The sequence below is a fragment of the Meles meles genome, chromosome 8 (assembly GCF_922984935.1).
Source record: "Meles meles chromosome 8, mMelMel3.1 paternal haplotype, whole genome shotgun sequence".
NCBI classification, from domain to species: Eukaryota; Metazoa; Chordata; class Mammalia; order Carnivora; family Mustelidae; genus Meles; species Meles meles.
In genome coordinates, this window is record NC_060073.1 from 70,037,953 (window position 1) to 70,280,865 (window position 242,913).

The window sequence follows — 242,913 nt, forward strand, 5'->3', positions numbered from 1 at the left end:
ATGCAGCTAATTAAAACTAATTCATGTAATTCTAAGAGTAAATTTTTTTTAAGATTTTTTATTTATTTATTTGATAGAGAGAGATCACAAGTAGATAGAGAGGCAGTCAGAGAGAGAGAGAGGGAAGCCGGCTCCCTGCCGAGCAGAGAGCCCGATGCGGGACTCGATCCCAGGACCCTGAGATCATGACCTGAGCCGAAGGCAGTGGCTTAACCCACTGAGCCACCCAGGCGCCCCTCTAAGAGTAAATTTTATAAACAAACCTACTTGTCAAAGTAACATGATATATATCCACTTTACCGCCCCATGAAATTTACCTGGTACTATAGCTACATCATTTTTTATTTAAACACACAAAAAGAGAACGCTAAGTGTTGTTGTTGTTTTTTTTTTTTTAAGATTTTATCTGTTTATTTGACAGAGATCACAATTAGGCAGAGAGGCAGGCAGAGAGAGGAAGGGAAGCAGGTTCCCTGCTGAGAGAGCCTGATGCGGGGCTCGATTCCAGGACTCTAGGATCATGACCTGAGCCGAAGGCAGAGGCTTTAACCCACTGAGCCACCCAGGAGCCCCGAACCCTAAGTGTTTTTAAAGAAATGTAATTTAATTTTTACCAAACCTGGCACTGCCAGAATTATCTTTTTGATAAAAACGTCCGTCCATTCCCCCCATAAAAATTCTTTAGTCGGGGCACCTGGGTGGCTCAGGTCGTGATCTCAGGGTCCTGGGATCGAGCCTCCCATTGGGTTCTCTGCTCGGGTGGGAGCCTGCTTCACTGTTTCTCTGCCTGCCTCTCTGCCTACTTGTGATCTCTGTCAAATAAATAAATAAAATCTTAAAAAAATTCTTCAGTGGACTCCCATTTCTTGTATTATAAAGCTCATAAGAGGTTACTTATGATTGGTTCTTATCTCATAAACTCTCCTACACACATTTTGATCTCTTTTGGATTTTAAAGATCTATTTCCTTTGAACAGGACCTTCAAACAGGTGGATATACAGTGAAGTCAACGAAATTTCCCTTACACGGGCCATAAAATTTTATATTTATAATACTGTGTTTGTTCTCTCCAAGAATATCTTCCAAACTGTATATGTTTTGAGACCCCACAAAACCTTGATCTACCTCTGGGCTTTGTTTTGTTTTGTCCTTTTCTTCCTTAATTTAAGTGCTCCAATTCAGTCCTGTCTGATTTAGACACTTCTTTCATGCTCCCAGTCTATATTGCTATCTTTTCACACTGTCTGGTATGACTCTTGTCATCCTGCATGGTAATTGTTGGTGTACTTGTTTATCTCACTCAGCAGACTATGAGCTCCTTGACGACAGGGGTCATGCCGAATGAACAAAAGCAAAACCAAACAGCTTTTTTGTGAGAAAGCCTATCTATACTATACTTTGTTATGAAATAATATTTGGGAGGTTTTCCATTAGTATTCATTTACTGCATGTGCTTTTGCTTTTTTATCCACAATTGGAAGGAAATGACAAATGGTTAAGATAAGTATATAGGGGCAAAACTTAAATTGAGAAATTATTTCCATTCAATCATATTTTTCTGAAAATGTGTGAAAAGATTGCTAAGACTAGCATTGCTGACAAAATAAAAATTTTAAGCCCCCAAACTATGAACTGGTTTTCACAACACTTGAATTGTCAGTCAGCCTTCCTCCCTGATAATCCCTATCTCTAAACTCTGTAATGTCAAGTCCAACCTCTATTGCAGGTTCTCAACTAATCCTGTATTTGCCTGTTTGGACCAGAGAACACAACAGGGATAAGCAAGGTGAAATTGAAGTCAGAAGGTCTGGATCAGTCGACAAATATTTACCAAATGTCTACTACATACCAGTTTTATTTTTTAAAAATATTTTATTTTATTTATTTGACACAGAGAGAGAGAGAGAAAACAAGTAGCAGAGCGGCAGGCAGAGGGAGAGGGAGAAGCAGGCTCTCCGCTGAGCAGAGAGCCTGACTTGGGGTTAGATCCCAAGACCTAGGATTACGCCCTGAGCTGAAGACAGCTGCTTAACCGGCTAAACCACCCAGGAGCCCCTACATGCCAGTTTTAGAGTCTCCTTTAGAGCTAACACCAGAATGACTTCACTCTTGTGATAGTTATCTTCTTAAGCCATAAACCTGAAAAACAGATGTTTTGAACTGTATAGTTTTAGGACTGCTCATGAAAGAATGTCCCTGATACCCTGAGTTTAAAAAAGCAAGTAGCGGGGCACCTGGGTGGCTCAGTGGGTTAAGGCCTCTGCCTTCAGCTCAGGTCATGATCTCAAGGTCCTGGGATCGAGCCCCACATCAGGCTCTCTGCTCAGCAGGGAGCCTGCTTCCCCCTGCTCTCTGACTGCCTCTCTGCCTGCTTGTGACCTCTGTCTGTCAAATAAATAAATAAAATCTTAAAAAAAAAATAAAAAAGGAAGTAGCAAACTACATATAAGCATCCTATTTTAGTAAAGATCAAAAATAAAGAGTTATACACATCTTGTTTGTGTGTTCATTGAAAAAAGCATGGAAGGATGCACATTAGACTGTGAACAGTAGTTACCTTGTTGCCAAGGAAAGAGAGGGAGAACTTCCATTTTTTACTTATATACTTGTATTTGAATTTTTTAGAATAAGTATGAATGACTTTTGTAATCATAAAATGTGTAAACAATAAAGAATGTTTAAATAGGTAGGTGCCTGGGTGGCTCAGTCAGTTAAGCATCTGCCTTTGGCTCAGGTTGTGATCTTGGAGTCCTAGGATGAGCCTCATGTCAGATTCCCTGCTCAGCTGGGAGTCTGCTTCTCCCTCTCCCTCTGCCCCAGACCCTACTTGTGCTCTATCACTCTCTCAAATAAATAAATACAAATCCTTATTTTTATAAATAAGGACTTAAATTTTATTTTTAAAATAAGGATTTTATTTATTTATTTTTAATGATTTTATTTATTTATTTGAGAGAGAGAGAGAGTGAGCAAGAGAGAGCACACACAGGGGGAATGGCAGAGGGAGAAGGCGCCCCACTGAGTAAGAAACCCCACACAGGACTCCATCCCAAGCCCCTGGGATCATGACCTGAACTGAAGGCCGATGATTAACTGACTGAGCCATTCAGGCACCCCCAAAAATCTTTTTTTATTTTTTAAAGAATGTTTAAATAGGTAAAATGCTCGTTAATGTTTTTAGTAAGAAGGTATATTATGTATAACGTATAAATATTTTATTTTTTTAAAAAGATTTTATTTAATTTTTTGACAGAGAGAGAGATATCGTAAGTAGGCAGAGATGTAGGCAGAGGGGGGCGGGGAGCAGGCCCCCTGCTGAGCAGAGAGCGGATGTGGGGCTCAATCCCAGGACTCAGGAATCATGACCTGAGCTGAAAGCAGAGGCTTAACCCACTGAGCCACCCAGGCACCCCAATGTATAAATATTATACACACACACACACACACACACACACACACACGTACAGTTGGCACTTGAACAACACAGGTTTGACCTGCATGGGTCCACTTATAGGTGGATTTTTTACAGTACTATAAATGTATTTTCTCTTTTTTATGATTTTCTTAACATTTTTTCCCCTCGAGATTAGTTTCTTGTAAGACTACAGTATAGACTACATCTAACATACAAAGTATGTGTTAATTGACTGTTTATGTTACGCGTAAGGCTTCTGGTCAATAGTGGGCTATTAGTCGTTAAATATATGGGGAGTTAAAGTTATCCGTAGATTTTCCTCCATGTGGGTGGTCGGTGCCCCAACCCCCAGAGTTGCTCACAGGTCAGCTGTGTGTGTGTGTATGTGTGTGTGTGTGTGTGTGTGTGTATAGATATTTTTCCTGCATATTATTTACACATCTGGATTCATATATTAAAGGGGAAATTCTACCTGATGGCAGTGCTAATTAATTATTTACATCAGAGGGGTACTTGATTGCCTAGAACAGAGGTTGTTTTGGGAGGAATTAACTCCTCTTGTAAACATTCTGTGAGCCAACTGATGAGTATAGTTATTTTCCTCAAAAAAATGGAAAGGCTTCATATTTTGTGGAAACACAATAATTAGTGGGTTTGAGTTTTGAAAAGAGCTCTGGTATATCCACTATTTCCTTGTTAGATGCAGTACTTTTTCATATTATTCCATGAGATTATAAAATTGGACTATAAACTTCATTAAGGCCTGGCTAAGGTCATGTTCACCATGGCACCTAGCATAGAGAGGGCAGATAACTGGGACTTAAAGTTGATGCAAAGAGTGTATGCATTAGTTGCATATTCTGATGAAAGAATTGGCACTGAAACTGTCATGGGGGAAGTTTGTATTCATTCATTTGTATATTTAAAAATACTAATTATATGGGGCGCCTGGGTGGCTCAGTGGATTAAAGCCTCTGCCTTACGCTCGGGTCATGATCTCAGGGTCCTGGGATCGAGCCCCACATCGGGCTCTCTGCTCAGCAGGGAGCCTGCTTCCCTTCCTCTCTCTCTGCCTGCCTCTCTGCCTACTTGTGATCCCTCTCTCTCTGTCAAATAAATAAATAAAATCTTTAAAAAAAAATAAAAAAAAATAAAAATACTAATTATCTAATCTGCGGTCTGTTCTGACGATACAAAAAAAAAATTCTTGGGGCACCTGGCTGGCTCAGTTGGTAGAACATGCAACTCTTGATCTTCAGTTGTCTGTTCGAGCCCCATGTTGGGGAATGAGCTTACTTAAAAATGAAATAAGCAAACAAAAAAGATTCTTGTTGTAGTTTAGCACATGATTTGAAAAAGATTGCTACAGCACTTGAGTTTTTCTTGTCTTTTGAGGATACACCAATTTGATTTAAATGCCAAGCATATATTGTTGATTCAGTGCACTGTGTGAGGGATACAATAGAAGCCAATAAGAGCTTTGAAAACCTTAATTTTTTATTTTATTTATTTTAAAAATATTTTATTTAATTATTTGATAGAGAGAGCACAAACAGGGGGAATGGCAGGCAGACGACCACGGAGAAATAGGCTCCCCACTCAGCAGAGAGCCCCGCCGTACCGGGCTCAATTCTAGGACCCTGGGATCATAACCTGAGCAGAAGGCAGACCCTTAAATGACTGAGACACCCAGGTGCCCCTTTATTTTATTTTTTTAAAAATTTATTTATTAGGGCACCTGGGTGACTCAGTTGGTTAAGCCTCTGACTCCTGGTTTCAGCTCAGGTCCTGATCTCATGGGTTGTCAGATCCAGACCCATCTTGGGCTCCTCCGGAGCCTGCTTTGATATTCTCTCTCTGCCGCTTCCCCCACTTGTGTGCGTGCACTCTCTCTCTCAAATAAGTAAGTAAATCTTTAATTTTTTAAAAATGATTTTATTTATTTGAGACAGAGAGAGAGCATGAGCCCACACAAGCAGGAGGGAAAGTCAGAGAGAGGAGAAAATTCTCAAGCTGTGTTCCTACCGAGCACAGAGCCAGAAGAAAGATGTATCTAGGGACCTTGAGCTCATGACCTGAGCCAAAGTCGAGTTTTGTGCTTAACTAGCTGAGCCACCCATGCACCCCGGAAAACAGTTTTCAAAAGCACACTTGGCTGTTAACAGGTTATCAACAAATAATAAAAGATAGACAGCTTTTTTTTTTTTTAAGATTTTATTTATTTATTTGAAACACAGAGAGAGAGCACAAGCAGGCAGAGAGGTAGGCAGAGAGAGGAGGAAGCAGGCTCCCCGCTAAGCAGAGAGTCCAATATGGGGCTAGATTCCAGGACCCCAGGATCATGACCTGAGCCGAAGGCAGAGGCTTTAACCCACTGAGCCACCCAGCCGCCCCAAAGATAGATAGCTTTTATAACTCAAAGTTTAGTAACTATACTCACCTTTAAAATGACAAGGAAAACTATTGGAGGATTATTTTACCTCCACATTTCCCTCCAGAAAACAGGAACTTTGAAAGTTCCTTTATTTTAACGGTGTCTATGACATTTAAATAGCCACAAGCGCTCAGTTAGGTGGTTGGGTCTTGATCTTATTTCAGGTCTTAATACCAGGGTGGTGAGTTCAGGTCCCTGGCTCCACGGTGAGGCGGGGGGGGGGGGGGGGGGGGGGGGGGGGGGGGGGGGGGTTGCCCAGAGCCTACTTAAATAAACAAATAAATATCACCACTAACTGTGGTATGAAATTACTGAGATCAATAAAACCTATTCAACAATATTTCTTATCTTCAAACGAGAAAAGACAGCTCTCTTCCCCAGGTTTTTACTTCTCATTCATATGAGGTATCACATGCAAGCTCATTATCATGTCAAACAGTCTTGTACATTTTAAGTATGTGTAGTTTACAGTATATTATACCTCAATAAAGTTGCTTTAAAAAACTCAAAGCCAAACAAAAAATGAGACATGAAAATGTTTCTTTATATGGGACAAATAAAGGAATTCATTAAGAGCGGTTTCTACTGGGGAACAAAGTATCCCTGCAGAGCCTAGTAGTCAAAGGAGGACAATCGTGAAGCAAATTTTATGTAATTAATACCTTTATTTTTTTTTAGACTACATCAAAACAAAACACACCCTTTCAGTTTGTCGTGCTATGATGAAACTCCACGGCAGAACTATTTGAATGCTTTGTTTCGAGACCATCATTACCAGTCTCCAAATAGGATTTCAAAAGTCTGGTAAGACTCTTGCAAGAAAAATGTGTATTTTTTTTTTTCCTGCGTGCCCCAAATAGCGTATTCTTAGGCTGTTTCGAAAGTGAAGCCCGAGAGAAAGAAGCTATCAGGCTCGAGGCTGGATGTGGCCATTGTGAGAAACCCTTCCTACAAATCTGGGTAGGCTCCCCCAGATCTCCAGATCCCTAGGAAAAAGCTTTTTGCACACAACCTCTAAATAAAAGCATTTTCCTAGGGATTCGACTCAAGAAAGCCGGCCTAGATGTTTTTGTTTGTGGGAAGCACCATGCTGGAGTCCATTTCCAGCGACTCTTCCGCAGGTCGGGGGTAATTCAGCATCTCATTCCGGGTCTCAGTTCCGGGAGGGACAATCTGCCCCGCAGCTGGACCCTCCCTGGCTCTCGTAACGAGAAGCACCTGAATCGCAAGCAGCGATGTGGGGTGAGGCGGACTGAAAACCTTGGTTCCCCTCGGCCCCCACTGCTTGGCCGCGGATGCCGGGCAGGCGGGAGGTAGGACGATTGACGGAATTGCTCAGTGCCTAGAGGATTGCGGAGGGAGGGACGAAGAGGGGGAACGGCTGAGCTTTCCCCTTAAACTGGTTGGGTTGGGCCACGGGAACAGCCTCCCCTAAGCCTATTGGCCTCCCTGAGTGGGTTGTTATGGTAACAAATGACCGAACAGTCTCTTATGAATCGGCCAATGAGACGGGCCGTCTTTTTTACCGCACCTCTGAACAGGAGGTGTTGCGAAAGCCCGGGTAGGGCCCGTAGAAGAAGGCGGTGCCAGGACGTCCTGCGGAAGGGCCGAAGGCGGGGCTTGTGACGTTGCTGGCCGAGCCAATCACGCCTGGCTTTTTCAACGGCCCCGCCCTTTTACCGCACATTTCCCCTCCCCTTGCTCATTTCGCACGACGCAGCGGTTGGGAACACAGACATTTTCGGAGCTGGAGCCGCCACTACCGCCGCCATTTTGTGTCTGTGGAGAAAGAAGCGTCTGTGGCGGCTGGAAGTGGACGGAGATCACCCTTGAGACGGCGGCGTTTCATACCCGAGGTTCCCCCTGTGTCGTCCCCCAACCCCCCTCCGCGGTCAGCATGTGGTGAAGCCGGAGCCGCGAGAGACCCGGGGAGAGGAAGAGGAGTCGGAAGGGAGGCGGGGTGTCGAGAGCGGCTTCAGCTTCAGCTGCGGCGGACCTCGGAGGGGGGCCGCGGCGCAATGTCAGAGCAGACGCCGGCCGAGGCCGGTACTGCGGGGGCCCGGGAGGACGCCTGTCGGGATTATCAATCATCACTCGAAGACCTGACCTTCAATAGCAAACCGCACATCAATATGCTGACCATTCTAGCCGAGGAGAACCTGCCCTTCGCCAAGGAGATCGTCTCTCTCATCGAGGCCCAAACCGCCAAGGTTTTTATACACCCCGCAGCCTCCTATTCTTCTAATACTCCCTGATTTTAGTGTCAGCCTCATCCCAGGTCTCGCTTCCATCCAAAGGGGGACAGTGTTCCTCCTCTCCAACCCTCCACCTCCAACTCAGGCTCGGTCTTTGGCCCAGGCTTCGAGCGTGGGCCTCTCTCGTGGGGGAGGGAGTGGGGAGGATAAAGGGTGGAGTCCCACTTCCGCTTACCAACTCCCTATTTAGGCCACCGCATTGTATATCCCGACACTCACGCTTTGAATAGAGCCCTTTGGGGAGGGGGAGACTTAAAAGGCAGTTTGTGGTGTGGGGAAGTAAGAGTTAAAACCATTTTAACCCCCGGGAGGGTGGGGAGTGGTGGTTCTCCTATTCCCAGTTTTCCCCCCTGCCCCCCCGTACCCTTTTGGGTAATTGTGTTCTGTGGGTTGGAAGGAGGTGAAGGGGGACCTGGGAGCGAGCTGTTGGTGGGTGGGAATAGGGAATTGGCCCCGAGTGGAGCAGCCGCCTGTTAGGAGCCCAACATGGCGCCTGAAAAGCACATGATGCGAAAGGGAAGAGAGGAGAATCCATTCCCTGCCAGCCAGGCAGCTGCTCACACCCGTCAGCCCCGTTTTGGGGTGGGGGCGGCTAGATGTAAATTGTATTCTCCTATCGGAGGGTCTAATTTGCCCTAAAATACGGGAAATTGAGGGTGAGGGTGGGGTTTGGGTGGGGGGAGGAGATCTTATCCAACCTGTAGGTGGAGAACTGGCCCAGTGGGTAACACGTACTTGTAGTTTTTTTTGAAAAGTTCAGTCCCTCCTCCTCTTCCTTTTCTCTTTTCCTCCCTTCCCTGATAGTGAAGACGTGCTTTTCTTCACCCCTTGACAGAAGTGGTCCTCTGCCACCCTTTATTTCCCTGTAGTCCTCCTCTTCTGTGGATTCATGTGGGAGCGATATGTCATTTAAGTTACTGTTAAACTTAGTTACCATAATGAGTTTTAATAGCTTCCCAGTATTACGTTCTAAGTTATTTTTCAAGCTTGTACTTACGGTTTAGTTTTTTCTAGTTGTTAGTGATTGAAATTAACAGGATGAGCCTCCTTTTAGCAGAGTGAACCCCTTTTAAAAGGCCACTTTAACAACAACCACCAATATATTGTTTAGAGGCGGTTTCTGTCTAGTGTACAACTGAGTGGTCTGACTCTAATAAATGGTTTTGAAATGTGTGACTGGTATTATAAAATTTGTGAATAAAACATATAAAATATGTACTTGTCTTTTTTATTTACCTTTGTAAGGTGTAGAATCTGTTTCCAAGAACTTATTTTTATCTACGTGGTTGTGTGTTTTAAACAAAAGTCTTTAAGTGACTTGGGTTCATTCTTTAGGTTCCATCCACTCTTTTGGGTAAATCTGTTCACAAGATACACGGTTTCAGGTGGTCCTTTCTTTCCTTAATTTAAAGAGGACAAAAAGTAAAGGTTTTTTGTTTTGTTTTTAAGGGCCCAACAAGTTTGTCATGCTCAGTCTGACAGCTAAAATACAAGTCTTCATTCACCTTTTCCTGTGAATGTCTGTGAAACAGCTATTCTTTTTTTTTAAAGTATGAGACTTAAAAAGGAAGCATTCCTCATACTCAACATCCTTTTTATTGATACCACAAACATGTTGGACGTGAAAACTTAGTTTCTGCCTTTTTGAAGGCTTAACTTGGCATTGAATGCCTTTTTTAAAAAAAACTGCACTTTAAAAAAAATACATTGATTAAAAAAATCTAATTACCTAGTATTTTCGGGATTACTAATATCCACAGAGCCTAATATTTAATAGTATACGTTGTCACTCAACAGTTTCCTTGCTGGTTTTTTAATGGATCCTGAAGACCTTCGAGAAGTGAAAACTAAATGCTGACTATAGTGACCACATTAAAATTTGTATTTGTGTATGGCTACACAGAGTGGTGAAAATAGATGGACTATTTGCTGATAAAAGCTGAATTTTTTTTCTTTTTTCTTTTTTTTTTTTTTTTGGCACACGTTTCCTGGTTATTTCTGGAAAGCCAGGTTGAGGAAAAGATGTAAAAGTCACCGGGAAAATAATCAGGGTTGGGGTTGAGGGTGAGGGGAGGGATTTTCTGTCATTTGGTAGCAAACTGGCTTGGTTTTGTGTTTTCTGGAGGTGAATGTTTGTGTCCTTACTCTCTTAGCGTCTCAACGTTACTAAACTTAAGGATTCACACCTAATTTAACTCCTCCCATGAGGCAGTAGTAGTGAAAAAATATTACATACAGGATTCACTTGTACAATAAAAAATTAGCCTACTGAACAGATTTTGGTTTTAAAGAGAGCCTGTCTTCATAAGTCCAACAATGACTAAAATGGTGTAAAACATAACATGGTAAGAAAAAGACACAGCAATAAAGCATTTGACATGTTGGTATTTACTAGTTTACCCACATGCAGTGGCCTTGTGAACCCTTTAATTAGAAAGGACCGTAAGAAATTTTTCATACAGAGCTATTCGAGGGTTTCCTTGGCCAACTTTGTAAAGGTGTTATCAGAAGCAAGAGCACTTCCACACACTTGTATGGGCAATTGGTTTTGTGAAGTAATGGCATTGTGTACTGCAGAACTGTGAGCCTACCCTAGCTACAGGTAGCTATGGGTAAGTTTTGTTCAGGGTTAAGATTCCAATACACATGGGATGGATAAATGGGGATGATTTTTTTGTTTTTGTTTTTAAATCATGGGTGCTCCTATGGAGTCGGAGTTAACACTTAGTTTATATGGTGTGTCTTAATGCTCCTCAAGTCTGTGAACCTGCTGATGCTTTCTGGAAACTTGCTGTACATTCTAAAAGCCAGTGCTGGGTAGGCATTGCAGTTGAACTGGGGCAACATTTCTTTGCTTTGGAAAGGGCTACCTGTATCAGCATCACCACACTGGCTTTGCACAAATTTAGAAACCCTGGTTTGTGCATGTCTGAGGAAAAATATTTCGACGGAGAGTCCATGCTGTGAAGAAAATCTTCAGGACAAAACCTGGTTTCCAGAGTCAAGTTCGACCTGATTTACATGACTCAGCAGCTGCTCCATCCAGTTTTTCTTGTATCAGTAACAACTTGCACCTTCCTGCATGTTCATGTGCAAGAGTGTTTTTTGCCATTAACTTCATATGTGAAGTGTACTTAATTTCTTTGTTCATTGGATTATAGAGAAGTAATCCTAATGATTTTACAGGTAACAAAAGTATGATAGACTTTAACATATAAAATATGCCTATGGAAATTAAGGTTTCTGCCAGAAGTCTGGAAACTTCATTGAGTCTGTGCACACTATAATAAGTTAATGTCACAAAAACTTACACTTGGGTTACAGAAAATACCCCTATTACCCCGTGGTCACTTAAAAACACAGGTTTTGTTTTTGTTTTTGTTTTTGTTTCACCATATGAACCTGACATTCCATTGAGTGTTAAATGTATTAAAGGTTACAGTTTTTCTTGTAGTTCTGAGCTTATTTTATATGCTCAACTAAAGATCATTGTAAGAGATGAGAACTTGGTTGAACATTTAAGTTTCATAAAGGTTAACTCAAAAGTAGGGTCAATGAAAATGGAATTCTGTATTATAGGTTTGAAACCTCACTTTTAAAAGTAATTCTATGGTATGGTGACAATTCATTATACTAAACTTCTCAGTTTCTTTTTATCACTTCAGGCTCCTTCCTCAGAGAAGCTTCCTGTTATGTACCTTATGGATTCTATCGTGAAAAACGTTGGAAGAGAGTATCTCACTGCCTTTACTAAAAATCTAGTTGCAACATTTATTTGTGTGTTTGAAAAGGTATATATGCATTTAGAAACATTTTGAATTTTTTAAAAAAATGTGTTCCTGATGAAATAAATACTTGTCTTTGCGTTGGGTTTTCTTGGGTGGTGAAATGTTTTATTCTTTTGGATCTCTATCAAGTACCTTTCTAAAGTTAGTGTTTTATGTAGATTTTTAAAGCAGATTCTAGGGGTTTTACGTTGTCCATTCAAGAATAGATGGGCTTGCTTTTAGAATTTGTTTTGTTTTTAATTGCATTTGTTCATTTGATTGAAGATCTGTTCCATCACTAGGACGTGGGCAAAAAGATCTGAAGCTGTCAAGAGTACTTCAAATGTCATTGTTTAGGTTTCTGGTGTTAGGATGTTGACTATTTCTATCAGAAAAGAAAAGCATAATTTTCCAGTGTGTCTCAATCTTTGATTGGTGCCTGAAACTTGTGATTTTTTTTTTTTTCTTACTAGAAATGTTTTCTCTTGTTACTTTGTTCAAGTATGTTTTATGTGAATGTTCTAGGTATGTGTGAATGGTGGGCTAGTTAATTGCTTTAGGTTATTTTGGAAATACTTTAAAGCTCCACTTAGTGTTTAGAAGAAAGGCTTGTTAGTTTCTATACCTAGAGATGGCAGATCCTTCCGTAACATTGTATCTGATAGTTTTGTTAATAGAGTATTTTGTTGAGGAAGACAACCGATTTGCTGGAGTTATCAAGGCTTTATCTTTAACACTGAGCAAAAGGACATTTATAAGCAATTTAGTTTTAAATGTTTCCTAACAGGCAAACAAAAAAAAGTAGTTCTTTTATTAGCTGCACCTGTTGTGTTTGGCGAACTCTTAGTTGTCAGACTTGGGGAACTGGGATTATCTTGAAAGAACTATTACTAGATTTTACTTCTTTGTAAGAACAGAAAATGTGTAGCCGCTACTTGGAGTAATTTTTTTCTAAGTTCCTAGAAAAAATACTGTTAGTATATGCGGAGGAAATTTGGAAAGCTGTATTTCAAATTTTATTAAGAAGCTTGTTAATTAATAGTGTATTATAGACCTTGGCTAAGTATTGCTTACCTGAAGCTGTAGTGTAAGGAGACCCCAACTTCGTATTACAGAAGTTGGGGAGCTAAACCAGCCTCTTGGTTTCATTTTCATTATGTTCAAATTTAGTTGGGTTTTTGGTAGAATACCGTTTACTGAATTTAATAGGGCCTTGACAGTGCATTTGGTGAAAATGACTTTATAGTAAATATCATTTCTAAAGACTTGAATACAGTCAAGGCTTTAACCTAAAATTCTAACTCAGTTTTTCCAAGTACTAGGTTTCTCTGATAGCTAGTTTTTGAATATCATTGTTACTATTCCCATCACAAGCATGAGCAGATAAATTATGTAAAACTGAAACTCATCAGTGGGTAAGATTTTTGTGAATTTTTAAGGTGACTTCCATACCACAAATAACTTGTTCATAGGTGCCAACCAAATTGTATTGCAGGAAATTGGTTAGTTAGTGAGTTAGTTTTGTTTTAATAAATTTTAAGCCTATTTTCTAGTTGTTTTACACTTTCTTCAGAGTAAGAGTAACATAAGGAATGCTGTATCAGTCCCTAAAATTTGGAAACATTTTGTACTATTAAAAACATAAAGAATTGCTTAGTTTGCTTTCATACAGGCTAGGGGATAGCGACTGATTTTCCTAATTTTTTTTTTGAGGGAGAAATTTCTTTATGTTACAAACCAAATACACCTTTAATAAGTTATTGTTGTTATATATATTTGTGAATGTGTAGAATGTTTGCTATATTGAACAGATTTATGTAGCTTTAATATTTAAAACATTCTATAGTAACTTAACAAGCCATAGCATTGTTCTGTTGTTCTAGGTGGATGAAAATACTAGAAAAAGTTTATTTAAATTACGTTCTACATGGGATGAAATATTCCCTTTGAAGAAACTTTATGCCCTGGATGTCAGAGTCAATTCGTTAGATCCTGCTTGGCCCATTAAACCTCTGCCCCCCAATGTGAATACATCTAGCATCCATGTGAATCCTAAATTTTTAAATAAATCGGTAAGTTCTCATATGAATTTTGATTTATCAAAAATGGCTCGCTAGAAAGAAATCTCAAGACTCCCTGTGCTGAGTCAGTATAGTTAAAATGTTTTTCTACTCAGGTTCACGGGGCATTTAAAAATATATTCTCCTTGTTTAGGTATCACATAATATGCTTACTTTGGTTTTTAAATTTTTGAAAAATTTTCTGTGTGCTTTTAAACATGATTGGCCATTTATGATTATGGATAGTATTAAAGAGATAAGCTGATAATTTTTCGTTTCCCCTTAGCTGCTTTTTTAGCTGTGAAATATATTTTTTTAACCCACTGTTTTTTCTTATAGCCTGAAGAGCCTTCAACACCTGGCACAGTGGTCAGTTCCCCTAGCATCTCCACTCCTCCAATTGTTCCTGATATACAAAAGAATCTTACCCAAGAACAACTAATAAGGCAGCAGTTACTGGCAAAACAAAAACAGTTGTTAGAACTTCAGCAGAAAAAGCTGGAGCTTGAGCTAGAGCAAGCTAAGGCACAACTGGTAAGTAGAAGATACTGGCATTTTAAATATTTTAAGCCTGTCTTCTGATAAAGAGAAGTAATTAGTATTTTGTGTTTGAATTGTATAAACATGTTATTTTTATTAGTAGTGTGTTCTTTTTCCCCACTTTAATTTTGCAGATTATGGTATGTTAGACCAAATTTGTAATTCCTTATTGTAAAAGTCACTTGAATGTAAACTACACTATTTTCTTCCAAATATTTTTTCTATTGCCATCATTTAAGGTAGCACCTTAGTTTTATTAACATATGTGAATTTAATACCTGGCCCAAGATGGTAGGTGGGTTGTTGTGAATGTTTTTTGAGCTTAGGTTTCATGAGTAGAAATCTGGTTCTTAGAAGCCTACAAAAGAAAAGTCGTCACAAAAGTAAGGAGGGCAGGAAGATTACATATTCCCATGCATGAATGACCTTTTACTAAGTTACTTTTACTTAACACTTGAATTTGAGAGGAAATAGAGGAAGGCAAAATTTTGTAAGTTCATTATCATTGACATTAGGAGGAACTAAATTTTATGACCTAAAATTAGCTGGAATGACTTTTTGACACTTGTGCACTTGGGATACAGTGATTGATTTAGCAGTTTCTTAGTAGAAGTCTGGCTCAGAATCCTGAATAATTAGGAAAATATTAAAAAACCCCAAAGTAAAGGACTAGTAAGAAATAAGAAGCTCCAAAAATAAATGGACTTTTCTCTTCATTTTAATTGCTACTTGAACACGAGAAGTATATAGCATAAGTGTATTATTGAATGGATTTATTGAATAAACATTACATTCTTTAGTTTTTGATTTCCTGACACATAATCTTCATGTTTTATGTATTAACATGAACATTTATTTTGTATTTCAGGCAGTATCTCTTAGTGTTCAGCAGGAGACATCCAACTTAGGTCCTGGATCAGCACCATCCAAATTGCATGTTCCACAAATTGCCCCTATGGCAGTTAAACCTCCCCATCAGGTTCCTTTGCAACCTGAGAAAAGCCGTCCAGGTCCATCCTTACAAATTCAGGATTTGAAAGGAACCAATCGGGATCCCCGTCTTAATAGGATGAGTCAACATTCTTCGCATGGAAAGGATCAGAGTCACAGGAAGGAATTCCTAATGAACACATTGAGCCAGTCTGATATTAAGACAAGCAAAACTGTACCCTCTGAAAAACTAAATTCATCCAAGCAAGACAAAAGTAAATCAGGTGAAAAAATAACCAAGAAAGAACTTGACCAATTAGATTCTAAATCTAAATCTAAATCTAAATCACCATCGCCTTTGAAAAACAAATTATCCCACACAAAAGACTTGAAAAATCAAGAATCTGAAAGTGCAAGGGTGTCTGATATGAGTAAGAGAGATCCGAGGTTAAAAAAACATCTTCAGGATAAGACTGATAGCAAAGATGATGATGTAAAAGAGAAGAGAAAAACTACAGAAAAAAAGGATAAAGATGAGCACATGAAATCATCTGAACACAGACTGGTTGGAAGTAGAAATAAAATCATCAATGGCATCGTACAAAAGCAGGATACGACAACAGAAGAATCAGAAAAACAAGGGACAAAACCAGGGAGATCAAGTACTAGAAAGCGATCAAGATCGAGATCACCCAAGTCTCGGTCACCAATTATACATTCTCCGAAGAGAAGAGATAGGCGGTCACCCAAACGAAGGCAGAGGAGTATGTCTCCAACTTCGACACCCAAAGCTGGTAAGATTCGTCAATCAGGAGTTAAGCAGTCACATATGGAAGAGTTTACGCTACCTTCCAGGGAAGAGCGAAATGCCAAGAGAAGTAATAAACAAGATATTCGAGATCCAAGGAGAATAAAAAAGACTGAAGAGGAACGACCACAAGAAGCTGCAAATCAACATTCTACAAAGTCAGGCACTGAACCAAAGGAGAATGTAGAAAATTGGCAAAGTTCCAAGTCTACCAAAAGATGGAAATCTGGTTGGGAAGAGAATAAAAGGTAGGATTTTAACATTTTTAATCAAGGAAAATAAATTATACATGTTGAAATGTGTTAATTTAAAAATTGGGTGATATTTATTGGATGCTATAGTTAGTACTTAATTTTTCTATTTATTTCTTAATAAATAGAAACTCTCTGGGTGAAATACCATTATTATTCCTGTTTTACGGATAAGGAAACTGAAGTTTAAAAAGGTTAACTAATCTACCTAAAGCTGCACATCTAGGATATGCAAAAATTAGAATTCGTGTGTGATTTTCCTGACTTCAGATTTTGTGCTCTTAATCGTTTAACTTTTATAGTTAAATATATTTATTTTAACCAGATCCTTTGGAATATGGTTTTGAGAAATTTAAAAATTTTTTATGAAGTGTAACATACTGCTTTTATGGTTCCAGCTTACAACAGGGTGATGAACATAGTAAATCTCCTCATCTAAGGCATAGGGAGAGCTGGTCAAGCACTAAAGGAATTCTGTCACCTCGGGCCCCAAAGCAGCAGCATCGATTAAGTGTAGATGCCAATCTTCAGATTCCTAAAGAGTTAACTCTTGCAAGCAAAAGAGAATTACTTCAAAAGGTAGTTACTATGATCACATGTAGTCATTATTCTCTTTTGTCTAAGTTTTTTTTTGTAAGTACTTTTTATATTTAAAATATTTGATTTCCTTTTATCACCCCTACACAGACGAGTGAACGTTTAGCATCTGGTGAAATTACACAGGATGAGTTCCTTGTTGTTGTGCATCAAATTCGACAGCTATTTCAGTATCAAGAAGGTAAACATAGATGCAGTGTACGGGATAGTCCTACAGAAGAAAATAAAGGTGGATTAAAAAAGAAACCTCTCTTATCTGATGCTGAATTAACCTACTATGAACATAAAGCAAAACTGAAAAGGACACAGGTTCAGCATTCATTTCCAAGACTTGATCTCTTAGATCCTGATATTTTTGACTACCCTTTGACTGATGCCTTGTTGTCTGGAATAGAATGTGAGCCATCCAAAAGTAAACATGCAAGTAGGAATAGTGGAGCACAGTTTGACAGAAAAGAACAATTTAGTGAAAGAGCAAGACGTCTTTCTCCTATATCTGGGAGTCGTACTTATGCTGAGAATCTTTCACCCCATGAGGGCCGGAGAAGACATGACGAGCAAGTCTCTGCTAAAGGTAGAAAAAGTTAAATCAGATTATGCCTATTGAATCACACAGCAGTGAAGGGAAAATGAACAAGCTAAGTGGGGATGGATTTTTGTGACTGTTCAGACTATCTTTTGTTCGTTTTGTTTTGTTTTTTTTTCCCTCAAAGGGAAGGGAAGGGAGCTAATATTTACTAGGCCACCCTGTGTGTTAGGTATTTTCTTAGGTTCCTTATATATGTAATCTGATTTAATCTTCACAACCCAGTTAAATATGTATTATCCCATTTTACAGATAGGGATCAAGACCAGAGAGGTTAAATAACTTGCTCTCAAAGTCAAATAATTAGTTGACAGAATGGGGATTTTTTTTTTTTAACCCAGGTGTGTCTGACTCTAGCGGGCATTCTTTTACCTGCTGCTTGATTATGCTGTCTTTTCCTTCCCCCATAATAAAGGGAGATAGTTTTGGATAGTTCTGGCTAAACATTTACATGAAAGTAGAAGATTGAAGATACTTTGATTAAAAACTCAGATTCCGGGAAAAATAACTTTTTTTTTTCCTTTTTAAAAGGTGTACGAGAAGAGCAGAGATCACCATTCAATGATCGTTTTCCACTTAAGCGACCTAGATATGAAGATTCAGATAAACCATTTGTAGATAGCCCAGCATCAAGATTTGCCGGCCTTGATACAAATCAGCGACTTACAGCTTTAGCTGAAGATAGACCATTATTTGATGGACCTAGTAGGCCATCAGTAACAAGAGATGGCCCAAACAAGATGCTTTTTGACGGACCTAATAAATTAAGCCCTAGAATTGATGGACCTCCTACACCAGGTTCTCTTCGGTTTGATGGGTCACCAGGACAAATGGGGGGAGGTGGCCCTTTGAGATTTGAAGGACCACAAGGTCAGCTAGGAGGTGGGTGTCCTTTGAGATTTGAAGGTCCTCCAGGACCAGTAGGGACACCTCTGCGGTTTGAGGGGCCGATTGGTCAAGCAGGAGGAGGTGGTTTTCGGTTTGAAGGTTCTCCTGGTCTGAGGTTTGAGGGATCTGCAGGTGGTTTGCGATTTGAAGGACCAGGGGGCCAGCCCGTGGGTGGTCTCAGGTTTGAGGGACATCGGGGTCAACCTGTGGGTGGTCTAAGGTTTGAGGGACCTCATGGTCAGCCTGTGGGTGGACTTAGATTTGATAATCCCCGAGGTCAGCCTGTTGGTGGCCTTAGATTTGAAGGTGGTCATGGTCCATCAGGGGCTGCAATGAGGTTTGATGGACCTCATGGTCAGCCAGCAGGTGGGATCAGATTTGAAGGCCCTTTGCTACAGCAGGGAGTTGGAATGAGGTTTGAGGGCCCCCATGGTCAGTCAGTAGCCAGTTTGAGGTTTGAAGGACAACATAATCAGCTTAGTGGGAACCTTAGGTTTGAGGGTCCACATGGTCAACCAGGGGTTGGGATCAGGTTTGAAGGACCGTTAGTCCAACAGGGAGGTGGAATGAGGTTTGAGGGTCCTTCTGTGCCAGGAGGTGGCCTGAGAATTGAAGGACCTCTGGGTCAGGGTGGTCCAAGATTTGAAGGTTGTCATGCTTTAAGGTTTGATGGGCAGCCAGGTCAGGCATCACTCTTGCCAAGATATGATGGATTACATGGGCAGCCAGGTCCTAGATTTGAAAGAACTGGTCAGCCAGGCCCACAGAGATTTGATGGACCACCTGGACAGCAGGTTCAACCAAGATTTGATGGTGTACCTCAAAGATTTGATGGTCCACAACACCAGCAAGCGTCAAGGTTTGATATTCCTCTTGGTCTTCAAAGCTCACGATTTGACAATCATCCTTCACAGAGACTTGAATCAGTATCTTTCAGTCAGACTGGTCCATACAATGATCCACCTGGCAATGCTTTTAATGCTCCATCCCAAGGACTGCAGTTCCAAAGACATGAACAAATGTTTGATTCACCTCAAGGACCAAATTTTAATGGACCACATGGCCCTGGAAACCAGAGCTTCTCCAATCCCCTTAACAGAGCTTCTGGACACTATTTTGATGAAAAGAATATTCAGAGTTCCCAATTTGGAAACTTTGGCAATTTACCTGCTCCAATAACAGTGGGAAATATTCAGGCATCTCAACAGGTAAGTCGGCTGCAGTTACTCTAAAATGATGTTATATGCAGATACGAACTGTTCTTAATATTTTTGGATATTTACATAGCAGCAACCTATAGAAATCCTACTTCACTCTGGACAAATAAATTACTTGTATGTCTGTACAGTAGTTGTCTTTGACAATCTACTTTGCGATGCAAAGTATGGCGACCAAGCAGGGTGATTTAAAAAGAATTTATAGATTGATAATTCAAGCAGGGTTTGATATCTGTGGGAAGGAGTCAGGTTAGGAGTTCTGGCCTCAGCTTTGCTGTTAACTAGCTGTTACGATTGTGTACAGGTCACATCTCTGAATATCATTTCTGTTTGTAAGATAAGGGAAAACATTAGTAAAGTGGTTTGTGTAAGGTCACAGGTTGCTTGCTACCTTATATTTGCATAGTATCTTAAACTTTTCTAGGAAGCTTCACATTCTCCATTCCTTATAATGCTGTGAAACAGGTAAGGGAAGGTATTTTCCTTTTTTGTAGAAAGTCTAGAAATGAAGTGACCCAGTCACGTTATACTTGTAAACTTTTATTGTAGAAAACAGGCCTTATTATATTTTCAGTATATATGTTTAGATTGTTAAAAGTTTTAGTTAAAATACAGAAAGGATGTTCTTAAAACCAAGGTTTTTCTTAAAGGTTCTTACTGGTGTTGCTCAGCCGGTAGCATTTGGGCAAGGACAACAGTTTTTGCCAATTCATCCACAAAATCCTGGAGCATTTGTTCAGAACCCTTCAGGTATGTACTTTCTGAACTTTGTGTTTTTTCAAACATGTATTGTTTTGTTGAGTAGCTACTTTATCGAATTTAGGAAATGATGATTTTGAGAGGGCATATGCAGTTTAAAGAAATTTAATCTGGCTGGAAGTTTTTTGTTCTCTTTCTGAGTTTACATTGTTGATGATTATTCACACTGATCCTGTTTAAAACTCAAGGTGGTTAGCCAGGGTTTTGTAGACCATAAAAGAGAGAGAAGGGAAGTTTAGGGGATGGGGTAGGAGGGTGACATTTGTGTTGAGGTAAAATGACATAAATGATAAACATCAGAAATCTCACTTATTTGATATTTTGAGTTTTTGTTCTGTGCTTATGTGTATGTGATAATCCAGTAAACACTAAGTGAATACTGGGGACATTGCCTTATAAAGTGGATTCTTTCATGTCTTTATGGGCTCTCAAATAGTAATTGTACATGCTGTGTTAAAAAAAAAAAGTAGAAATGGGGCACCTGTCTGGCTCAGTTGGTAGAGCATGTGACTCTTGATCTTGAGGTTGTAAGTTCAAGCTCCATATTGGGCCTAGGGCTGATTTTTTTTTTTAATTTAATTTAATTTTATTTATTTGACAGAGAGATCACAAGTAGGCAGAGAGGCAGGCAGAGCCTAGGGCTGATTTAAAAACAAGACAAAAAGTAGGAAAAATATGTGGCTCCCTAGTCAGGTCCCCTAATAAGCTCTTTTGTTACTATGGGGTGAGGCATAACAGTATTGCTGTGGATGTAATAACAGTATTGGATATGAGAGCTTTTAAAAGTGAATTTTAGTTTTAGTATAACAGGAAGTATATAAATTATGGTGATTTATAAAACAACTACAAAGTTTTAGTGTACTGAGAACTACCCAACCAAATTATAGTGGTACTTGCTTTATTTCTGAATCATTAAAATAGACTTTTGCGGAAACATGCTCTAGTGTGGCACTGTTTAGTTTAAGAAATTAGGAAGTTTTCCAGAACTTTTAAAGTAACTAGGGAAGTCCTAGCCAAACTTTAGTTTATGCTTTAGTTCTCTCTCATTTTTTTTTTTTAAAGATTTTTATTTATTTATTTGACAGAGATCACAAGTAGGCAGAGAGGCAGGCAGAGAGAGGGGTAAGCAGGCTCCCTGCTGAGCAGAGTGCCCGATGTGGGGCTCAATCCTAGGACCCTGAGATCATGACCTGAGTGGAAGGCAGAGGCTTAACCCACTGAGCCATCCAGGCGCCCCATATGCTTTAGTTCTTAGACTGTGGCATCACAAGAGTTCATTCAGTTAATTTGAAAGCTTTTTCAAAAAAATTTCTGGATTGACAATTAGGATTAATTAATTTTTTTAATGTTGTTTGTTGTCACTATAATGAAAAGGGAATTAAGGAATTGGGATCTAAAATCAGAAGACCAGGATGTTAGAAGCTATACTACTTTATAGGTGGGCAGGGTATAAACAATTCTCTCTGTGATTCATTTGCTTCCTCTGTAGACAGAAGACAACAAAGTCAGTATTTGCCTGGGATTTTTTTTTTTTTTTTAAGAGAATCAAATAAGGTAGTATATGGAAAAGTACTTTATAACTTCTACTATATTAATATATTTTCCTTTAGAACTCACTTTTTTTTTTTTAAAGATGCCGTCTATTTATTTGACAGACAGAGATCACAAGTAGGCAGAGAGGCAGGCAGAGAGAGAGGAGGAAGCAGGCTCCCTGTTGAACAGAGAGCCTGAAGCAGGGCTCCATCCCAGGACCGTGGGATCATGACCTGAGCCGAAGGCAGAGGCTTTAACTCAACTCAGCCACCCAGCAGGCGCCCCTCAGTTTTTCTTTTTGAGTAGAGGATTTGTTGTGTTGGGGTTGGTGGCATGAGACAGTGTGCAAAAAACTGCAATTTTTTTTCCTTTTCGTAGGGGAATAAAACTGCAAATTTTCTTTCCGTGTTTATAACCTTGGGGTGCATGTTTATACATACAGGGCATAGCCATGTCACAGAAGAAATCACATATTTTTCTTTAAGGTTGGAGGTATTGAGTGAGATATTAGATATGCCTTCCTATTTCAAGTTGTTTTTAAAGAGATAGGAGGGGTACCTGGGTGGGTCATTGGGTTAAGCCTCTGCCTTGGGCTCAGGTCATGATCTCAGGGTCCTGGGATCGAGCCCCACTTTGGGCTCTCTGTTCAGCGGGGAATCTGCCTCCCCCCCGCCCGCCGTCTGCCTGTCTGCCTACTTGTGACGTCTGTCAAATAAAATCTTTAGGGGCACCTGGGTGGCTCAGTGGGTTAAAGCCTCTGCCTTCAGCTCAGGTCATGATCCCAGGGTCCTGGGATCAAGCCCCACATCGGGCTCTCTGCTCAGCAGGGAGCCTGCTTCCTCCTCCCTCCCCCTGCCTGCCTCTCTGACTAGTTGCAATCTCTGTCTATCAAATAAATAAATAAAATCTTAAAATAAAATAAAATCTTTAAAAAAATTTATTAAAAGAAAAAAAGATGAAAAGTATTCATTTTTCTATATTCAGCTTCTTTAAGATTTCTTCTTTAAAATGAAAGTAAAAAACACCCCATTCTTAGTAGTAAATATACTTATATGCTCATATGTTCATTTTTTTTTAAAGATTTATTCATTTGAGAGAGAGTAGGGGGAAGGGCAGAGGAAAATTATCTAAAGGAGACTCCCTGCTGAGCCCCAACCCTGAGATCATAACCCGATCTGAAACCAAGAGTCGGAAGCCCAACTGACCAAGCCATCAGGCACCCTGTGTTCATTAATTCATTTAAACATATTGATCATTTGCTATATGCCAGACATTATTATAGCAGGATTTATTGACTTTTTTTTTTAAAGATTTTATTTATTTATTTGAGGGAGTGAGTAAGTGGGGAGAGGGGCATAGGGACAAGCAGGCTCCCCACCACTGAGCGTGGAGCCTGACATGGGGCTTGATCCCAGGACCCTGAGATCATGACCTGAGCTTAAGGCAGATGTTTAAGCGACTGAACTATCCAGGTGCCCCACTATTGACCTTTTTTTTTTTTTCAAAACAGTAAGCACTACATTTAATTCCAAACACCTCATTGCCATACAAATATTAATTTATTTAATGCTATTAACAATATTAGGCGAGAACAGTTACTAATTACCCTTTTGGAAAACTGAGGCACAATAAGCAACCTGCTCATGTCACACAACTAGAAATTTCTAGAATTTCTACGTAGAATCCCCAATGTGTGGTTCCATAGTTAATGTCCTTGATCACTAAACTTAGCTGTCTGCAGACTTGTGAATAGCTCCTTACAGCTCTGAAACATATAGCTACTTCTAATGAAATACAAATGTTTAACTAGTGTGTGAAATGCTATTGTAACTGTTGAGTTTAATTTATTCATTCATATAGTCACACATTTCATTTCAACAGATACTAATTAACCTACCTCTGTACAAGGGTCTGTGCTAAATGTAGAGTATGCAGTGGTTAAGGGCATGGATTATTTGTATTGTGGATGCATCCTAAATTTTCTGCCATTAAGAGCAATTTGTAGTTTAGAACTTTTTTCTAGGGGTATAAGGAGGTGCATAATAGTCATATACAAAAACATTAAAATATTGTGTTTATAGTTGACTTAAAGAATAGTAGTTCTTAGATTAGTGTCCAGGAAAAGATGTAAGATTGATTCTTCACCAATGAGCTTTAAAGAGAAGGCTGTTACCTTGTCACCTTTAGTCAAATTATTGAAGCTTTAATAACCTTGACACCCTTTCAGCAGTAGCCTGAGCTTCTTTGCAAGTGCAGTGCTTAAGCAAAGGTCAGAGGGGCAGGTACCCTGTGTGTCACATGGCTTGTCTTGCATTAGTTACCTTGGGTAGTCATGGGAGGAGGATGGGGGCAGGAATACTTTCACTTAGGCTTTGGGTATTTTTATTTTTTTCCCCTCTCCTGGAAATCCTGTGCTGTGAGATTCCAGTCTATTTATCTATACAAAACTGTCTTCCCCAATATGGTTAGAAGATGAGAAGTAGAAAATTAGAAAGGTGGAAGTTGGAGCCAAAGGTGGTGCTGCTTTAAGTAGAAGGGAGAATGAGGCTTTCTGTTCTGTGTATTGTTTTTCTTTGGCATGGATTTGGATTTAATTAGGCAAATGTAGGTAATAACTTAAAAAAAATACATATAAAGTATTTCTATTATAAACACTTAAAGTACCAGTATTTTCAGCCTTAGCTTTTAGTATTTATCCTAGAATATTTTTTTAAGAGATGATGACTTGCTAACCTAAATGAAAAGTTTCATTTGATGATCTTCTGAGATAATTACACTCATTCTTAACAAGATTTTATCAAATTTGTTGATGATAAGGCATTTTGAAGAAAACTATAAAAAATTCTAGTATAATATGCATCTTTAAGTTCTTTCAATTAAGAGTGTTATTTTTTTAAAGGAGGTCTTCCTAAGGCATATCCTGATAATCATCTCAGTCAGGTGGATGTAAATGAGTTATTTTCAAAACTGCTAAAAACAGGAATTCTCAAATTGTCTCAGCCTGATTCAGCTACAACACGTAAGTATGGTTCTAAACTTCATCTATACAGAATTTCAATTAGTGTAACTAATTGTATGTATGTATGTATGTATAATATAATGATAATAAGTTAAAATAAAAGTTCTTAGAATAATTGACTTTTTTCTCTGAAAATCAAATATAACTGGCTTATAATGAGATTCTTCAAAAATTTTCTAAGATGGCACTAATACCTTTATAGTGCATTGTTTCAATTAACATTCCTGCAAATATCATGCAGATTCTTCACTATTCTTTATTCATTTAGCTTTTTAAAATAATTTGAATATTGATGAAATAAAATTTCGTGAAAATTGACTTAAGTAATCAGGCCTAATTTCATTTATCAAAATAAAGAATTATATTCATTTCCTTGGCCAGTAAATATAATGAATAGATAAGATGGGATTCTCTAGGTTTTTAACACAGTAGTGTTACCCTGTGATAAGAATGCTTAGATATGTGGAATCTGAACAAAACAAGTGAACAAGCAAAACAACAATAGTAAATTTATAGACATAAAGAACAGATTGGTGGATACCAGAAAGGAAGGAGATAGTGAAATGTGTGCTAGATGGTAACTTGACTTTTCAGGTGGTCATTTTGTAATGAATAAAGATGTTGAATTATTAAAAAAAAAAAAAGAGAAGAAGAATGCTTAGAGAATGGTATTGAGAAATTTGTTTTCTTTTTTTCAATTGAAGAAGTAAATGAAGTTGCTGCTCAGCCTCCCCCTGAAGAGGAGGAAGATCAAAATGAAGATCAAAATGTTCCAGATCTTACCAATTTTACAATTGAAGAATTGAAACAGTATGTAATCTAATTTTCTTTCTGATTTTTCAAGATAAAAAGGACAAACTTTAAACATTGGATCTTATTATTCGTGCTATTCACTTTTCCCCTCTTACTGTTTATAAAATTTAGGAAGCATGTTTTTCTTATTTTTAAATTAGTGAAATAAATGTAACATAAACTTCGGGAAGCTTCTAAGTTTTTAAATTATTTTAAAATATGTCTGCTGCACAAGTAATTTAGGCCAAAAGGCCGTGTCTGAATTACTATTTTTTACTATCTGTGTTTGGTATAGTGGGTATATGGGGAGTTAAAATATTACCTGATGGTAATCTCGTCTTTGTTTTATATCTTCATTTCTCTTAATCATTTTTTTCTGTATTTGGTATTCTTATGCCTTTAAGATATGAAAATGAGATTTTTATAGTCTGGTATTTAAGAAATATTTAAAAAATCTATTTTCATTTCATAAGTAATGCATGTTCATCGTAGAACATTAGAAAATTCTGAGTCCGTAGAGTATGCAACTCTTCATCCCTGGGACATGAGTTCAAGCCCCACTTTGGCGTGGAGACTACTTGAAAAAAAAAAAATGGAAATTAGAAAATTCAAATAAATAAAATCAAGACAATAAAATTAACCTGCATTTCGCACATATCACCACTCATTTAACATTTGGTGCATATTTTTTCCTAATATTCCATTGCTTGTATCGCTCATATAAAAAACCTTAAAGGTGCTTTATGGACTCATTATATCCTTATGGGTACTTATAAAAGTATAGGCACCTAATGGTTATACATTTTATAATAAATTTTTTTCAAAGTAATTCACATAATTAAAGTTTCATAATGAAAGGCTTATAATACAGGCTTATTGTAAAAGATGGCATCCTTTCCTTCTGGTACTGATATTCACCCAGAATCATTTTTTAACCATTTTTAATTCTTGGTTATGGTTCCTTTCATTTATTTCTCTATTTCTTAAAAGATTTCCTGTTTTTCTGATTTTTCACATTTCTTGATTTATCACATTTAGGCAATCTCTTCACTTCTTGAAAATGAAGATTGAGCTAGCTCTTTTACTGTCCTACCAACTCTTCCCATATAGTTATAAAACCATTTTTTATTAAATCATTATTTAGTATTAACAGTTAATAACTGCCATATTTGTTCAGTTAGTTGGTTTATGTGCCTTTTTCTTTCCAGATAGGGAGCCCAGAATTTTAAGAATTGATGCTAACCTCAGTTTCCTATTAGTCTAACTTTTCTTCTTAGTAATCTATCCTATTATTATTTCTTCTGTACCACTTTCATCTTTCTTTAGATGAGGGGGAGGGCAGTTTGCAGATGATCATTCCATTTTTAGTTGGAAAGGAAAAAAAACTGCACCAGGCCAATCAATAAGTGGATAGACCATGGCCCATGTTCTAAAATTCACCAAAGTTATTTTAAAGAGGGTTATTGACACACTGTTAGAGAATCATACTGATTTTTGGGTATTGTTTCAGCAGGCTTTTGGCTGAAACATTATTTTGTCATATAATAATGGCTTCACCATTATTAAAATACAGAAAACTGAAATATTTTTAAGTGCCTTTTTTTGAAAGGCATTTAGCCATGTTATTAAAACTAAACATGATTTCTGTATTTTTAAAAATAGACGTTATGACAGTGTTATAAATCGACTGTACACTGGTATTCAGTGTTACTCCTGTGGAATGAGGTTTACAACATCACAGACAGATGTATACGCAGATCACTTGGACTGGCATTATCGGCAAAATAGAACGGAAAAAGATGTTAGCAGAAAAGTCACTCATAGGCGTTGGTACTACAGTTTAACTGTAAGTAATCAATATATCCTCCAAACCATGTTTTAACCTTTAAATGATATCATTAAGTGTATTGGTTTAAAAATTGCTGGAATTTAAGAGGCAGAGCGGTTTGTGGGGGTAGGGAAGGGGAAAATGAAACAAGATGGGATTGGGAGGGAGACAAACCGTAAGAGACTCTTAATCTCACAAAACAAACTGAGGGTTGCTGGCGGGTAGGGTGGTTGGGTATGGACATTGGGGAGGGTATGTGCTATGGTGAGTGCTGTGAAATGTGTAAGCCTGATGATTCACAGACCTGTACCCCTGGGGCAAATAATACATTATATGTTAATAAAAATAATTTTAATAATTGCTAGGAGCTATCTCATGAGTTTTCTGAATAGAATTTGACCCCTAGAATTTTTATTTTTTTATTTTTTTTAAATATTTTTTATTTATTTGACAGAGAGAAATCACAACTAGGCAGAGAGGCAGGCAGAGAGAGAGAGGAGGAAGCAGGCTCCCTGCAGAGCAGAGAGCCCGATGTGGGGCTCGATCCCAGGACTCTGGGATCACGACCTGAGCCGAAGGCAGAGGCTTTAACCCACTGAGCCACCCAGGCGCCCCCTAAAAAGTATTTTTAAATAATTTTGAAGAGCATGTATTTGTTTTCTGTTGAGATAAGAGTAGGAAATGTTTCTTAAAATTCTAAAATTCTAATTTTTCTGTGACTTTTTTTTTTTGGTAAAAAATTGCATGGAAATTTATCTTATTAAAATCAGTAGTAATTCTAGAGGTAATAGAAAATGAACATTAGAATCTTAATTGTTCAATAGTTGCTTTATGTTGGCTGTTAGTTATGGGGTTCACAGAGAAGGTATAATTTTAAAAATATTGAAGTGTTTTGTAGACAAATGTATCATTTTTCAATGCATTATTTGAAGATAAGCAGTAAAAGTTTAGAAACAAACGAAAATACTCATTTTAAATCAACTCCTTTTAAGGACTGGATAGAATTTGAGGAAATAGCTGATTTAGAAGAACGTGCAAAGAGCCAGTTTTTTGAAAAGGTGCATGAAGAAGTAGTGCTCAAAACTCAGGAGGCTGCTAAAGAAAAGGAGTTCCAAAGTGTACCTGCTGGACCAGCTGGAGCAGTTGAGGTAAGAGAAGAGTATTAAATTTTCTACCTCTGGTAATGCCCCAGTTTCCTTATCAGTGATCAGCAACAGTGAAATGTTAACTCTTTTTGCATGGAAGAATGCAGGGTCCTTAAAACTTCTTTTGTATCTCTACTATATATTGAATTGCAGATAACTCTTTAATTCCTTCTTCTTACTTAAGAAAGTGTTTATGTATTTTTGCCTCATGTGATTGAATGTGTTCTGTAAGTTTCATTTTATGATTCTGTTTTAGAGCTGTGAAATCTGTCAAGAACAATTTGAACAATACTGGGATGAAGAAGAGGAGGAATGGCATTTAAAGAATGCTATTAGAGTAGATGGAAAGGTAATTTTCAGTTCTTTGTAAGTGTTAAGATTATTTTTTAGGGGGTAACTTGCAGCTTTGAATGAAAAGTGTTTGTTTTTTATTTTTATAAGGAAGTTGTCTTTAGTTACAGTCTTTGAGTTGGAAGGTATCTTGCCATCAACTGGTTCTATACTCATATAAGAGGTTGAGTAACTAGTTAATGATAAACCCAGACTGGGTCTTCTAAATCTAGTCAGTCTTCTTTCTGCCTAACCACACTACTTTAATTTTGCATTGGTATTTCATTATAAAGAACTATTACTGTCTTCAGAGTATATCATGTTATCTGTTTAAGCGTATAAAGCAAGTTAAAGGAGGAATTGGGATGGAATTTTTTTTAACCCACATTTGTAACAGTTGTTTTTGTTACCTTTTCAAAGATGGCTATTTTCTGGTATAAATTAATCATATCAGAATAATCCCTTAGTAATGAATATACATGTGAATACCTACTTTTTTCTCTTCTTGCTTCAGATTTATCATCCATCATGTTATGAAGATTATCAAAATGTAAGTTCTTTTTGGTTATGGTTTGTTTTCATTTACATGAGTGAATTTTGTTATTTTTTGCATCAGAGCAATATTGTCATTTTAACCTTATTGATGTATTGAGCTGTTTTGATGTATCATTTAGGTTGTTCCTCAAACATTGATAGGGTCTGATTTAAATTTTGAAATTTCTGTATTCCTTGCATTCTAGAGCAGTAGGCCTAGTGAAATGTGAAACTGGAGATAAGAATCATGATGGTAAATAAAATGGGAAAAAAAAAAAAGAATCATGATGGGAACAGGTTTCTAGAGTTAATGGGTAGTACTTAACTGTCCCCCCCATTTTTATCCATATAACATAGGAATAATTTTTAAATGATCACAAGTGAAATCTGAAATGTCCGTTGACCATAGAAGTTCACATTTTCATGTTTGAGAGTAACCCCATTTTTTAAAACAGTTCAGGAGGCAGTTTGGAAGATTTATTCAGGTCATTGAAAGAGTAGACTTTCTAGGACATTTTGATGGTTTGTGAGGTCAGAGTATTTGAATTAGGATAGTCATAAAAATTCCAGAATATACGTAGGAGTTACCATGTTTGTGGGGTTAACTATAGAGGTATGTCTGATCAGCTTCTTTTGGTCTTAAATTGGTTACTGCTTTTCTTGGCATAGATCATTGCTGAGTACATATTAAATACTCAGTGCGTATACCTTTTATTTGGCTGCTTTCATGGCGTGTCTTATGGGGAAGCAGGTATTTCAGTTGGATTTGATATGTTTCTTTGCCCATACAAGGGTCTTAAAAAACTAGTTATTTAATGTGATATTTTGAACTTTAATCAGAACTTACAGAGCTTTTCATTTTGTAGACATCTTCATTTGATTGCACACCATCTCCCAGCAAGACACCAGTTGAAAACCCTTTGAACATTATGTTGAACATTGTCAAAAACGAATTGCAGGAACCCTGTGAAAGTCCCAAAGTTAAGGAAGAACAAATTGATACCCCACCAGCTTGTACAGAGGAAAGCATAGCAGCACCCACTGAAATTAAAACAGAAAATGATACAGTCGAGTCAGTTTAAATAAAATGAGAAAGGTATGTTTTTCTTTTTAAAAAAAGCTGCTGTTGGATATAGAAGGTGAAGAATTTTTTATGTATATATAGACATATATCTATATAAATTGTCTAGCTGAGGCAGGGCCTTCAGCTATCATTTGGTTAATAAATACATTTTAGTATTTGCATTTCCTACTGCCTGCACAGTTTCAGGTGCTTCTTGTGTGAAAGTTCTGTAGATGTGTGCAAATTTAACAAAATGAAATTGTATGTGTAAAAATGTACGATTTTCACTTGTGAAACTGTAAATTATAAATAAAAATATTTTTGCTATCCATGGAGTGTAATATTTATGCACACCATCAAATAAAGACAGTGTTTCTGTACTTTTTATTGGGTGAAAATGGAATTAAACAGCAACCTCAACGTAAGATTTTTTTTCTAGTAGCTTCCCATGATTAAAGAAGCAAATTCTGGTTAGTTTTATCCTTCAAAAGAGGGGTCTGAGAGAGCACTGCAGGACTTTTCTCAAATAGAAAAGCCAGATTTGAAAAAATTTTAAAAACGAAATAGAACTTTGCATATATATCTCTAGCTGTAGAGAACCATCCAGATGTCCATTTTTGAGAAGTATCTAATGAAGCAACTTTTATTCAACTTGGACACTGATGCCATCAAACGATTAACAAATATATTTAAGTACTAAAGGTGATTTTTTTTTAAAATGACATTTTCAAGTATGTCAAACGATTTAATGCAGATGAACATATTTCTATTTTAAGTTACAGGGGAATCTGTAAGAATGTTCATTGAAACATGGTTAACCTTTTTTCTTTGTTGGTTTTGACTGAATTAGATGGATACCATGAGATGTTAATATTCATACATGTAATAAATAGAATGATGAAGAAACTTCCAGTTTGTATCTCTTTATTTCTTGAATGGCTTTAGAAATGTGGCTTTTCTTACGTCTTTATCACCCTTCTTTAACATGAACATGGCACCTGCTATAAGCCAGGAACTCTGAGATGGAAGATTAATCTTTTCTGCCATCTGTTGGAGGAGATGGGCATATAAAACAATGAAAACCAGTTGGTTGAGCATTTACTGTGTGGTAGGCATTGGCAAATTTTTTATATGTATCTTCTTTGGTATTTATAATCACACATAGTAGGTGGTATCTACTATGTACAGATCGAATCACTGAGAAAGTTGTAGAATAGGAATGTAGACCTGGCTTTGCTTCATTTTATTCTGTAGTATTTCTGCAATTAAAAAGAATTCCTTGAGTAGGTACATCAAACTACCTGGAAGTGGGTTAAGGAAGACTTCATAGAGGTGGTGGTATTTGGGTTTAGGAGGAGAACCAGGAGTGGAGTCCACATTGGTGGGAAGGGTATCTATGGAGAATGGACAGCAAACAAAGGCTTGAAAACATGTGTTTTCAAAATTTTTTTATATGGTTAAAACCCAACAACTTTGAATGGATTATGTCTTCTTGGTTATGCTTAGAAGTTTGTATTATACTGGTGAGCATGGGGGCCACCAGAAATTTAAACAAATCCTATCTGCATCTTTTTAAAGAATCAAGTGAACAGAAACTTATGAGATTGTTGTTAATATAATTATTATACAAAGGTCCAGTAAGAAAAACCGGTAGGTGTCCACTGGATTTGAGAAGTGAAAACACATTGTGATAGCTGAACTTCCAAATATAAATCAACACTGTCATGGAAGAAGTACTGGGGTCTGAATCCAAAAACGTAGGCAAAATTTTCTGTTGTCTTGTTTTGGGGGGATCATAACTTGTATCAAATGCTTAAAAGTATTTGACAAAAGAAAGGTGACATTCACACCCACCAGTGTATAAGAGTATCATATAAAGGGAGAGGGTCAAGGAAAGGTCCTTGAGGAGCAAACATTAAACTCTTAAATGGGAGGGTGAGAAAGAAGTACTATTGAGGAAAACAAAACAGAACCCATAATGGTTAAAAAAAAAAAAAAAAGGCAGTAAACAAAGCCAAGGAAATATGGGATGATAACCCCTAGAAATTGACTGAAGAACAGGTGAGTATGGGTATTAACACTAGTTGCAATGGGTTGTGTGGGTGAGTGGTGACAAAATTTTACGAGCTACTCTTCATGAAATTTAACTGGAGATTTAACTGTAATTAGAATGAGACAAAAAGATGTTTTACATGTTAAAAGTACAATGGAGAGACCTGTGAAGAGAGCTGACTGACAGACCAGAGATTTATCCATAGCACAAAAGGAATTAGCTTTGGTGGCAGAGGGGTAATACTTCCTCCAAGATGATCACAGGTACTTACAGTTGGAACTGAAAATCCAATTCCTAGTTTTTCTTTGAGGTAGGAGGTTGGATACTGGGTGGTGATTTAGATGTGTGGCCCCCAAATTTCACTGCATTACCATCAGCAAATATTAAGAACAGATGGTCTCTGAAGGGTCTCATTTAGCAGACTCTGAGATCCCTCTACCATTTAGAAAGCTCCAACATGAAAATGTCAATTATATCTGAACTTTAAAAATCCCTTGGGTAACTTAAATGAACAGCTAGATCTGATAACTGATGTAGAAAACGACTTTGTAGCCCCAAAAGATGGAAAAGTAATAGTCAACACATATCAATGGGAACTAAAACTAATAAGTAATCTACACTGTAAAGTGTAGCAAGGAAAACCCAAGAAAGCCTCATGTAAGAAGAACTATTATTTTTTGAAGTAACAGCTGGTTTGTGAGAACTAAAACCTTTCCCAAAACCTGAAAATTTCATTGTTTGTACCCTCTATGTTCTGATTTTAACATAATCTGCTTACTTAAAACTTAGTTTTAACTTTACTGTTCTAGAAAAGACTACAAAGTTATCTCTTACTTAGCTAAAGATAAGCTTCAGAAAAAAAAAAACCTACCTATATAATTCAGATTTTCAAGTAACTAAACCCAAAATAGACAATTCATTTTGTTTTCCCAAAAAAACTTTTGTTTACAACCTGTTTAGCAACTACTAAATGCTAGAAGAAATTTATACAAAATATTCAGAAAAATACATGGCATCTCACTGTGCTGGCAAGTGAAGTTTTTAGCAGACTTAAGAGGAGGTAATCTGGAGGTAGAAATGGAGTCAGGCTATTGTAAAAAAAAAAGGGGGGGGGGGGCCGAAATTCTCTAAAAGTAGGGTTTTCTCCTAATCCTATACAGAGTTGTGCAGGTGGGAAAGAGCAAATTAAACAGCAAAACACCTGCGGGGTGAAAGTTTGGAGAGGTCCATCTAAAGGAGAGCAAGAATGCCTGGGAAGCAAGAGAAGAGAGTATTTAGCTATTTAGGCATAAGGGAAGTTGGTTACCAAAACCCATTTAATTGAATTTTTGGCCTGGGGTTGGCCCCTCTCCCTCCTCTGGAACTAAATGCAAAGAGCTGATTTATGGGGCATTTACACAGAGCCCTCTGGAAAAACTGAGAGGTGGAACCTAAGTTTCCTACTTATAAAGAGCTCCATTTCTCTAGAGTGCCAAGATGCCTAGTTCAGTGTTCTGGAATGGTTCACGTGAGACATTTTCTTCAGTCAGTTCCTCACTTACCTTGACATCCTGTGCATCCGGGGTTTTTATATCTTGATTCCCGAGTGTTACCAATAATTGGTAACTGCCAAACCAATGCCAAACACTGCCAAAACCAGTGTTTTTCTTAGCTTCTTAATCTTTCCTAACCCATGTACTCCTTAAAGGACTTTCTTTTCTTTATATAACATGTTTTCCTGTGCTTCTGTATTTTTACTGAGAATTTTTGTAAAACTTAAAAATATAGAAAATAGTCTCCTTTCACATCTTTCTTGTTCTATACTGAGTTAATCTAGATTCTTTGAAAAAAAACTTTAAAAAACTAAATGAGATTGCATATATATTGCTTTTCATTCACTTTATCACTATGTTATCTCTTTTAATAATGTAGATCTCATTTCTACAACTAATATTTCATAGGCATGTAGCATAATTCAGCTTTGTTTCACTGATGGATATTCGTGTCTAATTATTTACAACTCTAACACTTTGCAATGACTATCCTACTACAACAGAACATTATTTTGAAGATTTTACAACTGGATAGTTTCTGACTGAAGGGTAACGTATGTTTAGAGTTTCGACAGATACTGCCAAATTGTCCTTCCTGGGTCACTCCAATTTAATCTCTCACCAGCAGGGTCTTCAGACCTCTTTTAACATTCATTATCCATCTTTTAGTTTTTATCATAGTGCTGTGCAGAGCAATCCTAATGAGTTTCAGTAAATTTTGTTCATTCCCCCCGGCCCCCCAAATCGAAGTACAGTTGATGTACAACATTCATTAGTTTCAGGTGTACTTGCTTCTGGTATTTTTCATCACACTTTTGCTCATTAGTTTTTCTAGAGTTACTCTTTCTCAGACTTGATAATAAACATTGTCTACCCTCTGGTCTAAACTTCATGGTAATGTATCTTTTAAATGTTTATGTTTTCTCTGTGATCTCTGGAGCTTGTATTGCTTAGGAAGGCCTTCCTAAGATATATACAACAAATTCCTGTATTTTCTTCTAGCACTTTGATAGTATCTTTAACTCTGAAATTTTTGCACATGAAAATGAAGAGCTTACATTCCTCTATTTGAAATGCTACCGCTATAATAAGTGTATACATATGTTTCTGAATTCTAGTTTGTTCCACTATTTGTCCAGTCCTATTCCAGTTACCTCCCTGTTATACATACACTAGCTTTGTAGTTCTGATGGGTATTTGGGTGAGTTTTCATTCTTATTTTTAAAAAAACATTTTGGTTAATCTTGCACCTACATTCTTTGAGATAAAAAAATCATCTTGTGGGGCGCCTGGGTGGCTCAGTGGGTTAAAGCCTCTGCCTTTGGCTCAGGTCATGGTCTCAGGGTCCTAGGACCAAGCCCCATATCAGGCTCTCTGCTCAGCAGGGAGCCTCCTTCCCCGCCCCCTGCCCGCCTCTCTGCCTACTTGCGATCTCTGTCAAATAAAAAAAAAAATCGTTTTTTTCCATTAAAAATTGTTAAGAATTTTTAATTGAAATGCAACAAATTTATAATCTGAGGAGAATCTTATCTTTAAACACTGAGCCTACTCACCTAGGGACAAAATATATCTTTCCATTTATTCTAATCTTCTGTAATATATATAAAGTTTTACATATTTTTAATGTAGGTTTGGCTTATTTCTTGATAGATTTCTAGAATGTTTCAACATTGCTGGTGCTAATGTGAGTTCTTTACACTTAAAAGTTGATTATATCATTTATAAAAAATCATCTGTATGTTGCTGAGAGCTTACCATCTTCCTGACAATGCTGTCTTATTGATTCTCCAGGTAAACAATATAATTTATCTTAATTTCTTCCTTTCTAATTTCGTACCTTATTTACCTCACTTATTACTACTATACTGGATCCAAAATTCTCAGAACAATGTTGAATTGTATGAATGACAAAAGATATAACCTGGATCATGAAATTAAGTTTGTTTATTGCTGGTTGATACCCTTCATCCAGTTAAGCAAACTTCCTTTTGCTATTTAATATAAATTGTATTTTTAAAAAAAAATCAGTAATAGATGTTAATTTCTCAAGTGTTTTTTCAGTATCAATTAAAGTCATATAGTTTTTCTCCTTTATCTACTAATGTAGAAAATTTTCATTACCTGTCTAATGTTGACCATCCTTGTACAGGTAAGATTAACCCAACTTGGTTATGACATTATCCTCTAAATGCACTGCTGGGTCACAGTTTCCTTAGTTTTTTTTTGCATGTATTTGTAAGTAAGACTGAACTATATTTTTACTATCTTTCAGATTCTGCTATGGTTATGCTCCTTTCATAGTTGGGGCACACTCCCATTCGTCTCTATGCTTTGTTCCTGGTGACCTTCGTCAGGGATTTACAGGGCATTCTTTCACGATTATCAGTTCATTAAGGTTTTCTAACTAGAGCCAATTTTTCAAAATCTGTATTTTCCTAGAAAATTGTCCAGGTCAATTTTCAAGATTATCTGTAAAAGGCTATTCTAGATTCACTTCCAATTTTGGAAGTCCCTCTTATCTGTAATATGTTCCCTTTATTTCCAAATATCGTTTTCTTCCCTTTCCTTCTTTAGATTTGCTAAGTGTCTATTTATTGTTCTTTTCAAACAGAAGGCATTATCAATTTTATTTTCTATTTCATGAACATCTTATTTTTAATTCCTTTACATTTATTTTGGGAGATTTTCTTTTTTCTGCTTCTCTGCTATTTTGATTTTCTTTTCTGATCCTTCCTGCCATTTGTGTATCCCTTAAGGATGTGCTGACCCTCACTGAATTTATCCATATAGCAACAAATGAAACCTTTATCATTATTATGTAAGTGGCTACAAACTCTCTATTAATTTGGAGTCAGCCAGAGTGGGTTCCAATTCCCCAACTCCTATTATGTGATCTTGGCCAAATGTGAGTAGTTTCTTCATCTGTAAAAACAAATAATAATACAGATTAAGTCCGAAACTATTTGCAAATCATTTAGCAAGAAACTGGCCCCTATTAAAGTAACTCAATCGATGTCTGATAAGACAAAACACCTCAGTTGCTCTATTTCTAAAAATAAGCAGACTGGGATGACATCCCAAATTTCATCCCAGCTGTAAAAAAGATGATTTTCGGGGTGCCTGGGTGGCTCAGTGGGTTAAAGCCTCTGCCTTCGGCTCAGGTCATGATCCCAGGGTCCTGGGATCAAGCCCCACATTGTGCGCTCTGCTCAGCAGGGAGCCTGCTTCCCCGTCTCTTTGCCTGCCTCTCTGCCCACTTGTGATCTGTCAAATAAATAAAATCTTAAAAAAAAATGATTTTCATTCTATCAGTTCATCCATGACAACTGACCATCAAGCCACATGCTAACCCACACCACAGCTACTAATTTCTCCCCTCAAACGAAGTATTCCAAACGTCAGGAACACCAAGAAATACAGTCCCTACCTCCCAGAAGCTCAGGGTCCTTGGGGAGTCAGGGTGAAGATCAACTGTTAAATAGATAATTTTAAAATAATGTGAAAAGTGGTCTAATAAAGGCTGTGGAAATTCAGAGACTTTGAGAAGTATGTCCAGCAAAAATCAAATTTCTAGGTTGGATACCTAATTCAGATACTTTATAATACTTACTAGCTGTGAATTTTCAGGCATTGTCTTTGGTGATTTTTGTCTCTATCTGTAAAAAGAAGAATACGGTTCCGATAGGTTAAGTTAAGGATTAAATAACAAAACTAATAGAAAGTACTTAGTACAGTGTCAGACTCACAGGAACTCAGCAAATGGAAATTATTAGTATTACCACTATTACAAGAGGCTATGGCAGTTAAAGTCAACTTACTGTACTTCAAGAGAGGTAAGATAGGGTCAGGGTAATTTCCCAAATGTGTTTAAGAACAAAACCTGTGCCAAAGAAAAAAGGATGGGGAAAGGGGGGGCGAGTTGAAAGGGGAATTAAGGTGGAGGGCAGAGAATTCTACTCTATTCTCTGCAGCTAGCACTAAATCCGACCCATCTATTTTCTTCTTTTGTTTTTGTTAAGAAGGCTGCACGCCCAACCTGGGGCTGGAACTTATCACCCTGAGATCAAGAGTCGCGCGCTCTACCAACTGAGCCACCCAAGTGCCTCGCGGCCCCTGGCCCCACCCGGGTATTTTCAATAAAGAGTGAATGGAAGAATATATGTTAAGCAATAAGGTCAGAGAAAAAGATTTGGGCCAAACTGCTGAAAGTGAACAATTTACATTAAAAGGAGCCTTGGATTTGGAAGTCAGGAACTGGGGCAGTCTTTTGACTACTGACCTGTGTTTATACTGGCTCCGTAACTTACCTGTTTGTCCTTAACGAATTACTGATACCTTGAATCGGCTAACCTACAAACCAGAGACAACACCTACCTTACAAAAATTGATAAGTACAAAGCAATTACCGAAGAGCCTGGCACTAATAAGCATTCAATAATGAAAGCAGCTGCAGCTGCTAACTTTTCCTTTGGGTCTTTCTCCACGCCTGTGAAACGCTAAGGTAAGAACATATTTCCTCCAATGTTCCAGCGAGCACTGAGAAACTATACTAGGTTTGTCAAGGACGAAGAAATGCCCCACCCGGCCCGCGCCACACAGGTCACCTACGCAAACTGCAGTCCTGGAACCTCCACCTGCTTCGTTGAGCCATGGAAAGCGCGACGGATGCTAGGCCATTAGAGAGAAAGGGCCTAGATAATTTGGATGTGAGGCCGTACGGAATTTCACAAGATCCGGTCCTTACCACCCTCCGACGTCTCTAGAGGCGAAGCCTAGAAAAAGGTGGAGGGGAAGCCGGAAGTGACGCAAGGCCGTGAAGAACAGGAAATGACCGCAGCACGCCGGAAGTTTACCCGTTTCCAAGGCAGCGGCTCCAGCACACCTCCAACCGGTTGGCTCGAGTCGGGAGGCTGGAAAGCAACTTGGAGGAGAGGGTCGTAGCCCACGGCGGCCGCCGCCAGAGCGACTCGCGGGGAGTAGCAGCCGAAGACGGCGGCCGCCTCAGTAGCCACCGCGTGTGGAGGATAAACGGCCGACACGGCCAGCGCCGGGGCCAATTAAGGCAGAGAGTTGGCGAAGACCAGGACTGTAGTCCCAGCGAAGACAGGGAAAGAATCCGTGAAGACGGCGGCCACCTCCGTAGGGACTCTAGCAGGAGACTAAGTGAAGACATCGGTTTCTCCGGCAGTGACTCTAGAAGAGTCAGTGAAGACCTGGGCAGTGTCTCTCGGGAGAGAGTTACGGGAGACGGTGGGCGCCGTCAGAGCAGCTCCTGGGAGAGAGTAAGAAGAGACCAAAGCTTCAGCAGCAGCGACGTGAATTTAAGTGAGGTCAGGAGCCACCAAACTAGTGACTGCGAGGGACTAGTCGGAGAAGACCGCGGCCTGTGCTTCAGTGATTCTTGGGAGGGTGTCAGAGTAGTCCCGGACCCCAAACCCAGCCATTCCGGGGAGAGAGGCAGTGACTACTGCAGACGCCGCCTCAGTGGGTCTTGGGAGGAAGGGAGTGTCGATGGCGGCCACAGCCTCAGTAATTCCTGGGAGGGAGTAAGTGAAGACCGCGGCTACGCGGCCAGCGACTCCTCGGGGGTGAGCGTCAGCGTAGACGCCAGCCGCTGTCTCCGTGGCTTCTGGGAGAGAGAACGTATAGACGAGGGCTTCCGCAGCGGGAACTCTTGGGAGAAAACCCGGGAGGATCGGGTACCCCGTCTTAGCGACGACGAAAGCAGCCACTGCAGTGGCTCGTGGGTGACAGCAAGTGAAGACCGCCGCAGCAGCGGGGGCCTGGACTCGGGTCCTCCCCGGAGTCCGAGGGATCGCACCATGCCAGGGGTGTCCGATTCAGGCCCTTCCACCTCCTCTAGGGAGAGTGCAACCCCGTGTGAGTCAGACTACTTCGCTTGCCTTTGTCTATGTCACTCTTTCCTGATTTCATCCACATCTGCTTTGGTCCTTTCTGGCAGTTTCCTTTCTCAGCTGTGACTCCTAATTTCCCTTAATTGACTTATTTTAAGTGGGTCCCAAAGCTGCTCACCTGTTTCTCATCCTCCGTCACTCCAGCTTTCCTCTCGTTCTTTCCACCTGCACTATTCCTGAGACTTCTAGTCCAGACTGACATAAACGCTTGTTAAATGTTAGACTCTTGGCTTCTCTGCAGCATTTGACCCTGTGGAGATGACTTTAGACTTACCTAGTTTCCTTCCTTCCACTCTATTGACTCTCCCTTTCCCTTAGTTAACTTTTCTTCCATCCTCTCCTTAAATCCTGTTATTTCCCCCTGGATAATGCCATCACTGGTGCTTTTTTCCCTGGTCGTGTGCTGTTACTGAGAACTGACTGGGAAACTTGTGGCTGTGAGATTCTTGTGCCATCTTGGTTTGAGCAAGGACTATTGATAACACCTTTAATGATTTAATTTTTTGAGGTTCAGTCATTTTCTGTGATACATTATAGCCCCCAAAGAAAAATACTCCCAAGCATTCGAGGCCAGGTGGTATGGTTTCTTATATCCTGTTCAATGTCTTAGCTTCTGCCTGCCAAGCACTGTGATAATACTGAATAAGGAAAGGGTTAAAGTGTAGGCAGGGAAAGATATTATCACAGTGCTTGGCACATCGTAGATGCTCAGAAAGGATTTTTGAGTAAAATGTGCAGCATTTTGTTAAGGAGTGCTATAAGATATGATACTAGCCCTCAAGAAATTAGTATTTGAGTTGTGGAGAAAGGACATATACATAGATAGTAGTATAGATTGCATAGATTATCTACCAAAAATTCAAAAACAATTTGAGGTCAGGAATCGTGCCTTTTTGTTCAGGCTATACTTTGATTAAACTCTACTTCTTTCTCTTCCAACAACTGTTCGTGCTTAGGTACCTTTGTTGCTTCTGGCTTAAGGCACACATTAAAATATTTCACAGTCACAATGTAGTCTTGATGTTTGGAACATTAAATTGTAAAATATAAGACCACTGGAGTGTTATGAAGTAAACATTGTGACCTGCCATTCCTTTCTTAGTATAGTATATATGAGAAGGATAAGAAAAATAGATTGTAGAATATATCAGCCTATGTGAGATAGGGCTCTGGTAAAATCACTGGAGAGTAGGCCTCTCTTGTGGAGAATGCACTGGGTGTATTTCAGAATGGTTACTTCCTCCCTTTCCCTGCCAAAGGCATAAAGTAATTCTTCTTTTCACAGTGATAACCTGGTGGGATTTACCCTCGTGGGGTAAAATCTATGAAAATATGGGGCCTTCTAAGACTGTAGCCCCAGAACGTTTCTCACTTGTAGGCTAATACTTGCCCAGCCTCTAGCAGTTTGTCAAAATTACCATTTCAGTGCTTCAAAGTTTATGGCTCCAGTGGCTTTTGCTCCAGGTAAGCTGAATTTGTTTGTGTTTCTCTGTATTTATGTGTCTCTCCAGACTCAGGGAGGCAACTGGCTCTGAGATCTTGGTTCTCTGATGAGTCCAAGAAAAGTTGTTGATTTTCCTTTTGTCCAGCTTTTTCTTTACCTTTGGGAGTGATAACTTCTGTGCTGTTTATGTGTTAGAGCTGAAATGGAAGTGTGATTGAAATGTTAATCACAAACATCTTTGTAGTAAATTGTTTGGAAAGCCAAAGTGATTTTGTGCTTTCTTTTGAATCATTGCTTTAGTCTTTTTTTTTTTTTTTAAGTTTTGTAATATACATTAAACAATTTGATTTTCAGTAGGTACCCGGAAGAAGGTGCATTTTGGTAACATACATGATGCTGTACGGGCTGGAGATGTAAAGCAGCTTTCAGATATAATAGAACGAGGAGCCAGCATAAATGAAGTAGACATTCTCCATAAGTTTACCCCTTTACATTGGGCAGCACATTCTGGAAGTTTGGAGGTAAGAAGCTGTATAAATTATTAAACTGAAGTAAGTTTACAACTGTTAGCAATTTTGAAATTTAGCAAATAGGACTGAGACTTTATGCTAGGCACTGGAAATATTTTTTCTCTTCATTTCATTGTAATATTTGTTGTTCTATTTACTGTGCCTTTGTAACAAATTGTCTCAAAAGGTAGTGGCATGAAATGACCATTGGTGCTCAGGAGTAAATTAGGAGTTTGGATCTCTGGGACAGCTTGTCCTGTTTTGTGATGTGTGGGGCTTCAGCTAGAAGATATAAATGCTGAGTCTGGAATCTTCTGAAGGCTTGTTCATGCAGGTGTCTGGTAGAAGATGCTAGCTATACCCTGGCCACCTTAATTCCTCTCCATTTGGATTTTTATGTGAAGTCTCTCCACCTGGGCTTTTTTGTGATTCCTCACAGTGTAGTTACTCTGTTCCAAAGGAAAGCATGGAGGGTAATTTACAGAAGGTAGCATGTGAATATCCAGTTCTTTCAATCCTAGCATTTTTCCTATAGTTATTTTAGATTTTTAAAAAAGAGATGGAATATTGTAGTTGCATATGAAGTCCCTTAGCACCCCCCTCAGGTGCCATTCCTCTCCTCCCAACTCATATGTTGTTATTACATAGGATTATAGCATTGTTTTTAATGACATTTTATATAAATGACACCATACTATTGTATCATCTTGTAGCTTTTTGTGTTCAATGATGTGTTTTTGAGTCTTAACTATGTGATTACATTTATGTACTCCATTTCTTTGAGCCATGTTCCAATACCATTTACTTAGATTAATATCAGAATTTATCCACTTTTTGATTGATGGCTATTTAGTTGGTTTCCATTTTCAGCTAGTACAGGCAGTGCTTAGTGAATATTTTTATGCAGACTTTCTCTTGGGTTGTGTGCAAAGCCACCTGGACTTCTTCCTCATGATTCAAGATTGTGTGGAGCTTATTTTTATGACTACAGCATGTAGGCTGCAGTGGGTCTGTTCAGTACAAAGTCTCTTATTGCCCCTAACACACAGAGACCGTTTTCTATGAATATGGTTTCTCTGTGTGATTTCCAATTTTAGTATATATGCTGCCGAAGCGAGCACTCTGTGTGATTTCCTGTTTGGGCTTCTCTGCTTCTTGGAACCAAATCTGGTCCTGAGGATTATATTAAATAGCTTGAACTTTATCCTGTAGGGGATGGAGTCATGGACTTAAGGAAGGTTTCAAGTAATATCAGATATTAGTTTGAGAGCGGTAACTTTATACTCTCCACCAGTTTGTGTGTCCTGCTTGAACTGTTGTAAACAAGGATTTTTGCTTTGGCCTTTTAGTGGCTCCCTTTCACCTAGGAGAAATGTGCCTTGACAGTTCTTCATGAGTTTATAACCCTGGGTGGGTATTTTTTTCTGTTTCCTTCCACATCCCTTCTGGATCCCACTTTGGTGGATTTCCCATCTGTTCTCTGGCTTCAGATGTCAGTCCTAGTTTCATCAAAGATGGGGTGTACTTCCTGCTTATCTTGCGCTTTTTTTTTTTTTTTTTAATGATTGCTAAGAGAGGAAGAAGTGATCTTATTCTGCCGTGATCAAATAGGATGGGGTTTCCTCTCTTTCCTGGTATCCTTCATCCTTTCTGATTACTCTCGGTCTTTTTTGATTAACATCCTCTGCCTGCTCTACAAATAGAGGCATTTTTTTATTCCTCTTCTAATGACCTTTTCTCTCCTACTTTATATCCTTTCTTTTAGAGTTCCTTGGCTTTACTGCTACTACAGAATAATTCATTGGTTTGCTTTTTCTCTTGAACTCTGGCTTATGTATCAGGTGCTTGATCAACACCTCAGGCATATCTGATAGGATCTCACATTGGTCTAAAACTAAACCAGTATCCTTTTCCCTCCCTTTCTTAGTTTTCCAGGCTAATGACTTTGCATCATTATTGACTTGTCTCCATTTTTTCAGGAAGCAAACACAATATCAACATTTGTCTGAAGGTGTACTTCATAATGCACGTTGATGCAGTGAGAACTGATTACCAGATCCTTGATTTTGTTCCATCTTTGTCTCCTGAGTTTGTCCTCTCCATCCTCCTAGCTATTGCTTTAGATCTGATTTCTTCTTTTCTGTCTCATCCACCTTTAGTTCATATTCAGTCTAAAGTTCTCCCTCTAAAACTAATATCTGATGTTACTTGAAACCGTTCTTAAGTCCATGTAGTGACGCTGTCCTCCGTAAGTTATTATAAAGTTTAAGATATTTACTAGAAGGGACTTCTCTCTCCAACCTCATCTCCCATCATACTTGTTTTACTCTGTAGTACTGGTGACTACTGTCATGTCCTACACTAGTCTGCTGTTTCAGGTAACCGTAAACTTATGTTGTTTTTATCTGCTTGCTCTCATCTCTTCTTACTGGTTACTTGGTTGAAAACTAGGCCAGGCAGCACCCACTTGGTAAAGCCTCTATGTTCCCTGCCCCCCTTATATTCCCCAATAAAATACCTAGGATCTACCCCTAAGTCTTATACATATCTTAAAAATTGTATTTGTTTGTATTTATCACATTGAATATATCACTTTGAACCTCTTTTAGATTTTTGAACTTTTTGAAGGTACCATTTAGGTTTTATTCCTCTTTTTTTCCCCAGCATCTGGCATAATGTCTGATATATTGGATTCATAATAAATGTTGGCTATATTGCTGAATTTTTTGATTTTTAAAAAATTTTTTAAATTTTAATTTTAGATGTCTAGAACAGTGTATAACGGATATTCCAGAAATGTTTGTTGAAATTTTAACAAAAATAAATCTAAACCAAAAGATTTTGGTGACTTTCTACCTTCCCATGTAAAGATCATCTCCTAATTATCTACTTGAGTACTACATTAATGCCTTTACATTTTGTTATCCTTTCTGAAATATCTTTTTTTTTTTTAAAGACTTTATTTATTTATTTGACACAGAGAGCCAGAGAGGGAACAAAGCAGGGGGAGTGGGAGAGTGAGAAGCAGGCTTCCTGCTGAGCAGGGAACCCGATGCAGGGCTCTATCCCAGAACCTTGGGATCATGACCTGAGCCGAAGGTAGACATTTAATGACTGAGCCACCCAGGTGCTCCCTTTCTGAAATATCTTAAGACTGTGGTAGTTATGTTGGAAAAATGAAATGGTCACTAAATAAACAATTGGTAAAACCTGTTTTATTAGACTTCAATTCTTTTCCTTCTGTCAGATGGTATCAGTTCTTGAGCCCCCTATAGTAAACTTTATTTCAGGTATATTTTTCGCTGCCAGAATTTCTTTTCCTTCTTTCTTTTTTTGAAAAAATAATTGTCTCTTTGTACATTTTTTTTTCATTTTTTTTCAATTGTATTACATCTTTCACATTTTGAAGTTAACTTTGGAAATACAATAGTATTTCATGTATGTGGATGGGAATCAGTATTTGAATATTTATTCATGGTCACAAAATAATTAAAATTATTCAAAATTAAAATGAATCTTTATAAATAAATGTACTGCAATTAAATTATAGTCTCAAAAACACAGATATTTATGGTTTTATTTAAATTTCATAAGATTTATTTTTATCCTGAAATTTGGAGTTGAATTGTTTCCCAAACATATTGTGAATTAGGCAAAACTTTAATTCAGTTAACACATTTTTTTTTTTTTAGATTTTTTTATTTTATTTATTTGACAGAGAGAGATCACAAGTAGGCAGAGAGGCAGACAGAGAGAGGAGGAAGCAGGCTCCCTGCAGAGCAGAGAGCCTGATGCGGGGCTCGATCCCAGGACCCTGAGATCATGACCTGAGTGGAAGGCAGCAGCTTAATCCACTGAGCCACCCAGGCGCCCCCAGTTAACACATTTTTATAAGTGTTTGTAAAAAATTGTTTCTAAGGATTTTATTTATTTATTTATTTGACTAAGAGGGAGAGGGTACAAGCAGGGGGAACAGCAGAGGGGGAGGGAGAAGCAGGCTCCCTGCTGAGCAGGGAGACTGATATTGGGCTCTATCTCAGGGCCCTGGGATCATGACCTGGGCTTAAGGCAGATGGTTAACTGACTGAGCCACCCAGTAGCTCACCACTGAAGATTTTATTTTATTTATTTATTTTTTTAAATAATCTCTACACCCAACATTGGGCTTGAACTCACAACTTGGAGTCACATGCTCCACTGACTGAGCCAGGCAGGCACCCATATATATATTTTTTCATAAGTGTACTCTTTAATCCTCATCACCTGTTTCAGCCACTCTCCACTTACGGCTTCTCTGATAACTAACTCTGATAACATTTGTTCTCTATAGTTAAGAGTCTGTTTCTTGGTTTGTCTTTTTTTCCTTTGCTCATTTGTTTTGTTTCTTAAATTACAAATAAAAGGTAGATCATATGGTATTTATCTTTCTCTTATTTCTCTTTGTCTATATTTTCTATTGGATGAGTAATTGTCATCATACTTTAATTCTTTAAGTATAGTATAAATTCTTTTAAAAATAGTTTCAGTTCTCTGGAGCTATTTATAATAGCTGCTTTGAAGTTCACACTAAGTCCAACATCTGGGCCCTCTCAGAGATAGTTTCTATTGATTGTTGTCCCCCCCCCCCCCATGTATGGGTCACACATTCTTTGTATAATTATAATCTCATAATTTTTTAGTTTGCCTAGACATTTTGAAAACTACATTTTAGATTATCTATTGTAGTAGCTTTGAATTCTGATCCTATTCACTGCATCCCTCCCAGATGTGCTTATTGCTATGTATTTGCTTGTTGACTTGCTTGGACTCATTGTGTAGAGTCTGTTTCCCCACAATATGTAGTCTACTCAATTTTTTTTTAATTTGTTTGTTTTGGTTTTTAAAAATTCTTGTTGGTATTTTTAAGTCTGGCTAGGGGTCACTCTTGGGTCAGTGATTGATCAGGGTTGTGCTTGAATACCTTTACCTAGTAAGGATTCATCTTTTGCTGAGTCTGTGTGTGGCTTGGAGAATGTTTTCAAAGTCCAAATAGTTTACAGGTCAACCTGACTTTCTTTTTTGTTGTTGTTGTTGTTTTTCCCCAAATGTGTTTGCAAGGCCTTAGGTTTAGCCAGGAATGTCTAGCCAGCTTGGGCCCTCTTCAGTCTTTCCTGAATATAAGCAGGTTTGTACATGTACCTGGCCTTGTAGATGACAAGGGTTAAGGGGAATCGTAGCAAGGCCCACTTGTTGTCTCATTTCTTGGCTTTTGTCCATTAATTTTCTGGGTGGTCGTTTGTTGTTTGTCTTCACCAGTATTGTGACTTCAGGTGAGCTCTGATGTTGGCTTTCCCAGGTTTTTGGCGCCTAAGGTTGGAATTGTTTTTGACTTTGTGCGTGGGCATGGAGTCTTCGTTCCTTCCAGCAGGGCAATGGAGTGGTCCAGCTGGGTAGAATTTCTGCACCATGTAGCTCGGGTTAGGGATAGTTGTAGTCCCAGGCTTTCTGCTGCTGACTCCACCTGTTCTTACCGAGATTCAGAACATTTTCTTGAGTTAACACTGCTTATTTTGTTTAGTGCCTCTGACAAATTCTCAGAGTCTTTACATTGTTGTTTTTGACAACTTTGTCTAGTTTTTTTTTTTTTTTGAAGATTGTATTTATTTGAGAGAGAGAGCACGTGCACGCACACACACACACGAGTGGGAGGAGGGGCAGAGGGAGAGGGACAAGTAGAATCCCTGCTGAGGGTGGAACCTGACTTGGGGCTTGATCCCAGGACCCTGAGATCATGCATGACGTGAGCCAAAGTCAGATGCTTAATTGACTGAGCCACTGAGGAGCCCCTACTTTGTTTAGTTTTATCATTGCTTCTTTGGGGGGATTTTTCAAGCTCCTCACTTAGCCATTTCTGGTTCTTAGCCACATCAGTAAGATTGATCAGTTGATTTAAAAAAAAAAAAGATTTTATTTATTTGAGAGAGAGAGAGAGAGAGAGAGCGTGCACACAAGTGGCAGGGAGCTGGGGGTGGAGCAGAGGGAAAGAGAGAAGCAGGCTTTCCGCTGAGCAGGGAGCCTGATGTGGGACTTGATCCCAGGACCCTGAAATCATGACCTGAGCTGAAGGCAGACATTAACTGACTGAGCCACCTGGGTGCCCTGATCAGTAGACTTTTGAAAAGATGCAAATGAGGTCCAATGGAGAACAGATAGTGTTTTCATTAAATGGTACTGGCACAATGGAACAGTCATATGTGAGGAAATGATATATATGGCACCTTATGTAAGAATGTATTCAAAACAGATCATGAACAAATGCAACACTTAATGTTCTAAAGCTTCTAGAAGAAAACATTAGAGAAAAATCTTTGCAAATCACATCTCTAAGAATTTGTAACCAGAACATGTGAAACTCTAATAGTTCCATAGTAAGAAATAAAAAAACTCAATTAAAAAAATGGGCAGATGGGATGTCTGGATGGCTCAGTGGGTTGAAGCCTCTGCCTTTGACTCAGGTCATGATCTCAGGGTCCTGGGATCAAGCTCCTCATTGGGCTCTCTGCTCAGCAGGGAGCCTGCTTCCACCCCTCTCTTTGCCTATCTCTCTGCCTACTTGTGATCTCTCTTTCTGTCAAATAAATAAATAAAATCTTAAAAAAAAAAAGGTTGAATGACTTTGACACTTCGAAGGGACATGTGGATGGCAATCAAGCACATGAAAAAAGTAATCAACATCATAGCCTTTAAGGTAATGTAAACTAAAAACACAATCAGATGCCAATACATTCCTATTAGAATGGCAAAACAAAAAACAAAAAATGATACTACCAATATTGGCAAGAATATGGAGCAACTGCAACTCGTATATACTGCTAGTAGAAATGTAAAATGGTATAGCTACTTTGGAAAAGAGTGTGGCTGTTTCTTATAAAATTGAACTTATACTTACCTATATTCCGGTAATCCTACCTACATATTTACCCAGGAGAAATAGAAAACTTGTTACATAAATGTTTCCAGTGGTTTTATTTTCTTGTAACTGAATAATGTTCGCATGTAGTAGTCTCTCCATAAATATTTGTTGCTAAATGGGTGACTTACTGTGATTAGTAGTGACACTGAGCTTCTTTTAAATCTTTTTATTTTCTTGGCCGGTTATCTCTGTGACAGGCCAATGATAGCTGAATGTTAAGCCTTTCAACAAATGATAATGGCTATGACTGATAATGACAGTATATACTAAAGATACAACCAATTCTTTAAAAAGAAACTTCCTGGGGTGCCTGGGTGGCTCGGTGGGTTGAAGCCTCTGCCTTCGGCTAGGGTCATGATCCCAGGGTCCTGGGATGGAGCCCCGCATCGGGCTCTCTGCTCGGCGGGGAGCCTGCTTCCTCCTCTCTCTCTCTGCCTGCCTCTCTGCCTACTTGTAATTTCTGTCTTTCAAATGAATAAATAAAATCTTAAAAAATAAATAAATAAAAAGAAACTTCTTGAAGATAGAAGCCCCAAACTTGAACATATAAAGACAGTAACATCATATGTGGCACAGAACTCTAGTACTGTATTCTACTGAGATGTACATTAATTAAAATATTAAATGAAGATGCATTTGACTCTCCCCCCTTTTTTTGGTAAGCCACTTTTCCCCCCTTTTTTAGCAAGTATCACCAAAATAACAATGCTTGCTCTGATACAGAAGCATCTGGGCTCATTTAAAGATTTGTGGCAGAGGTTGCAAATTGGCAGCTTTTGAGTGAATATGACTCACAGATCTTGTTTTGTTTGGCTTACACAGTATGGGTGAAATATAAGATTGGGATTAGCATTTCACTTACAGTAACAACTGGCTGGAATTAAGTAGCATGTATACCTTATGGACAAGGAATGGGATCTCCAGTTTGCCACAGCTCCCACTGTTCCCTATTGTTGACCCAATAATAAGGCCAAGTGGGGGTTACAATATCATTGTTCTTATGCTTTTGTTTTTCTTAAAACTAGCCCCCTCATTTACTTATGATGCTTCCCAGGCTATGGTATTTCATGATGATAGACTAAATTTCAAAGATCTAAAGATGTTCAAAAAAATCTGCCTTATAACTTGTTAACATGGTTATTTTCTTAATTTAGTGTCTTCATTGGCTCCTCTGGCATGGAGCTGATATTGCACAAGTAACCATGAGAGGTTGGACAGCAGCTCACATAGCTGCAATCAGAGGTCAGGATGCTTGTATGCAGGTAATAATAATTTTGATTACTTTTAAAAAATCAGTACATTTAATAACTTTAGCTTAATTTTGTTGGACTATTGTTTTTATTCTAATAATATGACCCATAGATTTAGTTTTTTTTCCTAAACAAGTACTTACTGAATTCCACCGCTCAGATATTTGGTACCAAATACAGCTTAAACAAATTGTGTAAGACTGGGATCCTTTTATCTTTGAAGTAATTGGCTATCTGATAGGTCGTTTTAAAGGGATGTCTTAGGGGCACCTGGGTGGCTCAGTGGTTTAAGCCTCTGCCTTTGGCTTGGGTCGTGTTCTCGGGGTCCTGGGATCGAGCCCCACGTCAGGCTCTCTGCTCAGTGGGGAGCCTGTTTCTCCCTCTCTCTCTGCCTGCTTCTCTGCCTACTTGTGACCTCTCTCTCTGTCAAATAAATAAATAAAATATCTTAAAAAAAAAAATAAAGGGATGTCTTAGACATGTCCATATTATCTCCTTAATAGCCTGTCATGCCTAAAATTTCCTATTTAATGTATTTCCTGGCCAGAATTTCACATTAATATGTGCAGGATCTAGCTTATTAGATTAACTAGAAATAATCAATGTACTGAAGTAGACTGGAATTTGGAGGAATACAAAATTGTATAAGCAAACAGTTCCTGCCTCTGAGAAGCCTGAGATTCTACTTGGAATGAGAGGTTCTCTACTCAGTGAGTTACAAAACAGTACAAAGTACAGTCTATGATTAAGGTTTTAACAAATAGAAGGAGATAGAGAAATCATTAATGGAGACAATAAAAATTCAATTAAGCTGAAAAGAACAGGTTGATGTCAGAAAGTAAGGAGCAATGAAAAATGATTATTATTTTTTATGTGTGAATTATAGTTTCCCATTCATTACTTCATTTAATACAGTAATCTTAGGAGTTCCCCTTTTTATAGATAAAGAATCAGATTCTGAAAATTAAGTACCCTGCCTAAGTAAGTGACAAAACCAGAATTTGAACCTAGGTTTTATTCTATGAACCTCTATGCCCTTAATCTATGTGTAGTACTTAAATTGGAAAAATTAGGTGTGTTCAAGGGGTAAACTATTGTATGAGCTTGACTAAGTTGTGGATGTTTTATTGTTGTATACTGTTATGAATTAAGTTTGGATAGCCAGTTATATAAAATGTCTTAGAAGTAGAATTAAGATTCATTTGTGTAGGAGAGTTTTTATATGCGTACTAATATATACTCTTGCATATACATATAACACACATGCATACTTATGCATACATACACATGCACATTAACAGAGGACTGAAGTAATGAAAGCAGTATTTCAGGAAATTATTCTAACAAGATGTATCTGGGCTTACCTAGGATGAGGAGACAGTTTGGAAGGAAGAAGACCAGTTAGAGACTTTTGGTGTCATCACTACCCACAGAGGGAGAAATGAGGTGGTGGCAGTGGAAAAGAAAGAAAATGATAGAAGGCATCTTGAAAATCAGGTGTTCATATAATAGAGTGAAAATTTTAATGTTTTGAGGCAGTATGGCAGATAATAATGACACTACAGATAGGGAAATTTAAAAAGCTAGGGAGATATGGGAGCAAAAATGTTGAATTCATTTTGGTACATGTTGTTTAGGGGGCTTATAGAACATTTGGGTGCAGAAGGTCCCGGCAGTTGAAAAGCGTGCTGGAGACAAAAATTTAAGGAGTAATAATGTATAGAAAAGAGAATAGAGTGTTAAAGATTGAATGTTGAAGAATGTTACTAATAGTGACGGTAGGAAGCAGAGAAATGAGTAAAGAATTCGGAGGAGGAAGTCAGATAGAGAGCCAGGATGCACTGGACTGTGCAAATGAGGGAAGAATAGTTAGGCTGAGTGTCAGAGTTACGGGATGTAAGGAAATGTCAGTGGACTTGAGAGTCACTATACGGTGAGGTTTGCTGAATTTCCATGCAGTGGTAGGGACAGGACCTTGTTTGCAGGTTGATTTGGAGTTGAGGCATTGAGGTATTAATTTGAGAAGTAGGCAGTGAAAAAGGAAATAAAATAGTAACTTCAGGGGATATTGGGGTCAAATAAAGCTTTACTTGATGCTTTCCTTCCTCTAAGCAATCAAACCATTCCCATAGCCCCGATTGTCCTTGTCTCCCTCATAGGGATCTTTTCATTCTCAGAGATTTTGTGGTACTTTTTTTGTACTATACTGTGTGGTTGTTGACTATCAAGGACGGCTTTGTATAATTGATTATCATTGTCTCTACGTATGTCCTAACTCTCTAAGTTGACATGTCTTCATATTCCTTGTAGTGATTTTTGAAGTGCAGTAAATATTCAGTGTGTGCTTTGTGATGATTATTGACTAGTTTGTTAATTATGAAGACTATTCTTAAAGCTTTTGATACGAGTTATGATGGAGTCCTTTGCTAAGATACTGGTAAATACAGACTGGTTAAAAAGGTTTAAGGGATGGGCGCCTAGATGGCTCAGTAGGTTAAGCCTCTGCCTTCCGCTCAGGTCATGGTCTCAGGGTCCTGGGCTTGAGCCCAGCATCAGGCTCTCTGCTCAGTGGGGAGCCTGCTTCCCCCCAACCCCTGCCTGCTTCTCGGGCTACTTGAGATCTGTCTGTCAAATACATAAATAAAATCTTTTTTAAAAAAGTTCTGAGGGAGTAAAACTAAAAAATATTAACTAGTAATTCTTTTAAATAGATTACTCGGTATATTACATAGGGGGGTGTGCTGTGTTTATGATATAATCCTTATACAGAAACTAGGCTGATTGAAAATTCAGATGGAATCTCCTCAGATTAGAAATTTGATTCAGAGCTAGAACGAGTTACTTTAATAACGAAATCCTCCTACTGTATATTCAAAACCTAGTTAATAAAAGATTCTGCTTTTGAAATAGTGACAGTTTACTTTTCAGTTTATTAGTTTAGTATTAAAGTATTTAGCGTAGTGGTTATTAATCTCTGTGTACCTTATAAATCGTATGTATATGTTGAAATCAGAATGTGAAATCCGGTATTATAAATATCTCCTAGGCAAGGTTAAAAAAGATCTCAAGCATTTTCTTAAGATTATCTAAGAATTTCTCATACTTTATGGCACATGTATAAGAACTTACATAATAATGTAGCCATAGGTTGATAAATTGCTTGCCTATTACACATCTGCATTCATGATTTAACATATTTATGTACACTTACTGTTATTTCTCTATTTTTAGGCTCTTATAATCAACGGGGCAAATCTGGCATCTCAAGATGATCGTGGATGCACTCCTTTACACCTTGCTGCAACACATGGACATTCTTTCACTTTACAAATAATGCTCCGAAGTGGAGTGGTGAGAAATTCCTGTTAATATGCTGAAATGTGTGATCATATAGATGGAATAGCATTTAGTAGCCTAGTTATCTCTTCCTGACTTCTTAAATCCCTTTTATGATCAAAGTAATTTGATCTCTCTCTTTAGCTTTTTTTGTCTTTAAACATAGGAGCAATAATTTAGATAAAGCTTCAAAAAATCCCAGTTTAGCAGTACAAAGGATTTCAGAGGCTGGGGTTCTTCATGTCGGTTTAGAGTTTAACTGGGAAGATTCTGAAGCTTCTGAACCCATTTCAGCCAGTGATTATATATCTTTCTGAATTTCTGTGTGTTTACCTATTTCTTTGTAACTTATTTCATACACTGATTTAGAAGGTGATTTTTATCTCCAGAAATTTCATTCATTGTGATATTTTTCATTATTACTTAGTGGTTGTAAAAAAAAAACTTATAAGAAAAGAACTACTTTTATTGAACAGGTTATGGTAAGAGTTGGTGTTTCTATAATTAGAGAAAAAGTGAAGGGCCTATTAAGTATTTTTTAATTAACTCTTTATGCTTTCAAGGATATGATTGGACCATTGACTCCTTCCCTTTCATTTTATTGGTTAGAAGCCTGTGACCAGTAAAATGACTAGTTAAGTTCCTCTCATTTCCCTCCTTGAATATTTATTTATTTATTTTAAAATAAATAAATCTGCATATTTATTTATTTTAAAAGATTTATTTATTTTAGAGGGGGAGAGAGCATGAGTGGGAGGGGCAGAGCAAGACCAAGCAAACTCTTTGCTGATCATGCAGCTACACGTGGGTCTTGATCCCACAACCATGAGATCATGACCTGAGCAGAAACCAAGGGTATGATGCTCAATGGACTGTGCCACCTGAGTGCCCCATGATTTATTTATTAATTTGAGAGACAGGGGGCAGGGTATGGGGAAGAGGGAGAAAGAACCCCAAGCAGACTCTATGCTGAGTACGGAGCGCACCTTAGCCAGATCCCACGACCTGAGCTGAAACCAAGAGTCAGGCACTCAACCGATGTGCCACACAGGCACCCTTAGTTAAGTTCCTTTTTAAAAACTAATTTTATGGGGGCGCCTGGGTGGTTCAGTGGGTTAAAACCTCTGCCTTTGTCTCAGGTCATGATCCCAGAGTCCTGGGATGGAGCTCTGCATCAGGCTCTCTGCTCAGCAGGGAGCCTGCTTCCTCCCCCTCTCTCTCTGCCTGCCTCTCTGCCTACTTGTGATCTCTGTCTGTCAAATAAATAAATAAAATCTTTAAAAAAAAAAAAACCAAACTATTTTTATGGATCAAGTTATGTTCTTTTTAAAAAAAGTATTTTATAAAATTTTATTACGCTTTATTAGCTCATGTTTAAATCAGTGGTAGTAGTAAATTTTTCTACTATGTTTATTGTTTGCCTTATAGGTCTTTTTCGCCCTTTTTTTTTTATCTTATAGTTTTCATTTGCAGAATTAAGCTGTTAGACTTACTGTTTCTCCTCAAATGGAAAGAAACTGAGTTCTTGTGAATGTTATCCCTAGGATCCTAGTGTGACTGATAAGAGAGAATGGAAGCCTGTGCACTATGCAGCTTTTCATGGGCGACTTGGCTGTTTGCAGCTTCTAGTTAAATGGGGATGTGGAATAGAAGATGTGGACTATAACGGAAATCTTCCAGGTATTCACAAAAGCAAATTTTAGTTTTTCATTAATGTAAATTTTAAATGATTGATTGTGTTTAAGAAATTTAAACTCTTGGGGCACCTGAGTCGCTCAGTTTTTAATCATCTGCCTTTGACTCAGGTCATGATGCCAGGGTTCCCACATCGGGCTCCCTGCTCAGCAGGGAGTCGGCTTCTTCCTCTCCTACTCCCCCTGCTTGTGTTCCCTCTCCCACTGTCCCTCTCTCTGTGTCAAATAAATAAATCTTAAAAAAATTTTTTAACTGTCATCATTCTAACAGTACTTCAGCGAACTAAAGTTGTAAATATGTTGTCATGAACATTTTTTATTCTTACGCCTGTGTTATATACCTGTCGTGATTTTCTTTCCAGAAGCCATATCAGCAAAAGAGAAATTGGCAAAACTGAACTGGATTTACTCTTCCCACCAGCTATTTCCTTCATCTGCTCTCTAGTATTATTATTTTTTAACTTCATACAGCTCCACTTCCCAGACTGCTGTTTATAAGAAATAGTATAAATAGACGCTAGCGTTTTTGAGTTAATTTGCTAACTTCCTACAATTAGCTGGCCAGTTGGGACCTATACTCTAAACGCCCTATCTTCTTCCAAGAGGTGCTGTAGAAATGCAGACAAGGGATAGATGGTAGTGAGAGTGGAGTGAGGATTACTAAAAACGATACTTGAATTATGTCTTTAAAGAATCTTAAGTAGCAAACAAATGAAGGGGAAGTACAGGCAGAATGATATGAACAGGTTTGATCAAATCACTCTGTTGCTTAAATACTCCATAGATTGCTGAGGAGCTCTAATTTCTTGACTTGGCATGCTGTACCTTCCTAATTTGGTTTTATATACCTCTTTGGCCTCATCGTCCATCCCTTTACACTGCTGTCTGGGATTGTTTTGCTTATTTCTGAAGTACATCCTTTAGTGTTCATATAGTACAAGTGTGTTTATATGAACTCTTAATTTTTGTGTATCTGGAAATTACTGTTTTGCTCTTACTATTTTTTAAAATTTTGAATTTAAGTATAGCTATTGAAGAAAAGTGCCCATTTCCAATGCACAACTCATTGAATTTTCACAGATGAGTACTTTTCTGTAATCATTAGCCAGATCAAGAAATGGAATAGTCTCTTTCCTGTCCTCTTTCTAGTTACCAAGAGTTTTCAAAGTTACTCACCTTGACTCCCAACATGAAAATTAGTATTTTTTCTTTCTGAATTCTGTGGGATAAAATAATACACTGGTATTCTTTTGTGTCTGACTTGATTTTCCATAGTCGTTGTTATGAATTTATACACCCATGAGTAGTATTAAGACTTTGATTTGCTCCACTTTCTCATTAATACTTGGTATTATTAGTTTTTTTCCTTTTTTGTTTTTTGTTTTTTTTTTAGTTTTTGTCATTCTTTTGGGTATAATACTTCATTGTGGTTTTAATTTACATTTTCTTTGATTAAAGATGTAGAATACCATTTTTTTTTCCTGGAAGTTTGTACCTCTATTTTTTTTTTTTAAATTGAAGTATGGTTGACATACATACTATATTAGTTTTAGGTATACAACATCTTGATTTGACAATTCTCTGTATTACTCAGTGTTTACCTTGAGTGTATTATCTGTCACCATACATTATACTATTATTGACTATATTCCCTATGCTACACTTTTAATTTCCATGACTTCTTTATTTTGTAACTGGAAGTTTATATCTCCTAATCTCCTTTAGCCATTTCTCCCATCCTTCAAACCCTTCTCCCTTTGGGCAACCACCAGATTATTCTCTGTATTTATGAGTCTGTCTCTCTTTTTTTGTTGTTGTTTTGTTTTTTAGATTTCACACATAAATGACATCCTATGGTATTTGTCTTTCTCTTTGTGGCTGATATGAACAGGTTTGATCAAATCACTCTGTTGCTTAAATAGTCCATAGATTGCCGAGGAGCTCTAATTTCTTAGCTTGGCATGCTGTGCCTTCCTAATTTGGTTCTTATATACCTCTTTGGCCTCATCTCTCTAACATCCTCATCTAACTGGAGAATACTTTCCAGTTCCATCCATATTGTTGACAATGGCAAGATTTCATTTTTTATGGCTGAATAATATTTCATTGCATCTATCTATCTATCTATACATATATATACCACTTCTTCTTTATCCATTCATCTATCTATGGACACTTAGGTTGTTTCCATATCTTGGCTATTGTAAATAAGGCTACAGTAAACATAGAAGTACATATATTTTTTTTGAGTTAGTGTTTTCATTTTCTCGGGTAAATACCCAGTAATGGAATTACTGGATCATATGATATTTCTATTTTCATTTTTTGAGTTTCCTCAAAAAAACCCAAAAAACTTCTTTTCCACAGTAGTTGCACCAATTTGCATTTGCACGAATGGTACTGAGAGATCCCTTTTCTTCACATCCTCTCCAAAACTTATTTCTTTTTGTTTAAAGATTTTTTAAAAAATGTATTTATGGGGCGCCTGGATGGCTCAGTGGGTTAAAGCCTCTGCCTTCGGCTCAGGTCATGATCTCAGGGTCCTGGGATCGAGCCCCGCATCGGGCTCTCTGCTCCGCAGGGAGCCTGCTTCCTCCTCTCTCTCTGCCTGCTTCCTCCTCTCTCTCTGCCTGCCTCTCTGCCTGCTTGTGATTTCTGTCTGTCAAATAAATAAAATATTTAAAAAAAATGTATTTATTTGACAGACAGAGATCACAAGTAGGCAGAGAGACAGGCAGAGAGAGAGGGGAGGAAGCAGATTCCCTGCTGAGCAGAGAGCCTGATGCGGGGTTCGATCCTAGGACCCTAGGGATCATGACCTGAGCCAAAGGCAGAGGCTTAACCCACTGAGGCACCCAGGCGCCTCTTGTTATTTTTTTGATGCCATGACTTGTATGAGGTGATATCTCATTGTGGTTTTGATTTGCATTTCCCTGATGATGAATGATGTTGAGCATCTTTTCATGTGCCTATTGGCAATCTGTACATTTTCTTTGGAAAATGTCTGTTCAGATCCTCTTCCCATTTTTAATAGTATTATTTGTATTTTTAGTGTTGAGTTGTATAAGTTCTTATATATTTTGGTTATTAACCCCCTTATTGGATATCATTTGCAGATATCCTTGTCCATTCAGTAGGTTGCCTTTTTGTTTTGTTGATATTTCCTCTGCAAAAGCTTTTTATTTTGATATAGTCCTAGTAGTTTATTTTCTTTTACTTTTTAGCATGAGGAGATATATCCATAAAGATGTTGGTAAGGCCCATGTTGAAGAGATTACTGCCTTTGTTTTCTTTTAGGAGTTTTATGATTTCAGGTCTCACATTCAGTTCTTTAATCCATTTTGAGTTTATTTTTGTGTATGGTATAAGAAAGTGGTCTAGTTAAATCCTTTCACATGTTACTGTCCAGTTTTCTCAGTGCCATTTATTGAAGTGATTGTCTTTTCCCTATTGTATATTCTTGACTCCTTTATTGTAGGTTAATTGACTACGTAATTGTGGATTTATTTCTGGACTATCCTGTTCCTTGATCTATGTGCCTGGTACCATGTTGTTTTTATTGCTGTAGCTTTGTAGTTATTCTTGAAATCTGGGATTGTGATACCTCTAGCTTTGTTCTTGTTTCTCAAGATTACTTGTGCTTTTTGTGCTTTTTTTGGTTCCATTCAAATTTTAGGATTATTTATTCTAGTTTTGTGAAAAATAATGTTGGTATTTTGATAGGGATTGCATTGAGTCTGTAGATTGCCTTGGGTAGTGTAAAGATTTTATCAATATTGATTTTTCCAATCTGTGAGCCTGGTGTATTTTTCCATTTGCTTGTGTTATTTTCAGTTTCTTTCACTGTCATCTTAAGGTTTTCAGAGTATAGGTCTTTTACCTCCATGGTTAAATTTACTCCTAGGTATTTTATTCTTTTTAGTGCAATTGTAGATTATTAATTTCTCTTTCTGCTGCTTCATTATTGGTTTATAGAAATCCAACTGAATGCTGTGTATTAATTTTGTATCCTGCAACTTTAATAACTTCATTTATTACCTCTAACAGTTTTTTGGTGGCATCCTTAGGGTTTTTTATGTATAGTATCAGGTCATCTGCAAATAGTGACAATTTCACTTCTTCCTTACTGATTTAGATGCCTTTTGTTTTTCTTGTCTGATTGCTGTGGCTAGGACTTGGAGTACTCTGTTGAATTAAAGTGGTGAGAGTGGACATCTTTGTTGAGTGTCTGCCTTTGGCTTATGTCATGATTCCAGGATCCTGGGAATGGGCCCTGCATCAGGTTCCCTGCTCAGCAGGGGCCTGCTTCTCCCTCTACCTCTGCCTGATACTCCTCCCGCTTGTGTTCTCTCTCTGTTAAATAAATAAATAAAATCTTTAAAAAAAAAAAAAAAGAGACTCTTAGTTCTTCAGGACTGAGTATGATGTTGGCTGTGGCTTTGTCATATCTGGCTTATGTTATGCTGAGTATGTTTCCTCTTCACCCACTTTGTTGAGAGTTTTTATCATGAACGGATGTTGTGTTTTGTCAGATGCTCTTTCTGTATCTAGTGAGATGATCTTAATGTTTTTATCCTTCCTCCTCTTTTTTTTTTTTTTAAAGATTTTATTTATTTATTTGACAGAGAAAGATCACAAGCAGGCAGAGAGGCAGGCAGAGAGAGAGGAGGAAGCAGGCTCCCTGCTGAGCAGAGAGCCCGACGCGGGACTCGATCCCAGGACCCTGAGATCATGACCCGAGCCGAAGGCAGCGGCTCAACCCACTGAGCCACCCAGGCGCCCTATCCTTCCTCCTCTTAATGTGATGTTTCACATTGATGGATTTGTTAATATTGAACCATCCTTGCTCCGTGGAATAAATCTCATTTTATTGTGGTGAGGGAACTTTTCAATGAATTGTTAAATTCAGTTTGCTAATATTTTGTTGGATTTTTGTGTCTATCTTTATCAGAGATATGGGCTTGTAGTTTTTTTTTTGTAGTGTCTTTGGTTTTGGTATCAGGGTAATGCTGGCCTCCAAGAATAAAGTTGGAGGTTTTCCTTCCTCTCCTATTTTCTGGAATATTTTGAGGAGAATAGGCGTTAACTCTTTCTTAAATTTTTGGTAGAATTTTCTTATAAATCCATCTGATCCTGGACATTTGTTTGTTGGGAGTTTTTTGATTACTAGTTCAATTTTTTACTAGTAAATAGTGTCAACTATTACAACTGACAGTGTTAACTGTCAACCTCCAGTGAAGAGTCCCTCTGCAGAGAAGTTTCTCAGTTTTTGACTTGCTATTTTAATTTCATTATTCTGTTGAGAACAGACTTAGAAGTCTTGATGCAGTTTGTTTCAGGGTTTATTAATTTAGTGGTCCCCCAAGGATCGTGTCTTGTTTTCTGGAAGAAGAAAGCTATGAAACTCTGAGACAGTCTGATGTGCTCCACAGATGCTTTCTGGAAAGGTGGCAGGAAGTGGGTCTTCCTCGTTTAGGAAACGTTTGGTAAAATGCCCATAGAGAGCCCTGTGTGGGATGATCCCAACATGGATGTTACGGAGCCCCAGAAGGGAGCCTCAAAAGGCCACTTGGGTGGCTAACCTTTTGGCTGACACTTGGGACCTCTCGTGTCTTGGGAAGGTCTTGGCAGCATGCAGCCTTCTGGGATGTGTGTGCCCAGAGGAAGGAGCTCCGAGCCTGAAGGAAGTAAATCACACGCAACCAGATAGGCCAGAACTTCCTCTTCCCACTCTTCTATCAATGTGACACAGTTCTAGATTCATCTCTGCAAGGAGTACAAGTTCCCTGCAGCAATAATCCTATATTTATGACTTGTATTTTCTTTTTTTTCAGATTCTTCTTCTGAGGTTTCAGTTTTCATTATATTGTACTTAAGATTGCATATCTAAAAAAAAACAAAAACTTTTTTTATTTCTCCCTGATTCAGTTTTGGAAGATTTTATATTTCAAGGAATTTATCCTTTATTTTTTTTCCTGGGTCCTCCCAATTTGTTGACTAGGATTTTTCATAGTCTCTTATAATTCTTTGTATCTGTGGTGATACTTACATCTCTCGTTTCATTTCATTTAAAAAAAATTTTTTTTTTTTGATTTTTAAGTAATCTCTACACTGAATGTAGAGCTCTAACTCATAACTCTGAGATCAAGAGTTAGGTGCTCTACCAACTAAGCCAGCCAGATGGCCCTTTCCCATTTCATTTCTGATTTTATTTATTTGAGTTCTCTCTCCTTTTTTCTTGATGAGTGTGGCTAAAAGTTTATCAATTTTGTTTTGTTTGTTCAAAGAGCCAGCTCTTGGTTTCATTAGTCTTTTTTCTTATTATAATTGTTATTTTCTAGTCTCTCTTTTATTCATTTCTTCTTTGATCTTTATTATTTCCTTCCTTTTGCAAACTTGGACTTTGTCTTTTTTTTGGTTTCTTTTTTTTTAGTTCCTTTAGGTATAAGGTGAGATTGTTAAAATTTTTCTTGTTTGTTTCTTTTTAATTATTCTTGTTTCTTGAGGTAAGCCTCTTAGAACTGCTTTTGCTGCATCCCAAAGTTTTTGGACCATTATGTTTCTTTTCTTTTGTCTTCATGTGTATTATAATTCCTCTTTGATTTCTTTGTTGATCCATTGGTTGTTTAGTAGCATATTATTTAGCCTTCACATGTTTGTGGTTTCTGTTTTTTCCTTGTGCTTGATTTCTAGTTTTATACTATTGTAGTTGGAAAAGATGCTTGATATCATTTCAGTCCTCTTAAATTTGTTGAGATTTGTGGCCAAATGTGATCTGTCCTGGAGAATGTTCCATGTGCACTTGAAGTCAATGAGTATTCAGGTGCTTTGGATTGGAATATTCTGTATGTGTCTTTTAAGTCCATCTGGTCTAATCTGTTGTTCAAAGCCACTATTTCTTTATTGATTTTCATCTTGGATGATCTAGCCATTGATTTAAATGAAGTTTTAAAGTCCCCTACTATTATTATTATCAGTTTCTCCCTTTATGTCTGTTTGTATTTGCTTTATGTATGTAGATGTTGGGTGCATAGATATTTATAGTTGTTAAATTCTCTTATTGCTTGATTGTTTATCATGATGTACTGTCCTTGTTTATCACATGGTCTTTGTTTTAAAGTCTGTTTTGTCTGATATAAATATTTCAACTGTAGCTTCTTTCCTCCACTTCCATTTGTGTGTGAAATAACTTTTTCCATCCCTTCCTTTCAGTCTTTGTGCCTTTAGGTCTGAAATGAGTTTCTTATAGGCAGCATATAGATGGGTCTTGTTTTTTTATCCATTCACTTCCCCTTTGTCCTTTGATTAGAGTATTTAATAGTTTATTTATATTTAAAATAATTATTGATCAGTATTATAGAACATTATTTCATATATTTAATGGCCATCTTGTCATTTCCTTTCTTTTCTTAAAAAAAATTACTGTTCTTTTTCTTATTTTATTTTTAATTAACATATAATATATTATTTGCCCCAGGGGTACAGGTCTGTGAATTGTCAGGCTTACACACTTCAGAGCACTCACCATTTCACATACCCTCCGCAATGTCCATAACCCAGCCACCCTCTTCATACCTCCTCTCCCCTCCAGCAACCCTCAGTTTGTTTTGTGAGATTAAAAGTCTCTTATGGTTTGTCTCCCTCCCGATCCCATCTTGTTTCATTTTTTTCCTTCCCTATCCCCCAAAACCCCCCACTCTGTCTCTCAAGTTCCTCATATCAGGGAGATTTTATTTTATTTTTTAAAGATTTTATCTACTCGACAGGTCACAAGCAGGCAGAGAGGCAGGCAGAGAGAGAGGGGTAAACAGAGAGCCCAATGAGGGGTTTGATCCCAGGACCCTGAGATCTTGACCTGACCCAAAGGCAGAGGCTCAACCCACTGAGTCACCCAGGTGCCCCCTTTTTCTTATTTTAAAAATATGTTTATTTTTGGGGCACCTGGGTGGCTTAGTGGGTTAAAGCCTCTGCCTTCAGCTCAGGTCATGATCCCAGGGTCCTGGAATCGAGCCCCGCGTTGGACTGTCTGCTCAGCAGGGAGCCTGCTTCCTCCTCTCTCTCTCTACCTGCCTCTGCACCTACTTGTGATCTCTGTCTCTGTCAAATAAATAAATCTTTTAAAAAATGTTTATTTATTAATTTTTTTATTTTTTAAAGATTTTATTTATTTATTTGACAGAGAGAGACACAGCGAGAGAGGGAACGCAAGCAGGAGGAGTGGGAGGAGAAGCAGGCTTCCCACTGAGCAGGGAGGCCCATGCAGGGCTTGATCCCAGGACCTGAGCTCATGGCATCATGACCTGAGCCGAAGGCAGACACCCAACGACTGAGCCACCCAGGCACCCCAAAATATATGTTTGTTTTTAAGTAATCTCTATACCTAATGTGGGGCTTGGCCTCAAACTCTGAGATCAAGAGTTGCATGCTCTCCTGACAGTCAGCCAGGCACCCCTGGTTATTTTCTTTTTACAGTATCAAGTTGAAATTTTTTTTTTTTTAAAGATTTTATTTATTTATTTGACAGAGAGATCATAAGTAGGCAGAGAGGCAGGCAGAGAGAGAGGAGGAAGCAGGCTCCCTGCGGAGCAGAGAGCCCGATGCGGGGCTCGATCCCAGGACCCTGAGATCATGACCTGAGCTGAAGGCAGCGGCTTAATCCACTGAGCCACCCAGGCACCCCTCAAGTTGAAATTTTTAATTGAGTTCTATTTTTTATTGAGTTTTCTCTCTTTTTAAAAATTGTAGGGGTTCTTTTTGCAGTCTAGATCCAAACTCTCTGTCACTTATATGCGTTGCAAATATCTTCTTTCAAATATCTTTTCCATTCTATGGCTTGCTTTTTCATTTTTTTCAGATTTTTTTGAAGATAGAAGTTTTAACTGCAATTTAGTAAGTTTAATAATACGCTCTTCCTTTATAGCTAGTCCTTTTGAATCCTATTTAAAAAAATCTTTCCCCACTCTTTGATCATGAAGGTGTTCTTTTATATTGTAGAAATTTTTTTTTAAGATTTTATTTATTTATTTGACAGAGATTACAAGTAGTCAGGCAGACACAGAGAGGGAGGGAAGCAGGCTTCCCACTGAGCAGAGAGCCCAATGCAGGGCTTGATCCCAGGACCCTGAGATCATGACCTGAGCTGAAGGCAGAGACTTAACCCACTGAGCCACCCAGGTGCCCCTCTTCTAGAAATTTTATTATTTTACTTTCACATTTAGATTTCTAGCTCACCTGGAACTGACTTTTCTGTAATACAAAGTAGGGGGCAGTTTTGTTTTTGATTCTTTATTAAATATGCCTGATCATTTTGAAAAGTCTTTCTGCTTGCTCATTTTTAAAAAATCAACTTTTATTTCTTTAAACAAGTATAATTTTTTATGACCATATATAGTATATTTTTAAATAGTATAATATAGAGGTTGAGAATTTGGCTTCAGTACTAGATTGCTTGTGTTAAAATCTCTTAAGTTATTAATTCAGCATTTATTTGCTGAGCATCTACTACGTGTCAGTCCCTCTTCTAGGTACTAGGGATGTCCCACCAAATAAAACAGACCAAAGTCCCTGCCTTCATGTGGTGTTGGTGGTTGGGACATAGATAATAATCAAAAGAATATAAATTATATTATAGGGTGATGTGTGTGGATAAAATCAGAGAAGGGAGTAGAATATGAAAGAGGATGAAGTTTAAAATAGGGTGGTCAGGGAAGCCTTCATGGAAGAGGTGATAATTGGATAAAGACCTGAAGCCGCTGAGGGAGTAGATCTTGTGACCATAATGGGGAAGGGTTATTTCAGAAAGAGGTAATAGCCAGTGAAAGCTCCTGAGGCAGGAGTGTCTTTGAGGGCAAGTAGTAACAGCGAGCCAGTATGGTTAGAACAGAAGTGGGGGGCACCTGGGTGGCTCAGTGGGTTAAAGCCTCTGCCTTCGGCTCAGGTCATGATCCCAGCGTCCTGGGATCGAGCCCCGCATCGGGCTCTCTGCTCAGCGGGGAGCCTGCTTCCTCCTCTCTCTCTCTGCCTGCTTCTCTGCCTATTTGTGATTTCTGTCTGTCAAATAAATAAAGTTTAAAAAAAAAAAAAAAAAGTACAGAAGTGGGAGGGTGAGTTATAGATAACGAAGTCAGAGAGGTAACAGGAGCCATTGAAGGATTTTGAGCACAGCACTGACATGATCTGACTACACTTAAGAACATTTTCTCGGCCCCTTCCTGCCCGCCATTGCCCAGCCTAACTACACCACTCTCCACACGGAGATTTAGTATAGTGCTTCCAGTGTCTTCTCCAAAGCGTACTTACCACCTGTGTCCTTTTTGATTAAGTCCTTAAGCCCTCCCGAGGTGCAGTTTCATCATCATCAGGATTTTTGTGGCACTTGAATGACGTAACGTATGTAAAAGAAATGTTAAACTTGTTTCCACTATTCTTTGACTGGAACACCAATGGAATCAGACTGTACTCTTCTCTCCATCTCTGCCTCTGCCCTCCTAGCCCCAAAGTTCTAGAATCCTAGGATTTACAGATGTTGAACCACCCTTGCAGTCAGGAATAAAACCCATTTAGCCACAAACAGAAGAATGAAACTGGACCATTTCCTTACAACATACACTATCCACTCAAAATGGTTGAAAGACCTAAATATGAGATAGGAATCCATCAAATTCTAGAGGGGAGCACAGGCAGCAAATTCTGTGACCTCAGCCACAACTTTTTGCTAGACATGTTTGCAAAGGCAAAGGAAACAAAAGCAAAAATGAATGACTGGGACTTCATCAAGATAAAAAGCTTTTGCACAGCAAAGGAAACAATTGACAAAACCAAAAGATGACGGACAGAATGGGAGAAGGTATTTGCAAATGACATATCAGAGAAACGGCTAGTATCCAAGATCTATGGGAACTTACCAACTCAACATCCAAAGAACAAACAATCCAATCAAGAAAAGGACAGAAGACATGAACAGACATTTCTGCAAAGAAGACATCCAAATGGCCAACAGACACATGAATAAAACCTCCACATCACTTGGCATCAGGGAAATGCAAATCAAAACCATAATGAGATACCACCTCACACCAGTCAGAATGGCTAAAATTAGAAAGTCAGGAAACGACAGATATTGGTAAGGTTGCGGAGAAAGGGGAACCCTCTTAAACTGTTGGTGGGAATGCAAGCTAGTGCAGCCACTCTGGAAAACAGTATGGAGATTCCCCAAAGAGTTGAAAATAGAACTATCCTATGACCTAGCAATTGCACTACTGGGTATTTACCCCAAAGATAAAAATGTAGTGATCCAAAGAGGCACCTGCACCCCAATGTATATAACAGCATTGTCCATAAGAGCCAAACTCTGGAAAGAGCCCAGATGTCCATCAACAGATGAATGGATAAAGATGTGCATGCACACACATGGAACACTACTCAGCCATCAAAAAGAAAAGAAATCTTAACATTTGCAATGATGTGGATGGAACTAGAGGGTATTATGCTGGGCGAAATAAGCCAAACAGAAAAAGACAATTATCATATGATCTCACTCATATGTGGAATTTAAGACACAAAAGGGGAGCACAGGGAAAGAGAGGAAAAAATAAAACAAGAAATCAGAGAGGGAGACAAACCATAAGAGACTCTTAATCATAGGAAACAAACAGGGTTGTTGGCTGGCAGGGTTTGGGGGTTGGGTGACTGGGTGATGGACATTAAGGAGGGCACTGGGTATTATATATAAGACTGATGAATCACTGACCTCTACCTCTGAAATTAATAATACATTATATGTTAAATAAATTTTAAAAAATGAATTTTTTTTTTTTTTGGTAGTAGATTGCAGTGTGGGTATGGGGATGGCAAGGGGAGAAATACAGCAGTTGGGAGTCTGATGCAATACAGTAATTTAATGCTGCTATTTGGTTGGAGCAGAGCAGATGTAGCAGAGATGGCGAGAAGTAATCGGGGTCTGTGCCTTCTTTAAAGATAGAGTGAATAAGACTTGCTGATTGATGAGGTGTTGAGAGTGATAGAAAGAGGAATCAAGGATGGCTCCAGGGTTTTGGGCATGAACTCCATGGAAAAGAGAGCGTTCCTGTCAACTAAGATGGGGAAAACTAAAGGAAAATGTATGCAAGAGGGATGAAGAATTGAGTTTTTGATATTAATTCCCAGTGCCTGTAAGACATGTAAGTGTATATCTGATGAATGAGCTGTTAGAGGAGTCTCAAGTTTTAGGGGAAATGTTTCATTTTTTTCAGGTTCAGCTGAGAAAGTGTAGAGTGGCATGTGCCAGCAGCTTACCTTTTAGGTATTGTTACATCTTGTTTCTCCTGCATTACACTGGTCACTTAGGCACTGACCTGCTTCTCTGGAGGCAAGGTGTGTATATTGATTGAGCCATTACCCAAATAGTCGCTTCTCCAGAGGAGCAGAAGAGTAATCACTGCTTCTAAGCTAGTAATATCCCAGAACCATTCCTGTTTTTGGCAGATTTGGGGTTGTGGCTCTCCTTTAGTTTAATTCAGTATGTTTTCTTTCAGGGGTTCCTTAACACTTGTTGTTTGTTCTTGGTGTTCTTGTTTGTTTTTCTAGTCTTTTTTGGCTTCAAAAAAAATCTTTTCTATATTTTCAAGGATGGAGAATAGAAATGGTGAGGTAGTATGTGTGCTTTGTAGTTTTGATCCAGTCTCGTTTTTAATAAAAATAATAAGTCTAAGGAAAGGTGACAAAATACATAGTGATAAAAATAACACTTATATTTGCATAGTGACTATTTTGGTTTATTCCACTTTTTTCCAAAACATTAAAATAAGTTTACCTACCGTCTGTCTTACATAGCAGGTATTTTCTTGTGTAATTATAAGTGGCATAATTGGGATTTCGGTTTTCAAGAAAATATTCTGGGGCCTGCTCTTTGGTATCTCTCATCTGGTGTCTGTACATTCATAGTATGTGTGACTATTTAATCATTTAGTCTGTTGCTTTGGCATGAGTAGAAGGCTGAGTAAGGACTTGTGGGCTCCCTGTTACACAGGGAAGGGGCAGTCATCTTCCTGTGAGGATGAGAGCCAATGTTGTTATTTCTTTCTTTGAGTTATTTTATAATCAATTAAAAATTTTTTTTTCTTTCTCCTATAGTTCACTTAGCAGCCATGGAAGGTCACCTTCACTGCTTTAAATTCCTACTCAGCAGAATGAACAGTAAAACCCAAGCTTTAAAAGCCTTCAATGATAATGGAGAAAATGTATTGGATCTGGCCCAGAGGTTCTTTAAGCAGAACATTTTGCAGTTTATCCAAGGAGCGGAGTATGAAGGAAGTGATCCAAAAGATCAGGAAAGTAAGTAATAAACCTGAGATGTTTTAGCATTTAATAAGTAGAGTAAGTCGAAAAATAAAAGTTATAAGGCAAATGTTATGTTTAAATATGTTACTTATAATTGTCCACACATTCATTCAGTTTCTCTTCTTTATTATGAAATATTTTAGGCAGAAATATATAAAGATTAATGCAATGTAATGAATACATTTTTTATGCCACTGATTTAAGGATAAAATGCTATACATTTAAAAGCTTCTTGGGTCTGTCTCTTTGATATCATTCATTTCTTTCTCTTCTCAGAGGTAACTATTGTTTTGGATTTCTAATTCCATTCTATAGGTTTTCTATTTAGTGAATATGTACTCACAAAAATATGCAGTATTGTGTGTTTTTGGAGAAATAGACTAACATGTTCTAACTAAGAAATCCTAAAATTCAGCAGCTGAAGGATTCATATGATGGCCCAGCTTGAAGAATGAATCTGTGCTGTGCTGGCTTTCTTCCCAACTAGCTCTCTCTGCTTGTAGCAGATTTAGCAGGACGTGCGGAAGGGAGCAAGACTGTAAGATTAGGACCAGAGATTTTCAAGGTCTGATTTGTACTCATTACTTTTGCCAACATTCCATTGGTGAAAGTTGAGTCGCGTGGGCATACTAGCTGTGGGGAAGCCTGGAGGATTCAGTACCTAGCTGAGAAGACTCAGCTGAAGCTCTCGTACTATTGAAGGAAGAGAATTTTAGTAGACAAATAACAGTCCTTGAAACTTCTTTTAAAATCTTATGAAAATGGCATTTAAACAGTATGCATTCTTCTATTCCTTGCTTTTTTTCCAGAAAATACTATGTTTTTGATATTAGGCCAAGAGAAGTATTCCAGTTTATCCTTTTTGTTTGTATCATATTGCATTTTATGAAAACCATTATTTATCCATTTTCCAGTTTGCTATTTAGATTGTTTTTCACTATTACAATCAGTGTGGTCATGGATATTCTTGTATGTCTCTCCTTAAGTACATATACAAGAGATTCTTTTAGAGAAGTAGTTCACTACCTTTTTAACACATAGCCCCCACAGACAGTATTTGTATGGCACGCTGGGATTGTTGGTTGTGCCTTCTTGAGGGACTGCCTATCTTCTCCGAAGACTGAGAGTTAAGAGCTTGGCTTGGGTAAATAGGTGTGCATTCTGCTTTAGGGTTTGCTTGGTGGGATAGGCCCATCTTCAGTATAAACAGGGATTGCTAGATTCTTCATCAGAGTAATTACAGAAGTTTACACTCTCATCAGCAATGTTTGGTGGGAATTTAGAGGAATGATATTCAGTATTGTCACACTTTACAATTTTTGCCAATTGGGCATGAAAAACCTTAATTTGTACTTTGATTTTCATTTTCTTTTTATTATGAATGAGATTGAATATCCTTCTGTAAGTTAATGGTTATTGTAGTTTTCTCCTCTATAAATTGCTTGCCTATACTTTTCTCCCTTTTTTTTTTTTTTTTAAGATTTTGTTTATTTATACATGAGAGATAGAGAGACAGAGAGAGAGAGAGGCAGAGGCAGAGGAAGAAGCAGGTTCCTTGTGGAGCTGGGAGCCTCATAGCAGGACTCCATCCCAGGACCCTGGGATCACAATCTGAGCTGAAGGCAGAGGCTTAAATGACTGAGCTACCCAGGCGCCCCTCTTCAGTAGTTTTCTAAAAATTTGTCAGTTTTAGCTTTTTAATTCAGATCTTCGATCTACATCAGGTTAAATTTTATGTGGAATTTTGAGTGAAATTAAGTGTTCATTTAAAATTTTGTTTACCTCCCACACACATATAGCTACTTGTCCTAGCACCATTTTTTTGGAAAGGCTTTCCTTTCCCTATTGAAATATTTTGTCAGCTTTGTAAAAAGTCAGTTTATGTATGGGTGTGTTTCTGGCCTCTGCATTCTGTCTTATATACCTGTTCATTTGCTAATACCACAACTGTCTTGATTATGATAGGTTTATTGTAAGCTATCATATCAAAGCTATTATGATAGCTTTATGGTAAGACTTAGAATCAGGTAGTGTAAGTCTCCAACCTAGTTCTTTTAAAAATACTCTTTGGAGGGGCACCTCAATGGTGCAATTGGTTAAGCATCCAACTCTTGGCTTCAGCTCAGATCACGATTTTGGGGTTGTGAGATCGAGCCCTGTGTTGGGCTCTATGCTCATCACAGAGTCTGCTTGGGACTCTCTCCCTCTCCCTCTGCCTCTCCCTACTGTATTCTCTCTTTCTCTCTCTAAAATAAATCATTAAAAATACTCTGGCTGTTCTGTTTCATTTCTGTATTTAAAAATGAGAATAACTATATCTCCAGGTTGTTAAAAGGGTTATAATGAGGCATTACTTACCAGTGCTTACTACCATCTCTGGCATTCAGTAAGGGCTCAGTATATGTAGTTGTTACATTAAAAACATTTTATCAAGTACTTACAGTTAGGTACTAGGTTAGGTACACTTACAGAGCCGTGTGTGTATGTATATGTGTTTACATAGATTTGTATACTTCATCTGCTTCCAGTTTTTATACAAAGGGTTGAAAATGACCATCTTTTTATGTTTTGTGTTGGTCTGATGGTGGAGTATGGCTAAGAATAGTTCTGGTATAGTACTACTCTTGGCATGTTTGAAGTCCTGTGGGGAGAAAGGGCCACACAGCTAATAATAATCTTATTTTATGATTCTCTTTTTATTACTTGTCGTTGTGTCAACTGAACTAATTCCAGTATAACATTCTTAATTGAGTTAATATTGAAATTTGAATTTTGTGACTGCTTAAGGCAGGGGAAAGAATGAACTGATGTGTTTATTGAAATGCTGAATTTTTACTCGTAGCCTTAGCATTTCCAGGTCATGTGGCTGCCTTTAAAGGTGATTTGGAAATGCTTAAGAAATTAATCGAAGATGGAGTAATTAATATTAATGAACGTGATAATAATGGATCAACTCCTATGCATAAAGGTGAGTTATGATTCCTGCTTCATTTTCAGTTGTGACATAATTACTGTTGAAGTTTTTTACCTTTTAAAATAATTATCCCTTAGAAACATGTGAAAATGTAGAACTTACCCTAATACCCTAGGGGATATCAGTCTCCCTTATATGGTACACAGAGTACTTATTTTTCAGTTCATTTGTGATACTTCTCTTATGATGCCAGAAATTATCACATTTAGGGTAATTCCAGTGGAAATTCTCTTAAGACACTCACGTGTTAAGATATGAAATTCACAGCTGGAGAAGTTTCTTAGGACTAATTTTTTTTTTGGACTGAAATGATCTATTAATTCTTGCTAAAGCATGAAAAAGGTATAGCAGAATTTGAAAAAAAGGTATAGCAGAATTTTCTTCTTTCTCGTACTCTGTAAAAATGTTTTTACTTTTATAGAAATATCAGTGAACATTAGATTTAAACACAATTTCCGGATGTCTGCCACTTTCATCTGTATGCTCTTCTTCCTTCTGTGTGGAATTCTAAAATATTAATTAGCTTTTTGATTTTTTAATCAGACTTTGTCAAATTGTCAACTCCTTGTTGAGAGTATGGGTACTCTAGGATTTACTTTTGCCAGTCTTCCTTTAATTTATAAAATAAACCAAATCTTTAACTTAATGCATCTGAAATTTCCATTCTGCTTCATTTGTGATATTATAAGTTATTTCATAATGTAATGGCAGGTATTTCTTTTTTTTTTTTTTTAAGATTTTATTTTTTTACTTGACAGAGAGAGATTACAAATAGGCAGAGAGGCTGGCAGAGAGAGGGGGAAGCAGGCTCCCTGCTGAGCAGAGAGCTTAAACCTGGCTCTATCCCAGGGTCTTGGGATCATGACCTGAGTCAAAGGCAGAGGCTTAACCCACTGAGCCACCCAGGTGCCCAATGGCCAGTAATTCTTATAAAAATTTTAAAGGGGGCACCTGGCTAGCTCAGTCAGTAGAGCATGTGACTCTTGAAGTTGGGGTCATGAGTTCTAGCCCTATGTTGGGCATAGAGATTACTTAACTCTTAAAAAAAAGGGGGGTGGGTAGAGTAAAAAGACAGTAGGGTAGCTAGCTAATGCAGTCATGTGTTTGAATTATATTTTATTTTGTAAATAACTTCTGATAGTCCCAATCATAGATTATGTTCCTGTTGGTTAGCTTCTTTAATTGTTAAATTTAGTTTATTTCATAATGAATGTCCAGTATAGAATTTAAACATCATGTGTACCAATAGTTTTATAAGAGAAGTTAGGTGGAGTAAGAAGAAGGGGAATGCAAAGGGGGTTTCTTCTACACACAGAGAGGTTTCTATTTTGGCAAACACTTTATTCCAGACTTGGAAAATCTCGCTCCTCCATCTTAGCTTGGCTCTCTAGGGGTTTAGCTCTTCACCATGGGATTTGTGAATGGGGAGGAAACTTAAAGTGTGCACTATGTGTATATATATATATTTTTTTTTTAAAATGTGGTACCCTGGAGCAAAGCCTTCATTTATTATCCTAGATAATATCACTTTTTTTTTTAAAGATTTTATTTATTTGACAGATCACAAGTAGGCAGAGAGGCAGGCGGGGAGAAATCTCCCTGCTGAGCAGAGAGCCTATGTGGGGCTCGATCCCAGGATCCTGGGATCATGACCTGAGCTGAAGGCAGAGGCTTTACCCCACTGAGCCACCCAGGCACCCCTAAATATAACCACTTTTTATTACTAATGTATATGTGGGCTATCATTCAGACACTGTAGCAAAAGATAGATGTGATCATGACGCTTATATTTCATCTTCACAGGAAGAATTAAGTTTTTTTTTTTAATATTTTATTTATTTTGACAGAGAGAAATCACAACTAGGCAGAGAGGCAGGCAGAGAGAGAGGAGGAAGCAGGCTCCCTGCAGAGCAGAGAGCCCGATGTGGGGCTCGATCCCAGGACCCTGGGATCAAGAATTAAGTTTTATTGATGGCTGTTTTTCAGCCTTTCTCAGTCTTTATTTCAGCACTGGAACTAAAATTGAAATGAGGGACCTGGAAGTAGATTCTCAAGGGCTTGATGCATAATAGGGTGTTTGTGATGCAGCCATTGTGAGAAGATGGGAGGGTGAAATTGAGGAACCCAGAGTGTTTGCCTTTCACCCCTTGTCTTGTCAGTCTGTCCATTGAGGACTCCTAGGGCCAGGGGTGGAACAGGGAGTGTGATGGGGGATGGTAAGTGGCTACAAGTAGGGGAAGGGGCCTTTTGTGTACGCTTGGCTTTCCTGGTGAACATCTGTATGTTTAGATTATATCTAAATTGGGTAAATTAAAGTTGTCTCTTTATAACTTAATCCACATTTTCTACATTTATGAATCTCTCTGCTTCTTTTCTTTAATTTTGATTTTGATTCAGTAAATAAGTTGCGGTGTTTAAAGATTTTTTTTTTATTTGATAGAGATCATAAGTAGGCAGAGAGGCAGGCAGAGAGAGAGAGGGGAAGCAGGCTCCCTGCTGAGCAGAGAGCCCAAGGTGGGGCTGGATCCCAGCTGAGCTGAAGTCGGAGGCTTAACCCACTGAGCCACCCAGGCGCCCAGCTGCAGTATTTATTATTGAGGCATTTTTCTTAGTCATTTAATAATTGTTAAGTCCACCGTGACTGCTCCTTTTTTTATTTGCTAAGCCATAAGTGTTTCAAATGATTTCTTAAAAATTTCTAGCCACAGCATAATTTTATCTGTTCTCTTATAAAACATTAATTAAGTTAATCAACATATCCTAACCAATGTACAATAAGGATCTTGGGTAAAAATCCTTTTATTTTATTTCATTTTAGAGAAGTTACTTAGCCTCCCCTCCCCCCTTTGTAAACATTACCTGTGTAATAAAATTTAAATGTGGGGTTAAGTTCATTCTATCTTTGACAAAACAATTATCTGTGATTCATAAATACCTTTTGTAACTTTTAAAGATGGAATATATTGCTGTTTTTGTCTAAAGTGAGGTTATTTCTAGAGGTCTGGGAAATCTTATACTGTTTTTTTTGAGTGGTTTTGGATTTTCTGTAGGAGAGAGCAAGAAAGCCCAGAATTTTCAGGGGGCCAATTCCAAGTTTGGGAGATGGCTCTGAATGAACTAGAGGACAGAAGAGTTCTTACTTTGTCTCAGTATCTGACTTTGGGTCCTCTTTTCTCTGTTGCCAGTATTGAAGGAAATTCCCTTTTTGAGGCACTAGAGGTATATGAAAAGTTCCTAGTCTTTGATTCATTTTACAGAGGCTGACTTATAGTCAGCACCCATCGTATGTCTGCACCACATAGACAGTGTGAGGTCCAGACCTTACTGCTAAGGAGTACATACTTCCAACCATGAACAACTAGAGATTTGTAGAACTCAGGAGTAATTGATGCCAAAAAATATTTGTTTCTTAAAATACATGCAGTAGGAATTCAGGAATAGAAACTGAGGAGTAGAAGAAGTTGGTAAGGGTGAAATTATTAGAGACGTGTTTGTGGGTATTGTTTGTGGGAATTCAGAAATAATACCTTATGTTTATATGCTACTTAATGGGGTGTAAAACTGTCATCACATTTAATCCTTATTGTAATTTTATGGACCCTCTTTCTAAATATGAAATCATTTCTGTAAAAGATGAGGAAATTGGGGTCCAGAGGAATCAGTTTTCTTGACTGAGGTTACACATTTGGTAAGAGCAAAGCTGACATTTTCTTAGTATTCTCATTCACTTATTCATGCCTCAACTTTATAGACATTTATTGAGTGTCTGTATGTGCCAACCATTTGCTAAGTTCTGTCCTGCCCTCCAGTCTCTCTGTTTAGTGGACCTAAAGTCAGATCTTTTAAGTCTATTAAGTATCTTTCCACCCAGCTTCCCTGAATCTTCAGATGCATCTAGAAGGATAGGTAGAAGTTAGATGAACATATAGTTGAGGGCTGGGCACTAGGCAAGAGGACACATAAACAGAGTTGTGGAGGTGAAAATTAATCGTGAGTGCATGTATTAAGGACAAGATTTAGAAAAAGGTGGTAAACAGTTCAGGTGATTAGTGAGTGAGGGGCCTATAAATGTTGAGTCATGAGAGTCAGAAGAATAACCTGTTTACATAAGATGACCAAGATTTTTGAAGTCCATGTAGTCAGCCCTGTGGCTGGACTGTGCTCATATTTTGGTCAGATGCAAGATTCGTCAGGAGCTATAGATAGCAGCAGGTGAACTCTGGATCAAGACTGGGAAAACCTAGATTATAGTTTCAAATTCATTACTTGCATGCTGCGTGATGTTAAATAAATAACATCTTTGAGCTTCAACTTTTTTATCTTCAAATTTTTATATAAATTTTATATCGGGATGCAAAGTCCTCTGTATTGGAGGTGAGCCCAGTAGATTTTTGATTAAGTGTTTGCCTAATGAATACATAAATGAACAGGTTATTACAAGGATCAGTATTTATGAAAATATTCTCTAATGGTACTGTCTGAGATATCAGACAATTGTTACTAATAACAATAACTTTTTGTTTGTATTTTTGTTTTTGTCTTTTTTTTTTTTTTAAACAGCTGCTGGGCAAGGCCACATAGAGTGTTTGCAGTGGATAATTAAAATGGGAGCAGATAGTAATATTACCAACAAAGCAGGGGAGAAACCCAGCGATGTGGCTAAAAGGTATCCCTGTCTGCTTTACTTCTTTCTTTTGTTTTTAAGGTTTTGTATATACTCTCTTACACTCAGAAAGCTCTTAGGATTTAATGGGATTATAGGACTCCATCAAATGCTGTCAGAATAACAATTTTCAAGCTGAACTGACATTTGATGATAAATCAGCTCTTCTCACTAAAGTAATGATTTTCAACTGGAAAGTAGTATTGTCCCCTTTCCTGGTGGGGGGCGGGATTTGGAAATGCAGGTGGGGGGCGGGATTTGGAAATGCATGGAGGAGTGTCACATGACTGGAGACTATCACTGATATATAGTGAGGTTGGGTCCAGGAATGCTAAACATTCTACGGTGCTTAGAACTGTGGTACAGAATAAAGAATGGTGTAACCCAAATGCCCCTACCTCTTTAGAAATACTGTGTGATAAGAGGAGTAATCAAAAGGAGCCACTTAGGTTTTGAAACAAATTTTAACATTTACATTTGAATTAAATATAATACCTGTATTAAGCATCTCCTGCTCATCTCCTATGCTGGTCTTCAAGGAAAATTTAGTCCATCCATTTGTTCATTCAGTTATTTTTCATTCAACTTCCTATGTACTTAGCATGTCCCAATTGCTATGGTTAGTGTTAGGATTACAAAGATGAAAAAACATAGTCCTTGTCCTCAAGTCTAAAATCTTGTGAAGAGACTCAGTACATAAACATAATTATTATTAATTATAATCATTGTAACATATTACATGTTATGTATAAGATGCAATAAGAACATAGGAGAAAAAGTGCCCAGGTCTTCCTGTTTGAAAGTTTTGGGGAAGTTAGGAAGGAACAGAAGGGGAACAGAATTTATATAGAGGTCAGGGAAAATTTTTATTTTTGGAGGAAGCAACATTTATGCTGATGCTTAAAGGAGGGAGTGTTGTAAGATACTACCTTATGTGTTTGAGGAATTGTATGTGGTCCAGAACTGCTTGAATCTAAAGTAGGAATGTGGGCTAAAATTTGCAAATGAGGCCCAACAGGATGCTAATCATTCAATGTTAATCATGCATTGATTGCTGTGCAATTTTTAAGAGTTCATTGTCCTTACAATTTTGAGGGATTTCTTTGAAGCCTTGGAGCATGATTTTGTGGTACCACATATGTAGGATCATTATCTATTTAGACCCACTTTAGTTTTACTTTGGAAAACAGCTTTATTAAGGTTTAATTGGTGTATGACAAAGTACACATCTTTGTACAGTACAAACTGATGAATTCTGACATATGTACTTACCCATGAAATCATTACTGCCATGAAGATAGGGAACATATCCATCATCCTCACAAATCTCCTTGTGCCCCCTTTGTAATCTGTCTCCTTCCCACTGCTCCCCACTTTCCCTTCCCCAAGCAAATGCTGATCTGCTGTCTGTCACTAGAGATGAGTTTGTATTTCCTAGAATTTTATATAAATGGAATCATATAGTATATACGCTTATATATCTGCCTTCTTTTGCTCAGGTTAATTATATATGAGGTTCTTTTATGTGTATTCGTAGCTCATTTCTTTCTTAGAGCTGAGCAGTATTCCATTGGCTATAGAATTCCATGGTATTCCATAGTTTGATAATGTGGTAACCTGGCAAAGGACATCTTGATTATATCCTTTTTTTTGTAATTATGCATAAAGCTGCTCTAAACATTCATATACAGTTTTTTTGTGTGAACATCAGTTTTCACTTCACTTGGGTAAATAATTAGGAGTAGGATTGCTGGGTCATATGATAAAATTATGTTCGCTTTATAAGAAATGGCCATAGTGCCTTTGAAAGTAACCATGCCAATCTGCATTCTCACCAGCAGTGGATGAGAGTTTCTTTTGTTTCTTATCTTGCCAGCATTTGATATTGTTCATTCACCAATGGAAAATATACAGATGGCAAATATGTATATGAAAAAAATGCTCAAAATGATTTTTGTTAGGAGAATGCAAATTAAAATTTAGACAATGAGATTCCCCTATATATCTTTTAGAATTTTTGTAATTCATGCACCAAAATGCTAGATGTGTGTAGTGTTATAGGAACACTATGAATCTGGCATAAAGTAGGTACTCAGTAAATAATAGCTGTTAATTTTAACCTAGTAGTAAAGATAGTGAATTCTATTAACCTTACAACTTCTTAAGATGTTTGTTACCATATCTTTAATTATGTGTAGTACCCGGTGAAAGGTAAGGGTGTTTGTGTGCATGTGGTTGTATAGGTATGTGAAAAAAGTGGGATTTGAGATTTTGTGTTTGAGTAGTTCTCCATGTCATAAGAGAAAACATTAAACATTTCAGTTAGCAAGACTCTGAGAAAACTATGCAGATTATATGCAATCACAACATCAGCTCCAAAAGCAAGGCTATATTACTGGAAGCTTCATTGAGATATGAAAAAGAGCAAAGAAAATAGAAAATGTAGATGGAAAAGTCACTATTTTTTCATTAAATTTCAAGGCCATGCCACGTTTTGGGGTTGAGGAAGGATGAAAGTTAAGGGGCCTACAGCTATATTTAGCCCTAAAACTGGAACCAGAACTATTTCTGAAATCTCAATTTGGCCATCAAAAAAGGTGGTAAATGTAAGTAACAAGTAGGGTGGTTCTGGGCTTTCTATTCAGTTGAGCAGCTCTGTCTGGGGGCACCCCACGTATTCTTTTGATATTGAGTCTCCTTTCCCAGTTGGATTTTTACCAATAAAATTATGGAGTAGCCTTTAACATGACTATTTGTCCTCAGTGTCCAGTAACTCTTTGAGCTGGATGTATGTTGAATTGTCACTGACTTTTAGGTGAAGTTTTGCTCCTTTACTGGGGGCATTGGTAGCATTATGTACAGTGTGTAATTCACTAAATTAAGTGGAAACTGCAGTTTCAATTTGAAGAAGATTGTGAATCTTGTTAATTACTGATTCTTTTCTACAGGTTTGCCCATTTAGCAGCTGTAAAGCTGCTAGAGGGACTACAGAAATATGACATAGATGATGAGAATGAAATTGATGAAAATGATATAAAGTTTTTTTTAAGACATGGTGTTGAGGGAAGCACTGATGCCAAGGATGACTTATGTCTCAGTGAGTCGGATAAGACAGATGCCAGAAGTAAGTGTGCCAACTCTGTTGTGATTTATTGTTTAAGAAATACAATAGCCAGTTTTTACCACAAATCTGGAAATTATTCTAAAGACACTTACCATCTGCAAAGTAAAATACATTGATACTTTTGGGGGGAAACAGACTGGTACAAATACTTGTACTAGGGGTTTTTGAACACAGAATGTAAGACATGATCTCTGTCCCTCAAGGAGGAAAAAGTTATGTGGGAGGAAATATTACTTAAGTGGATCATAAGAAACAGGGAAATAAACATCTCAAGGATTTCCATGGTAAGTTGGCAAATGATTTTTACAGATAATAATAGCAAATATCTATTGAATGTCTACTGTGCGCCAGACAGTGATATACGTATAATCTTGGGGTTGTGGGATCAAGCCGCACCTTAGCTTTGTGCTTAGCAGTGAGCGTGCTTGGGATTGTCTCTCCTTCTCCCTCTGCCCTCCCTGCCCCAGGCAGTGCACTTACACAATGTCCCTGTTTCTCAAAAACAAAAACAAAAAAAAACAAAAAAAACCAAAAAACAAAAAAAAACCCTTAAAAAAAAAAGAACTGATAGGACTGATAGGATTTGCTCATAGATTTGGATCTGAGGTGTTACAGAATGAGAATAATCCAGGTTGACTCTTAGAGTCTTGGCCTGGGCTACTAGGTGGTGGTTTAAAAACACTGTTCACAACAGGATAGAGTAGCAGGGGAGGCTTTTCACAAGTGGAATTTGGACTTTTCCTTGAAGGGTGGCCAGAATTAATTAATTAATTGTTTAATTTATTAGAGAGCACATGAATGTGATAGAGTATAAGCAGAGGGGAGGGGCAGAGGGAGAGGAAGAAGCAGACTCCCCACTGAATAGGGAGCCCAGTGAAAGGCTTAATTCTAGAGCACCGAGATTATGATCCAAGGCAGACATTCAATGGACTGAGCTACCCAGGTGCCCTGAAGGATGTCCAGAATTTAGATAGGCAAAAAAAACCCCACAAAAAAAGCAGCATTCCATTTACCCAGCTTATACTCCAATATATACTGTGCGTACAGGTCTAGACTAAGTGACTAGTGCAGTGCATCAGAAAAAGTCCTGCTTTCTGGAATTCGGAAAAGATTCTGAACCTGCTCAATATAGTATTAAAATAAGTGACTGAAATCGTGCTGTATTAATTCTTTTTCTCTCTCCCGTTATTCAACATAGGTTTATTGAATACCTGTTACACATTAGGCACTGTTCTAGGTGTTAGGTTTACATTGATGAACAGAAAGATAATTTTTCCATATTTGCATAATTCTTTTTTTCTTTAATATATATATATTTTTAAGTAATCTCTACAGCGAATGTGAGGCTCAAACCCACAACCCCAAGATCAAGAGGCATATACTTTACAGACTGAGCCAGCCAGTGCTCTGTATTTGCTAAGTTCTTAAACTGACCTGGTTCTTTTTCTACTTTTTCAAGCTCTAAAAGTCTTGATATCTGCTCTTTGATTCCCACAATTAGTAAAATATTTGTTGGTGGGATTTCCTAAAATAGTCTTGTAGTTTCATTATGAAATAAAAATTTATAACTAAGTAAAAAATACTTTTTATTTTTTCTTTCATATGAATTACATTATGGAGACATATATACCAAAGTTTTAATTTTCATAATTAGCAATGAAGGACAGTCATACATCATTAAATCATGTCCTATTGTGCTTGGATTGCCATAACAATATACAATTGATTGAGTGGCTTAAACTGTAGACATTTATTTTCTTACAGTTTTGGAGACTGGAGGTCCCAGGTCAGAGTCTGATAGAGTCTGTTTCTGGTGAGATCTCTCTTTCTGGCTTGGAGATAGCCACCTTCTTTCTGTGTCCTTGCATGGGAGAGACTAAGCAAACTTTGGTGTGTCTTCTTATAGGGATACTAATCCCATTGGACCAGGGCCCCACCTTCGTGACCTCATCTAACTAATTACCTTCCAAAGGCCCCATCTCCAAATACTATCCCATTAAAAATTAGGACTTCAGGATATGAACTCAGAGGAGACATAAACATTGAGTCCATAAGAAAGGGTTAAACATTGAAGTACTCCAAATTAGTGAGTACAATTGGGTGTGTTTCTGTCTTTTAAGGGGACATGTTATTGTCCCCTTGATGCAAATGAATATTCAAGAATGAGCAGGACTGTGGCTTATTTTATGTTACATTATTGAACATACTGGATCTCATTTGATGTCTAGTAATTGAAGCAAATTTTAATTCCTCTAACATTTCTACTGGTGGTGAGGCATAGAACTCTTGTGTCAGAACTTATATTTTCCAAAATCCTAATGGTCATTATTCACATTTCCCTAGTGTTTTACACTCATAGAATCCTTCTACATACATCATTCACAGTAAGCCTGTGAAATAGGTAATATCTTTGTTTTCTGTTTCAAGAAAATCTCATTTAGTATAATATTCATATTTAATAGATAAAGAGTCTGATGTTTAGTTTATTTAAGTAATCTCTACACCCATTATGGGTCTTGAACTCATGACCCTGAAATCAAGAGTCCAAACCTGAAGTTCTCCATATTTAGGAGTCTGTTTCTTTGTTGTTTGTTTGCAGTTTGTTTCGGACATCATATACTTGGAGGGTATTATGCCAAGTGAAATAAGCCAGACAGAGAAAGACAAATATCGTATGATTTTATTTATATATGAAAAAAAAAAAAAAAGCACAACAGATGAACAAAGAAATAAAATTTGTGAGAGCTCCCAGAACATTGTCAGGCAGATTGCTACTAGATTGCTACTCCAGTTGATGAAAGCCTCTTCCTTACCTTCTGCAACCAAGGGAACACTTGAAGATATTGATGTCAGGGGCTCCCAACAAACAGCCCACTAAGCTCACCCTATAGTGAGGCTCAGAGTTAATGATCCCTTCAGTATTTCCAGATAGCTTTATTTTAAAGAGCTTTGTTTACTCATTTTTAGAATGGCATGTTGGGTCAGAAGGAGAGGGAGAGAGAGAATCCTAAGGAGGCTCCCAGCCCAGTGCAGGGCCTGATGTAGGGCTTGATCTCATAACCCTGAGGTCGTGGCCTGAACCAAAATTAAGAGTTGGATGCTTAACTGACTGAGCCACCCAGGCATCCTTAAGTAGCTTTATTAAGATATGATTCACACAGGGGCGCCTGGGTGGCTCAGCGGGTTAAGGCCTCTGCCTTCGGCTCAGGTCATGATCCCAGGGTCCTGGGATCGAGCCCCGCATCGGGCTCTCTGCTTGGCTGGGAGCCTGCTTCCTCCTCTCTCTCTCTCTGCCTGCCTTTCTGCCTACTTGCCTACTTGTAATCTCTATCTGTCAAATAAATAAATCTTTAAAAAAAAAAAAAAAGATATGATTCACATACCATTCAATTTACCCATAAAAGTTACACAGTTTAATGTTTCTTACAAATCAATGGTTGATTTGTGCAACCATCAGTATAATACATTTTTAAACATTTCCATCACCCTAGAAGAAACCCCACGTTCATTAGTAACCATTCCCCATTACCCCTACTTTCTTTTAACTTCCTCCCAAACCCCATCACTAGGCAACTACTAATCCATTTTCTTTTTGTATAGATTTACCTATGAATGGAATGGTACCATATGTGGTGTTTTGTAACAAGCTTCTTTCACTTAAAACAATGTTTTCAAGGTTTATATACCTTGTAATGTGGATCATTCCTTTTTATTGCCAAATAGTATTCTTGTATAGATATACCAATTTTATCATCTGTTCATCAGTTGATAGACATTTGAGTTGTTTTCACATTTTGACTATTATGAATAATGTGAACGTTAATATACATCTTTTTGTGTCAACATGTATTTTCATGTAGAGTCATTTGGTGACTCTAGGTTTAACATTCTGAGGAACTTCCAAACTGTTTTCCAAAGTGGTTGCATCATTTAACGTTCCCACCAATGATGCATGGGGTTTTCAGTTTTTCCACATCCTTGCCAATATTTGTTATCGTTTGTCTAATTGACTGAAGCTCTTTTAGTGAGTGTTAAGTGCTATTTCATTGTAGATTCTGTTTTTACTTTTTGTAACCGAAGTATAATTAACATACAGTTTTATTAGTTTCAGGGGTACAACATATTGACTCAACAATTCTGTGCCTTACTCAATGCTTACTTACCATGACAAACATAGTCACCACCTGCCTCCATCAAATATTCTTTTTTTTTTTTTAAAGATTTTTTATTTATTTATTTGACAGACAGAGATCACAATTAGGCAGAGAAGCAGGCAGAAAGAGAGAGAGGAGGAAGCAGGCTCCCAGCAGAGCAGAGAGCCCAATGCAGGGCTTGATCCCAGGACCCTGGGATCATGACCTGAGCCGAAGGCAGAGGCTTTAACCCACTGAGCCACCCAGGTGCCCCTCCATCAAATATTATTACAACGTTATTGTTTATATTCTCTATGCTGTACTTTTCATCTCTGTGACTTATTTATATTATAGCTGGATATTTGTGCTTCTTAATCCCTCTTATTTATTTCACCCATCCACCCACCTGGGAACCATCAGTTTGTTCTCTGTATTTAAGAAACTGTTTTTGTTTGTGTGTCCATTTGTTTTGGTTTTTAGAAGTCAAAACTAAGAGAAACCACATGACATTTGTCTTTCTCTGACTTATTTAACATAATACCCTCTAGGTCCATCCACATTGTCACAAATGGCAAGACCTTATTCCTTTTTATGGTTGAGTAATATCCCATTGTATCTGTATACCTTCTCGATTCATTCATCAGTGGACACTTGGGTTGCTTCCATATCTTCACTATTGTAAATAAGGCTGCAGTAAACATAGGGGTGCAGATATCTTTTAGATAGTGTTTTCTTTTCTTTTTTTCTTTCTTTTTTTTTTTTTTTTTTTTTTTTTTTTGAGTAAATACCCGGTAGTGGATTTACTGGATTCTACTTTTAGTTACTATATTTCTATTTTTAATGTTTTGGGAAACCTCTGTACTGTTGCCTACAGTAGCTGTACCAGTTTATATTTGCAGCAACAGTGCACAAGAATTCCCTTTTCCCCACATCCTTGTCAGCACTTGTTATTCTTGTCTCTTAGATACTACCCATTTTGACTCATATGAGGTAATATCTCCTTGTGGTTTTGATTTGCATTTCCTTGATGATTATTGATGTTGAGCATCTTCTCCTTTATCTGTCGTCCAACTATTTGTCTTCTTTCAAGAATGTCTATTCAGATCCTCTGCCCATTTTTAATCAGAAATTTGATTTTTAATCAGAATTTTATAAGTTCTTTTTATATTTTAGATACTAACTCCTTATCAGATGCTATCATTGCAGGTATTTTCTGTTCACTAGGCTGTTTTGTTTTGTTGATGGTTTACTTCACTGTGCAGAGGTTTTAATTTTGATGTAGTTATAATAGTTTATTTTTGCTTTTGTTTCCCTTGCCTTAGGAGACCTGTCCATAATTATGTTGTTAAGGCCAATGTCAAAGAAATTACTGTGCTATGTTTCTTTCTAAGAGTTTTATGGTTTTATTTGGGTACTTAATATACTTTGAATTTATTTTTGTGTATGGTGTAAGAAAGTGGTCCAGTTTTATTCTTTTGTATGTAGCTGTCCAGTTTTCCCAGAACCATTTGTTGAAGAGAATGTCTTTTTCCTTATTGTATATTCTTACTCCTTTCCTGTAGATTAATTAATGACCATAAAAACATGGTTTATTTCTGGGCTTTCTATTTTGTTCTGTTGTCTTTTTTGTGCCAGATTTGATTTCTACAGCTTAGTGGTGTATCTTGAAATCTGGGATTCTGATGCCTCTAGCTTTGTTCTTTCTTAAGAACAAAGATTCTACTCAGGATCTTATATACTTAACATAGAAGTTTTAGGGCTATTTGTACTAGCTCTGTGAAAAATAATAACAGCTTTTTTAAAGAGGATTGATTTATTTATTTTAAAAGATGGAGCTGATGTTCATCTCTTTTTTTTTTTTAAAGATTTTATTTTTTTGACAGAGAGAGATCGTAAGTAGGCAGGCAGTCAGAGAGAGAGAGGGAAGCAGGCTCCCCGCTGAGCAGAGAGCCTGATGCGGGGCTCGATCCCAGGACCCCGGGATCATGACCTGAGCCGAAGACAGTGGCTTAACCCACTGAGCCACCCAGGCGCCCCGAGGATTTATTTTTTTTAAAGATTTTATTTATTTATTTGATGGAAGAGACAGTGAGAGAACACAAGCAGGGGGAGTGGGAGAGGGAGAAGCAGGCTTCCTGCTGAGGAGGGAGCCTGATGCGGGGCTTGATCCAAGGACCCTGGGATCATGACTTGAGCCAAAGGCAGACACTTAACGATTGAGCCACCCAGGCACCCCAATAGTGTTTTGATAGGGATTGCATTGAATCTTGGATTGCTTTAGGTAGTATGGGCATTATAACCATATTAATTCTTCCAGTCCATGAGCAAGGTATGTCTTAACATTTTGTTTGTGTTGTCTCAATTTCTTTCATTAAAGTTCTATAATTTTCAGAGTATTAGTTTTTCACTTCCTTGGTTAAGTTTATTCCTAGGTATTTTATTCTTTTTGGTGCAATTGTAAATGAAATTGCTTTCTTAATTTCTCTTTCTGCTACTTTAGTATATAGAAAGGCAGGTGATTTCTGGGTAGATTGTGCAACTTTACTAATGTCATTACTTGTGGAGTCTTTAGGGTTTTCTATGTGTAGTATCATGTCATCTGTATAGTGATGATTTAACTTATTCCTTACCAATTTGGATGTTTTTAAAATTTTTTGTTATTGTCTGATTGCTGTGGCGAGGACTTCCAGTACTATGTTGAATTAAAGTGGTGAGAGTGGACCTTCTCATCTTGTTCCTAATCTTAGAGGGAAGGCTCTCAGTTTTTCATCATTGAGTATTTTCTGAGCTGCAGGTTTGTTAAATATGGCTTTTATTATATTCAGGTATGTTCATCTAAATCCGTTTTATTGAGAGTTTTTTTTAAAAATCCTGAACAGATGTTGAATTTTGTCAGATGCTTTTTCTGCATTTGTTAAGCCTTTCATATGGTTTTTATCCTTTGTTTTGTTGAGGTGGTGTATGTATCACGTTGATTGATTTGCAAATACTGAACCACCTTTGCATCCCAGAATAGATCCCACTTGATTATGGTGAATGATCCTTTTAATGTATTGTTCAGTGTGGCTTGCTAATATTCCTTTGAGAATTTTTACATCTATGTTTATCAGAGATATGGGCCTGTGGTTTTTTTGTTTTTTGTTTTTTCTGGTTGTTGTTTTTGTTTTGTAGTGTCTCTGGTTTGGTATTAGAGTAATGCTAGTTTTGTTGAATGTGGAAATTTTCCTGTCACCTATTTTTGGGAATAGTCGGAGGAGAATAGGTATTAACTCTTGTTTAAATGTTTGGTGAAATTCACCTGTGAATACATCTGGTCCTGAACTTCTATTTGTTGGGAGGTTTTTTTTTTTCTTTTAAATTTTATTTATTTATTTGACAGAGAGAGATCACAAGTAGGCAGGCAGGGGGGTGGGGGAAGCAGGCTCCCTGCTGAGCAGAGAGCTGGAAGCAGGGCTCAATGCAGGGCTTGGTCCCAGGACCCTGAGATCATGACCTGAGCTGAAAGCAGAGGCTTAACCCACTGAGTCACCCAGGCACCCCTGTTGGGAATTTTTTGAATACTGATTCGGTGTCATTAGTGGTAACAGCCTGTCCAGATTTTCTACTTCTTCCTGATTCAGTTTTGGAAGTTTATGTGTTTCTACGAATTTCTTTCTTTCTTTTTTTTTTTTTTTTTAAAGATTTTATTTATTTGTCAGAGAGAGAGGGTACACACAAGCAGGCAGAGAGGCAGTTGTAGGCACTTTGTTGGCATGTAATTTTTTGTAGTATTCTGTTAAAATCCTTTGTATTTCTGTGGTGTTGGTTGTTCTCTTTCATTTTGGATTTTACTTGTGTCCTCTCTTTGTGTCTGTCTCTCTTTTTTTGTGTGTGTATGAATCGGCTAAAGTTTTTGATTTTTGTTTTTGTTTTTTGGTTCTTTTTCTAGTTCCTTTAGGTATATGGTTGGATTATTTATATAACATTTTTCTTATTTCTTGAGGTAGGCTTGTTCTATTCTAACTCTCCCTCTTTGAATAGCTTTTGTTATATCCCAAAGATTTAGGACTGTTGTGTTTTCATTTTCATTTGCCTCCATTTCATAAAAAATTTCCTCCTTGATTTCTTTGTTGACCCAGCCCCTCTGCTGCCTCTTTGCCCTAGAGCCCCCCCCTTCTCTTTCTTTGTCCCCCAACCATTGCCTTGCTTTCCTGTTCCTCCTTTCCCTACCTCCTTTTCCTTGGGCCTGTCTCCCAACCTTCAGCATTCCTCAGATGACTCCGTATTTGTAGAATGTTGTTTAAAGCCATCATGTGTTTGTGCTTTTTTCCACTTCTTTTTCTAGGGATTTATTTCTGGTTTCATAATGTTGTAATTTCAAAAGATGAGGTAATTTCAGTCTTCTTTAATGTTTTGAGTCTTGTTTCATGGCCTAACTTGATCTATCCTGCAGAATGTTCCATGTCTGCTTGAAAATAATGTGTCCTGTTGTTTTTGGAAAGAATGTTCTGTTTATACCTGTCAAGTTCATTTGGTCTAATGTGTCATTGAAAGACACTGTTTCCTTATTGATTTTCATCCTGGATGATCCATCATTGATCTTACTATATTACATTTCTCCTTTATATCTGTTAATATTTGCTTTATGTATTTAGCTGTTCCACTGTTCGGAGCACAGATATTTATAATTGTTGTATCCTTTTGTTGTATTGACCTGTTAGTCATTATGTAATGCCCTTGTTGGTCTCTTGTTATACTCTTTGTTTTTAAAGTCGATTTTGTCTAATACGAGTATTTCTACCTCAGTTTTTTTTTTTTTTTCCCAATTCCACTTTATGGAATATCTTTCCCATCCTTTCACTTTTAGTCTGTATGTGTCTTTAGGTCTGAAGTACATTTATAGTTTTTGTTTTCAAGTCTGTTTTATCTGAAAGAAATATTGCTACCCTGGCTTGCTTTCTTCCTTTTCCTTTCCCTTTCCATCTTCTTTCTGCTTCTATTTGCATAGAATATCTTTTCCTGTCCTTGCACTTTCAGTCTTTTTGTGTCTTCAGGTCTGAAGTGAATTTTCAGTTTTTGTTTTGTTTTAAAGTCTATTTTACCTGAAATAAGTATTGCTACCTCAGTTTTGTTTTGTTTTCTCTTCTCATCTTTTTTTCCTTTTCTTTCCCTTTCCTTCCTTCCTTTTTTTTCTTTTTTTTTGGGGGGGGGGGCCTTTCATTTGCTTTCAGTCTGTAGGTCTTAAGTGAGTCACTTGTGGGCAGGGTATAGGTAGATCTTGTGTTTTTGTTTTAATTTATTTGACAGAGATTGCAAGTAGGCAGAGAGAGAAAGGGAAGCAGGCTCCCTGCTGAGCAGAGAGCCCGATGTGGGGCTCAATCCCAAAACGCTGGGATCATGACCTGAGCCGAAGGCAGAGGCTTTAACCCACTGAGCCACCCAGGCGCCCCGATCTTGTGTTTTATCTGTTCTGTCACCCGATGTGTTTTGATTAGAGCATTTAATCGATTTACATTCAAAGTAATTACTTTTTAAAAAGATTTTATTTATTTATTAGTTTGTTAATTTATTAATTTACTTAAGAGAGAGAGTGTGCACAAGCCGGGAGGGGAAGAGGGACAGAGAGAGAGAGAATCTCAAGCCGACTCAACTCAGCACAGAGCCTGACTTGGGGCTCAGTCTCACGACCCTGAGATCATGACCTGAGCCGAAACCAGGAGTTGGACGTTTAAGTGACTGAGCCACTCAGGAGGCCCTCACCTAGGATTTTGTTAAGCGTCTCACCGATGTTCTCCACTATCCTCAAGTCCAGTGAGAATCTTTATGATCATTAACTTTAAATTCTCTATCAGGCATATTTCTTATATCTGTTTTATTTAGGTCTCTTGCTGTGGATTTGTCCTGTTTCTTCATTTGGGAGGTATTCCTCTGTTTTCTCATTTCGTCTACCTCTCTGTGTCTGTTTTTGTGTGCTGGGAAAGCCAGCTATGTTTCCTGCTCTTGAAAATAATGGATTTAAGAAGGATAGGTCCTATAGTGACTTGCAGTGCAGCATCCCCTGTTCTCCAGAACCTGGCCTCAGAGGGTGTCTCCTTGGTGTATTGCCTGCACCCTGCTGTTGTGTCCTGGCTGCTTTTTCCTTCAGTTCATTCATCTGCCGAGGCTCACTTTGCTTGCTGTGGACATCATTTGGTCTCTAGCCAGGGTGAGGTGTACAATTTTAACAAGGTGAGCTCAGGTGTTCTTGCAAAATGAGACCTGCTGCTGCTGTGAGGATCAAGGCCCCATAACACTCATCGGTTGGATGACATGGAGTTGGCAAGATTTTTGCAGGTCTTCTGGGAGAGGGGACTGAGGCAAAAAGTAACTGAGAAGGGCAGATCCACTGATACATAGGAAGGTGGGGCCTGGTGTAGGCAAGTTAGGTACTGAATATTGGCCCTGTGCTGGCTTCTTCAGGCGCTCGAGGGTGGCTTTGTTTTTATGCTGGGGGGCAAGGGAGGGAGAATATGCCTTCCAGCTCCTTTGTTTCTGGAGAGCTCTTCCTGTAATGGAGTCCCTTCCCTACCCCTCCAGGACTGTCTCTGATGGGAGTAAATAACTGTCCCTCCCTTGTGCCCCTGGGGTTTTTCAGGCTGCTGCTTCGAGTGATATATCTGCATGCTGTTTGTCCTGCTGTTTCTCTAAAGGGGAGGACTCAGCTTCTTATCACTCTCCAGGCTCTTCCAGAACTGAGCCTGCAGATTTTAAAAATTCTATGCTTTAAGTCGCTCTGGTTTTTAGAATTCACAAAATTCAGCTCCTCTGGCTTTCAGTGCCAAATGTTGTGAGGTTTTGTCTTCCCTGTGTAGGCTCCCCAATGTGATAAACCTTCTAGCCATTCTCCGGGCCCGTGTCTCCCTCCTGACTGTGGATGGTTTTGGTCCATTTTGCTCTCCACTGTGTCTCCTCCCTTCCTGCTCTCTTGGATGTGTCCTATTCTTTACCTTTAGTTGTGGAGTTTGTTCTGCTATTCTCTGGTTCTTTTTCTGGATTATTTATGTTGATGTTAGTGTTACCTAATTGTATCCATGGGACGAGGTGAGCTTAGGGCCCTCTTATTTCACCATTTTCCCAGCTTCCTCTCTATAATCTTTGATATTTTAATTATTGTGTGTCATGGTGTGGACATCTTTGGGTTCATGTTTTTAAGAACTCTGAGCTCCCTAACCTGGATGTTTCTTTCAATCCCCAGGTTATGGATATTTTTAGTTATTACTTCTTCCGTAAGTTTTCTGTCTTTTTAACTCTTTTTTTCCAGGATCCCTGTAATGCAATATTTGTTCGCTTGATGTTATCCAAGAGATCCCTTAGCCTATCCTCATTTTTTAAAGTCCTTTTTCCTTTTTGCTCTTCATCTTGGGTGCTGTCCTTTACCCTGTCTCCCAGATTATTGATCTGTGTTCTCTGATCCAACGTTGATTCTCTCTTGTGTTTTTTTTTTTACTCTCGTTTATTATATTCTTCAACTCTAATTGGTTCTTTATATTTTCTATCTTTGTTGAAGGTGTCACTGAGTTCATCCACTCTTCAGTCTGATGGACATCTTTATGTCAATGTTCTGAACAATTTATCAGGTGGCTTATTTATCCTCATTTCATTTAGGTTTTTTTCTACAGTTTTATCTTGTTCTTTAATTTGACTCATACTCTTCCGTCTCATTTTGCTTGGCTTTCTATGTTTGTTTCTATGAATTAGGCAGAACAGCTACTTCTCTTAAACTTGAAGGAATGGCCTCATGTAGGGATGTCCCTTGTGTTGTCTGTGTGTGGCTGGTGACTTCAGCTGGCTGGCTGGCTGTCCTAGAGCACTCTGCTGGGGCTGCCCTGGTGGCATAGGCAGAGTAGGGGTTGGTGCAGGGCAGGGTATTCTTGGGGCTCTGGTTGCAGAGGGCATGCTGGCTGGACAGCTGAAGCTCAGCTGAGTGTGGCTCAGGGCTCTTTGCAATGAGGGCACCCTGGCAGGACAGGTAGAGCTCAAGTGGGTGCAAGGCGGGGTGTCCCACTGCTCTCTGCAGAGTGTGTCCTGTCAGGAGAGCTGAGACTGAAGTGGGTGCAAATCAGGATGCCCCAAGGTACTCTGTCCAAGGGGTTCCCTGGTTGAGCGGCTGAAGCTGAGGTGGATGCAGGCTGAGGGGTTCCTTGCACTGTGCTGGGGATTCTCAAGCAAGTCATCCTGAGCCAGCGTGGTATGGGTCTTGATGTTCTAAAGCACTTTGAGTCTGTGTCACATTGGCGAGGTGGCGGGAGCTATAGTGAGTGTGGACCAGAGTGTCCTGGTAGGCACCACCCTGGAGCCCGCTTTGGTGGGGCTGGTGTGGGCTAGGGGCCCAGGCTTACTGAGGGGACAGGCTAGCCATGGCCATCAGACCCTGCTTCCATCTGTGCTCTCAAGGTGGAGTGGGAATGTGAGCCCTACAGCTTGCCAACCATTTTGATTCAGAGAGAGTTCCAACAGCTGCTCCACAGTTTGACGCCACTGTTTGGATTCTAATTCTACTTGCCCCTTTAAACTTTGCCTTTTTTTCTGTGCCTCTAGGCAGATGAATCTGCTCATTGTTCCTCAGTAGGTAGTCCCTTCCCTCTGTAGTTCACAACATCAGGAATGAGGATTCCCTTTACACTGTCTCTGTCTCTCTTGCTGTTCTCTATGTGGTCTCTCCATCTTTGTGCAGAAGCTGTTCAGTCAGCCCTCGGTTCTTACTCAGGAGCAACTGCTCTATAAATAGGTGTAAATCTAGTGTGTCTGTGGAGAAGGTGAATTTAGGGTCTTTCATCACCATCTTGGACTGGGAGCTTGCAAAATTTTAAAATTTTGATGAAGTTTGATTTAGCTACTTTTTATTTTCTTATTTGTGCTTAAGTTACTTTTTGGTGATTCTATTGAGGATTAGCAAGGACTTAGGACCTCAGAAAATGAGTGGTTGATTTGTAGACTTTCAGTTTACTTTTGAAATTATTTGGGTAAGAGATGTTTTAAGGGGATCATTGTTAGTGAATCACAAAATTTTGAAAAGATGTTTTAGAAAAGAGCAAAGATGTGACTAGAACAGTATCCTATTGTGGTGTGTTTGATAAAATTCTACTCTTAGCCCCCTGCTGTACAGTGAAGCTCACTGATAGCTGCCTAGGGTGTTTGCAGATGGTGAAGGTATGAAATCATGTGCTGTCTTCTTGTCCCAATTTAATTTTATTCCAGAGCAAAACCCAAAGGACAAGATGGCCTCTTCTTGGGATACTAGGTTTTGTCAGAGCACCTACAGGAGACTGGATTTCTTGTCATCCCAGAATTCCTGGAACTGCGCCTTAATTCAAAGCATTCTTTAGTGAATTATATTTAAGGCTCTGGCATCTTAGAGCCCTATTTTCATTTGAAGTTTGACTCTTGACTCAACATTCCTGTCACATGTCATCCAGCATCCACTTAGTCACACCTTTCTCAGGGGTCCCATTTTCATCTAACAGTGTTTGTGAGGATTAAAATGTATAAGGAAATTAGTATAGTGTCCACAAATACATGATAGCTCTTACTGTTTCTGCTGAAAAGTTTCTCCTTTGTTGAGTTAAAATGTCTCTTCCTGGAGCTAATCTCATTTAATCCTACCTTTTACCTCTTATGACTCTGTAGAATAGCGCTTTCACAACATAACTTTCAAATATTAGAGAATTAATATTATTTTTTAAATAATTATTATATAAGCTAAATAGCCACAGTTCTCTTGATCTCTTCTTCTGTAACTTTTTTTTTTTTAATTGTCTCTGCTTGGTTGTTAGTGGTTACAGTGGTTCCCAAACCTGTCTGCACATCAAAATCGTCTAAGGGACTTTTACTAAGTACCAGTTATGCCTGAACGTGTAGGTCTGGTACAGAACACAAATGTACATGTTTAAAGAGTACCCCAGTTGATTCTGATATATGCAGTTTGGAACCTGCAGCTCTATAGCCTACTGAGAGATAAATCACAGTGTTAAGTGTTAGGAAGAAGAGGCTGTGACTTGCTAACCTGGTCCCATAAAGGAGGGTTTCTCAACTTCTGCACTATTGATATTTTGGGCCAGGTGCTTATTTGTTGAGGGGGAGTCTCCTTTGTGTTTTAAGATTTTAGTAGCATTCCAAGCCTCTAGATGCCACTAGTCTATTTCTCTCCATCCCCCAAGTGTGACAAGCAAAAATGTCTCCAGATGTTGCCACATGTCCTTTGGGGGAGAAAATGATCCCAAGTTTAAGAGCCACTGCCTCAAAGAATAGAAAAATCCTAGTTTTGGTAGTTGGATAATAGCTAAAAGCTGCTCTCAATACTTCTTTCTCTCAGTGTTCTCTCGCATAAATAGATATTACAAGTGATTAATCATAAAATTGGGGGCTGGTTAGATCTGGCTTATTTTATTTATTTTTATTTTTATTTTTTTAAGTTATTTATTTATTTATTTATTTATTTATTTTTTATTTGACAGAGATCACAAGTAGGCAGAGAGGCAGGCAGAGAGAAGGGAAGGAAGCAGGCTCCCTGCTGAGCAGAGGGCCCGATGTGGGGCTGGATACCAGGACCCTGAGATCATGACCTGAGCCGAAGGTAGCGGCTTAACCACTGAGCCACCCAGGCGCCCCAGATCTGGCTTATTTTAAATATGTAAACCATATTCCAGTTTTTCTAATTTTCTTTCTTTTTTTTTCTAATTTTCTTATATATAGTAGACTATGCATGGTCTTATAATGCACCATTAATCATAAGAAACTGCGGTCTTCTTTAAAGCTACCTGTTTATAGTATTAATAGCTGTATCAATTTGACACATCCTCTAATAGCAGGAAAAGAGTCCTCCATGTAGGTCTTTCAGTGCTTGTTTATTTTGATATTTTGTTACTGATATTTGCCCTTCTATGTATATGCCACCTTCCTTCCACCCCCTGCCCAGAGCACTCAGCACCGGCTTTAGCAGAAGCATATACTCAGGACCAGCATCCTGTGAGCACACGAGCTGTTGTCGGTCTAATCTAGATCTGTATTCAATTTGTCTTGCAGTGAGAGCTTATAAGAAAATTGTTGAATTGAGACACATGCTGGAAATTGCTGAGAGCAACTTTAAACACCTGGGAGGGATAACAGAAGAAGATCTAAAGCAGAAGAAAAACCAGCTTGAGTCTGAAAAGTAATGTCCTCAAAACTCAAATGGTTTGTTTTAGTTACCTTTCTAAATGCTGTGTGAAGGTTTGTTGACAAACAACTTGTTTTTCCATCCTTAGCAAAGAATGTAAGGTTCTATCCAGTTTTTCTCTTAAGGCCCCAGACAGAGAAGGTGTTAAGATTATTTTTAGCTGTGGTAAAATGTAGGTGGTAAAATGAAATGTATCATCTTAACCATTTTTAAGTATACAATTCAGTAGTGTTAAGTACTTCTACAGTTTTGTATAACCAATCTTCTGAACTCTCTTCATCTTGTAAAGCTGAAACTCTAGAGTTAAGACTTTAAAAAAAAAATACTTATTTTAGAGAGTGAGTGAGCATGAGCAGGGGGAGAGGAAGAGGGAGAACAGATTAACTGCTAAGCCGGGGGCCCGACGTGGGACTCAGTCCCAGGACGCTGAGCTCATGACCTGAGCTAAAATCAAGAGGCAGATGCTCAACTGGCTGAGCCACCCAGGCACCCAAGACCTTTTTTTTTTTTTTTTAAACCATGGCTATTTTGAGCTTTTCAACCAACCGCCTCTAACCATTCCTATCCAGTTGGATTGGAAGGGTGGGAGGGGAGAGCCAGAATTTGAACCTGAGTCTGTTTGACTCCAAACCTGTGATCTAAGATGACTATGATTCAGAACTTTTAATTCTAACAATAGCATTTCACTGTGAAGTGGTTATACTATTGATGTGATTTTGAACAGATTCTTTTTTTCAAGATTGCTTTGCCTTTGAGCCAGAATGTACTTTCACGTCAGCTGAGACTGAAGTGTGTCTCCTGAGTGCGCTTTAATACTTCTCTAGCATTGGTTCTCCACTTCGTGTTGAGTAAAGATCATCTTAAGACATATGCTTTGGTACAAATTCCTGCTTTTAGGTCTAATTGTTAAGAAAAACTGGGTAAGTATTGGTTTGAGGGATGTCCTCTTGATTTTCTTATCTGTTAGTTAGATCAGAGTCAAAATACAACAAAGCATGGTTGTATTACTATGTCCTGGGAATGATTTTTCCTTCTTATTTGCTGAAGTCTAGGCTTGCACAGTGGGCATTCTTCTTCCCTATTCTGTCTCAGCCCCACACACTTCCATACCAGAGCTACTGCTGAATGCTCTTAGATCGCCTTCCTGGGAACCTGACATCCTACCCAGATTGCCTTGGGAATTCTCTTCCCACCACCCTCCAGCAATAAGGCAGAAGAATACCCTGGTTCAAGTCATATCATCTCTTGTCTGGATTTATTTGTCTGGGATATGTCTCCCAGCTTCCTGTCCCTGCCCCCTAATTCCCACTCCCCATTCCCTGCAGTCTGTTCTCAACACAGGGTCCAGAATAATCGTGTTAAAACTTAGGTACAGTAAATCTCACATACCTTTGACTGAAAGAAGCCAGGCACACAAAAATATGTAGTACACAATTTCATGTATAAGCATAGGTAAAACTAACCTAACATGATATTCAGAATGTGATTCCTATGGGAAATGAAGGTTGCCTGGGAGAGGCATGGGGGACCTTTCTGAGGCAATGGAAATATTCTATATCTTGGTCGTGGTGGTGTTCACAGGCTTTACACATTAATCAAAACTCATGTTCAGTTGATATTTGTGTATTTTACTCATAGTAACTTATAAACCATTTAAAAACTACAAAAGCAAAAGAAAAGAAATCTCAGATCATGCCATTTCTCTGCTCAGTCAGACTCGCTGATGGCTTCCCACTTCGCTCAGAGTGAGAGCCTGGGTCCTTGCTGTGACTTCTAAGGCCCTGCTTTTCTGGCTCCCTTTGGCCTCTCCCAACGTATTGCTCTTCCTTTAAACTACCACAGCCACATTGGCTTCTGCTTTTCTTCCAGTTCACCAGACATACTTCTGCCTTAGGGTCTTTACCCTTGCTCTGCCCTCTGTCTGAAATGCTCTTCCCCCGGATGTCTGCTTGGTTACCTCTCTTATTTCCCTTAGGACTCTGTTCAGAAGACCCCTTCTCAGTAAGGCGTTCCCTGGCCGCTGTGTACACTGATAGTCCTCTGCTCGACAGCATCTATCAATCACTTTTTCTTGCTTTATTTTTTTCTTCCTTAGCATTTTTCACCTTCCCCATACTATACATTTGTTCATTTGTGGTCTTTCTTCCTCCACTGCTCAGGTAGGCCCCAGGAGGGCACATTGGGCCTGTTTTGTTCATTGTCATATCGTTGGTGTTTAGATCAGTACTGGCTTATAGTAGATTCCCCATTCATACTTGTCAAGTAAATTATTTCTTTGTTTTATTTGCTGTACATGCAATGCCTGGATACTTTTCACTATGGCCAAAAAGAATTGTTAGCTGATACTAGAGATTGAGAACATTTTTTTTTTCCCCAACAGGACTATCAAGGAGCTGCAGGACCAGCTGGAGTACGAACGGCTTCGTAGAGAAAAATTAGAAGGTCAGCTGGATGAGTGTCGTGCAGAGGTGGATCAGCTCAGGGAGACACTGGAAAGGATTCAGGTCCCCAACTTTGCTGTGGTTGGTGTCCTCCTCAGCATATCTCTCTCTCTCAAGAAGTATAGAAGAGTAGCTAAGAGCATAAGCTTTGGACTAGGACTCTTTGGGTTTGGTTCTTGGCCACCTTTTTTAGTTTGGACAAGTCATTTCACCTCTTGGCCATACTTTTAAACTGGAGATAATGATTTATACTTTGTAAAGTGTTGTAAAGACTAAAGGAATATATCTCTCTACATGGCTATATCTTTATGTATAATATGTGATCTGTGCACATACATACATATGTATCTATTCATACAGGTACCGGTTAGAATATCATCCTCATTCATAAGTGTGCAGTGTTACTGAGACATAGAAGGAAAAAATACTTTTTTTTTTTAAAGATTTTATTTATTTATTTGACAGAGATCACAAGTAGGCAGAGAAGCAGGCAGAGAGAGGAAGGGAAGCAGGCTCCCCGCTGAGCAGAGAGCCCGATGCGGGGCTCGATCCTAGGACCCTGGGACCATGACCTGAGCCGAAGGCAGAGGCTTTAATCCACTGAGCCACCCAGATGCCCCAAAGCCCTTTTTTGTTGTTGTTGTTGTTAAGATTTTATTTGACAGAGATAGTGAGAGAGGGAGAAGCAGGCCTTTCGCTGAGCAGGGCTTGATCCCAGGACCCTGGGATCGTGACCTGAGCTGAAGGCAGATGCTTAACGACTGAGCCACCCAGGCACCGGAAAAAATAATTTTTTAATAAGCAGGCTGATAAGAATTCCCAGACAGCTAAAGTATGTATATTTTAACATTCTAAATAGCCAAAATAAAGTAGAATAGAGTCCATGTAAGATAGCTTCAGCTCATCAAAAGAAGTTTTTATTATATGTGATGCCAAAATAAGCATATCCTCAAAAGAAGTTTGAAGAATAGAAAGGAGCCAGGGTGGGAGTTGTCGGCGCATCCCTTTATTCAGATTACAGAGTAATGAAAGCCAACTCTTGTAACACTTCACCTCTACAGAGTTCTTTCAGGTGTTATCGTATGTCATTTGATCTGCCCTCCGTTAACATGTGAGGAAACCAAGGCTCAGAGAGGTTAAGTGACTTGTCTAAATTCGCACAGCTAGTAATGGTGGGACCAGTGTTTAATTTCTAGCTTTTGACCCCATAGCCTTAGCTCTTCTCATAACTTATAGCTAGAAATATGAATTTGGAATTCAGATTATAGCTCTGAAATACAGAAAGACGCTTTCGAGTGACAGGAAGGACAACTGTAGAAGGAAGCTGAAAAGAAATGAACGTGGAAAACAGATACAAATACCGAACAGCAGAAAACAGAAAACAAATACCGAAAAGCAGGTGGAGTATAGAGAATAGAGTGAAAACAGCAGGAAACCCCCAGCAGTGCTTGTATTCGGGCTGCCTTGTCTCAGAGTAGACAGGCAGAGAGCACCCTGGGGACACACTGTGACCCTCATTCTCTCCTGTGAGTGAAGACAGCCGTGATGTGGCCCTTGGGGAAGCTCATGTGGCACAGTATAGGGCTTCAGGTACGCTTCATATTTGCCTTCCGTATGGACATGTTTTCTTCAGTCATCACGGGTAAGTTAATTCTGTTCCAGACCCGTATCACCTCGAACCTGTTTACTAAAAAGCACTTCATGGCTCCTTATATTTTGCACAAACTTATCATTAGTCTCTAATAGCCACCTTTAAAATATTAAAATAGTCTGTGTGCTTGTTGTAAAACGTTAAAAAACAGGGCAGTCGTTCCCTCCCACACCAAGTCCCGGTCCCGGGAGGAAGCTATGGGGAACCGTTTGGTAGGCCTCATGTTCCACAATGTTTGATTCATTTACAAACACGTATGTGTATTTCTCTGCATGTACAAATTCAAATGCTTTCGCGGAGTTTCAGTATTTCACCAGTCCTTAATTTCCCAAGAGGTGTAATTAATTATAATAACCCATTCTCTTCAGTTTTGTGGTGCTCACCTTGTACCACGCTAGCCCCCGGGGGACTTTTGCGCAGACAGGCCAGCCCTTGCAGTCACAGGTTGTTGGCTAGAGACTAGGGGACACTTTCTTCCGTTAATGACCGCTGACAGTCCCAGCCTGGTTGTTGCCCTGTTACTCTGGGGCAGGCACTCTGCCGACCCTGCCGCCACAACAGGAACGTGTGTTGTTTTGTCCTGCTCCTAGATCCCTCAGAGAGTACCTGAGCCTCATTTTCTTTTGAGCCCTTGCACATTGATTTGTCTGCCTAGAATACTAACGCTTTTTAGTGACCGTTTAAAATATTTTCTTACCCTGAATTGTCTGTTTTCAGGGTTGGGTTTGAATCCATACTCTCCAGCACATCCTCCCTCAAAACTCTGCTCTCTACCAACAGTGTGTAGGTTTTCAGGAGAGCTGACTCGAGGGCTCTGTCCTCTGGGCCCATTGTTTTTTGCAGCCCTGCTCGAGGCTAATTGAATTTTTGTGAATGAGCGAATGTCGCTGACCTCTAATGGCAGCTGCAGTCCTGGCACTGCTTTTCTGCAAAAGCTTCTGAGTCTCAGTTTATCTTTAAAAAGGGGAAAGCACTTACCTCACGAGATTGTATTGATGTTAAATGAAATACCGTGTGGAAATACTGAGGTATTTTCTATCTGGTAGTATTCATAGTATTTCTATTCCCCCTTCGGCATATCCTTTTCTCCTTTTTCCTTCCTTTCGTTTTCTGTATTCAAGTTGAATAAATATTGTCAGTAGATAAGTAAATGTGTAGAGCCCAGTGCTTCTGAGAGTAGGAGGAGTTAGTTTATTTGGGAGTCTAAATGTATAAAGTAGAAGTAAAATGAACTTTCCGTTCAGTGATCATTTCTATAGACTCTTCAAGAAATTCTGCCTCAATCTCCTGCCACCTTATGGTCAGGACCTATGATTACATTCAGCTGTACCTTAAAGACTGCCCTGCAAAACAATCTGAGAATAGTATAATTTCTATCCAGGAAACAATTTCTCAGGGTAGTCTCTTAGGATAGTCTGACATATATAATGCACTTAACTAGTTTTTGATAATAATAACTATTACTGTTTTGATCACTATTTTTGTAGCCAAGGGTGTGAGCAGGAATAGCCTGAGGAATACTAAGTCCAGGGCTCTGCCCAGCCCTGCCCAGGGTCTTGTGCCTTGTGCTGTTCTTGGAGCCCCTGCATTCAGCTCTGTCCAGACCAGCTGGATGTGGGGAGAATTAGTCATAAAGGATTAACATCCAGTGAGCATCTACTGTATTTCTAGCCCTCTCTTGCTCCTTCCCATGCCATTCATTAAGTGAGCCCTCTGTGCTGGGTCCCGATGATACGGTGATGGATGAGAAATATTTGGAAACAGTGGCAGACAGAGTAGGTAGTAGAGGTATGTTGTGTAAATACAGAGGCGGGAATGGAGGAACCAAGAAACGTGATTCCTAGAACTATGGGGCTTGCAACGAATCCAGGCTTTCTAACACTGCCCAGGTCAGGTAGCAGTATACTGAGAAGTGCTAGGCTAAGATAAAAGCAGAGATCACTAGGCGTTCTCTTTTGGGGATGGGATATATTGGGTAGAGACAGGACTGGTTGATTTCTCTCGGTGTCCTCTAGTCTGTGAGGCAGCACAGAATATATGTACTGGTCCTTCAGATTGGAAAATTTACACAAAATCCTAAAAGAAATCGAATCCAGAGTTGAAAATAATAGCATGGCTCAATTTTTCCTGTGGAACAGATAATGGAGAAAGATGAAATTGTGTCCAGAGTGGTTATCTCATTTGGCCCTCTTTTTCTTTGTTTTTAGGAAGATGACTCTTCTTGTGAGTCAAGCAAAGAGAAGAGGCGAATTAAGAAAAAGGTGTCTTCTGGGGGAGTTTTTGTGAGAAGATACTAATCAGTGAAATAACTTTAAATAAACTTGCTTAATTTTTCTTGTAAATTGATATAAATGTAAATCTATACAAATTCTCCTTAGAGTTCGTCTTATGTACTATTCCAATTCTGAAGGCAGAGATATATTATAGTATCAAAGGGATTGCTAAAATTCCATGCACTCAGCTGGGCTCCCCCTCCCAGAATATTTTTTAATATATTTATGTAGGCAAGACTCTACATTTATGAGGAATTAATTTTACAAGTATTAACACAAACTTTATAGGTCTAGTAATCAAAAGAAATATAGACATTAAAAATTTATTTTTTTAGAGAGTATTATTTTTTAAACCAAATGACTTAAAAAGCATCTGGAGTTGGGAGAAAATGCAAAATAAGATGAGTAAAAGGGCATCTTTACAGTAACAACCAAATGACTCTGAAAAGTTTTATATAAAACTATGCTCTTGTGAAAGAAAAAAAAAACCTGTATGTTTGCTAAAAATACTGATTTAAATAATCTGTTTTAGGATTCAACCCATTGTTCTGTCTTGCAAGCTTTATAAAAAGCAATATAAATATGAGGCCGACTGGACAGGATAATAGGCACATGGCTTATTATTCTCTCTCCCCCCCCACACCCTGCCGTTGTAGACCAAAAAACAACAGGATTTCATTTCAGTTCTGACTTCATGCCCTCCTTTCTAACTCTACCCACTTCCTCCTCAATGTAGCCAATTTGGGACTTGGGCAGTTGTCTGGATCTGCCTCCCTGTGAAGGGCAGCAGCCTTCTCTCCACACACCAGACTGCCCACCCTCTGGGCTCTGGCACGTACTTTCCCTGAAAAGCCATTCTGACACCGCATCACTGGGACCAGTTTGCCCAGACGTGAGTGTGTTTGCACGCGAAACCAGTTGGGCTGGTCGGGGGGTCTGTAAGCAAGTTTTTAAAAATGCCTTATCAATTCTTTTTGATAACCTTTATAATCAGTATTGTTAGTTTCTCTGTGGTTTGCAAGAGGCCTTCAATCTGTAATAAAACATTTATTTGGTACTTAGTATGGGTTAGACCTGTGCCCAGTCCTGTCACATATTAATCTTGTAATTCTCAGCCTAGCAGTAGGAGATAGGTAGAGTTTACAGATGGGATTTGTGCAGAATCACACAGCACAGTGGAGCCAGGATTCTAATCTTAGCGGGGCAAGTTCAGAGTCTGTAGTCTTAACTACTGGAATCCCCAAATCCAGTTTCTCACCTCCTGGGATTACACACAGCCTTCCATCCAGCCTGGTGATCCTGAAGTGAATCCAGGCCCCATCTCCAGTCTCTCTACCAGTGCAGTAGGAAATAACTAGAAGAGTGTTGTCACTCTTGAAGGAAGGAAGGAAGGAAGGAAGAGGTTCCCTGGTTGTCCCCCAGTGCCTCTTCTCCTTTTTCCACAGTGTTAGGAACTACCTGGGCTTGTGGCTGCTCAGGATAAAAGCTGACGTCCCAGTCTCTCTTGCAGCTAAGACACCAAGTTGTGGCCAATAGTGTGTGAGCAAAAACTGTGTGTATATAATCTCAGGGTCATGACCTTAAAGGGAAGGGGCTTGCCCACATCTTGTCCCTTTCCGCTTCTGGAATGTGGATATGGTGGTGAGTCACTGGACCCTGTGAATGAGGGCAACACCAGGGACAGCAGAACAAGAAGATAATAAGGATCCTGTGCCTGGATACCTGAAGCTGACACACTAGCCTGGGAATGCGTATACCTAGACTGCAGGTAAGTGAGAACGTATACCTCTTTGTTCTTAAACCATTATTATTTTGGGTCAATTACAGCCACTGAATCAAAACTGTAATACAATCCTGAAATTATATGTATTTAATCATAAATCACATATATGTATTATTGTCCAGGTATGCAGGTGAATTCAGAAAATTTTAAGTATATGTAATAATCAGAGATCAAGACATAGCAACTCGAAGATTTCACCCCAGGTGTCCTACAGTTGCACTAGGGCACACATTATTTTAAAGTTCCTTGTTTTAATTTACTACCAAGAAACCCAATCTCCATATGTGGTAAGTTGCCTTGAAAATCCAAGCAACTTTGTTAAAACAAAGATTTTATTTTCTATGAAAAGGTACTGTGCAGTAGTTACCAGGGAAGCTGAATACAGTAAGTATGTAGGCTTGGGAGTAGTTTTTAAATTTGCAGCAGACATCAAAGAAATCCTAAATGATACACATTTGTTCAGGCAAACACAAGAGAACTCTGGATCAGTTTCTATGAACTATGAAAAGGATAAAGACAAAAAGCCTCTTTATCTCAATCAGGTTTTGAATGACAGCTTTTCAACATAATAAAATAAAGACACAAAACACCAACTCAAAGCGTATCTTCCCATTTAAAAATATTTTTTAGTCCATATGTACTCTGAATAATCTTGTTGTATTGAGTATCTGCTGCAACTTCCATGTTCAGAGTACATGTAATCTGGCGTAGTGTTCTTGAGTCCGCAGCAGCAGCGGCATACTATCATAGTTTCTCAACTATTTCCAGATTCTGTAAAATCCCAATGCTATTGCCAGGCAAGTAAACACTGAGGCTGTGAAAAGATACCATGTTATGGATCACACATTTGATACTATTTTGCAGAGACAAACACAATACTGTCATCTTCAAATTAAACAAAGAGTGCAAAACAAAGGAAATCCCACCAATTTTCTACCTTAAGTGTCTTGTTCCCAGAAACATTATGCTAGGGATAAAGCATATCCTTTAGGGCAGGATAAATACCAATTTTAAAAAGCTTCCTATACTTTAAACCAGAATAAGGACAACAGTTTACAAATTATGTCAGTTAGAATCTATAAATAGTGCTTCAAGTTATTAGCATTAACATTAATCATGACTACTTTTAAGTAATTATGCAATCTAATTTTAGATCTTATAAGTGAGAAAACCTTACCTGTATTAAGAAATGATGTTAAGCTAATAAAATAGACATCCATATCATCCATAAAAGTTTGCCTTTTCAGTACATTTAAAAACAACTTCATGATTATAAAAAATTCATACGTGAAATTTTAATGAAAATCCTCTAAAAAATTACAGGTAGAAGAAAAGGCTTTTAAAGTAGTTAATATGCCACTGCTCTTTTATATATGGACATTTATATATGGACATTTTATATATGGACATTTTGAAAACTTTTTGTTCTCCCTTAAGAAACTGAATCTGGGTGAAGCTTTTAGGGACTCCCTAGTTTCTAGTTTGTTTAAACAGTCTTGACTTTTAAAATAGAGACCTAGAGACAAATGGCAAACTTTTATGACTAAAGATTCAAGAAACAGCCTTCCATAGTAAAGCGACTATAATTTAAACACATAATTCCACACATTATCCCATTTGATCCTAATAACTAACTGAAATTTGGTTAATGACAAGGTCCTTTCCTTATTTTTTTTTTCATTTCCTTAATTTTAAGAAATGGGATTAGGTCTAAAACACATAGGGAGGCTGAATATTGAGGAAAAAGAGTAACATTTAAGTTTCTTGTCAGTTATACACTCTGGTCAATTATACATTCATCCATTTGATCCTGATACTCTTTACCATGTTCCATGGCAGTGTGCTGAGCAGTTACATACATTACCTTATTTAACCACAGTTAAACCACATAAGATTGGTGATATTATCCCCTTGTAGAGATAAGGCAACAAGTCCAAAGTTACAAACTGCTGGCAAGTGGTGGAACAAGGACTCAACATTATGTGTACCTGAGTCCAGAGTTATTGTTTAAAAACATTCTGTTAATCTTATCCCTTGCCCAAACTGAAGAATTCAATCTGATTTGTCATTTCTTGAGCCATATAGTGCTGTGTAGGTGATTATGTTCTCTGTTAACCCAGACAGCTGATAAGTTTTCTTCGCCTACCAAATAAACACTTATTTACTGTGAAGAAGGAGGCATTTCAATCGTTTTTAGAATATGTAACACAATGGTTACTATATTGAAGTTTCTGTTGTGAGTGGTTACCATGTCTCATTGGTGTTATTTTACTACCCAGGTTGCTTTCCCCTTTGTTGTTTATCCTTCATGGCCTGTCAAGGACACATCCCTACATAGGATGCTCAGGTGAGCATGTACGTGGTACCTCATAAGTACTCTGTAATGTTAGCTTGTCTTCTTACTTGTCTGTTTGGAACAGAATCTGCTGCATTAACTATACAGATCACAGGGAACGACCATTATCTTACAGTTCGTATCTCCTTGGCAATAGTGACTTGGGTCAAAGAGTGGTGTCTGACTCAAATAGGGCCATTCACACGCCTTCCCAGGGATTTTCTGAATTGGAAATAAGGAAAGTAGTAATTTTTCTTGGTTGGTGAAACTCGAATCACAGGAGTCTAGAAGCTACTAACAGTCATGTTTCCAATGGAGGGAAAAAGATGGCATAAGAGAATGAGGCAGATATTCAGAGACAAGATACAGAGTGAACTGTGATTCCAGTTATCTCTGAGGTCAAGCTCTATCTATCTCTGCCCTTCCATAATTCAATATGTAAACTAATACATTTTCTTTTTATGCCACAGTTCAAGTTGGATGTATGATCACTAAAAGTAAGAGTCTTGACTGACAGATGCTGGGAAACCAAATAACCAAACTGATTACAATTTATAATTTTATAGGTATTTCTTCTCTAAGGAAATCCCACGATTTTGAATGCTGGGGCTTTATTAGTATCTTTTTTCATTTCCCCCCTCTGCTCTTGATTAAATTCAGTATGTGCATAAGTGGAATATTACTGTTTTCTTGGCAACATCTCAGGTATTCTACATACAATGGATCCACTCATGATGTAAATTTACCACCAAGAGTATGGGATTTTAATTTCCTAAAAGGCTTAACAGTAACAGCAGCAATATTGCACAGATTTGAAGGATAAGGTAGAAAAAAGAAAATGCCTTCAGAATGGCTGGTTGCAAATCCTTTGTGAAAAAAGGAAAGGAAGCAAACTCAGAAAAAGTATTTTTTTTTTTTTAAGATTTTATTTATTTATTTGACAGAGAGAGAGATCACAAGTAGGCAGAGAGGCAGGCAGAGAGAGAGGAGGAAGCAGGCTCCCTGCAGAGCAGAGAGCCCGATGCGGGGCTCGATCCCAGGACCCTGAGATCATGACCTGAGCCGAAGGCAGCGGCTTAATCCACTGAGCCACCCAGGCGCCCCAAGAAAAAGTATTTTTGTAAATAATGATGTATTAAATTCTTTTGTCACTGCCACTTAATTCTATTCAATTCTGCTTTACATTCAGCCACTACTGAAAGAAAGCTTTCTGGAGACCACCATCTTCAAACTGAGGGTAAAAGGGACTTTAAGATACCAATCTAGGTAAACACTCTAGAGTCAGGTGAGTGGAATCTGAGCCTCCTCCTAACCTGGGCTGCTCTGAAATCTATTTTGAAAATGGGAATGAACACTGCAAACTGGGCTATTTTGTAACTTCCCCTGAGCATCACCAGTGAACTGAAGATCTCTGGTTCCAGAGACTTTGCTAGAATAGTGGTTTTCAAAACTTACTTTAGCCTTAGAACTCTTTTTCAAATGACTCTTCAACAGAAGCTAGGTACTTTAAAAAGATAAAATATGTTAAAAGATTCAAATTGAAGAGAGGAAGGGAGGTATTATCAGCTGAAGGCTGGGGGCCCCACATTTACTTTCAGAGGCTGCCCAGAAAACCACTGACGGTATAATCAGTTTTATTTTGGACAATTCAGTAATATAAACCATTTAAAATTTTTTTTTTTTTTTGACAGAGATCACAAGTAGACAGAGAAGCAGGCAAAGACTGAGGAGGAAGCAGGCTCACTGCCCAGCAGAGAGCCCGATGCAGGGCTCGATCCCAGGACCTGGGATCATGACCTGAGCTGAAGACAGAGGCTTTAACCCACTGAGCCACCCAGGCGCCCCATAAGCCATTTTAAATGTGCATATCTTTGGTCCCCCAATTTTAGATGTTCCTGAACAATTATATAGAACTACTAGCATAAGGGCACAAAGATGTGTGTGTGTGCGCGCGCACGCACATGCGTCACACACATGACTGTTGGGTACAACAGCATTTCTAATAATGAGAAATCAGGAGCAGAATGTTTGTTAACTGAGGTCTTGAGAAATCAGAGCATTTTCATACAATGGAATACTTTCTAGTAAAAAGATACATATGTACTGATATGCAAAGATACTCAAAACATTTGGTTAAATTTGAAAAAGCTGTAGTCTGTATAATACAATCTAGTTGTTATTTGTAATAATCTGCAATACTTATATACAGGGGGAAAAAAGCCTAAAAAGAAATATATTCTAATAGTAAAACACAACTTTTTATAAAAAGAAAGAAAGTACTATGAAAGTAGGGCACTCTTCTCATTCCTTTGGGCCCTGTAACTGGGTCAGGTCACATGGTACTTGAGGAGCTCAGTATGTGACAATCTAATTTTTGGGTCTCTAATATTTGTGCTCAGCTGGATTCAAAGTAAACGGTAATTTCCCCCCTATGCTTGCCATGGTTTTTGCCACTGTTTTAGTGACCTTTCTCTGTAAGTCCCCTTAAATCCTTATGGAAGAACATAGGAATAAAAGTCAAATTTTCATTTTGTTTCCATTATGGAACAACCAATTTATCTCTGTATCACTTCATACTTGTATTTATGTATTTCTTTGATATCCATAAGCCTTTTCCTATTAGTAGGTTGCAGAGTCACCCATTAAACTTATATCCTAAACTTAGTGCTGTTAAACTTCTATTCTTCCAACACTGCCCAGTGATAAAGGAAACGTGTTCTAGATCCTCTTTTTTTTTTCTTTTGTGCTCTATGGTTACCCTGGGAGATAGGAGCTAACAGGTCTCAATATCAAATGACAGCCAATTACTTTCTCTGACAAAACATTAAAAGGAAAACCAGGGGCCCCAAATGGGATCACTTAGGCCAAGTCCCCAGACTGGAACTTAGTATCTGACTGTAGTTTGAACCTTAGTGTGGTCTTAACCAGTCAGCCAGGAGGTTTGTGATCAGCGACATGAGTCCTCTCCATCCCCCACAAGGTGATGTAATCTGCAAAAGATTCCCGGCTCTTCCACTAGGGGAAAGTGACTGCCTGGAATAATCCTTTTGGTAATAACTCATTTGCCCTCTCTCCTTTTCACCTTTTTTCCCCCTTAAGTTTTATTTAAGTAATCTCTATACCCAATGTGGGGCTCAAATTCATGACCCCAAGATCGAGTCACAAGTTCTCTCAATTGAGCCAGCCATGTATCCCAAAACTGTACATTTTTTTTTTTTTTTTACTTATTTGTCAGAGAGATAGAGTACAGGCAGGCAGAGTGGCAGGCAGAGGCAGAGGGAGAAGCAGGCTCCCTGCGGAGCAAGGAGCCCAATGTGGGACTCGATCCCAGGACGCTGGGATCACAACCCGAGCTGAAGGCAGCCGCTTAACCGACTGAGCCACCCAGGCGCCCCCAAAACCGTACATTTTGCACAACTCCTGGAAGCTCTCCTCTCCTGGCTAAGTGAGATGCTGCCCAATTCAGGAATGATTTAATACAACCAATTAGATCCTCAAGTTTACTCAGGTTTTTGTTTTTGTTTTGTTTTGTTTTTAATAGAATTGGCTGGCGGTGATGGGATCTGAAGCAAATATCTATGGCATTTAGGAACAATGAGAAACACAGGTTTGGCACCCTGCAAATGCTGAGAGTTCACGGTCTTTCTTGCCATATGGGGGCCTTTGGTATGTCAGTTTCAGCTCTGCTTTTTGGGTTCAAGCTACCCGTCTAATTGGTGTTCCACTCCAGGCTTGACGACTCAGTCTAGACTAACAAAGGAGGCTCTACTGGAGCACCAATCCTCAGCCCTTGGTTCAGTCTATAATTCCATGTTGGAATCCTTCCCCTAATCCTTCTCCTAAATCCTTACTGGGGTTTACTGGTTTAGTCCTTTCCTCATTTCTAGTCCACAGTCCCTGAATGAAGTCTGCTTGAGTCCAGTTTGGGAAGTGCTGGTGGGATGCATGGCCTCTTTGACAGTCTGCAGTGACATATTTTGGTCACTGCTAGTGTGCTGAGGTTCACGTTTGTTTGTCTTTTATGTAAATAAAGGCCTTTAACTTTTCACAAGCAAAATAAGACATTTCATTGTTTCAACTCCCCTAAGTTTAAAGGATTTATACCAGGATGCTTTTCTGATTCAGGATTCATTTCTTTTGGCAGATCCCTATTTCCTGGTTAGGGATAAAAATAAATGAGGCTATGGTTAAGAACTTCTCCTTAATTCTTAAATTATTACAAAATCTGCTGCTAAAAAATTAGCAGCCCACCAAAGATCCTTAGATTCTGTAGCCAAAGTTGTCCTTGATAAGAGACTAGCTTGATTATATTTCAGCTGACCACCTGCTGTGCCTCGACCAACACTTCCGGGGAAGCTGAAACTCAGTTACAGAAGATCAAAGAACAGGTTGCTTGGCTTAAAATTAAAGATGATTCTCTCCAGAGTCTCTGACTTGTTTGCTTTTGACTGGTCCCAGTGGATCTTCCTCCCCTTTCTATCTGCAGGATCTGTAACCCCTCTCTTTAGCTCAGGATGTCATGTAAGCCTCATGTTGCCTGTCTTTGGGATTTCATGTCTGTGGATTCCCTACGTACACATGAAACCAAATTTGAATTTCTCCCGTTAATGTTTCATGTCAATTTGATTCTGGGTCCAGCCAGAAGAACCTTGAAGGGCGGAGGACATTCATCCTTCCTGACAGTTGGCATAAAGAGCAGGATGCTTTAAACTCACTGGATACCACTCTTGCCCGCATTGCTGCAGCAGAGAGATCCTTGGGAAATCTGACATATAGTCAGCAGAAGGTAAGATTTCTTATCACCTCTGTCTCCTGGAATCTCTGTGAAGTCTGAGTCAAGAGCAAGAGTGGTGAGAACCCTTTTTCTAAATGAAAATGAGCAGGAGAAACTATTTGTGGAACTAGTTCCTTGGGCTTAGGGACTCTTGGTAAATTTGGTAGAGTACTCCTTGGGTACTGATCCATTTCATTCCAGGAACTTTGTTTTCCTGTGTCTTTTGTGGCATTTGTCATAGATGAGGTAAAAGCTGTTGCTAAGGGACATCTTGGAAGCCAAAGCCACCAAACTGGTGGAGATGGGTTGGGCACTTAAAAGCCCGTAGAGTGCTTGCCACCTAGCTCAGAGATTCCAATGCTAAATTGGACATGGACGCTTAGATTGACACAGGTCACTTGCCAACTTCCAGAAAGCTTCTGTGCAACAAGGTACACTATAAAACACACAATCCAACGAATAAGCCTCCCCAGTATTAGTGTAGCTCCAAGAGACCCAAGGCTTAGCTACAAGAAAAACTGGATGGTTTTTTCCTTTGTCGTCTTCTATGTCCTAAGTGCTTGGCTTTGTGACCACTGAGAATATTCTTTTTGGTCTCCACTATCCAGAGGGTGTACCTTGATGGCCACTTGAATAGACAGGTTCTGAGTCTGTCTAGCTATGCCAGCTCTTCGCAGAGTTTCTTGTGAGAGGTCCCAGGCCATGGGGACATTTGTTCACTGTTACTGCTAGAAAGTCCCATTCCTAAGTGGCACCTGCCTGGTGTCACAGATTAGTGGGTTTGTGATGGCAGGAGTCTCAAATTTTTGTGGGAGATCAGAGACAGTTTTCATTGCGTTATCCTTACTACCTGTGCAATGAAGGCCTTTACTTCCTTAGATTAATTTTGGATCACAGGGGCTACATTATCTTCACTCTTCTCTGAATGCCTCTTGTGGTTTTGGTTAAGCCATTTAGTCACTTCTAACAGATGTGAGTTACTACTGATAGATCTCATTTGTCAATGCCTAGACAGTGGATCCTTTAAATTGGCTATATTTTAAAAATATCTATTTAAATGTAGCTCTCAATTGTATTAGTATAATGGCTAGCCTTAGGAACTCCCCTGACAGAATGAAGAGAAATCACACGTCAGACAAAAATCAATGTCCATATCCAACATAAATGCCCCTTTTTAAAATCCAGTCTCATCTGACTGTTTTCACATCTATTTCCCTACAGGATTAACAGAGAACTCTGGCCTAATCTCTAGGTTATAAGTATACAGGTTGCTCATATAAATGCTGAAAGTCAGAAAAGGATTGTTAACAAAAGCACCCAACACTGGCAGTAAGGGTCTCTTTGCTCCTATCTTCCAAGGCTCTGAAATCAGGCTCTGCCAGTTTCAGGCATTTCTATGCAACATCCTTTAGAAGTAGATCCTAGACCACCTTCTACAAAAGAAATTGTGTTCCCCAGACAGCAGAAAATCTTTTAAACTTTCACCTCTACTTTCAGAAGATCCTACCAAATTTAGAGAAGAATTATAAAGATTAATGGCTATTCACAGCCCCTGTTTGGAGAGTAACAATGACCATAATTTTTCCTAGCTCCTCCTACAAATGGTTTGCAAAGGGCCAATCCTCAGGGGCTAACAGAAAAGCCAGGGTTGAACCATACACCCAGAAAAAAGGGTTTTGTTAAAGTGCTTCAGAAAGATTTTACAAAAGCATAAAGTTTCTGATTCCAATTTTAGTTAAAATTCTGATATAAAGCAAATTTAGTTCAAAAAACAGGCCAATCCCCTGACATTCAGGACATAATCCAATTCTGTGGGAATTAGTAACAACTGTCTTTGTCTTACAGATCTCTGTAAAAGTAGAAATGTAACTCTAGAAACAAAGCCCACCAATGCCTCTTAGAATGTCTATAGTTTTATAAGATTACAAAATTGAACAAAACTGTCCTGCACTTAAGAAAAAATGCCAAATCTTAAATAGCAATCTGAAACTCTAAAGGAAAAAAAACTTGTTTTGCATTCTTTCACTGTCCCTTGAAATTCTTAGGTCTTTAAAATGTAAACACAACCCACAACTGCCTGTGACTGAAAATTAAAAACGCAAACTTCTAAAAGGGCTCTTGTGGCAGACTCTAGCACCTTTGATAGCAAATAGGTACATTCTATCTCCACCTTAGAGAAAACCTGGATGATCTCTCCATATCTTTGGGATGTAACTTTCTTACCCCGATCATCTCTAGGATAAGAGAGCCATTGTTTGAAATACCAAGGTCAGGGAGAAGTTTTTCATCGGGGTGGGGTCTTTGGAAATCAGGCCTTTAATTAATGTCCTCTAGACAGGTGTGAGTAAAAACAAGTTATAAAGAAAAGGTGCAAACAAAAGTCTTATTATTTGTCTATATATGCTATAAATGTGAGATATTTTTCTACCTCTGGATGGTAATACCAAAATTTGTAAAAGAGCTCTATTTTAGTTGGTTTGAAGACAAAGTGCTTGTTAAGGATTGGGTGTTCTAAAACTCAGAAAGTTAGAAACTAATCCAAATATTTTTCAAGTTCATGTGATTACTTAGTATTGTTGGTTAAAGACATATCTATTATGCATGTGTTTATTAAGAATTAAATATGTTCCTGTTACCTTTTTTGCAAAACTTAACAGAAAATAAGTTTAGGACAGTGGCTGACTTTATTTTCTTATGAAGTTTTGTGGGTAGTCTGAACATAATTGTTAAGAACAAGTAAATAAACATAAAAAAGGTTTGTATGTAAACTTTTAAATTTCTTCCAAAATCTCTGGTGACCTGAAACTTTAATGTTTTGCTAAGTTAATTTAATGAGTTTATCTTAATTCGTTATTTTATCTACTTCTTTCTTATTATAGAAAGACTAAAGATAAATTTGGATGTTGGAAAATGTTTTGTGCTTTGCTATGGAGGACATGTTTCTAGATACTACAAACAGTTCACAACTGCTTATAACACAGTTTTCACTAGAAATTAGTTTCTAAGAGTTAAGGGGAACAACTCTGTATGCAGGGAAAAGTCAGAGTATGAGGAATAAGAATTGTGTCCTTAAACTGCAGTATGCAACCAATGTTGGCCTTCTCTGACTTGAAGTCTCAAGTGACCAAGGAGAAATCAAACAGGCAGAAGCAGAAAACCAGTTAAAACAGAGGCATGCAAGCAATATTTTCTAACAATCAGATATGAGAGAAACTTCAATTTTAAGGACTGTAACAGATTATACTTTGCAGATACAAAAGGGAGGGGGTATATGTGCTTGTACACAGTTCTGAGCAGTTCTTTTCAGAGCACTACGAAAGACTGTCTCCCAGGCTACAGTCCTTGGTGAGACAAAAAAAGCATTTACTGGGGCACCTGGGTGGCTCAGTGGGTTAAAGCCTCTGCCTTCTGCTCAGGTCATGATCCCAGGGTTCTGGGATCGAGCCCCACATGGGGCTCTCTGCTCAGCAGGGAGCCTGCTTCCTCCTCTCTCTCTCTCTCTGCCTACTTGCCATCTCTCTCTGTCAAATAAATAAATAAAATCTTTAAAAAAAAAAAAAAGCATTTACTAACCTACTTTGAGGTTGGTTTTCTTTCAGCTGACAAAACACAGCTTTGCTGAACGAAAAGATAATTTTGTCCTAAAGTGAGGGCGGTTATTTAAAGAGGGGAAAACTTAGGACAAAATCTGAATGTAAAAAATAAAGCTGGATAAGGTTTACAGAACAATAATTTTAGAAAAGAATTTTGTGTGCGATCAGTACTGGCTAAGATTAGCATAAATTTAAGCAAGCAAATAATTTTCTTGAACTATTGGTCTGCTCTTAGTAAGAAACTGTAAACAAAGCTTTTCTTTACCTTTAAAGTCATCTGCCAAGAAAAAAAGGATTGTGTTTGGTTATCTTTGATGACTTAAGAAAACTGAGTCAATATTAAAAGAGCTAAATTTTGCTCACAACAATGTAACCACTTCTCTTTGCCTCTGAAATCTTTTATTGTCACTTGGGCTAAATAATTACATGCTATTTCATAATAATTAATCAAATGTTCAAACCTTTTAAATATTTTTTGTATGTTTCTGGATCATAATAAAAACTTTAAAAAATTTTGTGAAATTATGGTATAGTAAATTGCAGCGGAAGCACTGTCAAAGTGACACTAAACCCTCAGATTGTGTTGGTATAGACATGTTAGTAAAATTAGTGAAACTCCTAAAATTCTGGTATCGTGTCATATGTTATCTTGAAGTGTTGTATATTATAGACAAAACAATTTCCTTATCAACTGCATTGTAATGAAGTCTAATCAGATCTATAACCATGGTCATCTTTAAGTTACTCTTTTACTCTGATGGTAATGCAGATGTCCTCAGTGAGACTCACATAAAGAACTCTGAGTACAAGTTTCCAATAATCTTAAAATCATAAATCTGAACCAGGTAAGAATTTCTGAACTAGTAAAAAAAAACAACAAAAACAAAACCAGATTCAAGCAGAATAAGAATAAATCGGACTGAACGAACTGAGAATTATTTTTATCACTTTGTTTGAAATACTGCTGACTTTTTAAAATGTTTTGTTTTTTCAGATTGAAGAAAACTTTTCTTAAGCTAACTGATTTACAGCAATTTGGAACATTCATCTCCAGCATTCAGAAACCCATTGAGTAGTCTAAGAGTCCATTCTCCTTTTAACGGGACACAATGGGTAAATTGGTTATATGATCCAGGCCTTGACTGGAATGTCCTATTTTAGACACAGATTTACACAGACTCAGATATGACCAGACAGCTTTAAGGACTTTATGGAGCCTATAAAGCCCCCTTGGAAATATCAGCCTGATAACTATTGCTTACGGAGTTCCCAGCAACTTTACCAGGTAAGAAAAGAAGATCATTTCCTGGCCAGTGCAGGAACCTAGAGAAAAGAATTCACCCAAATCTATAGGTACTGCAGGTGAAGTCTGATGGCAACTGACAATTTAATCTGGAGATTTCTTAGGAATAGTTCCAGCAAAGCAGGTTTAAAGAGCCTATATGGTCAACTGCTATTCTTGCTGCACTTACATAAATTAATCAGGCCATGTTCTTTTAAAACCAAACTTATTTTGCAAACTAATTAGTGTCAATTTGGCTATCTTTGGTAGAAATGGTGATTACAGAAAGAATACCTGTGTATTAGGTTTTAATCTGCTCATCAAAAACTGGACTAGATCCAGATTACCTCTAGTTTCCTCCAATGACTAGCTACAACTCTCTAAACTCATATTTTCAGTTTTTCTCCTACCCTTCTGACTTGGTATCATTTGAGAACTAAAACTGCCCTCTTCCCTGAAGCCCTGCAAAGCAAATAAAAACAACTTGAGGTAACCTTCAGAAAAATCGTACTACCTCCCATCTAGACCCTCTGCATCCCTGTTGTTCTAGGGGCCACTCAAAGATCAGAGACATGTGGACTCTAAACCAGGAAAATCTGTCATTTTTTGCTCCCACTCCAGCTGAGGATATGTCCAGCTGGACATCTAGAAGTCAGGACCGGCCACCCTCAGAACTCAGAAACTTTGATCCAATCCTTAACCATTATTTTCTTTTGTTCTGATAGAAACAGAACACCTGATTGATTATTTAATTAAATCACAGGCTCACTTTGAGAATATACCTGCATCATGGCCTCCTGAAGTGAGATTATAGCTGAGCTGATCTACTGACAGTACTAGAAGACTGATTCAACAAGATGGAACAATCTACCAGGGCTCAACTTTATGTGTGCGAAACTTCAGGGATCTCTCAGAGGAAATTTCAAGTGCCAAGGGTAGGCACTAAGATGGGCCACTTTGTCCATGCCCATTTTCAGTTAAAAGCAGTGAAACCCAGCAGATTTAGGAAAAACTCCTTACCTCCCCACCAAATGCCTATGTTTACAATTATAGAAAGGACAGCCTATAGCCTGAGAGAGCTACTGAGATTCCTCTTTACCTAAGATGCTTATTTGTGTAACAGCAACCTTTATTTTCCAAACATCTCCTCTCACCTTCCTGCTGATGGCTGTCCTTCCCTTTACATCCTCAGAACCCCTAACCCCCCTATTCTTAGCTCAGGATGTCATATAAGCCTCACATTGCCTGAATGTCTTTGGAATTTCATGTCTGTTTTCTCCTGTTAATCTGTCTCATGTCAATGTTAGTCCAGCCAGAAGGGCAAAGGACATTCTTCCTCTCCAATAATACCAGAGAAAAGAATAACAACATAATGGTAACTGAGAGCAGCACTAATGTCTTAAATTTTGAACACATTTTTCAGTTAAGCTGAGATTGAGCAAATGGGGAAACTGTTAAACTATAGGCCCCAAATGGCGTCACTTAGGCTTCGTCTACAAACCAGGGCTTAACACCTACATTAACTGCAGTTTCAAACTTTCCCAGAAATGTAGTTTTAACTGAATAATGGGGGATCTTCCAATGAGTGATAATGGGCCCTCTACACAGAAGGTAATCTGTTTAAGACCCCTTGTTTTTATCCTCATGGGAAAGTGAGCTTGCCTGAAACAATCCTTTTGCTAGAAATTTTCTTGCCTCACATTTCTTCCTATAAAAACCTTCCATTTTGTACAATGCATCTAGCTTCCATTCCCTCTACTTGCTAGATAAGAGGCAGCCCAAATAATTTAAAAACGTGAATTAGATCTTCAGATTTACTCCACTGATTTTTGTTTTTTAACAAGAGAGCAAATTGCCTTACCTGCAAGGTAGCGAATTGTTTCAAGCTTGTTAGACTCCATCAGTGTTTTCAAAGAAGCAATTTCAGTGTCAATCTTATTACTGGTCTCAGAAATAATACTTCTGGTTTTGGTATCCTGCAGAAAATAAGAATGAGACAAATTTTGTCCCTGTGAATTATGGACACAAACATTTACATTAGAAACCCTTACTTAGGGGCTAATTTTGTATTGCAAAAGTCTTAACTGGGGAAACAGTAAAAGCACAGTGATAGAAAAAACACACGAACTTGATTACAAACTGACAAAAAGAATATTCTACTTTTGATATTTGGAGATCATTATTATTGATTTCTTTGGATTAACCTATTTTGGGTACATGCTACTAGAAGCCTCACAGTAAAAGATCTGAGACCTAAAATATATGATAATAAGCTAAGAAGGAAAAGAAAAATTTTAGTCACAAAACTATAAACACTTTATGTGTATAAAATCCTTAGGATATCACAATGAAAACTTATACAAAATCTAAAGAAAAATCTCATCCAGATTTATAATGTGAATTGGCACCAGTATTAAAGGGAATGGCAGAAATGCTTTTGTGGGGTAATACCAAATGCTATGTGTACAGGGGCTAAGGGGTAGGTAGAGAGAGAAGATGGCATATGGAGCTTAGAAATGAGCTCTCAGAGAATTTGATTTCCTTGTTTATTTCTTTTATCTGGCCAAGAATAGACCAGAACAGAATACTTGGAAAGACAAATGAGGCCTTCCTTTCTATTTAATTATAATTAAGAAAGAGTGATGCTCGTCGAGGCACATGTGTGGCAGTCAGTTAAACTGCCACTCTTGGTTTTGGTGTGGGTTATGATCTCAGGGTCATGAAACTGAGCACTGCCTGTGGCTCTGAGCTTAGCACAGAGTCTGCTTAAGACCTTCTCATGCCCCTCTCTGGCTTTGTGCACTTTCTAAAATCTTAAAAACAACAAAAAAAGAGTGATGTCTCTTCTGGTGGAATGTAGACTAAACGGTTCTTAACTTGTAGGCTGAGTCAAAAAACTGGGTTTTACTTAAGCCATAGAGATTAAACACGGATCACAATTTAGGATTAGGAGAAGGTAAACGGTTGTAGAATATGGAGTTTAGAATCCAGGGTCACATTGTGGCTCCAACACTTAGTAGCTAGATGACTTTAATCTCCCTGTGCCTCATTTTCCAAACTAGCAAAATGGGAATAAAGAGGGCCTTTAGAGGCTAAGGAGAATAGAAGTAAAGCAAGTAAAACAGTATCTGATACATAATAAGCATTCAATAGATAGTTACTGTTAGTCTCTGCCTTCATTTAAAATGCTAATTGTGACTCCTTGTCTTTCAAAAAATAGTTCTTTGTTTATAGAAATAATTTAGTTATAAAACATGTTACCAGGAAAGCTAGATTCTGACAGAGATCACAGTTCAGGGACAACACATATAAGCAGTTATACATGAGAATGGTATAAAAGACATTTTTACATACTAGTTTACCTTGCTGGTAAATTCTGTGGTTGCTTCCATCAGTTTCTTTTCTTGATCTGTAAACTAAAGGATAAAATGAATCAGGAGGTTAAAAAAAAAAGCTAAAGGAATTAAGTTACCAAGAAGGCACATTTAGAAGCACATTACCATATCAGTTACTCTGCTCCTTTCTAGGTTGATGTCCAGTTTATTGTCTGCTCTGATTTGACTCGTTTCATTCTTTAAGGAAAATAAAAATAGTAAGAAATCTCATAATGTTTGTTCTGAAATTAGTAAAATATTCTGAAGTGCTTAAGTACTTAAACTTACGATCAGTTGTTGCTTAACTTGTTCCAATTCAGTTTTCATTTTCTAGGTGTAAAGAAAATCACACGCAATTGCCATTACACCAAACACGTCTACAGCATAATTTATTCAACAAATCTGAAACCCTGCAATAGCAAAAACTGGACGATATCTACACATTTCTAAACAAGGATTAAGTATAACTACACAAAAAAGGACAATATTTCATCATATTCAAAAAATTCTTATGAACAGTTTAAAAAAAAGCATTCTTGCTTTACTTTTAAACCATGACTGATATTCTAAATTTAAAAATACTTAAGCTATTAAACAAAATTCCAACTGAAGTATAAAGTTTTCTTTTAACTGACAAATGTTAGCACAGAATCACGTAAAATGGAAAATGTCCCATTAAATTCCGAGAACATTATACTGAGCTGTATGAGAAATTTTACATAATAAAGAGCTCAAAGATTTTCCCTTCCATGTGACTTCTTGGTTCAAGAAACTGATTTATACATAGAAACTTAGTTACAGTTAAACATGTAGTATACTTTGATCTATGACCACATAAAATCATTAGTTGGTCCTACTCCTCACCAAGTGGAATACATATGAAATCAGTTATTTTATTAGTAATAACCCAAAACCTGTATCACCTGATTCTCTGCTCTCAGATTTGCAAATTCACTTTTTTCTAGGATGACCATGTCTTTCCTGATGGAGTCCAAATGAGACATTAGTTGTTGTACTGTTATTTCCTGAAAAACAAAATTAAAACAACAGTGATAATGAATGTCATCACCTTACACAGAATTGTATTCATGAAATGTAGAAGAATCTGTTGTTATGCTACAAGGTATAATGTTGCTTGGCTAACTAAAATACCAAACCATATGAAAACTGTATCAAAATGAAAAGTTCTAGTCCAAGGTTGCCACATGGGAAGACCCTGAGCTCAGCTCCTGAACTCAGCTCCTCCAACAAATTACACCTACTTCCTCCTGAAGAACAATAAAGGGCTAACCAAAGAGCTTCTGCACAGCAAAAGACAGATGATATACAAAAAGGCAAGAGAGACAGAGACAGAAACACAGTCATGAAGAGAACCCCCAAACCCGACACTGAGAACCACAGTGGAGGGGGATAATATTGAAGGACTATGAGCAGATGTCTGCCCTGGGATACAGAAAAAACAATGAGGTTTCAAAGGGTAACTAGAATATAAAAGATCCTGCCCCAGAACTCTACCAAGCAGTATAGGGGCTTGTGAGGGGCTGGTGAGCATCACTGTCTGTCTTCCCTGTCCACCCTGAGAGCAAACATACAAGCAAGTCTGGGCACCACAGCCAGCTTACCACTTCAGCAGCACCAGGCCCCTGACCCAAACCAACACAGTGTCCGTGAAGGTGGCCCTGGAGGAGACCACAGCATAACACCCATGGTCAGTGTTCCCAACAGCTGACTCACCAAGGTGACACAAGTGCAAAGCACCCCAGAATAATCCAGACCCCCACTTCACCTCCAGATAACTTGCCAGGACAACCCCAGTTCAGAGCATCTCAGGACCTTCCAAATTAGCTCACAACCAACCAGGGTGCCACCTGCACAAACGGTCTTGGGAAGCCCTGGCCCATGCTCAGTAAACTCAAGTTGTCCTGCCCAGGGCACTAGCTCCACGGAGAGCCCCAAGCTGCCCAGAATGAAACCTCTTCAGCTTCAGCTGTCTTACCAGGCAAAAACCCTGGGAATGCCTCCAGACAATACCTACTATAGCACCAGCTGTCTGGCCAGGGTGCACTCTATGTGGAGAGGCGTGAGACTGTCCTGGCCTGTACGTGCTTTGGTTCTGTACATCCCACCAAAGTGGCTCTAACACGAAGTGCCCCAGGATCCAAGCCCATGACATCCACACATTCAGAAAGCCAGCTAAAGTTACCAGGCACACATTCTCCACAGGCAATGACTACACAGTATCATTCAACTTTGGAAAAAGTAGCTGTTGCATGTAATTCACAGAAAAAAAGTAAAGCAAGAGGAGGAGACAAAGGAGTCTACTTCAAACAAAACCAAAACCTTGGAAACAGGACTAAATAGAATGGAAATAAGAAATATGCCTGATAGGCTCTCTGCTCCGCAGGGAGCCTGCTTCCTCCTCTCTCTCTGCCTGCCTCTCTGCCTAGTTGTGATTTCTCTCTGTTAAATAAATAAAATATAAAAAAAAAAAAAAAAAAGAAATATGCCTGATAAATAGTTCAAAATTATGGATATAAAGATGGTCACTGGATTGGACAATGGGGTTGATGAACTTACCGAGAACTTGAACAAAGAGAAAATTTAAAAAGAACCCATCAGAGTTGAAGAACACAATATCTGAAATGAAAGATGAACTAAAGGGTATCAATAGATAAGGGGACAGAAAAGAACAGATTAGTGATATGGAAAAGAGGGCAATAGGAAGAACCCAACCTGAACAGTAAAAAGGAAAAAAAAAGGAAAAAAAGAGGATAGGTTAAGGGATCTCCTGGACAAAATCAAGTGAAAAAAACCATATGCATTATAGGGGTCCGAGAAGAAGAAAAAGGAAGGGTGTGGGCAGATAAGTTATTTGAAGAAATGATAGATGAAAACCTCCCTTACCCGGGGAAGGAGACAGACCTCTAGGTTCAAGAAGTGTAGAGAAGCACTAAAGATGAGCCCAACGAAATCCACACCACAAATAGTTATTAAAATGTCAAAGATAAAGGGGAGAGGTTTAAAAACCAGAGAGAGAGAAGTAGTGAGTTATATACAAAGGAAATCGCAGACTATTAGCTGATTTCCCTGCAGAAACTATACAGGCCAGAAGGGGACAACATGATATATTCAAAGTGCTTAAAGTTGTAAAAATCTACAACCTGAATATTCCACCATTATTCAAAACTGACGAATTTTCCAGAAAAACAAAATTTTAAAAAGTTCATCACCTTTAGAGGCCTTATTAAAAAAAATACAAATGGCAATTCACAGACCTGTACCCTTGGGGCTAACAATACATTATATGTTTATAAAAAAATAAAAACTTAAAAAAATACAAATGATTTCTTTGAGGGGAAAAGAAGAGGCCATAATTAGAAGAAAATTATGAAATGAAAACTTTCATGGGTAAAAGTAAACAAAGTAAAGGTAGTACAACACTTAAGTATGCTTGAAGATTAAAAGATAGAAGTAGTAAAGTCCATTATATTTAAAAATCAGTTAAGCGTGGGGTGCCTGGGTGGCTCAGTGGGTTAAAGCCTCTGTCTTCAGCTCAGGTCATGATCCCAGGGTCCTGGGTTCGAGTCTAGCATTGGGCTCTCTGCCCAGCAGGGAGCCTGCTTCCTCCTCTCTCTCTGCCTGCTTCTCTGCCTACTTGTGATCTGTGTCTGTCAAATAAATAAAATTAAAAAAAAAATTAAGGAGCACAGGGTTATGGAGTTTCTGTTTGGGAAGACGGAACACTGTGGAGACGGGGTCGTGGTTGCACAAAAAGGGGGATGCCCTAAATGCCCCTGGATGGCACACGGACGATGGTTAAGAGGGTAAATTGTATGCTATGTCTATTAAAAAACTTACAAACGAAAAGTTGGTTGCCACAAACTTAAAACCTGTAAGAGATACACAAAAAATAAAGAGAAAGAAAGCTAAGCAAAACGCTAAAGAAAGTCATCAATCACAAGGAGTGAGAGCAAGAGACCAAGAAAGGAATGGCAAAAAGGCAAAAAGAACATATATATCAATAATTAAATGAAATGGCCTAAGTGTTTCAATCAAAAGACAAAGGGTGACAGAAAAAAAAAATAAGACCTATCCAAGTGCAGTTTATAAGAGACTCACTTCAGTACTAAAGAAACATACAGACTTAAAGTGAAGGGATAGAAAAAGATACTCTATGCAAATTGATGGGGGGAGGGGCAAACCAGAGTAGCAATAATTAAATCAATAAAAATACATTTAAAGACTATAGCAAGACACAAACAAGGGCATTATATGATAATAAAGGGATCAATCTAACAAGAGGTTATAATAATTATAAATATCTATGCACCCAACACTGGAGCACCTACTAATACATAAAACAAATAATAACATATGAATGGAGAAAGTGACGGTAATACAATCCTGGGAGACTTTAATACCCCACTTAGAACAACAGATAGATCATAAAGAATGAAAATAAATAAGGAAACAGTAGTTTTTCAGCCAACATATTAGACCAGAGGGACTTAAAAGATACATACCCTCAAACAACAGATTATCCATTCTTTTTAAGGGAACACATTACATTTTCCAGAACAGATCACATGTGAGGCCACAAAACAAGTCTCACTAAATTTAATAAGACAATTCACAGTAATCCTTTCCAACCACAACATATGAAAGCTAGAAATAAATCACAAGAATAAACGTGTAAGAAACAAACACATAGAGGTTAACAACATGCTGTGAAACAACCAATGGGTCAATGAAGAAATGAAAGAAAATAAAATACATGGAGAAATGAAAATGAAACACAATGGTTCAAAATCCTTGGGGACACAGTGAAAGCAGTTCTAAGAATGAGATGCATAGTGAAACAAGCCTACCTCAAGAAACACAAAAAATTTCAAATAAATAATCTAACCCTACGTGTAAAGAAACTAGAAAAAGAACAGAATAAACCCAAAATTAGTAGAAGGAAGAAAATAATAGAGATGAGAGTAGAAATAAATGAAATGGAGACTTAAAAACCCAAAAGAAATAGAATAATGAAACCAAGAGCCAGTTCTTTGAAAACATAAAAGTGATAAACTTTTAGCCTGACTCATCAAGAAAAAAAGGACACAAATAAAAAAATGAAAGAGGGTAAGTAACAACTGACACCACAGAAATACAAAAGATCAGAACAGAATACTACAAAATTACAAGCCAGCAAAATGGCCAACCTACAAGAAATACATAAATTTCTAGAAATATATAAACTGTCAAAACTGAATCACAAAGAAATAGAAAATCTGAAGAGACCCATTACTAGTAACAAAATTGAACTGATGATCAAAAAAACCCCAACAAACAAAAGTCCAGGACCAGACAGAGTCACAGGTGAATTCTATCAAACATTTAAGCAAGAGTTTAACACCTGTCCTCAAAATATTCCAAAAAATATTCCCAAAAAAAGGGGTAAACTTCCAAATCCATTCTATGAGGCCAGCATTACCCTGATACCAAAACCAGTCAAAAACACTACAAAAAAAGAAACAGGCCCATATCAATGATAAACACAGATGCAAAGTTCTCAAAAAATATTGGCAAATTGAATTCAGCAATACGTTAGGAGGATCATTTACCACGATTAAATTTTATTTACTCCTGGGATACAAGGATAGCTCAGTATTCACAAACCAGGCAATGTGGTACTTCTCATTAATAAGAGGAAGGATAAAAACCATATCATCTTAATAGATGCAAAGAAAGGCATTTGACAAAATATATTATCTACTCATGATAAAAACTCTCAACAAAGTGGATGTAGAGGGAACACACCTCAACATAATAAAAGCCATTTATGACAAACCACAGCTAATATCATACACAATGGTGAATAATGGAGAGCTTTTCCTCTAAGATCAGGAAAAAAATGAAGATGTCCACTCTCACCAGTTCCATTCAACACAGTACTGGAAGCCCCAGCCACAGCTATCAGGCAACAAAAAGAAAAGGCAGTGAAGTGCTGAAGAAGTAGTACAACTGTCACTCTCTGTAGATGAAACTATACAAAGAAAATCCTAAACTACACACAGAAAATCCTAAGCCCTAAACACTGCCCAAAAACCCTACTAGGAATAATAAATGAATTCAGTAGAGTTGCAAGACAGAAAATTATTACTCAGAAATCAGGTGCATTTCTATACACCAGTAACAAAGTAGCAGAGAAATAAACAATTCCATTTATAATTGCACCAAAAAGAATAAAATGCCTAGGACTAACCTAAGGAGGTGAAAAAACTGTACTCTGAAATCTTTAAGATGCTGATGACAGAATTTGAAGATTATACACAGGAAAGGAAAGATATCCCAGGCTCATGGACTGGAAAGATTCATATTGTTAAAATGTCCATACAACCCAAAGCAATCTACGAATTAGATGCAATTCCTATCAAAATACCAACTGCATCTTTCATGGAACTGGAATAAATAATTGTAAAATTGTACAGAATGACAAAGGACTTCAAATAGCGGCAGCAATTTTGAGAATGAACAAAGCTGGAGGTGTCACAATCCCAGATTTCAAAGATATACTATTAAGCTACTGTGATAAAAACAGCCTGGTACTGGCACAAAAACAGACACACAGATCAACAGAAGAGAGTAGACAGCCCAAAAATAAACCCATGCTTATATGGTAAATTTTTAAAAAAATTTTTAAAGATTTTATTTATTTTATTTATTCATTTGACAGAGAGAGCCCACAAGTAGGCAGAGGCAAGCAGAGAGAGGTGGGGGGAAGCAGACTCCCCACTGAGCAGAAAGCCCGATGTGGGGTTCAATCCCAGGACTCTGGGATCATGACCTGAGCCAAAGGAAGAGGCTTTAACCCACTGAGCCACCCATGCTTATGGGGTAAATTAATCTATAACAAAGAAGGGCAAAAATATACAATGAAGGAAAAGACAATCTGGTTAGGAATTTTTAGACCGGTGTCAATGAGTCTACCACATGGGCACACTCCATCCCCCTAAGGAAAGATGATGCTCTCTGCATAAGACTCTTTGCTTTTCCCCTAAGGGACAATCCTTTTCTTTTGCTAATAACTTTCTACCCTTCTATAAAAACCTTTCATTTTGTAAACTCCTCAGAGCCACACTGTACTTGCCAAATGAGCTGTTGTCCGATTTATGAATCATTTAATAAAGCTAAGTCGATCTTTAAATCTGCTTGGTTGAGGAGTGCCTGGCTGTCTCAGTTGGTAGAGTATGTAACTTCTAATCTTGGGGTCATGAGTTCAAGCCTCGCATTGGGCACACAGAGCCCAAAAAAATTACTGGTTTGAATTTTTGCTATTTAGCCATTTGGTGGGCAGTGAGGAAAAGCAAAGCAAACTTCTTCTGGAAGCATTCAAGGAGAATGAGAAACAGAGACATGGTACTCACAAACCCTTTGAGTTCAGTGTTTCCTGCTGTTTCTGAGGGCTGTGGTGATTTTCTCTTGTTTTTGCACGTGCTCGCTCTCTCTCTCTCTCTCTCTCTCTGTGCTTTGTGTTTTTCTATTCAGCTCCTGACCTAATTGGCTTTCCTTTACAGGGCAGGTCAGCTTGAAATGGCAGATGGTTATGCTGGAGCCCAGTTGAGCCAGCAGAAGGGTCTTCCAGGAGCCAAGGCCTTCAGACAACAATTCCCCATGTGGAAAACCCCAGCAAGGTTCTATGTGAATTGCTGATGGTGTACCCAGGGCCTTGTGGCCAGGTCAGAGTACTTCCAGTATGTTCAGGTGCAACGTTTTCTTGTTTTTTGTAAATAAAGGCTCTTGCTAGCATGTATCTAGAAGGCCAAAAAGCCAAAAAAATTGTTGTACAAAAGTCGAGCATTTAGAGGCTGTTAGACTGTTTGCCACCTCAAAATGATGTCATACAATAAATAATACCTTTGGATAATGGCTGACTTTTTCTAAGATTTAATGAAGTTTTTGTAAGTAATTTAAATATAATTTAAATGTAATTGTTAAGAACAAGTAAGTAAAAGTTTTAGATAACCTTTTTAAAGAGTCTCCACAGGGGTACCTGGGTGGCTCAGTAGGTTAAAGCCTCTCCCTTCCGCTCAGGTCATGGTCTCAGGGTCCTGGGATCGAGCCCCACATCGGGCTCTCTGCTCAGCGGGGAATCTGCTTCCTCCTCTCTCTCTCTGCCTGCCTCTCTGCCTACATGTAATCTCTGTCAAATAAATAAATAAAATCTTAATAAATAAATAAATAAATAAAATAAAGAGTCTCCACAACTCTTTTTGGTAGTGTAAAACCGTAAAGTTTTAAGTTAAATTCATTAAATATCTAGATCATTTCCAAATATGACAAAATACTAAACCATTAATTACTAAACACTGGATAGAACTAGGGTGTAGAAAAAATAATTATAAACGTTTATGAAAAAGGAACCTTTTTTAAAAAAATACTTTATTTATTTGACAAAGAGAGAGATCACAAGTAGGCAGAGTAGCAGGCAGAGAGAGAGGGGGAAGCAGGCTCCCTGCTGAGCAGAGAGTCCTATGCAGGGCTTGATCCCAGGACACTAAGATCATGACCTGATCTGAAGGCAGAGGGCTTAAGCCACTGAGCCACCCAGGAATCCTAAAAAAGGAATCATTAAAAAGGAATTTTAATGTGTAATCAAACTGGTTAAGATTAACATAAATTTATTAAAAAAATAACTTTCAATATGAAAAGTAAGCTGGTGCGAGATTAGAATTTAACTTTCTATTAAAGGGACAACGTTTTCTTGGACTTTTGGTTTTTTTTTAAAGACTGAAAGTTCCTTTCTCTTCTAAATATTAAATTTCATAATGATCTTATTCATGCAAGTGCTTTAAAATCTTTTTTGACATTTTTGGGGCACCTGAATAGCTCAGTCAGGTAAGTGTCTGACTCGATTTCAGTTCAGGTCATGATGTCAGGGTTGTGGAATCAAGCCCCACATCCAGCTCTGTGCTCAGTATGCAGTCTGCTTATAGAGTCTTTCCCTTTGCCCCTCTCCCCATGCTTGCATGCTTGCTCGCTCTCTCTCCAAAATAAATAATTTTTAAAAATCTTTTTTGATATTTTTGACAAACTTTTCCAAATCAAATTCTAAATGAAGTCTTTTTGACCTGGTATATTCCAAAGGATTTGTTAAACCAATCAGGCTTATTTGACATGCAAATTACATGGAAAACATTGTCAAATAAATAATATGAAGCCTTCTTTATACTGTATTTGTAAAAGTGTGGCACATGTAGACAATGTCCATTCTGCTTCTGCAAAAATGGCACCTCACTGCCGGACTTTTGTGCTCCTAAGTCCTTGTAACATGGTGACGGTGTACTCCTAAATCAGAAAAATTAAAATGGGTAAGCAATGGTTATAAACTGAATAAAGAGTCAGGTGTATGGGGAAGCTTAAGACAGAGGCTTGGTTCTTCCTGACTCCCTGACAAATTCCATCTTCCATTTTTTGCATACCTTCACCCATGGTAGTACATTTAGATGACTCAAATTACAAATAGGTACTGGGATGAAGACTTGTGGAAAACTACAAGAACAGTCTACCAGCAGGGACTGACCTGTCTGGTCCACAATCACTGGAAAAATTGTTTTGTTTGTTCTCAGACGCTTCAGATCTCCTTTTGGACCTTCTGAATACCAGCAGCCAGACTTCTACGGCCACTTAGTATGGGCTATCAGTGTTCTTGTTCTTGTATGTGTGTTTTCTGGATGAGTTAAAGCCTTTCCCTGCTGCAAGGCTCATGCTCTCACAGTAAAAACAAAACATAACTGTTAAAAAATGTATTTCTCACTTAGGGTGTACTTTCCACTATCTCCAATGATCAAGGCACTCACTTTGTGGACATACATCATAGGGGCCTCAGAAAAAACCTTACAAGCTTCTTGGAATTCTTTTCGTATACAACCTTCTGCTGATTCCCTGTTGTCTTATGCTAGTATGACCAAGCTACAGTAAATCTCTCTGTAATGTCTTATGGTCAAGCCTATCATCAGCAGGTTTAAGAAGTCTTCCTGGATGCCAATTCAAAAGAACATGTCAGTCACAGTCTAGAGCCTAGTGACGGTATCATAACAGGTAACATAAGAGAGGAAGATAGGCTTTGAGGTCTGTGGACAGGGACCAAGTGCCCCTGACTACTGACAATGCTGCAAAACTAAACGATGCTAGAGACTCTAAATGTAATTTATGAGGAAGATAAGTAGCTGACATCTTTTCCTTTACACTGATATTGGCCAGCAAAAATAACGCCTTCATCTGTATCTCCTAATACAGTTGCTAAAGGGGTGGTAACCTCTTCAGTTTGGGCTAAGAAAAAAAATCTGTGTCCCTAACTTTTCATAAGTAGAATTACATTTCATTGGTCAATTCCCACTGTTGAATTAAAAAAAGACCTACCATTGGGGAGCCTGGGTGGCTCATCTGGTTAAGCATTTTTTTTTTTTTAATTTTTAAAAAATGTATTTATTTGTGGTTGGGTTATGTACATTGGGGAGGGTATGTGCTACGTTAAGTACTGTGAAATGTGTAAACCTGACAATTCACAGACCCGTACCCCTGAGGCTAATAATACATTATATGTTAATAAAAGATTAAAAAAATGTATTTATTTGACAGAGAGACAATCACTGGTGGCTCCAGTCAACAAAAGTCCAGGACCAGATGGCTTCACAGGTGAATTCTACCAAATATTAGAAGGCGAGTTAATATTACTCTTCTCAAACTATTCCAAAAAATAAAAGAGGAAGGAAAACTTCCAAATTCATTCTATGAGGCCAGCACTACCCTGATACTAAAAGTAAAGACACCACAAACAAAGAGAACTAGGCCGGTATCTCCAATGAACGCAGATACAAAAATCCTCAACAAAAACACTAGCAAAATGAATCCAATAACATATTAAAAAAATCATTCATCACCATTATTTCTGGGATACAGGATGGTCCTATATTTTCATATCAATCAGTGTGATAACCTCACAATAACAGAAAGGATAAAAATCATATTATCCTTTTGGTACAGAAAAAGCACAAAGACAAAGTACAACACCCATTTATGATAAAAAACTTCAACAAAGCAGGTCTAGAGGAAACATACCTCAACACAATAAAGACCTTTATGAAAAACCCACAGCCAACATCATACTCAGGGGGGAAAAAACAGAGCATTTTCTGTAAGGTGAAGAAAAAACAAGGATGTCCACTCTCACCACTTTTATTCAATATAGTCCTAGCCACAGCAATCAAGTCAACAAAAAGGAATAAAAGGCATGCAAACTAGTAAGGAAAAAGGAAAACTTTCACTATTCGTAGATAACATACCATATACATATATATATATATATATATATATATACACACACACACACTATATGTACTAGTACTAGTATATATATATATATAGATATATACTATATGTACTATATAGATATATATGTACATATATATAGAAAACCCTTAACCACTAAAACTGATGAATGAATTTAGTAAAGTTGTAGGATACAAAAATCAATGTACAAAAACCTGTTGTATTTCCATATACTAATAATGAAACAGCAGAAAGAGAAATGAAGAAAATAGTCCCATTTACAGTTGTACCAAATATAATAAAATACCTAAGAATAAACTTCACCAAGGAAGTAAAAGACCTGTACTCTGAAAACTCTAAAACACTGATGAAAGAAATTCAAGACAACACACAGAAATGTAAAGATAGGGGTGCCTGGGTGTCTCAGTTGGTTAACCATCTGCCTAGGCTCAGGTCATGATCCCAGGGTTGTGGGATGGAGTTCTGCACTGGGGTCCTCCTCATCAAGGACTCTGCTTTTCCCTCTCCCTCTGCCACCCCCCCAGCTCATCGTGCTCCCTCTCTCAAACAAATAAATAAAATCTTGAAAAAAGAAAAAAAAAAAAGAAACGCAGAGATATTCCATGGTCATGGATTGGAAGAATAAATATTGTTAAAATGTCTATGCTACCTACAGCAATCTATACATTTAATGCAACCCCTATCCAATAGCATTTTGCACAGCACTAGGACAAACAACCCAAAAATTTGCATGGAATGACAAAGACCTTGAATTGTTAAAGCAATCTTGGAAAACAAAACAAAACAAAACAAAACTGGAGGTACACAATTCCAGATTTCAAGTTATATTACAAAGCTACAGTAATCAAAGCAGTATGGTAGTGGCACAAAAACAGAACAGAAAGCCAGAAATAAACCCACAATTACATGGTCAATTAATCTCTGATAAAGCAGGAGACAATATGCAATGGGAAAAAGACAGTCTCTTCAACAAAGGATGCTGGGAAAACCAGACAGCTACATGCAAAAGAATGAAAATGTACCACTTTCTTAAACCATACCAAAAATAAACTCAAAATGGATTAAACATTTAAATGTAAGACCTGAAACTATAAAGTCCTAGAGGAGAGCACAGGCAGTAACTTCTCTGAAATTGGCAGTAGCAACATTTTAAAAAGATGTCTTCTAAGGCAAGGGAAATAGAAATAAAAATAAACTATTGGGATTACATTGAAGTAAAAAGCTTCTGCACCGCAAACAGTCAACAAAACTAAAAGACAACATACTGAATGGGAGAAGATATTTGCAAATGACATGTCCAATAAAGAGTATCCAAAATATATAAGAACTTATATAACTTATAACTTATATATAAGACAGTTGAACACCCCCCAAAACCAAATAATCCAATTAAGACATAGGCAGAAGAAATGACAGACATTTCTCCAGGGAAGATACGCAGATGGCCACCAGGCACATGAAAAGATGCCTAATCAACATCATTTATCATCAGGAAAATGCAAATCAAAAGTACAATGAGATATCACCTCATACGTGTTGTAATAGCTAAAATCAACAAGAAACAACAAAGGTTGGTGCACATGTGAAGAAAAAAGGAACATTTCCACACTGTTGGTAGAATGCAGATTGGTGCATCCGTGATGGAAAACAGTATGGAGGGTCCTCAAAAAATGAAAAATATAACTATCCTATAAACTAGTAATCACACTACTGAGTATTTAACCCCCAAAATACAAAAATACTTATTCAATGGGATACATGTGTCATTATGTTTATTGTAGTATTATTTACAATAGCCAAATTACGGAAGCAGCCCAAGTGTCCATCAATTGATGAATGGATAAAGATGATGTGGTGACATATAAAGATACACACACACACACACACACGAATATTATTCAGCCATAAAAAAGAATGAAATCTTGCCATTTATAGCAATATGGAGGTAGAGTAAAAAGGTTAAGTGAAATATGTCAGAGAAAGAAAAACACTATATAATTTCATTTATATGTAGAATCTAAAAAAACAAACAAATAAAAAGGCAAAAACAGACTCATAAAAACAGAAAACTAGTCGTTGCCAGAAGTGGGTGGAAGTGGATTGATGGGTGAAATAGGTAAAGAGAATTAAGAGGTATAAACTTCCAGTTATAAAATAAATAAATCCGGGGTGCCTGGGTGGCTCAGTGGGTTAAAGCCTCTGCCTTCGGCTCAGGTCATGATCCCAGAGTCATGGGATCGAGCCCCACATGGGGCTCTCTGCTCCGCAGGGAGCCTGCTTCCTCCTCTCTCTCTGCCTGCTTCTCTGCCTAGTTGTGATTTCTCTCTGTCAAATAAATAAAATATTTAAAAAAAATAAAAAAATAAATAAATAAATCCTAGAACAGTCAATAACATTCATTGTAAAAACATTGTAAAATATTGTATTGTGACAGATAGTGACTACATATATCATGGGTGAGCACTCAGTAATGTAGAGAATTGTCAAATCACTACTTTGTACACTTGAAACTAATACAACATTGTATATCAACCATATTTCTATAATGTTAAAAAAGTTATTTCTGCAAATTGTAAACCATACTTTTAACAGTACATCACCTGGGAAAGGAGGAATAAAAAAGGAAGACAAATCTTAGTGCCTAAGTAAAAATATCTGTCAACTCCAAAGGGGGGGAATATATATAAAATATATATCTTTTATATAAATATAAAATTATAGGAAGAAAACAAATTCTTAAACACAGTGAATTCATGAATTATGAATTTTATAAATTATTCTACAGTTAAGCTCATTTAGCTTATTCTAATACTTTATATAAAATTATTGCTTTTTCTCCATAGCACCACAGTGACAGCTCTCAAAAATTACTCAACGTGATTCACTCTTCAGTGGCAAAGTAGAATAATTCTACCTACTTCTCAAGACTGTCAGAGGAATTACATAAAATAATTCATGAGAAATCCATAGCTCTGTGCATCTCTCATCCTAAGTTCTTAGTAAACAGCATTATTTGACCTTAAGGATTTATGCATCCAAATTAAAGCATATTAACGAAGTTGTTCCCAGCCATGTTTATGTCCCAGCTTTTTAAGTTGGTGAAGATTAACCAGAACACACATGACTACATGCAAAATGTTTTTATCTTTTAAGTTGGCTTTGTACTGTGGTAGGTTTTCTATGGGGAAAAAGTTATTTCACAATCTACCATCACCACTTCATATAACTGAAATAATGCATCATTTTCTCACATAACAAAACATTTGACAAAATCTCATTCTCTGTGCTACCATAATTTTTTTTTTAATTTATTTATTTGTCAGAGAGAGTGAGCACAGGCAGACAGAGTGGCAGGCAGAGACAGAGAGAGAAGCAGGCTCCCCGCCGAGCACGGAGCCCGATGTGGGACTTGATCCCAGGACGCTGGGATCATGACCTGAGCCGAAGGCAGCCGCTTAACCAACTGAGCCACCCAGGCGTCCCAACTACCATAATTTTATTATGACTCTTCTAACTCCGCTATCTCTTTAGATATTGACTTCACCGAAGAGTTTTGCTTTTTGTTCTCTGGTTCCCTTTGTAGAGTATAAGGAAGATGTAGGTATGTTCAGGAGGTAGGTAGTCAGAGATGCAGTATAAAAAAGACTGTCTGATGAAACTGTCAGAACTGATAATAATGAAATATTACCTGTTGAGCTCGAGTAACCATCTCCTTGTAGATACTATCCAGGCTGATATTTGATAAAGTGGTTAATGTTGATACAATTGTTTCTGCTTGTGCTTTGTCAAATCCTGTAAACAGCAAATATGTATTTATGTTTTTTAAAAAATGCATATCTTTATCAACCTGAACAGCTAGAATAACTTTCCTCATCAAATTATTGTTAAAAAAAGGTTACAATTAAAAATTTCAGATTAGGTTATTCTACAATAGTACTCTATAATTTTAATTTCCCCTGATCCATTTCCCCATGTCTCCATCTACACTGGATATTGCTAGTGGCTTTGATTTTATAATTGGCATTTAAAAGTGAAATGGCACTGCATTATTTATCCTTAAAATTTGCATTTCTTTAGTCAAGTAACTTTACATATATTGCCTATTTATCTTTTTCTGTGAGCTATTTATGGCCTTTGTCCATTTTTCTATAAAATTACTATAATTTTTTTTAGTGATTCATATGAACTCTTTGTATATTAAAGCAATAGGTTCATTGTCATGTATGTTCCTAACATTTCTAACTTTGTGAATGATACCTTTATATATACAGATTTAAGTATTTCAGTAGTCACATTGGTTTGTCTTTTCTGCTTTTGAGTTTTAGGTCTTGCTTCCTCAATCTAAAAGTCTTAAAATCTTCTATATTCTAGTATTTTTAATAGCTTTTCTCTCATTTTTTTATATTTGACTTTTAATCAATCTGTAATTTATTTTTCAGTGAGAGTATCTAATGTTTTTTCAAACAGCTAGCCATGTAATCTATCAATTTATTAAATAGCCCTTCCTTTCCCTAATTTGTAATACCTTCTTTATTGTTTGCTAAAAATGTCTATATGTATCCGAATGACATTCTATTAATTCTATTCCTGTACTATCACATAATTTAAATTACTGTTTCGGTATCTGGTAATCTTTCATTTGTCTTCTTTTTTGCTATTCTTAAATAGTCCTTGCACTTCCATGAGACCTTTAGTATCAGCCTAGAAACTAGTTTTTCTTTTCTACATAATTGAAATCATACTACACATGTAATTTTATGTTTTTCCCCCACTTAATCTGAGTATTTCTCTATCAGTAAATATTCCTCAACACTATTTTTTTTGACTGTAGAATATTCCGCTGTATGGATGCGCTTGTATTTAAAATGACTCTTAATTGTTCATAATAATGGTACTGTCTTCACTAGGTAATTTACTGTGACTGTTAATATTCTTTCAAGAGGTACCCGTTTCTTACCATGAGTTTCCAAATTCTGAACCAGTGCATGGGTATCAAAAGTTAATTTCCTTTGTTCTAAAGGAGTTATGTCCACTTGCCTCATATCATATCCTTCCTTGGTTGTGGTGGTGAAGAAATCTGAAAAAGGAGACAGGTTTCTTCCTTGCATAACCAACACAATTCTGACATTTTAGCTTCTAAGACATTTCTTCTATTTAGCACACAGTTCCAGCTCCTAGGAATCCTATAATTTCAAGGAAGAAAACTGAGTCTTCTGAGTGGCCCTCTCTTTCATCTGAAAAGTTTCTAACATTATTCTATAATGGCAACCACTGCAAAAATATTTCCTTTCCTCCTTTTAGTATTCAGATATATTTTGTTAGGAGTCAGTCGAAAGTTTTAACATAATATATATCAAAAGCTTTAGGGGCGCCTGGGTGGATCAGTCATTAGGCGTTTGCCTTTGGCTTAAGCTGTGATCCCACGGTCCTGGGACTGGTCCTGGGACTGGCTCCCTGCTCTGTGGGAAGCCTGGTTCTCCCCTCTCCGACTCCCTCTGCTTGTGTTTCCTCTGTAGCTGTCTCTCTGTCAAATAAAAATCTAAAAAAAAAAAAAAAAAGGCAAGCTTTGGATATTACTGCCAAGTCTCTCATTACTGGAAGAGTGGAAACCACCCAGCTCTCCCAGGGGCCAAGAAGTCTTTCATAGAGCTACAGTAATTATTTATACCTACATCACCATATAAAGTAGCTTTCTGAACACCCACTCTCTTACATACCCATTTTATTTCTATCCCAGTTCTCAGCTCTAATCTGAAACTGTCTGGTTTGTTCCTCTGAACCAGAATATAAGTTCCATGAAACTCTAAGTTTTTCATCACTGTATCTTCAGTACCTAGGAACAGTGCTTGGCAGATAACTGGGTCACAATATTTTACTGCTGAATCAACCGATGAATTTAATTTTAAATACCCTAGGATATGGATATCAACATAAAGGCCCTAGCAAATTTCTCATTTTTGTGATAAATTGTCCCATTTCAATAAATTCCCAATTTTTAACCTAGACAGAGTATGGTCCTTTTCCATATATTACTGATGAATTTCATTAAAAGGCATTCTTCTTCAGAACTTTGTGTATATATAACTTCATTACTATTATTATGTATTAAATAACAGCTAATTAGTGTAACTATTAATTGATATAATAGGTACTATACTAGATTTTTTTTTTTTTAGGAGATTTTATTTATTTGAGAGAACGAGCGAGAGGGAGCCTGACACAGGGCTTGATCCCAGGACCCTAGAATCATGAGTTGAGCTGAAGACAGATACTTAAAACAGACTGAGCCATCCAGGCACTCCATATACCAGATATTTTATATATTATGAATGCAAGGTGGTATTACCTACAGTTTTACAAAAGAAAACTGAATCTAGGAAAGGTGAAGAATTTTACCTAGAGTCATTGGCAGAATCAGAACTAAGACTCAAGTCTTCTGACTCCAAAGCTCATGCTCTTTCCGTCACCCTATGCTGTCTCTTTTTTATCCTAAATCACTTTATTTATCTAAGTACTTAAAAGATATAGCTGCAACCTCAGGTATTACTTTTCTGCTAGGTGATATAGGGAAAATGTCATTCTTTCCTATGTATTTTTTTCACCCGAATGCCAGGCACAGGGCATGATGTGCAAAACGAGACATAACTGATGTCTTTGCTGACTTTGTGGACTAGTAGGCAGGAAAGAGATATTTAAAAATAGTTTTAAATATAAACTCTAAATTCAATGTTAAAAAAGTAATGCCAGTTCTTTATATTCATTCAAATACTCAGATAAAAAAGGAATTGGATATAAAGGTGGATCAATTTTGCACACATGGACATATACATTAGTACAGTAGTCAGCAATCTTTTTGGCTGTGAGTGCCATCTAGAAGAGTTAAGCAACGTCCCTCTGTGCACCAACATCAGATTTGAGGAAGAGAAAAGAAAAAAATGAGGGAAAAAGAGGGGCAGATTTCAGTAATATTTCTAATAGCAATTGTATTAGGAATGATTAGTACCCACAGTTACCCATCCTTGATTAGAAGTTTAGTATTTCATTTGGGGTTTACTGTGGGGAAGGGGAGATTATATATACACACACACATATGTATATGAATGAATGGCACGATACTGCTTTCACGCTTTTATTTATCCTTAAAATTCTCATGTTATGGACAAGAAAAACAGGTTCAGAAATGCTAAGTAACTGCCTGAGATCTTATGGTGTCAGAGCTAGGCAGATGACTGCACAATGCCTCTTTCTTCCATGAAGGGAAGCTTCCTACTGATACAGGAGAGAGACCAAATAAATACCTAACACTGCTGCAAATCTCTACAGGGTCCAGCTGCAATCTCATGTCCCACTGTGCTCAATTTGGTCCTCTGCTCTCAAGGACTCTTAATTCTTTAATTCCCTTAATAATTCAAGAATGTTCTCCTTCTCTCTGCCTGCTCATATTTATCCTTCAGTGTTCAGTTCAAATGTCTTCTCCACCAGAAAGCCTGCCCAGACTCTTTTTGGTCAGGTGTTTTCTTGTTAGGGTTTTTCACAGGATCCTAGAACGTTACTTTGCCATACCTCAAAATTTACACATTTGTATGATTATTAACTGTTTACTTTTCCCACTAGGCCAGGGATCAGGTTAGCAAACCACAGCCTGCAGGCTACCACCTATTTTTCTAAACAGCTTTACTGCAACACAACCATGTTCATTCACTTATGAATGAAAAACATGAGAATTATCTAAATATAAACTCTAAGTTCAAATGATAAAAAAGAAACAGCCAGTCCTTTTTACACCTACGGGTGCTTTCATGCTACCAATACAAGAAGAGTATTAAGTGACTGTATGGTCCACAATGCCTACGATAACAATCTGGCTCATTGTAGAAAAACTCTGACTACCACTGCATTAGATTACAAGGTCCCTATCAGCAGGAACCACACCTGTTGTTGCTCATCATGGAATCCCCAATGCCTAATACAACCCTGCGTACTCAGCAGACATTTGCTGATTAACAGAAACTGTATTAGGTGTTGTGGATACAATGAAGATCAAGGCAATGGTTTTAAATCATGTGCTATCAAGATACATCTGTAACGGAACAGAGAGGAGACATTTGGTCCTCGATGAGAATAAAGGGTTAAAAAATGGCTATCTGGATGAAATCTTACCATCTGCAGCAATGTGGATGGAACTACAGGATATTATGCTAAGTCAAGTCTATCAGAGAAAGGCAATTATCATATGATTTCACTCATATGGAATTTAAGAAACAAAACAGAATGATAGGGGAAGGAAGGAAAAATGTAAAATAGGATAAAATCAGAGAGGAAGACAAACCATAAGAGACTCTTAACTACAGGAAACAAACTGAGGGTTGCAGGATGGGAGGAAGTTGGTGGGCTGGGGTAACTGGATAGTGGGCATTAAGGAGGACACATGACATAATGAGCACTGGGTGTTATATGCAACTGATGAATCACTGAACTCTACTCTGAACTAACAGAACACCATATGTTAACTGAATTTAAATAAAATTTTTTAAAAATGGCTAGTTATAAAAGATAGACAGTAAACCTTAAAGAGCGGTTATAGTAAACCTTACAAGTAAACCTTAAAGAGGGGTTAGCCAGGCAGGAGGAACAGGATAAGCAAAATTTAAAAAGGCATGAGTGGCCTTTGCTCTTTCTACCTTGGGCTCTATTAACTATGGGGCTGAGGAGAAATAGAGAAGGATCTGTGGAACATTCATTCCTTAGGTGTACTCAAATAGTTATGTAATCTTTGGCAAAGTCCTCATCACCCTAAGTACTAGGTGCTGAGCCACTCAGCACCTAGAGAGCACTCTTCTTTGGAGGGAATAAGGAAATGGAAAAGTTTTGATACCACAGCAGGGCTTCACAAGTACTTCAACTCATAAGCACACCCCCCCGCCCCCAAAAGCACTTTTAAGAATAAGTCTTTGCAAAAAAAAAAAAAAAAAAAAGAATAAGTCTTTGCAAGCAAATTAATAGGTAGAGAAGAGGAAGTAGCCAGAATCACCACCGTTCTTAGCTCAGGATGGGATAACTGGTCCTTGATACTTAAAAGTTCCCAGAACTTATACAATTGTACAAAACCCCAAACCCTTTCTTTTGTATCTATCTTGTACTTTTCTTAAAGTAAGAAACAAACTCTGTTTAAAGACTTAACCAGCATCACAAAGCTGTTGAACTGTGTATCTTGGATTAGCACTCTGGCCTACCTTGAACCAAGCTGCCTCTTTACCAGGAAAGGCCAGATTTTACTTTCCATTAACACACGTAAAATTCTGTCTCATTAAATCTAAGCTACAAGGTTTTTTGATTTTTTTTTAAAGATTATTTATTTATTTATTTGACAGACAGATCAAGTAGGCAGAGAGGCAGGCAGAGAGAGAGGAAGCAGGCTCCCCGCTGAGCAGAGAGCCCGATGTGGGGCTCAATCCCAGGACCCTGGGATCATGACTCGAGCCAAAGGCAGAGGCCTTAACCTACTGAGCCACCCAGGCACCCCTAAGCTACAAGTTTTGTATCAACTTTTGCTAACTTCAGAGAAACAATACTTTAGTGGCATAGCTGGTTATTAATATACATTTCTATAGGCTGGTCTGTTGGCAGGCACTTTGCTAGCTACATCAGAATTACCAGAATTAAGTAACACAGATATCCCTGGGCTCCACCCCTGCGGAACAACTCCATAGTTCTGCAGTGGAGCTTAAAACTATGTACTTTTACGAAGTATCCCCAGGGTTTCTTTTCTGCTACATTTGGGAACCAGTAATGAAATAGGAATCCAGCACTATTAAAACTTAGACCAACTGCATCACCTTCCCATGCCTTCTATTATTTATCTTTAAAAAGGATGTTGAACTAACTAAATGAGATCCTTCCATAGGTCAAGGTCAAGGTTTTTAAATTCCTTCATTACTGACATTAGTCAAGTTTAAACTACACAGTAAGCATTCAATTAATATTTGTTCAGTAATGATGGACACAAATCCTAGTAGGTTTAATGGACCACTTAAGATTTCTCCAAGAAAGATTTAAGTAGGGTAACTCAATAAATGTTAAAAGACATCACTGTTTACTTATTAAATATTTTCTAGTACTTTAAAAGTTCATTCTCCGAAACTGTTCAATATTTCGTTTACATATTCAAATGCAAACACATTATCTCTCAAAATTTACAAAGTAAGATTGAGAATAGGATGATTTCCCAAGGTTCAAAAAATGCTATCTCCTTTTTCAAAAGTCCATCATCATGCCTAAGTAAACTCATCACCTAAATATGTAACCAAATACCTGGTGACAGACACTGGGAGTTCAACAGCAGCCTTACAGATGGGGGAATCAACAACTGCAATCTTACTGTGAAAGTGAAGCAATTGGCAGAATGGCACAAAGTACAGTGGGCACTTGGTGGCTCATTTCCCACGGCACTGAAGATTTAAGACGGTGAACAGAGAATGCTAAGGTTAGTACGAAGTGCCTGTTCTGCAGACAACCTTACAGAGTTTTTCAAAACGTAAGGGGAGATTCTGGAATCATCTTTTAGCATAAAGTCTGACGTCCTTCAGGACACAATGCTAACAAGGGTGCCAACAAATTCAACCCTTACAGGTTCCAGCATTCGCGTTTTGTTTGGCTTTGAATGGCTACTCTGTGACTGCAGAGTACTGCAGAGTTCTAGAAATTACAGCGAAATAAAATTACAGCGAAAATAAAGCTGGCCTGACCTGAAATGCATGCTGTGGTCTACCAAACACGGGGGCTTTAGATAGCACCCCAAAAACACAGCCTAAGTTTGAAAAGGCCACGAAAGAAACCAAACTCTCAGACCAAATTGCTCTTGACTGATCTCCCAGAGGGCGGGGACTGACAGCCTTGTTAGACCGTAAGAAGGAAACAGAGCCTGAGAAAGAAGCCGGGGGCGGGGGAGGGGAAGAACTTTAGTGGCGGAGCCAGGTGGGAACCCCAGGCTCTCAGACGCCCGCTCTCAGGCGAAGGCGGTACTCTACGGGGTCCCTCGCCCTTAGCGCCCCAGTGCAGCCCGGGGAAACCCGGCAGCGGGGTCGCCCGCACCTGGCGGGGCTGGGAGGGGCGTGGCACCGTGGCCTAGGCCGCTCCCGAGCAGGCAGGAACCACCGGCTGTCTCCCCACAGAGTACTCAGGCATCGGTGACTAGGTGCCTCGTCTCACCTCTCCGCAGGGCCGGCGAAAAAACCCCGCCGAGGCTCGAAAACCGGAGGCCCTCATTGCCCTCAGAACACAGTAGCTGCCGAACACAACGACTCCACATTTCCGGTTTTCAGCTGCCGGGAGGTGGCGAAAGGCGGGGGGGGGGGGGGGGGGGGGGGGGGTTGGATGCTGAATCACGCTCAGGCTTTCGGGCAAGGTAGTTCTGGCACCGCGAGGATGCTGGGAAGTGTAGTTTTCCGACTGCCCCACAAGCCACCACCAGCGGAGCCTCCAGTCGCGGTCCCGCAGAGATGGGCCTCTTTAAAGATGGACCCACAGCTCACGAGCATGGTTCACAGCGGCTCCGCTCCTAGCACCGTCCCTTCCCAACCAGCGCACGGCGTTACCGCCCTAAGAAAGCGGGACCGTGTTTGAGACCTTCCAATGTCCGTTTCCTAGCAGTGAGGGACAGCTCAACAGCAGAGGTTCCCCGGGAAATCCAGCGGCCATTACCCGAGAGGGAGTCACATCCTAACGCCGGGCAAGCTGGGACTTGAAATCCTCGTCCGCTGAGCATTCCGGGAGATCGCGCAGAAACCTGGGATATGTAGTCTAACGAGGCCTTCATTCATGTTGCTTCATGGCCTACTGCTTCGCCCTCTTGTGTGTAGGAGGACGAACTTCAGTTGGTTTAGTCCCGGTCTGGAGGGAAACAATTTCTGTTTCCAGAGTGAACCTGATTTTCACCACTTAAGCCCTTTGAGACCTGTTACTGCAGACTTTGTTCCACAAAGTAAAAATCCTGAAAATAACAACACACAGTAGTTGTGGGGTTCAAATACTCTCATATATTCTTTGTAAATTCTAAAGTGGTCCCAATAGTTAGGTTTTAGTGGCTTAATTATTCTCACAAGGATGTAAACAATTACCCCTGGATTTTCCTACTTGTTTTCAAAGCTTTTTAAGTATCAGCTGCGTAACGAGCGCCATTCTAAGCACTGAGGCCCAATAAAGGAACACTTGATTCCTGTCAGCAAGGGTTTTAACAGGCAATTTATAGAGAAGGCTATTAAAAAATTGAAGGAAAAAAAGGAAAGGTTTAAATTCACCAGGAATATGAAAAAAGCAAACATAAATATATACCAGTTTTACCTATTAAAGTTAAAAAAAGTTACCAATGCCAGCAAATACGCAATTAGAAAGGGTCACCCACACTGCTGGCAGGAGTGTGAGTTAGTACAATACATTCGGAAAGCAATTATAAAAAGTGAATAGCCAGAGGTTCACTTCTAAAAACCTACCCTAAGCAAAAGTAATCATAGCTATAACAAATATTTTTTGAAATTATAACCTATGGAATGTTATTTATAATAGTAAAATTTAAAAATAATCTAAATACTCAATGTGATTCAGCAACTTGCACAAATGCCTCAAATTGGAATACTATACAGTCATATAGTTGGAATTATTATTCAAATGGGAATATTATACAGTCATGGAATATTATATAATCATTAATACGATATAATTATTTTAAAAATTCTTTACATATACATACATAGATTAATGATATATACATATGTGTATGTATATCCCATATGACTGTAATTCTGTCAAATGACATGATGATCACTGTTCTGGAAGAGCTCACAGACTACTGGAAGATATAGACCAGTAAGTGGGACCAAGATGTTTTTAATTACCTTAAGCGATGATTATGGAAAAAAGTGTACCTTTTTGTATATCCACACTTATTGGTTATTATTTACATTACTGTAAAACTCCACAACAGAAATAAAGTGTTGATTAGTCAGGTGACCAAAGCAGGGCTAATCATACTCTTTCACGGAACTCCTGTAGAGACCCATGTCCTTGCTCTTGCCCTTGTAGTTCTTGTTTGTATCCATGATGGTAGAGACACATCTGTCACTGCTTTCTCCAACACCTGGCATATCGTCTCGCCCCTAATGAGCCTTCAGGAAAGATGGGTTTTTTTTTGTTTGTTTTTGTTTTGTTTTATATTTTTTATTTATTTATTTGACAGAGAGAGAGAGAGAGATCACAAGTAGAGCAGCAGACAGAGAGGGGGAAGCAGGCTCCCTGTGGAGCAGAGAGCCTGATGCGGGGCTCGATCCCAGGACCCTGAGACCATGACCTGAGCCGAAGGCAGCGGCTCAACCCACTGAGCCACCCAGGTGCCCCCAGGAAAGATGTTTTGAATGAATCAATAAATGTTTGAAATATAGTCATCGTTTGGTGAGGTGACCTGATAGACTGGAGCATCGGAGTCATTTGGAAGAGCGGGTGGAATTGGGGGAGATAAAACTGAAAATAAGAAGAAAAAGACCAAGGAATTGGGCTTGTATGATAGACTCTCAGGAGATTTTGAATGTTTTTTAGCCCAAACTGATAAAAGCTGGTTTGAGTACCTTCCCAGGAAACAGTCTTCGCCATTCGCTGGGTCAGGCTTATGAATCATTGCTCCTCCCAGTGTCTGATGAGGTGATCTGGCCATGAGAAGTGCTCTCTCTCTGTAAGCAGCTTGATTTAGCCACACCTGAGGCCAGTAACTTAGCAGGGAAGTGGGTCCTACCTTCTTCATTGTGAAGGGACAATTTTTTGCTCTTATGAGCCCCCAATTTAAAAATATCTTACACTCTTTACCAACCACATATATGAAGTCATTATGTATTTTCCTATTTTTGATTATTTTAGAATTTTAGATAACTAGCATTTAGTGAGTAGGAGATACGCAGTGCTGCTCCAACACCAAAACTGGTAATGTCCTGAAGGACGAAGCACTTGCCAGTATTTTGTTTTGTTTTGGCTTGGTTTTTGGTGGTTTTCAGTTTCATCTTCAGTGATGCTACAATTTCCTTGGGCATTGTGAAATTCCAGGTCCCTCATGAAGACCCCAGTAGTTTTCCTTCTGAGGCTCAGAGGTCTGGGAACCCAGGTTGGGCATAATTGCAAGAGATGGTGAATGCAGCTCTGCTGACCTCAAGGAGAGAAGATGCAGCCTGGACTGCTCCCCATATGGGTCCTTTTCTCTAGGAATAGGTGATGTGAAGGAGCCCTCATGTATTTTTTTAGAGCAGGTGAATGAGGCTTTGGGAGACAGATGCGACCCAATGAGATCCTCTTCCTTCCTTAGTTTACTTTGAGTTTTTGACACTAGAGGGAGTATGTGGACAGGACAGAAGACCATCTTTGCCCTTGTTTCTACAACTAATTTTGTAGTTTTTGTATAATGAGTCAGAGGAGCCCATTGTCACAAAAGTTTTGTGCTAGTTTATGTGCTTTTAAAAATATATTATTAATTTAATTAATATACTGTATTTAATAATTAATATATTTAATTTAATTAAAAATATTTATTAATTTATTTGAGAGAGAGAGGGAAGGGCAGAGGGAGAGGGAGAGAGAAACTTAAGCAAACTGTTCACTGAACTCAGAGCTTACTTGGGCTTGATCATGACACTTCATCGACTGAGCCATCCTGGGGCCCCTGTGCTAGTTCATGTTAATATCACATTTCTCATGGCTTGAAAGTGACTACAACCCCCTACCCCCACGGCTCTGAGACCTTCTTTTCCTGATTATACTAAGGAGCTGGCAATGACAACCAATGACAAGTTTCTTAATTATAGTAAATCAAGAAAAAGATTAAAAGGAAAGAAAAAGAGAACAAGAATTGTTAAAACATTACTGTATTTTGCAATGTGACATCATGCCTGACAGTGTCTCTCACTGGTTATTCATTTATTCCTTCAGTTAATCCTTATGGAGTACTATTGATGATGTCAGGCACTTTGCTAAGCCATAAGGATCCAGACATAAGAGCCAGTGCTGCCTTCTGATTGCTATCAGTCTAACTATGATCAATACTATGATGAAGGAGAAAGGTGCTGGGGCGTCTGGGTGGCTCAGATGGTGAAGCACCTGCCCTCTGCTCAGGTCATGATCTCAGGGTCCTGGGATAGAGTCCTGCATCCGGCTCCCAGCTCAGCAGGGAGACTGCTTCTCTCTCTCCTTCTGCCTCTCCCCCTCTGTACTCTCTCAGTCTCTCTCTCTCAAATAAGTAAATCTTAAAAAAAAAAAAAAAAAAAAAAAAAAAAAGGAGAAAGGTACCAAGGAGAAAAGTCCCTTACACCAAGGGAAGGAACTCCTGATACATGGAACTTGCTTCATCTCTTCATGGGAGCTCGCTCAGTCCTCTACATCAGTACCTTTGAACTCCTTAGCAATGCCATGAGTGAGGCAGTGTTGCTCCTATTTCACAGATGGGAAAACTGAGGTTCAGAAGGCTGAGGTGACCTGTGTCCCACGTCACAGAGCAAGTAAGGGGTCAAGCTTAGAATTGAACATACTGCTCGCGGTGCAGAGTAGTCACACTGTCACTCACCCCTCCACCGCTGCTGTTCATGGCGCCTGGGACACAAACTCTGAAATCATGGCTGCTATTAGGGACACGTGGCCTCTCCTCCTCCAGGAGGCTATTCTGCATCCTTTTTCATTTGTTCAAGAAAACAAAATCTCTCATACAGGGGTGGCAACTAGGTTTCATCTTCATGACGACTCTCTTGGACTGACTGCTCGGAACAGAGCGTTGAGTGGTCTGAGGCCACATCCTGGTGTGGTATGAAGAATGCCCACTGCTACGTCTGCCACGGATGCAGGAAAGGGAAGGGGCCGCACAAGTGCCGTTTCTAGTACATCAAGATCCTGCACCAGTCACGACGTTTCCCACGACACCCACCTCCACCCCCAACACCCACTGTGCCCACTTTCTCTTATTTCTTCCCTTCCCAGCAGGAATGGTTCCTGTCCATTTAATAATAGCTTCAGTTGCCTGAGCAGGTAATGGGTTCAAGGCACTTGGCATATATTACCGCCAGGCCTCACAACAATCCTGCAAGTTTCAGCGAGGTTCAGTGACTAGTTCAAGGGCACACGAGGAGTAAGTAAGTAAGTAAGTTGAACCATGAACCAAAAGGTGAGTTTTACTTACATTTTGTGGTGGGCCTTGAGTACCTTCCTATTTACTGTTTGCTTAAATGCCTCACAACACCCCCAGGAGGTAGTTCTCTGGGTTTACAGCTGGGGGAGGCAGAGACCCAGAGGAGAGGAGCTGGCTGCAGAGTGGGGGAGCCCTCCAGACTGGAGTTCAGGCCTTCATTTGCTGCTCCTCCCCTCCCCCTGCCGAGAAGAGCCCTGGATTGCACAGGGCCTTTGCACAGAGCTGATCTACGTCACCATGGGGAGACTCTGGGGGCCCCTGATTAATTTTACCCCTTCATTCTTACTCTGTTTCCAGCTCTTCTCATCAAGAAGGTCTTTCTTTGATTGGTGGCTCCTTCTTCTGTCACCTAGCCTCTTTCCTTTTAAAAAATATTTTTTTGAGGTGAGATTCACATAACACAAAATCAAGCATTTTATTTTAATGTTTATTTGTTTGTTTGTTTGGTGGGCAGCAAAGCAAGGTTTATTGAGCGTTTTGAGTGACAGTACAAAGCTCTGGAGGAGGGAGGAGACCTGAGAGGACTGTCCTAAAATTAAGCATTTTAAAGTAAACAGTAGCATTTATTACATCTGCATTATTTTACAACCACCACCTCTATCTTGTTCCAAAATGTTTCCATCCCTGCAGTGTAAACCATTGATGCAGTAAGCAGGCTCTCCTCACTGCCTGCTCTCCAGCCCTTAGCTACAGCCAGTCTGCTTTTTGTCTCTGTGGCTTCATCTGTTTTGGGTTTTTCCTATAAAATCAATTGCATTTTACAACATGCAGCCTTTTGTGTTTGGCTTCTTTCATTTAGCCTAATGTTTCAGAGTCTCGTCCATGCTGTAGCAGATCAGTACATCATTCCTTTTTATGGCTGGATGACATTTTTTGGATGTACATACCACAATTATCTATTCATCCACCGATGGACATTCAGGCTGTTTCTACTTCGTGACTATTGTAAAGGGTGCTGCTAGGAACATGTATGCACATGTGTTTGAGTATCTATTTTCAATCCTTTGGCATATACCTCGGAGCGGAATTGCAGGGTCATATGGCAATTCTGTTCAACTTTTGGAGGGAAAACCCATTTGTTTTTGAAGCGGATGGGGAATTCGTTGTAAAATAGATAGACATGTGCTTTCAGAAGACTCAGAGATGAAAAGGGGAATCGTCTACAGATTAACAGAACCAGGGTGGCTAGATATGAAAAGATGAGATGTGGCGAAGAAACTCCATTCCTCCAAAGAGCTATGGGATGTGTGTGAGGTGAGGGGTGAAAAGTAGCCTGAGGTACAAAGCCTCAGTGGGGGTGGGGGCTCTCCTCAAGAGGGCATCTCACCTGGAGGTGTTGCCCCTTCCTCTCATACCCAAAGGATGTTTGTGACACTGCCCAGCTCCAGGAAGTTGCAGAAAGCCCAGCAGGATTGCAAACCTCGTTAAATGTGAGCATTTTATGGATATTTGCATTGTCATGTTAGGAATTATAGCCATAAATGAACCATAAAAATATTGTTACAGCGATTCTATCAGAACTTGAGGCCTGAACTTGGAACTACTACAGAAAGAGAGACTGAGAATTCTCAAAACCTCAACACTAACAGATGGCCATTGAAGGCAGGTATGTGTGGAACGTGGGCTGTGTGGCCCTAGGAAAGGACCATAATGCAGAATCAGGACAACAAATGAGGAACTGCTGGGCAGGAAGAGGGCGGAAATACTTCTTTAGATCTACCTGGCTAAGGTTCAGGTGGTTTCACTGTTCCTGAAGATACCTTCCTATCCCAGTGTGGTGGTTATAACTGGTTTTATTTATGCTTTAAAAATTTGCATAGTAATTTCTATATGTTTTATTTGATGGGTTAGGTTTGTTTATTCTCAATTTTTGTGGCCACTATTAAGGTTCCAAACTCCGAATCATGCAGAGCAGATTCTGATGTCCAGAATGGGCAGGCCTGTTAGGCAGTTTACATATACAAATATGTTGTCCGAATCCAGGTGTCTTCTGGATTCAAGTCCTTGATCCAAACACTATTTATGTTGCCACCTTGGTCAAATGGATGCCAAGATGTCAGTATGATTTCTGATAAGATGGCCAATCTTAAGTTGATGGGCACGTGCAAAGGGTTCAGCTCTTCTGGTTTAAATTACCCAGACGCTTGCCTTAGCTCACTCCTCACTACAGCAGCACAGTACAAAAGATAAACATCAGAAGTTACGTCTTTTTGGAGAGGAAGGCGCATTCCCATCTGGATCTGAAATCTGAAGCCGGCGGTCCTCAAACATAAGCAGTTTCTTTACAGAAAGTTCCAACAAGGAGGAGAAAATCTTGGAACCAATCTCGCTTTTGCCTACAAAATGATCAAACTGTAATTATCACATTTAAGGGGTAATTGTTCCAATTGTACCAGAATGGGATGCTCCAGCCCTCTTTCTTCAGCTGACACAAATAGAACTGCTCTGAAGATGGAACGGTACTTCCAGAACAGCTTGCTTTGAGCTTGTTCTTTTTATAGTGACTCTCGGGTCAGGGAGAGGTGCCGTGTGGGCAGGCCCAAAGGAGTCTGCTGGGGTGTCGGCCTCTGAAGCTCTTCCCTCTGCCCAGCCAGGCTCTCTGATACTCCCGTGCAGCCACAGACGCAGACCCCAGAGTAGCACCCACATTGACCTAAAGCATTAAGATTTGCACCTTTCTTCCATCTGTACCCCAATGTTCATAGCAGCAATGGCCACAGTTGCCAAACTGGAAAGAGCCGAGATGCCCTTCAACAGACAAATGGATAAGGAAGATGTGGTCCATATATACAATGGAATATTATGCCTCCATCAGAAAGGATGAATACCCAACTTTTGTATCAACATGGACGGGACTGGAGGAGATTATGTTGAGTGCAACAAGTCAAGCAGAGAGAGTCAATTATCATATGGTTTCACTTACTTGTGGAGCATAAGGAATAACACGGAGGACATTGAGAGATGGAGAAGAGAAGGGAGTGGGGGGAATTGGAGGGGGAGATGAACCATGAGAGACTGTGGACTCTGGGAAACAAACTGAGGGTTGGGGGGGGTGAGCCTGGTGGTGGGTACTAAGGAAGCCATGTATTGCATGGAGCACTGGGTGTGGTACATAAACAATGAATCTTGGAACACTGAAAAAATAAAGTAAAATAAAATAAAATAAAATATTTGCACCCTTCTTGTCAGATAGCAGGACTTGACCAGGAGGCCTGATAGTTCTCAGATCTGCTGCAGGGCAGGTGAAGGGGGAAGGGGCGGCTCTGCTCTGAGTTACTTTCATATGGGGCAGGATCAGGACAATAGTGCTTTAAAAATAGGGACCCCAGGAGATGAAAAGAGGAAAAAAGGATGGATACTATCACATGCTGAGCCACTGCTATGTTCTAGGCACTATGTAGGCAGTTTCTCATATGTTACCTTAATTAGGTAGCAAAATTTCAGGTAGCCAACAGTGTTTGGGAGTTGGCCGGGTGAGCAGTCCTTTTTTGGGCCTTGAACTTCAAGAAGGTCTTGAACTTTTGTCTTCCTCATTCTGTCTCTGGAGAAGGTGGTAGTAGCAGGAGCCAAAAGCAGACAGCAATCCTGAAGACTACTTGTGAGCAGCCAGGTTGAGCTTAGATAGAAGGGGGGTGGGGTTGGGAGAGCACACGAAAGCACAGTTTCTCTTCCTAGTTGCAGATCACCGTGGGAAATGGGCAGGGGTGAGAAATGAAGCAGGAGCCAGACCCTAAAGGAGCTTGCATGTTACGTAGAGAAGTCTTGACTTCTCGGGGAGGACGGACTGTGGTGGAAAGCAGCCCCAAGATGCTGCCACGAAGAGGGGAGATTGGGCAGCTGGTGTTGACCGTCAGGTCTGGGCACAATCACTGAATTGCTTGGAGAAGGTTTAAATACACACATCTTGTCAGGAAAGCTTCTGGGCTTCATCGCTTTGTATCCAACTGCATCCAGGCCCGAGGCTGCTAACCCCGGACACTAGGAACAACTGACTTACGGCGTGTGCCCACCTGGATCCTGAGTGGAGAAGCAAGGCCTGGAGGATGGGGTGGGGGAAAGGGTTGAGAGCCCACACTGAGTGCCTGTAGCCTCTACTCTGTCTCCACTATTCAGAACTTGTACCTAAATTATTTTTAAAAACTGATTTCAAATGCAAACTAAAGGGCAAATGTTCTCAAAAGGAACAAAAAATATTGGTGGGTTTTAAAAATATAATTTCACTTGGACTTGGAATCTCACATTGGTTGTCCAGTTGAGCGGGAAAAAAAAATCAGATTTAGAGTAAGAAGGTGGTGGACACCATGCTCCATGCTGAGAAAATACTATCTTTGTCAGGAATTTTCTGGTTCTTCGTGGTAAAAACTCACATTGAGAGTCAACCCTGTGTTGGTTACACACGCGTCCTCCTCTACTCACCCAGGGCAGAATGGATCCATGTTCAGCCTGGAACAGCTGGAATAGGGCCTTGAACATGAGCAGGCCTCTTGTCATCTCTTGTTTTTACTCCCTGATGCCTCCTGGCTCTGCGAGGCAGAGTCATGGTCATGATGACCGGCTCTAGATCCGGTTGACCTTAGGCTTTGTTACTTGCTAGCTGTGTGATATTGTGCAAGTTACTTAAACCTTGCTTTGCCTCAGTTTCCTCTTTCAGAAACAAGCATGTTCATATTATTTACTTCTGGGGGTTATTGTGAGCTAATGGACATAAAGGGCTTGGCATGGGGCCGGGTACATAGAAGGTATTTAAATAGTGTTAGGATTTACTACTTTTCTTCAGCTGCAGTCTGGCTTTTCCCATACGGTAGGAAAACAGTCGCTGACAGCTCGAAGTTTTACATCTGACCAGCCACCAGGGAGAGACTAACCTAGTCTTCCCTGGTCCCATGTCCAAATATCCAAAGGGAAAAGATTCAGAGGCTCACTCTAATTCGATTTTGTTCCTGGACCAATCAATGTGGCCAACTGGATGAATGCCATGCTTGCTCCACTTTGATCTGTGGTCCCTTAGGGAGCAAGAAAGACCATTACAACAAAGTCCCTGGCCGGCCTACTGGAGAAGGTAGGATCCCCAGCTCCCCCAAGTAATGGGCACAGTAATGCAGGTGCACACAAGTCCAGCAGACCTTCCCAGTTCAGAGGATCCTTGTCAAGGTCTTTGGGACCTCTGCACTCAAGGAATCCTCTATAGTTTCATATTACTCCTCACAGAATGCAGAAAAAAATAACAGAAGTATTGTGACCCTATCAGGCTCTATTCGCAGATGTGACAAAGGACTATGGAAATAACAATGGATGCTAGGCTCTGGGGACCTGGTCAGCTCTCTGGGCCTAAGGCCTTGAGCTCCTCAGGACAACTGGTGCTTGAGCCCCTGATTTCCAATCAGCAGTGCTTTATTCCTGTTCCCGTGGACCTTGGCCATCCCCCCACCCCACATGGCCTTCCCCTTTTCCCTTCTTTGAGAGCCTAGCTTGCCTCTCCTGAGGCCCCCAGATCCTTTTGCTGGGGCTCAGGAACTAGCCAATCCTCATACAAATTCTTCTCTAACAGAGTGAATTAAAGGTGATGGTGAAGATAGAAGTGTCCCCATTCTCTACCCTCCTTTGCCCTCCGGGACTTTTATACAAAACCTTCCCACCATCCTCTTGGCTCAGTAACACATTCCCATATACCAGCCTTATAGCAGCAGCGATTCAAGCTCTCTTCTTAACAAAATTCCAAATTAGCCCATGTCTTCAGCCTCTAGGGTGGTTTGAAAATGTGCAAAATGGAGAACATTAGAATCTGTAAATGTCATGGATCTACGGTACAGATGTGGAATAGTTCTCCCTGTCCCTAGGGTTCGATTGGAGTGTTTTGGGTGCAGCGGGCAGTAAGCTGAGCCACGTAGGATTTTGACAAGGCAGGAGAGCAGTATGAAGGGTTAGTGGGGGGGGGGAGGCACAGGGGAAGGGCAGGTCATGTTTTGGGAATGGTGGAAATTGGATGTTCCTAAGCCTCAGGGTGAGCGGCGAGATTAATAAGAAATAAGGTTGAAATGGCACAATTTTGCTGTTGGAATCTCCAAGACAAGCAGAATTCTTTTCCTCAGCAGCCACACATGGGGAAGATCTTGAGTGTCCCTTGCACTGTTGTAAGCAATGAGCGGGAGCCTCTACTGTGAAGAAACGGGTTAGAGTTGGTGGGGCATGTGTGTGTTTTGTTGTCCGTATGGAAGTCAGCCTCATTATAGTGAGCAAGTGTTTTCTCATGGTAGATTTAAAAATTGCTCACCTCATTAGACATTTACTCATTTTTGTATCACTTTCCAGAAGATGTTCAGAGTCACTGCAGTAAGCACATGTGGACTGGCGATGAGCTGTCTTCCCAGGGAGCTTTCCAGAACAGAAGTGACTCCTCTATCCAACCTTCTGGGAGTCCTTGTCTCTGATGGGTGCATATGTGGTTCCACAGTTAGCTTCCTCACTAGACTATAAACCCCAGGAGGGCAGTGACTAGGTCGTATTCACGCCCATGATGCCGAGCAGGGCAGGTTCTTTTTTTTTTTTTTTTTTAAAGATTTTATTCATTTATTTGACAGAGAGAGAGAGAGATCACAAGTAGGCAGAGAGGCAGGCAGAGAGAGAGGAGGAAGCAGGCTCCCTGCAGAGCAGAGAGCCCGATGCGGGGCTCGATCCCAGGACCCTGAGATCATGACCTGAGCTGAAGGCAGCGGCTTAATCCACTGAGCCACCCAGGCGCCCCAGCAGGGCAGGTTCTTAACATGGCTTAGGTAAACTGACCACGATGAAGAGTGTGGGAGTCTGAGTCTGGGGAATAACTTTGGAAGGTGAGAGGCCAGCAGCAGTCTGAAAGGGAGTGAGGGGGTCATAGTTAGAAACAGAATATGAATTGAACTTCCAGGAATGACTCCCCCAAATCACACTGCAGAGTGGCTGCCTTTGCTCAAATCAGGAAGCTGCTGCCACAGCTGTTGCCTCTGAACCCAAGGCAGGTGGACTCTGTTCTACCCTGAGAGCTCATGCCTCATGCCCTCTCTCTCTCCCTATGCAACTCCATCCCAAATTTAAGTCTCGGACCAGGGCATCTGATTAGAGAAATTAAATCATGTTTGGAGCTTGTGTGAAAAGAAGTTTGGGCAGTTGTGGTTTTAGGGTTACAGCCTCTGTCCGGAGCACATTAGAGGGGCCAGCTTAAACCAGTTCCCCACCATGTCTGCCACGGTGAGGCTGCTGGGAAGGCTGCGGGATGGGGATGAGGCACAGGGAACTATACTGCCTCATTCATTCAGCAAACATTCTCTGAGGACCTCCTGTGTTTAGGGACTGAGCTGGGAGAGGTGCAGAGGAAAGCTTCCTGCCCATGGGGCACCATCAGTCCTAAGGACTGATGCAGAGATGCTCTGGATGAAAATCTCAGTCCTGCCTCCAGACAGGACTAACTCCAGAGGCTGGGTGAGGATACTGCCCAGGCAGGAGCCAAGTCCCGGCCCCAGCACTTATCTGCTGGAGAAAAAGGGGGCACAGATCCCGGCAATGGACTTACGACCATGCTTAACCTTCTAGGCAAAAGCCACTCGCAAAAATTCTCAGAGCTGGAAGGGCCTTGGTGGTTAGCTGGTCCAATGGGGGTGATTGCACAGGCTTCCTCTTCTCCTGTATCCCTGAAGAGTGATGAAAATCATTTTTAGCTTTATCTAGACTCTTGGTTTTATCTTTCAGTTTTTAGGTTCTCATTTTATGGGTCAATATGTGGCAGGTTGCCTCTTAGATGAAATATGTGAACAGGTGTAAGAATAGAAAATTAAGTAACAGCAAGTTTAAAAATGTTAATGAAATCAGGGCACTCAGGAATAATAAGAGCTTGGTTTCCACTGCAGCTTGGTTACTGTGGCAGGTAATTGAGGCTGGAAACATAAGTGAGGCTGAGCTTCAGGTCCTCTGTGGAGGGTGGAAGATGGCGGGGAGAAAATCATCATCACAGAAAGAGATGGAGAGGATGTTGCTTACATCAGAAGAGAACACACACAGAGGAGTTTCCTTTCTAGTAACAGGACCTATATTGCTCCCATTTATTTTGTCTCCTCAGTAACAGTGTGGGGTCTGGTGGCCCAAATCTGAGTCTCTGTCCTGGCAGTGAGCGGTCAGTCCTCCTCTCCTGAGGGACCAAGCACTAAGGTGTTGGTCACTGCGACAAAGTCTTGGCCAGCTCCATGGGTCACCAGCAGTGGGCGAGGACCTGCTCTCCAGCCTTTTGGGCATTGAAGGTGGTGTGAGTACAAGAGAAAGGGGCATTTACTGATTCTTTTTTGAAGATTTATTTATTTATTTTAGAGAGAAAGAGAGAAAACATGAGTGGGAGGGGCAGAGGGAGAGAGGGGAGAGAATCTCAAGCAGACTCCACATGGAGCGCTGAACCCAAAGCAGGGATTGATCCCACCACGCTGAGATCGAGACTTGAGCAGAAAGGGAGAGTCAGACGCTCAACTGACTGAGCCACCCAGGCGCCCCCAAAATGAAGCATTTATTGAAGAGATATGAAGTAGTAAGGAAAACGGATGTGTGAGCCCAGGCTTGGAAAGTTCAAAGACAGGCGTCACCTTGGGTGAAGGGAGGTAGCCTGAGCACAGTCGGATATAAAGAAGCCCGAGGGCTGCGGAAGGATGCATTTCAAGCAAGAGGCGCATTAAGAATCCAGAGCCTCAGGAGCAGGGCTGTGTAGCTCCTCACTCTATTGCTAGACTATCAGGGTACTAGGTCTTTGTTTCTCTTTGTAAGTCTTTGGATCAGCCTAGGTCCCAGCCATTTAAAGACTGCCTGGAGGGAACTGTGGCCATAGAGGAAGGCAGATGTCACCAGACCTAGAGTAGGAAGAGTAAATTCTGTGACCTTTCTCTCCTCCAGTCTCCAATCTCCTGCCAGTTGCCCCATTGGCTGAACTTGAACCCAGCCAGAAGCCAGAGGGTAAAGGAGCCTGAGGATGTACTCACAGAGGTCAGCCCCCAGGACCACAGGAGAAGAAGAGTGGAGGATGGGTCGGGGGGGGGGAGCGAGTGCAAGCAGAAAATCACCAGTACAGAATTCCTGCTTCTTTTTTTTTTTTTAATTGTATTTATTTATTTGACAGAGAGACCGATCACAAGTGGGCAGAGAGGCAAGCAGAGAGAGAGGAGGAAGCAGGCTCCCCACTGAGCAGAGAGCCCAATGCGGGACTCGATCCAAGGACCCTGAGATCATGACCTGAGCCGAAGGCAGAGGCTTAACCCACTGAGCCACCCAGGTGCCCCAAATTCCTGCTTCTTTATCAAGTTCCAGAGAGGGAAAGAATCAGACTGGCTCTGTTAATTACTATGGCCTGTTTGGATAGAGCTTCATTCTATAGGTTTCTGGTCAGCCTTGGGTTGAATGACCTTGAGTATTTGGACATTTACTCTCCAGTGGCTCTGGCCAGAGGAGGAAGGACAGGTCTGGGGCTCAGAGCGTGAATTCTCTCTGTGGGGAGTGTGAGCAGGGCACTTTCCCTCGGAACTGGCTCAGCAGACTGGGCATGTCCACGTGCTATGCCAACTCTGCAGAGACAGCAGCAATGTGCTGGGGCCTGACTTAACAGCCACACAGCCCTCCCAGGTAGTCCCAAGTTTACATGGGCACAGATGGCCTCATTTTGAGACCTCTAGGAAATGTTTTTGACAGCAAATGCCAGAGCCGAGGCTGGATGGGCTGACTTGGTGTCTGACCCAGGGTAGCTAGTCCCTGTGTCCTTAGGCCTCAGGAACACACCTCATCTCCCTCATACAATCCCCTCCCACATACAACCCAATCTTCAGATGGTTTAGGATTAGCTCAAAGCATATATACTCCTCTAGCACAAGGGTTCATCCTCTCCTCTTATCTCCCCAACAGTTTCTCACATAGTGTTGGATGCATGATACTTTTAGGGTTTCAATACAAAACATTCACTGTTATAATTTAGGCACTGCTGGACCTGGCAATTCAAAGGCAAAGAAAACACAGTCCCTGTCCTTGAGGAGCTCCCCAGTGTGCCAAGGGAGACAGATCATAGACCAGTACCATGTCTTGGGGGTTATGATGGAGCTAAGCAGTGGGAACTCTGCATCACAGATAAGGACCCTGCCTAGCCTAGGGGTTCAGAGAACACTTGTTGAGATAGACAATGCTGGGTCTTGAGGGATGAATAGGAGTTGGCTGGTATAAAAGGTCAGGCAGATTATTCTAGGCAAAGGGGAAAACATGAACATGGCTATGGAATACTAGTGCAGATGATGCTGATGATGGTAATAAGAGCTAACTGTCTTGAGGACTTCTCCTATACCAGGCTCTAAGAATGACATGCATATTATGACATTCAATCCTTACAAAATCCCTGTGAGATAGGGACTATATCATTTTCAGTTTACAAATTAGAAAGCATAAACATAGAGTAGATAATAAACCCAGTAGATAATAAACCCTCACAGAGCTATTGAGTGGCAGAATGTGACAGGAAGGAAATGGCCTTGAATGCCATGCCAGGGAACTTGAGCTTTATTCCTTTTTTTTTTTTTTAAGATTTTATTTATTCACCCGCGAGAGAAAGAGTGTGCACAAATGGAGGAGAAGAGCGGAGGGAGAGGGAGAAGCAGACTCCCCACTGAGCAGAGAACCTGATGTGGGGCTGGATCCCAGGATTCAGAGATTATGAACCTGAGCCAAAGGCAGACGTTCAACCATCTGAGCCACCCAGGTGTCCCTTGAACTTCATTCTGTACTCAGTGAGAACTGAAGCACTTTCAGTGGAGCTGTTGTGTGATCAGATGAACAATTTGGAGATATCTGTGGTTGCAGTGTAGACAGTGAATGCCAGCGGAACAAGATTGGAGGGACAGATTAGCTCTAGGCCTGTTATCCTCTCCAGAACTGCTTCCAGCTGGTGAGAACTGGTGAGAACTTGCTTCTGACTACTAATTAGCTACAACCCTCACTACTAATCAGCGACAACCCATTTCTCCCTCCTGGAATAGATAAGCTCCATTCTCCCCTTCACGTCAGTAATGCCAGGAGCCCAGAAGGGGATGGGAAGCAGCAGGTGTGTCTGTCCTTGTGCTGGTCATTTGTGTAAGTCACTGGGGAGTGTGTGCTTGCTGGAGGGGGGGGACCCACCAGTCTCTGCTGCTGCCTCATCCTGTCCTTCTTATGCAGGAAGAGCACTGCTGTCTGCCTGCATTTTGCTGGATGAAGGAGGGGATCTTCCACTGGGTTGAATCAGTCAAAGATTTTATATTCCAGTAGTCTCTCCACCCCAACTTGGGGCTTGAACTTACATACCTGAGATTAAGAGCTGCAATGCTCTCCTGACTGAGCCAGCCAGGTGGCCCTGCGACGAACCATTTAAAGATCAGAGCTTACATAGGGCTGGGATTCCTGGGATGCTCTTCCTTCCATTTCTCGGGCTGGGGGAACAATGCAGCCACCTCTCTCTGGCTCGCTTACATTCCTCTAGCACCTGTCCCAGGCTGGGTAAAGGTGAGAGAGGCCAGGGGCTGGTTTTCCTGCCCCGCTCTGAAGCCCAGCCACAAGAGGCCCTCCTGCTCTGGCTCCTTCCTATGCACGTGGCTCCTTTGTTTGCCCGTGCTGTTTTCTGCGTTGGTCTCAGCTCCCCACGTGAAATGTAAGAGCGGGGATCCTCACGTGGGCTGACGGGGAAGGAGCAAAGGAGGCCTCTCCATTGGCTCTCAGCCCATAATCCAGGCTGTGTAGACAAAGGAGTGCTCCATGGGGCTTAGTCTGCATTGGTGTTCACGGCCTCAGAGTAGGACCTCGTGCCACACTTACATTTCCCTTAAGAACCCTGTGGGTTGGTAGGAGGATGGGATACTGTACTGTGTCCAACCATCTGCTTTGTGAGGTTCTTGAAAACACAGCTTTTCTCATTGGTTCCTTCCAATACAATTCCTCTGTAACTCAGTATTTTCATTCCCACTTTACAGATGAGAGAACTCAGGCGTAGAGAAGTTAAATGACTGGCTCAAGGTCTTATTCACTCTCAGAACTGGGTCAAAAGGTCTCTCAGACCCCTTCCACTATAGGCAGCAAATGAAGTAAGTAAAGCCAAGCATTCTCAAGGAGCTGCTCAGGAATTTATTCCTAACGAGATATTACCCTGGCTGTCCTTTAAATATTTTTATCTTCTTCTGGTAAAAACAGCACAGATATATAATTTCAACTGCAAGATCTGTTCCCAAATGAAAATAGCCATGACATTTTTTTTTTATACAAATATATATGTATCCCTCACGAACTGATATGTTTTTACCAGCCTCCGGATACTGGAGTACAGTGGTTTCAGGAAAATAGTTTTTGGCAACACTTGTTTGAAATAAATGCATTGGGACACCTGGGTGGCTCAGCAGGTTAAGCTTCTGCCTTCGGCTCAGGTCATGATCTCAGGGTCTTGGGATCGAGCCCCACATCGGGCTCTCTGCTCAGCAGGGAGTCTGCTTCCCCCTCCCTCTCTGTGTGCCTCTGTGCCTACGGGTCTCTGTCAAATAAATAAATAAAATCTTTTTTTAAGATTTTATTTATTTATTTGACAGAGAGAGAGATCACAAGTAGGCAGAGAGGCAGGCAGAGAGACAGGAGGAAGTAAAAATAATTCCACTATCTCAACAAAACAGTTATTTGCATTTTTGTTTATTTATTTAGTCCTTTTTCTTACGAGTTCTTTTCTTTAAAACATAGTTACAATAAGTAGCAGTATATATACAACTTTATAGCTTACTTTCTAAAAAACGTAGTATTAACTGTTTATTACCGTTTAATATGAGTTGTAAATTATTGCCATTTTCTCATGTGCATATGGAGGCTTGTAGATTGAATTTTTAAAACCAATCTCTTATGGGGTGCCTGGATGGCTCAGTGGGTTAAAGCCTCTGCCTTCAGCTCAGGTCATGATCCCAGGATCCTGGGATCAAGCCCCACATCGGGCTCTCTGCTCTGCGGGGAGCCTGCTGCCTCCTCTCTCTCTGCCTGCCTCTCTGCCTGCCTCTCTGCCTAGTTGTGATTTCTCTCTGTCAAAAATATAAAGTAAAAAAATTAAAAAAAAAACAATCTCTTATTGTTGGACATTTGAGTCTTCTTTTATTATTTTTATTTTTATTCTTTTATTTTTTATTTTTTTAAAAAGGATTTTTTTATTTGAAAGAGAGAGAGAATGAGTGCATGGGTGGGGAGGTGCAGACAGAGAGGGAGACAGTGAATCTCAAGCAGACTCTGCTGAGTGCAGAGCCCATCGGGGCTCCATCTCATGACCCTGAGATCATGACCTGAGCTGAAACCAAGACTTGGATGCTTAATGGATTGAGCCACCCAGGTGGACCTTGAGTCTTCTTTTGTAAATAATATGAAATATTTTCCATGTTTAAGACTGATTTCAATTTTTAAGGCTGACTGGATAAGAGCATAAATATTTAGTATTGTTCATTTTATATATTTTCAAGTTGTTTTATGAAAAAGTTGTATAAATTTATCTTGTTATTTGTACTTTTGAATGCACATTTCCCTGTATCCTTACTAGCACCAAATGTTATTGTGACAAAACCTGTTTTTCTTCACTAATTTCAAAATAGTATGGCACCTCAGAATCACTTTTAGTCCTTTTTGTTTTGATTATTGAGGTTATCTCTCTAAATGTTTGCTTACTGGTTGCAAATCCTCTTGTATGAATTTTGGCCTCATATCTTTTGTCCAGTTATTAGGCTTTTAAATTTTTTAAAACACATATATTGTAGTGTATGGTGTAGAATTTTTTTGCATTTATATGCCAGAGAAATAGTAATTCTTCCTCTAACATATGCTCTGAATATTTTTTTCATAATCTGTGATTTAAAAAAAAAATTATTTATTTATTTGACAGAGACCTCAAGTAGGTGGCGAGGCAGGCAGAGAGAGAGAGAGAGAGAGAGGAGGAAGCAGGCTCCTCACTGAGCAGAGAGCCTGATGTGGGGCTTGATCCCAGGACTCTGGGATCATGACCTGAGCCAAAGGCAGAGGCTTTAACCCACTGAGCCACCCAAGTGCCCCTGTGATTTTTTTTTCTATGTTAACTCTTTAGTAATATGTATCATTTTAAAAGAAACAAACCAGAAATAGACTCTTAACTGTAGAGACAGACTCATGGTTATCAGAGGGGAGGTGGGTGGGAGGATGGGTGAAACAGGTGATGGGGGTTAAGGAGGGCACTGTTGTTGATGAGCACTGGGTGTTGTATGGAAATGTTGAATCACTGTATTATACACATGGAACTAATATAACATGGTTGAATATCTGGAATTAAAATGAAAACTTACATAAAAATAAAAAAGAAAGAAACATTTATAAATATGATTTTCAACAGGGTCCATGAAGTTTCAAAAAATCATGTCACAAAAAAATGAGATCAAAGGGATAGTGTTGTTTAATCTGGGTAAGACTTGGGGGAACAGGACGTCATTCTTCACTTACGTGCAAGGCTGGGGCATTAGAGAGAAATCAAACTTACTTTGCACAGTTTAAGATGGCATAAGCAGGGACTTTGGGAAGAATGGGAAGTTGCAGGTAGTAAATAATAAATGAGATTTACTGATTGTATTCTTTACACCAGGCTATGCATCCAGTCTTCATTAATCCTCACCACTGTAAGGGAAGAACTATTACATCTCTCCTCCGGTGAGCTTAAGGGCACATGGACAGCCAACGACAGAATTGGAATCCATGGCGGGGGGGGGGGGGGGATAGACCTCAGAGCTCCACCTCTTTCAATGGACTGTGAGATAGAAGCTGGTCACTTCCTGCATCAGGGCCTCCGTTCCCTCACTATAACATGCGAGTTGGAGCAGAGGTCCTCCAGGTTCCTTTCCAGCTTGACTAGGTGAAGGAGGACAGACTGGGAAGCTGTAGCTGCTCTTCTTCGCAGGCTGTCCCAGTCCTGGTGGACCCAAGAGGTCACACTAAAACAAGTCCTCTGAATTTCTATTAAGTGCTTTTTTTTTTTTTAAGATCTTGTTTATTTATTTTAAAGATTTTATTTATTTATTTGGTAGAGAGAGACATAGCGAGAGAGAGAGAGAACACCTGCTGAGCAGGGAGCCTGATACGGGGCTTGATCCCAGGACTCTGGGATCATGATCCGAGCAGGAGGCAGACTCAACGGCTGAGCCACCCAGGTGCCGCTAAGATTTTATTTATTTGAGAGAGAGAGCTCAAGCAAGAGAGCACAAGCAAAGGGAGCAGCAGAGGGAGAGGGAAAAGCAGACTCCACTGAGCAAAGAGCCCGCTGGATCCCAGGACCTGGAGATCGTGACCCACGCCAAATGCACACACTTAATGGACTAAGCCACCCAGGCGCCCCTATTAAGTGCTCTTTTTACTAAGGAAAGAAGGCCTCGTCAGTGGGGCGATGTGCCGGGCTGAGGCTGGGTTTGAAACCGAAAGTCCGGTCCGGACCCTCCAAGTGGAGACCCTGTGCTCGTAGGCGGAGCCCCCCCCTCCCCCGCAAGCCGAGCGCGGAGCCCGCTGCTTTTGGAGACTCGCTGCACATATACTACACGGGCAGCTTGGTAGATGGACGCATTATTGACACTTCCCTGACCAGAGATCCTCTGGTTATAGAACTTGGCCAAAAGCAGGTGATCCCAGGTCTGGAGCAGAGCCTTCTAGACATGTGTGTGGGAGAGAAGCGAAGGGCAATCATTCCCTCTCACTTGGCCTATGGAAAACGGGGATTTCCACCGTCTATCCCAGCGGATACAGTGCTGCAGTTTGACGTGGAGCTGATTGCACGGATCCGAGCCAACTACTGGCAAAAGCTGGTGAAGGGCATTCTGCCTCTGGTAGGCATGGCCATGGTGCCAGCCCTCCTGGGCCTCATTGAATATCACCTATACAAAAAGGCCAACAGACCTAATGTCTCCAAAAAGAAGCTCAAGGAAGAGAAACGAAACAAGAGCAAAAAGAAATAATAAATAATTTTTAAAAGTTAAAAAAAAAGGCCTCTGCATTTCTATTAAATGTCTTTAAAAAAAAAAAAAAAAGGAATGCTGCTTCTCCTTTCAAGTGTTCCCATTTAGCCTTCCCCCAAACCTGAGAGGTTTGCCATAAAAAGGAAGGTCCTATTTAGTACTTTAAATAGTCTGAGGGAGGGGTCCTGTCTAGGTCATATGAAACATTAGAATTAGAATTGCCTTTCAACATAGAGAACAGAGAACCCAGTCCCTGAAACCGCACTGGCCTTTTCGGAGTTGAGTAAATTGAACACCTCTGCTAGGAAAAGTGTGGTGTAGTTTTTATGCACATGCTTAGTTAAAAATGAATGAACAAGCAACAAGCTCTAAGTGTGAGATGGAGATGGAAAGGCAAACATAAACTGCGCAGATGTTTCCAAGCCAGAGCACAGAAGAAACTAACAGAGAAGTTCCTTAAATCTGAACAAGCTTCAGGTTTGTTTTTGTTTTTTTTTTTTTATCAATACCATGGGGGATCATAGCATCCTTCACTGATTCTAAAAAATATTTCCTTTTCAATTTTGCCAGCTCTGATATTGGGATGTACAGAATAAACCGTGGGGGTTGGAGGAGGGGCACTTGGGTGGCTCAGTGGGTTGAGCGTCTGCCTTGGGCTCAGGTCATGAACCCAGAGTCCTGGGATCAAGCCCCGCAACAGGCTCCCTGCTCAACTTGGAGCCTGCTTCTGCCTCTTGTGCTCCCCCTGCTTGTTCTCTCTCACTCTATCTGTCAAATAAATAAAATCTTTTTTTTTTAAAGATTTTATTTATTTATTTGAGGGAGAATGCGTGAGAGAGAGCATGAGAGAGGAGAAGGTCAGAGGGAGAAGCAGACTCCCCAGGAGCTGGGAGCCCGATGTGGGACTTGATCCCAGAAGTACGGGATCACGACCTGAGCCGAAGGTTGTTCCTCAACCAACTGAGCCGCCCAGGCGCCCATAAATAAAATCTTAAAACAAATAAATGGTGGGGATTTTTCTGGTGAAGAAATGGTAACTTTTATAACTGAAGGTGTCTCATACAGACATGGATGGAATACATGAATTTATATACTTCATGTGTTCACACAGATGATGGGGTACGTAATAAGTGTCAAATATAATGTATTTTATCAACATAACAAATTTTGTTTCTTTTTTTTCCAAATAATAGTCCAACAAAGAAACTAATTGCTTATGGAAATAAAGAGAAAATAAGGAAGTGGTGAATCTTAGCTGGGAAACACAAATTTATAAAGAAAATTATAGGGGTACCTGGGTGGCTTAGTCGTTAAACGTCTGCCTTCAGCTTGGGTCATTATTCCAGGGTTCTGGGATAGAGCCCTTCATTGGGCTCCCTGCTTGGCAGAGAGCCTGCTTCTCCCTCTCCCTCTGCCCTTCTGCCTGCTCGTGCTCTGTCAGATAAGTAAGTAAAATCTTAAAAAAAAAAAAAAAGAAAGAAAATTATAAGTAAATGTGATATTTGGATTGAAATGATTTGAGACTTAAAAAGATTTTTCAGTGTATTCCCCATTCTTTCCAAATTCTGTCAAAAAATACAACTGAAATTATCCTTGGAAATGAACTGTACTTGTAGATCAATTTAGGGAGAATCAATATTTTTATAATATCAAGCGCTTCAATTCAGAGTATCATGTGTCAAGACCTACGGTATCATTTGATAGGTTTTATTGTTTTTTTCATATAATTAAGCTTATTTCTTGGTATTTTATAGCTCTTTGTTCCTGTTGCCTTTGATTTAAGTCTCTAAAGTTTTGGTAGAACTCTCTAGCAAAACTGTCTGGGCTTGGTGTCTTTTGAAAGGGGATATTGTGAGATCCCTCTCAAAATCTTCCCTGGTTATTGGTTGTTTACTCAGAAAGTCTCCTTTTTTCTTAAGTATTTGTGACAATTTATATTTTCTAACAGAGTAGTATTTTTCATCTAGACTGAATTTATCAGAAAAAGTATTATTCTTGGGGCACCTGCGTGGCTCAGTTGTTAAGCGTCTGCCTTTGGCTTGGGTCATGATCCCAGGGTCCTGGATTGAGCCCCACATAGGGCTCCCTGCTCAATGGGAAGCCTGCTTCTCCCTCTCCCACTCACCCTGCTTGTGTTCCCTCTCTTGCTGTGTGTCTCCGTCAAATAAATAAATAAAATCTTAAAAAAAAGAAAAAGTATTATTCTCATATTTTCTCATAATTTTAATAATCTCTGCCTCTGTAATAGCTCCCTATATTTAGCTTAATACTCATTTTGAGGGCCTATTTCTTTTTTGACCAAACTTGTTAGAGATGTACCCTTTTCCACCATTTCAAGCAGAGACAGAGGACCCATCCAAAGAGAAAGATTAGACTAGGCAATTTACCAATTCATGGAGTTCACTTAGTGGTTTTGCCCTTTTCCTGTCCATGGAGCTATGTCCCCATCTGCCTTCTGCAGGCAGTGACTCAGTGGGCCAGCCCCTGTCTCTACAGAATTCTTTACCATGGGTGACCCTGCCCAGGACTTGGATGAGGGGTTGGGGAGAATGTTACTGAAAGGGAAGGTGGAAGATTGTTGATTGACGTACCTGCAGTTCATTTCCTTTGGCATTCTGGTCCCTAGGATGCAGCTTTGAGGGAACAGAGAGGCAGAAGCAGCTTTTGATGTCAGATTCTCCACCTACCTGCCTCCTGGCCACTCCAGCCTCCTCCTTCCCCCTTCCCCCTTTCTTCTTACCACCTCCCCCAATACTCCCCACCCTCCCCAGTTTAAGCAGAAGAAGGGACTTGATTGGCCACTGGGAGGGAGCATCATTCAGAGCTGTGCCTCCTTCCTGGAGCACTTGCAGAAAATCAGGTTCTAGAATTTGGAGGCTGAGAATAGCCCCAGGATTTATTTTCCAGACCATACAGTCAGAAAGCTGTGGAGGAGGTGGGGAGGCTTCCGTTAAAAAAGAAAAAAGAAAAAAGAAAAAAGAAAAAAAAAAGGTGTATTTTGTTATAAATATATTGCTTACTTAGAAATAAAAAAGTGTGGAAATCTATAGCGTTCAGAAAGAAATTGCTCTCTAATACCACGTCCTAAAGAAAACTGCTGTTAATAGTTTGAGGTATTTCTTTCCCATTGTGCCCCAATTTTCTTTTCTCACTGTCATGTCTCTGACATCTTTCTGAATCAGTACCTGTAGGTCTATTTTATTCCTCTTAGTAATTGCATAGTATTACATGGTATAAGTTAAACATTATCCTTTTAGCTGCTGTTCCTACTAATGGAACTTAAATTGTATCCAGATTTTTTTTTTCCTGGCTGTTACAAACAAAGCTGCACTGGCTATTCCTGTAGGTATTTCTCAGTGCACCAATATGACAATGTCTAGAGGAAGAATTTCTAGAAGTAGAATGGCCAAATCAGAGTGTGCACATTTACAATGTTGACATATATTGCTATATTGGCTTCACTAATATGCATACTCTTATGAGGATGGTCCTTAACTGTCCATAGCTCTTACCAGCATGTAACGTGTGAACTGCCTCAATCGATAGCTCCTGAGTCCTCTAGAGGTTTGGGCAATGCCCAGTAACGCTTTCATTGCAGGTCAACACACTTCTGTACACCTGGTATGGATATTAAGGTAAGCATGGGGAATTCAAGGATGTCTGGAGGTGGAATGACATTGCATCTTAGAGGAGTTTATGAGCAGGGGAAGAGATAGGTAAATGAAAATTAAGAGATAATGTGCCAGGTATCAGGATATAAGTAAACCACTGAGGGAACGTGGAGGAGGGAGTAACTGCCTCTGTCTGGGGCTCTTGGAGACGGCTTCCCAGAAGAACTTGCAAAAGAACTGCAAGATGAGTAGGAATTCTTCTGGTAAAGAAATGGAGAAGGGCATTCTAGGCAGAGGGACTAGCATGAGCAAAGGTCCAGAGGTGGGGACATTCATGTGCTCTCTGGGGAATGGTTCCATTGATCTGTAGGATGATCAAGCAAAGAAGGATGGGTGAGAAATCAATCAGGCGAAGTAGGCTGCCTTGTGAAAGACCTTGAATACCACAGAAGGGGGAAATGTTGAGATCAGTACAGGAAGGGCAGAAGGCAGAGAGCCTGCAGCTTGGAAGAGTGATTAAGGGACTGTGCAGAATTTCAGATGGAGGTGATGAAGGATGGAATCAGGGTGACAGTGCTCAGGACAGAGAGGAGAGGGCTAGAGGTGTGGACAGTATTTAGACACATTCCTTTGGGATCTCAGACTCAGATTGGACTTAGCCTAGAGGCTGTCACCTGGGTCAGATTTATTACACTGGATGGCTAATAAAACTGTATTGATTTCATTTTGTTTTGCAACAAGAAATCCCTCTGCTGGGAGAAATGTCAAATCTGATATGTCTGAGAGGAATGAACAATAGGATTGCTGGCTGGTTTAGCTGAAAACTACTGTCTCAGGACCAGGGCTGCCTGCACTATAATAGGCTGAAAGAGCCTTGACACTGACCTGGGCTAGAGATTGGGAAGATATTGGGGAGAAAACAAAAGTGAAAGCAAGAACCTTATAAAAGAAAACCCAGGAATTAGCATGGGCACATATCAAATAATCAATCAATTAACTCATGAAACCTGTATAAAAATTTACTCTGTACTCAGCAGAGTGTTGGCCTCTGAGACACAAATCCTCTGTTCCCCAAGGACCTGGTCTAGGACCAGAGCCCAAAACACTTGCAAATGAATTGGCTTGGCATGGTAGAATCTTGTCTTAACAAAACAATGGCATTTGAGATATTTGTCCTAGTAACTCCTTTGTATTCATCCACCCCGGGCTTCCTTGCACTAGTGGGTTATGTACTATTCTTGTTCTCATTTGATTGCCAGCTTATCTCCATTAAAGCAGTAAGTGATGATCAGAGCATTTCTAACAGTAGCTTAAGGCATGATTGATCCATCCTGAGCTTTCTTTTCCAATGTGTGTGAGCAATAGCCTGGTTCCAGCTGGTCCCAGCATGGCTGCTCACTAGCTTTGTGACTTTGGAAAAATCATTTAGCCTTTCTGAGCCTCATTTTACTCACCTGAAGGTATGAGGCATCATAATTCCTGCTCTGCCCTCCTCACGGGATAGTTGGAAGGCTCAAAAGATGTGAATGTGCTTTGAAAATCGTTGGGTGTAACACAAAAGCCAAGAGTCTCCAATTACCCCCTGTGCTCTCAGTTGCTCAGAGACAAAACTCTGGATTGTTATTGCAGAGTGTTCATGATTTACAAGCCCCCCTTTCTTTACCCCAACCCTCAAGGGAGTGAACATATCACACTTTGGTCCACCTCCTCCCATTTAAAGATGGCAGGCTCTGAGCTTAGTGGAGTTGGACTAATTTTTCCCAAAAAGATATCTGTGAGAAGGGGAAGGTGATTAAGACTTAAGAAGGGATTCCTGAAGATTTGTATGCAGGTGACAGGGTAAGAGCAATTAGACTTGGACTACAGAAGAAGAGATAGGTCAAACATTGGGGAGAATAATCTGGTTTTATGGATTGGGAGACACTGGGCTGTGCGACTTCAAAACTTTCTAAGACCTGAGTGTTGTCCCTTCTGACCAACTATGCAACTTTTTTTTTTTTAAAGATTTTATTTATTTATTTGACAGACAGATCACAAGTAGGCAGAAAGGCAGGCAGAGAGAGAGAGGAAGGGAATCAGGCTCCTTGCTGAGCAGTGAGCCCATGCGGGGCTTGATCCTGGGACCCTGGGATCATGACCTAAGCCGAAGGCAGAGGCTTTACCCACGGAGCCACCCAGGTGCCTCCAACTATGCAACTTTGAGCAAGTTACCAAGGTCACTCAGTTACCATTTACTAAGTTATCAAAGTTTCTGGGACTCAGTTACTTCCTAAGGGTTGCATTGAGGTAATATAGTATGTGTGCCAAAGTGTGAGCTGATTAAATTTCCCTTTCTGGAACTTGTTCTGATATGAAAGATGGAGGTGGCTCTTTCTATATGATTTGTGGAGCAGGAGAATAAATTTAGTAACTAGAATTCTAGTATTCTGCAAAGCCCCTGTGGAGAATTCACATTGCAGATAGCATGAAAACTTGATGAAAATTTAGTTAGTAATTCTGAACTGAATGTAGCTGTTCAACAGCTGAAATGCTACAATTTGTGCTTCATTGGAGGAGATGAAAAAAACATATTTAGCAGGCAGCATGTAACCCTCTTGAGTTTTTCTGCACAAACATTTTGCAAAAAAAACTTTTTATTTTATTTTATTTTATTTTTATTATTTTTTCACTTAATTAGTCAGGACAAAGAGAACTAGTAAGGAGTTAGGGAAGCTTAAATATGAGAAATCTGATCTAGAGAAATCCACTTGCCACTGGTAATTGTATCTTTATAGAAGGAAAATGAAGTTTTCAGCTGATTATTCATGTCAGAGAGAAGCTCCTGTGCTGTCTCTCATTAGGAGTGTTTGTGCTGAGAGCTTCCCAGGTCACAGTCATTGGGCATCATAATAGAGGACATGATTGTGAATGATGGTGACAAAGTGGGTGATGGTGGTCTTGGCAGCTGGTCGTCTCTGGAAACATGCCATGTGCTAGGTAGGCCCTGTGCCAAGTGCTTCCCCTGGATTATCTCATGGAATTCTCATCACTACCTGATGCTTCATTATCTTCACTTCACAGATGCAGAAACGGAAGTGAGTGAGGATGAATTCCTTGCTCCACATTGCCTCTCTAGGGAATGAGCAAAGCCAGGCAGTCTCCACCCCAAACCAGCAACTAAACACACTGTTTCTTAATTGGAATAATTTCTAGCTCCTGCTGTAATCATTACCATAAGTTATGTGAATTAAATCAAAGCCATGTATGGAGATTTCTTTCATTTTAATGCTGCCAGATGGCTGGATTTTAAACCTCCTTGAAGAAAATCTCAGAACTTTGAAGTCAAGGCAACTTATTGTTCAGGCATACCTTACTGATCATTTTTGGAACAATCTCACGAGGTAGGTAGCATTATCACATTTAACAGATGAAGAAACAGAGGCTCAGATAATTTAAGCCAATATTCTTCAAACTTCAATGTGTACATAAATTGTCTGGGGATCTTGTTAAAATCAGATTTAGGTTCAGTAGGTCTGGTGTGGGCCTTGAAAGTTTACATTTCCAACAACCTCCCAGGTCTTGCTGAGGCTGCTTTTCTGGGGGTCACGCTTAGAGGAGCAAGGTAAGTCACCTGCCCAGGATCTCACAGCATGCAAGAAGGAGATACTTAAAGCCTAGTGTCTTAACGCTATCTGTGCTTCTCAGGGGTAGTATTGGTGGCATTGAAAATGCATGGTTGCCCTTTTTCTGGTGGGACAGGTGTCTGGAGAGGAATCTAGACTTGAATGTGGCTCTAGCAGCTCTACTTCTGTCATGCCCCACCTCTGAACCTCAGTTTCTCTCTCTAAACAAAGTTGGGGGTGAATTACATGGCTTCTAAGATCTCTGAATATCAGGATAAATCATGAGGAAGTCCCTCATGCTTAGAGTGGAAATGCTTAGAGTGGTTTCTGTTTTCCTGACCAGACCTAGACAGATACACAGATGGATGGATCTTTAGACGATTCCATTTTCTGATTTGTTAGCTGAGAAATGTTGTAGATCCTTTTGTATAAAACTTCTTATCATCCTTCCTGTTATATATTCTCCTGAAATATAACACATGACTCAGTAAATTTTAGAAAGTACAGTTTTTCAGAAAGGCCAGATAGTACCTGATCTAAGAAAAATAAAACAAAACAAAATAGTAGTAAGTAGGAACTTGGACTCTTTTCTCTTACTGCTCACCTTTGGAATCTGGGACATGCACTCCTAGATAGCTCTATACTGTGTTGCATATGATGAAAACCCAATTCAAATTAGACTAAGCAAAAAGGACACAATATATTGTCCATGCACAGAAAGAACAGAGCTGGCTTTAGGTACTGTTGGATTCTGAAGTTCAGACATATTAAGACAAAGTCCCTGTATGTCTGGGTTAGATTTCATCTTTGGCTTAATTCTCAGCCAGGGACTTTCTATGTGGTGGTAAAGATGGTTATAGAGTTTGTTCTTTGAGTATTATATCATTCTTAGAGCTTATGACTCCAAAGAAAAATGAAACTTAATCTCCCATTATCCATTTTTAAACCACATAAATACTGAGCTCATTTGTTATGGCTGGGCCACATGCCCATTTGTCAATTAATTACTGTGGCCAGAAGGAAAGGATGGGACAATTGGCTGGGTCTGGCTCTATGCCCATCTACCCCTAGGCTGGAGGACCAAGAGATACAGATGGAGAATGGGGTGAATGATGATGATAAAAGCTACTCTTGTTTATCTCATCTAATACACAAAAATACCCTGCTATGGTCTGAATGTTTGTGTCTGCCTAAAATTCATATATTGAAACTAAAGGCCAATAGGATATTTGGAGGTGGGGCCTTTGGGAGGTGCTGAAGTCATAACAGTGGAGCCCTCATGAACGAGATGGATGCCCTTATAAAAGAGACCCTGGAAATATCCCTAGTCCTTCTACCAGGTGAGGACACAGCAAGAAGGCACCATCTATGAACCAGGAAGTGGGTTTTCACCAGACACTGAATCTGCCAGTACCTTGATCCTAGACTCCCTAGACTCCCCAGCCTTTAGAACAATATGAAGTAAATGTTGGTTGTTTAAAAGGCATTGTTTATGGCATTTTGTTATAGGAGTCTGAACAGACTAAGACACTATCTATGGAGTGGATATCATTAAATCTGTTTTAATCCATAGCCCCTGCTCTTTTCATTCTGATACACTGCTTATCCAAAATACCACATTCAAGAGGGTCACATAGAAGAAGTAATATTTGTTTGTAGATCCTACAGGTTTGACCTTGGACCTAGAAACAGAAGATACAGTCAAATGGAATAGAGAAGTGGGGCATCAAAGAGGGAATGAGATATGGAAGTCCAGATCGTTAGCTGTGCGTGTGGCTAGGCTGCCCAGCAGTCTGATCAAAGACTCTTGATGTGAAGGGCTTATTACCTTCCAGGTGATGCTTGCCCAAGAGATACCAGTGAGTCGCTTGGTTTAGGGTGAGCTATTACTTTTTGTTCCAGATGTTTCATGAAGCTCTGGCTTCATTTTAATCCCAGGATACACTGAACTCTCTTCTTCCACAGAGGCTTTCTTCCATCTGACTCTCCCTGCCCTCATCCTTCATCTGAGCATCAGGATGAACTATAATCCTCTTGAAGAGAATGGATGTGTGCCTTCCTGAGATGTGTACAGGTTAATCACAAGAGAGGTGAACTCCATCTCTCCTGGATAGAGTGGTCAATGTTGGATAGACTCACTCGACCTGATTTTCAACAGTTCACTATAACAGATTCAGGGATAAGTTTTGATACAGGAAGATCTGACTCAGAGAAAAGAATACACAAGAGTAGGTGTAAAACTTCTTCGTCATTTAATCAGCAAGTATCAGTTGAGTCTCTAGCATGTATCCAATATTGTACCTGCCCTAGGATGGGTGGGGGTAAAGATAAGTAAGAGCAACCAAAGAAGTAGAAGACCAGTTCATGCCAACAAGAGCCTTTCTACCTAGCTGAAGACTTCAGTAGAAGAAAAATTGGGAGAATATTTGAGATTGAGGTGATTAAATTTAACAGCAAAGGTGCCCATTCATTGAGCAACTCTTTATTAGCTCCTATACATGAGGCATTATGCCAGGCATGAGATAAACCAAACATGCAATTATTTTTCTCATTTTTTAAGGAGGTTAGTTCTAGAAGGAAATGATTACAAACAAAAAGGCCAATGCAAACATTTGTTAGGTATTTGCTAAGTGATGGTCACTGTACTGGGTTTTGTCTTTTGAACTTAGTACAAAGATAAATAAAGGTAAAAATCTATCCTTTTAGTAAGATTGTATATTAATGGTGATGACAAGCATATGAATAGATACACTGTGTGTATATGAAATGTGATCAATAAAAGTATAAACCAGGTACCATGGGAACTCGGGAGAATGTTACTATGCATAGTACGTGGTGTGGGTGGCAAAGGTGGGCACGATCAGGGAAAAAGCGAAATTTGGGATGTGATAATGGAGGAACAGGCATTTGCCAGATGAACAAGACATTGCTAGTACAGGGAGCAGCATGTGAACTGTCACCATAATATGAAAAATTCATGGAGTGCTTGGCACCTGCAAGTAGCTGTCCAGCTTTGGGGTAAGATTAAGAGGTGGAAGATGAAGCAGGAGAAGTAGACAGGGGCCAGATCATGAGGAACCTGTAGGTCATGATTTAGGGAGCTTGGATTTTATCTAGAAAACAATGAAGAATCACTGAAGCATTTTAAGATGGGAAATGAGTGTAATGGTTTCAAAATGTAAGAGGAGGAGGCAAGAAGACCTATTGGGTAGCCATTTTAATAAATCGGGTAGGAGACCTTTGCTTGGTGGGAGGCACGGGGATGAGGAGAAAGGAGCTAAGTCTAGAAATCCTTTGGAGTTAGTGTCGGGTATATGGGATAAGGGAAGAGAAAGGATCTCAAAGATTTCATGTTTCTTACTTGGGCAGTCGTTTGCGAGGTCCTGCCATTTACTGAGATTTGGGAAATGGGAGATGTGATGGTTGATTCTATGTGTTGACTTGGCTGGGCAGTGGTATTCAGTTATTTGGTCAAATACCAGTCTGGATGTTGCTGTGAGGGAGGTTTTTTTTTTTTTTAAGATATGATTAACAGTTAAATCAGTAGACTCTGGGTACAGAGGATTGCCCTATAATGCAGATGGGCCTCATTCAATCCATTGAAAGCCTTCAGAGAAAAGACGGGTCCTGTGAGGAAGGAGAAATTCTGCCTCCAGATGGCCTTCACACTCAAGACTTCACTCTTCCCTCAGTCTCCAGCCTGCCAGCTTGTCCTGCAGATTTGGGAGTGCCAGCCCCCACAATCGCGCTAGCCAATTCCTTAAAATAAATTTTGCTTTCTCTATATGTGCAGTCTATTGGTTCTGTTTCTCTCAAGAACCTTAACTGTTACAGGAGGACGTCTTTTTATTCAAGCTTCTGATTCAGAAATGTTTTGCTGAAGCGAGGGTTCAGAATTTTTAAAAGAGAAAGCAAAGGCTTATTTTTGTTGTTCATGCTGGGGGATACTGTGGTTCGGTATCAATGCTGTTTATTTATTCCCTTGAGCTGTAGGGCAATGTCCTTTCTAGGATTCTGCTGTTATACACTGGAGAAAGTGGGACCTATTTGTCAAAGTCTCACCAGTAATAAAATCCACTACACACAATAACTTCTAATTAAGTTATTGAAGCCGAGTTTTTGTCTCGTGGTTTCTTTGGAAGTTATTCAGATGATTTGTACCTGTAAAGAAGTGTTGGAAATGCTTCTCAAAATGTGCTTCACTTGAGATAAAGGTGTAAAAGGATATAATTTTGAAACTATTATGTTACTCTGATTACATTTATGGGAGGAGAAGTGGGTCCTTCAGTGGGTCATGGGAGGTGACAGGATGGGTTAGATTCTCCTGCACAGCTACAAGGAGAGAGATCCCCAACAGCAAGACCTTTGTAGGGCTTCTTAAAGCTTTACTATTTCTTAACTCATTTCATTTTCTCAGAAGCAAAGCTTTGAGATCCAACAAAACAAGTCCCTCACTTATTTTCTCTGTGACTTAGGGCAGGTGAACGATTGCTTTGAGCCTCAGCTGCAACATCTAGAAAGCACAGCACTTCAAGTTTTTGCAAGGACTCATTGAAAGGTTACTTATCAAGTGTTCCATCTAGGGCCTGGTGCAGAGTGGGCACTCAAGTTCAGAAAAGCTATTTTTATTATTCTTCACATTTATTTGTTCCCACAGAGGCTTTTAACTTCAAGATTGCCCAAGATACTTACATATACTTGGTCTGTTAGACCCTGAGAAAATTTCTCTTGTCCAAATGGAAATTACACCTTAACACCTAAATTACTCTTAACACCTAAAAATTTCTCAAGAAAGAAAGGAATGGTCCAAAAATTCAAGCTGAAGAAAAAAACCTTATTTCTTGAAGAACAAAACTGTTCCTTCATGCTTCTCTCCCCTTTTCCTTTCACACAACCAGTTGCTATTCATTGTTCAAAATTCAGGTCAATACCATCTTCTAATGGAGACTTTCTGTCCTTGCTCAGCACCTCCTTATATTTTAGCAACACCCTTGATAACACATCTCTGAGGAGCACAGTCAATTTTATTCTATGAATAAATAGCAGTCTATTTATTCTATAGAATTGTCCAGGGGGTGGCCTTGTGTTTATAACAGTACTGATTATAATGCTTATAATCATCTATTGTCTTGTTTGTATTCATTTCTAACAGGGAGCACTTTTAAGGGCATGGACCACATTCAACTTCTCAACCTGTGGTGTCTGGCACAACGCCTGGAACATTGTCTAAGGAAAGAATGAGTGGATAAACAGAAGAATGAAAATCTGCAGTGAGTTACCATGAGGATCTGTGTTAGTATTTTCCATCATCCTACTGTTCCTAATCACATCTACAACTTCCCTAAGCACTACTGAGGGCACTGCCATCTGACTGTCAAGTTTATGACATTTAAGAATTCTGCAATTTCATCCTCAGGCTCTTCTCATCACAGTCAGATCCAATGAGGCAGCTTCTGTGTGCAAAAGTAGAATGAGGTGGGGGACTGTGAGTAGAGATTGTTATGAGTTTTTAATGAGGCTAACTGTGCTGAATATCAAGTTGGTTTGCATTCTCATTAGCAATTCTCATAAATTGTTTGAAATGCTCATAACATCAGGAATGCAAACTTAGAGATGAATCAATTATACCTTGGCTTCCTGGTGAGTGGAGATGATTAATTGCATCCCTTCTCATCAGAGCTCCCCATACAACTGCAGCCTTTATTTTTAGCCCATCCCCTATTGCCAGCTCCTGTCTGAAACAACTCCACTTTAGTCTAACCAGGGCATGTGAGGTTAAAACTAGGGCAAAGGGAAAGAAAAACTCAGAAAACCATGTCACCAGTCGAGTTAGACATGGGTTCAACACAACAATTTTGCAAAGAAGTCATAGTAGGAGGACTACAGTAGCCCATAACTCCATCTCCTACTCCAACTGGCTCTCTTCCTATGCTTTCTCTCACTGGCCCCAAGTGGGGATCCTGCCTGCAGTGACTTCCTCAAGCATTTTTTAAAAGATATTATTTATTTATTTATTTATTTATTTGACAGAGAGAGACAGTGAGAGAGACTAAGAGCACAAGCAGGGAGAGCAGCAGAAGGAGAAGGAGAAGCAGGCTCTCCACTGAGCAGGGAGTCCGATGCAGGGCTCCATCCCGGGACCCTAGGACCGTGACCTGAGCTGAAGGCAGACACTTAACTGACTGAGCCACGCAAGTGCCGCTTCCTCAAACATTTGTGCCAGAATTCTGCCAATGCACCAACTTTTAAACTGTGGGCCCCTCTCCCTCACAGAGGAACCCCTGTTCAGAATCTGTGTTTATGGCTTCTTTGTTTTTAGTTACAATTTTATTTACTGGTAAAACATGAGTATTCCCAAGCCATCCAGTGTTAAGTGTATTAGGATTTGAACTTTAGGAAACACGTATCATACTGAATGTTTTGTTCTGTGACTTGGTCCTTTCATTCAGCATGCCTTTGGGATTCAACCGTGTTGATACATAACTCATTCATTTTCATTGCTGGTAGAATCCCATTGTATGAGTATACAGGTCTCAGGCTTTAGTGAAAATCCCTGGGACCAGATGTGTTTATAAATAAATATAGCCTGGCTGCCTGCCTGCCTTTCTGCCTTTCTCCTTCTCTCTCACCCCCTCCCTCCCTCCCTATCTTTCTTAAGCTCTACACCCAAGGTGGGGTTTGAACTCACAACCCCAAGATCAAGATTTGCATGCACTACTGACTGAGCCAGCCAGATATGCCCCAAATAAAGCTTTTTTGGGTTGTTTTTAGGAAGGTAATAAGATATATATTGCATCAATTACGTAACTTTCCAAAAAGGGTCTTGACAGACATTTGGTAACCAAACACATGAAAATTTCTGGTTAAAATGTAGAAAGTATTTACTCTAAGAGGAATAATACAGACACTAAATAGTTTCATGTTATTTCATGTCAGGCTCTGCTGCCAAATAAGTTATGAAGTCACTTTCAGTTTCCAAAGTTTAGGGATTATGAGCCTACTTCTTAATTATTTTTCTATTCTTTAATGCAGACATTTGGTTGGTTTCCAGTTTTTTGTTAACATACATAATGCTCCCAAGCCATCTGTAGTTGGCTGCCTCCACCCACCGGGCTCTTTGAAAGCAAAAGCTGGTTCTTACTCATCTTCATGGCTTAACACAGGGCATCAGTAAATGTGTTTTGAATGAATGAATAAGCATTCACTTTGCTCTTCTTGAAAACTATGCAGCTACATTAAAACCACAAAAATGAGACCCAAAGTAGCACTCGATTCACTAATGGCATTAAACAAGGGGCTGGAATAAATAAATAAAATCCTTGAACAACTTGAGGAGTATTTTCTTCTATTGCTGGCTAGATACAATGCCCACATGTGGTCTCTATATTATGACATCATTCTGTTACTTTTAAGTATAATCTTGGTACAGTTTACAATGGCATGGCCAATCCACTGCCCTTCTCCCTCTGCATCCAGGGGACATAAAGGCTTAAAGAGTCAAACACAGACCAAAGGATGAGGAAGTGGGAATGTGGCCTCTCTGAATTTATTGGATAAAACCCATTGGACAAAACTCCATCAATTACTGTGTCTACTCATGGTTCATGTGGCTTAAGAGTAACAGGAATGGCAGAGAAGGTGCAGAGTGTACCCATGGATTAGTTTGAAGGTCCTTGCTAGATAAATTTCCATTGCCACTCAGGGCTCTTAAAGGAGAAGGGCCAGCTGGAAAAGGATATATCACCTGGTCTCAGTTTTAGGGATGGTCATGACATATCCTTTCTCATCTCTGGACAGAGGCTCATTTTTCTCTTAACGGGATTTGTTCCTAACATTTTTGCCTTCAGGTTCAGATTTTCTATCAGTTCCTAACTTATTTGGGGGTTGCCTGGCTGGCTCAGTTGATTAAATGTCTGCCTTTGTCTTCGGTCATGATCTCAGGATCATAGGATCGAGCCAGGTTGGGCTCCCTGCTCAACAGGGAGTCTGCTTCTCTCTCAAATAAATGAATGAATGAATAAAGGAATGAATGAATGAACGAAAGATTAAATAAATAAATAAAATCTTTATTTAAAAAAAGGGTATTTTGTAAGTCTACTGATAAGTCAAAAAGAAATGTGTCGGTCATACTACCCTGGATGTTTCAAGTCTCTGAGACAATGAAAATTCTGACTATTGAGACTTTGCTGGCTGTTGAGGATGTCAAAGACAGAAAAAAAAGTCCCTGAGATACTTAATTTTCTGTATCAACTTGTCTGGGCCCTGAGGCCCAGATATTTGGTTAAAAATTATTCTGGATGTTTCTGTGAGAGTGTTTTTGGATGAGATTTACATCAATCGACTTTGAGTAAAACAGATTGCCATCCCTAATACGGGTGGGCCTCATCCAATCAGTTGAATGCCTTGACTGAGGGAATGGCTGACCTCCTCCCTGAGCAAGGGAAACTCTCCAGCAGAGTGCCATCAGACTTCATTTGCAACATTGCCTCTTCCTGGTTCTACGGCAGACTGCCTTTAGACTCAAATTGCAACTCTTTCCTCAGTGTCCAGCCTGTCAACTCCTACTGCACCCCCCATCAGATTTTCAACTTGCCAAGTCTCCACAATAACATGAGCCAATTTCTTCAAATAAATTACTTTCTCTCTATATATACACACTTCCTGTTGGTTCTGTTTCTTTGGAGACCCTGACTAATACAGTTCCTATTCTCCCACACCTCAGCATCTCTTGAAACAGATATGCAAATAAGTGATTCAATTCCAGTATGAAGACTACTTTAAAAGTGGGTTGCAGGGGGCGCCTGGGTGGCTCAGTGGGTTAAGCTGCTGCCTTCGGCTCAGGTCATGATCTCAGGGTCCTGGGATCGAGTCCCGCATCGGGCTCTCTGCTCAGCAGGGAGCCTGCGTCCCTCTCTCTCTCTCTCTGCCTGTCTCTCTATCTACTTGTGATCTCTCTCTGTCAAATAAATAAATAAAATCTTTAAAAAAAAAAAAGTGGGTTGCAGGGATAAGGTATGTTGAGAGCACAAAGGAGCATTTGTACTCTTGCAGGGATACTTAGGAAAGGCTTTCCAAGGGTGATTTTCTAGGAGGGCAGTGTCTCAGGCAGGGAGATTAATGTCTAAATATCGAAAGGTTTGGGAAAACAATGTGTTCTGTGGACCATCTGTGCAGGGGTATGTGGTGCAAAATAGAAATTTGATGTGGCAAGTGAACAAGATGCTCAAAAGTAAAGAAAAAGCAATAATATACCTGTGTACCCCTCTGGACAGATGACTCTCCTTGGGGACAGAGATTGGAAAGGAGCTCAATATGCAGTCCAGTGCAGAAAATGAGGCAGGCAAACGCTGAGCTACTGCTCATGTCTAACCCAGTGAAACTGGCCTGCCTTATAGAATCTGAGAGCTGGAGGGAGCTCGAAGTTCATGTAGTGGCCTGCCTGTGAGCACCTATGCCTAGGACGGCCTCCTGGGTGGGACACCCCAGGACGAATATTTGCTGAAAAGCACTGACATTTAATACACTTTGTTCATTGCCTCGAATTCATTGGTGCAGGATTTAGAGAAGAAAGGGCTTGTTCTTACAGCTAAGATTACATAATTTAAGTAAATAGGTTTAAAAACAAGAAAAGAGCAGGAGAAGCAGGAGTCCATTAAGATACTGAGTCAGTTGAGAATTCTGCCCCATTTCCTGAGAGCAGTTGAAGAGAAAAAGCTAAAAATAGGAAATGAGAAGGAAAGAAGAAACGTGAATCAAACAGTCCACACATCTATGCTAGAAATTGATTGGGATTGAGAATAGACACACTTAACCTAATTGTGATGAAGTGTCTATAATTAGACTAAGGGAAACTTAGAGTGTGAACATTTCAAGGATACCTAGATCTTTATCAATTTTCCAAGTAAAGATGTTGAATACAGAGGGAGAACTGCCTTGGGAGTCTTAGTCATCATAAAGATAGTTGGGAGCCCAGAGTGGAGGCTGGGAGAGGAGTTCTGACTTAGTCTGGTCCCTTCTGAGCCCCTTATCCACCACTCCTGTGTCTGTGAGCCTCCCCACACCTCCTGTCCAAAGCCTCTCCCTGGGCGGAGCCCTCCCCGCCTTGCCTGGTTTCCCTCCATGGCCTAAAGCAACAGATGGCCCATCAGCTAGAGCAACAGCCCAACAGACCTTTCTCACTTGCAAGGTCTGTACTCTGACAGAAGCAATTCTTAATGGCATTTCCAAATAAATTGAAAGGGGCTTGTAACAGCAACATCACGTAATTGTACCTCATGTAGTCATGTTTTCAGAGCCTGTGGCCTATGGAAAAGGGATTTGCTTGGAAAACTACATACTGTGGAAATGTCGGGGAGAAGATTCAGTATGCCTTCAACCGTCAGCCCCCACAGTATCTGCCATGCCCACAACACACAGAGGAACGTCTAAGCTGCATGAAGCGTTCGTGCTGACATTAGACTAACTCTGTGAGTGCACGAACATGTACATATGTGTGTGTGTGTGCATCTGAAAATGACTCTGTGTATATGGGTACCAACTTCTCATCAAGACATCATGGGGGAAGATGGAAGTACTGGCTGGTCATTTTGTCTGTGGGAAGACTGAGACTTGTTGACAAAAAATTTTGCAACTAACCAGCTATCTGGTCTTAAGCCATTGAATGTCTTGGAGCCCCTGTGTGCTCGTCTGTAAAACGCAGGTACAGAAATTGCCTACCTAATGGAGTTCCTGCGAGGATGAAAAAGGCAATGTTTTTCACTGCACCTAGTCTGGCTTTGAAAGTCTGCCATGAGCTGGCCATCAGTGCCCTCTCTCACCTTGCCTCATGTTGCTCTTTCCAAATGGGTCGGCACAGGAAGCTTTCCACACACCAGGCCACTGCTCACCTGCTCTTCCCCTCCTGCAGTGCCAGCTTCAGGTTTTTGTATTTGTCCAAAGAATATAAAATTTTTAAGGCTCAGCCTGAAACCGAATGGCTTCAGGGAGCCTTCCTGAATTATCTTCACTTTGCTGATTGCTCCCTCCTTGAATTCCTCTGAACTTTAAGCACCTCATCAAGTGTTTCACACAACCTCCTTTGACAGCTTACTGCTTTGTCTGTGTAAGAGAGAATATTTTCAAAGCAACTCCTGTTGTATTTTTACCTTTTTAAAATTCTGCTTATTTTCCCATAATGTCTTTTTTTAATAGGATAGACCGAAAGGCTGGAATGAGGAGTCCATGACATAAGGAATATCGCTTCCTGGAGGGAAGAGGAAATCAGAAGAACTTTCAGAAGGTGTTGGGTGAAAGAGGGGAGTCAGGAAGGGAGGCAAAGGACAGATACAAATGACCTTCCCCCGTTTCTCTGGGATCAGATATTGAGGATGGTGGTAGACCAGTAGATGGGATGACAGAAGCATAAAGACAGAAAGCATACGATCTGGCACCTGCTTTCCTCACACATGACCCAAAGACATTGTAAACCCCAAAGAGAAGTCCAGAATTTGGCATAGCCTCCCTGTCTACAAAGTACTCAGAAGGGAGAGTAGGAATTGTTAAAACAAGTGCCCAAGAGTTTGGCCTTAGTTTTCTACGATCCTAGGGGATCAAGAAGTTCTTTTTGCACCTCAGGAACTGGGATCCTTTGGAGATGTTGGCTGATGAGCTCCAAAGGCCAAAGGGGTTGTCCATAACAGAAGTGAAGAGATACCATAGCAAAGGGCAGAGCCAGTCCCCCACAATTGTGACCTCAAAGCAGTTGCAGATGCCTGGGAGGACCAGTGGTTCCAATGAGATCCAGAGTAGGCCAAGTTAGTGAGCAAGGCGTCACTCTAACTTTAGTGAAAGAAAGGCCCACGGATGCTAGTCACACAACCAATGATCAGCAGGTGTAGCAGGAACTGGAAGGAGACAAGGGGAAGAAGCACATCTTCCCCTAAGTTTTAAGTTTTCCAACTCCCCCTCACATCCTTCCCCATCACATGAGTGGGATGAGGGCTTCAGAACAAGGTGAAAGAACTTATAGGAAATGAGAGCTACAGGCTCCTTCTCTCTCTCTCTCTCTCTCTCTCCCCTTCCTCCTCTTTTCCTTTGTACATCTGATAAGTAGGGAGCAAGTTCTGGCCTCTGTCTATGTATCTTATCTACTCAAATAGATTCAGAGTTGCTAAGGGCCGGGACAGAGTTCGAGAGCTGGGTCTGACATTGTGTTCTGAACTCCTGTCAACATCTGTTTTGTAGAGTTTGGACAAGTACCTTACGTCTTCATCTGAAAATGCGGTGGTGGTGGTAATAATTGCTCCTCTTTTTTTGCAAGGGAGATACATAAGGTAGACGAAAAAAGGTTCTAGATCCAGACTATGTGGGTTTGAATCCTGGGCCTGCAACTGACTAGCTATGGGATCCTGGGAAGAAATTGCTCAACTTCTCTGTACTTAGTTTCTTTAGCTGTAAAACGATGAAAGTTCCTAGGATTGTCCTGAGAGTCAAACACGTTCGTACATATAAACTTAGACAGTGCTTGGATCACATGAAACCATCAGAGACAGTTTAGTCTTATGTGCTGGGCAATTTCTGTGCTACTTGGTCTCCGTTTTAGAGATGAAGTACAGAAATATTAAGTGAGTTGCACAAGAACACAAGCTAGAAAGCCCAGATTACAAGGCAGGCAGTCTGAGCTCATACACATTCATTACCCCTCTCTGGTAGAGAAGAGGTAGGATGGAAACCACTCATTTTCCTAGTAGTCCTCAAGGCCCCACTCTGTGAGCACTTTCTCTTCTACTAGCACCATTCTGTTAATGGTTCCTTCCCTTCCAGGCCCACTTAGATAGTGACAACTTATAGCCCTTAAGAACTATCCTACTTGGTGTGTTATGGTTAAGAAAAAGAGAAATATAAGGTTTTTTTTGTTTTTGTTTTTTTTTACTGTGCTTATTCTCCTGTACTTAGAGTTTCTTAAAATTAAAAATTTAGGTCCCTATAATGTTCCCAGGCTATTAATAGTTTTATTAGAGTAAAAATTTTATTTGGAGCCATTTAGGAAGTTTAGATTCAAATTTAGATTTAGATTTAAAAGATTCAAAAGCTAAAAATATCAAAACATTAGATGCCATTTATTAGGCACATACTGGTGACAAACACTATATTGTGTCTAGTCTTCACAATAACCTTGAAAGTTTAGTATTACTATTTAATTTAAAGGTGAGGAAATCAAGAATCTTTAAAATAGGGGGGCGCCTTGTGGCTCAGTCGGTTAGGCATCTCATTCTTCATTTCAGCTCAGGTCACAGTCTCAGGGTCGTGAGATCTGGCCCTCTGTCAGGCTCTGCACTCAGCATGGAATCTGCTTGGGATTCTCTCTCCTTCTCTCTCTGCTTCTGCCCCTCACCCTGGTCATGCTCTAAATACATACATACATACAATCTTCAAAAAAAAAAAAAAAGGATAGTGTCCACAAGTATGAATATATGATGACACACTATTAATATTCTGGAGACCACATCAATATGCTGCCTAATTAAATCTGCATGGAGTTAACCTGGTTATTTTCTGGAAGGATCATTTGCAGAAACTTGCTGTAACTGGAAGACAATAAAATAGACAAATAAAATAAGACAATAAAATTCGGGAAAAAAATGAAATTACAGACCTTGAGCTTAGAAGGTTAGATATCCCAGGTAAGGATTGGTTGGGGAAGCTCTATTTGAATTTCCTTTCCTAAAGCTTCAGATGTGAGCTTCAGTGTCAGATTTAAGCATCCACACTGTTAAAAATAGGAGCAGTTGACTTCAAGACTGCTTGGGGCTTCATCACCTGGGCTAGAAAAGGGGCACAGTCTTGGGAAGATTATGATTTAAGACAGTGTTTATCAAACTCTGCCTTGTATCAGAAAAACCTGGAGGGCTTGTAAAAACAGATTGCCAGGCTTATGCCCAGAGTTTCTAATATAGATCTGCTGTGGGGCCTGAGAATTTGCATCTTCAGTAGGTTCCCAGGTGATGCTGATACTAATAATCCAGAGACCAGTCTTGGAGAACCAGTGATTCATGAGAAGCTGGAGTGCCTTTATCCATTTTTGGTAAATTTGCTTCCTCCTTCTCCTTCTCCTCCTCCTCTTACTCTTTTTAGGGTCTCCTACCTGTCAGGAATGGAACACCATCACACTGCCCTCTCTGAAATTACTTGGGCTCTGGTTTTGGAGACATTGTCAAGGTATACTGGAGAGATTACAGATGGTGGAGAAGGAGAGACCTGGGTATGAGTCTAAGACTTGTCATTTACTAACTGCATGACCCAGGACAAGTTATTGAACTTTTTTTTTTTTTTAAGATTTTAAAAATTTATTTGACAGGCAGAGATCACAGGTAGGCAAAGAGACAGGCAGACAGGAAGGGAAGCAGGCTCCATGCTGAGCAGAGAGCCCGATGTGGGGCTCGATCCCAGGACCCTGGGATCATGATTTGAGTGGAAGGCAGAGGCTATAAGCCACTGAGCCACCCAGGCGCCCCTATTGAACTTTTTGAACTGTAATTTCCTTATTCATGAAATGAGGAAAATGATGAGAGCTCTTTATCTCCTTAATGAGATTGTTGTGAGAGTGAATCAAGGCACAAGTATGAAAACATTTTGCAATTAAAAAATATTTATTTATTTATTTATTTGAGAGAGTGGGAGAGGGGAAGAAGGGAGGGGCACAAGGGTAAGGGAGAAGCAGACTCCCCACTGAGTAGGAAGCCCAACGCAGGGCTTGAACCCAGAACCCCAAGATCATGGCTTGAGTTAAACTCAGGCGCTTAACCGACTAAGCAACCCAAGTGGCCTGAAAACACTTTGTGAATCATAAAGCTGTTTGCTATGGTGTGGCCTCAGACAGACCTATGTCTGAATACTGGGTTAGTCCACTGTGATGTCTTGGACTAATTTATCTTCTCTGTACATAAAGTAGTGGGATAAAATATGTATCTCATAAATTTATTGTGAGAATTAAATTAGATAATATTAATAATAAAACATCTAGCATGTATCTGTCTTAAGAGGGCTCAATAAAGGCTAACTGCTGCCCCCAACTCTATGAAACTGTACCACTCTCTAGTCAACTGCTTAAATTCCAAATGTAAGAATCAGTCTTAATTAATCCCTTTCTCTCATATTCCACTTGTTTTCTTTACTGCTATACCTCTAGCAAGTAGTAGAATGTGGGCACATAGTAAGCACTTTTATTAGACAAAGAAATAAAATTCTGTTAGTTTTGACCTGTAAAATATATTATGAATGAGTTAATTTCTCAACAATTCCCTTGAGACCAGTCTTGCCCAACCATCTTTTACCCAGACTACATCACGGTCCCTTAGCCTTTCGTAGTCTTCACTCCTGCCAATCAATTCTCATTTTCTTGTAGGTTTGAATATTTTACTTGATCTTTCATCTTCATAAATTGTACTGGATTGTATCTAGTACTATGTTTTTAAAAAATCTTGCTTGGCACTTGAACTTTTAAAATATGAGAACACATAGATTTATTGGATTAGCAAAAAATTTCAACCATAATCTTTTTGAAGATTTTTCTCTCTCCATTTATTTTAATTTCTCCTTTTGTAGATTCTTTTTTTAAAAAAATATATTTTATTTATTTGAGAGAGAGAGAGAGAGAGAGAGTGAGCACGAGCAGGGGGAAGGGCTGAGGCAGAGCAAAAAGCAGACCCTCCACCGAGCAGGGAGCCTGATGTGGATGCAGGGCTCAGTGCAGGGTTTCATGCAGAGCTCTGTGTGGGGCAATCCTAGAACCTTGAGACCATGACCCAAGCCAAAGGCAGTCACCCAACCAAGTGAGTCCCCCAGGCACCCCTCCTTTTGAACATTCTAAGAGATCTATGTTTGACTTTCTTTTGGTATGTATTCTCCATGTTTTCTTAATGTTTCTTTTCTATTACTCACCTTTTTGCTTCTCAGTGCCACATTCTGGGTAATTTTAAAAATTCTGCCTTCCAATTCACAAAGTCTCTTTTCATCTGTGTCTAAACTACTATTTTTTGGTTTTGCTGTTTCTGGTCTAAATTATTTTTTTTAGTTTAAAAAATTTCCATTGGATTTTTTTCAAAGACTTTTTCTTCTCAAGATATATGAAATTTGCCATTTTTTCCCTTCTTTTGAAGGATAGACTCCATCTTTGTATTATTGAGTTGTCTAAATATACTGTTACTACATTTCTGTCTCCTTGGGGATGAGGATAAACCTACTGATTGTTTTTATAGTCTGCTTCTAAATTTTTGTTCAAAAGTACAACTTGCTTGGGATGATTTTCCCCTCATGCCCCTCTTTCAGATAGTTGTGTGACCTTCCAAGATGCATAGCTCTCAACCAAGGTTATGTCTGGGGTCAGAAGTTATCATGATGCACAATTTATGTCAAGTTCTTATTTTTCCAGAGCAGACTGGTAGAGGGAAAGATTATGGGCACTAGAACCAAACCAATCTGTTTTGAATCTTGGCTCTGACCCCTCTTAATTGTGTGGACTTGGCTTGTAAGTTCCTCATCTGAAAAAGGGGAAAATAGTAATACTTGTCTTCTATCATTCTTTTTGGAATCAAGTAGGAGAATACATTGAATGTGCTTAGATATGCAATAATAGACAAATATTTTTGGTGGAATGGTAACAGTGGTCAACATAAAATAAATCTCCATGGTTAGAATTCCAGCTATCACAAATGTTGCATCTTTGGATGTGTGTGGTTTTACACAGTGTTCCTTAAATCATCTTCTCGGGCTCACCAGAGTATAGGATACTGGACAATATGGTAGGAACCCAGGAATCTATGTTTACACTTGAGAATATTTCTGCACACTCAGAAGAGTTTCTTTTCAAGTGGCTACATTTATTTCAATACTGTAACTTACCACATAAGTAAGGGAAAGATAAAATTATGCTATAAAATTATCCTGTGAGTAACTCATTTATTCTGAAGATAAGGAAGGTCCAGGATCAAGGACGCTTAAGGATTTCACCTGGTGGCTGCAATGGTGGTGAAGTGATACAGACCTTGTTCTCATAAACACAAGAGGCAGAGTGGGATGGTGCTGAAGACTTGGGGAAGGAGTGGGGTGTGGGGAGGAAGGAATGGAGGCCAATAAGAGGCTATTCCTACACTTATGGGAGGGCAGATTCTGATTTTTTTTCTGATATGATTTTGTCCTTTTCTTCTGTTTCCATATTTAATTCAGTCAACTCTCATTTCATTTCTCCTATACCCCTTTTTTGTTCTTAAATTTTCTATTTCTGAGCCAAGGTGTTTTTCCATAGGCTTAAATCCTTGTTTGAGACTATTTAATTCAACTTGGAGTTTTGTGTTACAGATTTCTTCAGTTTTATAGTTGGTTTTGGAGAAAATTTTCATCAGTGGAAATGCTTTGATTTGTATTTTCTTATTTTCATTTTTATGTTAGTTTTATATGGACATGTCTATTTTCTACCCCAATTAATTTTCATGGGCAAAGTTTCTAGCTCAGGAGCCCCCTCTTGTATCAGTTTTATCCTCTTCTATTCACTTTCTTTTATGGAAAATATTGTCATCTAATGGTGCTCTGAAGCAGAGAGATTGCCCTGTTTTATTTTCTTTTGTTTCTGCAGGAACTTACCCCTTAACTTACCCCTCTTATCTCTCTCCTATAACTGATGGCCTTGTCTCCAACTAGTGCCACCCCTTTTTTAGTATCTTATACTTCCCTGAAGGTAATGCTTCCTGGGGCTGCCACTTCTGGCCTCAGACACTTTCAAGGTCCTTCCTTACATATTTTTTAGGGGAAGCAGCGGGGTGGGGGGTAGTATGGGTAAATTTCAAAATTAGGTAGTGACCATTATTATCCAGACCTGGAAGATCCTGGGAGACAGATTATTCTGGTGGAAAGTTAACCCAAGGAAATAAATTGATATCTGTATCTATATAAAATATTTGCCCTATCCTCTGAGCTCTGTATTTCTGATTGACTCTCAGTTTATTCTGATGGTCACTAAACTCAGCTGTGTGAGGATGAAGTATTAGGCATATGTCTTCAAGTGCTATGTGTTCAACCATCCTGTGTTGCATTTCTTTTTTTTTTTTTAAAGATTTTATTTATTTATTTGACAGAGATCACAAGTAGGCAGAGAGGCAGGCAGAGAGGCAGGCAGAGAGGCAGGCAGAGAAAGGAGGAAACAGGCTCCCTGCTGAGCAGAGAGCCCGATGCAGGGCTCAATCCCAGGACCCCAAGATCATGACCTGAGCTGAAGGCAGAGGCTTTAACCCACTGAGCCACCCAGGTGCCCCCTGTGTTGCATTTCTTTTTTTTCTTTTTAAAGATTTTATTTATTTATTTGTCAGAGAGAGAGAAGGAGAGCGAGCGAGCACAGGCAGACAGAGTGGCAGGCAGAGGCAGAGGGAGAAGCAGGCTCCCCGCCGAGCAAGGAGCCCAATGTGGGACTCGATCCCAGTCCGCTGGGATCATGACCTGAGCCGAAGGCAGCCGCCCAACCAACTGAGCCACCCAGGCGTCCCCTGTGTTGCATTTCTACAAGGCAAATAGTTCCCCACTTTTCATTTACTCATCTTTATTTTTGTCCTTCTTGAGCTCTCTTCTGATCCTTCCTGCTTCCCTCCTGATATAATGCAACTGAAAAAAGCAGGCCATGCTGTTTGAGCTTTTGGTCACCTGACAGCAATCCTAAGGCTTGTCAATCTCACGCCCTTACTGAGGACTGTTTCATAGCTGAAGTTTCTTAATTAACAAATTGTCAGATGGGTCTGGGGACTTAAAGTTAGGGGCCTGTTTTGTGTTTTACTAATATAGATGTATTTGTCTGTCTGACCTAGGAATGAGTTCTGGCCATTTTTGACATTTTCCCAAGGCCAAGGTAAAAATCCTAATTTAGAATGACCGGCTTCAAAACACTGTAGACACAAATGGTGGCTCGCGGCACTATTTACACTTCAATGCAACCATTGATATAGGATGGTTGGCACAATTAAGCCTCTGGGGACACATCCAGCCAGTGCATCCTTTGATTTAAGTAAATTGAATCAATATATGGTGAGTTCCTGTATTAACATGCAGCTTAGGAGGCATTTATGCTCAGCCACAAAATCTTATTAGTGGTTTCCTGTTTGGGGTATAGTGACTGTTTATTTCATTTCCAGTTCACCTGGGCCTGTAATAAGTTCTCAAGCTTGATTTCTATTCAGATGGTGACACTTTGTCTTTCATTCCCAGCCTTTTCACAGACCCAGGAGCCTACTGTACCAGAAACAAATGGCATGGAGGATTAAAAATAAGTACTTTTTTTTTTCTTTATTTTTTTTTCCATTTTATTTATTTTTTCAGCATAACAGTATTCATTGTTTTTGCACAACACCCAGTGCTCCATGCAAAACGTGCCCTCCCTATTACCCACCACCTGTTCCCCCAACCTCCCACCCCTGACCCTTCAAAGCCCTCAGGTTGTTATTCAGGGTCCATAGTCTCTTATGGTTCGCCTCCCCTTCCAAATTTTTTTTTTTTTAATAAACATATAATGTATTTTTAACTCCAGGGGTACAGGTCTGTGAATTGCCAGGTTTACACACTTCACAGCACTCACGATAGCACATACCCTCCCCAATGTCCATAGCCCCCTCCCCCTCTCCCAATCCCACCTCCCCCCAGCAACCCCCAGTTTGTTTTGTGAGATTAAGAGTCATTTATGGTTTGTCTCCCTCTCAATCCCATCTTGTTTCATTTATTCTTCTCCTATCCCCCTAACCCCCCATGTTGCTTCTCCATGTCCTCATATCAGGGAGATCATATGATAGTTGTCTTTCTCCGATTGACTTATTTCACTAAGCATGATACGCTCTAGTTCCATCCATGTCGTCGCAAATGGCAAGATTTCATTTCTTTTGATGGCTGCATAGTATTCCATTGTGTATATATACCACATCTTCTTTATCCATTCATCTGTTGATGGACATCTAGGTTCTTTCCATAGCTTGGCTATTGTAGACATTGCTGCTATAAACATTCGGGTACACGTGCCCCTTTGGATCACTATGTTTGTATCTTTAGGGTAAATACCCAGTAGTGCAATTGCTGGGTCATAGGGTAGTTCTATTTTCAACATTTTGAGGAACCTCCATGCTGTTTTCCAGAGTGGTTGCACCAGCTTGCATTCCCACCAACAGTGTAGGAGGGTTCCCCTTTCTCCGCATCCTCGCCAGCATCTGTCATTTCCTGACTTGTTCATTTTAGCCATTCTGACTGGTGTGAGGTGATATCTCATTGTGGTTTTGATTTGTATTTCCCTGATGCCAAGTGACGTGGAGCACTTTTTCATGTGTCTGTTGGCCATCTGGATGTCTTCTTTGCAGAAATGTCTGTTCATGTCCTCTGCCCATTTCTTGACTGGATTGTTTGTTCTTTGGGTGTTGAGTTTGCTAAGTTCCTTATAGATTTTGGATACTAGCCCTTTATCTGATATGTCGTTTGCAAATATCTTCTCCCATTCTGTCAGTTGTCTTTTGGTTTTGTTAACTGTTTCCTTTGCTGTGCAAAAGCTTTTGATCTTGATGAAATCCCAATAGTTCATTTTTGCCCTTGCTTCCCTTGCCTTTGCCGTTGTTCCTAGGAAGATGTTGCTACGGCTGAGGTCGAAGAGGTTGCTGCCTGCATTCTCCTCAAGGATTTTGATGGATTCCTTTCTCACATTGAGGTCCTTCATCCATTTGGAGTCTATTTTCGTGTGTGGTGTAAGGAAGTGGTCCAATTTCATTTTTCTGCATGTGGCTGTCCAATTTTCCCAGCACCATTTATTGAAGAGGCTGTCTTTTTTCCATTGGACATTCTTTCCTGCTTTGTCGAAGATTAGTTGACCATAGAGTTGAGGGTCGATTTCTGGGCTCTCTATTCTGTTCCACTGATCTATGTGTCTGTTTTTGTGCCAGTACCATGTTGTCTTGATGATGACAGCTTTGTAATAGAGCTTGAAGTCCGGAATTGTGATGCCACCAACTTTGGCTTTGTTCTTCAATATTCCTTTGGCTATTCGAGGTCTTTTCTGGTTCCATATAAATTTTAGGATTATTTGTTCCATTTCTTTGAAAAAAATGGGTGGTATTTTGATAGGGATTGCATTAAATGTGTAGATTGCTTTAGGTAGCATGGACATTTTCACAATATTTATTCTTTCAATCCAGGAGCATGGAACATTTTTCCATTTCTTTGTGTCTTCCTCAATTTCTTTCATGAGTACTTTAAAATTTTCTGTGTATAGATTCTTAGCCTCTTTGGTTAGGTTTATTCCTAGGTATCTTATAGTTTTGGGTACAATTGTAAATACGATTGACTCCTTAATTTCTCTTTCTTCTGTCTTGTTGGTGTACAGAAATGCAACTGATTTCTGTGCATTGATTTTATATCCTGACACTTTACTGAATTCCTGTACAAGTTCTAGCAGTTTTGGAGTGGAGTCTTTTGGGTTTTCCACATATAGTATCATATCATCTGCGAAGAGTGATAGTTTGACTTCTTCTTTACCGATTTGGATGCCTTTAATTTCTTTTTGTTGTCTGATTGCTGAGGCTAGGACTTCTAGTACTATGTTGAATAGCAGTGGTGATAATGGACATCCCTGCCGTGTTCCTGACCTTAGCGGAAAAGCTTTCAGTTTTTCTCCATTGAGAATGATATTTGCGGTGGGTTTTTCATAGATGGCTTTGATAATATTGAGGTATGTGCCCTCTATCCCTACACTTTGAAGAGTTTTGATCAGGAAGGGATGCTGTACTTTGTCAAATGCTTTTTCAGCATCTATTGAGAGTATCATATGGTTCTTGTTCTTTCTTTTATTAATGTGTTGGATCACATTGATTGATTTGCGGATGTTGAACCAACCCTGCAGCCCTGGAATAAATCCCACTTGATCGTGGTGAATAATCCTTTTAATGTACTGTTGAATCCTATTGGCTAGTATTTTGGCGAGAATTTTTGCGTCTGTGTTCATCAAGGATATTGGTCTGTAGTTCTCTTTTTTGGTGGGATCCTTGTCTGGTTTTGGGATCAAGGTGATGCTGGCCTCATAAAATGAGTTTGGAAGTTTTCCTTCTGTTTCTATTTTTTGGAACAGTTTCAGGAGAATAGTAATTAGTTCTTCTTTAAATGTTTGGTAGAATTCCCCTGGGAAGCCGTTTGGCCCTGGGCTTCTGTTTGTTTGGAGATTTTTGATGACTGTTTCAATCTCCTTACTGGTTATGGGTCGGTTCAGGTTTTCTATTTCTTCCGGGTTCAGTTGTGGTAGTTTATATGTCTCTAGGAATGCATCCATTTCTTCCAGATTGTCAAATTTGTTGGCGTAGAGTTGCTCATAGTATGTTCTTATAATTGTCTGTATTTCTTTGGTGTTAGTTGTGATCTCTCCTCTTTCATTCATGATTTTATTTATTTGGGTCCTTTCTCTTTTCTTTTTGATGAGTCTGGCCAGGGGTTTATCAATCTTATTGATTCTTTCAAAGAACCAGCTCCTAGTTTCATTGATTTGTTCTATTGTTTTTTTGGTTTCTATTTCATTGATTTCTGCTCTGATCTTTATGATTTCTCTTCTTCTGCAGGGTTTAGGGTTTCTTTCTTGTTCTTTCTCCAGCTCCTTTACGTGTAGGGTTAGGTTGTGTACTTGAGACCTTTCTTGTTTCTTGAGAAAGGCTTGTACCGCTATATATTTTCCTCTCAGGACTGCCTTTGCTGTGTCCCACAGATTTTGAACTGTTGTGTTTTCATTATCATTTGTTTCCATGAATTTTTTCAATTCTTCTTTAATTTCCTGGTTGACCCATTCATTCTTTAGAAGGATGCTGTTTAGTCTCCATGTATTTGGGTTCTTTCCAGCTTTCCTCTTGTGATTGAGTTCTAGCTTCAGAGCATTGTGGTCTGAAAATATGCAGGGAATGATCCTAATCTTTTGATACCGGTTGAGACCTGATTTGTGACCCAGGATGTGATCTATTCTGGAGAAGGTTCCATGTGCACTAGAGAAGTATTCTGTATTCTGTTGCTTTGGGATGAAATGTTCTGAATATATCTGTGATGTCCATCTGGTCCAGTGTGTCATTTAAGGCCTTTATTTCCTTGTTGATCTTTTGCTTGGATGATCTGTCCATTTCAGTGAGGGGAGTGTTAAAGTCCCCTACTATTATTGTATTATTATTGATGTGTTTCTTTGATTTTGTTATTAATTGGTTGATATAGTTGGCTGCTCCCACGTTAGGGGCATAGATATTTAAAATTGTTAGATCTTCTTGTTGGACAGACCCTTTGAGTAGGATATAGTGTCCTTCCTCATCTCTTATTATAGTGTTTGGCTTAAAATCTAATTGATCTGATATAAGGATTGCCACCCCAGCTTTCTTCTGATGCCCATTAGCATGGTAAATTGTTTTCCATCCCCTCACTTTAAATCTGGAGGTGTCTTCGCGTCTAAAATGAGTTTCTTGTAGGCAACATACTGATGGGTTTTGTTTTTTTATCCATTCTGATACCCTGTGTCTTTTGATTGGGGCGTTTAGCCCATTAACATTCAGGGTAACTATTGAGAGATATGAATTTAGTGCCATTATTAGTCTGTAAGGTGACTGTTACTGTATATTGTCTCTGTACCTTTCTGATCTACTACTTTTAGGCTCTCTCTTTACTTAGAGGACCCCTTTCAATATTTCCTGTAGAGATGGTTTGGTGTTTGCAAATTCTTTCAGTTTTTTTTGTCCTGGAAGCTTTTGATCTCTCCTTCTATTTTCAATGATAGCCTAGCTGGATAGAGTATTCTTGGCTGCATGTTTTTCTCGTTTAGTGCTCTGAATATATCATGCCAGCTCTTCCTGGCCTGCCAGGTCTCTGTGGATAAGTCTTCTGCCAATCTAATATTTTTACCATTGTATGTTACAGACTTCTTTTCTCCGGCTGCTTTCAGGATTTTCTCTTTGTCACTAAGACTTGTAAATTTTACTATTAGGTGACGGGGTGTGGACCTATTCTTGTTGACTTTGAGGGGGGTTCTCTGCATCTCCTGGATTTTGATGCTTGTTCCCTTTGCCATATTAGGGAAATTCTCTCCAATAATTCTCTCCAATAGACCTTCTGCTCCCCTCTCTGTTTCTTCTTCTTCTGGAATCCCAATTATTCTAATGTTGTTTCATCTTATGGTGTCACTTATCTCTCGAATTCTCCCCTCATGGTCCAGTAGCTGTTTGTCCCTCTTTTGTTCGGCTTCTTTATTCTCTGCCCTTTGGTCTTCTATATCACTAATTCTTTCTTCTGCCTCATTGATCCTAGCAGTGAGAGCCTCCATTTTTTATTGCACCTCATTAATAGCTTTTTTGATTTCAACTTGGTTAGATTTTAGTTCTTTAATTTCTCCAGAAAGGGCTTTAATATCTCCAGAGAGGGTTTCTCTAATACCTTCCATGCCTTTTTCGAGCCCGGCTAGAATGTTCAGAATCGTCATTCTGAACTCTTGATCTGACATATTACCAATGTCTGTGTTGATTAGGTCCCTAGCCTTCGGTACTGTCTCTTGTTCTTTTGTTTGTGGTGATTTTTTCTGCCTTGTCATTTTGTCCAGATAAGAGAATATGAAGGAGCAAATAAAATACTAAAAGGGTGGCAAAGACCCCAGAAAAATGCGCTGTAACCAAATGAGAAGAGACCCCAAATTGTGGGGGGGAGAAAGGGGATAAAAAGAGGTTCAGAAAAAAAAAAGAAAAAAATTTAAAAAATAAAACAAATAAAGAAAAAATATAAAAAAGAAAGAAAAAAAATATATATTTAGATAAGCTAGTCAAAAAACGTTAAAAAAGAAAAGGGTAAAAGTTTTAAAAAATTTATCAGAAGAAGAAAAAAGAAAAAAAAATTGAAACAAGAAAAAAAAATTGAAAAAAGAGAAAAAAAAATTGTAGTAGCCGCAAGACTAAAGAATCATGGGGAGAAAGCCATGAGTTCCGTGCTTTGCTTTCTCCTCCTCTGGAATTGCGCTTCTGTCTTAGGAATTGAACCTACTTTCCTTGATAGATGAACTTCGTCCTGGCTGGATATTTTGTTGATCTTCTGGGGGAGGGGCCTGTTGTAGTGACTCTCAAGTGTCTTTGCCCGAGGCGGGATTGCACCGCCCTTACCGGCGGCCGGACTAAGTAATTGGCTCGGGTTCGCTTTTGGGAGCTTCTGTTCCCTGAACGCTTTCCATAGAGTTCCGGAGGACGGGAATGAAAATGGCGGCCTCCTAGTCTCCGGCCCGGAGGAGCCGAGAGCCTGGGGCCCCACTCCTCAGTGCGCCCCCAGAGGACAGCACCCAATCACTCCCGTATCCCCAGCCTCTAGCCGCGCTCCGAGCTCACCCAGCCCGCGACCAGTTCAAGGTAACCCCGAGCTGAGAGTTCAGTCCTCGGCTCTGTCTCTGCAGCCGGCTTCTCCGTTCTAATACCTGCGAGCTCTGCGACACTCCGACACCCCCGATCCTTCTGTGACCTGCGGGACCTGGGGCCACGCTGACCCCGCGTGGGCTTCACCCTGGTTTAGCCTCTGGAGCAATGTCCCTCAGTGGAACAGACTTTTAAAAGTCCTGATTTTGTGCTCCGTTCCTCCGCCGCTTGCCGGGAGCCAGCCCCTCCCCCCCCCCCCCCCCCGCGGTCTATCTTGCCATCGTTTTAGATTCACTTCTCCGCCAGTCCTACCTTTCAGAAAGTGGTTGATTTTCTGTTTCTAGAGTTGCTGTTCTTCTTCTCTTCGATCTCCCGTTGGATTTGTAGGTGTTTGCAATGTTTAGATAAGCTATCGAGCTGATCTCCTGCTACCTGATGTAGTCTCAGCCTGCTACTTCTCCACCATCTTGACTCCTCCCCCCAAAATAAGTACTTTTGACTGAATTGGTTAGGTCCCCACATCATTAATAGAAAGGAACTAGTAAAGTTCATTGTATCAATCAGAAAAGGACAAATGCAATGGAATTTTCTAGGGGTTTTTCTCTTGAAAGTCCTGATTTTATTTCTCACCAAGGATCTGGCTACTGATCATCCTTTAAGATTATGAATAATAAAGTGCTATTGTTAAACTATGCTATTCTGCTGCTGCCTCAACTAAGTCCTGCTAATGTCTATAGGTGTTAAAATTTCTTTCTCAATCTATTTCTCTCTATGAAGTCATTTAAAGCTGTGTTTATATGCCCAGGGGTAGGACTGATGGGGTAGGAAGTTGTCATACAAATGGCTGTGAACACCTTGTGGTCACGCAATAGGCAGGTATGCGTTGTAAACTGTGAAGCTCATAGAGCACATTGAGATTTCTAGTGCACCCAAATAACTGGGCCTCCAGGATACAGGATATATCTTTTTAAATGGGATAGCTGTATGTTATAGGAAAATGATTCAATCTCTGGGACTACCTTAAAAAAAATTGTTGATAACCAGTACAAAGTAAACTTAATGGTCTAGCCACATTTTAAGTGCTTAAAATCATATCCTCGCATTCAAGATCGGAAACTTCATGGCTCTTAAGTTTGTGTTAAAATTTGCAGTGATGACAATGGGGCTGTGTATTTCTTTTTAAAAGCATGTTGGGTCTGGCATTCTCTGTGATGTTAGCAGTCACTGATGATCATTGACAACTATTAACATCAGCTGAAATTACAAAATAGTAATTTCTCATTGTATTATTGCTTCTTCATCTATTAGTTGGAATTCTTCTATAAAGAAACACTTCTAAATGGAAAAAAAAAAGAAATACTTCTTATCAATTCTTTAGTTACCTTTATATACAGTGTGTACACTTCCAAAGGAAACTAAGACATTTTCTTAAGGTATCATAACTCATGGCTTTAAACATGCATGAGCTATCCCAATCAATTATAGATATTATTCTTATTTAAGCTTAACTTGTCCCATCTTTGTCCAGTGGGAGCTCTTTAAATTGGCTCCTGATGGGGTGCCTGGGTGGCTCAGTTGTTAAGTGTCTTCCTTCAGCTCAGGTCATGATTCCAGGGTCCTGGGATGGAGCCCCACATCTGGCTCCTTGCTCAGTGGGAAGCCTGCTTCTCCCTCTCCCACTACCCCTGCTTGTGTTCTCTCTCTTGCTATTTCTCTCTCGCTCTGTCAAAGAAATAAATAAAATCTTAAAAAAAAAAATTGGCTCCTGACTCCTTTTGCCACAATCTCATTTCAGAGGAACATTCCCTTACCCTGAGCTGTACAGGTTTCTAACAGCAAAGCCTGGCTGGAGATGAGCTAAAGATCACAAACTTTAAAATCCATAATGAAGCAATGACAAAAATCAACAAAACAAACAAAAACGAGAGCATTCCAAGAATTTCATAACACAGAATATGAGAGACTATAAATGTTTTTAAAAGATAGTTAAAGAAGTACAAAAAAGAAATTGAAATTCGAAGAAAAGAAAGGCACTGTGCAAAAAAAGGGCAGGTGGATTTGAAAAGTACCGGGCAGGATTTACAACACTAAAACAAAAAGCAAACAAATCATGATTAATGCTCTAGAAAAAGGAGGGCTATGGTAATTTTTTTAAAAAGCCAGTAGATGGGTAAAACAGATTCTTTAAACTACTTTTAGGAGTGCCTGGGTGGCTCAGTTGGTTAAGGGTCTTCCTTTGACTCGGGCCATGATTCCAGGGTCCTGGATGGAGCACCGCATTGGGCTCCCTGCTCAGCGGGGAGCCTGCTTCTCCTTCTCTCTCTCTGCCATTCCCCCTGCTTATGCTCTCTGGCTCTTGCTCTCTGTCAAATAAATAAAATCTTTTTGAAAAAACAACCAACAAACTACTTTTAAAACCATGCACTCAATCTAATTTATGCACACAGATAGATAAAAATATTGAAGATACAGTGAAATATTATTAAATGGGGAGGATGGAAGTTTCATACGTTTAATAGGAGTTTAAGTGACACCTACATGGCTCACTTGGTTAAGTGCCTGACTCTTGATCTCAGGGTCTTGATCTCTGGGTCATGAGTTCAAGCTCTCTGTTGGGCTCCACGTTGGGCATGAAGCCCATTTAAAAAAAACACCGGAGCTTCAAAAAAAAAGAGAGAGAGAGAGAGAGAGAATAGGTAGGGGCACCTGGGTGACTCAGTCAGTTAAGCATCTGACTCTTGGTTCTGGCTCAGGCCATGTTCTAAGGGTCATGGGATTGAGCTCCACCTTGAGTCCTGCATCAAGCCCTGTGTGGAAGCCCATGTGGAATCCCGCATTGGGCTCCCCACTGTGCAGGAATCTGCTTCTTTCCCTCACTCTTAACCTCTCCCCCCTCCTCTAAAATAAATGAATATGTCTTAAAAAAAAAAAAAGAGAATAGGTAACATTCAAAAATAATGACTGAGAATTTTCTGGAACTTATGTAAGACATCTTCAGATTTAAGAATCCCAATGAGTCCCAAGCAATATTAACAATACTAAAAATTTGGGGCACCTGGGTGGCTCAGTGGGTTAAGCCTCTGCCTTCAGCTCAGGTCATGATCTCAGGGTCCTGGGATTGAGCCCCGCATGGGGCTCTCTGCTCAGCAGGGAGCCTGCTTCCTCCTGTCTCTCTGCCTGCCTCTCTGCCTATTTGTGATCTCTCTCTCTCTCTGTCAAATAAATCAATAAAATCTTTTAAAAAAAATACTAAAAATTTAAAAATATATACTATAGCCACTTTATACTGAAAATGCAAAACACCAAAGATAAAGTTTTTAAACAAAAAATCTTAAATACTGTCAGAAGGAAAAACAGAGAATCCACAGACTTCTCCAAGTCAACAATAAAGGCCAGGAGATGGTGGAATAAGGATTTTCTAAATCTTGAGAGAAAAAGTACTTACCAACTTCAAATTCTACACATAGTTAAATTTTCACTGGAGAGGGAGGGGAAAATTGAACAAGGTCCCCCCTGAATTCAGGAGGAAGGAATAGGGTGCAAGAAGCAATAACTAAAAAAGATACTTGTATGGAAATTTAAAAAAATCACATTATTAAGCAATTTATGGATTAAATGACAAACCATAATGGAAATAAATATTTATAACAGAATGACTATAAAATTATTTTGAGGTTCAGATAAATCAGGAATTAGAGAGAAATTTATAATATGAACTTTTATAACAAGGGAGAACTTAATGAACTAAACTCCTGATTCTTGACTCAAAAAGGAGCAACAGAGAAGAAATAATTGATGTGAAAGCACTTTGTAAAGGGCATGAGGGTAGTAGCTGCCAAAACTTAAAATACTGTCAGGAAAGCATACTCTGTGAATATGAGATAATGGAAACTCAGGGATATGGAATAAATGACATTTCAAGATCCCTACAATCCTTATAGAGAGGCAGAGTCTTGCTGTCTTGACCAGAGTCCTTGTCAACATCCACGACTGAGAGCAGAGAACTGGGTAATCCAGAGGTTTCACCAAACTCATCAGGACTTGAGGTGAGCAGAGCTTCAATAGAGAAGTTGACCAACGGCTGCTGCTTGTGTTGCACAGAGTCATGGCTGATGGGTCTTGAAGAAAAGCTTCCACTCAAAAGCCATTCCGTGACTAGGAAAAGGACACCCAGAGAGCCGAGGAGCTGAGAGATGACAGAGTGGTTCCTATTAAGTCGGCTTCAGCCACCTTCATCCAAGAAGTATGAGCAGTGACAAATTTGTGGCCTAGGTGTTGGCAGATCTGTCATGAAAAGGAGCCGCTCTAGCCACCAGGAGTCACCTAGAGGTACAGCTTTCAGAATTCTGCTCGTGGGTTATTGCGGGAGCAAAATGGCTGGTGGCACTAGCTGGCAGCTCTTAAAACCCATCTCTGCCATTCTTGTCTCCCCAGTCAACCCACAGAATCTCGCCACTGGCTTCCGACAAGGGGATGGGAAGACAGAGAGCTGGCTTCATGGCGGGGAGGGGAGAAGAGGGGAGAGAGGGGCGTAAAGATATACCATGTTTTGTTGATCCATTCATCAGCTGATGGGCTGTTTCCACTCGTGGCTAGTATGAATCATGCTATTATGAACATTCATGTATAATTTTTTACAGGAATATGTGTTTTCACTTCTCCCGACTATGTATCTAGGAACAACGGTGCATGCTGGGTCATTATGGTAACTCTATATTTACGTTTTTCAGGAAATGCCAGACTGTTTTCCAAAGCAGTTGTACCATTTTATATTCCGGCCAGCAGTGGATGAAAATTCCAGTTTCTCCACACCCTCCCTGACACTTGTCATTTATTCATGTTTTTAGTATAGCCAGCCTAGCGGACGTGAGGGGATGCCTCCTGGTTTTGGTTTGCCTTTCCCTAATGACTAGTGATACAAGCATCTTTTCTTGTGCTTACCAGCCATTTGTATGTCTTTTTCTGGAGATGAATTTATTCAAGTCCTTTGCCCACTTTTCTTTTCTAAGTTTTTATTCCTTGCTAACACTTTATAGTAACAAACATATGGAAGAAAGTCACCCACAGCCTACCCCAATGTAACAAATGTTTTTGTGTTTCCAAGTTTCTTGCCTATACACATACTTTCCTTAACCATGTTTTAAAAATAATGACTAAAATATACACAACATATTTTAGCCAGTTTTAAGGGTATAGGTCAGTGTCGTTAAGTACATTCACATTATTGTACAACCGTCCCTACCATCCATCTTCAGAACAACTTCTCCTTCCTAAACTGAAGCTTTATATCCATGAAACTCTCCATCCTTTGTCTCTATCAATAAGGTCAGAAGGCTGGGAAGTTATGACCTTAGGGACAAATCTAGCTTGCAGCCTGTTTTTGTAAAGTTTAATTTGAACACAGTCATGCTCTTTCATTAAGCTATAGTCAACGGCTACTTTCATGTTACAAAGTTGAATACTTGTGATAGAACCATATGTGACCCACAAAGCTTGTCATTTACCAGATAATATTTACTATTTTATACACACACACACACACACACACACACACTTATCTGGTCCCCTGAAGAGAAAGCGTGCCACTCCTGCATTAGATATAGCTTTTAGTCACCCAGTTACCTCTTCCAGAAAGTTCACAATGGTTGGACATTTTGGTTCTTCTTGTACATTGGAGATGGAGTGCAGAGGGGTGAGAAGGGGCAAATAGGGACAGATTATCAACAGGCCATTGCAAGGTGAGAATCAGAGACGTTTCCGAGGTTTAACAGCAAAGTGTGTAGAGGATTTTATGACCGCAAGCACAAATGTGGGAATGTTATCTCGCAGTCTTTGAACCACAGAATTGAAAGGCTCCTTTGGCACTGCTGATCAGACTCTTTCTTTGAAAATGGACTCTCGGTTCCTATTTCAACTTGCCTTTTTCTCTGGAATGCAGTATGGGAAAGGACACCATCTGAGCTCCAGGAGACAGCGTGAGATAGTTGGAGAGAACACACAGGGTTCCTTCAAAGCTGAGCAGATCCAAGTCTGTATCTGGCTCCACTGCCGGCCAGCTGTCGGACCTTGAGCAAGTTAATTTTAAGTTAATTTAATTTCTCCACGCCTTAGTTTTCCTATCCATAACATGCAGGAATGATAATACTGTTAGGACGGTGCTATGATAAGACTTAGAGATGAGGAATGCAGAACACCTGGCATGTAGTGAGAACCATCGTTATGATTACAATGTCCTGCAAACAGTCATCTGCTCTGTGGGACATTCAGAGATGAGAAACCACTGAAAAATGCCTCCTATGGCTCCCAGTATCAGGAAATTATATATGTTCTGCTAAAAGATGCCTGGGTAATTATTTAGATAAGTTACCACTGGGCAATTATTTAGATAAACTGTGTCATCGTGAGGTGGGGAAGCTGGAATCTTCTTCCAGGCTCTTGTCTCTCATTGGCTCAAGACTGTCCTTGGCTGGTACTTCTGGGCTGCCTTGCAGGTTGAACAAATTTCATGCCCTAGAGAAAGCCTGCAGGTGGAGGACTAGAGAGATGCAGGGTCAAAACTGCAGTATCCTGGAAACTGTGTATTGTCGATGGACTCAGAAGCGGACGAAGGATGTGTGGGCCGGGTCTCAGTGGTGGCTATTGGAGGGCATGACCCATATCCAAGCCACCATGCTGGCTATCTCCCTCTTACCGCTCGAACTTTGCAAGTTACTCCTGGCCACAGCAGTGGTCATGAGCATGGTTTTCCTGGTATGGCGATAAATACCTGTTAATGTGATATGTGTGAGATGGTGGGAAGATAAACTTGTCTCTCACTTTTTTTTTAAAGTGAAGAAAAGTCTGCTGAGACTCCAGAGCAGAAAGCTCAACAGGGGAATCTGGTTCCTTTGGATTCAGTGTCTCCCTCAGCTGCCGGGACCAAAACAGGTCCAGCACAGCTGGGATGGTGGGCGCCTGGCAACCCCCTGCTTTTGACATGGTTGACAGCAACGTGGGCACCGTGCTGTCTGTTCTGGCCTCTTATCATCGTCTTCCTGCCTGTCATTCCATCAGTACCAGCGTCCAGATCAACTGGATGGATACCCAGATAGGCAGAGAGCTGTGCTGTGTGTTCACAGGACAGTACGTTGGGCTGGGAGCTGGGGGACCCGGGTTCAAGCCTCTATTCTGCTACTAGTTCTCTGCCTTGCTGTCCCTGTCTCTGTCCCTGTCCACAAAGCCAGAGAATTAGACCAGAGAGCTTTGTCTCTTCTCCCCCATCGGGAGGTAAGACTGGCTCATTTCATTCTTCCCTGGGAACGGGGATGTGAGATTGAAGTTCCGCTCTGAGAGAAGGCTTTGCCACTTACTCCAGCTGCTACTGGGGCCTCACGGAGTTTGCTTTCTCATCTATTAAATGGGGTCAATAAAGCCTGCTTTTCCAAACTCACAGAATTTTAGGGAGCAGAGCAAGTGAGAGTGATTATAAAAATGTTCTAGGGACGCCTGGTGGTACAGTTGGTTAAGAATCTGCCTTTGGGGGGGCACCTGGGTGGCTCAGTGGGTTAAAGCCTCTGCCTTCGGCTCAGGTCATGATCTCAGGGTCCTGGGATCGAGCCCCGCATCGGGCTCTCTGCTTAGCGGGAAGCCTGCTTCCTCCTCTCTCTCTGCCTGCCTCTCTGCCTACTTGTGATCTCTATCTGTCAAATAAATAAATAAAATCTTTAAAAAAATAAAAAATCTGCCTTTTGATTTTGGCTCAGGTCATGATCTCAGGGTTGTGAGATCGAGTCCCACTTTGGGCTCCACACTCAGCATGGAGTCTGCTTGGGATTCTCTCCCTCTCCTTCTGCTGCTCCCACTCATACTCTCTCTCTCTAAACTAAATAAATGAATCTTTACAAAAAAATTCTATAAACTCTTTCATTTTTTCTTCCTTCCTTCATTTCTTCATCAAATGAGTATGAGCATTTATGTCTGTGTTGGTTCCTGAGACTCTATGAGATCCTGCTCCTGAGGAATTTTCAGTTTGATGCAGGTATCAAGAAGCAAGAACATAATTAAGTGACTGGGACACATCCTAACCCAGCAGTCTAGGTTACCATGCTGTGCGAACACGGTAGACTTGGTGGCTCCCAAGGACAGGCTGACACACACACCTAACAGGAGAGGAACATAGTTACCCAGTCACCACGCATTTGTAGAATTCCAGCTAGCTGCATGTGTCTTTCTCCTGGTTGCGGCATGAGCCTCCCTGACTTTCATGTCACTGTTTGTTCGCTCTGTCCCCTGTCACTTGACACGTCTGCTTTTGGCATGCCTCTCTTACCAGGCCACAGGGACAGACCAGGTCTGCTGTACTTTCTTGGGCAAGCATCCCATAGAGGGAGTGGGGCCAGCTTCCCGGCAAGTGCAGGCTGTTCCTGTATGCACACGGCTTCAGGGACCAGGGATCGCCAACCCTAACACGCTTCTTTGTGTATATGTTCTTCCTGAAGGCATAGTGCACCATGAACAAGGAGCACAGGGATCCCAACTCTTCCCCTTTCCCCATAAAATGCAAAACTTCCTTCTATCTGCCAGGTATACACAGAGCTGTGCCCTGACCCAGGTCCACGGCCACCACCACCTCCTACCAGATGGCAGGAAGCAAGCCTGCAGGAGATGGGAGGCATTGTTTCTCTAAGAACCGCTGAGCTTCTGGGAGAGGCCAGATTGGTGGTGACAGGCAGTTGGACGACCCAAGAGTCCAAGGAGTCCAAGGAGTGCCCAGAAGAGAGGAGTTCCCTGGGCATTCATGGCCATGCTGCTGTATCTAGTCTACATCTTTCTTCCCAAAGACGCCAAATGCCTCCCTTGTACCCTTGGTTTTTGTCGAGGTTCTCATAACTAACCTTCATATCACCACCTTCCCAAGTAAACTGGGGCTCTCTGTTTCCTCTGCAAATGTTCCTACTGACACCTGTGGGGGGTGGCGTTCTGCGGCTGGGAGGGGTCCTCTCGTTTGTGTGCAGACGTTCACTCCCACTAATGGAGTGCATCGCCACAGTTACTGTTTAGTGAGAGTCGGTTCTGTAGGATCCTCCCGTTTATTCCTGCTGGGGTGGTTGTTACTGTATGACTCAATAACACACGATGGAAATTGACGAAATGTGAAACAGACTTATTTCCATAAAAGCTGAGTAGTATTTTTTTTTTTGAAAGCTTAAGTAGAAGTGAGGAGTTCATACAAAGTGCCATCAAAGGTGTAGCACATGTGACTGGACCTCATGGGATGGAAGGTTCACAGGCCACCTCTGCTTACATCTCCCCGCCCTGGTCCACCTTTGCCTCCTGCCTAGAACCCTTCCCCACCTTGTCCTCCTCACCATCTTCCACTCACCTCGCTGGGCCAGCTCAGATGAGCCTTGCTCTGGGCATGTCCCCACTCTGCCCACAGGGCTCACCTACCTCCCTTACTTTCCAAGGGCTTTATAGATTCCTCTAGAATGGCACCTATTGCTATGATTGTTATAAAACCATAATTCAAAGTGTTCACCACTCCTTGGCCACCTTCCTAGGACAGGGGTTGCTGGGCTTTGGATTGTGACTTTGCAACTGACTGACATTACGGAGGCCAGTAGCTTTTGAGGTGACCTGGCTGAGATCTGTGACTTAAGGCAAAGGGAGCCATGAGGGAAAATGCCTCGCTCTGCTGAGGAATTTGAATGCAGGGTGCGGTTGTTGGAGAGGGTCAAGGACAGGAGGAAAGTCAGTGACAGAAGCCAGGTGGCTGATGGAGGAGAGTGGGGAGTGAGAAGTTGCAGGAGGATTAGAGACAGATTCAGAATTGGGGGGTGCTGTTGGATGTTAGGACAGTTGTGCTGTGAATGACTGTGGCCCAGATGGTTCCATCAGCTTCTGTGTTCCCACATGGCAGTTTAGATAATGTATGAGCTTGCTGCAATTTATTTAACAGACACTGTTCTGAGCATCTTATAATCCATATGATACAGGCACTGCCATTATCTTGACCCTACTGGCTGGGAGCAGAGAAGAGGAAATGATTCTGTCAAGGACACACTAGTAAATGGCAGAGCCGACATATGATGCGAGGCCGCCTGGATCAGAGTCCAGGACTGAGCCCTCATACCACGGAGCTTCTTAGCGGCAGCAAGCGGTGTTTGAGCTGCTACCATATTCCAACCCTTACCCCCCCCCCCAACTAGGTACTCTAGTATTAATTTCAGTTAATCCTATGTACGTGCTCTCATATAATTCCTGCAAACAACTCTGTGATGTACATATCAATATACCTATTTTACAGATGAGAAAATAGAGGCTCAGAAAAGTGGCAGGAGGCAGAGGTAACCATGCCTACCTGGAATCGCAAAGAAATTGCTCTCAGCAATTCCCCTCTGAATGATGGAGGCAGCTGAGCCCCCAGCTCTTGGGTCTGCCATTCACAGTGACAACCTGCACACTATCTGTCATTTCAGGAACTGTGAAATAGGAGACAGAGTCGCAACATGTGAAGAATTCACACGCATTTCTAGAGGCTGCAGCTAAAGTGGGGTTTGGGGGAAGGGAAGAGACAGTGCAAAGAATATAGCTTGCTGTAGTTTGAAATGAGCTATTTTTTCCTTTCTCATCTTTTGTGCTTTCTGCTTAATTGCCTTATGGAGATAAATAAAGCTGGGGAAAATTACATTTGGCAGCCTTCAATAGGGCTTGAATTCATGGCTCTTTTCTTTTTATAATGGTAGATTTAACTGAGATTTTTCTTCTATACTTGTATTCTTTTTCTGGATTTTTTTTTTAAAGAAAATGATATGCAAGTGATTCTATAGCCCTAGGCAAACAAACAGATACATAAAAATATATGCATAAAATACGTAAATAGAAAATAAAACTCTGGACGAACTAGCCTTCTTGTTGGAAACCATTTACTTAACCTGTCTAGGCTTCTGTTATATCATTCATAAATTGGGAGAGAAGAACTCCAGCCAAAAGCAACATGGTTGTTGGAAAGATCCAGTAAGGTAATAATACTTTGATTTTTTTTAGGCTGTTGGGTTTTCAGATTTACCTCTTAAGTCCCCTCACTGGTTCTGGGAGGTTAGACAGTTTTACGCCCATATTACACATAAAGAAATAAGGTTTGAGACTTTAGATGGTGGCGGGCAGTCCCCACCAGCTAGCATGTGGCAACATCGGGACTCCAAGTTAAGTCCCCGTCCAGGGATAAGTGTTTGTTAAAATTATTATAGAACAATCCTACACCCAGAGGAGGTTGTATTCTTGATTTTTTTCTCTCAGTTGGTTTTTCTGGTACAAAATTCATCATTTTAAATTCAGACATGATAGAAACACAAATCTAAGAAGGTACCTTTTAATCTCACCTTTTATGTATAAATACTGCTAATTTTTCCAGACTTCTTCCATAGCACCACTACTATTAGCAGTATCACAGTAAGCCACATTCTGATGGCATGTTATGGTTGCAAAACACTTTCACATAAATGATCATAAGGCAGTCATCTCTACCATCATTTCCTTTTCCAGTGATTAGCAGGGATGTTGAGCCTGTGCCTTTAAGGACCCTTAAGAGCCAGTGAATGAGATTTGTATCTCTCTGAGGTCAAAAGAGTAAGCTTTTTAACTGAACTGACTGCTCCCTTCAGACTGGGGAACTGGCAGCCCTCCCTTCAGTCAGCACTGATGAGCTGTTTGACAGAGCTCAACAGTTCTTTTGACACTTCGTAGACATAGCCTCAGCGGCTCTAGATGGAGAGAAATCAGCCATCTACCTACAAAACTCACAACAGTCAGATCCACAGGTTTAGAATAAATTAACTTGCAAATATTTGACTGACTTGAACTGAATGGAGAAACCGAATATTCTAGGAAAGTATGCAAGGTGGGCTCATGGACTGTTGGCAATAGCAAGGACCTCAGAAATTACCTGGTCTGGGCTATACCTTTTATTTTATAGTGGAGACAAACTGAGGTCCAAAGCTGAGAAAAGCCTTAACTTGGATATATAGTTCCATCCGGTTAGAAAAAAAATGCTTTCTGAGTACCAATTATGTGCTAGATTCACTCAAAATGCCTGGGGTAGATCTGTTTCCAGCCTTCAAAGAACTTCAAAGAATCGTGACCATGAATCCATGATTCACCGTTCAAAATACCATAAAAGCATGAGGGGAAGTAGTCTAAACATTTTCATGAAAAGAGGTGAACCCAACCTCTTTCTGTAGCTTTGAAGTATAAGGCAGAATGAAAAAAACAGTTCAACTGCCTTCCAGATACTACTTTTTGCAACCTCCGTCCCTTGCACGTCCTCTCTCCCTGGTGATCTCCCCAACTCTTTCACCCAGACCTGGTCTGTAACATATAAATTCTTTGCCTCACATCATACTCCCTTCCCTCATTAGACTGTGGCTAATTCCAGAGCAAAGGCTGTGTCATTCTGGTATTTTTATTCCTGGTGCCTTTCATGCCTGTTGAATAAATGCTTGCTGAGTAATGAATAAAGTTCTGCGTCTTTAAGACAGACTGTACTTTTCATGGTGTTATACCTGTCTTCCTATATATGATAGGAAGACTATATATACCTGGAGTGTTAGGTCAGATAAGTGTATAAAGACTTGAGAACATAAATACAACATACAGGCCCCTTGACCTCCATATCACATTCTGCCTTCAGGGTGCAGCCCGTAAGCTCATGCTCTGATTTTTGGCCATGTGCTTAGGGTCACCTCCCAAGATCACACCTGGCACTCTTCTTCCTTTGTGGAGTGACTATAGAAGCAGTATTTGGTCTTTGGTCTGTCAACCACTGCTACAATGTGTAGGTTAGGTCCCTATAGCACATATTTATGACACTGACGATGCCTCACATCTAAACACCTGGAGGGAAGCCATGAAAAGACATGAGGGAAAACCACCACCCATAAGCCAAGGAGAGAGGCCCCAGAAGGAACCAACTCTGCCAACATCTTGGTCTTGGACTTCTTCCATTCTTGCATGATTGTGAGACAATAAATTTCTGTTGCTTAACTCACCTGGTCTGTGATACCTGTTATGGCAACCCCAGCAAATGAATGCAGGGAGAACAAGATTCATCTCATGGGGATCTTGTGACTATTCAAAGAGATCATGTATGTAAAGCATTTGTCAAATAATAGGTTCTCCCCAAGTTGTTAGCTATTCTTTTTCTTTGCCTTGATTTTCCATATTTTTTCTTGTTAACATTGTTAACAACTTCTGTTTCCGCCAACCCTGTTACAGTTCTATATTTTAAATTGGGGAGAATTCATATTAAATAAATTTAAGAAATGTTTTTGCTTTCAGAGATCTGGATCTTTTCCCTAAGGAAAAGATAAAGAATATAAGATGAATACCTGATCCATTTAAAAACATTAAAAGAAATATGAAATCTTAGAGGAATATCACTGGCATTCTGAATTTTTTGCTTTGTATCTAATGTCTTACTGACTTCCCTCCATGTTTGTTGTCTATTTCTTTTTTCTTTTTTTCTTTTTAAAGATTTTATTTATTTATTTGACAGAGATCACAAGTAGGCAGAGAGGCAGGTAAAGAAAGAGGAGGAAGCAGGCTCCCTGCTGAGCAGAGAGCCCGATGCAGAGCTCCATCCCAGGACTCTGGGATCATGACCTGAGACAAAGGCAGAGGCTTTAACCCACTGAACCACCCAGGTGCTCCATCTTTTTTCTTTTTTTAAAGATTTTATTTATTTATTTGTCAGAGAGAGAAAGGTGGTGGGGAGGGAAAGCACAAACATGGGGAGCAGTAGGCAGAGGAAGAAGCAGGCTCCCCACTGAGCAAGGAGCCGGATGCGGGGCTTAGTCCCAGGACCCTGGGATAATGAGCTGAGCCAAAGGCAGATGCTTCACTGACTGAGCCACCCAGGCATCCTATGTTGTCTATTTCTGAATGTGAAATGTTTTCCCCTGATATGGAGTTTCACTGCAGTGAGCAGCACCCACTGGAAATGATTATTTGATATCTCACACTTCCTCTAAGAAGGAACTTACTCATAGTAAAGTGGGTTAAAATCATGCTCTTGAAACTTTTATTTTGTTGCTGTTAAAAGTATCTCTGTGTGATGGACTACGTGTTGACTTAGAGATGAAAATCATAGGATCAACAGAAAAATCTAAAGATAAAAATCCCTTGAAATATGTCTGACTAAAAGCGTCCAGGAAAAACCAACGAAAATAAAAGCATCTGGTCAGAAGCCAACCAAACCTCTTTGCGTTACTTCTAGAAAAATTCTTTGTGATTCTCCTTTATGAGACGGGCAAAAATTCAAGTTTGTTGACATGGAGTGCTGGTGAAGATGGGTAAACACGTACTCACACACACATCCCTCCCAGGCACTTTCATATACTGATAATGGAATTGTAAATTGTTGCACTAATTTAAAAAAGAATTTATTAATACTCATATAAACTTCAAATGTACCTACTTGAAACCACAGTTTCACTGTGAAGAATCTATAGATTTACTGTTGTGTTTAAGTCATTAGAGCACTGCTTTTAAAAGTTTTAAAAAAGAAGGAAAACAATTTAGAGGTCCAAAAGCAAGGAACTAGTTAAATTATGGTACAACCACACAACAGACTACAAAATAACCATGAAGGTAGATATGCATGTGATGAAGTTCTAGAACCTAGGGGAGGTTCTGTGGGCTGAGGTCCAGAGCCCATGACCAAGAGAGAATTCTTGAGACATCTTTGGTGCAAAATGGTGGTTTATTAAAGCACCAGGACAGGACCCATGGGCAGAAAGAGCTGCTGCCTGGGTTGTGAGGGATGGCAGGTTATGTACCCTGCAGTTGGGGGAAGATGAGGGGAAGGGAGGTTTCAACGGAGTTTTCATATGCTAAAGAGGGCCTACAAGGGGCTGGGAGTATCCTGGAGGTCTTCTTGGCTTGATCAATGTTGTCTTTTGGCAAGCCATTAATATCAAGATAGTTGGGAGATTCCTGGTGAGATGTCACAATCCTGCTATCAAGCATCTTTGATAGTGAGATTTAGGTTCAGAAGAGATTTAACTTTATTTACATTTCCTTCTACCTCAGCCTCCTTCAGTTTTGTGTATGGAAGGGAGGGCTTGAGAAACTGAGTTACTTGCCTCTGGAAATTATCAATAGCACAAGGTAACTTCTTTGTTTGTAGATCTCTAGGACATTTGTAAACCAAGGGGAGCTATTTGTTTCTCCTTTATGGTGGTCAGGAGCGCCTGAGGAATGTTACACACACTACTGAGGGGAGCGGGTGGAGAGGGGGTGCAAGGTGCCAGCTTTTGTTTTGTCCTCAGCCAGCCTCCTGCTCCCTCATCACATGGGCTGGCAAAGGAAGGTCTTCAGGGTGAATTAGGTGAGAAAAATTAACAGTAGGTGTAGTTTATTTCCATTTGTGTAGATGGGAAATCACCTATGTGGTATACGTGTGAGAAATTTACTTCCTAGAAAGATTAAAAATGTGTTAGGGGTGCCTGGGTCACTCAGGTGGTTGACTGGCCTACTTGATTTTGGCTCAGATCAGGATCTCGGGGTCCTAGGTTCAAGCCCCATGTTGGGCTCCATGTTCAGTGGGGAGTCTGCTTGAGTATTCTTGTCTCTCTCTCCCTCTGCCCCTCTCCCTGCTCATGTGCAAACTCTCTCTCTCTCTCAAATAAGTAAATAAATCTTTTTTAAAAAATGTGTTACTAGTCATTATTGGATGCCTGGACGGCTCAGTAGTTAAGCATCTGCCTTTGGCTCAGGTCATGATCCCAGGGTCCTGGGACTGAGTCCCTCTTCAGGCTTCTTGCTCAGTGGGGAGCCTGCTTCTCCCTCTCCCTTGGCTTGTGTTCCCTCTCTCACTGTCTCTCTCTTTCTTTGTCAAATAAATAAATAAAATCTTAAAAAAAATAGTCATCATTTCTGGGGCACCTGGGTGGCTCAGTCGATTGATGTTGGACTCTGGGTTTTATTTTTATTTTTAAAGATTTTATTTATTTGACAGCAAGAGGGAGAGAGAGAAAGAGACAGCGAGAGAGGAAATACAAGCAGGGGGAGTGGGAGAGGGAGAAGCAGGCTTCCCATTGAGCAGGGAGCCCAAGATGGGGCTCAATCCCAGAACCCTGGGATCATGACCTGAGCTGAAGGCAGACGCTTGATGACTGAGCCACCCAGGTGCCCTGAACTCTTGGTTTCAGCTCAGGTCATGATCTTATGGGTTATGGGATCAAGCCCCAAGGTGGGATCAAGCCCTGAGTTGGGCTCAGGGTTTAGCAGGGAATCCATTCAAGATTCTTTCCCTCTGTCCCTTCTCATGCTCTCTCTCTCAAATAAACAAATCAACCTTTAAAAAAATAGTCATTATTTCTGAAAAGTAATACTGGGATTAGCAGGAAAAATATCTTTTGTCTTTAATTCTGTATACTGTCTCTAATTTTTAAACCATGTACTTGTGTCACCTTTATTTCAAAATATATATGCCCTATTTATAATGAAAGCTTCTCAGACTCAAGATCTCTTTCGCATGAGAATCCACCATCTCTGAGTCACACAGATCACTACTTGGAGGATGAAAAAAAGGAAACAAGTTGAAATCAACATTTCAGATACCTGTTTTAATAAATTTGAAGCTGGGATAAGACATTTGTTTGGCTTTTTATATCCAAAATATGATTAAAATATGATTAAGGAAGAGAAGCTTATTGGTTATGTAAGGGCCTATTCAGCCAGAGCAGCCCCACCCCGGTTGAACTGCCATTTTGTTGTAAAACTTAAATTGACTTTGTCCACCCCCCACCCCGCTACCCCCCCCTCCCCGGGGAACTTACTTAAAAACAAGTCCCAGAAACCAGTCCCAGGTAACAAAGTCCAAGTACAAGGGTGGGTCAGACCAGGTGGAGGTATTCAATCAGTGGGGGCGCATACTGTTTCCTAGCTACCAAGGAGTATGGGCCCCACCCTTTGGGCACCTTTTGGGCGCCAATTCTGAACAAGGTGATAGGCTGGTTCAAATGTCTACTAGGGTAAATTGTAATTCAGTTGGTCACCTAGCATGACTGTGCCGCTTTCTCTGTATGTTACAATTTCATTGGTCACCTGTGTGCGGCCAGGCCCAACCTCATGGCCTTTGCTCTATAAAAGTCTGGAAAGCAGGGAGGGGTTGTTTTCTCCATAAGGGGTGGCCCCAACCTGTCTGCTTGACAGTCAGTTTGATTCTTGATGCTTGGCGCAAAATAAAGCTTTGCTTGACTTTCGCTTTGTATCAGTCTCGCTCCTTTAATCACGGACCCATTATTGGGGTACCCATTTTTGGGGGGCCCAACAGTTACCTCTGGCTGCGTAATAAATTATCTCAAAACTTAGCATCTCAAAACAACACTTATCTATGACTTTACAACTTCCATGGGCCCCTGGCCCCAGTGGGTGGAGTGTTTCTAACTACATCCAGTTTGGTACTACCCAAATAGGATTGACTTTTGCTCAGATAAACCACTGAAATTTTCAGTATGTGTTTGGGTTCAGGGTAGGCAGCCCCCAAATATGACCCTTTGGCATACTGATCATTTTGAATTAAGTTTACTTAAGAAATAGACAGTGCCAGAAAACATTCATCCCACTGCGAGCAGGAAATAAATTCCCCATGGGAAGGGTACCCTCCCTGTACCTGGGGGCAGAGGCATCCTTTTTGCCAGAGAGAGATCTCAGGGATGGGAAGAATGTATAAACAAGCCTTCTGACTTCTACATTAATTTGCTGCTCCAAGCTCAAAGTTCTTCATTTTGCTAATGCTTCACGTATTTATTGTTTCTTGGTCTAAAAGGTGTAAAAGCTGCCTGCTTTGGTGACTTGAGTCTCATTTTTATGAGATCATTTACTTATGAAATTAAATTTGTTTTTCTGCTGTTCATCTGTCTTATGTCAATTTGATTATTAGGTCAATGGAAGAACCTAGGAAGGAAGAAGGGAAAAGTTTTCCTCCCCAACATATATCTCTGTTTATCTTTTAACAGAGCTAATGGCGAGACAGGAAGTACACTAATGCTTACGGAGAGTCTTTGTGCAAGAGGTCCTACCTTCATTATGAAGTCTCCCAATAACCCTGTGAGGCCCTATGGATGAAGACACAGAGCCTCACATTGAGCAATTAAATAACTCCTCAAAACTCAAAGCTACAAAGTAGTGAAGCCTGGATTTCCAGCCACATCAACTCCAAAGCTCTTTCTTATGGAGGTCTATATTGACCGACGTTAGCTTCTCAGCACCCCACCATCCTTGTTCTTGCTTTATTTTTCTCAACAGCTTTTGTCAGTATCTTATGTATTTTTTGGTTTGTTTTGTTTTCTCTTCAGCTCCCCTCTAGTGTTTAAGTTCCCCAAGAGTGAGAGTTTTGCCTATTCTGTTCACGTTCACTGTTGTATTCTCAATAGCACCGGGGCCTTACGGAGCACTCAAAATACAGGTGCTAAATGAATACATTTTTAAAAAGATTTTATTTAGGTATTTGAAATAGAGGGGGAGTGAGAGAGAACGAGAGAGTACAGGCAGGGGGGAGCAGCAGGGAGAGGGAGAAGCAGGCTCTTACAGAGCCTGACACAGGGCTCCATCCTGGGAATCCGAGATCATGACCTGAGAAGAAGGCAGATGCTCCACCGACTGAGCCATGCAGGTGCCGCCGAATACAGTTTTTTAAAAGACTTTAAACCATTTTGCAGTTGTTAAGTGAACAGAGACACATTTCAGGTTTTCAGGCCACCGTGTTTTAGCAGACCTGAACTCAAGTCAGAGAGCCCTGCGTTGAAGTACCAATTCTGTCCTTTATGAACTCCGTATCTCCTGAGTAGGTCACAAACCTTCGCTAAGCAACAATTCCTCATTTGCAAAAGGCTGATTATAATACATCCCAGAGTTCTTGCAAGGACTAAAAATTCTAGTGTCTTAAAGACTGCAAAGTGACTTGTAAACTATGAGGTGCTTTTGAACTGTAAGGTATACAAAGCCCGTTTGGAGACCTTGCAAAGAGACCAGACTGTTAATTCTACATCTGAATGATTTGCCTTTTTCTCCTTTTTATATTACCCACCAAGAATAGAAATCACCTAATAAAGGCTGCCTGCATGACTGACATTGAGAAATCACAGGAGTTGATAAAGGAACAATTGAGTATTCTCTGAGAAGATGGCGTCTCATTTGAAATTCTAAGTGAGGCTGAGCTGGGAACACATAATCCTTCAAGGGTTTATGAAGTTTAATTGGTTTGTCCGAGGTGACTAGAGCTATAAAGAGAAAAATCAAAGGAAAACTGAGAAAGGTTAGGTGTCATCACATGATTCAAACGATTCTGGTGAAATGTATAATTTAATGATTTAACAGTTTCCTGCCTATTTTCCCTCTTCTCCAACTCCCACCCAACATTTTAAGAATCTGATTTTCAGGGAGAGATAAGAGAGTTACAAAGAAGGTGCTGCCATATCTCCCTTTAAAGGATAAGTGTGTTCCTGGAACACCAAGGATAAATTGAACTTTTATAGGCTGAACACCCTAAATTAAGTCATATTTAAATGAACTCAGAGCACTGACCTGTGGCAAATTAAAATGAAAACATTGGAATAATAGAGATATTATTTATCAAGTTAACTTTTGAACACAAGACCCTTTATATACATTATCCTAATCTTACAATAACCCTGCAAGATAGGAAATTTGTCATTATACCCATGATGGAATTGAGGCAGGGAGTTTAAGAAATCTGTCCATTCGAATGGATAAGGAAGATGTGGTCTATATACACTATGGAATATTATGCCTCCATCAGAAAGGATGAATATCCAACTTTCATATCAACATGGAGGGGACTGGAAGAGATTATGCTGAGTGAAATAAGTCAAGCAGAGCGAGTCAATTATCATATGGTTTCACTTATTTGAGGAGCATAACAAATAACATGGAGGACATGGGGAGATGGAGAGGAGAAGGGAGTTGAGGGAAACTGGAAGGGGAGATGAACCATGAGAGACTAGGGACTCTGAAAAACAATCTGAGGGTTTTGAAGGGGCAGGGCATGGGAGGTTGGGGGAGCCAGGTGGTGGGTATTATGGAGGGCACGCATTGCATGGAGCACTGGGTGTGGTGCAAAAACAATGAGTTGTTACGCTGAAAAGAAAAAAAAATCTGTCCATTGCCACACACATAGTAAGTGAGAAAGGCAACATTTAAACTAATTTAAATCCTGCCTGGAAATAGGAAGGTTTTTGAGAAGTGATTGATTTCTCACTAAATTTTATTTATTTATTTGACAGAGATAGAGTAGGCAGAGAGGCAGGCAGAGAGACAGGAAGGGAAGCAGGCTCCCCACTGAGCAGAGAACCTGATGTGAGACTGTAAGGACCTATTTAGAAACTGTCCCTGCTTCCCTCCCCCCCCCCCCCCCCCCCCCCCCGGGGGTTTACTTGGAAACAAGTCCCGGAAACCAGCTCCAAGTAACGAAGCCCAGATACAAGGGTGGGTCAGGCCAGGACCCTGTCTCCCTGGTTACCAAGGAGTAGGGACCCCCACCCTCTGGGAGCATTTTTAAAAATTTTTTTTAATTTTTTAAATTTGTTTATTTATTTACAGCATAACAGTGTTCATTGTTTTGGCATCACACCCAGTGCTCCATGCAATACGTGCCCTCCCTATTACCCACCACCTGGTTCCTCAACCCCCCCCCCCCCCTTCAAAACCCTCTGGTTGTTTTTCAGAGTCCATAGTCTCTCATGGTTCATCTCTCCTTTCAGTTTCCCTCAACTCCCTCTCCTCTCCATCTCCCCATGTCCTCCATGTTATTTGTTATGCTCCACAAATAAGTGAGACCATATGATACTTGACTCTCTCTGCTTGACTTATTTCGCTCAGCATAATCTCTTCCAGTCCCATCCATGTTGCTACAAAAGTTGGATATTCATCCTTTCTGGGAGCCTTTTTGGCGCCAATCCCAATCAAGGTGTAATAGGCTGGTTCTAATGTCTACTAGGGTAAATTGTAACTCAGATGGTCACCTAACATCATGCCCAACCGCACGGCCTCTGCCCTTAAAAACTAGACCGTGAAACAGCAAAGGATCGTCCTCTGTAAAGGGCGTCCCCGACTGGTCCGTTTGACGGTTGGTCTGATTCTCGATGCTTGGCGCGAAATAAAGCTTTGCTTGACCTTCCCTTTATATCAGTCTCGCTCCTTTAATCACAGACCCATTATTTGGACATAACACTAACAAGACTTGATCCCAGGACCCTGGGATCACGACCCCAGCTGAAGGCAGAGGCCTTAGCCCACTGAGCCACCCAGATGCCCCAATTTCTCACTAAATTTTAAAGAAAAGTAACTAATAGTTTTGCCCATTCAGGTGACTAGGAAATTTCCATGAATTTGCATCTGGTTAGCCTTCATCCTCTCTCCCTCCCCCCAAGGTCCATCTCTTGAGTATCAGCTAGTAGGATCTCTAAGAGAGCAAGTCGATGGATTTCTTCCTCACTCACCCACACTGATTCTCACTGCCTATACAATCCTGTCATTTCTGATTTCATCCAAAGCCTTTAGGATCTCCTCCTGACCACCTGTCTTTCTGGTCTTGTCTCTTCTGGTCCTCTATAAATCCCTGACTCTCTGTGGTTTCCTAAATGTTCTAGGTTCTACTTTGCCTCTGGCTGGGAGTATTTCTTGCCCTTATCAGTCTAGTAAACTGTTCTTAAGGCTTAAAGATTCAGCTCTAGTATCATCTCGTCTGGGAAACCTTCCCACACAGAAGTACATTCCCTTCAGTGACACCTCTGAGTACTCCTCTCTCTCCTGGGATCACTGCTGTGTCCCCTCTAGACCATAAGCAACCTGAAGAGGAGAAGCACTGATGTCTCTAGTACCCAGTGTAGAGTTGGAACAAACCAGTGACTTAACCCACCGCCCCTGCGAACTCCATCACTTCAACAGGTACAGAGGAAAGAAATCCTTGCTTTCAGGGTCTAATTCCCAAATTTCTTGTCCCCCCCCCCACCACCACCCCCACCTCTAGAAGCCTGACAGTTCCTTTTGTAAACAGTAATGCTTAGTCAATGTTCCTTGGATGCAAGCATGAATGACTGGGCTGCCCAGGTGCTCCAGAATTCCTGAGCTCCCCAATATTGACTGACACCTTCCTCAGTCCTTCTCCACTTACTATATGTATGCATTCCTTAACTTTCAAACAAATATATGAGAAAACCAAAGTATGCTTTTTGCAGGTGCCTCAAATTTGGTCAATCCCTTACCTCCCTCTTATCTGACATTGCCCTGGGCAGCTCTTAACCTTACAAGTGTCTCCTAACTCTCTTGCTTTCTCCAGTCCTCCCAAGATAAAGGGGGAAAGCAGCTTTTAGGCTGCTAGGTGTTTTACATTAAAAAACCCTCATTTTATTGTTATCATCTTCCGCATATTGCAGATAAGGAAACTGGAAGCTTCAGAAAAGTTAAGAAAGTTTCCCAGGATCTCTTGACCTACAAAGGTTTGAGTTAGAATTTGTCCTCAGTCTCTTTGATTTTCAATTTCATGCTTTTTCCTACGGCATCTATAATATAGTTCTAGTCTCAGGGGCTAATGGTGAAAACCGACGGGGATAATTACAGCGAAATTGCTTCGGAGAGTGTAAAATGCTATAGAGATGTTAGATTTTTTAAAAAAATATCCTTCTGCACGTCAACAATATGCAATATTCTATCCAGCGTGTAAATCTTAAGTAAGATCACCCCTTTAAAGATGAAAAAAATCAAAGAAAAATGATGTCTTAAAACAAACAAGTTCAGCAGGCAAAACAAATTAGCAAGTGACCTGTGACATTTAATGTGCCTTACTTCTCTGAAACCTCCCAGAATTAATCCCAGGTTTATCAAATATTGTTTCAGCTAGAAGAGACCCAAATGGCCAGAGTGCAAATCTCTCATTTTATGGAGCCACAGTTGAAATGCAAAGAGGGAAAGTGGTTTGCATAGAAAGACACCTATTTACACAGTCTGGTCTGGAGCTAGAGCCCCCGGGGGTTTGAAAAAGAACTCCACCTAGAGGACTGTAACGGGAATCTGGTCTGCTCCCCACCCCATCATTGCTCAGCATGAACCTGTAGGAGTGCCCTCCTGCTTCAGTTACAAGGGACTGAGCCTATCTTAATTTTTAGAAATGTGAAGGTGGTGTACTGAATCTTCTCTTCCCAAGGGCAATTATGTCTCCAAATTGAGTTATTGCTTATGAAAATACCTTGAATCGTAGTGAGAAAGACACTAATGGTTCTGTACCTGGAGCCAATGAAGTACGCTGCTTGGAATGCTAAATTTTATCTCCAAGGGAGAGCAGCTCGATGTTTTACTCTGATGCATCTGCTTTTCCTCATTATTCCTCTGTTAGTCAAAAAGGCTGCCTTAAACTCATTTCTTTCTAAATAAAATCTTTCTAATCAGATTTTCTGCCCTATATGGGTTTCATATGAAAATGATCTTTATCCTGGAAATTAAAAATATTTTTCCCTGTATTTCAATGTGCAGCGGAGCTAACAGCCCAGAAGGCCTTAAAGCAAAAGACAGAATGACAACTGATTTATTTGCATTTGTTACAGCAGATAGCAGATAGTAGTAGAAAGCCCGATATGTATTAGACATGCTAGTGGGGAAAGAGGCAGGAGTCCGGGCTCTTGAAGTAAGAGCTCAGGATCTGAGGTCAGGTTTGAGTCCAGGTTTCAGAAGTACCACCACTAGCACTACTACCTTAGGCAAGTCCTTTAACTTCTCTGAGCCTCAGTTTCCTCTTTTAAAAGACTGAGGATGATCCATCTCATAGGGCCATTGTGATGAATGAAAGAGAATAAAAGTGGCTAATATTTAATGAACACTTACTATATGCTTGGCATAGTATTAAGTCCTTTGCATGCATTATCTTTGTAAGCCATTACAATTTTCTTAGGTAGGTCCAATTATGATCTTCATTTTATAGGTTAGGAAACCGAGCTTTCATTAATGTGCATATCTGCACTGAAATTATGGGTAAAGATAGCGTTTGAACTTGGATCTGTTTCACTCCAAAGTCCATGCCTTTTCTAAACCACGGTGCTACCCATTGAAAGTTTGTATTTAAATCTTTATTTACATCTATCTACACCTAGATGTATTCATAACCATACCTATACCCACTTCCCTGACCCAGACATATCAGTCCCACTATCATCCCTCTACCTTTTGCATCTGACAAAAGAGCAGGTGCATAAATAATACAGAAGCTAATACAGGGCTTGCTCAACATCACGTTGGGAAGCGTGCTAAGGGTTCAGAGAAGCGTGAGATCACATGGGCTTTGGTGGTCAGAAAGTCTGCCAGAGGAGATGAAAATAATGTTGAGTCTTGCAGGCTGGTGTGACCAGCGCTGTTAGTCCACGTTTCCCTTCCTCCTTAGGAACAGAATGCCCTTGGATAACATGGTTGCCAGCCTCCCTAGCAGTGGTGGGTGCCTACTTAGCATGACTTAGTTTGGCCAGGGATATGTAAATGCGTATGTTATCTAGTAATTCCAGAAAGTTTCTTAATGGAAGGGAGTACACTATTCTCCATCCCTTCCTCCATCTTATTGTTTGGAACTCAGGCACACTGGCTGGAATTCCAGCAACTGCTTGGACTCTGAGGATGAAGGAATACACCTTAAGAATGGCAGAGGAAAGCGCTGGTTGGGACATGGGCTCCTGATCATTCTGAAATTGCCAGGCCAGCCCTGGGCTGCCCATCTCTGAGATGTTCTTAGGTGAAAAAGTGACTAATGTCCGATCATTAAGCTATTATTATTTTGGGTCCCAGGCAGCCAAACCATCGACACAGACGGGAGGACTTGCTAAACCAAGGAATCTATCAGTGTGAACAAGGTGGAGACAAAGGAAATTTTTGCCCGTTCTTTACAGACCTGGGTTTCTTGTGGAGAAGATTATAATTAGATGTACCCGAGCTGAAATCAGATGTTAGCAGTTACCTTCTACATGATCTTCGATAAATCCCTTCATAAAAGACTCTGAGCATCCATTCGGGTGTGTGTGTGTGTGTGTGTGTGTGTGTGTGTTTCTCATACCAACAAGCAATTCTCCAACACCTGCTGGGTGTTCTACAATTCCACTCAATTCTGATAATATCTTCTTGGAGATAGCATCAGAGTCCACAGGTTAAGGGCTCAGTCCCACAAGCCACTCCCTCCACTTCAGATGCCAGTCACAAATCCAGGTCATTACCTGTACTTCTGGCTATGAGTCACCACTTTCCACAGCCCCCTCTTTGGGTGGGATTAATTTGCTAGAGTGACTCATGGAACTCAGGAACTCTATTCACTCACTACTGATTTATTACAAAAGATATTAAAGGATACAAATCAATAGCCAAATGGAAGAGATGCATAGGGCAACGTATGGGGGAAGGGTACAGAGCTTCGATGCCCTCTACAAGGGCATGATGCTCCTGCAAATTTCCACATGTTCACTAACCTGGAAGCTCTCTGGACCCTGTCATTTTGGGGTGTTTTGGAGTTTATATTACATAAGCATGATTGATTAAACCAGTGGTCCTTGGTGACTGAACTTAAGCCCCTCTTCCCTCCCCAGAGGTCAGAGTGAGAGTTCCGACTCCCTAATCACACGGCTGGTCCTCCTGGCAACCTGCCCCCAATCCTTAGATGTAGGTCCAAAACTCACCTCATGAACATAACAAAAGACATCTTTATTGTTCTCATCACAGGAAATTTCAAGGGTTTTAGGAGCTTTGTGCCAGAAACAAAGACCAAATACATATTTCTTATTACAAATCTGTAATTACAAATCTTATACTTCATCTATCCTCAGTTTCCTAATCTGTAGAGTGGGACAGTCATATCTACTCTATGGGATTGTTGTGAGAATGGGAGAGAATATTTAACCTTAGGAGAGCTCTTAACTTTCCAGGCTCTTGGACACATTGTTCTCAATAAATGTCGCTGTTGTCATTATCCTCTATGCTGACCATGTCTTCTGTGACTAGGGATGTACAGGAGTGCTAAGAACACAGACTACATCCCTGGCCCTCCATCTTGTTCATGTCTGAGCAACAACATCCTTCCGGTCACATGTTCTGAACCCTGACTGGAACTCAGGAAGCCTTATTCTGATCTTCCCTCTGACACATCAATGGCACTACTTTACAGGACTACTCTTAGACCTCACTGCAGTGCCCTTGCCCTATAAAAGCTGTAGATTAAGGTCTGGACTTTGTGGAGAATGGCTGCATAGTGCCTGGATTGCCGCACTGTTGACCCCCCACTGAAGTAAGTAACCCTGAATAAAACTCTGTGTGAATGGCACGTGGTCGCTTGCTTCTGTGTTTTAGTCTCAGAGTGCCTTCTCAGTTTGGAGGATACTTGACTGCCCCTCCTCCACCTCCCGACAGACTGAGTAACATTTTAGTGCTTGGGACACTGGAATTATAATCAGAAGATCTCGAATAACCTCTTTCATCTATTTCCTTGCTACTTAGCTTTAGGCAAGTCACCCTTTTGAGCTTCAGTGTCTCAGTCTGTAAAATGGGTACAATAACCTGCCTCTCATGGGTCCTTGGGAGAACTGAATGAACTAAAGGTGAGCAGCAGGGCTTTGGGAGGTTGTGGTTGTCTTCACAACCCTGTCACCTTGCACCCTGGCAGGGCCTGGTATATCCTCAGGTTCTGGCTTAGGCAGCCAGTTGGACATTGACACCAGCTCCGGACAGCCTTATATTCTCTTTTATTTTATTTTTTTCAAAATATTTTTCTTATTTACTAGAGAGAAAGAGAGCATGAGAGGAGAGAGGTCAGTGGGAGAAGCAGACTCCCCATCGGGCAGGAAGCCCGATGTGGGATTTGATCCCGGGACTCCAGGATCATGACCTGAGTCGAAGGCAGTCACCTAACCAAGTTAGTCACCCAGGTGCCCTTAAATTCTCTTTTAGAGCTGGGAGCTTGGACTGAGGCCCTGATACCTGGTTGGTTCCAGGAATCCCATTTTCTCCAAGCTTATAATGCTAAGTAAGGTCCCACTGGCATGTACATTACTGTGAGACAGTAACCACTAGTGGTTAAGAGCACCTGCTTTCCAGTCTTGGCTCTGAATCATTCTTTTCATTCTAACTTTGTGACCTCAGAAAATCCTTCTAATTCCCTGAGGCAAGCTTCGGTTTCCTCATCTGTGAAATAAGGGATGAGAGCAATCACTTCCTCTCATTGACATGAGAATCAGCACCCAACAAATGCTGTATGTCACACTGAATGTGACTTCTTGGTGTCCCCCTTTGAGTCAGTTTTTATTAGGACTCTGTCTCACCTGCACCAGGAGTTAACCTGCATACTGGGGAGCGGTGGGCTCAGAGAGGGAAAATGGTGTCAGCATAGCAACTATCTATTAAATCTCTGGGGGCTTCAGAAACGAACCTGGGATGGGAGAGTCTGCCTAAGTGGTGAAGACAGATCATATCACCTGCCTCTGGGGGGCCTCTGGGAGAAGGTAGGGTCTGTGGAATCTGCTAATGCCTCCTGCCTGCAGGGTGAAATTCTGCAGATGGGGCTAATGGGACCAGTGGTTGCCATAGGAACGGGTCTGCATTTGGTGGCTGTAGAAGCTACTCCCTTCTACACTGAGGAATAATGGTGTTTGAGGTCTAGAAGGAACATTAAAGATCAGGGAGCACAGATGGTGAAGCTGAGGCCAAAAGAGGGAATGTTTTGCCAATGACGTTCAGTTGCTCCGTTTCTATGATGCCAAGTCTAGTGCTTCTTCATGAGTTTATTCTTTACAACAAATACTCATTGAGCACTTACTATGTGGAAGGCCCTGTCCAGATACGGAAGATGCAGAGATCCATGGCATACCATCCTTATTACCTGAGTTGGGTCTAATGGAGAAAGACATAGGTCATGTGAAGGAAAAAAAACTCCCCCCGGTCCTTCCACTGACCAGTTAATGGAAAACTTCTGTTTCTCATCTAATTCTCTCAACAATTTTGACACCAGATGTAAGGATTTTTCAGATCAATCTATTTTCCCATTCTCACTGGACACTGGGCATCCTACATTCCGAAGCGATCCACCTGCAGGAGGGTCCCTTCCCACAGGTTCAGGGCTCAGTCTCACAAGGCTTTCCCACTCCCCCTCAATGCCAGTTACAAATCCCAAGCTTGTCACCTGTACTTCTGACTGACTGGTTATATATTGGAGGTTCCCACAACCCCTCCTTAGATTTGTTAATTTGCTAGAACAGCTTATAGAACTCAGGAAAGTTTACTTACTAGATTGCCAATTTTGTTTTTTAAACCAAAGCACACAACTCAGGAATTGCCAATGAAAAAGATGCCTAGGGCAAGGTGGGTAAGAAGGGGTGAGAAGACTCCATGCCCCCTCGGGGGACCCTACCCTTCCAGCATCTCCATCTGTTTACCAACCCCAGAAGCATTCGGAGCACTTTCCCCCGCAGGGTTTTGTATGGAGGCTTCGTTATGTAAGGGTGACTAAATCTTTGGTCATTAGCGACAGATTCAACCTCTAGCGCCTTTGCCCACCACAGAGGTCAGGGCTGGAACTGAAATCTCCAACCCTCTAAACAACTGGTTCATTCATCTGGCAGCAAAGCCCTATCCTGAAGCTTTCTGAGAGCACTCCCCTCCCCCCCCACCCCCCCCCCCCACCCCCGCCCCGGCCCCAGCCATCTCATTAGCATACAGACAAGTAATTACCATTTTGGAGATTCCAAGGATTTTAGGAGCTGCCTGCCAGGAAAGGGGGGGGTGAGGTGAAGACACCAATTTTTTTTCTTTTTCTTTCTTTCTTTCTTTTTTTTTTGAATTAGGGCACACCATGTTTTAAGAGCTCTGAGAGAAGTACCAGGGAAACAATGGTAGAGACTCCCAAGCAGCCTGGAGGTGTCAGAAATTCCTGGAGGAAGGGGAAAACCCTGAGTCCAGGAGAAAGTACATATAAACCAAATGAAGGGGGGTGGATGTAAACGGGACCAAGTAAGGTGAACAGCATGTACAAAGACCCAGAGGAAGGAGAGAGAAACCTAGGTTCTGTTTCTAGAATTTAAAGCCGTTCAGCCTGGCTGGAGAAGAGTGAGTAAGTGGAGGGGCAGCGATGATACACCCAAAAAAGAGAGTAAGATGCAGGTCACAAAAGGCCTGGAGAACCTCTAACAGGGACCCGGTTGGTTTTCACTTCGGATGGGAATGAAAGACTTTTCCGTTTTTTGTTGTCTGTTTCAGATTTTATTTATTTATTGGGGGAGTGCAAAAGAGGGGGTGGGGAGGGGTAGAGGGAGAGGGAATCCTGAGCAGATTCCCCACTGAACTCAGAGCCCAAGGTGCAGCTGAATCCCAGAATCCTGAGACCACAATCTGAGCCGAAATCAAGAGTTGGATGTCTGACCGACCGAGCCCCCCAGGTGCCCCCGGAGTGATCTTTTAACAGCTTTGCTTTAGATGTTCCTTCTATAAAGACTGTCTTTTTATTTAACATGATAGGTATTTTAAAACATCTAGAATCTTTATTGATAGCAAATATGGCTAGATATATCTACAACAGTAGACATTTTGTCACTTAGCTCATATATATACAGATGTTACAATACTGTTGAGGTAACATTTATGTATGAATTTTTTATAATAAAAAAGTTTAGGGAAAAATCACTGGTTGCTTCACTGTGCCTTCAAATGGGGGGCTGGTTAGCTAGTCCATGCACAGGTAATTTGTGCCTAATTTCTGCAAATAGTATGACCAGTTCAGTTACTTTTTTTTTTTTTAAAGATTTTATTTATTTGACAGACAAGAGATCACAAGTAGGCAGAGAGAGGAGGAAGCAGGCTCCCCACTGAGCAGAGAGCCCCATGCGGGACTCGATCCCAGGACTCTGGGATCATGATCTGAGCCGAAGGCAGAGGCTTTAACCCACTGAGCCACCCAGGCGCCCCAAGTTCAGTTACTTTTAACTTGAGTTATGTCTGACCCCCTTGGAACCCACGACTTTTAAATCCAGTAATTTCTCTGTTCCACGCCATAAATTATTGAGCACCTTCTCTATTCTAGGCATAAAAACTGAAAAAATAAGATATAGCTCTGCTCTCCCGGCTATTTCAGTCTAGGAGGAGAGCTAATTAAGTAAACAGCTCATTAGAATTCCAGTGGAGTCAAACACAGAAAAACATTCAAGCCGCTGTCAGAACATGTGGAAAGAGTGCCAGGTGTGAAAAATTGACATGATCGGAACCATTTTAAAATGGAGTCTGAGTGGCCATACCAGAATAGTACCCTACTCACCTTTGTTTCAGCTGGGCTGAAACCTGTGCACTGTTGCAAAACAGTGACTTGCTTTAAGCCGAGGATTGAGAAATCAGCAGAGAAGGACATCCTGACCACAGGACTGATAGTTATGGACTTTCTGAAGATAAAATCAGCAGTTAGCTACCTAGGATAGCTTAGCTAACACCCATAGAAAACCTTTTCCTTTCCTTCAACTCATGTAATTGGCCCCTTTCTTTTCCGCATAAAAAAACCTTGTTTTCACCCTATAAACAGGAAAGCTATTTGGGTATTTACCTGAATCTACACTCCCAGAATTGCAATTCTTTGATCCTAAATTGTCTCTCACTGTGGCTCATTATTGTAGGCTGACTTACCCAAGGCTGTGCGGATTAAAACAAAACAAAAAAAAAACCTTTACTCCTTCTGTGATCTTTGATGTGGAGATACTGGGTGATTGGAGGAGGGACACACATGGAGTCATGTCAGTGGCTGACATCGAAAGTAGGTAAACAGCTCTGAAATTTCTAAGCCTACGCGAGTTAGCGTGTAGCTCCATAAAATGAGATGGTATGTATTTAACTGATAACCCCACTCCTCCCACCCAGGAAAAAAAATCCCTAAAAACAAATAGTAAACTAGCAACTACTGCTGTCATTCATCTAATGATCCGATTATTATGGGATATAAACAGTTATGCTGATGTAAGCAGGGTCTGAATTGAGAAGAGATTGTAGAAAATATTGCAGTACAGGCAGGACTCAATTATAAAATATATATCATGTTTTAATTCTCTTTAACTGGCTTAAAATGATACCCTGACTACTCCATTGTAGCTGTTAGCTTTTTTAGGACAAAATTAAGTTTCCTAACTTGCCATCAGTTAACAGAGATGGGAGCAGAGGTATAGAAGTGGGTAGGAAAAATGACATCTTAACACTTTTCTTTATCTCTCCTTGTGATTGGTTCTGGTGGCAATGTTAAGTTTTTCAGGAAGTTTTCATCATTATTTAAAAGGGAAGGATAATAGACACATTTTTTCTTATAGTTTAAGAAATCTATTTCCTTAATTGATAAGAGAAAAAGTAAAACTTTAAAAATTGCTCAAAGGCCATGCAGATATAGTTAATTCTGTAGTAATCCTTTGTTGAAAGGGGCCCAGAAGAAATCAAGAGGATGGAGAGAGGTAGTATGGTGGGTGTGCAGCTAGAGATGGTGGGGAACACGAATTATGCAGAGATAATACAAACCACATAAGCATGACAGCCCTTTGCAAGAGAGCCCTCTAAATCAACAGCTCCTATTTCTGTAAGTGTTAGAGTTCCGAAAAGAAGGCAGGAAATTGGGAAGATGGGTTTCACAAAGTGAGAAGGGGTATCTAATGGAGAATGTCACACATCAGGCTTTGGCTGAGCTTTTCAATGTACTGATTGCTGCTGATGCTTCTAGTTGGGTCCGAGACCTTAATTTGAAATCACAGTTGTATTCAAAGGACAGATGCACTGCTCAGGAGGGAAAATTGCCTTCATAGTCTTCCCAGCAGATCTTTCTTGTTTTATCCTTCTTTATCACCTGGGCCAAGGTCAACAAATAAATGGTTCATTGGGCTAATTGTGCCACAAGTGCACCAGGCCACAGGATGGTTGATTCTCCATTCTACCCTCCCAGAGGCTGCCCCTAACTCAGCCAGATGCTCACACAGAAACTTTGGCTGTTCATGACAAGAGTCCAAAACTTTGGAATGCTCCCTGATGGACCATGAGTGTCCACTGAATGTTGTCTACATGGAATGGGGGCCTCAGGCCTCAGACTGGCAGAAAGTTTCAAGTTGGATGGCTGTAAGGATTACCATATTTTAACACCTCCTTTCTATTGGCTCTGCCCATCCCTTCCCTACCTAGATACAGAGAAGAATGACATTATCTGCAGATCCTGTCACGCTTGATGCCTGGACAATGCCAGTCCAGGATGGGATACATTAGCAACATCACCAAATGGAAGCAGGAGTGGTCCAGAAATTAATCCTTTGGTTCAAGCTGGTATCTTTCCAGGTGGCTGGGGGAAGTGAGCCATGGGTGCCTATGTTCCCACCAGGTAGCTCCATCTGAGTGGTAGGCAGGACCACACCCAAGGATCAGAGCAGTTACTACAAAACATTTAAACCAAATGCCGTCTTGTTCCAAATCTATGCTTATCACACATTCTCATTATGATTCAATTCACATCAGGGGGTGTGGAAGGGGTGAGCTACTCTGATGATCTTGTCATCTAAGTGGACATCACTTTCTTTTTCTTTTTTTTTTTTTAAGATTTTATTTATTTATTTGAGAGAGAGAGAGAGAGAGAGTTAGCATGAGCAGAGGGCAGGAGCAGAGAGGAAAAGGAGAAGCAGATTCTCCGCTAAGCAGGGGCCTGAGGGGCTGGGCTCAATTCCAGGACCCTGGGATCATGACCTGAGCCAAAGTCAGACATTTAACTGAACCACCCAGGCGCCCTATGCAGCCATCTTTCATCACCACTATCCAACTACAACATTTCTACCAACCAACAGAGCAAGCATGCACCTGTTACCAGTCACTTCCAATTTCTCCCTCCTCCCAGCCCCTGACAACCACGAATCTACTTTCTGTCTCTGAAAATCTGCCCATTCTGGACATTTCACACAAAGGGAATCATTTAATATGTGACTTTTATGTCTGGCTTCCTTCACGTAGTATAAATTTTCCGAGGTTCATCTGTGTTGTAGCATAGATCAGCACTTCATTTCTTTTTATCACCTAATAATATTCCATTTAAATCACATTTAATCCATTCATCAGCTGATTTGTTTTCCCTTTTTAAATATGGTAAATAATGCTTCTATAAACATTCATGTACATGCTTTAGTGTGGACACATGTTTGAAATTCTCTTGGGTATATACCCAGGATTGGAATTGCTGGGTCATGTGGTCATAAACTCTATATTTAATGTTATTTTAATTCTCAGTCAATGAGTTGGCTTTCTCATCACCTATCAGTCTCTTATGAGCTTATTTGTTTGAGTTCATATGAGAGAGAGAGGGCTATCTGGCCCTATACCTCCAAGCAAGAGTCCCCAAGTTCTCCTGGCCGCCAGCCTTGTTTTCTGGAAGCTTTCATGGGCATATTGAAGATGATCATGTTGCCCACAAAATGCCCTTCATTAAAAAGTGACTTAAAGACTGTATTTCTTTCCATGGAGCTGTAGCACCTGGATTTAGCTTTGCACAGAGATGCCCTTGAGTGCATGTCTGAGGAGGCTTTTCCAGATGCTGTGTTCTGCCTCCTTACAGAGGCAGGTGTGACCTAGAACATCCTGCTGTCATTTGTTACATAAAATGAGTGCAGTCACTTGCTTTCTCTCCCTACCCTTGCCTTGCCCTCTGAGTAGCTGCCGGGTGTTGCAACCACCCCCAGTGTCGACTTCTTCCCTGAAAGTCAGAGTGTTGGGAGAGTGAGGCCTGTGGGAAGGAGTGCTGGTCAGAACAGAGGCGGGGGATGGAGTGAGCTGTTGAGGACCCAGTGGTGGAGCGTCAGGAGCGTGGGGAGCAGTCGAGGGCACAGGTGAGTCTGAATGGTGAGGTCCTGGAGCACCCGAGGGCCATCGGACACCTGCTCACTCTCTACGTTATGTTGTACTTATTTTTCTTAATTTTTAATCTTTTACTTAAAATACTAATATGTAAGGAAATGCAAGGAAGAAAAAATATATAAATCATCTGGCTCCAGAGATAAACATGCCATTTTTTATCCCCAGGTGCATACTTTTTTTCTTTAAGCAAGCAGGATTGTGCTGTACCATTCTACACACTTTGTATCCTGCTTATTTTGTTGTAAGCTTTTTCAATGCTGTTCAAAAACACCATTTTAAGTGGCAGTATGTGCAATTTTGCATCCATCATTTGGAGGGCCACTGTTCAAAAGATTTATTCTCTGTTCCCTGACTAGACCTGTTAGTTCTCCCCTATTATGGTTTCAGAAACGAAATTCGAACCTCTTTGTCCTCAGAGGGGGGAAGAGGAGTAACCAGGTTTGACACAACAGACACACACACAGTAGGGGGCGACTTACCACCAATGTAGTAATCCCGTTTGGCTCTTGTTGCCAGTCTCGCCTGACTTCACTTCCCTGACTCCACACCCCTCTCTCCGTCCTCCAGGAGACCTAGTCTCCCCTGAGGTGCAATGAGTTGCAACACGAGTCTGTCGTCTCTCAACTAGGCACCTCCAAAAGAAACATAAAGACTTCCTATTTAATGGTATCTGCTAAGCACTGTTATTCAGCATACCTGTTGCCTTCAGCTATTGGCCAAACCTGGACAAGAGCTCTGGTCGCTCCACAGTACTTTCTGTAGTGAGCTGCAGCTCTGGAAGTATGAAAGCTCCCAACTAGTCACCTCCCCCTTGAGCAGGTTCTACTTGCCCCTTTTAATGGAGAATCTGGAGGAAAAGGGAAGAGAGAATCATAAGAAGTATGTGGCAAGGAGACTGTTTGGAACTGGAGGGAAGTGTTACAAGACGTGGAAGGATCAGCTGCTAGATGGGAGGCAGTAGGAAGGAGAGAAAGAAAGGGGATTTAAGAAAGGCTCTGACTTTGTGTTCCTTTCATGGCATTTGAGATTTACAAGGAAAGGAGTTATTTTGGAATTACTTTCAGTAGCATGGACTGGGTTTCTTCACAACATTTTGGTAGGAGCGAACCATGAAATTTTATAAATACCACGGAAGCAAAGGAGTGGCAAAGGAGTCCATTACCAGTCAGACAATAAGAGGCCAAAAGCAGGTGAGGTTTGAGGCTGGCTACTTTGATATTGTCAGGTGCCCCACAAGAAAAGTAATAAAATCATCAACATAACATGAATATGCAAGTTTGGCCCTATTCACAAACTTAAAAAGCTGGGACCAAATTCTTATCTCATCTCATTTTATCATCTTGTTACTTGTTTTGTTCCATTGTTCAAACATCCATGAGAGAAAACTCCCCCACTGATAACTGTCAGACCATGCATCAGCATGTATTAGTGTTTATAATTCCCTTCATCTACTCTCTTGTAGGTTTTGCAGTGGAAGGAGTGATGGTTTAGGTCAGAAGACCCAGGTTCTATTTGGTTCATTTCTGGCAGAATCTTAGAAAGAGTTAATTTCTCTTTCTCACTCTTAGTATACAGGGACTGTGGGGTGGGAAGTCAGATAACCAGGGTTCAAATCTTGGTGCTGCCAATTACTAGCTGTATGGACTTGAGAATACTTAACTTTTCTAGATCTTAATGTCCTCATTTGCATATTAGAGATCTCCTGTATTTCACGGGGGGGGGGGGGGGGGGATTATAAGAGATAATACACCCGAAATGTAACTAGGCCAGTTATATAATAAGCACTAATATAAATTTTTTGTTATTTAACACAAGAAAGTAAAGTTAGATCATTTGAAATAATCATCACTTCCAGCTCTAACATCCCAGGATCAGGAAGCAAAGTAATTAACATAGAAGCAAGGAGCAATGACTTTAGGCTCAGAATTGTTTCAAATTCTGGTACTACCAATTATAAGTTGTCCGATTTGGGCTCTTATCTTATTTGAATTTTCCATTGCTCACTTATAAAATGGGGATAAGTTATACCTCCTATAATCCTTAAATCAAGCAACATGACATGTGGCATATAATTAGACAATTTTGTTTTCTATCATTCCTTTAAATTTTATTCTGTAGAAGATATGCTTAGCTTTCTGTTCATGAAATCTGGTTAGGTTTTGTTAACTTTTAAAAAAAAGATTTAATTTATTTATTTGACAGAGAGAGATCACAAGTAGGCAGAGAGGCAGGCAGAGAGAGAGAGAAGGAAGCAGGCTCCCTGCTGAGCAGATAGCCTGATGCGGGGCTGGATCCCAGGACCCTGAGATCATGACCTGAGCTGAAGGCAGAGGCTTTAGCCCACGGAGCCACCCAGGCGCCCCAGGTTTTGTTAATGTTATGTTGAGTTTTAGGTCATAGAAAGTCTGAAGGTCACTTTAAGTCAAAAAATACAATCTCTGTTTGGTAATTAAAAATGACCAGTCCTAGATAATAAGCTATACCATGAACTTAAGTTAAATCTCCTTTACCTGCAACTCAGTCTGAAGTTGAGGTAGCTGTTTGGCCTCTTTCTTTTCTTTTTTTTTTTTAAAGATTTTATTTTTTGAGAGGGAGAGAGCCAGAGCACACGTGTACCTGAAGGGGGAGGGGCAGGGCAGAGGGAATTTCTGCTGAGCAGGGAGCCTTAAGTCACGAGGCTCCATGCCAGGACCCCAGGATCATGGCCTGACCTGAAGGCAGATGCTCATCAACTGAGGTAACCAGGCGCCCCACTGGCCTTTCTGTTTCTATTCACCATTTTCCTTTTCCTCTGGCATCTACTTCACTCCCCTCCTTGGTCCCATGCAGCAGGGAGGGGATCAAAGGAAAAGGAAACATGGCGGTTGCTGCTGTTTCTTTGGCATCTCTGATTTGCTGGGGAGCAATTAACTGATACTTTGTCTTGTGGGCCATTTCTGTGAGTATCTGTGGGGGCTCTCTTGTTGCCCTCTCTCATGTGCAGCTGTTTCTCAGACTCTGCATCTCCAGCTTCTGATTCTTTAGTGGTGCACGCCAACAGACTAGCTGGTGGGGGCGGGGGGGGGGGGGGGGGGCTTTGTGCCCGCTAGGATGTTCTCTTTGTGTGAATCTACACACATGACTGTCTCCCCAGTGACATCTTCTGTATGGTTGCCATCTCGTACACAGGAACTCTAGACTCATCAAAAATCTCAGGGAATTGGATCGGATTTCAAAAGCTCCAGGTTCATGAGCTCTGCTGTCAAAGATGTCTGTCAGCCCATTTCTCTGGGCTGCTAGATTCTCTTGGTAGGACTCAAATGCCAGATCCCTGTGGCCTGCAAACTCCAGAGGACAAAGCTGAAGACCTCTAGGTAGTCATACTTGAGGACTCCTTCTTAAGCTTAAGTTGGGAGAGCAAGAACATTGCCTCTCTGTCACCATGGAGGGGGCTCCCAGCACACCATGCACTTCAGAATCCTCCTCACAAAATCAGGATTCAGAATCTTGTCTCTCCTTCAACAACCTGGTATTTGATGTGTGCGAGTTGTCTAACCGTTACTTGGCTGCCAATTTTGAAACTTCCTCCTCATGGTGGGTCTAGCACTGTTTTTTGTATCTGATATTTATCATCTTGGCTTCTCAGTCAAAACTTTGATTTTAACATCCTTTTTACATTCTTTTATTTTGGTGATGAAATAATCTATGGACAGTGCTCGCTACCCAGAGTCACTCAGAAATTAGGAGCTCCCTTCCTACTTTCTTCCTTTTTAAAGATTCTATAATAAACTGTAATGGGCATGTAAGGGAAATGAGAATACATCCATTCAACAAATACTTCTTGATTATTGACCATAGTTTCTGCTCTGTGTGGTTTGTAATCTAGTGGGAGAAACAGACTATCTTCTTCCACTAGTAACAATACATTACACACTGATGTGCAAATTATTTATATCGCTCTCCACTGGACCCTGGACTCCTTGAGAGAAGGATATTTGGCAAAACACTTAATGAAGTTTTGTTGAGTTGAACTAACAATAATAGAGAATATTAACTGAGCCCCTGTTATGTACCAGAAACAGCATGTTTTACCAGATAGGATATTCCCTATTTGTTCTTCCATTTGACTTAGTCTCTCCTCTATCATACTCTGTTCCAGGAGACTAACCCGTTTGGGCTCTGCTTTGAGGTCTGGTTGGCCCTCACTGGACGGAGGTGGGAGAGTGACACAGTAGAAGGGAGGAGGAGAGTGAGGGATTTATGGCTCTCTTCTTTCAGTAGCTCATCGGGTTGGCGGTATTCCCTGACCAAGGAGGCCATAGAACCTGTTGAAGTGCACCTCTCTTCACAACTTTCTCTTTCCAGAATCTGGGTAACTGCTTTCTTTCATTGTCTTTTTGGATCTAGTGGTGGTAACAGCCACTGGGTACTGTAAAATTCCTTCTGAGCTCCCTACACATGCTCCTGCTGGTGAATATTTTAACAGCCAGGTCTCTGGGGCAGGGGAGGTAAAGGAAGAAAGCCCTGATGTGTAGCATTTGCCAGTTTCTGTGGTGCAAAGATCGTCACCGTGGCTGATTTCAGAGTACGGATGGGATGTCATTGGGTATGAAGCTGGGAAAAGATCCAGCATCGCATATGTTATAGAACATTCCCACCACACAGATATAATAGATGTTACATTTCTACAAAAGAATTTATGATAAAATATAATAAGATAATTAGGAGATAGTGGACTTGAAGTATTTATTACATCTGTTCTAAATATAATTTATTTAAATGTATACAATGTTGTTAGTAACGGCCATATTTGACAACTGGTGTGCCGAACGTTCCTGAAAATATAATTTTACTGCTCATGAGCTGGCCCTGCTCTGCCCTTGGATCTCCCAGAATTATCTTTTTTTTTTTTAAGGTTTATTTACTTATTTATTGTAGAGAGAGAAGGAGAGAGGCAGAGAGAGTAGAAAGCAGACGGCAGGCTGAGCGTGGAGCCCGACTCAGGGCTTGACCTTGTGACCCTGAGCCAAAACCAAGAGTTGGATGCTTAACCCACTGTGCCATCCAGAAGCCCCTCCCAGAATTATCTCAATATGCTAGTATGGTGTGGCTGCTGCAGGGACCCTGACTAATTCACTTCTGATCACTTTCTTATTAAACTTATACAACAACTTTTGTGAGTCAGGTGCTATTACCTGTATTTCAGAAATGAGGAACTTGAGGTTTAGAGAGATTAAGTAACTTGCCCTATTTACACATGACATAAATTCTGGAACTGAAGGGTGCCTGGGTGGCTCAGTTGGTTGAGCGTCTGACTCTTGATCTCGGCTCAGGTCTTCATCTCACTGTTCTGAGTTTGAGCCCCGCATGGGGCTCCATGCTGGGCATGGAACCTACTTAATTAAAAAAAAAAAAAGAAAATTCTGGACCTGAAATACAAATGCAGGCTGATTCCAAAGTTGGTGGTCTTCACCAGAATAGCAATACAAGGTGGAATGTTATATTTTTATTTATTTTAAAGATTTTATTTTTTTGTCAGAGAGAGAGAGCGCAAGCAAGAGAGCGAGCACAAGTAGGCAGAGTGGCAGGAAAAGGCAGAGAGAGAAGCAGGCTCCCCGCCGAGCAAGAAGCCCTATGCAAGACTCAATCCCAGGACTCTGGGATGGTGACCTGAGCTGAAGGCAGCCGCATAACTGACTGAGCCACTCAGGCATCTCATAAGGTGGAATGTTTTAAAGTGGTTTAAGAGTACTTGGAGTTGTAATGGAAGAAAAAAGGATCCACGAGGCTTATACAAAGAGATACTGAAGAGAGGTAGAAAAGACCAAATATTGGAGGGTATGGCAAAGGCAGGGAAGTAGGAGTTTTCATGGATTTAAGCACAGTGGGTTGAAGCTATTTTATGGAGTTTAGGGCGATAGTAATGGAAAGTTAATAACCAAGCACATGGAAGTTAGAAGGTTATTTTGAAATTGTAGAAAAAAAACCTATCAAGTTGAGTCAGATAAACATCTCTCAAACAACAAAGGCAAATGACCCTGAAAACAAATACCAAATCACAAATGTCAGAGAGTACTTCACTGTGGCATTTGAGTCCTAGAGGAAAAAAAAAAAAAAATCTTATTACTTCCTAAAAAAATGTAAGTATTGGGATATTGATGGGGTAACTTTCATTTATAAAGGTTTTTTTGTTTTTGTTTTTGTTTTTTTAAGATTTTACTTATTTATTTGCCAGAGAGGGAGTGTAAGTAGGGAAAATGGAAGAGGGAGAAGCAGGCTCCCTGATGAGCAGGGAACCTGATTGTGGGACTTGATCCCAGGACCCTGAGATCATGACCTAAGCCAAAGGCAGTTGCTTAACCAACTGAGCCACCCAGGTACTCTTAGAAAGGTTATTTTAAGAGACAGTCGTTGTTAATGGATTTTTTAAAAAAACCTGTTCTCTGGACCCTGAACAACCAGAAATTTTGCTTATCCCATAACCTTGAGATACTATCCTCCAAACCCCCTTTACTTGAAGAGCACTTACTTACCCTTAATGGTCAGCTCTGGTATAAAAAGCATTGGACCCAAATGGCAGATTGATCTCATGCCTTTATACCTGGAAACTGAGCCACTGACCTGCAGGCTGCCCTCCCACAATCCATGCTCACTGGGGTTACCTCATTGGGGAGAGTCCTGTGCAGCCCATGGAGGGATGGGAGCATCTTGGAAGCTGTGGCCCCTTTGGCAGGGAGTTTTGGGGGGAAGGAAGAGGTCTATGAAATTTTAGAACATCAAAGCTGGAAAGGGTTTTTCTTTGGCCCAGTGCCTCCTTAGGGGTCACTATAAATAATGATAGGCCAAGTTTCTAGTATCTCTAAACTTGGCATACATCAACTGTTTATCTGCCAACATCCGCTCAGGTGAACCAAGAGATCAATCTTCCTATCTTTTAGCAAAAATGGTTTTAGCACACAGTGGTAACAGTGGTTATCTTGTAATGATCAGAAATCCTCACTGGTAGTTTGACTCCGGGTAACAAAAAATGAAAAAATCATTAGGGATAAAATAATAGTAGTGGGACAAAATAAAAAGTACTAATAATTAAATAATGGGCAGGCATTTTTATATTCTCATTTTATTGATGAATAAATTGAGACTCAGAAAGTTGAATGAACTTTTGTAATCCAGTAAGTTGTCTAGACCCACAAGTGGGGTTGAAACTTAACTTCTGAGTGACTAACATGGAAGGTGAGTTCTTTACTATTGTTCAAATGTTATCATGAGGAGGAGGGGGCTTCTACATAGACCATAGGAATAAGGGGAAACTTCTCAATGGTAAAAGTTAGAAAAGTAAATAAAACCGCAAGTATGAGTCTAGATTGAACTAGATTCAAGTTTCTAAGAGTCTCTAATGACTTAAAATCCCAATGTGTTAAACCATCCATGAGATCAATAAATTCTTTGACAGGCAGATCAGTAGTAGCATGTGTTGTAGACGGAGCACTGGACAGGGAGTCAGGAGAGCTGGATCTGGTCCAAGGAACTAGATCATATTTGGGAAAGTCGTTCCCCAGCTGGACACCTAGCTGGACCTCTCTCTCCAGTCACGTAGATGGACTTCAATCTATAGCCAGTTTCCCAGGGAGCAAAATCTGTCAGGTCTCTTAAGGGCTAGCCCCAAAACTGACACAGCATTGCTCTTGCCATATTCCATTCACCAAAGTAAATCACAAGGCCAGCTTAGATGCAAGGGGATATCAGATAGACTATCTGTTGATGCGGGGCATGGGGAGGGTAGCATGAGCATACAGGAGTGGGGGAAGTGTGGCGGCCAAGTTTGGAGACCAGCAACTACACAACATGAGCAAAGAGTTCCAAGGTCAAGTTTGGGAAATCTGGATTAAACACAATTTAGAAAGTTTTCTTAACAGTAAGACTCAGAGTTGTTACATGCTAATTGAAGTGCTGAGAAAGATATAAAATTGGTATCAAGTATAAGAGGAAGTAAAGGGAGGTGTATAACTATTGCTTTCTAGCTTAACTTTGCCCTTCCTGACCTTCTTACATAGATCAATAGGAAAGAAGTGGATAAAATTGTAACTAACAAGAAATATTTATGGTTAAACGGGTTACCACAGACAATCTCAGTCTTCATGAGATGTATAATGTCTTCAGGAAGTTGTGAAGGTCCCCAGTCAGCTTCAGTATTTTCTCTATCCTTCATTGGAAACAGCCACTTTTCTTGCTAATTAAAGTCTCCATCAACACAGATTGAGATTCTAGACTTGTTGCTGAGGAAAATCTCATTGCTAATTAAAATGATTTCTTCCTGCCTTCAGAATCAGGTTTTTTAATGAGTTCCAATTAGCTGTGGGAAGATAATGAATTCTGGGATGACTTTTCAATTCTTTGGTTCATATCAAGCAACAAGTGTTGTTTTCTTGTCTGTCTGGTCAACTATAAAGTGCAAAAATGACCCACTGGGATGACTGATGCCCTGGAGAGATGTGGAAGCCATCTGGTGTGGAGGGACAGAAACAGGCCACTGTGAATTCCTGCCCTACTTACACAAGTTGCCTAAATTCTCCGATCCTCAAATTGTTCATCTCTAAGATGGGGATAAAAATATCTAAATTACAAGGCTTTGGGAGAAATGAAATGTGATATTGTGTGTCTACCTTTGGTTCTAACCATTCACTCCACCAACATTTAGTTACTGAGGACCTGACAAGGGGCAGGCAGTGGACAATGTATAGAAAATCTCCTGTAAAGGGACTGACCCGCCTTCTGCTTAGATGGCCAACAAGATGGAGGAAACTCCAGTGGCCACATCACAACCATGAGAAAAACCTGAGGACAGAAGCCCCTGTTAAGAAGCTGTGACAGAGAGATTGGACAGGAGACTATGGCATCAAGAATATTTTTAGAGGGTGCCTGGGTGGCTCAGTGGGTTAAGCCTCTGCCTTCAGCTCAGGCCACGATCTCAGGGTCCTGAGATTGAGGCCCGTATCGGGCTCTCTGCTCAGCAGGGAGCCTGCTTCTCCCTCTCTCTGCCTGCCTCTCTGCCTACTTGTGATCTCTCTCTGTGTGTCAAATAAATAAATAAAATCTTAAAAAAAAAAAAGAATATTTTTAGAATTGTTGAGTCACCATATTGTATAACTCTACAGTTACAGAGTGGAATTACCATATTGTACATCTGAAACTAGGGTAGCACTGGATGTTGACTAAACTGGAATTAAAATTAAAAAAACTTAATTGAAAAAATATTTTTAGAGATGAGAGATACCACTGTGTCTGTGTATGGGTGTAAGCCAGCAAGAAGGGGAGAGAATGGGGAGGGTGGGTCAGGCTGTAATGACAACAGCCCATGAAAAGGCACGTGTGTCTGTTGATGAGCTTCCCTTTGACAGACCTGCGGAGGGTGTAGGACACTTGCCAAAAATTCCTCCAACAGCTCTGACATTCCCTTGCCCTTTTTGTCCTTTGTCCTTTTCTCCATGGACTAAAGTCTCCCATGTCTTTTTTCCCAAATTCATTCCCCACAACTGCCACAGGGCAAACATTCAAAAAACAAATCTGATCTTAAAAGACAAAGTAGCTCCCCATCGGCCTGGGGATTAAAGCCACACTCACTCACCTTGCACCTGACATTCTCTTTCTGGTCTTTCTTTCCAGCTTCTTCACCATTTCATCAAGTATTCTGCGCAGCTGCCAAGCCTGGCTCTACGAATTTCCCTAACAATGCCCTCTCTTTCCCACCTCTGCTTCTCTTCAGGCTTCCCCACCTTTTATGGTATCCTCCTTCCTTTCTCTTCCACTGGCATACTTCAGAAGCACAGCTCAATCGTTCTCCTGATGCCTCAAGTGAGAATCCATTGTTCTTTCCTCATTCTCACAGCAGTGGCTATTCTGCTCCCAGCATGGGGCTCCGCCCCCCAGGCCGGCGACACAGCTTTGCCCACTGGCCCTTCCCACTGGACTGTAAGCTCTTGAGGTCTGGACGCAAGACCGATTCAGTTTGGGAGTCCTGTTCCTCTCCACTCAGCTCGATAAATATTTGTTGAATGAATGAATGGTTGCTTTCTGGACCAGTCCTCCCACTTCCTAAGAGGAAAGCTGTGAACACCTGCTGCCTCTTTACCTCCCCTTCCTTTGGGGTCCCCATTCCCTGAGGGCCTGCCCCTCTTCAATTCCCCCCAGCTGGAGCTGGCTCTCTACCCCATCCCAGGCTCCTGCTGCAGCTCCTCCTTCATTTCCCTGAGCTGCCCGGCAGACTTGCAGAACACTTCTTGATTAAGTTGGTTGGCTTTTATGGGTCAGAGGTGAATGGGGGAGGGTCCATGGCTCACTGTGTCCTCTTGGCAGTGGGAAGGAGAGGGTTGTTTGGGTTTATGTGGTGTGTTCTAACCTCTCTGGTTTCCATGAAAGTGTCCATTTTTTTTTCATGACGATGTTCATCGTCTACCACAGGGACGTATGCCCCGTGGGCACGTGTGTCTGAAGTCAAAGCTGTCTGGTCTCTCTAGGCTTGGCGGAGGCTGCAGTACTTCCTGGCTGCCAGTCTCACCTCTAAAACCTCCACTGAGCCTCTTCATATCCTCTGTTGGCTTCTGGCTGGGGTGGGATGGGGTGTGGGGCAGGGCCCATCCTTCTTTACTGAGTCACCCCTCAAAACAGATCTCAGGGTGGGAAATCTGGCTCTCAGACTGAGGTAAGTCTGCTTTCCCTCCTCAGGGCCCAGTGGGAGCTCCTGGCTTCTTCCAATATATCCCATGGAAAGAGAGGGCAGCCTAGGAGTGACGAGCCTTTGACTCTTTCTGACCATGCTGTACCTTGAGCTTTACTTTGATGTGGCCAATCCCCAAATTCTTATGGATATAATGGGGTGCCTGGCCCACCAAATGACCTCCTCCCAGGATTCCAAATAGGTGGGCCAATTGGTGTCCAAATTGTTCCCTTCAACTTGGCAGAGTTTCAGCTGAGGGAGAGGAACAGAGTACAGTCTCATTGTCCAACCCTTCATCTCTGTTCCTTCTCTCTGCTTCTAGCTCACCTTCTGTCTTCAATAGCTTTGGATTAGATGGGGTGGGATTTTCTTTGACTTTTATTTTGTATACTTTCCTTTCTGCCTCTAGTATCTTCTTTTTTTTTTTGATACGTTATTCTTCTGTGAAACCGGTTAGACTGTTTATTGAGAGAGAGAGAACATGAAAGCAGGAGTGGGAATGGGGACAGAGAGAGGGAGAGAACTTAAGCAGGCTCATGCTCAGCACAGAGGCTGACAAAGTGCTTGATTCCACGACCCTGAGATCATGACCTGAGCAGAAAACAAGAGCTGGAGATTTAACTGACTGAGCCACCCAGGCACCTGTCTGCCTCTAGTTTTTTGTTTTTTTGTTTTTTTTTTTAATACAGTCTGTTTTTTAAGATTTCATTTATTTAGTTGGCAGAGAGAGAGAGAGAAAGAGCATAAGCAGTGGGGAGGGGCAGAGTCAGAGGGAGAAGCAGGCTCCCCACTGAGCAGAGAGCATGATGCGGGGCTCCATCCCAGGACTCTGGGATCACGATCCCAGCTGAAGGCAGACGCTCAACTGCCAGGTGTCCCTGCCTCTAGTTTTAAGGACCTCTTATTTATACAATGGGAAAAATTCTGTATCAGTCTGGTATGTAAAATGAGAACAAAAGAAATGTCGACTTTAAACCCATTTTGCCTTGTTTTAAAATGTCACTTTTATGATTATGACCATAATAAAGGTCATAATTATGACCTTTCTTTATATTCCTTCCTTAAGAATCCAATTTTCCTTCTGTCAACCCCATTCCCCACCTTCTGCAAAGAAAGGTGAGTAACTTGGCTAAGGAGAGGATCAGCTTATGTGGATGTAAATCTACATTATGTTTTCCAAATATTTCCACAAGTACGTTTGACTAAAGAACCCTCATTTATTTATTTATTTATTTATATTTTATTTATTTGACAGAGAGAAATCACAACTAGGCAGAGAGGCAGGCAGAGAGAGAGGAGGAAGCAGGCTCCCCGAGGAGCAGAGAGCCTGACGTGGGGCTCGATCCCAGGACCTTGACGAAGGCAGAGGCTTTAACCCACTGAGCTACCCAGGCGCCCCAAGAACCCTAATTTATATAAGCAGCATGATACACACTTCACAATTTGCTTGTGGATAATTTCATCTTTCCTTTTTGCCAAGGCCTTTCCAAGAATTATCCAAAAGGGAGTTGAGCCAGAGAATAAAGAGAGACAGATGGGACCGTCACCTTGGCAGTGAGTCGGAACAGGAGATTCAGGTCAGGTTTGGTGAGCAGAAGCTAACCCCTCCTCATGATGCCATCAAGTGAATTCAAGATGGCACCCAGGTGCCATCTGTGAAGATTTTGGGAAGTAGGGGCAAAAGATGTGACAATTCTAGATCATTGGATACATCACTGTTTTTGAGCTCACCTAAACATGATTAGGATACACGGTCGGTTGAAGGTTCAGAAAGAATCCATTAAAATGGTAATAAAGAATCTGAGCTCTCAGATTTCTCTCATATGGGCTGGATTTGTTGCCCTTTAAATCAGTTACTCTCTTTTTTCCATGTTTTGGATGGGAGAAATCCTAGACATTTATCATCAAGTTTGGAAGGAAGTAGCAGGAGCCTGAGATAATCAAGAGACCAATAGAAAGACACAATGTGAAGATGAGAAGGTTCTTTGGGACATTCTTGAGCCTGAGATCCCACCCTGGATCAGCTAGTCAGAATGAAATAAGGAGAGAAAATGCCTGGCATTGGATTTCTCACTGTTGGAGAGGGAGTTTATAGACAAGCAAGGGGAGAAGGCTGGAATAATCCATGTGGTAATGGATAAGAATGGAGACATCATTATGAACTCATGCTTAGTCTAATATAGATACAGATGGTTACATTTAGAAATATTGTAGGTATGTGTATATATACAATATATACACAGTTATTCCCCTGTTCTGCCAGCCTGAGAAATGACACCTTAGTAGCTGTGAGCACATTTAGCTCCAAGATCTGTTTCTAATATTATTCTCCAATAAAAGGAACCAGGGTGCCTTTCAAAAATGGATCATTTTAGGATTCAGGCAGAAAATATACAAAATGAGCCTGAGCCTCTTATAGAGCCAGAAAGTAAGGAAGAGCTCGAAACCAACAGCAACAAAAAATCCATGGTAATGGGAGTATGACAAAGGAACACAGGAGTCAAATGAAAGAGTTCTCCATGGCCAAAGCTGAAATTACAAAATAAAATAAAGTAGTATTGAATGATAACCCAAATTATAAAATATTCCTAAATCCTTGCCGATATAAACAAATAATTGAATAAATACAATGGAAAAGAAGAGACAAATCTCCCATACTGCTTTGCCATCAAGGACTTGGAAGCTTCCTCCTACTCATTGAGAGTGGGCTAGGCTCAGGGATGCCTTTCCAAAGAATCCAGCGTGAACAGGGGCATAAAGATAGAACTTTACAGAGAAAAACTGGAAGAGGAGTTACCTCAGCCAGATGGACATGGTTCACATCCACCGTGATTAAATGATGTTGCCTTGATATGATGTGATGAGAATGGCATTGAAAGCTCTGTGGTTTCCCTTCCTCAAACAAACTTCATCCAAATAAGGGAAAACCGATCCTACGTGAGGAACATTCTATAAAATATCTGACCCGTACTTCCCTAAACTGTCAAGGTCATCAAAAACAAGGGAAGTCTGAGAAACTGTCACAGCCAAGAGGACTGAGGAGATTTGACGACTAAGAATAATATGGTGTCCTCAGTGGAATCCAGGAGGAGGAATAGGTAAAAACTAAGGAAATCTGAAGAGACTGGACTTTGGTTAATATCCTATTATAAACATTGCTTCAATTAATCAGGACTAGTTAGCAATAGAAGAAACTGGTTGGGGATATATGGAAATCCTCTCTACTATTTTGTACTTTTCCTATAAATCTATTCTTTTGTTTTGTTTTAAAGATTTATTTATTTATTTGAGAGAGAGAGAGAGGAAAAGAGGAGGGGCAGAGGGAAAGAATATCAAGCAGATGCCCCACAGATCATGGAGCCTGATGCAGGGCTTGATAACATGACCTGAGATCATGACCTGACCGGAAATCAAGAGTCAGATGCCCAACTGACTAAGCCACCCCGGGGCGCCCCTAAAACTGTTCTAAAATAGCTTATTGGGACACCTGGGCAGCTCAGTTAAGTGTCTGTTGTCTGCTCAGGTCATGATCCCAGGGTCCTGGGATTGAGCTCCTGACTGAGCTCCCTGCTCAGCAGGGAGTCGGCTTCTCCCTCTGCCTGCTGCTCCCCCTGCTTGTGTTCTCTGACTTATAAATATATAAAATCTTTTTAAAAATTAAAAAATAATTAGTTTATTTAAAAGTGACTGGCTTTGCAACACATGGCATGGTGAGAAAAACATTTCTGATAAATAGGCATCATTTTTTGTCTCTCATGTCATTAAAAAAAATTCATTTAAATATTTAAAGTTAAAATAAAAAGTTCATTATTTATGTATTTAT

At 40.2% G+C, this 242,913-nt stretch overlaps 4 protein-coding genes and 2 long non-coding RNA genes across 16 annotated transcripts; 4 read left to right on the forward strand and 2 right to left on the reverse strand.

Annotated features, from left to right (window-relative positions):
- The first annotated feature begins 7,467 nt into the window (after nt 1–7,467).
- On the forward strand, nt 7,468–31,658 carry PCF11 (PCF11 cleavage and polyadenylation factor subunit). 2 transcript variants are annotated; one of them, XM_046014690.1, is made up of 16 exons: nt 7,468–8,060; nt 11,771–11,896; nt 13,756–13,944; nt 14,272–14,466; nt 15,341–16,458; nt 16,860–17,040; nt 17,149–17,632; nt 18,176–19,740; nt 20,400–20,499; nt 24,941–25,060; nt 25,765–25,870; nt 27,515–27,698; nt 28,673–28,828; nt 29,082–29,174; nt 29,670–29,705; nt 30,556–31,658. In XM_046014690.1, the coding sequence occupies exons 1-16, from the start codon at nt 7,869–7,871 to the stop codon at nt 30,769–30,771; spliced, it is 5,061 nt and encodes a 1,686-aa protein (XP_045870646.1). In that variant the 5' UTR covers nt 7,468–7,868; the 3' UTR covers nt 30,772–31,658. The 2 variants fall into 2 exon arrangements, with proteins under 2 accessions (XP_045870646.1, XP_045870647.1); XM_046014691.1 differs by having other exon boundaries at nt 7,471–8,060; nt 17,149–17,239.
- Nucleotides 31,659–36,266: 4,608 nt separating this feature from the next.
- On the reverse strand, nt 36,267–39,117 carry LOC123948017. Its single transcript, XR_006819911.1, has 4 exons — nt 38,946–39,117; nt 37,948–37,993; nt 37,765–37,808; nt 36,267–37,259 (listed from the first exon to the last, which is right to left on the reverse strand). It is a non-coding gene; the product is annotated as an uncharacterized LOC123948017 (long non-coding RNA).
- A 129-nt stretch (nt 39,118–39,246) lies between these two features.
- On the forward strand, nt 39,247–102,875 carry ANKRD42 (ankyrin repeat domain 42). 6 transcript variants are annotated; one of them, XM_046014977.1, is made up of 12 exons: nt 39,247–40,217; nt 42,051–42,217; nt 50,312–50,419; nt 53,639–53,758; nt 55,288–55,423; nt 68,569–68,769; nt 71,618–71,743; nt 76,310–76,415; nt 79,361–79,536; nt 94,710–94,836; nt 97,223–97,364; nt 101,142–102,875. In XM_046014977.1, exons 1-12 carry the CDS (start codon nt 40,160–40,162, stop codon nt 101,229–101,231), a joined length of 1,557 nt encoding a protein of 518 aa, XP_045870933.1. In that variant the 5' UTR covers nt 39,247–40,159; the 3' UTR covers nt 101,232–102,875. The 6 variants fall into 6 exon arrangements, with proteins under 6 accessions (XP_045870933.1, XP_045870937.1, XP_045870935.1 ...); XM_046014981.1 differs by having other exon boundaries at nt 97,223–97,284; nt 101,142–101,217; XM_046014979.1 differs by lacking the exon at nt 50,312–50,419 and having other exon boundaries at nt 42,054–42,217.
- Nucleotides 102,876–103,062: 187 nt separating this feature from the next.
- Nucleotides 103,063–141,394, reverse strand: CCDC90B (coiled-coil domain containing 90B). Of its 4 annotated transcripts, XM_046014986.1 has the most exons (10): nt 140,894–140,959; nt 139,997–140,133; nt 134,643–134,762; nt 133,374–133,477; nt 119,272–119,373; nt 118,637–118,678; nt 118,475–118,546; nt 118,337–118,390; nt 116,836–116,950; nt 103,063–103,804 (listed from the first exon to the last, which is right to left on the reverse strand). In XM_046014986.1, the coding sequence occupies exons 3-10, from the start codon at nt 134,725–134,727 to the stop codon at nt 103,749–103,751; spliced, it is 630 nt and encodes a 209-aa protein (XP_045870942.1). In that variant the 5' UTR covers nt 134,728–134,762; nt 139,997–140,133; nt 140,894–140,959; the 3' UTR covers nt 103,063–103,748. The 4 variants fall into 4 exon arrangements, with proteins under 4 accessions (XP_045870942.1, XP_045870939.1, XP_045870940.1 ...); XM_046014983.1 differs by lacking the exon at nt 139,997–140,133 and having other exon boundaries at nt 140,894–141,389; XM_046014984.1 differs by lacking the exons at nt 118,637–118,678; nt 139,997–140,133 and having other exon boundaries at nt 140,894–141,394.
- On the forward strand, nt 103,811–126,185 carry LOC123948273. 2 transcript variants are annotated; one of them, XR_006819945.1, is made up of 5 exons: nt 103,811–105,337; nt 106,515–110,111; nt 114,687–114,977; nt 115,738–115,909; nt 125,911–126,185. It is a non-coding gene; the product is annotated as an uncharacterized LOC123948273 (long non-coding RNA). The 2 variants fall into 2 exon arrangements; XR_006819944.1 differs by lacking the exon at nt 125,911–126,185 and having other exon boundaries at nt 115,738–116,884.
- An 8,209-nt stretch (nt 141,395–149,603) lies between the features above and the next one.
- On the forward strand, nt 149,604–161,884 carry LOC123948792 (peptidyl-prolyl cis-trans isomerase FKBP11-like). The gene is given in 3 exon segments (XM_046015940.1): nt 149,604–149,746; nt 161,298–161,409; nt 161,411–161,884. Coding segments are annotated over 3 exon segments (729 nt in total).
- Nucleotides 161,885–242,913: the final 81,029 nt, after the last annotated feature.

What these genes read in the sequence shown, in the direction of transcription:
- PCF11 (XM_046014690.1), top strand. Translation starts at nt 7,869, where the DNA reads ATGTCAGAGCAGACGCCGGCCGAGGCCGGTACTGCGGGGGCCCGGGAG. An exon ending in GGTTGGGAAGAGAATAAAAG is followed by an intron (nt 16,459 to 16,859) that starts GTAGGATTTTAA and finishes TTATGGTTCCAG; the next exon opens with CTTACAACAGGGTGATGAAC. An exon ending in CGAGCAAGTCTCTGCTAAAG is followed by an intron (nt 17,633 to 18,175) that starts GTAGAAAAAGTT and finishes CCTTTTTAAAAG; the next exon opens with GTGTACGAGAAGAGCAGAGA.
- CCDC90B (XM_046014983.1), bottom strand. Translation starts at nt 140,993, where the DNA reads ATGTGGAGTCGTTGTGTTCGGCAGCTACTGTGTTCTGAGGGCAATGAG. An exon ending in AAGTTAAGCAACAACTGATC is followed by an intron (nt 118,547 to 118,636) that starts GTAAGTTTAAGT and finishes TTTTCCTTAAAG; the next exon opens with AATGAAACGAGTCAAATCAG. An exon ending in GGAGCAGAGTAACTGATATG is followed by an intron (nt 118,391 to 118,474) that starts GTAATGTGCTTC and finishes TTTATCCTTTAG; the next exon opens with TTTACAGATCAAGAAAAGAA.
- ANKRD42 (XM_046014976.1), top strand. Translation starts at nt 40,160, where the DNA reads ATGCCAGGGGTGTCCGATTCAGGCCCTTCCACCTCCTCTAGGGAGAGT. An exon ending in CACATTCTGGAAGTTTGGAG is followed by an intron (nt 42,218 to 50,311) that starts GTAAGAAGCTGT and finishes TTCTTAATTTAG; the next exon opens with TGTCTTCATTGGCTCCTCTG. An exon ending in TAATGCTCCGAAGTGGAGTG is followed by an intron (nt 53,759 to 55,287) that starts GTGAGAAATTCC and finishes TGTTATCCCTAG; the next exon opens with GATCCTAGTGTGACTGATAA.